The 235,875-nt window shown below is 41.0% G+C and overlaps 2 protein-coding genes and 1 pseudogene across 12 annotated transcripts; 2 read left to right on the forward strand and 1 right to left on the reverse strand.

Moving 5' to 3' along the window:
• The first annotated feature begins 45,048 nt into the window (after nucleotides 1-45,048).
• LOC105486288 (lymphoid enhancer binding factor 1) lies at nucleotides 45,049-168,236 on the forward strand. Of its 11 annotated transcripts, XM_011749095.3 has the most exons (13): nucleotides 45,049-45,153; nucleotides 46,829-46,960; nucleotides 49,368-49,434; nucleotides 50,829-50,962; nucleotides 125,707-125,839; nucleotides 131,542-131,632; nucleotides 133,326-133,409; nucleotides 135,463-135,585; nucleotides 136,676-136,838; nucleotides 144,276-144,383; nucleotides 151,619-151,667; nucleotides 152,334-152,374; nucleotides 167,031-168,236. In XM_011749095.3, exons 1-12 carry the CDS (start codon nucleotides 45,064-45,066, stop codon nucleotides 152,366-152,368), a joined length of 1,209 nt encoding a protein of 402 aa, XP_011747397.1. In that variant the 5' UTR covers nucleotides 45,049-45,063; the 3' UTR covers nucleotides 152,369-152,374; nucleotides 167,031-168,236. The 11 variants fall into 11 exon arrangements, with proteins under 11 accessions (XP_011747397.1, XP_011747394.1, XP_011747402.1 ...); XM_011749092.3 differs by lacking the exon at nucleotides 152,334-152,374; XM_011749100.3 differs by lacking the exon at nucleotides 133,326-133,409.
• Nucleotides 168,237-178,236: 10,000 nt separating this feature from the next.
• Nucleotides 178,237-224,243, reverse strand: LOC105486289 (hydroxyacyl-CoA dehydrogenase). The gene is made up of 8 exons (XM_011749104.2): nucleotides 224,027-224,243; nucleotides 204,061-204,189; nucleotides 198,788-198,945; nucleotides 193,691-193,817; nucleotides 189,949-190,038; nucleotides 185,607-185,679; nucleotides 180,090-180,206; nucleotides 178,237-179,162 (listed from the first exon to the last, which is right to left on the reverse strand). Exons 1-8 carry the CDS (start codon nucleotides 224,156-224,158, stop codon nucleotides 179,044-179,046), a joined length of 945 nt encoding a protein of 314 aa, XP_011747406.1. The 5' UTR covers nucleotides 224,159-224,243; the 3' UTR covers nucleotides 178,237-179,043.
• LOC112427463 (large ribosomal subunit protein eL37 pseudogene) lies at nucleotides 222,155-222,542 on the forward strand (annotated as a pseudogene).
• Nucleotides 224,244-235,875: the final 11,632 nt, after the last annotated feature.

Below are 235,875 nucleotides of genomic sequence, written 5' to 3' on the forward strand. Positions count from 1 at the left end.
CACTGGACTACACATTCCCAGACAGCAGGCCCATCTCTTATTTATTCTTACATCACCCAGAGTGCCCACCACAGTAACTGGTAAATCATTAACTGTTTATGGAATGAATGAATGGCTTTCCTGGCCTTTCCAGTGTGAACTGAAAGACATTGTCACAGAAAGACAGCCTGTGATGGCATCGGGGAAAGAGCACACCAACCTGGTGGCCCTGGAGTGTACATGGCCTGAAGCTAAGATCTGTCCATGCTGGACTATACAAGGTGACCAACATAGCTGACCATTGCAGTCAAGTAAACACTGATCAAGTATCATCTCTCCTAGAAAGTGACAGTAAGTAAGGGGCCACAGATGATGCCTGACATAACATAATTCAGTGATTGAGGTTGGTATAAGCTAGCAGGGCTTATCTTGGGTTGTGGTAACGTGGTGAAGTTTGGAATTAGCCTATTTTTCTAATTCTTTTAGTGCTCCACTAGAAAAATGGTTGAACCTTATTCAATTATTTATATATACTCTGTCTTTTCCCAAAAACTATATATATATATATATAACTATATATATACTCAGCAGATTTATAAACTGGAAGTGGGAAACTATAAAGCAAAAATAGAGACCAAAAATGAAGCCTAGAATGAAACTAATACAAAAACATGTGCATGATAGAAACATTATATAGTTACTGTGGTTGGGGCAAAAGATTGAAATTATATATATAGTACTTAATCACATATTCACAAAAATTCTTCTTGTATCTTCTAAGTGGCCATTTCCTATAGCTAATGTCCTTAGGTCCAGGTTGCAGATGAGGAGCTTGAGGCTCAAAGAGATCAAGAAACTTGGTTGAGTTCACCCACTAATAAGTGTGACTGGAACCGAGACTGAACTCCTCAGAGGTAAGGAACTAATTCTAAAACCTGCTGCCTGAGAGGTCTCACAACTCAGCTGTGCCAAACCCATCTTTTCCAAATGGGAGAAAACAACCAAACATAATTTCAGTAAAATATTTATTTGTTCCTTGAACCTACAATTATTACCGTGTAATAATAAGCACTGCAGCTGTATGAAATCTAAGTCTGATTCCAGAACTAGTGTTTTGTGGAGCCTAATGGTGCCTCTTCCTGCATTCCTGTTGATATACGTCACATTTTCTGCCTACCCTCCTCTCAGCTTAGGCATAGACGATTTTCCTCAACCAGCTTTCTGGGTTAAAAGCAGAAACTTAAGATCTGAGTTAAGATCAAAACCTCCACTCCCTTTACTATAAGTCCCTTGGGGCTTCCTGAGCCATCCTGGGGAGGGCTGCTGTGGAGGGGCATGGTCCCAGGCAGACTGCTGCTCACTCTGCACAGGGCGTGAGGAAACATGCAGACCAGTGGCCAGACATCCAGAACCCTGATGCTGCCTCCCTACTTCTAGTTAGGTTGGAACCAAAATATGAACCAGAAGGAATGCAGACATAGATGCTGAAAAAATGTAAAAAGCCAGCAAAAGAAAAGTTTGATAATGATGAAGAAAGACTACTCACCGTAGTTTATGGGCCAGGTAATTTATGGGACAGTTGTTTCCTAAGAGGGGCCTGTATCTCACCGGCCTCAGTGAACTCTGAGTCTCCTCTCTTTCTGTCCCCTCCATCCTCAGCACTCCCTCCCATCCCCCACTGCCACCATCTGCCTAAGGACCATTCCTCAGCTGAGCAGTCCTAAGAAAGGTGATGCAGACACCGTCTGCCCAGAATGTGTCTGTGCTTCTGCCGCTGTTGTCAACATCTACAGCATCTACCTTCCTATCCTTACTGGGCTCACCTCGCACCTCCAGCAGTCCTTTATTTATCTGTATTTATATAGGCCCCACTGCGGGGCATTCCAGTCAACACAGTGAACACACAGTACTATCCACTTAGACATGGGATTAGTGCTAGCCAGACACACTGAGGAACGAAAATTCCTTAACCACCTGCTGACTTATTGTGTGAAGGAGAGGCCCAGCTGATGTGCTAGCAATCTTCCCTGAACAATAAAATCATATAGTGCTTTCCATTTAGAGATAGAATTACCACTAATGGGATTCTGCCAACGACACAAACACCTTTACTGCCCCATCTTTCCTGATTCTCCTAACGTGGCCTGTTTCTGGCTGTGCTAATGTACCAGCATGCACAACATAAATACTTCTCTTCAGAAAATTAACCACAATTCTGGGGGAGAAAACCCCAATATCATTGTGAGACTATCTGGACTCCAGTTACTTTATCCATAAAACCATCCATAATCAACAGACTGGCTTTGTTCTTTAAATGTTTGTGGAGGTACATGAAATAAAATCCAAAGATACCTCAAAAAATAAAAGGGATTTTAGGAAATAGTTTAACTATCTTAGAAAAATACTTTGACAAAACTACCACAAAATAGCAGACAATGCATTTACTGGAACAAGCTTTGGAGAAAATGTCCTAATCTTCATTTTACAAATAAAGAAATTGAAGCCCAAAGAAGTTAAATGAGTGTCCTAAGGCCATAGTACAAGTTAGTGTTAGGACAAGAAACTATATGAGCAACACAGGCAGCAGGAGAAGAAAAACAGCAAAAGAAAACAGCTTTGAGAATCCAAGACTACGGGGATTAGGCAAATCGGAGACATACACCCTCTGATCACGACTGACCCCACATGATTCCTTTAAGCCCTACTGCAATGCCCACTGCCCACACCGCTGCTATCCATCCTGGAGTAGATGCCATTTTACAGCAGAGGACAGTGATGTCACAGATGATAAAAAACAGTGGAGGACAGAAGTCATTTGAGCCCCTTCCTATCCTTACTGGGCTCACCTTGCACCTCCAGCAGTACTTTATTTATCTGTATTTATATATGCACCTCCCCCCAAAAAAAACTCGTTGCAAAAAAATTTAAGACACTTATTTTTTAAGGTTTAAGCAGCAGAAGTATATGACCTTCAAAGTTTTTTTTTTTTTTAAAGTACAGCTATGAAAAATGAGTTCAGAACATCTTCATCTTCTCACAAGTGGTTAGCTAAAATACCCTCTTCAAGTTGCTTACAAAAATAAACTAAAGTCGAATTGGCAAGAAGACTGCAGTCAATATTATTGAGTTCCGGGGTTCTTTAAAAAATCAATGTTATCACTTAAGAACTGGCTTCCTATTGTCTACCACCTGGTACTCGTAGATTGAAGTAACAATTGGTCCTTGGTGACAGTGCTCAATAAAGAAAACACATCAGCCTTTAAGGATTCTCATGGAGGCTGAAGACCAAGGTGAGAGACCTTAATGGAGACTCAAACGCTGTTTGGATCTGAATTTATTCACTGTTGACTCGTTTAGACTCTTTTTTTCTCAACTCGTTTGTGATGTTTAATAATACATGAAGGTAAGTTTTACCATATAAACTAATCACCACTGCCAACTGCATCAAACATAACTGTTGAACTGCGAATCTTTGCAAAGATGGAGAGTGTTCAGAGCCTGGATGTGCAAATCAGCATCTAATACCGCATGTTACAAGTAACTGAACACATCTGGGACAAGAAACCCACTGCTGCTTAAAATATCTACTCTATTCTCTAGCACATCCCTGGTGCAATTAAAGAACCTAGTGCACAATTAAAATTCAGGTCAGCACACAGCAACAATGGCACTCTTTGATGTGAGGTCAGCTTTGGTCATTCTCATATACTCATTAAACAGGTTAATCAACTTAGTGCAGAATATAGGATAGGAGTAACCAAACATCTATTTAATTACCATTACCCGGAGAGTTTTGGCAGAAAGAATCTGTTTTATGTGTTTGACATAGCAAGTGCAGTTGCCTTGTCAGTGCATGCTGGAGCTAAAGGTGCTATTTCTGGAATTATGTGACTTTTTCAGGTTATGAAATTTAGATATTAGACAAGTATTTGTGTATTATAGTTAATTATTAATTAAAATAGAAAAATAGATGGTCTGGTGGGTGGCTTTCCCTTTCTCTCCTATACAGTTCTCTTTCTTGGTTAAAGTAACAAACCATGAGTCAAATTTGTAGATTCTGTCTTATGCTCATTATATTGCTTGCCATCCTTGGGTCAAGATGATGCTGATGTGAAACATTCAATTCAGATGAGTAAACTTGATTCATGTTCTCCTAATGTGCTTTGTTCAGTATACAAAAGGAAGAACAGCTAACATGGACTTTTAGTGCCTATTGCAAATGTTTTAGTAGAACGACCTGGACTTTAAGGTCAAATAGATGTGGATTTAAATCTAGCTCCCTGATCTTCACATGCTCATTTGTGAAATAAATACAAGTACTATTTTGCAGAGTTGTTGTGAAGATACAATAAAATAATGTATCTAAAGTGTTTAGTACAGTGCTTGGAACATGGTAGAACTTAATGGCAACTATTTTTATCATTAAGAAAATGCTTTCCTAACCATTTCCTCATGCTTGTAGTCCTAGCACTTTGGGAGGCCAGCGCAGATGGATCACTTGAGGTCTGGAGTTTGAGACCAGCCTGGCCAACATAGTGAAACCCCGTCTCTATTAAAAATACAAAAATTCGCTGGGCATGGTGCTGTGCACCTGTAATCCCAGCTATTCGGGAGGCTGACTCAGGAGAGACGCTTGAATCCAAGAGGCGGAGATTGTAGTGAGCCAAGATCGTGCCACTGCACTCCAGCCTGGGTGACAGAACGAGAGACTCTGACTCAAAAAAAAAAAAAAAAAAAAAAAAAAGAAAAAGAAAATACTTTCCCTAAGTAACTGAGAAATCCATAACGTCATTAATCAGAGTGCAATTTTACCTTCCTCCCTAAAAACTATATTCAGTACTCCTAATACAAGTCATTGTTTTTTAAGGATAAAACTGAATATATGACATTGTGAAATTAAACAATGAACCACCCTCACTAGACTTTTTAATAACAAGGTCTAAATGACCTCAAGAAAGAAAGCATAGTAAATGCTTCTTGTTTCATGCTCAGGTAAGATACAAGGAAGTCCCATTTTTGGGGAGTGGGGAGTGGCATGAAACACTCAAGGTTGAAATTCACAAGTCGCCCAAATAATCCTGGAATATTCCATAGAAAAGGACACTTGATTCTCAGTATTTGTGGTAGGCATGTTCTATAAAGTTACTGCAAACACTAAATTAGCAAATCCCGAGCCATTGTCCTAGAGGATATACCAGGTTAGGGTCCTTCAAGCCTCTGGTCACAACATTTTCATAATCGAGATGTAACCTTGTTTTATATGTGTTTCTGTTCAAAGAAACCTTCTTTAATATACGTTGTTGATACGTTAACATTGAACTTAGAGCCAACAGCACTATAACTCATGCCTGAACAAAGCTTATCAAACACACATTTTTTTTCTCTGTAAGGCACATCAAAGACTTTTTGAGCATAGGAACACTAAACAACACTTCAGCACTGTGCTTGAAGGGCATCTTAAACAGCAAAATCACCAACAAGAGCACAAAAATGCAAAAAAACAAACAAAAAAAACCATGGCATTAAATTGATCTCAGAAAGGACAGTTGACAATATGAGAACTGAAACAAGACAGCAGAACATTGCCTGGTTCAGCCTCAGCTGGGAAACTTGTGCACTGCGCAGCTCAGTTTTTCACTGTTTGTTGCAGGTCTGTGAATGAGTGTGAAAGCACAGCAAATATTGATTTGGGGGTTACAAATTAATTTCAGTGAGTAGGTGGATTCACAAAGGTGTAATCTGCAAATAATCAGGATGTACTGAAAACTGACATATCACCTCTCACTAAGTCCAACATAGCAAGTCTTTTCTTCAGTATTTTAAGGAAAACAGTTTCCTTAGATAAGCACCAGATGAAGTAGTTGACTAGCATTTAGGAACCACATTGTGCAAAAAACATGAGAACAAAACTAAACACTAGAACAAAATTTTAGAGAGTCTCAGAATGAGAAGATCCTAACTCTATAAGAAGCAAGAGTAAACTGAGACCAACTGAAGGATGAATAAATTCAGATCTCCCATCTCAACATGTATTATGAAATAGTCAATTAAAAAATAACAAAATATGACAGCTAGTAATTATGTTATGCTTGTAAATACCAGGCACAGTTCTAAGTTTAACTTATTGATTAAATATAGATCAATATAGTAACTTACTATTTTTACTATTATGATCTGAGTTGTTGTTTCCATCTACTTTTTCTTTAGAAATGTCAGTTTTGGAGCCTGAGGAAGGAAGCTATTAGGCTGGTCAGGAAAAGTGAAGTGTACTGGCAGGAAGACTAGAGACTACTGAGTTTCTAGAAGTGCCGTCACCTCACACCTTACATACGGGCACTTACTGGTTCATGCAGAAAGCAACAACTACTGAGTTCAACATGGTCACCATGTGGAATCTTCTTCAAAGACAGACAATTCTTAGGATGATAAAATGTTAGACCTGGATGGGAGCCTGAAAGTCACCTAATTGAACACCTTCTTTTGGGGGAAGAAAATTGAAGCTCAAGATGTTATGTAACAGAGCTAAGTAATAACATGCATATAAACTGATCAGTTAGAAAAATTACATGATCTTATCAATAAATGTTGAAAGTAATTTTATGAAACCCATACTAATTTGAAAGAAAAAAGGCTGGGCATGGTGGCTCACTCCTGTAACCCCAGTATTTTGGGAGATCTGCCAAGGCAGGAGGATCACTTGAGGTCAGGAGTTCAAGACAAGCCTGACCAACATGGTGAAACCCCGTCTCTACTAAAACTGCAAAATTAGCCGGGCATGGTGGTGGGTGCCTGTAATCCCCGCTACTCGGGAGGCTGAGGCTGGAGAATCGCTTGAACCCAAGAGGCGGAGGTTGCAGTGAGCAGAGATGGTGCCACTACACTTCAGCCTGGGTGACAAAGCAAGAAAAATTAAAAAGAAATGAGGATGGGTGCTTGCCCTATCACAATAAAAATATATTATAAAACCACATTACTTTTAAAACGTGACAAAAGGATCAACAGACCACTGGAGTGGCACACATAGCCAACAAATAGAATATAGTGTTTGCATGTACATATGGGTATACACACACACATAATATTGAGAAAATTGGTTAGGAATTAGTGAAAAAAATCACCTATAGCATCACTTGACATTATTCACCAAAATAAGTTATAGACAGAATAGAGTTAAATATTTTTATGAACTAGAAAAAACAAATAAAATATAGGTTGACATTTATTAGACCTCTGTTTAAGAAGGGAATTGTAACTTTGATATATTGGAAGGAATTACAAAAGAAAATATCTACTATGTAAAAGTTCTAATCTTTTGTTTTAAAAAATGACCAAAAGTTAAAGTAAACAAAATGAGAAATATATTTTGGCAGAGTCTGATAGTTGTCTACCTAGCATGGTTCTCTCCTTTTTACTTTACTAACAGAACCCGCCCCAAATCTTTTTTTTTTTTTTTAGACAGAGTCTTACTCTATCACCCAGGTTGGAGTGCAGTGGTGCTATCTCAGCTCACTGCAACCTCCGCCTCCCAGATTCAAGTGAGTCTCCTGTCTCAGCCTCCCAAGTAGCTGAGATTACAGGCACACGCCACCACACCCAGCTGATTTTTGTAGTTTTAGTAAAGATGGGGTTTCACCATGTTGGCCAGGCTGATTGTGAACTCATGACCTCAAGTGGTCCACCCACCTCAGCCTCCCAGAGCGCTGGGATTACAGGCATAAACCACAGCACCTGGCCAGACCCACAGTTTTGTAAAAGTGGCAATGTATCCAATCAGAAATCCCGTTTTAGACACCTTTGCAGCTAGAAGAGGTGGCTATATGATAAGTCTGGATCAAAAAACTATATTGGAGCTTGCTAAGTAGGGCATCCAGAGAAGCTTTATATGATAAAAGAAAGAAACTGCAGCAAAGTCATGGTACTCCGCCCAGACCGCCTCCAACTCTCTACCTGCTCAGTGAGCTCACTCTCTTATTTCTCTGAGTTGTATCCCTAACAACAGGCACCTGTCACTTTCTTCAGATCACTACTTTGGGCTGTTACAGCTTCTTTGCCTGGATGTCTGAAGGGCCTGGATGGTCAATCCCCACCACTGCAACCACCACTACTCCTCTCCCATCAACTGGAGCAGGAGTCTGTACACTGAGCTACTTTGCCTCAAACTGACACAAACTCTAGTGTAATTTATGCTCAGGATTCCTCTTGAGACCGGGCTGAAGCTGGTCCTTGACCCAAAATCACTCTTGCTTGGCTTTCTCTTCTCTGTGCTGCCTTCTTTATTCCATTTACAGATCTCCTGGAAACACTTCCTTAGTAAATCACTAGCATATGAATGGGTGAGGGGCTGCTTCTAGAGAATCTGACCTAGAACGTATACTCAGCTGACATGCTCTTCCATCTTTCATTCCTCTACCCTTCACACGGCCACTTTTTTTCTTTCCTGGAGCATGGATGAAATGCCTAGATACTCAACAGCCATCTGGCAACCATGAGGCAATAAGCACAGAGTCAAAGCCTCATACGCTAAGGATGGTATAGCAGAAAGATGGAAAGAGACTGGATACTTGATGATATAATTAAGTTGTCACGCTAACCCTATCCTTCTTTTTTGTTTATTTTTCTCTTTGTGATCCTCTCCACCACTCCCCCAGACTTCTTTTTATGTAAGACAAGTAAACACTTCACTTGTTTATATGCCTGGTATAGGAGGCAAAATAATGTCCCCACCCCTTCCCTACCAGGGATATCTACATCCTAATCCCCTGAACCCGTGTCTATGTTATGTTACATGGCAAAGAGGAACTAAGGTTGCAGATGGAATTAGGGTTGCTACTCAGCTAATTTTAAAATAGGAAGATTATTCTGGATTATCCAGGTAGGCTCAATGTAATTAAAAAATGTCTATAAAAGTAGACTGGGTTCAGTGGCCCATGCCCGTAATCACAGTGCTTTGGGAGGCCAAGGTGCAAGGATCACTTGAGGCCAGTAGTTCCAGACCAGCCTGGGCAACATAGTGAGACCCTTGTCGCTACAAAAAAATAAAAACAATTAGCCAAGTGTGGTGGTGTGCACCTGTAGTCTTGCTGCTTGGGAAGCTGAGACATAAGGATTGTTTGAGCCCAGAAGGTTGAGGCTGCAGTGACCTATGATTGTGCCACTGCACTCCTGCCTGGGCAACAAAGTGAGACACTGGCTTTAAAAAAAAGGGGGGGAAGAGGGAGGCAGGAGAGAGATCAGAGAAGGAGATGTGATAACAAAAGGAAAGGTGGGAGTGCAAATGTGCAAACGACTCAGCCTGTCATTGCTGGTTTTGAAAACGGAGAAGGGGATTGTGAGCCAGGGAATACAGGCAGCCTCTAGAGATTGGACAAGGCAGGGAAACAGATGCTCCCTTGGAGTCCCCGGAAGGAAGCACAGCCTTGAAGACACTTCCATTTAGGCCCAATGAGATGCATTTTGGCCCCTTGACCTCCAGTACTGTAAGATGATAAATTTGTTTGGTTTAAGCCATCAAATGTGTGATCATTTGTTACACAGCAATGGAAAAATAATGCGCCTAGTTTTCTGTTACTTGCAGCCTAATACAGCTCTAAATGATATTTTTAAACTAAAAAAATGGATTATTTTTATATATAAAAAGCTTATGCAAATCAATAAAAAGCACTAAGTCCAATAAATTGATGGTCAAATAGCACATGTAAAAACAAATAAAGAAGGTGCTGAGAAGCAACATGGAAATAGGTTTTTCACAAAAATACATAAAGCATTTTTAAATACCAAGAGAAAAAAAATCACTGTTACTACACGAAGAAGTAAGGCAAAATTTATATTGTATGTTTCCAATTATGTTATAAGAAAATAGCATTAAAAAAAGACTGAAAAGGGAGATTTTACATGGTGAGATTTGGGGTGCTTTTTCCCTCTATTACTTTTTTGTATAGGTCATATCTAAATGGCTAATTCCCTCACTTTATTCAGACCTCTTTAATAGGAAATAGAAAATAAGCTTTGCCTTAAAAAACAATTACAATACAGTATGATATTTATAATAATACATGGAAGGTAAAGCCATGTGCTTGCACAAAGGAGGGAGAGACTTTGCCTAGGAACCAGGAGGACTTCACAGAGGTGCAGGCAATTGGGTGGGGTTTTATCCAGGCCAACAAAGGAAGGAGGGCATTCCAGGTAGAGACACGCCCGTGCACAAGCTCCAGGGTGTTGCATGGTCTGTGAACAGTCCATGATGGCTGTAATATAGAGTGGGAAAGAGAGGGCAGTGGAAGATTGGTTATGGTGAGGTAGAGGACAGACCTGAAAGAGTTTGACCTTTATACCATAAAGAAGTAACTTTTTTCAGGAAAGAGCCGTGATCAGATTTGTATTTTATAAAGATGTTCCTGTCATAGTGTGAGGATAGACAGGGGACCAGAGTCAGTGAGATAAATTAGCTTTACTGCAATTGTCCAGGCAAGAGGTCTGAACTGAAGCATGAACAAGGGAGATGGAAAGAAAGAATAAATTCAACAGATAGTTGAAAAGAAGAGTCTATGAGTCAAGGGGATGAGTTAGAGGAAGTGGTGAGCCTGACTCTCAGTATTTATTAAACATCTTTCTACCAAATTTTTCTTAGGTTTTTAAGTGAGAGGCAACATATATAACATTGCAGAAAGCCATGCAAATAATGCACAGTATTTACAGCTCAATGAATTATCACAAGTGAACACATTCATGTATTCCCTATGCATCCAATCACTTCTTGGACTACTGGAGCCTCAAAAGAAATGACAACCGCTTGCTAAGGCCAGAAACCAGAATGTCACCTTTCATTCCTTTCTACCTCTCATATCATACATCTCAGCCATCAGCAAGTGCTGTCAGCTCTATCCTCAAAATATGTACAGAATTCGACCTGTTCTCACCATCCCTACTGCTACTACCCTACTCCAAACTCATTTCTAACTTGGACTCTTGCCATAACCTCCTGTGTGTTCTCCCTTTCTTTTTAATCTTGCTCCCCTTCAATCCGTTCTCCACACAGTTGCTGGAGTGGTCCTTTTAACATGGGAATTGTATCATGCTACTCCCTGTAGTGAATTGCCATAATGGCTGTAGTTCTTCACCTCTCCCTGTATTGGTGCCCTTTGCCATGTAACTTTGCAGTAATCTGCCCTGCCTCTTTGACTCTAGGTTCAGCCATGTGATGGCTTAGTAGTAGACACAATGCAAGCAGAAGCTTGAACAGGATTCAGGCAATATGGCTTTATCTTTTGCAAAATTGTGTCATACACTATGCTTCTCCCACTTTAGGTGTGAATTCAAGTCTCATGAGATGCATCTGATTGGTCCAGCCTAATTCACATCCAGAACTCCAGCTGCAAGGGTGTCTATAAACCATGGGCTCTGCAACACAAGAAGGAGCACTAGAATAAAGTTGCCATGAATGGGGAATGATCCAAGTCATAGTAACCACCACCTCTCTCCTACTTCAATGTGCCTGTCTGGATTGCCTTGCATAGTCTTGCCCCTGTCCCTGCCATTATCCCCAGGATCCACCTACTCTACTCTCTGGATCTCAGAGTCCTGGCCAGGGTCCCAGGACCCACAGAAGATCTCGTCTTTCCCATGGGCCCTTCCCTGCCCACAATGGCCCATGTTGGTCTCTGCCCCACCCTGCATAGTGTCTTTTAGTAATCTCCTCCCACACTCCACAGCTGGCATCAGATAAAAAGGGATCTCCAGCCTCTCTCACTATGCAGCTGTCCCCGCTTCCTTCTCACTGCACTCAAGACTCGACCCAGCTGCCCATTCTATCTCCACCTCGCCCTGGACGCTAACCACTTAGCATCATCTTTTGGCTAAATTTGAATGCCACAGAGCTATAGTTTACATCAAATCTCCTCCTCTTCAGAGTTTTTTTTTCTCTCTGTGTCTTTTATTTGGAAGCAGGACCATCTTATCCATTAGGCAGTAGTAGTGTAGTGCCTAGAGGTCCACAAAAATGTTTAATTTGTTTTAAAATGAGAATTAAAAAACAGAAAATAAGAATAACAAATCCAGCCTGGATTATATTCTTTTTTGAATACATATATAGGATATATTTTTAAATTTTTCTTTGATAAAGAAAAGGGCCCACAAAAGCAAAAGTGCCTAAGGCAAACAAAAATAATAATATAATCTTGGTTGTCTCTTAATATATTGTCACCTTTTGTAGCTGTATGTACGCTTCAACTTCATACTATAAACACTGCCCAGGCTGGAGTACAGTTGTGCAATCATGGCTTACTGCAGCTTCAACCTCCCAGGCTCAAGCCATCTACCCACCTTAGCCTCCCAAAGTAACTGGAGCTACAAGTGAGAGCCACCATGCTCCACTAAATTTTTTTTTCATTTTTTTTTTTTTTTTTGAGACTGAGTCTCCCTCTGTCACCCAGGCTGGAGTGCAGTGGCGCGATCTTGGCTCACTGCAAGCTCTGCCTCCCTGGTTCATGCTATTTTCTTGCCTCAGCCTCCCGAGTAGCTGGGACTACAGGCACCCGCCACCATGCCTGGCTACCTTTTTGTATTTTCAGTAGAGACGGGTTCTGCCAGGATGGTCTTGATCTCCTGACCTCGTGATCCGCCCGCCTCGGCCTTCCAAAGTGCTGGGATTACAGGTGTGAGCCACCGCACCCGGCTAATTTTTTTTATTTTTTGTAGAGACAGGGTCTACCTATGTTGCCCAGAGCTCCATTTCTCCCTAGCACTCCTCAGTTGAGCACACAGGCTGCTTGGCCTTGGATCAGTCCAACCTGGCTACACGAATCCTACATATTCTTACTCACAGGTCTTTGGTGCAACATAGCACTTTGTGCCTTACCATGCTGAATGTCTGCAGATTGAGGAGAGAATCTGTCAGCATCCCCATGCGTGGAGTGATAAAAGAAGCATCTCCAATGGTTGGGGGATTACTACAACAGTCAACTAATGGCTTTCCAAATCCAGTTTTGCCTCCACTTCACAACATTGTCCACTAAGCAGTGGGAGATCTTTTTGACAGTGTGTACCAGATGGCATCACTTCCCTGATTATCCCTTTAAAGGTTTCTCTTTGGAGGTAAAGTACAAACTCACAGTGGCCTACTGGGTCCTCCACCCTCCACCCCTGCCAGCTTCTCCAGTGTCTCTTTCCCACCGTCTCCCACTCCCAGCTCCACACTCCAGACCTAACCTGAGCGTTCAGTTCCCCAAGCAACAACTTCTCTTTATTTCACAGACCTCCTACCTGCCTTCCCCTGGGCTTTCCTCCGTGGAGGTCAATTTTCTCTTTTCTCTTCACTTGGCTACTTTTCAGTCCTCTGCTGGGAAGTGACTCTGACCCCAAAACTGGATTAGATTCCCCAGCTTTGCTTCCTCAACAGCACCTAGAATTTCCTCAACCACCAATGCAGTCTACTGTTCTTATCTGTTTAACATCAGTCTTCCCAATAGACTATAAGCTTTGTGGGGCCACCATTATGTCTGTCTTGTTTGTGTCTACATCCTCAGCACCTACCATAGTGCTTGTCCCATACTGTCCCTCAACATATTTACTGACTGAAAGAATGAATTAATACATTAAAGAAGAAAAGTCCCAAAAAGATAAAACCAAAAATAAGTCTCAATGCCAAGAATCAGTTTACATCCACTAAAAGAACACAGGTGTGGGGCCAGAGAATAAGAGAGATATATGGGTAACCACTCTGTGCCTCACTTTACTCATCTGTTAGTCAGGTCTATTTAAAAAGCCCACCTACTGGGTTATTGTATTAAGGTAGTTAAATAGGCCAAGCATGGTGGCCTCATGCCTGTAATCCCAGCATTTTGGGAGGCCAAGGTGGGAGGATCACTTGAGCCCAGGGGTTGAAGAGCAGCCTGGGTAACAAAGTGAGACTCTGTGTCTACAAAAAATACAAAAGTTAGCCAGGCATGGTGGTATACACTTGTGGTTCCAGCTACTCAGGAGGCTGAGGTGGGAGGATCACTTGAGCTCAGGAGTTTTAGGCTGCAATGAGCCAAGACCGTGCCACTGCACTCCAGACTGGACAACAGAGTGAGACCTGGCCTCATAAAAAAGATAATAATAATAATAATTAAATTTTAAAAACGGTAGTTAAGGCCAGGCACAGTGGTTCATGCCTGTAATCCCAACACTTTGGGAAGCCGAGGCGGGAGAATAGCTTGAGGCCAGGAGTTCAAGACTAACCTGAACAACATAGTGGAATGCCATCTCTACAATAACTTTAAAAATTAGCCAGTGTAGTGTCATGTGCCTGTGGTCTCAGCTACTCAGGAGGCTGAGATGGTAGTATGCTTGAGCCCAGGAGTTTGAGGCTGCACTGAGCCACGACTGTACCACTGCACTCCAGCCTGGGCAACAGAATGAGACCCGGTCTCAAAAAAAAGAACAAAAACAAAACCAGAACAAGATAGTTAATATAAATAAAGCACTTAGAACAAGATTTAGGATATGTTGGTATTGTATATGAGGATGATGATTTACTTTTGACATCTTTCCAGGGTAGGATATTCCATATGACACAGTGAACGTGCAGGGAGTTTACTGAGGCAAGCATGTGCCGGAAGGCACGTTTGTGCACTGGTGATGCCCATTGCCCCATCCTAGAGAGGCCGGAGCAAAATCAGCTGAGACTGCTACTTCCTGAAGTTTTCTGTTATCTACAACATGGTACAGAATAGAAAGTTACAACCTTGCTCTGTGGAAATGCACATAAACCACTGCTGCATTTTCATCCCATCTGGAGAGCTGGGCCAAATGAGTATTCCATCTTTATCCTCCCAAGTCCCCAAGAATAACACATCAAAGAGCATGCTTGCATCCCTACAACAGATAACGGCACTGCCATAAGCTTCAGGGTCCACACATGCTACAGATAGAATGAATTAATAATTTCACATATTTATAAAATATAAATTAACCCAAGAAATATATCACTCCAAGTAAAACTCCTGTTTTTTGAAACTGAGCAGAGAAAGACACTTTGATAAATGAAAATCTAGTAAATTTTCATTATATGGCACCAAAATGGCATTTATCACGTGGAAAAAAATCATTCCTGTCTAATATACAGGTGTTAACACACCAGAAGTATCAGGTTGTGGGGCAGAGAGAGAGGGGGAATCCAGAAAACTGACTTTTAAAATTACATTTGATGAGTTAGCTATTTTTTTAACAATAGAAAGGAAAGTAATATGATCAGTAAGAATTCTAGAGGCTCTAGTGCATTTATATAAGCACAGTAAATTATTCATAAAAACCATGGAGCATTTACCTTCGTCTTTGTGTATAATATACCATGTCTGTGTGGAACCCAGTTGCTTTGATGGTAAACAGCTATTCTTTCTGAAACCTGGCCTTATCTTGCTCTGCTCTGTGTCGACAGGTTCCCTTAATAGCCAAACTGGCTTTCCTGGAAGAAGAAAAAGAAAACAGTGCAAGAAATGTATGTATTAGACTTCTTTCTTTTCCATAATACTGTCATGATAATTTTTATTCATATTCAAAGATGTAAGGATCCATACACCAGCTTTGAAGGGAAGTGGTAAAAAATGTAAAACAGCATCCTATATTAAATATACCATGGCAAGCAAAAAAAAATTGTCAGTCTATTCTTCAAAAATACAATATACTAAAAATCAACCTTTTCTATTCTCATGTCCCTGACCCTGAAACAGAACAGTGTGTATGTCTGCAAGAATGCTGTAGGCATGTGGATTATTTATTACTGAGTTTAGGGATTATTTTATTGTTGGATGGGCTTGAGGGAGGGTATGTATTATCTATGAGATATTTTCCAAACCTTTTTAAAAAACAACATCCTTAGAGATGAGAGCAACTCCAGAACATACGGTTCTGTTTGTCCCGTAAATAATTCTCTATTCAGCACCTGAAATAATTCTATAGCTTGAAACTTTTCTATATATCTATATTTCTCTCTACATAGATATATATTGTATAGGATTTCATCCCTATGATAGAGAAAAATAAGATTAAGGAAAGAAGAAATCATTAGCATCACCCCTAGGTAAAGAAATATGTGAGCTGAGATGGAAGGCCTGTATATGTAAAGCCAGGAAACACTTACTTCCATATTGTAAAATGTGTCAAGTTTTGTAGAGGTAACAGCATTGACTAAAGAATGTTAATGACAATAAATCTCTCAGAAATACCCAGAACTGGAATCTCTCAGTCGAACTCAGGATGGTCTGTGGAACAGACCAAGCAGCTCACCTTTGCCCCCCTCTCCTATTCTGTGGCATTTTCCATGTTTCCAGGTAAACTAGAAAATTTCCCTCTAGCAACAGAACCCGGAAGCGGCACACAGAAGGACCCAAAGTTACCCTTAGTGAAAGTTCTTTAAGAGCCCCCACAGCTGCAGCCACAGAACAGACAGCAGGAGATTCTCCCAGAATCAGGCCTGTGAACTCTGCCCAGCCCAGGCCACCCGGCCTCTTGGCAAGGCCCACCTGGGCAGACACTCAAGGGCTGCAACCACACTCAGGGCCACCTGAGAGAAGGGAAATGATTCTTCCTGCTCCACACTCCTCCACCCCACTGGGTTTTATCAGGAATTTCTATTGTATAAGGATTATGCATAAATCATACATATCTGAGCCAATTCCATCCTTCCCACCAGCACACCAGGGAAAGCATTCAGTACTGAGGGAAAGAGCAACACACGGAAAAAGGAGAAGCTGAAGTAGTGTGTGGTCTCTGTACTTGACCATGTTATCCAAACTTCTTCCCAGACCTGTTCTTTCGCAGCATAAAAATCACACTGATAATTCCCAAGCGGTGGGCCTGGGTAATATGCTGGATATAAACCTTATTCAAGAAGAGGAATAATGAGTGATGCCAGTGTATAAAAACTACTTTTATTCAGAATTTCTATTGTATAAGAAATCTGCATAAATCATCTCTGGAAGTTTCTATTATCATTCCATTCTTCAGGAGACAAAACTGAAGCTCAGAGACATGAAGGAATTTGCCCACGATTACATAGCTGGTCAGTACATGAGCTAGGATTTGAACCCAGATTTTTAAGACTGCATGCTCTTTTTTAACCACTGAACCAAATCATACTATTTATCTTTGTAGATCAGGCAAATGAGGAGAGTATGAAAACAAGTAATGGTTTCATCAAAATATGCATGTCAACTTTATCCATAGTATTTGAATGAGGCACATTACAAGGCATTAAAAGTGTTGATTTGTCATACACGTATATACACACACACACACACACACTCTTAGGCTAAACTAATGGAATAGTGCAAACACAGGAAGGCATATGTACGACAGAAAGGCTGTATCATGTGATCAGATGATCTGATTCTGTGGCCATAAGGGGTTTCCTCCGGCCTTATCAATAAAGGCCTCTATGGATAACCCCAGAGACTGCAGAGTATTAGGTCGCTGCCTCCCTCTTCGGACTAATCAAATAGAATACTATTAAAAGCAATGTGGTATCCTGGTTGGATCCTGAAACAGAAAACTAACGTGAATGGAACAATTAATGAAACCTGAAAAAAGTTAAGAGTTTAGTTAATAGTAATGTACCAACATTAATTTCTCAGTTTTGACAGATACACCATAGTTATGTAAAATATAAACAGTAGGGCAAACTGGGTGGGGAACACAGGAATATTGTACTACATTTTTTATTTTTGAGACAGGGTCTCGTTCTGTTGCCCAGGCTGGAGTGCAGTGGTATGATCATAGCTCACTGCAGCCTCAATCTTCCTGGCTTAAACAATCCTCCTGCCTCAGCCTCCTAAGTAGATGGAACTACAAGCATGCACTGATACACTCGGCTAATTTTTTAATTTTTGTGGAGACGAGGTCTCACTATATTGTCCAGGCTGGTCTTGAGCTCCTGAGCTCAAACGATTCTCCTGCCTTGGCTTCCTAAAATGTTGGGATTACAGGCATGAGCCACAGTGCCCAGCCTGTACTATCTTTAGAACTTTTCTGTAAATCTAAAATTATTCCAATATAAAAACATTTTGTTTTAAACATTAAGTAAAATATAAATATAAATATAAGAGAGAGGGAGGGGGAGAGCAAGAACATAGTCCTAGAGGCCAGAAAATCATCTTGCTAGCTTCTTAAATCCATACAACAAAATCATGCAGGATAATTTTGTAAATGCTTTTGTGTGTTACTGATATGGTACACAGGTGTAAAAGCATTACCTATGTATATTTAAATGAGCAGAAAAACAATTCTCAAAGATTAGAATCATACATGAGTTAGACCAAAATCTTGCTTTATCAAAACGGCTCTCCAGGAAGCTCATCCTCTTGTGAGCACTTCATTAGCAGGGATTTCCTTTGCTGGGGATGGGAATGAGAAGAATCTGCTGCCAGACACAAAAGAAGAATTGAAAAAAAAAAATAGCCAAAAATACCATATTCTTAGAAAAAGACTCAACATCCTTACATGCCAATTTTCCCTAAATCAATCTGTAAATGTATTAATAACATGTTTCCAACAGAAAGGCTGAAAGAATTTTTTAGGGAAACTCAGCAAGCTGATTTTAATATTCATAAACATGCAAGAACAGCCATGAAAATTCAGAAAAGGAACAGTATAAAAGGGAATAAGCTCTGTCTGACTTCAAAACACATAATAAAAGTAAAATTTTTAAAACAAAGTGGTACTGGTGTCTAACTAGGCAAACTGATCAATAGAATAAAATAGAATGTCCAGAAATAGTCTTGAGGCAAACGGGCAGTGATATGGAAAATATCACTAAGCTGTTTTGTTTGTTTGTTTGAGACAGAGTCTCACTTTGTCACCCAGGCTGTAGTGCAATGGCATGATCTCAGCTCACTGCAAACTCCAACTCCCGGGTTCAAGCAATTCTCCTGTCTCAGCCTCCCGAGTAGCTGGGATTACAAATGCATGCCACCACATCCAGCTAATTTTTGTATTTTTAGTAGAGACAGGGTTACAACATGTTGGCCAGGCTGGTCTCGAACTCCTGAGCTCAAGTGATCCACCCATTTCAGCCTCCCAAGGTGCAGAGATTACAGGCATAAGCCACCGCACCCAGCCCTAAAACTGTTTTTTTACATTATATGTTCCACTAAAATAAATTCCAGATGTATTAAATATACATTCATATACAAAGTAGGTAAAAACATAGAAAGATGTTTTTAAAAATCTATTTTGGGAAAAGTCTCTTTAAGTAAAACATAAAAATCTTAAGTCAGAGAAGAGAAGAAATGGATAGCTGACTACGTAAAAATAAAAACTTTCTGAATAAAAATAAAAACTTTTTGTATTTTACTTTACTACAAAAAGTAATATTACAAACATATTTACCATTTTGCTGTTTATATTTTACTTTACTAAACAGAGAAAAATACAAACAGCAAACTGGTAAATATGTTTGTAACTCATATCCCAGAAAAAAGGACTAACATTATCAATACATAAAGAGCAATAAAAAATCAATAAGAAAAGAATAACAAACCAATAGAGAAGTGAGCAAAGGGTATGAACATACAGTTCAGCAGAATAGGAAATACATACTCAGGAGGCTAAGGCAGGAGGAACACTTGAGGCCCAGGGTTTGAGGTTGCAGTGAACAATGGTTGCAGTCCAGCCTGGGCAACAGAGCATGACCCCTATCTCAAAGAAAAAAAAAAAAAAAGGAAAAAGGAAATATAAAGAGCTCTTTAAACTTACGCAGAGATGTTCATCCTTACTTGTATAAAAAGTACACATTAAAATACATTGAGGCAATATTTTCACCTTATGGACTGGCAAAGATAGAGAAATTTGATCAGTGTGAGGAAACAGGCACTGTCATATATGGGTAGTGGATGTATAAATTGGTATGATCTTTATGGAAAGCAATATGGCAACACAATTTCAATCAAAGCCACAAATGCTCATACCTTCTGACCTAGGAATTTCAGTTCTAATCATTTGCACTTCATGCACATTCTCACAATTGCAAAATCACACAAACAAAAGAATATTAATTACCACATTGTTAGTGCTAGCAAAAGATTAGATACTACCTAAATATCCATCGATAGAGGACAGGTAAAATAAACCAGAAAACGTCCATATAACAGAATACTATATTATAAATAAAAAGAATGAAGCAACTCTAGAGAGACTGAGAGTAAAAGGCTTCCAGAATATGTTAAGTTAAAAAGGCAAATAATGAAACAATGAATGGTATGCTATCATTTGTGGGAGTAGTGGGGGGGTGGTGTATATATATTTAGAAATGGATATAAAATCTGAGTTTTGGTGATGGAACTTCACACGTTTTCTCTTTTGTCCTAATTTTTAAAATAATGAACATTAATTTCATTTTAAATCAGAAAAATAAACAAAGTTAATTTTTTAAGGAACTCAATGCCCTGTAATTACCCAAACTCGTTTCTGGAAAGAGAAGAAAGTGAAAACAAATAAAACCACCTGGTTCTTTAGGTCTCTCTCCCTGATCCTAAGCAGTCCCCATCCTCTCCCTGGGAAAACAATGCAGTGTTAAACCCTCAAAGCCTCCCAGCTCAGTTGTTAAGGTAATTGTGTTTACTCTTTTCCAAACAAAGTAATTTGAATCAGAAAAGTAAATGTGCTCTGTCTTCAGGTTCTTTGATGTCATCTTCCTCCTTGCTCTGGAGTGTATGATGGCTGCCTGCTGCCCAGAGCATTACACACAGATTCTCTAAGCATTGCCATAGCTACACCATTCTGCTTGGGATAATGATGTAAAACAAATAAAACATAAGTAAAATCAAATTTGAAATAAAACAATAGGCCCTAAAAAACATAAGCTGTGTGTGTTTTTTTCTTCCCTTTGAACACTTATGCAGATTGTGAAACTTTGGAGTATTTTAAAATTTCAGAACAATTTTTAGTGAGCTAAAGCCCCACAGGCATGACTATTTTCTTTCCTGAAAATAACATCTGATCAAGGCCAATGGTATGTTTGAAACATTAAGAGCCAGTGTTTGTACCTCTTAAGCCTATCAGATGATTTCCCTCTAGATGACCCTTGTTAAACATCACATCAGCTCTAAATGTGATTTTAGGATTTTAGGTTCTTAAGACTCCGAAGCTGGTAGCTGTTTAGTCATCCAGGCCGGATCTATGCAGGCAAAGGACTGAGTGATTCATGCTGCATTAGATGAATTATCTGAGTTAGTCAAATAAAATCCTCTGACCTGTGGGCTACCTACTGTCTCCACTGTCCCAAACCACCCCACCGTCACTTCATTCTCACTGTGGGATGTCCTGGGTCTACTCACTTGGAGCTTCAGCTTCTTTTTCCTGTTTTCCTCTTTTTGACACTCCTTTGCTCCACCCTTTTTTTTTTTTTTTTTTTTTTTTTTTTTTTTGTAACAACAAATTTGGAGTTGGAAGTTACTTTAAGAAGACAAGAAAGTTAGAAAAATATTTAAAAGAAATCTGCTAGAATGTCCATTGCTCATTTAACACCCAAGAGTTAAGCTTCTATAATGGCATTTAAATCCTCGGGTTTTTCCTTTTTTTTTTTTTTCATTACTTTATGTACTTGCAATAAAAACATTCCTTTAGACTTTAGAAATTCTAAATAAAACAAGAACAAAAGAGGGTTCCTTCTTTTCAACTCTCCACCCAAATGTTACCATTGTAAATCAAGGTAGCAAAGTAAATTAACTACTGGCATTTAAATGTTTGCTGTCCCAAATATTTATTCCTTCCCACTCCCCCAATTTGTTTTATACAAAACAATGGTCATAAAAACAATAAATACTCATTCTTTGTCTACTAAAAATTTTAGATCAAAGTACTGTGTGGTCCAAATCCTGAATTGTAAAAAGTAATGTTTGTTCAGCAGGAAGCCTTCAACTTCCCAACAGCAACCTGACTAAATTTGGTTTCCAATTTTCTCTAAGCACTGCAGTGCTAGGTGTAGACATAATAATATGATTCACTCCACATTTGCATAATATACTTTGCATCTGGAGTTTCATTTACCCCTTAAGTGCATGATGTGCTACAATGGGATGTATTTTGGTGTCAAGAAAGACCTGGATTTGCTGTCACTTGACGCTCATATGCAGCTACAATTCAGTTTTGTCATGGGTAAGAACAAGAGGGTATGTATGCCTACTTCTCTGGGACGCTGTGATGATTGGGTGAAATAACACACCCATGGCTGCTGCCCCACAGTGGGCCTGCCCATTGTTGCACATGCCATACCATGTTGTTTTTCTATGTTTGTATATTAGCATCCCACCACTAGAATGTCTACTCCTCTGGGAAGGAACTAGGACCCCCTCTCCACCTCCTTCTGTAGCCTCAGAGTAACTTCCATGTACAGTCTTAAAAACTGATTTAAGCATACTGATTTTTAAATTCTTTTCTTGGGCTCACAAAAATTACTATACCCCATCCCACTGCTCCCCAGCAAAAGGGCACTAGAGCCTCTATTTCCCCTGCCACATTCCTACTTCTGGAGGCCTACTCAGGCTGAACATTTACAGGAACTGTGAGAACCTCTGGCTCCCTCAACCTCTAGCCCTGAACCAAGCTAGGTTGGCACAAAACTATCCCCACCTGTGCCAGCCCCAAACTGCCCAGTGCCTCACTGTCCTTCATTCACTGCGCTTCAGCCCCAGTCCCACCCCCACATGCACACATGCCCACCACTCCCAGGAGTAGAATGCCAGGCAATCCATAGCTTTCCACCCAGGCTCTTCCACAGCACTCACCACTCACGCTTTTCTGCTGGCCTGATTCCCTCTGCCCAGAGGTTGAGAACAGCTCTATGTTTCCCTGAGGTGGAAGCCCTACCCCAGAGCTTTTGTGTGTGCCTTGTTCAGTGACAAAGTTGTCCCTGGGGACATGCTCTTGAGTAACCAACTTGACAAACAACTTTAAAATGACTACCAACAATCCACTCCAGGGCAGATTATTCGAGCGTAGATACACACTGCCCACCCGCTGCAAACTCCTTTGTGGTCCTATAATTGCCCTTGGGCTCATCTTTCAGAGAGTATGAGGAGAAATGACTGAGCTCTTTCACAGTCTGGGTAAGTGGTTTTTGGTGAGGTGGACTACTCTCCTCCTAAATTATTCAGGAACGCATACTGATTGCAGCACTATTGAGCAACCAGTTGTGCTAGTTGCTACAAGGGAGATAATTACAAGACACAGCCCCTGCCTTCAGCAGCTTTATTAGAGGCAGCATAGGGCACTGGTTCCAAATCCCAGCTCTGCCACAAACCATCTGCATGACCCTTAGCCCAGCTCTGAGTGTCAGTTTTCATGTGAAATGGAGATACTCTACAGATTGTTTCCAGGACTAGAAATCACATGTGTGATATGCAGGGCAAGCAGTGAATAGGGTGTAAATGACAGGTGTTTGTTTCTGCTTTGTTTCATTGTTTTCTCAATGCTTGCTGAGAGGTGCAGTCCATGCTCTCAGGAGACCTATGGACACGGGAAGGAAGAGGAGGCAAATAAATTATCTAGTACTAGAGTAGACTTCTTCACAGGGTAAAGCTCTAGGGTAGCGCCAAAGGAAGCTGCAGTCATGTCTCCCTGGAGTGGGGAAGTCCTTCATAGAAGAGATGACACAAGCTAGACCATGAAGGATGTCTAAGCATAGCACAGGTGGTGAAGACTGGAACGGCATTTCAGATGCAGTGAAAGCCTGAGAAAAGGTCTGGAAAACTGCATGGAGTTGAACACCTGGAGCCTATGGTGAAAGCCTGGGCCCTGTGGTATGACTGCTGTGTGGGAGAGGACTGAGGGAGAATCAGAGGCAGAGCACAAAGTGATTTCTTGTAAGCAACTGAGGCAGGCAGTTGCTATTGAGCGTGTTTTTCTTTTGATAATCTTTATTCATTTTAATTGTAAAAACAACATATATTCATTGTTAAAGAAAAATCACACAGTAAAGAAGTACAGGGAATAAAAAGCAAATGATCCTGCCCCATTCCCTACAGGTAAGAGTTTAATGCTTACCTTTCTGGATCTTTCATTAGAGAGTATTTAAAGCAGGAATATGCAATGATCAGATTTGTATTTTTTTAAAAAAAATCACTTTGGGCCAGGCACAGTGGCTCTCGCCTGTAATCCTAGCACTTTGGGAGGCCGAGGTGGGTGGATTGCCTGAGCTCAGAAGTTCAAGACCAGCCTGGGCAACATGGAGAAACCCCGTCTCTACTAAAAATAGGAAAAATTAGCCAGGCGTGGTGTTGCGTGCCTATAATCGCAGCTACTCAGGAGGCTGAGGCACAAGAATCGCTTGAACCCGGGAGGTGGAGGTTGCAGTGAGCCGAGATCATGCCATTGCACTCCCACCAGGGCGGCAGAGCAAGACTCTGTCTCAAAAAAAGAAAAAAAAAATCACTTTGGGTAGAAGGTAGTAGATGGGGTGACTGAAGCCAGGGAGACTCCCCAAGTGATGAGGCAGTTCTTTCAGAGACAGTGAGAGTCTGTATGTACTAAGGCAGTGCTGGGGGTGCTTAGTTCCTCACCCATCATGCAGGTGAGGGAGCGAGAGGAATTACAAATGACACCCTGGTTTTGGCTTATGTGAATGAAATTAGATGTATAGAAGAACCAGAGGTTTGCAGGGGGAAATTATGAGGATAGTTTTGGGCATGATGAGTTTGATGTGGCCACCAGACAAGCAGAAAAGGATGTCCAAGGTCTGGGACTTAGGAGAGAAATGTGACTTAAAGAAGCAGATGTGGAATACTTTTCATGAGGGGGAGATCACTGAGGGAGAACCAGGGGAAGGCCTATATTTAAGAAGCAAGCAGAAACAGGAGACCTTTAGAGGGAGGTGGAGAAGGAGCAGACAGAGGAGGAAAAAGAAGAGAGCAGTGTGATGGCGAATAGGAGAGAACTTCAGGAAGGATCGGGGCATCAAATGCTGTGCAGGGAACAAGGAGTCCGACAGAAGTGAGGGCCAGTTTGCTCTTAGCAGTCATCAAGGAAAGGGCTGACAGTAGAGCAGGTTCAGTGCTTTGTTTATATTATTAGAAAAAGGCAGGGAGGAAATATGACACAATGTCCACAAGTGTTACTTCTAGGTGTTCAGATGACGGTGTTTGCTATTTTCTTTTGTCCCCAGAAAAAGGGTGAGGGAGGAAGATGAAAGCACAACATTCCAAAAGGAAACCCTTTAAAATTACACAGAAGAAGCAAGTTTATTCAACCTGCTTAAGCATTTAAAGTTTTAAGAGAAGATACCAGCTTTATAAGGAATATGGCATAAAACAATACAGTAGTTCCATATTACTGCTTGCCATTTTGTACAGGCCCCACATGAAGCACAGTGTGAAACTTTCTGGTTCTTCCAAAGATCCTTCAGAGCTAGCTCAGGAACTCACAGCAGGTTTTTCCCCAAGCTTCAGCCATTTGTGTCTATGATTTTTGCCAAATCTCTTTACCACCAGTCTTACTACAAGCATTTTATTTAAACCAGTTGGTTTAAATAAAGTAGTTCTTATATGGATTCAGTTATATCACAAGAGCAAATGGAAAATCTAATATCACAATAAATAGTAGGTAACTAAAAAATAAATATAATGAAGAAAAATAAAATCCTCTTAGTACTAATTCTAGCAAGATTCTCTCAACAACTTGAGGTTTCTAGCCTGAGGCCTGAGCTAGCTCTCTGGTAAAAAGGTAAATAAACAGGCACTAGAAATGGTTAAAGATTTGCAGCTACTGTAGTCTGAGCTTTCCCAGAAGCAAACCTGTGACTAGAATTCAGTTGCAATTAGTTTACTTGAGAGGTGAAGGAAATGTGGAAACACAATGAGGGAGGTGGGAAGTGAGCTCTCACTCTGGACAACTAGAGCTTCATCCCGCTGGGGAAACTCAGGGAGCCAGTGTAGAACACAGCTCAGAATTCGCCTACACAAAGAATGAGAGAGACGGGGTATTTATACACCAACTGCTGTTAGTCACTTGTTGAAGGTCAGTCCCTAGGACATTAATTCCCCAGCATTCCTGGGCTGCCTTCTGGGCAGGAAAGCAGGTCTCAGAGTCAAAAGGCGGCCTTGGACAAAGAATATAAGGGCTGCAGATGGAACTCTGGCAGGCATACACCCACTTGATAAAGGTGAAAAGGTAAGGGCCAGGTTCCAACAGAGGCTGCTACAGGTACTAGACTGATAGAGAATAGAAAAGGAAATAGTTTTCTCATTATTTGAGTGAAAGGAATTTATTGCTAGTCCTGTAAATCACTCAAAATCATCTCCCATACCACCAAGCCAAGGCTCCCCAACCTCTGGAAACCTTCAAATACTCTTGTAAGGCCTGGAACAGCTCAGCAAGGACACAGCAACTGTCCTGAGGGGCCTGGCGGAATTCCATCCAGGCCACTGAAAAACAGAACTTTTCAGATATTTTGTTTACTCTTCTCCCTATCAATTAGAAATAGCCTCATAATACCTGCCTGTTCAATAGAGCATTCCAAAAGAGTCATCTCTAGAGACGCAGGTCATTAAGATGAAAATCCACATTGACAACATAGACAAATGAGAGTATGACTGTTTACTTTTAAATGGAGCTTTCACCTTTGTAAAAGGACCGTCAAATGCCTTCTAATAACAGCTTCCCTGATTTGTTTAAAATGATTTATTGTTTATATGTATATTAAGCTATATCCATTGAGGAGATCACAACAATAACAAGAGGTAAAGTATACAATACTTGTGTACATGTATTTTTGCTACAATACTTGTGTGTATGTATTTTTGTAGATATTCTTTCATTCAACAAACATTTACTCGATTCTATCTACAAGTCAGGAACTACTGTAGGTGCCTAGATTTATAGCAATGAAGGAAGCAGACAAAAATCCCTTCCCTCCAGGGAATTACATTCTACTAGGGAAGATAGTCAAAAAATAAATGAATAAAATATACAGGATGTCAGCTGGTAATAAGTACTACAAATATAGTGAGAGAAGAGGATAAAGAGTACCAACCGTTGGGGGAGGAGTTATAATTTTAAATAGGATGATCAGGGAAGACCTTACTAACAAGTATTTGGAAAGACCCAAAGGAGGTGAGGGAGTGAGCCATGTGAAGATCTGGGGAAACATTACTATGGAGAAAGGAAATAGCCTGTGCAAAGATCCTGGGGTAAGAACATGCCCAAGATTTGAGAAAGCAAAGAAACCCAACTGGCCAATGCACAGAAAGCAAGGGGAACAGTGAGAGATGAGATCAGACAAGTAAGAGGTGGGCGTAGATCACATAGGATCCTGCAGAACATTGGGAAATGGTAAACTGCTGGGGCATTCTGAGCAGAGGAGGGACATAAACTGACCTAAGTTTGTAAACCAAAAAATGCTAAGGCCCCCATTTGACTGTATGGACCCCCTCTGTGCCAAGGGGATCCCAGAGAAACCCAAAAAACTGAATTCCCAGCCATAAGAGGAAGGGACGTCAGGCATGCCTGGTTATACCCCTCCCTTCTAGAGTTTAGGCACAAGTGACCAGCATTAACACTGAAATAGAGATCACAAGACTGACAGAAACAGACTCTTTGTGGCAATAAGACACCGAATTCCAACCTGATTCTGATATAGCATCACATGAGATAGAAGACTCTGAAGGAAATAAAGTGATTTTACCCTAAAAGATATTTCTTTGACATATTTTGAAATGGTCCTAGAAAGCCCTCTCTTGGGGAAATAAGCATCTCTAGGAAATCTCCTTCCCTTTCTAGTTTTTCCTGGATCTAAAAGGGACTAAATGAGAGTCTGACACTTCTAAGTTTTGAAAAGAGACATTTACCATTTATTCTAAGGCTGTTACCTAGAGGTTTAATCTAAATAACAAGAACCTTGGATTTCACAATCCTCCCCACATCTTGACTCTAGTGTGTCTTTGTACTGACTTCAAGTCTAGACAAAGCTTAACTCTTTAAACCAATTGTCAATCTGAAAATCTGTGAATCCACCTGTGACCTATAAGTAACCCCCTCATACTCTGACATGTCCTGCCTTTTGGGGCCAAACCAGTGTATCCCTTACATGTATTGATCTATGTTTTTGCTGGTATCTTCTGTCTCCCTAAAATGTATAAAACCAAACTGCTGCCAGGCATGGCAGCTCACGTCTGTAATTCCAAAACTTTGGGAGGCCAAGGCAAACAGATCACTTGAGCCCAGGAGTTTGAGGCCAGGCTGGGCAACATGGTGAGACCCTGTCTCTACAAAAAATACAAAAATTAGCCAGGCATGGTGGTGTGTGCCTGTAGTCCCAGCTACTCAGGAAACTGAGGTGGGCAGATCACTTGAGCCCACAAGGTAGAGGATTTAGTAAGTTATGATTGTGCCACTGCACTCCAAAAAATTGTAACCCAACCACGTGGGCATACTTTCTCAGGACCTCTTAATACTGTTCCCCAGGCGTGGGTCACTCATATTGGCTAAGAATAAACCTCTTTAAGTATTTTACAGAATTTGGCTTGTCATCAATAGTTTTAAGATTACTCTGTGAGCTTTGCAGACAATAGCAGGTACAGCATGGTAAAAACAGGGAGACCTGTTTTTTTATAATAGCCCTTATTATAAATATCTAGATGAAAAATGATTGCAGCTTGAACCAGGCTGGTGAGAAGTAGCTGGTTCTGGTTATATTTCACAGGTAAATAATTTGTAGATAAGGCTGGGTGTAGTGGCTCAGTCCTATAATCTCAGTACTTTGGCAGGCCAAGGCAGGTGGATCACCTGCGGTCAGGAGTTCAAAACCAGCCTGGTCAACATGATAAAACCCTATCTCTACTAAAAATACAAAATAAAAAATTAGCTGGGCGTGGTGCCTGTAATCTCAGCTACTCGGGAGGCTGAGGCAGGAGAATCGCTTGAACCTGGGAGGCAAAGATTGCAGTGAGAAGAGATTGTGCCACTGCACTCCAGCCTGGATGACAGAGCAAGATTCTGTCTCAGAAACAACAACAACAACAACAACAACAACAACAAAAGAATTTGTAGATAGATTGGATGTGGGGAGTGAGAGAAAGAGAAGGGTGAGGATGGCTCTATGGCTTTTGGCATGAGCAACTGAAATAATAGATCTGCAATTTCCTGAGACGGAGAAGACTATGAAGGAACAGATTTGGGGAAAGATCATAAGTTGGGTTTTGAACATGTTGAGTTTCACATACCAATTAGACATCAAATAGAGGTTTGTAGGCAGCTGGATATGTAAGTCTGTAAATTTGGGGCTAGGTCTAGGCCAAAGATATAACTCAAAGTTGTTAGCATGTATAATATATTGAGAGGCATGAGACTTGACGAGCCCATCAGGAAATGAATTAGATAGAAAAGAGAAGGGGGTGAGAGACTGAGCTGTAGGGGTGCTCCACCAACTACACAGAGGTCAGGAAGACAAAACAAGCAGAGGAGACTAATGAATAGCCCAGGAGATCTGGAAAGAACCAAAGCTGGTGGCATCCTGGAAGTAAGGGAAGAAAGTGTCTGAAGAAACTGTAATCAACTGTGTCAAATGCTGATGATGGGTCAAATAAGGGGGACGAGAGCTGACCATCAGATTTAGCAGTTTCGGTGGAGAGCTGGGGCAAAAACCATGTCTGGAATGTGTTCCAAAGAGAAGGCAGAGGAGGAATGTATGTTCATTTGCTACCTCCTTTTTGCCTATGATTTCAGTGCTGCTTGGAACCTAAAGAAATATCTAATTATTTCCTTGACAAAATAAAGCATGATTGAATATTAGCTCTGTTTGAATTAATTGATTGACTAATTTGGGTCTAAATAAAGTTTTTCTTCAACAGTGTTTTACCTAAGTTATTTAAATGATTGGTGCAATTCTCTACTTTTCACATGAACAAAATATTGGCTACATACTACAGTATGTGGGTTATATATGATGGATATTCTGCATATGTAGTCTCTATGGTAAGTTAATGAATGTTTTATGTAAGTCAGTAAGTCTCTCCTCTGTTCTCTTCTGGTGAGGCACCAATAATCCGGAAGATGAGAAAAAGGAGACAGTAGAAGGAAAAAGAGGAGCAAGCAATACTTCTGAACTATCTCCAACCTGAATGATGGAGTTAGTTCTATTTTAATCCAGTGTCAACATAATAGATGGACACAAAGTCAATTCATCAGTGTTCACAGTGAGGCTTGCAGCATAATTACTGAGTCATGGCACAATGTAAATTGAGTTACCAAAATAAAAAAAGAAATTGCCCCCTTTTTCCTTTTAAATTAAATCTTGTGTCATGTTCCTGGTCAGATCTGGATACAATTCTGAGTTCTTAACTATATAAATTAGTTGTAATGTCTGCAATACCGCTCTTATTTGATTGCAAATTCCTCTTTCATCTCACTCAGACTAGAAGAAACTATAAAGAAATAGGGTATCACTCATCTTCTGATTAACTGAAAGTCAGGGCAGAATTTTATTCAAAGGATCATATTTCTGGGCTAGAAATATAATTATTATTGCTTTATTTCTTTTTCTTTTCTTTTTCTTCTTTTTTTTCTTCAATAAAAAAGGAGCAGAAAGAGACATTACAGCTGAAATAGAGTTACTTCCATGAAATGTTTCTTCCACAGTGCTGGGAGCCCTAAGATAACAGCCTTGTATTCAAATGTGAGAGGCAGAAAATGTAATTTACTTGAAGCAATAAGTGAAACAGAATAGGGTTTTTTTTTTAATCATCCACAGTAAGCAAAATAGTAAGTAATGTACAATGTCCATTTGATTTTCAATATTTTTTCAATTTTAGCAACCAAGAAATAAATAGATATAATGAAAATGATTTTCATTTAAAGTTCATTGTTGCTATTATTGGAATAATGAATATAATTAATCATAGAGCATTAACTCTTGTATAGAAAACAAACAGGCCTATCTTGGTTTACAAGTGAGGGAAAGAGATAAAAGTAAATATTTAGTTATTAAGTAAACTCTCTCTCCTGCTTTACTTCTTAGATTACACCTTATCTAATTGCTTTCTGTCCAACTGATATTCTCATAGAAATTAACCTTTTTTACTTTAATTTTCAGCTCACTTATTTCTAACTTACACAGCCACCAAGCAAAGGCATTTCTTACTAAGGTGACCTTCTGGCACCAATTCACCACTTTGGGCACCAAATCATCATTCCTATCAATTCTAATTCCCTTCATTTTCAGGGGTCAAACTATGAAATTCTCATAGCAAACCAGCGGAAACAGTTTCTCAAGTGATTTCACACCCCACATGCTGCAGGATCGATGAAGAGAGGGGGAGGGATGAAATGCACAGTGGCGCACCAGCAAGCAGCTCAGGAGTGTCTTGTGGGCCGTACTTGGAGTAGATCCTTAATGTTGTTTTCGCATTATTGTTTTTATTTCCCTCACAGCATGCAATGTCTTTTTGGACTACCAGGCTAGTAATCCCAGAAATCATCTGACCTGAACCATGTTGCAATCCATTCCATAGTCCTCTTTAGGACAATTTTAACCTATGTATTGATCACATTGTTTTGGCATGGACCTTTGAACCCATATTTAAGTTAAATTTTTCCCTTCCTGGAAGTTGAGGTTTATCTTCACCTCAGAAACAGAGGAAAGAGAAAGAGAACAAGAGAGAGAGACAGAGAGAGAGAAAGAGAGAAAAAGAGAAATGAACTTCAGCTATTTCACAATAAGGGGGGAAAACGTCAGACTACATCCTATCTGCATTTTTTAACACTTCCCATAAAAGAAATTCAGGAAATGCTATCTTTTTTACAGTAAGTACAATATTATGCCACAGCCAAAAGATGTTTCTGTTTGCTGTGTTCAACTGCACGTATGCAGTGGACTAGAGCCGACAGAGGCCAGAGGAATGCTAAGCCTAGAAGTCATGTGCAGGGGGCAGGCACAAATCCACTGTGTTGCTCTCCTGTGCTTCTGCACCCACCAAAGAGCCTCATGTTCCCAAGTTTCTGGCAAACAGCTGCCTCTGGAAATCACCCCATCAGGTCCTTAGTTACTTGCTCCCCTAATACCCTTTCCCAAACACCCATGTCTGGAGCAAACCAAGACCTCTTCTGACTGTCAGTCTGTTTAGACCACAGACATTTCATTTACTACAATGAAAAACAGTTTAGAATACAAATTATTTCATGCAATTTACTTGGTCATTGTTTCAATTCAGCACTTCGATAGCCAATCCAATAACCTGAGTGCCATTTCTCTCCTTCCTGTTAAGTACATTACATTATTAGCATGTTTTCTAGAAAGGCATACTCTTAAGGTGACAGGTTGTTCAGATAGAGGAAATAAATTACAGAGTTAAGGAATATATCCAAAGCAACCAGTAAGAAAACCACAAACTACCAACAAATGACATTTCACCAAAAATGTAGCTTAAGCTTGGAAATAAGTTCATCCCATAGGGGAAATTTCCGGGACGACTGAAATGTTCTATATCGTGATGGAATGATAGTTTCACAGGTGTATATATTAACCAAAACACACTGGGGAGTCTTTCAGAATCACCTGTGACTCTGAGGGCTGCCTGATTAAAAAAAAACACACACACACACACGTGTTGATTTGTACACGTAAGACCTACGCATCTCATTGTGTTCAAATTTTACCTTAAAAAAACCCAAAAAAAACAGCCCATCTTTCTGATCGTTATAAACCAGGGGTGTCCAATCTTTCGGCTTCCCTGGGCCACAGTGGAAGAATAATTGTCTTGGACCACACATAAAATATACTAATAGCCGATGAGCTAAAAAATAAAATAAATCATAATGTTTTAAGACAGTTTACAAATTCATATTCGACTGCATTCAAAGTTGTCCTGGGCCATATGTGGGCTGTGGGCCATGGGTTGGACAAGCTTGCTATAAACTGTCAAAGCCCTTTTGTATTGACCTCTGAGTGACCAGCAGGTGGCCCTGAAATTGTGTCTGCTATGATGCAGTGGCTCCAACACTGCCCCCAGTTCCTGATACTCTTCCTTTGTGATTTACTAATTTTTGTTGTTGTCAAAATTACCCAGGACAGCTCTTTCACTTTTTAAGATATTTTTATCACATAACATTTAAAATTATATTTTATTACTTTAATAATGTTGGTTCATTGCATATAAAATTTTCCAAATGCGGCCAGGTGCGGTGTCTCATGCCTGTAATCCCAGCATTTTGGGAGGCCAAGGCGGGTGGATCACCTGAAGTCAGGAGTTCGATACCAGCGTCGTCAACATGGTGAAACCCCGTCTCTACTAAAAATACAAAAATTAGCCAGGCATGGTGGCACATGTCTGTAATCCCACTTAATCAGGAGGCTGAGGCAGGACAATTGCTTGAACCTGGGAGGCAGAAGTTGCAGTGAGCCGAGATTGTGCCACCACACTCCAGCCTGGGTGACCGAGTGAGACTGTCTCAAAGAAAACAAAAAAAAAAGAAATTTCTAAAAGTACAAAAAATAAAAATCACAATAAAAATCTCCACTATTCAGAGAAAACCACTATTAGTATCTTACTGTCTATCCTTCCAGATATAGTCAACAGATATTGACTAAGTGCCTACTTTGTGCCAGGAATTGTTCTAGACATCAGATATACTGTGCTAAACAAGATAGTGCCCCTGCTCATAGAGTTTACATTCTAATAAATGATCTGTAGACAAATTTTTTTAAATGAGGCATGATTGCACTTATTCTCTTATAACTCTCTTTTTTAACTTAGTAATGTATCACTAATATCTTTATGGGAATAAAAATAATTGAGCATCATTATCAAAGGTGTGTGATATTTCACCATCAAGCTATATTAGAATTTCAGAAATCCACAGCTAGACCTTTCCAAGTTTTTCAAAGTTATAAAAGCTTCCTTTTCTTCCTCTTTGTCTTCTTCTTCCTCCTCTTCTTCTTTCTCTTTTTTCTTCTTTTTCTCCTTCTTCCTTCTCTTCCCTCCTCCTTGTTTTCTTCTCCTTCTTCTTCCTCTTCTCCTCTTACTCCTCCTCTTCCTCTTCTTCTTCTCTTCCTTTTGCTCCTTTTTCTCCTTCTTCCTTCTCTTCCCTCCTCTTTTCTTCCTCTTCCTTTTTCTTCTTTCTCAACTTCTTTTTCTCCTTCTTCTTCCTTCTCTTCCCTCCTCCTCCCCCTTTTCTTCTTCTTTTTCTCTTTTCCTCTTCCTTTTTCTTCTTCCTCTCCTCCTCTTCCTCTTTCTTCTTTCCCTCCTTCTTCCTTCTCTTCCTCCCTCCGTTTTCTTCTCCTTCTTCTTCCTCTTCTTCCTCTTCTCCTCTTCCTTTCTTTCTCTTTCTCCTTCCTTCTCATCCTTCCTCCTCCTCCTCCTTTTCTTCTTATTTTCCGTCCTCTTCTCCTCTTCCTTGTGCTTCCTTTCCTCCTCTTCCTTTCTTCTTTCTTTCCTTTTTCTTCTTCCTTCTCTTCCCTCCTTTTTCCCTCTTTTCTTCCTCTTTTTCTCCTTCTTCCTTCTCTTCCCTCCTCCTCCTTTTTCTTCCTCTTCTCCTCTTCCTCTTTTTTCTCCTTCTTCTTCCTTCTCTTCCCTCCTCCTCCTCCAACTCTTTCTTCTTCTTCCTCTTCTCTTCCTTTTCTCTTCCTCCTTCTTTTCTTCTCCTTCTTCTTTCTTCTTTTTCTTGAGGTAGGATCTCACTCTGATGCCCAGGCAAGAGTGCAGTGGCATGATTACAGCTCACTGAAGTCTCAAACTCCTGGGCTCAAGTGCTCTTCTTGCCTTAAGCCTCCTGACTAGCTGGAACTACTGGCACACACCACCACATTCAGCTAATTTATTTTATTTGTAGAGATGGGGTCTTGCTATGTTGGCCAGGCTGGTCTTGAATTTCTGGCTTCAAGCAATCCTCCTGCCTTGATTCCAAAGTGCTGGGATGACAGGTGTGAGCCATTGTGCCCAGCCTACTCTCTGTACTTCGATGAAAATCTATGGTTCATTTTTATTTTTATTTTTTTTTCTTGAGATGGAGTTTTGCTCTTGTCACCCAGGCTGTGCAGTGCAAGGGCACGATCTCAGCTCACTGCAACCTCCTCCTCCTGAGTTCAAGCAATTCTCCTGCCTCAGCCTCCTGAGTAGCTGAGATTACAGGCGCCCGCCACCACGACCAGTTAATTTTTGTATTTTCAGTAGAGACAGGGTTTCATCATGTGGGCCAGGCTGGTCTTGAACTCCTGACCTCAGGTTATCCTCCTGCCTTGGCCTCCCAAAATGCTGGCATTACAGGTGTGAGCCACTGTGCCTGGCCTATGGGTCATTTTTAAAGTCACAGTAAAGGATAGTATGTTTATGTAATACTTCTCTTCCATAAAAGCACATCAAGGCTTTAGAGGTATATCTCTCAACAAAAGAGTCTTTACCCATTTCTTCCAGAAAATGACCTTGCTCTTTTGTTCATCTTTCTCCTCTTATTACATCAGGTTTAAATCTCTGAAATGGAGAGGGATGACTTTTGCAACTAAAAGCATTTGCTAGGCCTAAGGCTAATGCCTTATTAAAGTATTTTAGTGAAAACTCAAGGCACAGGACAGAATAGACTTACCATTATATCCAGCGCATGTGTATCAAGAAGTAGTTCAGGAATTGTACTTGAAAATGAAATCTGCAGTGGGAGTAGGCACTCTCCATGGTATACATCTCTGGAGAAACCTTTGATCCTGGATGACTCTTACAGAACTGCAGGTTTGGCAGTTTTACAGGGAGGAGAAAGTTATTCTAGAGAATATGATACAGAAAACCTTCAACTTATGTATTTCCTGAAGCTCAATGATAAATCTATTATTTACAGCGTAGAAAAGTACTTAACTCAGCAACACATGAGAACGACAACTATTCATTGCACACCTCTGTTATGAGCAACGCACTGTTAAAATATACTTAAAATGATTATAATCTCAAGCTACTTCACCAAGACTTATTTCACCCTCCAATAAGTTGAAAGGCTGAATTTGCCATGAAAAATAGTATATAACAATATATTGTTATGATATTGATACATTTTTGATCACCTACTGTTTTGAGAAAAATGTGTAAGGCAGTATGGGGGTTACAAAGATGAATCTGACAAAGACTTGTCATTAAAGAGTTGACTAACTGCATACAGTAGCCTCTAGCTATACTCAAGCACTCAAAATGTGGCCAGTTAGAACTGAATCATGCTGTAAGTTGCTGGGCGGTGGCTCACGCCTGTAATACCAGCACTTTGGGAGGCCGAGGTGGGTGGATCACGAGGTCAGGAGATCGAGGCCATCCTGGCTAACACAGTGAAACCCCGTCTCTACTAAAAATACAAAAAAAATTAGCCGGGCACAGTGGCGGGTGCCTGTAGTCCCAGCTACTTGGGAGGCTGAGGCAGGAGAATGGCATGAATCCGGGAGGCAGAGCTTGCAGTGAGCTGAGATCGCGCCACTGCCCTCCAGCCTGGGCACAGAGTGAGACTCTGTCTCAAAAAAAAAAAAAAAAAAAAAAAAGAACTGAATGGTGCTGTAAGAAAACTGCACTGGATTTCAAAGACTTAATGTGAAAAAAGAACGTAAAATCTTTCATTAGGAAGTTTTAATAATGATTATATATTAAAATGGTAATAATTTCAACATCTGGGTTAAATAAAATTACATATGTGACTTGCATTATATTTCATTTGGCAGTGTTGATCTACATAATTATAGTATCACCTACTGAGTGTATCTACTGTATGCCAGGTAGTTTTATATCAATTATTTGTAATCTTCCATAAGGAAGGTATTCCAGATAAGAAACCTGAGGTTGTCAAAGGCATATTAATTTATTCTTCTACACACCTTGTATTTTCTATGCACCAAGAGCTGCCACAGGCAGTGAGGATAAAACAAAGCAAAGTCCCTACCCTCATGGAACTTACGAACCAGTGGGAGAAAAAGCTAATAAGTATAGTACGTAGGTATAAAAAATAGGCCAGGCAGTGACAGTAAAAGAAGATGAAGTCCATTAAAAAAATGGAGGGTGACCGGAATTGGAGTGAAGGCAGAAGGTTTGGGGGGATGGCTATTTTTTAAGATAACAAGCTCTAAGAAGGGGCTATCTAAGCAGAACCTGAATGAAGTCAGGCAGTGAGCCCTGTGAACATCTACCTGGCCAGGAGCTTCTGGGAAGAGGGAACAAGGACTGAGGTGTATTGTGTGTGGGGGGGGAGGGGGGGCGGTGGTGGTGTGTGTACGCGTGCGTGCATGTGTTTTGCACTCTGAAGGAACAGCTGGAGAGTCCGTGGTGCTAGAGAGCAGTAAGCAAGAGGAAGCCAGGAAACAGTTTACGTAGGGACTTGGAAACCACGAGTAGGAAATGTTGAAGGATGACTTTGGCTGCTCTATGAGGCATGGACTATTGTGGGGCATGCATGGAACCCAGCAAGAATAGACGCCAGAGCACTTTGAGAGGTCAAGGCGGGTGGATTGCTTAAGGTCAGGAGTTCACCAGCCTGGCCAACATGGCAAAACCCGGTCTCTACTAAAAATACAAAAAGCCGAGTGTCATGGTGCACACCTGTAGTCCCAACGACTCAGGAGGCTGAGGCACAAGAATCACTTGAACCTGGGAGGCAGAGGTTGCAGTGAGCTGAGTTCACACCACCGCAGTCCAGCCTGGGCAACAATGGGAGACTGTCTCAAAAAAAAAAAAAAAAAAAAAATGGAAGCCAGAGACTCATTAGGAGGCAACTGCAAAGGTGCAGGACAGGGAGGGCTAACAGTGAGAGAGCTAGAGCTTCAACAAGGTCTGTCTAACTCAGCCACTGTAAGATACAAAGTAAAACAATGTAAAAATTATCCCAGTAATTTGAACTGCAAAAATCAAATATCTGGGTAATTCAAATACATTTCAAAATATATTTGGGAGTCTGTGGTTATCAGAACTGGCAGTCAAAAATTACCATCTAACCTCATAGGATAGTAGTTTATCTCTGTCCCTTGCTTTCTGCCAATTTAACCTAAGGGAAGTAGACTTGAGATCCGTTAATTGGCAGAGCGGGATTGCAGGACCTTTAAGTCAAATTCAGATAAGGCAAATCAGCTTTATTTCTGCCAAAGAAAAGTGTTTGGTGGAGCCAGATGACAATTTTGTAGCCTAAACTATTTGCACTGGCTCTCTCTACCATCTGAATTCACTCCCGTTATTGTTAATTCTGAGTTTAAGCATAGCCATACAAGCAAGACAGAGTTAAGGAAGGAACTAGAAATTGGCCATGTCTTGGATAAATGTATATATGACTATGGGTAACCTCACTCAAGGAGTCTGTTTTTAAGGACAGAAGTGCTTTAAAACAGAAAGCATCCTCAAGGTCAAATGTCATACAGGCCAAGTTCTTCCTCTGAGAGGTAAATAAGGATTTAAAGCAGTCACCCAGTTTCAAATGAAAACAAATACAGACCATTCCCAAGGACACTCAAAAGCCATGTCATGAAAAAAGGAGGCTCAATCCTGACCCTCTAGGTTGGTTTATTTACTTTGACGGAACTCACTGGAAAATGGTTCAACTCTACGCTTCACTGTGCCTGTGCAGGATGTGTTTTCTGGGCATTGGATGTAGATCTTGTCAATCAGGCACTTTCCTGGAGCACTAAAATGTACAGATTACACACATCAAAGGCAGGCTGCAACCACTGTAGCTGAAATTTACACAAATCTGTGCGGCTAGTAACCGGATAAACAATGAGACTAATGACCTTGTTCTGCATTAATCTCCCAATGGCTCAGTTGGTACTGCAAGAAGGTTGTGGCTTTGGCTTCTAGCCTCAAACCAGGGATTATATGCTTGCCCAATGTCAACGGAGCCCAGGAAGCCTGAGAATACAGCCCCAGTCCATCCATTTTATGAGGTGCATTTACCACAATTCAAGAAACACATCCATTACCATATCCATCCAGGAAAGAGATTTATAAAAATAAGTAAATTCCTTGGCCATGCCTCCCCTTTCAGGGAGTTTATTTTCTTATAGAAGGCCCCAGGTTTTCCTTGTTTTCAGGGTCTCTCCATTGCCCCGCAAAAGCAAGATAGAATCCTTGATCTATGTTCCTCTTTTGACCAAGAATAAATTTCAAAAAGGCTGCATCTGTAAAGAAAAGGGAAAGGAAGAATTGAAGTTGACCAGTGAACTTGATCAGCATCCACTTTTAATTTGGGACATTTGGAGGAAAGGTACATTGAAAATAGAAGGTGCTTTCTAAGTGCCAATAAAAATTGCTATAGAGTCCCTTCTACACAACTGGCAAAGGCTGAGGGTTGCTGCTAGCAGGAGGCAACTGAAGGAGATGGAGCATCTCAGGAGGAGTCTGCACCCTGAGCAGCGTTGGGCCATGCCAAAGGGACCTAGGAACCCTGGAACCCCATCCACCTCCCAGCCCTGCTGCTTTCATCACTTTGTACACAGGTCACACTGAAAAGCTTATATTGGAAAATGGCTCCCAATGAGCCCAGGAAATGGCTCCCTTGGTGGGGTTACCTTAGGTTAGAAAGGATCACACTGAAGTGCATTCGGCTAAATGCCCTATGTACCACACCTGTGGTACTCCTGTCACTTCACAGTCAGCCCTATCAATAATCTTCACTGCATTGTAAACTTGAGATACCTCTGCCTGGGATACATAATCACTTTCTATTTTAAAACATAGATTTTGGTGGCACTTACACAGTCCCAAGAAACAACTCTTATATACCTTTCTAGTCACTCTCCCCACTTCTGAGTCCTTACAACTGTTGTTGGGGGTATTTTATCCACATAAATATTACTACTTTCTCAGGCCATTATACTAAGACTGTTTTTAGAGCTGCTGTAATGTGTGTTAAATGTCTCACAAAAAGGTACTGTTTTTGGTGTTATTTTCTTCATTCATTTATAAATTCATTGAGAGCCCAACATAAACACGAGTTAAAGCATATTCACCCTGTTCTTAAAATGTTCTTTCATTACACTCACTTGGGGGGTAACAACCGCTTCAATGGCCTTTGTAACACAACTGATGGAGGCGTGGAGATGGTCATAGCGTGGACACGAGAGTGTAACACTGTCCCCATTTGCTCCTGTGGTAAGGGTTCCTAGGGCTTCAGAAGTTTTTGATTTTGCAACTTAACAGGTCCCCTTAAAAGGATCGTCTTTGCTTCATGGACTAATAATACCTTACATTTGTACATACTTTCACATGCATTATCTCACTTAATAGTACGGTATTATATCCATTTTTCAGAGAGGAAACAGACTTTGGGAGAGGTTAAATGGCTTGCCTGAGGTCACCAATGGCATGAGAGGGAGTGGCAGGGCCCATCTCCAGCCCAGGATTTCTGACTTTTCGCATCACAGTATTTCAAAGCTGTCTCTTTATTTTAGTTACTTCCATAACAACAGAAGTGAAGGGACCTATAGTTTTTTAACCTTAAAAACACAAAGGAGTCTCATTGAGTGGCCTATAAGAAAAGATCTCTGCAGTCTATCGACGAGAGGGTTTCAAATTATAGGGATCAACTGTGATAGTGAGTACTTTGATAAAAATATTAACATTGGTTTTCCAGAATCTAACTTCTGTGAAAGAAAACTATACGGTGCACCATATCATGTGTAGAAAAAAAGGACCACTATACACAACGAACATATCCACACGTGTTGCGTCAACGTTCTCTTCCCAAATGTGGCCGCAGAAGAAAGTGCGAAGCGTGCTGAAATAAGACAATATTTACGACTGAAGAAATTCGGCTTCACATACCAGTAATTATGAACAAGACATTTTCCCTAATAAAAGTACTCCAAAACGAAATATAGAGAAACTGTTTCCCTATGTTCTCTTTATTTTATTCCATGTGCTCAAGAATGGTCACAGAAAGAGGCAAAGGGAGCAGAGAGAGAAAGAAAGAGAGCTATATAGAGAGCCGGCCTCTGCTGAGGGTTGGTTTTGCTTTAGAAACTGGAATGTGTCCAGGCTTGATTTTTATTTTCAATTCACATTTCAGATCCAGCTCCCCAAACTCTTTGATCTTTCTCCCTGTCTCCTTACCCGGAAGAGAACCCTTGGCCTTCTCAGCTGGGAGCTGGGAGCACACGTGGAAAGACTGGCTCGGATCCATATTCTTGCCAAATTTAGTCACACAAAGGGGCCTGCGAGGGAAAAAAGAAAGGATGAAAGCGGCAGCCGCCGCGACTTCAAAGGCCGCGCCGCCGCGCCGGGCCCTGCGCAGGCGCCGCCCTCAGCCGATATAAGGCGCGACTCGCGCGCGCGGGCGGCCTTTCCGCGCGCGTCCCCGACCCGGGGGGCGGGCCGAGGGACAAGGAGGGACTGGGCGAGGAGGGCCCAGGGCTGGACGCCGCGGCCGTGCTACCCGCCGGCCTTCCGAGGCCGGTCCCCGTGCCAAGTTCAGGCGCCTGAGAAAAGTTTTTCAGAAAGGAGGGACAAGAATGTCACGTCCTGCCCACGAAATGAGCAGTCCTGTGGCCCGCAAAATGACTCCAGCTCCCACCTCCATTCCTGCTCCATTCTAGGCATTCCCCATGCGTGGGAGCCCGGGTTCCCGTCGCGGAGAGCAGCCCAGCGACGAGGGCGCGTGGCCGGGCCCTGTCTGGCTCGTTCGGCTCCCCTGTGCCTGCCTTGCGTTGCTGGTTCCCGTGCGCTCTCCTACCGGCGCGATTCCTCGCCCTCTTGGGCAGCCTTAGGACGTGTACCCTCGCCTCCCAGCTGGCAGAGGGGCGGCCTGCAGAGCGGGGTGGGTTGCGCCCCTTGCCCGCGGGCCGCGGGAGGAGGCGGCCCTCTGGACAGCCGCGCCCGGGACCCCCACCCAGCGAGGCAGGGACGCGGGGCTCGGCCTGCACTGGCCCAGCGCGGGGAAAGCCGCAGGAGGGCGGGAGGGGTGGCGGACCCCGCTCGCTCGAGCCCCGCGAGGCTGCGCCGAGCTGCAGACGCCAACGGGCGCCGGCCCCGCGGAAGCCCGACGTCCGCAGGCGGCCGGATTTGGGAACGACTTTTTCACGGTCCCACGAGTTCCCTGATACCGCGGAGGGTGGGGGGTTGAGTTTGTTTGTCTTTAGGAGGCGGCAAGAACAAGCGGAAGAACCCTTGGGACACAAACTGCCATTTCCCTCGCCCCCCTTCTCTCCTTTTCTGCGAGGTCCGTTAAACTGAAGATGCCCCACAGCTTTCGTCTCCAGGCGAAGACGGGGTGGGAATTCGAGGGGGTCGGAGTTCCGCCTCTGGAGTCACATTATTCGTTTTCTAGCCCTTCTCCTCGGCTCCTGAGTATCCTCTTCCGTAGGCCCCGCCACCTCCTTCCTTTGGGATCCCACCAAAGTTGTAGCTGGGAGAGAGTCCAGGCCACACAAAAGGGAAGACCTGGAGCCTGGGCGGGGGTTAGGACCGAGGGGGCGGAGAGGACTCGAGGGGCACCGTGCTTTTCTCTCGTCCTTGTAATTAAGGACTCACTGGACTGTCTGTAGCCGACTCGAGTTGGCAACAAAATCGCCGGGGGGGAGGGGTTTTCTGGTGTGAGTGGGGGTCACTCCTCTGGCTCTGCTGCCTGCTCCCGAGCTTGACTGGGCTCCGCTTACCCGGTGGGCAGCGAGGCCGTCTCTTCTCCCCGGCTCCTCTGTTCTTGTGCGGGGTGGACGCCTCGCCCCCCACGCACAGTTGAGGCGACGGCGCCCGATGTAGAAGGAAGTGTTGATATAAAACAAGTTTGCTCCCAAACTAAACCCAAACCAAGCAAAGCCACCAGGAGGGGAAAAACCAGCAGCAATCCAGCCAGCCCCTAGCAATTGTTTTCACGGTCGGAATTAAATCACATCAAAACGCCCCCTGAAACCCACATCCTGAAGGAGTGAACCTACAACAGCCAACCTCCAGTCGTTCGCTCGAGTTCACACCAACAACTTGCCTCTAACATCCGAGTGAAGGGGGCGGCCGGCGGCGGGTGCCTCTCCCGCACCGCACCCACCACATCCCGGACCTGGGATCCCACTCGCACCCGAAGAGGCGGCTGCTTATGTTAATACCAGCCCCCACACGAATTAGACAAGACCGCCCGGTGACAGAATTGCCTATGCCAGAAACTACACTGAATCCGTAAGGGAGGGGGAAGAACGTCTTCCCCGGGTTACTTCGCCCGTCCTGCGTCCTCCTGCTTTTTCCAAAAGAAAGACTTCACGTGGAAGTGTCAACCTCTCTTCCAAACGAAGCTTCACAAATTTGGGGCGCATGGATTTTACTAAAGCCCCTTCTAAGTGCTGCTCATCAGAAGATTTACAACAATCCTAAAGACAATCAGCTAACACCAGTTACACCACTGTAAGGAAAACAGCCACGCAAATAGAGCAAGGTGCTGGGTTATTTCGTTAGAAACAATGTTTTCAATGGACAGGGTCACAGTAAAATACCAAACGCAGCCACCTACCCTTGGCCCTTCAAGTAAACAGTTTCCACTATTGTTCTAAAAATTCGCATCTTCTTGAGCTTCTACCCTTCAGGAAACCTGGAGCATAGGCTCCAAATGGCTCGGGGAATCCAGAGAGTTAACATGAAGGAGAAAGTGGCATCTGAATTAGTTTCAGCACTTAAACAGCGGGGGGAATGTAAGAGTCATCATTTAATCTCTCTTTGGCTTCCAGAAACTACCCCCTAGCCATTTCTGTATTCCTCCCTCCCCCTCCTGAGGGTTTGATGAAAAGGAACCTCTACTCTGCTTTGGTGAAACTGCATTTTCTAGTTGTTTTCCTATTGGTCAAATTGGTGCAGTTATGGGAGGACTTTTGACTTTATTTTCCCATATGTCTTTTAAGAATGGGGCTATAAATGTCTGACACAGCTATATATTCACCTCTCTGGGACACTCACTCACACTGGTGCATAACTTTAAGGGAAGTGACATACCACTATCATCCAAAAACAAAAATTGGGTTTCTCACACACTGTAGCAGAATATACTCCTTTTCTTCTCTTGAGGCATAGCATTGTCAGCTATTAAAAGTGGATTTAATTTTCGTGGATTCCTTCACCAACCCCTTAATTTTAATCCAATCTCCCAGATAGAATTTACATGTGACTACTGGCCATATTCTAGGGACCAACTGGATCCTTCGTAAAGTTTTAAAAATTGCTTCCTAGTAAATTCTCATTCCCAAGAAGTAGTAGTTATTAGTAGGTGAAGTTTTAAGTGCTCACTTAGATACAGCATTGTTAAAATCTTTACCCATTCAATGTTCAGCAGCCTGAAATTTCACCTTTAGGAAAATAAGAGGAATCTTTGCTAGACCATTCCTATATAACAGAGCAAAATCTGATTCTGTAGTGTTTTCCTTATTTTCAATTTAAGGGAGATGAAGATACATTTCTTTATGTCCTTTGTTTACTGTTTTGAAGTTTTACAGATGGCTACTGTATTGGATATAATAATTTTGCCTAGATTTTTAACAGAGGGGGTTTGAGAACCAAGGGACAAAATGTAATGTGTTTTCAAACTTCAGCTTCCCTTCTGCTGTAACTTTCACAAAGTATCTCCTGAAAACTCCTGTCTTTGTACAAAATGCATCAAAGACATAGTGGAGACTGGGGAATTTTTGAGGTTGTATTCGGATTTGCATCTTCAAGGGTTCCTTTCAGCTCGCAGTCCAAGGTGCCAGGGACTACCCCGTCCTCCCTCCCTCTTTTGGCTTTGCTCTCCCGAGTCCTTTTGCCTTCTCTTCCCCCTTCTTGGATTATCTTTTCATTCTCGATGAGGTTCCCACACACTGCGGTGTGTGTCTTTGAAAACCCACGAGAGACCTAGCACAACTCTCCGTACATCCCGTGGTGAGGACAGAATGAAAGAGATATTGTTTAAAAAGCAATAATTAAAATCTAGTCTTCAGTTCCTTCTTCCTCGTCATATTTTTTCTCGGTAAGCCTGGAGATTTTATTTTCACTAGCGTGTTCCCTTGTTTCCAAAGAGCGTGTGTATGATATTATATTCGGGAAAGCCACAACTCTCTTTCCCTTGTCCTTCTGTTCTCTCTTAATAGTTGAGCAATGTCTGTTATATTTTTCCCTTTTCCTTCTTTTCTCAGTCCCAGATTCCCGCCTCTCCCCACTGTCAGAGCATCTATCAATGTGGTGTCGATCACAGCGGCGGCGGCTTTCTCTTTCATCTTCCTCCCCCGGCCAGAGCGAGGGAGGGAGAGTGGGAGGCGTCAAGGAGGTAGGGGAGAGACTGGCAGAGGAAAAGGAGTGGGTGGGTGGGGGCCAAGAAAATAGATACTTAGATGATGAAGTCAAGCCATTGCGGCAATGTTTCTTGTCAATTTCACGCGGGCAAAGCGTGCCTCTCGGTGGGTTATAAGCAGCGCCGGGTCATTCCTTCTCTCGCCAAGTTGCCTGATCCTTCCCTCCAGGCGCGCGCGCACACACACACTCACACACCCCAAAACCAATACTCGTCCTACAGGATCTGGGAAAAGAAAAAGAAAAAAAAGCCCTCAATCACCACCTCCTTCTCGCCGACTCCCCCTCACCCCCCGCCTCCCCTCCAGCGGGCAGCCAAGGAGAGCTGGAGGCGGGGGAGGGGAGAGGGAGGAGAAGCGACGCAAGTGGGTAGCTTTTCAGCGCCGGCTAGGCGCGGGAGGAGGAGAAGCAGTGGGGAGGCGCAGCAGCTCACCTGCGGGGCAGGGCGCGGAGGAGGGACCCGGGCTGCGCGCTCTCGGGCCGAAGAACCAGGACGCGCCCGGAGCCTCGCACGCGGCCAAGCTCGGGGTGTCCCCTCCCCTCGGCTGGGCGAACCCAAGGGGCGCAGCTCTTTGCTTTGACAGAGCTGGCCGACGGAGGCGTGCAGATCCGCGAGCCGGCTAGCCAAGCTGAGAAATTCGAGCCGGGAACAAAGAGGGGTCGGGCTGAGTGTGTGTGTCGGCTCGAGCTCCGGGCAGAAGCATTTGGGCCCGAGGTCCCCGCTGTGACTACCCGAGACTCCGCCGTGCCCTCCACTGCGGAGTCCCCGCGCTTGCCGGCAAAAACTTTATTCTTGGCAAACTTCTCTTTCTCTTCCCCGCCTCCTCGGCCCCCACCTTCTCCTCCTCCTCCTTCTCTAGCAGATTAAATGAGCCTCGAGAAGGAAAACCGAAGCGAAAGGGAAGAAAATAAGAAGCTCTAAAACGGACATCTCCAGCGTGGGTGGCTCTTTTTTCTTTTTCTTTTTTCCCACCCTTCAGGAAGTGGACGTTTCGTTATCTTCTGATCCTTGCACCTTCTTTGCTGGGGCAAACGGGGGCTTTTTGCCCAGACCCCCTCTCTTTTCTCGGCAAACAAACTACTAAGTCGGCATCCGGGGTAACTACAGTGGAGAGGGTGTCCGCGGAGACGCGCCGCCGGACCCTCCTCTGCACTTTGGAGAGTGGTGCTCCCTCCAGAACCGGCGTCCTCCGCGCGCAAATCCCGGCGACGCGGGGGGCGTGGGGTGGCCGCCGGGGCAGCCTAGCCTAGCGCGCGCCGCGCAGACGCCCCCGGAGGCGCCAGCTACAGCGGCCCTCGCCGCCCAGTGCCCTTCGGCCTCGGGGGCGGGCGCCGGCGTCGGTCTCCGCGAAGCGGGAAAGCGCGGCGGCCGCCGGGATTCGGGCGCCGCGGCAGCTGCTCCGGCTGCCGGCCGGCGGCCCCGCGCTCACCCGCCCCGCTTCCGCCTGCTGTCCTCCTGTACGAACCCTTCCAACTCTCCTTTCCTCCCCCACCCTTGAGTTACCCCTCTGTCTTTCCTGCTGTTGCCGCGGGTGCTCCCACAGCGGAGCGGAGATTACAGAGCCGCCGGGATGCCCCAACTCTCCGGAGGAGGTGGCGGCGGCGGGGGGGACCCGGAACTCTGCGCCACTGACGAGATGATCCCCTTCAAGGACGAGGGCGATCCTCAGAAGGAAAAGATCTTCGCCGAGATCAGTCACCCTGAAGAGGAAGGCGATTTAGCTGACATCAAGTCCTCCTTGGTGAACGAGTCTGAAATCATCCCAGCCAGCAACGGACACGAGGTGAGCGGGCCGCTGCCCCAGTTCCGAGAGGCGTGGCGGGTCCCTGGGAAACGCAGAGAGGGAGGAAGGGAGGGAAGGCGCCCGGCCGAGGGTCCCGAGTAGATCCCTCGTTTGTTTTGGGGTGTGTGCGTAGCTGGGGCCCCGGTCCGCAATGCATGTGTGTGTGTGTGTGTGTGTGTGTGTGTAGAATGGGAGGTAGAGGGGCAGGGAAACTTATTCCAACTGGATCAGTTTAGGGGGTTCGGTGGCTGAACGGTTGGTTCGTGGGCAGGAAAACGTGCCCTTAACCCACAATGTTTCGTCTTCGGTCTTTTTGTTGGGCTGAGGAGTGCCAGGCTTTAAAGCGAGTATGGCTGAATAACGCTACTGAGAAATTCTTCCGTGGGACGGAAAACAAAGTGCACCCGCTATCTTTTGGTAGATGTCTCTGCAAAAGTGCGTTAAACCACCAGAGGCTTAGGTGGAGACGAGCAGAGCCACAGGCAGGAGGAAGGGGAGGCGGGCGTGGGCTGGGGCAGGCGGGGCCGTCCCTACCACCGCCGAGACCGGCCGCAGGGAGCCGGCCGGCCTAGGGGGCGCGCGCCCGGGCTGCGGGGGCGGTGCGGGGTTCAGTCCCTGCGGCCCCAGAGCCTGGGCTGGCAGCTGGGAGCTGTGGGTGCGCCGAGCCGAGCCACCCCAAGCTGTACCGCCCCCAACTCTAGTTTTCTCCAACCGCCATCACTTGGAAACAAACCCACAACTTTTATTTGGGGTTTGGGACCGGATCAGGCCTTAAATCTATGTGAAAGAAAGGCGGAGAAGTGGCGGAAGCCGGGCACTAGTCCGGCAGGGCGGAAGGCGCTTTATCGGGTCTTCTGGTCCGCTGCGGGCAATAGAGCTGGTAACCTGAGTAGAGTAAATAGAGACACGTGGGTGCTGGCTGGAGAAAGCGCGGAGCGGGGCCGCGCTGGAGGGCTGTTTGAAGCCTAGTCCAGAGCTGGTAGGGGGCGGATGGACCCTGATACCCGACACTCCACTGGTCACTCTTGTTCCACAACTGGGAAACCTTTCTCTGGAGGAAATCCGGTAGAAAAGTCCTGACACCCGAATGATTTAACCAACGCCTTTTCCCTCCAAAGAAACTTGAAGGATATACCTTTTTTTTTTTTTCCCTTAAATGGCATCTTTCTACCCCCAAAAAGAAAGTGTGTGGTTTTGAGGGCGGGGACATTTTGGGTTTTAAACAGCGCGTTTAAGAACATCTCAGATCTGCCTTCTCTATCCCAATGGCAGAGGTGAGTACGCATTTTGAAAGGCTGGGGGCCTGCGTTCAGAGAACAGAAGGGTGTTCTTTACCCGTTGAATCCAGTTTGAGCGGGATGGGGGCGGGAGTAGGGTGCACCTAACCCCGCGTAAAAGATTTGTGACTATTGTGTGTGCTAGGAAAAGGAGGTCAAAGGGAGGACACACGTTCCGAGAACCAAACAACATCCAAAACACAGGCTTTTTGCCAAACTCTCCTATTTGTAGAGCAGCCTCTTTTTCTACCCATTTTGCTAGTCCTGCCTTAGTCCGTAGATAATTTTGCCACCCACTTCATATTCTCCCCACTTTTCTGGTCTGGGTGAAGGACCCTGCGTTCGAATCCGAGCACTCGGGTGTTAAAGCGTTACTCTTCGCTGGGTGTTAAGTGGGCATGAGGCCTGAGGGTGAAGGAGTAATACCACTGATTTGCACGTGGTTGAGTCTGTCTGGGTGGATGGTGATTACCAAAACTGATATCAACTAGGCTACTTTTTAGATGTCTATAACCTGACTCTCTAATTTTCCTCCCTTTAACCACAGAATCGTTCTACTTTTGTAAGCCTGCGCTCAGCCAGCCATAGTAGGTTATAAGCTCGAGTGGAGCTTCTACTGAAACTGCGCTCAGGGCACTTGCCTTAAGGACTCATCTGAGTGGTTGGCTTGTTTATGTTTAAATGTCATTTTCAGTTGCAAAATGATATTTCAGCCTTCTTTTTTATCAGATCTGATTGAAGTGAACAGTGGTTGAAGAGGCTATCAAAACCATCAACCCCATTAACTCCTACTCCTTTAATAGTAGGCATCCAGGGAGCCTTGATATGGCTTAATAAACAGCAGTCAGAACAGCATGTGGATCATTCCCAAATTTAACTGTATTTTTATTGGTGTTATTATTTATATGTTTTTGGTCTCGGGTGGATAATAATCACTCAAAAATACATGTTGACAAGAAAAAGATTTTGCAGTACTAAACACTAACTTATGTCTGTTTCTCAGAGTAATAAAACAGAGTTGCCCCTAAACCTCTTCCTTTGAATTACCAGTGCACACACAATTGTATCATTATTGTCACAAACTCTAAGGTGATTTTCTTTCTTTTGGGTGTGGGGATTCATGATGTTAGGTGGCCAGACAAGCACAGACCTCTCAGGAGCCCTACCACGACAAGGCCAGAGAACACCCCGATGACGGTAAGACACCCATTCTACTTCTTCTGACTTTAGCAGATAAGGTGTGCAATTTGTATAAATAGGTGTGTTTTGTTATTTTTGAATTCAAGAAACTGGGACTAGGTCAGACTATGCCCACTATTTTAATAAAATGGTAAAGAAAACGCAGGAAACTTATGGCTTTCCTCTAATGTATGTTACGTAATTTAAAAAGTGTTTTTGAATGAGTTAGGGACCTTTGGATTTCAAGTGGGTTCCAGATTCTTTGGGGAAGAGGGAATGTCTATAATGAGTTTTTCTCTTCCTCATCTTACTTTAAGTTCTAATTAGCTTAGATCTTTAGTATTTTTAATATATTGTTAAGAAGAATGACAGTATATATTGATTTGTTTTCCAACCAGAATAGTTTTGAGTGGATTTTCACTTGCAAAATTGCTGTTTCTTGTTCCTTATTACAGTGAAAAGGCGGTCAGTAAATGAGCAGAGCAGAATCTAACTTGTAAAAACATAAAACTTATAATTAGGAATGTGCATATCAGAGATGATACACTTTCTCCGTATTTCTGATTCTTACTAAAAACTTTAAAATTACATACATATGTATTTAGACTTAAGGAGAATTCCTTGTGACTTTAAAAGAATGAAGTCACCTTAGGGTTTCCTTGTCAGCCTGTCTGTTCTCCATTAATTACTTAACAATTGGCCTAACTGAAATGAAGTGTTTTTACATACAATATGTTAACCAGGAGCAGGGAAGAGAGTTATATATTAGGCTTCTTCCTCAGCTACAAAATAGTTACACAGATTAACAAGAAGAAATATACATATTGAACAGAAATTTTTTGGCAAAATGATCTAAGTGTAGCACGTGAAATTAAACCTCCCAGAGTTAATCCTTTATAAATTTGGATAGTTGCCTATATACTAGATAACAACTCTTGCAGTAGAATCTAGAATTTTTTCTGGAAATCTACAAGCACAGGTAGAATTTTTGAGTTTGTCTGCAAGGCAAAACATAACTTCACGTGTATAAATCTGTATGTGTGTGTAGCTAGATGGCTTAATATATTTATATTACAGTTTTAGATTTGTGTGTGTTCTGTATTTTTTAGTCCAGTTTGTTAGTGTTAGAACAAATTAAGTTAGATGGATAACACTTAGTTTTGTAAAAACATCAGTTAATAGTGGAAGAACTGTTTGAACCACATGTTTTTAAAACATCTGGTTTGCTGCTAAGCTATTTAAGAGAATAAATACTGTCAATCTAAAATAGAGCATAATAATCCAGTTACAGTATTTTGTAAACAAATCTTTTATATAAGGTCTGATTTATCTTAGAACGATTAGATTTTGAGATGAAAAATACAGTAATATAAAAGGAAAGTCATCATTGATTGTTCTTTGGATCCTCCCAGGAAAGCATCCAGATGGAGGCCTCTACAACAAGGGACCCTCCTACTCGAGTTATTCCGGGTACATAATGATGCCAAATATGAATAACGACCCATACATGTCAAATGGATCTCTTTCTCCACCCATCCCGAGAACAGTAAGTAACATGCTGATGTTGCAAATTATGTTCAGAAGTGCAAATTGATTCGTATTTTGGCAGAATGTTTATTTTTCCAAACTCATTGGAAATGCTTTCATTATATATAACTAGTCATTGCTAAATAAGAGCTGTTGTGAGGAATGGCCACCTTAAAATAGTGCTACCTTTGATGTCTTGCCTTTGGAATTTTAGCTTTTGGCTTATCGATTAAAATAAATATGTAACAGATCATAAGTTATAAAATCAAGTGAAGTTACATCAACAAATCCATGATTTTGTGAGTGTTGTACTCTCTATGGTGATAAGAGGAAAAAGAAACTGATTTATTTTTTCACCTAAATAAGGACTGTATAGCTTTTAATGCCCACAAGCTTTCTAGAACCTGAACTACTTTAGCTCATTTGGAGCTGAATGTTTGTTATGTTACTTTGGCTTTTAAAACAGTGTCTTATTTTGTTGTATCAGTCAATGTTTCCTTAGGATCGGTTTGGTGAGGATGAGTTATTTTTGCTTTATTGTCAATTGTAGAGAAAGCATCACTCAAAGATAACCCTAATGAAAGTTGTTCCTTTCTTTTAATCTTGTGGTTTAGTTAACTTTTAAAATTCTAAAAATGCAGTGGTATTATAACTGCATTATGCAAATGCATAACATTATAAAGAATTTCGGGTTTATTTGATGACATTTCTCTTAGGAAGTGGAAACCTCATTTAAGTGAGAAAACACCTAACTGGTAACTTGTGTAGTATGTAGATGTAAAATGTGCTGGTGATGGAGTTCTCTCTTAGAATTAGCCCACCGGCGGTGGTGATGGATTTTTTACTGACCCATCAATATATTTACCTTCTCTCCAGCCCCACTCTCCCTTTACCACGTAATACCCAATGAAAAACACATGTGTGTGGGTCTCAGGGATTAGGGTTCCAGTCTCACTGACAGCCCTGGAGGTCAAATCTAGGATTGTAAAATGGAACCTATAGTGTTTGACTTATTTGCCCAGTGTTTCTACCAACTGAAAAAAATCAGTCACAAACATCTGGGAAGAGTAACGTTGTTAATACCTTAGTGAACAAAATCTGGGAGTGAGAAGATTCACCAAAGTAGCAGAGAATAGTGGTTCAAAATCAACAGTTATCAACAAGAGTATTTGTGGTTATCATTACATGTAATCTTCAGTTGTTGAAATGATACTTATATCAAATATGATCACTTTGAGCACTGTGATTTAGATGTACTGTAATTATTTTCCAATAAAGTTCAAAAGGATATTTGATCTCTCAGCTAGGGAATAAGATTTTTCTAATTTTTATATAGTAGTTAAAGTGGAGATCTTGGAGTTCTAATCTTGAGGGAGATCTTGTGATGGTTGCTATAAGAAATAGGTATTTCATATTTTAAGGCTTTTCAAGTATTTAATGATAAAGATATCTGTGTAATGAGGATGAATCTCCTACCTTAAAAGGAATTTTAAAAAGTGAAAATAGTTTAATATTTAGAGACCCTCAAATAAATGCTTGAGTTTTAAAAGTTGTAGGAGACTTTAAATTTTTGAACAAAACATGCAAATATATAGATATCTCTTTAATATTTGGGAAGGTTTTTTGTTATTTTTTGGAGGGGGTGGAGAAGGGAAGGAGAATATGTTTTAGATAAGGAATAATTGAAGATGCCTGTTAAATCATTTTGAGAATAACAAATAATCTTGCCAAATCAAAGTACAGTGTTGGTGACAATAGAAAATAGCCACCAAAACAGCCTTATGTTTTTCAGCTGTGCGTATACAGCATTTGTGGAATTTATTTCTTAAAAAGATCAGCTACTTCTCCACTTCTCCTTTCAAAATGGTAATTTTTAAAAATCAGTATAATGAAAATGTATTGGTATTTATAAATAATCCCTAAGAATGTTGAAAATTAAGCTGGTCTTCCTCTTTATGCCAGCATTCTGTCTTCTGTTTCCACAGTCTTTTCTCCCAATCTACCAGTATACTAGTCATTTTGAAATTTTGATAGAAAATATCTTTTGATGGAAGGTATTTATTGTTAGTATATGTATTAAAATTTTGAGGTCAGTGAATCAAACAGTCATTCATTGTTTAGGAAAGATTTGTGGCCAGAATAAATGTTGGTCTGGGTAGAGTGTAAGAAAGGGGTGTGGTCAGGAAACAGTTACCCTGTTATCTGTTGCTTAGCTTTATTCTGTTGCATATTAGGATGTATTTATTTTAGGCATGTTTTCTTGAGATACTCTGCAGTTTGCACAATTCCAGAAGCTTTTCAGCTGTAACCACAAGACTATGTAAATTTTTTTTTTTTTAGGGTGCAACCGAAGTGAGTTACAATCTTTGGTTTTTAATACCTAACAGCTGTTTTTAATGTTTCTGAGATCAAAAACACTAACCGGAAGACAGCCGCTCTTCTTCACCCCTAACCACACTTCTGCCTTCTTGCTCTTTAACTCTGTCCTTAGCAGAGCTGAGTGTTTCTGTCACTAACATCCACAATGATAGATTTACATCTAGGGTGTCAGGAGCATGGTGACCATTTGTGTTTGGGCTTAGGATGGGAGCATCCCCTTGGCATCCTGCTACTTGAATTTGCATTACAAACAATTGCTTGTTTACTGCATCTGCTTCCCAAAAGTGTTAGGACTGGAAAAACACCTGGGGTGGGGGAGGGACCTGACCACTCCTTCCCTAAATAGTCTTCTGCTTGTATGTAACTGCAGATAATCCAGAGGATACCAGCTATGGCCACCTGGCATGCAGAGAAATGTTTCTGCTGGAATCTAATGATAAAAAGTGCATATGCTTTTGCTTATTTTTTAGACAAACGCTAATTTATGTATGCTCGAACAGATTTTAGCTGTGACTAATATACAGTATTATCTGTTCAGGAGAACCACTTTAACCTACTCAGCTTTTTTTCTTCTCAAGGGGAATTTTAATTGGCAAATTACATCCTTCTAGAACTGGAATCCTTAGGGGTATGAATGTGTCTATACCAGAAGTCTTATGAATGGGTCTCTCACAGAGTTTTAAATAAGAATTCTTCGTTCAGATAAATTGAGTCTAAGAAGAAAGCACCTATCATGACATATTTGGTGTCAGCGTGAGTTCTTCGGGCATAGTAAACCTTGGCTTGAGTTGATCTTCACAGAGAGTGAAGAGAAGATGCAGAAGCCTGTTAAATATTTTAGAGCCAGGACCCTGGAGAGTTTATTAAAAGCATACTCCCAAACCTTCCTTTCTCTGAACTTTATTTATGAAAATCCCTGTAGGCCAATGGTAAAGTATTAAAAGAAGAAAATCGTTCTTTACATCCCTAGTTTGGCTCTGGCAGTTGTGTGCCTGAACACCGGGTGAATGGTGAGCTTGGCTAGCTTTAATGTAGTGAAAGTTCCCGCTCGCCTAATGCACTGTGGTTATTCATCTTAGGTGTCAATCTTCCATTTGTCCCGCATGCAACCCAAATGTTTAACACCTCAGAAAAGAAACATCTCATTTCTCTTCAGATGCTTGGGGCGGGAAAAGCAACACAGTGCAGGAAGCTGCAGCAAACATTGCAGCTCAGTCACACCAAACCACAATAACACCTGGTCAGTGTAGCACTGCGAACTTCATTGTTTTTGGTTCTTTGTGATCTTTCTAAGAGTCAATTTTTAGGTGAGAAAGGAAAGATAGGGGTGTTCTCATTTCAGCTATCTTTTAAAATGTTTATTTGTTTATTTTTTTTAAGTAGAAATTGCTATGAAAATGTTCCATGAGTTCTTTTCTAATTACCTTGTATAACTTAGTTCTGTTGTGACTTTTACCTTAAGCGAATCAACACTTTGGTTTCTATTAAACAGAATTATACCTATTATAACTTGTCTTACCCTCCATATTTGTACTTGCTTATAAACAGGTAAAATCTGATTTTGTCATTGTTCACATCTGGAATTAAGGAACTAAGTTGGGCTTGTCTAATCAGTAAGCTTCTGAATATACTACTGTATGTGACATTGTTGGATACCTTTGAAAATAATCACGTAAATAATATTCAAGGATAGACGGAGACTAAGGCTTATATCTCATGCAAGATTTTTAAGGTAGAGTATCTTTTCACTTTATTGCAAGAAGCTATTGCGTTTGACTTACCTATAATTTTCACTTTTCTATTTTAAGTTGTACACTTTTTGAGTTTTCCCCTTCAAGTGTAGAATAAGTTTTAGAAAGTATATTATTCTAACTCAAATGTATATATAGATGTCAGGAGAATGTGTGGGAAAATTCCTCAGAACCCCCAAAGTTTCCTGTTTGATCCCTCCTTAACTGCATTGCTACAGTTTGGGACAGGATCATAGTCAGAATAATTGGGAGCTCTTGCCATTCCCCCATCAAATACCTTATGGCCAGTTTGCTTATTTAAGTGTCCCAGGGAGCCATACTACATGTAACCCTTGCAGAGCTAATATTGCATTTACATACTTGGTCCTTACTCAGATAGTGTTTTTGAAATGACCCTAGTAGTTTCTTCTTCATTCATAAAGACATGAGAACAACTCAAAAGATAGTCTGGAAAAAAAAAAAAGACCACACACTGAAAAAGAGACCATTGGGCCAATGTGCAAAAATCTTGCTTTTGAAGTGTTTTTTCCACCCCCATGCAGGTCTTAAATTTGCTCTCATCAACCTCATTGTTTTGATCGAGTCTTTCCTGTGGTCCGAGACTCTTAGGTGATTTAACAGAACAGAGATAGGGTCTCACAAATGGCACCCTCCGGACTTGAATTTGTGGACTCACAAGTACTTGCTATAATACCAATTTTGTAGCGGATGAGGTTTTTTTTTTTTTTTTTTTTTTTTAAACGTTCTTTCGTTCTTTAGGCAGAACCATTTTGGGTTTATGTGACTGAATTTTTTTTGAACAATCAAATCACTTCATTTTTGACTCCTTTTGTTCCTCATTTATGTATCATAGACATGATTGGAATTTTATAAAGCTTATTTCCTTTTGATTTTGGTAAAAGACTTGGAATTTAAAGAGAAAACATGCTAGCACTGTCTGTGGCAAGCAGAAAAACATGTATGTTTTATTCCCAGGTAAAAGTAGAGCTCAGCATGATGTAGGTGCTGCTGTCCTGGGACTAAAGGTCTCTCTCTCTCTCTCTCTTTTTTTTTTTTTTTTTTTTTTAAGGGAATGTTCATTTAAAACTTGTCTTCTTTAAAGCTGTTGCTTAAGTGATTGTGCTGAGCTGAGCCAGTCTGTAGGAAGCTAATACTGTAGTAATCAAGAGACTTAATACTGCTCTGTGCTATCCTCTCATGTCCTTACTTATTTAGAAAAGGCAGCTATTGGATTTTATTCAGATAATTTTAAAAATTATACTTTAGGTTCATCATTACTTTTTACATATTATGATCTTGAAGTCCCTGCCTAGGAACTGTAGACTCTGCTATAAACTCTTTTAGGGATATAAATGATCCAGTCTCTCAAGAGAAGCCGAAAGCCTTAAAATGTCCTAGAGTACAACAACAAAGACTGAGGGTGGAGGTGGGGGGAATTGGGAGTTAAACTGTACCCAAGTGAAGAGTGGGGAGTTGAGCAGAGGACTGGACAGGGAGCAGGAAGCATTGCTAACTCAGAAATTCTGATAATCTAGCTGGGACTATTTGCAGACTGTTAGCAGTGGCTGTGTAGAGGATTATAAAGTCTCTGTAAAAGAGTGCATTTGTATACAATACCCACTCTAGCTAAACCTGTAAACCTGCTGAAATTATCCACTTGTAAGATCACTTACAAAGTTCACTGAGCGATGGTACTCACATGCCATCAATCTGTATAGGGAAAAATTGTAAGGGCAGTGCAGAGCAAACAAGAGTTTTGTTGCCAACCCCATTTTTCCATTTATAGGAGAAATAGGACTAGCAGACAGGTTGCATCACAGAATGTCTAGAAATATAGTTTATTTTTGCAGCTAACTAGGGACAAGTAGAATCTTTAAAAAGCTGGATTTCTTGACTGTTGTTATCTACCTATGCCCACACGGAATCCTATGTGGAACTTGATGACAGTTTTGCAGGTGAAATTTTGATCTTCATCGTAGTAATTTATAGTCATTGTTATGTTCGCTTGTAAAAAGTTGCCTATTGCTAGAGGCAGGTGGATCACCTGAGGTCAGGAGTTTGAGACCAGCCTGACCAACATGGTGAAACGCCATCTCTACTAAAAAATACAAAAATTAGCTGGACTTGGTGGCGGGCGCCAAGCTACTCAGGAGGCTGAGGCAGGATAATCTCTTGAACCCAGGAGGCCGAGAGAGAGAGAATGAAGAGGTAGATAGAAGGTAGGCTCTCTAAAAATGAGAGTGGTTCTAGGGTATATTTAATTTTCTTTTATTATTATTGTCAGCTTCTGAATGAAACAGTAACCAGAGCAAAATTTTAAAATTTGACCTACTAAGATATATTTCTTTTATTTGTATAAGTTTATGGAGTACAAGTGTAATTTTGTTACATACATAGATTGCATAGTGGTGAAGTCAGAGCTTTTATAGAATCCATCATCCAAGTAGCATACATTGTATCCATTAAGAAATTTCTCATCATCCACCCCCCTCCTACCCCCTCACCCTTCCCAGTCTCTACTGTCTATCGTTTGACACTCTATGTCCACATTATTTGGCTCACACTTATAAGCAATAACGTGATATTTGCGTTTTTACTTAGATATTTTTATAAATTTTTTGAATCCTGGAAAACCTTACAATAAAAATTATAAAAAATATTGATGATAGTTAATGACCTAGTGATCAGTTGCCATCATAAAGTAACTGGGGGCTAATCATCAGCAGTCCTCCAGTTTAAACTCAGGGACTGCTGATGAATTATGACAGTTACAGTCAGCCTAGCACAGAGTAGAAACCTCAGTAAATTTGCTGAGTTAACGAAGAATGTAGAAGAAATTTTGCGTGTGTGTTTTCTGGATATTTCCAAATGATCTGTCTTTATGAAACCAAATGCTATGTGAAAAGTAAAACTTGAAAGTGTTTACTAAGTAATCCTTAGTATTTGATTATTTTACTTTTTCTCTTATTTTTTGCGTCAGTGAATAAAATAGCATTAGACCAGTGTTTTTAATGAGGAAGTCAAAACTACTCCATATGGAATATTGAGTTTCCAGGTAACTCCTGAAAACAGCTGGGTGAGTGCACTACTGGAATAAAGAAAGAAGGGACTAGACCCTCATATGAGGATTTATCTTAGGAAGTACTTATCTCTCAGTTAGATCCTAGAAACCTAATTGAAGAAATGGAGATGACAGAAATGCTTTTTTCAGAAGGATTCTTGAGATGGAAACACAGTACTAGTAAAAGGAAAACCATCTTCAAGTATGTTTCAGAATCATGTGGTTAATGCTTTTCAATTCATTTTTATTGATAGAAGGGACTTTTTTTTTCAGTAACACGAGGTATTTTCAGGTATTAAAAAGTTCTGTCCTTTTCAAATACACATGGCAACCTCAGTGCTGACTATTCTAGGCCATTGTGTGTTGTAAATTGATTCTATCGTTTTGCAATGTGGTGAACAAAATTTTTGAGCCTTAATTAGAGAGAGAGAGAGGTAGGCAGTGCCCTATGAAGGCTAAACATAGAGGAGGGAAGGACTAGGCTAGATGTTAAAAGACCTGAGATCTAATGTCAGGTCTCCATCATCTGAAAACTTTGGGAAGGTAAAATGGCATATTAATATCTGGCTTGTCTACCTGATCTGGTTGACAAGAAGTTCAGATGGCACAAAGCCTGCAAAAGCGCTGTTTTCTAGCTGTGGCCGCAGAGCAGGAGTCTAAGATGGTGTAAGTCAGTGCCTTGGGCCCCACCTGGTGGGATTTCTGCAGCCATAAGAAGTGCTTGACTCTACCCGGGAAACTCCAGAGAAAGGGAAGAAACTTTCAGTTCCTCTTGTGCCATCATGCTGACTCAGAGTTTGGATACTGGGTGACAAACCTTTAGAAAATGTTTGCATAAATAAAAATTCAGGGGAATGTCATTGTATTTTTCCAGATCTGGTTTTCCTGTCTTGGGCTCACTTTCCTTGTGATTGTTAGGAGAGCAGCAGATTTTCCTCTTTAGCACCGTAATCCACCATGAAAGGGAATGAGACGTATGAGGGAACAGATTTCTAAATTTCAGGTTAGCCGAAAGTCTCATAGCCTTCTAATATTTGATATGAAATTGCCAGATAACTCTTAACTACTTGAATGGAGTTGAATTGAGGTAAGAATATGTTTTTGGTTAGGAGATTTTTTTCCCCTTAATCCTGTAGGAGCTGGGTTTTTTCTCTCCACTGCAAAAATTATAGAGAGAGGATATCCAGGAGCCATATGAAGGACAACAGGCAAGTAATTTTTTTTTTTTTTTTTGCCCTTCGAATTTCCTTCTGGCTTAAAGTTTTCTAGCTTTCTTGTCACCAGAAAGGATCAGGTCCAAAGGGATATGTTGGCTGGCCAGCAAGGAGAAATCAGTGTTTTTCTAGCCTCCTGGGAAATTCCAGCTTCTTTCCTTTCAGGACTTTTCTTTTTCTTTCAGTAAAATCCCATGAATGTTAAATATTTATATATTGGATGCAGCTTTCTTTGTATGGGATTCCTCAATTTTGAACACTATAAATGGTACCTGAAAATAATTATGGTCGTATCATCTTGGTATACTAGTTAAAATGACCTGGATCAAGGGAAAAAGGTGCTGAAGTCTTATCTCAAATATGTTAGACTTTGTTTTGGCATCTTAAAGTCTGTAACAAAACCAAAAGTACTGAAGTAAATAATATTTACTGTTTATTACAGTTGGGCTGACCAGTCAGCTATCTGGCAGTGTTAGGAAAATAATCATTGCTTGAATTTTTTTTTTCTTATTTGTATTCATACATTAGAATTTTAAGTTAACACTCAAGTTTGTTTGTTTTTTTTTCCTTGAAAGAGAGAAGGACTGATTTTTTTTCCTTTTTTTTTTTTTTGCTACTACCTTGTGCTACGTACTCTCCAAGGCACCTTACAGGGTTGTCATATTTAATTTAATCCTAATGTGAAAACTGGGGTGAGTGTTACACTTCTGGTGTTAAAGACAAGGAATCTATCCTCAGGAACAGCAGTAACCTGCCCCAATTTAATACACTTCCTTAAGGTCTAAAGACTTGTTTGTTTTCATTAAAAATAGCCATATTTACCTTTAAGAATACAAAGTACTTATTAAATTCATCATGATATTGATTGAAATTGAAAGAGGAGCAATTGTTAATACTTTTCTTGGAAATTTCGAAAATGCTTAACCATTTTTATTAAAATAAAAAGAAATTTAAAAAGCAATACATGTTCACTAGAAAAATTAGAAAACTCAAATAAGCAAAAATAATACCAAATATTAAATTCCCAGGATCCCATTGTTAAAGATGATCACTTTTTCTGTGTGGCCTTTTAGACTTCTTTCTATGCACACATATAAATGTAGGTAAACAAACGCAAATACTTGTTATATATTCATGGTGAAAGGAACATAATATATCATTTTGCAACTTTTTCCCCACCAACATATTATGTATATCTTTTTCTATTAATAAATACTCTTCTGTAACATCATTTTTAATAGATTGCCTAATTTGTTTAACCAGTATTTTATTGGTAGGCATTCAGATTGTATCACCTTTTTCCCCACCTTATGCAGTACTGTGATTAAATGCATATATTCTAACTAAAACGTTGCACAAATTCTGAATTGTTTCTTTGGAACAAATTGCCAGAATTGCAGTCAAAGGCAATGTACCTTTTTAGGTAGGAGTTACCTGCATTGCAATTTAACCTTAAAAACATGTTTTTTAAGTCAATATATAAAAATATGTACTTGTTTACATTCAACTTTGGTTGTGGTGTTTTGAGGCTAATTTTCATTCCTCTTCAAATCAAGAATTAGTCCAGCAAAATCACACAGAGGGAAAGTATAATATCAGCTTTATTATTAATAAGGCCAGACAATATCAGGCAGTATAATACGAACTCTATTATCAATAAGGCTAGATTAGAGAATGTGACTTGAACTGTGATACAAACCGTGGACTTCCTTTGGTTTTCCTAAATTGAACCCAACACCAAGCCACATGCCTCTTCCGCAGAGACAGGGTGCTCACATCCTGTAGAACTGGAGACCAGACCAAACCCATGTTTGGGCAAGCTGGCCCGACAGAGAGAACAAAGGGTCAGTCTGTCCTTGCTCAGTTCCTTCTTCTAGGCTGCCAAAGAGATGAGTGTCCTTCCTTGTAGAGAGTGCATGAGGTGCTGGGGAGGGAAAAGGGCTACAGCCACTGCTGAAAGGGCAGCAGTTCCTACTTTAGTGGCCAAGCTAGGGAGGAAGGGAAAAGGGTGAGGTGATGGTCTCTATAGTCATGACTTGCAGTCAGTGAGACTAGGGTCCAACCAAGATAATGGTAAAATAAATGAGTAAATAAATGAGAGCAGCAGCAAAGCACTGCTGTTGGAGTCCATATACCTAGATGCCACCACTCTGCTACTGACTAGATGTGTGTTCACACGCTTTGACCCTTGGTCTCCTCATCTGGCATTGGTGGTGGTATGGCTGGAAGGTGGCCAGTGGCCTCTGAATTACAGGTGTTTCTGTTAGAAAGGCAGATTACTGGCCCCCTCTGCAAATGTCCTGAATCACACACTACAGGCAGGTCATGTAGATGCACTTTTAACAAACTCCATTGATTGTTCCATAAAATAAGTTTTGGAAAAACACTGGCACAGTAGATGCTCAGTAATTTAACTGAGGTTCAGATAATGTAAATTACTTTCCAGAGGTCTCACACCCAGACAGCAGTGGAGCTGGGACTCTAAGTGTGGCCCTTTGGCCCCAAGCTCACTTTCTCTTCACTCAACCATATCAGGCCCTAATTGAGACCACTGGCACTCTTCACTTCTAGTCAGACCTCGTGAGGTTTTCTCCCTGAGTGCCTTGCCCCACTGGCTAAACCACATTCTGGGGCATTATTTTTGAAAGCTTTCCACACCGTGGAACCATCTCCCTTTCAAGTCTTACCTCCTCCCCACTCTACCTTGCAGCTTACGATTCAGCTACACTCCCAGACCTGCGTCCTAAACCCTTTTCCAAAACGCTGTCTTTGGATTCTTATAGCTTGCTCTCACTGAAATGCCCTGTTCTCTATTCCCTGCCAGCAGGGTCTTGTCAATCCTTAAAGGTCTGGGGTAAGTGCTGCCTCCTCAGTGAAGTTCTTCCAGATCCCACCATCAGTCAAGACTGACTACTATCTCTTTGGGGTCCTCATAAGTCCTCCCTCAGAGCTCTGTAGCCATGTTTTCCAATAGCTTTTTGTCTTTGTGTTTGTATTTCTCATTGATTATTAGTTTCCTTAGGATAGGGAGCATGTCTTATTCATCTTTGTTGCCCAGAACCTGTTATGTTACTTGCCACAGAGCAGGTTACTCACCAGATGTTTGTGGAACAAACAGAACAGAAATTTTAAAACTTCAAGAATGTAAGGCAGCAACACCAGGTATCAATCCATATTTCAATGGAATCTCTTAAACATATATACATTTGTATGGAATTGCAAAGCCAAAATGGAGCTTAGAAATTACTTGACCATTTCGTATAGAATCCATGGACTAGACGTTAGTTATTAGTTTTGAGTACTTAGTACATGCCAGGAACTGTTCTAAACCCCTTCTATGCATTAGCCCATTTAATCCTCAGAGTAACTCAGTGCTATGTCTAATATCCCTGTGTTATAGTTGAGGGAACTGAAGTATAGAGAAGGTTGAGAAATGGCATGCAGGGCATAGAGAAGGGTAAGGACGACTATAAACAGGTCAAGAAGTAGAAGATCAGATAATTTACTCTGATTGCATGACTGGTAAGTAGTGGTACCAGATAGAGGCTCAAGTCTTCACTCTCACAGTAGGGCACTTTCTGTAACTTCAGTTTCTTATTACCATTTCTGCCACTAGCGTGCAGAAGATGCTAGATGATTATTGAATCAGTGAGTTTCCCATAGGTAAGATGGAAATGATTCTTATTTGGGTTTTGTGAGAATAAAATTAGAAATTGTACATTTCTTTAACATAGTTTGGGTAGTAATAGCTATTATGGTGCTAGTGGAGAACACAAGAGTTCAAAGGTGACCGGTTAGATGTGGAGGAGGGAAGGAGTTGTGTAAAAGATGATGAGTGTTATAGCCTGATGGTGAGAGGACAGTATTAATGGAAATAATGAATTTGGAAAGAGAAGCCAGTTTCCAGACAGGCATTCATGAGTTTAGCTTAGGAAGCATTTTTTCGGTTTTATGCTAAGAAAACAAAATTGACCAAGATCTGGAACCAAACCATTTTACATTATGGGCATCTTTTTGGTCCATACTTTATTTGATGTAAGTCAACAATGCCTCACAAAATCACTTCACTTACCTGTGAAGCTTCCTGGACCTTGACCAGAAACCTCCATGTGATTATGAGAAATAGGTATTTTGTCCAAGGGTGAAGAGAGTACTTGTATTAATAATATACTAACATGTAATATTTAATGATGTACTTTACATGCATTTTTCTTATTAAATCTTTACTATAACACTATGAAGTGAACGCTACTAATATGTCTATGTTTCCAGTGAAGAAACTGAGGCACAGAGAAGTTACTTGAATGTCCATAGTCCCAACCAGAGTTTAATAAGTGGTAGAGAATTTGGATTCAAAGTCAGGTATTTTGATTCAGGAGCTGGGGCCCAATTCATAAATTAGTTCATCTCTCGAAGAGTTGAGAGTAATCCTTAGTCAATAAACTACTTTGAGGATTAAAGGTATCTGTTATACTTTTATTAAATAATGTAAATGGCTTAAATAAAAGGTTCTAAGAATACTTGGAAATTGTCTTCTGGTTCATTCAACACATAACCATGTGATTGCTCAATGTATTCTTGAAAATTCCCAGAAAAATACTGCCTCCTGGGGTATATCAGACATATTTTGATAAGTGTCTGATTTTTATGGGAATCTCTGTTGCTCACTTCTAGAGGCCCAGTGTCCCCAAGTCTTAAGGACTAAATAGATTAATCAAATAGCTGTATGACCAGAGGTTTCATGATTCTTATGATCTTTTTGGCAAATGATGTTGCCTCCTTATTACATAAGAACTGAGCATTTACAGGCAAAAATCTGCCAAAGAGCATTCTTTGCACAACAAGCAATTAAAATGTGGTATGTGCTTCATTTTTAGGAGCAGTTAGTGGTGATTTTTGTGGTATCAAGATGTTAGTTTAAATAAGAGAAATTAGTTTAGGATTAACTGGAACTGTGATCATTCCTGAGAAGTTGCAACAGTGAGTTTCCTTTAAAAAGTGAAGAAACTTTTCTTACTAAGGAGACATTAGGAACAGTCTTTTCTTTTTCTCAAAAGGAAATGTCTGTTTTTTGGTTGTTTGTTTAACAGTAATATATAAAAACGGGGGAAAACCCATGAAAGAACAGAAAAAATAAACAAAAAGTACCTATATTTCTGTCATTCTGATATAATGGTTTCATTTTGATGAATTGTTTCATTTCAGACATTCTTTTTGTATCTATACCTGTAATACAAACGTTTTTATAAATGAGCTTATAAGATTATTATTCTATTGTAATCTTTTGTCATTAAAAATGTATTACGCGTGCTCATCTTTTTATGTGAATGTAGGTCTGTGTCATCGGTTGTAATGGCTGGATAGTATCCAGCCATTTTATATATATGTATATATATGTGTATATATACACATGTATCTATATATACACATATATATATACACACTTTAATTTATTGGATTTATTCTCAGTTATGGATGTTAAAGTTTTTTCGTTGTTATTTTAAATACTACTACAATGAAACCATGTTAAAAATATATTTATAATCTATTTGTTTATGTTACTTGCTGGTTCATAGCTTTCTTGATTTAAGATAACTTTTTACATATTAAGCATGTAAACAGTTTTGACAAACTATTCATGAAATAATGGTTCAAAACTATTTTACACCAACATCATGTATCTGTTTCTTTACTCCTGCACAATTAAGATCTGCTTGCAAGTTAATATGTCAAGAACTCGCTGCTTAATATAAGAAAATTCATAGCAACCCAGTGCTATCTCTGATATCCCTGCAGCATTAGTTTGGTTCATAATTTATACTTAATTTCAGGAGTGAAGATGCTAATACAGCTCTTTTGACCGTCATAGGATGGTGCAATGACCAGAAAGCATATCTTATTCCAGTTCACTAATTAGAAGATATATGTTGTTTTAGGAGTTTCTGAACTAATCCTAAAGTTTAAGGATAAACAAGTTTCCTGGTAGAATGAAGATAAATACTGAAGAATGTTTTCAGGAATGATTTGTCATTCGTTCCATAAATATTCATTGAAGATACTTATTTTGACAGTCAGTGTGCTGAGCCCCATTGTGAATACATGATGATAAAAGCAAAATCACCACCCTCAAGAAGCTTACAGATTAGTGAGGGAGAGACACTTGTGCAAACATCCACAGCTGAACAGAGTGAGGCAGGCATGACATCAGTACTACAACCCAGGGATACAGGTGTGGGAAGAGCCTAGCCCGCTCACCCTGGAGTGTTGCAGCCTAGTAGAGCAGTTCCAGAAGACTGTCTTTATATGTGCGATTCATTCTTTACCTGCTTTCAGTTCCATGTGGCCCATTTGAAGCATGATGGGGGAATATTTGGTTTACTTGTTTAAAAAGGGCTGTGTAGACAACTCTGGGCTGGGCCAGGAAAGTTGCTTGATAAATTTTTTTTTTTATTATTATTAAAAGAGCATTCATGTTAAGTAACCTAAAACTATTTAAGAATAGAACTCAGAAACTCAGAACTATTTATAGAGCATTTGAAATGAACAAGTTTATAGACATTGCTGCCAAGTTAACTGATGGTTGGTAAGAGTGGAGGCCGGGACTTAGACCCTCTTCTGTTTTATGCTGTTGGTACTGTGTCACTGTTTCATTAGTACCACCACCAGAAACCTTTACCTTGTGTAAGGCACTTGCTTTGTGTACTATTTAACCACATTTTAAATTGTTGTTGTTAAATTTGACTACAATTTGAATTGGGCAAACAGAATATTATGAAGGTAGATAAGTTTTCATAGTTACGTATGTCATGTAGTGGCTGAGAACACATGCTCTGCATCTTAAGTGCCTGAGCCCAAATCCAGGATTAGCCACTTACTACAGGTGGGAAAGTTGTTTTACTTTTTTGTTTCTGTTTCTTTACTCATAAGTACTTTGAAAAAATTTCTGGCATCCTAAAAGTAAGTTGGAAAGAGTAGGAAATGAGTGTTTCAAAAATATTACTTAGTTCCCACATATAGGAAATACTTGGTCAGAATTCATTGCAGAGAATCACTATACTGCTAGGAATAAGGTGCCAACATAGGACTGTGAATTGCAGGCTTGAGGATATTAGATCCCATTTAGTGAATAATGTGAAGTCAACAAAAAGTTATGTAATACAGGATTATATGTACTAGATTTTATGAGGGCTTCTTATGTATCTATAGAGGAAAATGCAGATTACATTTTTCAAAAAGAAATATTTCCTCCTAAGATGGCTGGGTATCAGGAAAAAAACAGAGGCCTCTGTGTAGTGGTGAGAGAAATGTGACATTTAAGCTACAAATGAAAAAATGGTTCATAATTCAGGGATATCTGAGATGTTTGTTTTTGTTCTTATTTGTTATTTTAATAGTTCTTGAGTTAATTCAATAATGTCTATGCGAATTTGAAAATATTTTGGCTACCTGAGAAAAACCTTTTAAAGACTTTTTTTTTAGACTTCTATTGTTGCCAATCTCGTGGTAGAGGAAAAAATACTGACATGGAGTTAGGCAAGTCATTGACTAGCCATGTATCCCTGAACAAACTAGTCCCTAACTTCTTCAAGCCTGTTTCCTTTTCTCCCTCCCTCCTGGACCTCTCTCTGTAATCCAGGCTGGAGTGCAATGGTGTAATCATAGCTACTGCACCCTCAACCTCCTGGGCTCAAGTGCTCCTCCTGCACTTCCCAAAGAATCAGGTATGAGCCACCGCACCCCACTGAGCCTGTTTTCTTATCTGAAGTTCTAACGAAGGACTGTTGTATAGACTGAGGGAAACATAGTCGTATCACTGTGCTTCCCTTGCTTAAAAGCTCCTGGACTTCTTATGGTACCAGACTTTAGAGCTCACTCAAAGAAGACACACTTGCATTTCTCTTGAGTTGTTTTATCAATACAGGTTGAGTAACCCTAATCCAAAATCTGAAGTGCTTCAAAATCTGAAACTCTTTGAACACTAACATGAAGATCAAAAAACAAAAAACTTGTCAGAGCATTTAGGATATTGATTTTCCCATCAGAGATACTGAATTAATAGGTATATAATGCAAATATTCCAAAATCTGAAATGAAATCTGAAATGCCTCTGGACCTAAGAATTTTGGATAAAGGATACTCAACCTGTACCGAAAGCATCAAATTTACCTCAGTGCTTTAAGAAAGGAGTGTTTTTCTGCTCTAGAGGTGAAGCAAGGTCTGATGGCATGAGAAAGGTAGAAGATTGACTCAATACTTCTTTTTGCCTGGTTCTGGGAGGGCATCTCATACATTAATAACTTACTAGGGGCACCGCAAGTGCATACCTGTTACAGCAAATCAGATCTGGACATCTAATGGGAATAATTCCACCGGGTTGGGTTGCTCCGAAGGTCTGCCTTCGGAGCACCAACCCGTACCTACTTTCTGCTCATCCTCTGCTCACTCTCTCATAGAATCCTGGAATTCCTTGACCCCAGTCATCATCCGGATACTCCTTTCCATGAGCAAACATTTGGTGTTTTAAAGTCACAGGGTCGCTACGTGGACAAAGACTAAGCAACACAGTTGTTTTTACTCATGGAGAACATGTCCAGGAGAGCTTTTCCTCTGGCTTTTGTTTAATTGGGATAGGAGGAATTCATTCACTTATTCATTCAGCAAATGTTTTTTCAGTGGTTACTTATTTTTAAAATAGTTTCATTTTTATTGAGATATAATTCATATAGCATACATTTTACCCATTTTGAGTGTACAGTGTAGTGGTTTTTAGTATATTCCCATAGTTAATGCAGCCATCATCACAGTCAGTTTTAGGACATTTTCATCACCTCAGAAAGTAACCCCATAGCCTTTAGCTATTATCCCCTTATCTCTCATTCCCTCAGTGCTCACCCCAGGCCTAAGCAACTGCTAACCTAGTTTGTCTCAACACATTTCCCTATTTGGGACATTTCATAAGAATAGAATCATAGGCACATATAGTGTGTAGTCCTTTGTGACTGGCCTCTTTCACTTAGCGTAATGTATTCAGGGTTTATTCGTGTCACAGTGAGTATCACAGTCTGGCTTCCATGGCTCCATCTTGCTTCCTGAAGGTTAGATCAGTACAGTGAGAAAAGGAGTTGATTTAATCTGTATTGAGAGGAAGGAAAGTGAAATCAATTGATATTTCAGATATCGAAATCCGTGGTGAGAATTATTTTATTGCAAGCCCTCATCAATTAAAAATTTTGGCCACTGTATAATTATGAATTATATACCTGAACTATATAATTATCTAATGGCTGTTATTTCAAATAAAATTGATAATTTCTCATTATTTTGGTCAGCTTCTTGACAAGTCTTGTCCAGTGTCATTATATATTTTAGCTTTAATGCAAGCTCTTAAAGTGTTGATATTAGTGGTAGAAGTGTTGGCTTTGCCGTTTTCTTGATGTTTCTTGTGCTTACATTATTACTGTTATCTTCAATCCACTTGGCATTCTTGACCATCTGGCATACAGAGCAAATGGGGGCCCCAGTGGCAATTTGTATGTTAAATATTTTTGGTAAAACTTAAAATTTTTCATGTAAAAATATATATTGAAGTTGTAGTATTTTCTTCCTGCTGCACCCCAGTGGATAATGCTACTCTTTGTATGATGTGTGATAACCAACTATTCTAGATTGATGGCTGGGAAAAGTCAATGGGAACTCTATTCCTGTTTGCTCCAATAAGATACTTTGGAAAGTGTGGCTGTTGAGTGTTTCATATGAAGGATTTTTATGAGACCTGCAGATTATGCAGTATTCATGAGAATACTTTTTTTTTTTTTTTTGGCTGGTTGGGTCAATTCTTTGCTGTACAGATTACTTGCAGATTGGTCAGAATCACCTGGGTTTGCTGCACACTGAGCTGTGGGCTGAGACTGTGTTTCACCCTCAGGTGGCCCAGCTAAATGACATCATTTGAGGTCATGCTTCATGGTGACCTTGTGACATCTCCTGTTCACCCCTCCTGTGGCCTTGCCCTCCAGCAGCTGTGTGGGAATTATGCTCCCTTCCTTCCCTCTAGATTAGATGTCTGCACTAGGGCGCTTGCTATTTTAAACCAAAGATGTACTGTGTGTGCAAGTGATGAAACCGCTTGAAAAGAAGGCTCTGTGCTATATGAGACGGTTCTCAGTCTTTCATGAGCATGTTGAAACTTGGGCACCATCCAGTTTTTGCCATATGATTGTAGATCTTGATGGCAGAACTCTGCCAGTTCCCAGGGGGATCTGCTTGATAAGCTGTTCATTTGACTTGGGGAAGACGGGAGAGCAGTTTAAACTCAACTCCAAATATGAGGACTGTTTCTTCAACATGTGCCTGAGACCAGCTTTGTTCTTCACTGAAGGAATAACCAAAGGAAATGGACTTAAATTGTTGGAAGAATTTAGGTTGGGAGAATTACTTCAGAGGGAGGGATTAATAAACATTGGAATGGTTTATCAAAGGAAAGCATCGAATCTGGTTATTTAAAGGTTTTAAGAATAAATTTGTATTTGTGTGAAGCGATTGGAAGGCCTCACCTGGAGGGGTCCCAGACTTTGGGCAGTGCCTATTAACTCCTGCTTCCCACCCGGCTTGCCTCCCCCACTTCTCACCTCTGAGGCAGTTTTCTTTTCTTTTCAGTAAGGAGCATACGGACCCTCCAGGTTCTTCAAGAGATTATATTCCTTCCTGAAGGGAAAAATAAATAGGCCAGCACATAGATTATGCTATATAACGAGTCTCCTGTGTATCATTACGGTGTTGTCACCTCCATTCTCAATTATGGCAATTTTTGCTGAGGGCAGTCTGAGGAATGTGTGGAGCCCACAGCTCGGGGGGCTACTGAGATTCCATATGCTTTTAGTTTGTCTCTGCTTAGCCACTGGAGTGCCTCTCTCAAGGTTGGTGGCTGAGCAAGTGGTGCTGTGTTCTCTCACATGCTGTTCAGGTGACTAAAATTCTAAGTACAGGTTTCTCTGAGGAGCGCCTTGAAGAAGGCGGGGGTGGGGGTGTTGAGGGGCTGCCATATATTGACTTTTCCTTTGGTTTGAATGAGAAGCCTGGGATGCTTCCAGTGACTATTTTGCTTGTTACTTTGCAAGAGAAGGCTAATGATAGAATCATAAAAGAAATTTTTTTTTTTTTTGCCTGATAATCTGAAATTAGAAGGGGGCCTTGGGATATGGAAAATGCAATAAGCTTATTAAGAATGCAACCTACAGAAAAATAATAACACTGGAACTTATTTCTGGCATTTTCCAAAAATGGTAAAATTAAGGAAAGATAGCACTTTTCCAAGAGAAAAAGATATAGATTTTGAGATGTTATTATTCAGGTTTTCTTGCCGATTTTGGTTTTGCAGTTCTGAATTCATGTAGTTTGTACCCTTTCCTCTAAAGCAAAACAAACCCTGAATGAAACAAACATAAAAACTGTAGCCCAGTAAACTGAAGTAGGCAGGCTGTTAAAAGAAAGAGTTTTCCAGTTCTGCACAGTTACAGACAAATTTTCAAAGAAAATTTACAGTTGGGTACCTTACAGCCAGGTCTGTTGATTCAAAATCCTTTCAAACAAAGGTGGCTTTTGTTTGCCAATTACTTGGTGTTTCAGAACTAAGAAGTTTTGTGTAGAATGAAAGGAAGCAGTTATTTCATAGTCATTTCTCCTATGTCAATAAGTTTTAGAACTTTGTAGACTTGGAAAAGTTGAAGAGTGATGGTTCATTGACTACTGTCTACATAAACAATATTAAATCTTTGTGAAAAGGGGACTTTATTAAACGAGATGCATTTTGTTTTATAAACTCTCTTAAGATTCCACTTTCCTGCTCTCTCCGTCCATAATCTTGTCCTTTCAATGTGAGTGTAAATTCAGAGTTTCTCTGTAGAGCTATGTATATTGATTAGGGCAGACATTTTCAAAGGCAGTAATTAAAAATTAGAATTGGAATAACAGAAGGTTTTCTTACTAGGGAGTGATTACTGGACATACATAACACTAAATGTAACACCAGAGACATAGTATAGTGATTTATGGTCGCCCTGCTTGCTGTTTATGTTGATTTTAAATGTAATAATGGATGGATTAGACAATGTATTTAATCATAAGTCCAAAATGCCTTAATTATTTTAAAATAATTAGAAATAACTTTACTCTTAATTTCCATTTTAAGAACTAGGATACTAGTGTTGATGTATTTTGGTTATTATGTTCTTAGGAATTTTTCTGCCTCTTTTGGTGGCGTTAGATTTTGATTCAGTTGTCAAGACGTGATCCTGTCAGACTGATCTGTGTCTGTGTGTCTGGAACCAGAATTGAAAACCACCTTTGACTTTCCTGTTCTTCCTCTTTTGTTAAAGGAATCATACATTTACAACTTCCCAAATAAACCTGTGATTCTTACAAATGCAAGTATCTGCTCTGCATAGTCGATTAAAAAGGGCTAAGGAGGAGCAGGTAAGGCGGGGGGACAGGCTTGAGCAGCTGCACCCGTTCACCTTGCATCAGGTGTCTGCAAAGTCTGCAGACCAAATACATGTTAGAGTCCCTTTCCCAATTGGAATCACTTACCCCATAATTTTCATTTTACTCTTTAGGCTTGAAAAAGTGTGTATTTAGCTATCAGTTCATTTTGTGTGGTCTGAGTTATAAAATGCCCCTGCTGGTTTTTCCATATGAAAAACATGGTTTTCATTTGTGGAAACTTATATAATTTTTTTTTTCTGGGCCTTTTGTGCTGCTTTAAATTAAAAGCAAATGTATTTCCCTCCCCTTCATTCTTACTTCCCCACCCCCATCTTTGCATGTTCCAATTACAGAGTTGTGAAAATAAGTCATCTTTCAGCTTTTGTTACTTTAAAACAGCTATCGGTGATGTCAGAGTCAATACTAAAAGCATTAAGAATGCTGGCAGAATGTAATGCAGCTGCAATCCAACATGATGCTGGAAATGGGGTTGAGAGCATAAAGGCTTTCCATATTCCCAGGGCGCACAACTGCTTGCGGCCTTGGCTTTGATCTCTTCAAAGGCTGCTGCCTCCTCCTAGATGGAGAGACTTGGCTGCCACTCGCTTGCATTGAAAAAAGGCAGAGGTCTCTATTCAGGCAGAAATCAATCACTGTGCAGAAACAATTATGTGTAATTCAACCATCATGAAAACAGGACGAGATTACGGGTTTGTTACCTGAGTGACTGTGTGAAGACGGGGAGCAGAGAACACTGGAGTCCCGCTGACATGCCACATCTCGATGACAATTATAGACATATGAATGATGTGGCGGGCGGGGGAGGCACGATGACAAATACTGGTCACGCTGTCCAGCAGAGCAGAAAATGAGGTTACAATTGGGAGATAATGTTTGCATATGTAACCATATTTCAGCAAGCTGAACAACTTCAGGGAACAGAACCTCAAAACTCTTGTGAATATTTGTATGTACAGAGACTAGCATATGAATTTGATATTGGCTGAATTAGGACAAAAATAATCCTAATAATTTGAGGATTATACTGAAAGAGAGAAGGAAAGTGAATTTAACTTTGGTTTATTACAGTTGCTAATTTGGAGTATATACTACTGCTGACACCAAACTCTGAAAACACAACTAACTTTCTAACCTAATATATATGGATCTGTCTTTAAACCTCTTCTGTTTCAAGAATAACATTTTTATTTTGAATCTGTAAACTTATCTCAAAAAAGCATGTTTTTTCATCTTGATTGAGGCTTTTTGGGGAAATGATTTTTGTCAGTTGTACCATCTTCCCTTGTTTTCAGATTTAATTTTTGAAAAGCAACTTTCTCAAATGTATTGAAGTTTCCTTTCACTGAGAAGAAAAGCAAGGCATTTTTCTAGGTAGGAAATAACTTTTTGCTTTAAGTACAAGTATGCTTAATCTTGAAGCCCTGGCATGCAAAGCTATCGAGGTATTTATTTTTATTTTAACTTTCTTCTTGTCACCTAACAAAGGCGTAGGAGTAACCTCACACTTTGCTAGCTAACCCGACTCCGGGTGAGGGGAAAGGCAAAATAAGATGAAAACCTAGATGGCTGATTATAAAATGGTATTGCTTCTGCTCAGTTTGATACCCAGGCCTGGGTTTACCTTTTATGCTGCTCCAGCTTAGACATCAGAGGCGTGAGAGCTGCTTTGAGTTACAGATCTTCAAACAATAAGTCAAAACAAAAAATCAATCCCCTCCGGTCCCCGGGTGCAGTTATCGAAAGATAAAAGAGAAAAATAAAGTTATGCTAAAGCAGATAGAGGAAAGGAGCAGATATGCCAAGGAAACACGGAGGACAAGTGCAGAGTTGAAGTGGGCCTCATATGAGCCAACATCAATGAATTTTTATCTTATCAAAAAGTTTTAGGGTTGCCAGTTCTTTTCAAACTGGATCCAGTCTGCTCCAGGGCTGCCTGGAGCGTTGGCTTCAATGAAGTTGCTTTTCCCCCCCTCCCTCTAAAATATAACCACATAGGAATTAGATTGCATTTCACTCAAGATATAAAACTTGCCACAGACTTCAACAGCAAATTAGGGGTTTTGATAATCCCTTGATATTTTGAATATAAATTGAGGGGAGAGAGAGTGTGTGTGTGTATTTTTATGTTTATTGAAAGCTGAGATTTACATGAAAAGTAAGGCAAATCTCTATAGTGTGTTTTTTCTTCAAGACGAATTTCTAAGGAGAGCTGGAAAGTCCCCATGAATTCTTTTTGAGGTAAGAAATCTGTGTTCTTCCTCTGTTTCTTGTGGGTAATGTCAGATATTTTTGGATATTAATTATAACTGTCTGAACCATTTTCGATGGTATTTTAACATATGAGCCAGTATATATTTTTATGAATCTGAGTTATAGTTTGAAAAAAAAAAGCCTTACATTTTTACATATTTTTAGAAAATAATAAACCAGTTTACTCAATTGTTTTACAGCTGTAAACGTTTGTGAGATGATCCAAGATACAGTTCTTCTATTAACGTCCCTAAAGGTCTCTCACAAAATGGCAGCACATATTTCATTCTTGTCCTTCCCTTTGCTTCCTCTTTGTTTTCCTTACTGAGAGAGTCATGTTTTTGAGCTAATGCTAGCAGGGCCAGCGGGGCGAGCAGGGCCAGGGTGGAGGTCCAGGCTCTGCATCCACCTCCCTAACCACTGTGGAGCCCAGCCTGCACCTTGCCCTGTGATCTGTGCTGGACATAGTCACATTTAACAGCCCTTCAAGTTTCCAGGTTTTCAGGGAGAAAAGGATAGTTAGCTTGGCATTGTAGATGTAGATGCCCTGCTATTTAAAGATGCGTGTTCTATATATAAACTCTAGTTAATCATTTGAGTAAAACCATCATAACTTTCCTTTGCATAGTTCGGATGACTCACTGTTTTGAAAACTATGTGAACTCAAATGGAAAACAACCACGCACTGATGGTTGCAACTTATATTTCCCAGTATAGAGTTAATGAGCAGAAAAATGGCAGAGCCACTTCCACACATCTAAGGCTGAACATTTTTTGGAACTATTAATGAATGTACTTTACTGTAAACATTGAAGCTTAGCAGTATGTTCTATAGGCCCTGAGAGGAGGGAAATGAAGATTCTTTCTAGTTTCTTACAATTATACCATGGCAGGGCATCTCAGTCTGTATTTTTAGGTCTTTGTCCTCCAACTCTCCTTCAGGCTTGGTTCAGCTAGCATTTCCACTGCAGTCTCTCTTTACCATTTCCTAACCTTAATCCCTTCTTGTTATCCTTCCAGGCTACTTAGAGGATGTTGCTACAAGTGGCTTCATGTTTACATGCAAGGAAGGGAAGGCAGAGGAGGAAAATGGGACATGGTGGCACATGTAGGTCCCATAGGCATCATGCGTCAGCAAGCTCCGTTCTGTCCTCCATGGAAGCACCTTTGAATTCCTGATGTTCTCAGCCCTAAATTCTCAACTCTTCTATTCTCATATAGGCAGTGGCAACTTCAAGAAGTTTGGAGCCCCCACCATCTCCAGTAATACCCTTCGCCATCCCAAATAAACACCTATGCTAAGGAAAAATATTCTTCAGATACAACATTTACTTCAATCTTGCAACCAGATTGCTGTTCCTAAGCCCCCTTTATGTAGAAATGTATATGCTAGGTAAGCTGTCAGGCATATTCATGTGTGTGTGTGTACACACTTGTGCATATAATGCAGTGTTTAAAGCTCATGAGTCCGATGGCCTGTGCTGGAATTTCACTGCCAGGTGAGTTCCTAAAGTATTGTAATGCTCACTTTCCTTATCTGTATAATGGGAGTAATCATAGTAGCGACCCATGGGCTTGTGTAAAGGCAATGCAGATACAGAGCATACTTGATACCTCTTGTTGTTGGAAAAGAACAATTCCATTCCATACATCATGAAAACATTATTTGGATTTCATTACTGACCTTTTGAGATGTACTCTTTCATCTATTTATTTTATACATATTTGATATTTGAAATTCCACGTTTGACCAGCTCCCAGAGTAGAGGCCAGGGGTGGAGGAAAGAACTGAGTCCAACAAGTCTCATCTAAACCTGTATTTCTGTTGAAGAAGCAAAAATAGGAGATTTTGTTGGGGTTATCCTAAAGGCTGCATAATTCCGAGAGAAAGTTATGTGGTTAATAATTTGTTAACCTCTTAGGTTTCAGTAATTTGGAATTTAGGAAAGCAAAATCATAGTTCACATTTTTCCCTAGTCTTTTTAGTGTTAACATACTAAAGGAAATTAGATATCTCTTTCAAAGGAAAAATGTTTTAAAATTAGGCAAATGTTATATTTTGGCATGTTATATTGGGTTGATATATTCTATAAGATAGTATTAAGTTTTTATTATAGAGTCTATGAGTATGTAATTCATTAGCATTTGGAATGGTAGCAGGAAAACCATATTCAAATATTTTGAGTCACAAAATATGAGTTAGTATCTACAATTTGTAATATTCAGGGATATGATGGGTGAGACGAGCAAGATTCAAGTTAATAAATTATTATAGTCTTCTGAATAAAACCAGACTCTGGACAGCAAAGTAACCAATACCGTTCCTTCCTACATTCAGACTTTGCTCTTCTTCCCCCACAGTCTCTAATCCTCATGCCAACAAATCAGTGCCACTTTCCTCTTTTCCTATCTTTGAGGGCATTTTTATCACACACAAGCTCCACATTGAAAAATCTAAGTTGCAGTATGAAGATAGCTTTATGATGTTTAAAATATTACTTGGACTTTCTGCTTTAATTTTTTTTTTTGGATGCATGAATCAGTTTTTTTAGTGGTGATTTCTGAGATTTTGTTGTATCTATTACCTGAGCAGTGTACACTGTACCCAGTGTGGAGTCTTTTATCCCTCGCCCCACTCCCACCCTTTCCCCTGAGTCCCCAAGTCCATTGTGTCATTCTTATGCCTTTGCAATGAACTTTTTATTTTAATAGGAAATTGCTAGCTTTGATGATTTGTGATGTTTTGTAAAAAATGTTGAAAATAACTATTTAAAAAACTATTCTTTGTGGCTTCAAAATTCTGTACTGTTTGAAGAATAATTACAATACTTATTTAGGGAGAGGCACCAAATACATATTTTAACTAACATTAAAGCCAATTTTAAAGTACTAACAATAAAGAAAAAATTGACTTTTTAATAGGCCAAAAGAAACTTAGTCTGAGTTAATTAAATAGCTTTATCTTTAGCAAAAATGACCAGACAACCTATCAAAATTTTAAAGGAAGACTTAGAGCTCTTTTTGGCAGCTATTTAGTTTACAGAGACTACATACTTACATAATTTCATAAAAATTAGTGGAAGTTATTTCCCTTTTTACCCTTGGATATTTTGAGTTAGAACATTATTTTTAAAATCTTATAAGCACAGTAGGGTAAATAATCACAAACATTTATGTTTTTTAAAGAAAAAGACACCTTATTGGAGGGCAAATGACCCTAAATTATTAGATTTGACTATTCAGTCACTGCAGGAATTACATAGCATGTTTTATACAATGTGTGAATTGTAACTCTAGGTCTGCAGTTATAAGACCCCTGAAAGACAAACTTCTGGCTGAACTTTCCAGATCTGGAATCCAAACCTGGAATTGTTATAATACTATGCAGCATAAGCATCTAAAGTTTTTAAAAAAAGGAAATTTAAGGAGATGAGAAGTATTTGAACTGGCAATATGCTATATAACTGTACATGTTTTTATAAAGATTAATTCTTTGATTTTAGAATACTTGGTCAAATAGCCAGCAGAATTTAAGTTTTGAAGGTTTGGGGGAATATACATGTAGTAGAAGGACAAAGCAGAAATGGTTAAGAAAGATATGAATTTTATAAAATGCTAAACCAATACCACATGAAATTTTATAGGTGCAGATTCTTCATGGCACTTCTAATGCTTGCACATTTGTTTTAGAAAAGATTAACTATGCTTCTGAAAGTTATTTTACATTTAAGTTCAGAGTTATTTCCTGTTTTCTTCTCTTGTCTACCATAACTTGTTTTGTTTTTTTCTACCTGAATTTTAACCCTTGAAGGATTTCATTATTTTCACATCACATCATCACCTTCCCCTGAGCAGCTAAGACCAGATTTTGCTCATTCAGCCTGTTTGTGTAGTAATTTTGTGACTGATTTTCTTCATGGATGGGCAAGGAAGAAGTCATACTGTTTGTACAGTTCACATTTGGGCAGGATTGGGGAAAAGGGGGATGAAGCCAAAAAGAAAAAGTTCCTTGGAGCCAGCCCATGGGGTGCGTGGGAGGAGAGCAGAAGGAATTGCAGGCTCCAAGCGGGTTAGCTTGAAGGACTCACAGTGGATAATTACCTACACTATATGGCTGGAGGAGGGCTACAAGTCTCCACTTGCCTAAAAACATCTCCCCCGCTGGCAGGCCATTGAAGTGTCACTCAGCCAGCTTCCTTGCCCCCAGTTCCCACTGCTAGAGGCTCTCCACAGACAAAGCGGGGCGTTGTTGCCCAGAGGCCCCTGTTCTTGCTGGCTAGCAGACACAGCATTGTACCTTTCCTGGGGCATGCCAGCCCCCCAGTGGGAATAACTCCCTCGACCTTCACTCTTGCCATCCTGAACCTCCACTGGAAGGGATGCTTGCATTTCAGGGCCATCACCAGAAATAGATGGAAGTGCATCTCCATCTGTATTTGAGCCTGCTTTCATTTACCTCCTGCCACCCTTTATCACTCTTCCAGGCTAAACAGTCTTAGGTCGCCAAGCCTGCTGGTTTCAGAACATTTGCTGTTCTGGCCCCCCTCCTAGTTACATTCTTTGTTTTGGCCCAATAAAAGTTTGGGTTTTGAAGTGCACTCAGTGCTTCAGATTGAGCTGGCCCCTACAGGATAGGAGTGGTCTGTAACTTCCCTCATTCTGGACGTTTGAGTTCCATTAATGCAGCTGCAGGTTTTAGAGTCTTAATAGCCTCTTGACACCTGGGCTCAAAGTAGATTTTAGGCAGCTAAAACTCCTGTCTTCCTCTAACAAGTTTGGTTTATGGACCCATCAACTTGCAATGTTTTACTGTAATCTATATTAGCACCCCCCTTCTCAATTTACTTGGTCATTTTAATCATTTGGGGTCTTTAGTTGGATCCAGTGATGTAGTGTTTTTTATTCCTTCCATTTTCTTGTCATATGGGAATTTGAAAGGCAGGCATCTGTATCCCCTTTAAAGTCATTGATTAAAATGTATGAAGAAGCAGGGATGCTGGGTGGGTTATCATTACCCTTTGAGTATATGAAAGGGTTCTGCTTCAACTTGGGAATCAGATAAGAATCCTGGATATCCCTTTGGCTTGCTATATGACCTTGAGCCATTTACTTTAACTTCTCAGTGTTTTAATTTCCTCGTATATAAAATGATGTTACCTCCTACTTCATAGAGCAGAGTAAGGACTGGAGAGTATGCATGCAAACCATCAGATGTGCCTCGCACATTGTAGTGGGCAATACATGTTAGTTCTTTTTTATCCTGTTTTGGAATCACATTGATAGAGTTTAATCCTTCATCTGTATGTCTTGATATATTTGGAATAACTCTGTGTGGCCCATCAGCTTCTCCAGTCTCCTCTTTTCTAGGATGGAGTGCCATTGTTGTAGCCTGCTCCTCCAGTGCCCTGTATTATTCCACATTTGAACTTTAAATAAAGAAATTAAGCTGCTCTGGATGAGTAGTGGAGCCCTTCCCTCGCCCTCTTCGATTACACTAGGTTAATTTGTCAGTTGATAATTTAGAAGTATAACGTGTGGAGGCACAGTGGATAAGGGAGAAGTGTAAGAGCTGTCTTCCAATAGTGGAATGACCGCTAGCATGGAAGAGAAGTGGACTTGCTTGTGTATTCACTGAGGACAAAATAATATATGTCCACAGTTCTTTATTTGTAAATTTGGAATTGAAAGATATGTGAAAGTTGATTTTTATTTATTTTTTTGGTAAATTTGGTGGCAAAATCCAACTTTAATTAATGTGGAGTTATTTCTATATACTTGTTAGCCCACTAATTGTGAATATTTATATGCTTCACTGCAAAAATACAAATGCGTTTGATGATAGAGTGCTTCCCTGGACCCCACTGTGGAGAGTATAAAATACGCAGTATGTGTGCCCTATCTAAAACCTGAAAAATTAAGTTGTAAGACATGTAGCTCCAAGGATTTCGGTTAAGAGATTAGGGGCCTGAACCAATGAGTAGATAGAAGTCTTGACAAATACAACCAAGTTTAAGGAAGACATCCTCACATATTTGACAATAAAATGAGATTATTTTCTGATGTAATGACATCTCAGACACAGATCATTCATGGTGGAGGTGAGGGTTGCCATGAAACCATCTATTAAGGATATTATCACAGGAGTTTATTGAGTAGGAAACTGGACCTCTAAAGTCCTTCCTAACCCTGCATTTATTGATTTAAAAGACACAGTTTTGCCAGTGCAGTGGGCACATGCCTGTAGTCTCAGAGGCAGGAGAATTGCTTGAGCCCAGGAGTTCAAGTCCAGTTTGGGCAACACAGCAAGACCCAGTTTCCTTAAATACATTTTTCTTTTAAAGGACATAGTTTGTTTAGCCCTAGGTGGATGAGCTCAACAGAGGTTTCTCTGATGGAATGAGCTTACAGCCCAGGCCCATTCTGAGAATTAGGGCATAAACTGAACACGGGACACTGTGCTGGAGAGTACAGGCACGTAATGAAGGACGAGTCTGTAATTGCTTAACATTTATTACTTGTATTCTATGATTACATAGTCACTGTCACATTTAAATAAAAGTTACATGATAAACTCTTATTTAATAAGGTTCATCTAACCCAGTGGTTTTCAAAGTGTGGTCTCCAGATCAGCCACATCGGCATCACCTGGGAACTTGTTGCAGACACCGAGGTGGGCGGATCACGAGGTCAGGAGTTTGAGACCAGCCCGACCAACATGGTGAAACCCCGTATCTACTAAAAATCCAAAAATTAGGCATGATGGTGTGTGCCTGTAATCCCAGCTACTCAGGAGGCTCAGGCAGGAGAAGTGCTTGAACCTGGGAGGTGGAGGTTGCAGTGAGCCAAGATTGCGCCACTGCACTCCAGCCTGGGCGACAGAGTGAGACTCCGTCTCAAACAAAACAAAACAAAACCATATTTCCGGCTGGGTGCATCTGTAATCCCAACACTTTGGGAGGTAGGGGCAGGCAGATTGCTTGAACCCAGGGGTTGGAGACCAGCCTGGGCAACATGGCGAAACCCCATCTCTACTAAAAAATACAAAAAATTAGCTGGGTGTTGTGGTACATGCCTATAGTTCCAGCTACTCAGGAGGCTGAGTGGGGAGGATGGTTGGAGCCTGGAAAGCGGAGGTTGCGGTGAGCCGAGATCGCGCCGCTGCACTCTAGCCTGGGTGACAGAGCAAGACTCTGCCTCAAAAAAAAAAAAAAAACACCACCAGATTTTCGCTCTCATCCCGTATCTATTGAGAATGCTGTAGTTGAGGGCTGGAAACCTGCATTTTATTAATCCCTCCAGATGATTCTGATGCAGGCTAGTTCAGTAAACAATATCAACTACTTTTCATAAGGAAAATCTCTGGAGGGTCCATAGTACCCTGCACTCCAGGTCTCAAAGTATACTTGATCTAGGTTATCCTATGCCAAGGTGCTATCCTGAAAGGACTCTAAATGAGACTCTAGATGCAAAAACAGAATAGAAGAGGAAAAAGGGATTCTAATTGGGATGCCAAGACAAAGCTTTTTGGGAAGTATGTGCTTTAAGACATGGGTAGGATTTTGAGGGGATACAGAATGGGATAGTATTCCTCGCTGAAGGAAGAGAACAGTAAAACCTCTTCATTGGCTGGGGAACAGAATCATCTCTAGAATGTCCGTGGGGATACGATACTAACAAGGGAGAGCTCCTATCAGCCAGACTAGTTAATTACATTTTTTACATAATGTGAATATGAAATAAATTCTTTTTGGACCCAAGTACCTGCCTTTATCCTTATTAAGGTTAGGCACATCAGTCTAGTCCTGTGATACATTTTGGATTCCTGAATCTCTAGCCCTATTGCCTAATTAGATCGTCATCCTAATTGTCAATAAAAACCTTTACCTTGAATTCGAAATTTCATTCCAGATCGACCTAAATCCTAATACTGCTTCAGTGCATTTTGTTGCACTAGAAAGAAATGACCCTGATTTCATGTGTGGTTTTATACAACCAGTATTTCATTGAACTCACTATTATATCATCATACCCTATGCAATGCACCTAAGTTTTTTACTGGGAGTTTTTATGTTTTAAGTTTTTTATGAGATATATTTGATACAATAAGCTGCATAAAGGCAGGGTTTTATCTAGGACTCTTAGCATGTCAAAAACTAAAAAAAAAAATTTGTTTCCAAAGAGCCAATGTCTCATAGAAGCCATAATTGTGCCTAGTACCTTATATCAGCTTGTATACTACTCAAAACACAGGCATTTGGCGGGTATTCAACAACCTTGTTTTTCACACCATGTAGGCAATTTGTGGAGACTGGCTTTGATGCTGTTGCTTGAGTTTCCAGTGTTTCCAAATGTCTTTCAGCCAAAATTATGTCCAGTGATATATGGAAGTGTGGTTTTGTCTCTTGCATAGCTGTGTAGGCATTATGTAGATAATCTTGAATAGATTTTTATTTAAAACTTTTTTTTTTTTTTAAGAGATGGGGTCTTACTCTGTCACCTCACCCAGGCTGGAGTGCAGTGGCACCATGATAGCTCACTGCAGCTTGGACCTCCACATTAAATGACTAGCTAATTTTTAAAACATTTTTAAATAGAGATGGGTCCTTGCTGTGTTGCTCAGGCTGGTCTCGAACTCCTGGCCTGAAGTGATCCTCCTGCCTTGGCCTTCCAGATCACTGGGATTACAGGCATGAGCCACTGCTTGAGTAGTTTAAAATAAGCTGGATGTAGTGGTGCCATCTGTAGTCTCAGCTGCTCGGGTGGCTGAGGCGGAGGATCACTTGAGTCCAGGAGTTTGAATTCAGCCTGGAAAATACACTGAGACTCCTTCTCAAAAAACAAAATAAATAAATAAATAAAAAATAACTTGGGAGGAAAGATACAGTAGTTTGGCAAAAAGTTTCCTAGGTGATTTAAATTAAAGAAAACGTTTCTCTTTAGCACCTTACTACCACTACCACCAAAATACAGTTGTTTAATATTGTTAAAGAAAAAAAAATTATATGTCTCATTAATTTTCTTTCTTTGCTTGTTAGTGGAGTGTCTAAGTTCTAAGAAGCAACTTGGGAAGGGCAAGGAAGGGAATATGTTACTTTACATTTTAGCAAATTAACTGGAAAGTGTTTTTGTTTTTTTTTTTGAGTCGGAGTCTCACTTTGTTGCCCAGGCTGGAGTGCAGTGGCATGATCTTTGCTCACTGCAACCTCTGCCTCCTGGGTTCAAAGGATTCTCCCACTTCAGCCTCCCTAGCACCTGGGATTACAGGTGCACACCACCACACCTTGCCAATTTTTTTTTTTTTTTTGTATTTTTAGTAGAGACAGGGTTTCACCATATTGACCAGGCTGGTCTTGAACTCCTGACCTCAAGTTATTTGCCTGCCTCAGCCTCACAAAGTGCTAGGATTACAGGCATGAGCCACCGCACCCGGCCTGGAAAGTCTTTTGATGAGCCATAAATAGTTAATAATATGATCTTAGACTGATAATGCAGCATCACAGGACTGGCAAGTAACATAAGAGAGCATTCTTGTGCCTTTAAGGATCTCATCAAAATTATCCAGGTAGATAGTTATCTGTCAAACTCTTAATGGTCTCATTTAAGGAGAATCATATAAGCAGTCTTAATAACTGGTTCTGGTCACTAATGTTATCATCGGTCCTCCTCTTTTTTTAACCTTAATTCCAGTTGCTGCTCTGAATGTCCTTGTATGAAGGGAGCGATTTGAAGGGCTATTTTAGCTCACCCTAAGACTCAAAGGGAAGTATATGAACTAGTATTTTCCTCTAGGTGATTATTGGAATTGATCTTATGGAAGAAAAGAAATGAAAAATGGGATCACTATTGAATACCTTGGTTGTCATTCACCCTGTAAATAGTATCTTTACTCATAACACAGCTTAAGAGGACCGTGTTTCTTTCCTAAATAGATACCATTTGTTATTGGTACTTGAGAAACACTAAGAAAATTGTTCAAAGCGTACACAGTGTGATTCCTGTGTGTAATCACAATGTGATTATACCCTACTAAGTACCCAAATTTGTATCACATTTTTTGTGCCTAGGATTTGCAGCCAGCTTTTACTAACATAAACTAAGCATATTTCTAACTTTATTCAACAATTAGAATGCCAAGGTATGACCTTGTTATTAATGGGGAATATTTTGTTGTTGAAAAGACTTATAGAGAACGAGTAGAACAACCTTAGTTTTGTTGTTTATGAAGTGGAACATCCTGGCAAGGTTTTTGTTCTCTATCTGGAATTTTCTCAGAATCCAGAAAAGTGTTGTTTTACTTGGATGGTTCCCTCTCTCCTTTGCTTCTCCATTATTCATGAAGGACCATGTTTTTATAGAACAAAGCATTCAAAATTTATGCAATCCATACATGGTTTGAGTTTCTAACTATTACAGGAAAAATTATGACCCTGAGGCTTAGAGAAACTATGATTCAGTGATATTTTTTCTTCCTAAAATTATAATTTGCTTTGGAATTCCAGTACTCTTGGAATGCTAGAGGTAAAGAAGCATTCTAATTGGACGCTGGTTCTTGGGAATGGAAAGGGTTTGTGTTTTTTGACCTCCTTCTAGTGATTTGGTTGACTAATCTACATTTTATAGTAGAAACAATGTGGAGTTGACTAGAGCGCCATATACTCAGAAGGACTTCGAAGTGGCCCCAATCCTGCAGAGGTGTTCAAAGGAACGTTCTGCTCTGTATTCCCGTAGAAGCAGCAGATTCAGTAATGTGAGGACTTTGAGGAAGAACAGACGCAGAAGGGATGTCCTGATTCGGCTTTGAGTGGTGGGAAAGGAGGGAGTGATGAAGCTGGTGCCCAGTGGACCCTCTCCAGGATTTTTCCTGGCCTTATTTTTTAAAGTAAAAATGTTAGCCTATAATTTGGGAAATATTCTTTCATCTGTAATAATATTTATTTGATTGCTACTGACAACCACTTGTATGGACACTTTTATGGGTTTCTTCTCTCTTCTTTGTCTTTTAATCTCTATTAAACCAACAACAAAGGAAATATATTTAACTGTACTGCCCTGATAGAGAACTCTTGTCATGATTTACAATTTTTTCTAGTCCTGCCCATATACATAGATATTGTGTACATTTCTTAGTCTTACCCGATCAAGATATAAGAATAGGTTCATACTGATTATCTTTTCAATAAGTATGGCTTCTGTATCTTTATTTATTTGCTAGCTCAAATGAACATATTTTACATTTTAGAAAAGAACTCCTTTAGAATCAGCCTTAAAATAAGTAATGTATTTCCAAAGGGCAAAAGAAAGTCCAGTTTATCATAGGAAAAAAAAAAAAAGTCCTTTCTCAGTCTGTTTTTTTCCCTGGAGAATTTTAATTCCACCTTGTTTTTCTGCCAATGACTTACTGATATCTTGCCAAGCTTTTATGAAGTTTTTCTAATGATAAATAATTTTGTTTATATTGTAATAATTGACATTTAGGAGTTCTTGTTCCACTTTGTTCATCTTTTTGTTGTTTTTCTTGAATCCATAACTGGTGTTTAGAGGGCAGGACTGAAGATTCTTGTGAAGGTTCTGACTTGATTGCTGGACTCTGCTACCACTGGTAAAATTTCCTTGGTGAGAACTCTGCTCCCTCCCAAATAGGTGAATACTCTCAGTTTTATAATAGAGTTTGCATGTGTATTTATTTTGAGAGTCTGCCATTCTCTCCTGAGAATGGTACATAATTCATTTGCTAATTTTTTCCAATAATCATAATTACATATACACACATTTATAAACACAAATAAAATATAACACCTAAGCAAACCTCCAGTGGTTGAAGAGTTAAGGAAGTAGAGCCCGTAGGGCTGAAATGGTCAGGACAGACCCTACAGAGAAGATTCAGGATTATGTGGAAACTCCAGAAAAAGGGACGCAAGGACAAACACCCAGTCCATGACCTCGTTCTTTTTGCCTAGTCCCAGACACTTCAGATCTTAAATTTCTGTTTCCCATAATCCAGACTTTTTGTCTTGTACAAGTTACATATCCCACTATTGCATCTCTAAGTTCTGTTGACTGCAATTTTCCTACTATTTATATTCCTAAAATCTTTGGTTTCCTACAGTCACGATAATTTATTTTCTGCTTAAATAAGTGAGAAATGGCTAGATACTTTGCCAAAGTAAGTGAGATGAGCTGTAAAACCTGTTCAGGATACTACCAGGAGTCCCATTGAGGTGGTTTTCAAGTAGAAGGGGAGAAGGAGAGAGAACATACATTTATGACAACATGATAGTCATTGTACATAATTTGTCAGCAGTGAATCCCTGGGTTTGCTTCTTTCTTGCCACTTCTTTCTCCAGTTCTCTCTTTAGCCTATCCCTGGAGAGTCACATGAGATTCAGCTTCAGTGATATATATAGCAGCATTCAGGCGGTAAACATTTCCGTAGATACACAACTTTATAAATGACATAAGTAATTTGTGGATATTTTTATTCCTTTAACAGTCCCCTAGATTAAAGGGTTTTGACATGACATGAGGAGACTTCCCGAAAAATAACCCAAAGAATTAACTCGTCAAATGAGAAGTCCCACGTCTGATCACCGAGCCTCTCCCTAGTTTTAGCATACTGTTCTTGGCCTCTGGGCCTTCACCTACCCTGTTCTTTCTGCCAAAATGAGCCCCCAGCACACATGAAAAACTCCTATTTCCAGCCTAGCTCCTATGTCTCCTATGTCCTATGTCTCCTGAGAAGGATTCTTCTAGCCCCTCATTGGCCATATAATTACCCCTGTAGTATTTTATCCATGTCTCACATACAGCATTTTTCACATTGTATCGAAAGTTGTTCATTTACATCTCATCCCCCTCATTAGACTACATACAGGTTCTTAGGGACAGAGACCGTATTTGTATGACTAGCCCCTGAAATAGAGCTACACACACACACACGTATCAGTAAATAATAGAGTAAATGAATGACATTTTCCACCTATTCTTTTTTTTTTTTCTAAGAGAAAGTCTCCCTTTGTCACCCAGGGTGGACTGTAGTGGCATGATCTTGGCTGGCTGCAAACTCTGCTTCCCGGATTCAAACAAATCTCACGCCTCAGCCTCCTGAGTGACTGAAACTACAGGCATGCACCATCATGCCCGGCTAATTTTTGTATTTTTAGTAGAGATAGGGTTTCACCATGTTGGCCAGGCTGGTCTTGAACTCCTGGCCTCGAGTGATTTGCCCTCCTTGGCCTCCCAAAGTGCCGGGATTACAGGCCTGAGCCACCATACCCGGCTGCATTTTCTACCTAATTTTTATTAAAAAAGAATAAAAAATCAGGAAATGAGTATTTTGAGAAACTGTTATAATTTATCCTAATTCATGATTATTCCAACTACATTTTGTCCTGGTTCTTTTTTTTTTTTTTTTTTTTTTTTTGAGACGGAGTCTCGCTCTGTTGCCCAGGCTGGAGTGCAGTGGCCGGATCTCAGCTCACTGCAAGTTCCGCCTCCCGGGTTCACGCCATTCTCCTGCCTCAGCCTCCCAAGTAGCTGGGACTACAGGCGCCCGCCACCTCGCCCGGCTAGTTTTTTGTATTTTTTAGTAGAGACGGGGTTTCACCGTGTTAGCCAGGATGATCTTGATCTTGTGACCTCGTGATCCGCGTGATCCGCCCGTCTCGGCCTCCTAAAGTGCTGGGATTACAGACTTGAGCCACCGCGCCCGGCCTCTCCTGGTTCTTTTAACCACTTTTTCTTCATTCCTATCACACCCTAATGTACATACCAAAGACACAGGAAGATCAAATTCTATAATCAGTTTAAGTCCTGGTCGGGGACTTAGATGAAAAATTTTCAGTGGAGAGATTGGTAAAACTGACTAAAATAACTTCCAAAGACTTACAAAAATATCCATGATATCTCTGTTTATTTATTACTGTCAAAAATCTAGAAATGGCTTCTTATTCATGTGTGTTTTGCAATTGAAGAAACTTATAACTGGAACTTTAAGTCCTTAGTGGAAAATGGAAGAGAGTTTCAGAACATTTTATGACCACTAGATTCAGGAATAGGACTATTTCCTGAAATAAACAACAACAGTAAAAAATTCCCTATTCCAGTAAAGTTGTTTCATGTACCTCTAAGTACTTAAACATTGTAATTGGCAGGTTACAGTTAGTGTTGTGAATTTTGGTAAATCAGAAAAATCTGATTGGTGTTAACGCTGTTATGATTAGTAACTTTTTGAACTTAGAGTTTTAAGTAAAACAACCTTTTTAGGATCCATAATACACCTAGGATTACCTTATAGATGAATCACTGCACAGTCACACTGCTGTACTTAAACTGTTGTGGGTCAATTATTTCCAAAATTTGACTACTAAACTGTTTTCCAAATATGTTAAAAAAAATGTGCCAAAGATGTTAAAAATGAGCTAAAAAAAAAAAAAAAAAAAAACCCAAGGTGTGTTATGTACCAAGCAAGTGATTTTTCTGGAAGAACTTAAAGTTGTAAAAATTTCTGTAATATCATAAAAACTATCAGTAATATGTACATATCTGCTGAACTTTCATAAATTTTCATTAATTTATTCAGTAAATTCTCAAACACTAAATATTTTATGTGTAATAGTGGGAAACTGGAAAATGATAGCATGTGGAAGGATATATTTAAAAGAGTTCGAGTCATACCACTGTAAATAATATTGGTATGGCCGGGCATGGTGGCTCATGCCTGTAGTCCCAGCTCTTTGGGAGGCTGAGGTAGGCGGATCACCTGAGGTCGGGGGTTCGAGACGAGCCTGGTCAACATGGCAAAACCCCATCTCTACTAAAAATACAAAATTAACCAGGCGTGGTGGTGGGTGCCTATAATCCCAGCTACTCAGGATGCTGAGGCAGGAAAATTGCTTGAACCTGGGAGGCAGAGGTTGCAGTGAGCTGAGATTATGCCACTGCACTCCAGCCTGGGTGATAGAGTGAGACTCTGCCTCAAAAATAAATAAATGAATAAATAAATAAATAAAGGTACACCGATGACTAAATTATATTGAATTGATGAATGTAGTGAATACCAGTACAGTGCATTAGTTCAGAGACGTAATTACTGACCTATCATGGGAAAATATGTTGGTATGTTAGAATTCTAAGTCAGGAGGAGCTAAATTCTATATGATTAGCCTTTTAGTAGAGAAGTCATTTCAGATATAACCAGTCAAGAATAATGACTCCCACAGGTTGGTACCAGCTCTGCCCCATTCAAGTGTATGGAACAAACCTAGTGATACCTAGAAAGGAGTGTTAGAAAATCTGTTTTATTTCTAGGTCCAAGTTGACCTTTGGACAAATTGACGACAAAAGAATGTGGAAATCTGCAAAGCTCTGAAATCTTAGTGTTTTCATAACTTTTATGTGGTGGCCCAAACTGACCGATATTAAGACTTTTTATAGCCTTGTCTTTCCTACTTGGATGTTTCGCTAAAGCAGTGTTCATGTGCCGGGCGTGGTGACTCACACCTGTAATCCCAGCACTTTGGGAGGCCAAGGCGGGTGGATCACAAGGTCAGGGTTTTGAGACCAGCCTGGCCAACATGGTGAAACCCTGTCTCTATTAAAAATACAACAATTAGCCGGGTGTAGTGGTGTGCACCTGTAGTTCCAGCTACTTGGGAGGCTGAGGCAGGAGAATCACTTGAACCCGGGAGGTTAAGGTTGCAGTGAGCCTAGACTGCACCATTGCGCTCCAGCCTGGGGTACGGAGCAAGATTCCATCTCAAAAAACAAACAAACAAACAAAAAACATTTCATGTATCTGTTTAAGGAGTATATACTCACCACACTTTGCTGGGGGTGTTACATAATGAACAGTGTGCATTCTGTATTTTTGTATATGTGAATATTTTGGAAACTGAAAAAATATCTGGCTTTGTGAGTTTCATCTAACACATATGAACCAAAATATCAGTTATCTCATGTAAATTAGAATAATAATACCATACAGTCTTGCTAAGAGAAAATATTTTTGTTTTTAATTTTTTAAGGTAGAGTCTCTCTCTGTTCCACAGGCCGGAATGTAATCATAGCTCACTGAAGCCTCAACCTCCCGGGCTCAAGCGATCCTCCCACATCAGCCTCTGGAGTAGCAAGGGCTACAGGGGCATGCCATCCCACATGGCTATTTTTAGTTTTTATTTTTTTGTAGAGATGGGGGTTTCTCTATGTTGTCTAAGCTGGTCTTGAACTCTTGGCCTCAAGTGATCCTCCTGTCTCAGCCTCCCAAATTGCTGGAATTTATAGGCATGAGCCACTGTACCTGGCCCAGAAAAGTTTTTGATATCAGATTATAGATTGTTAATTTTAGATTTAAAGCTGATATTAGGCATCTTAAAAATTGATGTTCTGGCATTATGGTAGATGTGATACCCTGACCAACATCTGCTGAAGTACACTAAAAATATGGAGACATATTTTACTTACATACACATGCACACACACACAAATATCACATATACATAATATATACTCACAGACATACTTACACATATCCAATCTGTAAAGTTTTCCCCCCAGAATATACATTTTGAATGCATCCATGAGCTGAATGAAAGTTGAGGGTACTCAGAAAGCAGTAAATGGACCACTAAAGCTGGCTGTTGTAGAATGTGGTGAACCAAGCTTCAGATTCTATCTTGTAGGGTACACAGGACAAAAAGTAGACTAATAGGTAAAAACAAAAAACAAAAAACCAACACTAGCAGAAAGCTGGGGTCCCACACGCTATATCTTTAGTGTAAAGGCAAACTAGAAATAAACCTACCTTCCCAGGGAACTGCAGTGAAAATTTCTTGTCTCAAGTACTGTCACTGACTAGAAGAGGAAAAACGCTGTCCTGAGAATTCTAACGGCAGGTGGTTTTGATGCAGGTTTGCAGTCTTAGTTCATATTATCAAGGGAGACCAAAGGACCCCCAGCTGAGAATTTCCTCAACAGAGACCTGGTTTGGTAATGCTCTGCATAATATGGTAGAAGTGAAGACAGATTCATTCTGGAAGCAGATACTATATAGGCCTCAGGTAATTTCTGCAGCTAAACTTGTAAGAAGTGGACACTTACAGTAAAGAAAAATAAAAAAGAATAGAAAATCACAGCACACAGGAAACATGGCCCCATGAGCCAAAGTCAACATATGCAGTTGAGTCAGACAAAAATCTTTAAATCTGTGTTGTCATAAGTATTATCCAACCTAGTAGTTACTGCATGCATGTGACTATGGAACACTTCATTAGTGTAACTGAGAAACTGAATTTTTACTTTTACTTAAGTTAAATAGCTACATAGCTGATGACTATTCCACTGGGCAGTGCAACTTTAGAAAACAGAATTATTGGCTGGGCATGGTGGCTCACACCTTTATTCTCAGCACTTTAGGAGTCCAAGGTCGGAGGATTGCTTGAGTCCAGGAGTTTGAGACCAGCATGGGTAACATAGTGAGACCCCATCTCTACAAAAAATAAAAATAAATTAGCTGGGCATGGTGGTGCACGCTTGTACTCCCAGCTACTCAAGAGGTTGAGGTAGAAGGATCACTTGAGCCCAGGAGGTCGAGGCTGCAGTGAATCACTGCATTCTAGACTGGGTGACAAAATGAGACTCTGTCTCAAAAACAAAAATGAATGGGTGGTAACAGCAGATTAGATCTGACTAGATTAATGAAACGAGAGATCTGAAGAAGTGATGCAGAATTGTAGAGACCAAAAGGAAAATTATGAAAGGTATGAAAAAAATATGCTATGATCATCCCAGAATAAGCTGATGGAACTATGGTAACAACAGATAAAGGAAGATATAATTCTGAATCATTATGCATATAATAATGTAACTTTAAGATCTATAAAGGAAAAATGGACCAGAACCACAAAGACAAATCTACCTTCCAGTAAGAGATTTCAACTTATCTCTATCAGTAGTTAGTAAATCAACAGGAGCCCCCTACCACCTTCAAAAAGTAAATAGGCTATAAAAGATTTGAACAACCGTTAAGCTTGATCAAATGGGTTATATGAGCTGCCATATCCAACAACTCTAGAATATAAAATATTGGGCCACGAGTAGAGTGTTAAAAAACTTCAAAGGATTAGTTGTGACACAGACCATATTCTCTGCTCAGAAAACCATTTAGAAGGAAACAACTAGAAAAACCCTCTTTTATCAATAAGGAAAACTCTTCAAAGGTCAAAGAAAAGATTTCAGGACTGAATGGTAATAAAAAGTTTACATATCAAAACCAGTGATGTACAGCCAACAGGTACTTAGAGGAAAGTTACGGCATTAAGTAGTTATACCAGCAAATAAAGACTAAAAGGTGCAGTAAAAATGTGATCAAAGAGAATGAATGGGGCACGAAGAATGATTGTAGCATAGTGCAGGCAGGGACTAGTGGCCTTTGCTGCTAGCAGTCCTTTCGCCCCTGTATTTTTGGGAGTGCTCATGATGATGTTAGGTGTGAGTTTTTTATAATCTTGGCCAGAAAATGTTATCCAAGTTATTGGCAATACCTGGTCTAGCAAGTAAGAATATTAAAGTGACAGCTCTGTAATGCCCGAAATAGTGGAGTGTAATTGGCTTGTGCATTGGTATCTATATTTTTCCTCAAGAGTTAAAAAAATTCAGCTCCTTTTGTTCAGTATATCAGTAGCAGCAGCTTTGGTTTAGCAGGTAGATTCTCAGAGTGTAGTCTCTGTACCTCTGGGGTCCCTGAGACCTTTTTAGGGGGTCCATGAGATCAAAACTCTTTTCACAATAATACTATCACTTTTTGCCATTTTCACTGTGTAGACATCTGCACTTGTATGAAAACAATAGTGGGAAAGCTGCTGGTCACTTGGCACAAATCTTGACAGTGGCACCAACTGTAGTAGAAGTTCTTTAGTTACTATATTCATCACCGTGGACTCTCAGTTAAAAAAATGCTAGTGTCACTTAATAAAGCAATAGAAGTTATTAATTTCTTAAACATAGGCCCTTAAGCACATGTGTCTTTTTAATATTCTAGTGATGAGATGGGAAGTACATATAAAGCACTTTTACAATGTGGCAAAGTGCTATGGTTGTCTCAAATACCAGTGTGATTGAGTTTTTACTTTGCAGAATGATTGACAGGTCAGCTATGGCTCTTCAGACTTGGTTATTTGGTAGAAAAGTGAAATTAGCCTATTGTTTTAAGGAAAACAATTGTCAAGTATAAAATTCAAGCTTTCAAATACAAATTAGAATTTTGGAAATCTTGTATTCCGCAACATAAGCTTGACAGCTTTCTTATCCTTTAATGTCTCTTCTGATGAGTTCAGTGGTGATATTGACAAATGTGATAGTGATATTATATAATGAAACAGGTAAACAAACAGTGGGAAAATCTGCATGACTCAGTAAACCAACATTTTTCAAATGATCAGTGTTTGTTGCAAAATCATACATGGATGAGAGATTCATTCAAAGTGTAGGACTTTGATAGATTAATGGATTTCAATATAATAGAGTAGGAAAAGTTCACTGATAGTTTCAGATTCCACATTGCAGCTGACCTTTAAAAAGTTACTGCTTTGTCCATTGTAGTATCAAAGAAGAATATTCATAATTATCTTAAAAAGCTATTAAAATAATTCTTTCCCTTCCAGTTATCTATCTGTGTGAGGCTAGAATTTCTACATGTACTTCACAGCAGATTTTATGCAGAAGCAGGTATGAAAAGTTAGTTGTCTTCTATTAAGCCAGATGTTAAAGAGGTTTTCAAAAATATAAAATGGTGGCTGGACACAGTAGCTCATGCCTGTAATCCTAGTACTTTGGGAGGCTGAGGCAGGAGGACTGCTTGAGCCCAGGAGTTTGAGACCAGCCTGGGCAACAAAGCGAGACCACATCTCTACAAAATAAAAAGAATTATCTGGGCCCGGTGGCACATGCCTGTAGTCTCAGCTTCTTGGGAGGTTAAAGCAGGAGGATTCCTTGAGCCCAGGAGTTCAAGGCTGCAGTGAGCTGTGATCATACCACTGCACACCAGCCTGGGTGTCAGAGTGAGACCCTTCCTTAAAAATATACATACATATATACATATACACACACGCGTATATATAAAATATATACATATAATGGTACAACTTCCCATAAAAATATTTATGTTCACATGTAACAATTTAAATATATTTTTTTAAACAAATTAATAAATATTTTTTAATTTTCTCAGTTTCCAATATGGTAAACATTGATAGATACAGTCCACATAAACAGAAACTCCTTGGGTGTCCTCAGTAATTTTTAAGTAATTATGAATGGATGCTGAAACCAAAAGTTTGAGAACCACTCAAAATTAAGTCAAACTTGTAGGCTGTTTCTTAGGAAAGACTTGAGGCTACCAAATGCACAGATACGTGTGTGTTTCTTTTTGTAATGAAGGCTATCGTGATGGGCCAGATCATTCAACATATTCCCAAACAGGGCACATCCTGAAATCCGCAAAGACCTTCACACCTTTTATTGAGGGTTTTTTATTTTAATTTTTTGCATTACAGTGGGACTTCTTGAAAAGTGTGGTGATTCTCAGTATTTCATTTGGTACATTACCATAATACTTTTACATGATATTTTGAACTCTGTTATTAGGTTCTATATATAATATGGACTCAGAAATTTCTTGAATGAAAATTTATGATGAGAATTAGTCGTGTCCCTAGGGTTTAGTCAGTGAAAACAAAACCTCAGTGTGTGCTTTCAAAGGTGATCAGGAATAGAAATTATCTATTCTAAATGAAAGGAAAAAAGATAGAAAATTTCCCCGTTTTAACAGAAAACAAAGACAAATGATTTAGAAGGCAAGGACTTGCTTTTCTCCTCAATATGTGATTTTCCATCACCTGATGTTGAACTTTTATCGTGTATGTGGGAGTTAGCTTTCAGTTCTACAGTTACAATCTGTATAGCTGACCTGCTTGAAAGGCAGGGAAATTGAAAAAAAAAAAGTTTTAAAAAAAATTCTTATTTTTATGTGTTTTTCTTTTGTGTAAGTTGCTTGACTGTATTTGATCACAAACCATGTGCTGTGCAGTGTAGTTCCCTCACAAGGATGCATGCTATTGAATATACACAAAAAAATTTTGTTTAAAAAAAATACTCAGAAAGTTTTTGCTTTAACCAAAAAGAAGCTCAAGAATAGATTAGACCATAACAACAAATTATGTAAAACAAAACCCAGAAAACAGGTCTGATGGAGTTTGTGTGTTATAATGTCTCATTAAAGAAAATTAGACAAGATTGATCTAATTAACCACACAGGTTCAGTACATTTTACCTACTGGAGCAGGCTGCAGTGGCCATCTCCTGCCACAGCTGTTTGTTTAAATTGTTCACATGAGTCATACTGAGAAAGAGCCTTTAAAAAAAAATAAGTAAACAAACTATTTGAAATCTCTGTCTTCTACCTGATAATCATCTAAGAGAAGCATTGTAATTATGTACTTGGAAGAGTCCCTGGCCTAAGGCCTTTCTAAACCTGAGATGGCCTTACATAGATATTTAGAAGTAATGTCTTTTCACATGTCATTCATTGGATGTGTAGTGTTTTATGCAGTCTTTTACCTCCATGTTAGTTTAACTATAGCATGACAATTGACAGTTCACATTAAGCCTAAGTTTTGCACTCAAAATCATTTTTCTATAAAATGTATGGAACTTGACTGTTGACAAATCCATCTGTTGAGTATTTTTATGTCACTGTTTAGCAAATGCAGTGATGCAGATTTGTAAAAAGATGACTAGGGATGAAAGCATGAATTCTTTGCCACCTTCCAAGTTAGCAGTATTAATAAGCTCATCTTTTAGAAAACAATACAATGGAAATAAAAGTAATTATTCGTTCTTGTGGTATGCTTGAAAGTATTGTGGACTTTGGTGAAAGATCTGGATTTGACTCCTACCTCTACTACTTGTTAGCTGTGGGATCTTATGCAACGCATTTAGTCGAAGCTTCATCACTCCCCACTCCCTAAAATGGAAATAATGATAGCAATCTCACAGGGTTGTCACTGGGACGGAACATTTATTTAGCATAATACTTGGCTCATAATGACTGCCCCAAATGCTAGTAATAGTAATTGTGGCTGTTATCACTGCTAATATTAAGTTGTATTTCACAAGTGCTAATTAAGTCCTGTTATCTTCCTGAACCTTGGTTTTCTTATCTCTAAAATGGGGACTTGGGAGGTGATCTCTAAGATTCTTCCAGTCAGACCTTTCCAGTCACCCTGCAGAGGTTGGCTAACTGCCCATTGCTGGGATCCTTCACGCCCACCCTGATCCCCTCCCTGCTCTTCCTCCCCCTTCCCTCGAAGCTTCTCTCTGGCCAGTTCTGCTCAGCAGGAGGTCGTTTGATCAAAGTCCTGGGAAAGGTCAGACATTCCTGGAGTGGTGACACTCAGCCGACTGCAAGAGCTGCCCTTACAGAACCTTGTACTGCAGAAGCTCTAGCTCAGATGGAGAGGCGTTTTCTAGGAGCCATTTTCTGAACACTGGGGCTTAGCCCAGCTGGGAAGAAAGTTATTGAAGAACACCTATTTGGGGGTGGCTATCAAAAGCTTTGTTATGCTTTCATTTTCTTTTGGGATGTGCAAGCGGTGGGAATAGAAAGGTGGAGGTTAAATCTTGTCATAAAGATGCTAACACGTGGTAAATTACACTGTAGTTAAACTGTGCAACCATTAAAAATTCTGTTAAAATATTTAATCAAGGGAAAATATTTACAACATGTTGAGTAAATTAGATTATAAAATAATATCAAGGTTTTAAAAAAATGTTTATACGTGAAGGTATAATGGAGAAAAAAGGTTAGAAAGAAATTTATCTCTAAGTTTTTTTCTGGGTGGCAGTATTAGGTAATTTTTGTTTTGTTTTTGTTTAGATTTTCTAAATGTTTTACATGGGTTGATTCTAATGGGAAGAAACAAAAGAAATAAAATCAAAGAAATTACCCTAATTGCATTTCAGATGAAAAGGCTAACCTCTTCACAGAAAAGAGGATGTGTGAATGTGAATTGTGTACAGTGATGTCTCAGAGTGAGGGCACCCTGTGTCACATGTTGCCACCTTTGGTGTCTTGTGGGCTTGAAGCTATAGAATGTGACCAGTCCCTTTACTTGTGAGCACTTACACAGTGCTTATGATGTGCCCAGCACTGTTCTTGGCACTCTTAATACTAACTTATTGAATCCTCTCCACAACTTCCTGAAGTAGATCCTGTTATCCTTACCTTACAGGAAACTGAGACACAGGGATGTGAAAGCAGGGCATACAGCCAGTGAGAAGCAAAGCCAAGATTCACACCCAGGTTCATTGGGCCCCAGAATCCAGGCTCCCACCACATACTGTTCCACTTTGTCCTGACAGCCCTCAGGGCACACAACTCTCAAGTTGGATTTTATGTGTGTGGCCATGATGAGGGTTAACTGGGGTGTACTGTACTCTAGTGTGGTTCAGAAGTGGACTCAGAGGGCTCTTTGGACCCTTCTCTTTTTTTGAGACAGTCTTGCTCGGTCACCTAGGCTGGAGTGCAGTGGCGCAGTCACAGCTTGCTGCAGCTTCTACCTCCTGGGCTCAAGCAGTCCTCCCACCCCAGCCTCTCAAGTAGCTGGGACCATAGGCATGTGCCACCATGCCCAGCTAACTTTTATTTATTTATTTTTTTTTTTGTAGAGATGGAGTTTCACCATGTTGCCCAGGCTGGTCTTGAACTCCTGGGTTTAAGCAGTCCTCTCACTTTGGCCTCCCAAAGTGCTGGGATTACAGGTGTGAGCCACTGTGCCTGGCCTGGAGCCTTTTTTCTTGCTTACTGTTTCTCTTTCCTGTCAGCTGAATCCAGCTCATGTCCCCCTGCCCTTTTCACTGTTTGAGTTCCAAGCCAACTCCTACACAGCTACCTTGACCAGATTTGGCAGTCAAAATCTTGCCTGGGCGGGAGCACAGCAGTGAGCCTATAGCTTAACTTGGAATTGAAACCACCATCTATTTTCCTTCTGTCATTGTCAGGGACCTCAATTGTCTGTACAAAAATAGCTTTCCATAACTGCTCCTCAGTAGAGGTAAGAAAGCAGTAAAGAGGAAGGGGCACTGCAGCCTTCAGACTGCAGGCCTGTCTTACAGCCGTGTGTGTGTGTGTGTGTGTGTGTATGTTACGTTAACCTCCCTGCACCTCAGTTTCCTTATTGGTAAAATGCAAGGATTGAAGTAAATGAATTTCAAGGTCTCACTGCTCTGATGTTTTGAAAAGCTTCAGTGTATCTTTCAACATTTTCCATTACAGATTCTTTTTTCTCATGCTGTAAATGCCAGAAGCAGAGAGAGGTTAGTCTTATCTATTTCTACAGCAGCAGCTACACAACTATCTTATTCTTTCTCTCTTTAACCTCTTCCAGTCTGATTAGGACTCAGCTTCATCCTACTGTTTTGATAGCAATTATCTATTCTGTGGCATCAGCTACTATTTATTTTTGAGGTAGAGCTCAGAGTTACCAATTCTTGGGTTATTAGCACACTTATATTTAGAAAGACCAATAATGTGAACCATCTTAAAATTAACACTTAAATAGAAATTTTCTCAAGGTTACATAGCAGAATAATGACATGGATTCACCATAGCCACCAAGAGAGGGGGTAGCTTCCCAGTATTAAACTGAATTATATCTGAGTAACTTTCCTTGATCAAGTCTCACCACTGTTCCTACTTACTACTACTGTTCTTGCCCTCAGATTCATTCAGTTGTGTCTATTGATCTGATCTATTTGGATAGCTCATTTCCAATATATAAATTTGGATAGTTGCATTGTCAGTAGATACTTTCTCCAAGAGATAGTATAGGTGTGCATATGGAATTATATGTGGACATAGATCTGTATTTGAAGCCTTACAACCTAAAATGGATTATAAATTGCTTCTTTAAATTTAGCCTCCTGGATTTAGGTTGTCCACAGCAGACCAGTGGGAGCACAATTCGGATGCTCGTCTTCTCCTGTCCCATCCCGTCCCATCCCATTCCCTTCCTTTTAGGCAGCAGCTCCCTGCCCTCCCCGACCCCCAGAAGTGCTGCTTGGGATAATTCCGTCCTGGGCAAATGCAGGGCAGTGGTCTCTGGAGTTTCTGTTCTCAGAGGAAGCCGGCTGTTCCATTTAGAACAAGGAAGGGTAGTTCTCTCAGACATTGCACGTGTGCTTTGATGTGATGTGACCTGACAGCCCCTGACGGAAGTCCGAAGGCTCTCTCTTTAAACCCTTTTCCAAAAGGCAAGGTGTTTTCCTTCCTCTTTGGCTGCTGCTCACAGTATTTCATGTTATCTCCTCAGACATTAAGTCCCATATCTTTAGCTTGCGGAGTTTGTCTGCTCATATGCACCATACTTATGTCGACATCTAGAAAACACTCTTGTTTTCACATCACTTTGGGCTAGTTCCCCAAACTACTTACCTTTTCACCACTGAGGCTTTGCTGTTTTCCTCATTTTGACCTTTTCTTGTTAACAGAAGATGCTTCTGTGTTGTTTCTGCAATAACCACTTTCTGGAAGGGCCTAGTTGACATTTCTTATCATCCTGCTGTTTTGACTATGATGATGATGATCATCATCATCATATAAATGATTCTTTGCATACAAAGTGCTTTTACAAACTCTTTATCGTTTAGGCCAAGCTTGGTCCTCCTCCCTGGCTTATTGTTACAGATTCCTTTACTTGACTCTGATAATACTTTTTAAATTAGTTTGCTTACCAAGTGGGTTAATAATAAATAAGAGAGAAATCTCTGAAGGACACTTTTCCTTTGTGTTTGTTTGCCTAAATGCTAAATAACTGGCCTATTACAGAGTCACAGAGTATGACTGTAACTACTGACTTAAATATGCTGATTTTCTGCAATGAAAAGAATAACTTTTGGTAAATGCTAATAAATAGCTGAAAATTTTTGAGTAATTGTAACTTCCTGATTTTTCACTAACATACTTGCCTTAAAAAAACTCTATATTGCTTTAAACTTATGTGTGTTTATTTTTTATTCTTTGTCTTCATATAGTGGTTTTTTAAATGAGTTTAGGGTCTAGAACTAAATCTTTTACAGCTGAAAGCAGAACAAAGCAACTTTCAATTGGATCCATTTTTTCTTTTATTCAAAATGATTATTCTAAGCAGTTGTGACAGTGGGTAGCTGAGTAGTAGAAATAGCCACATAGTGCTTCATCCTCCCTGCCTCTCTTACTTTTCTCTTAACATGCATACCTGCAGTTTATCCATGGTCCCACCCTCCCAACACATTACGGCTGTTTTGCATTTGCCCATCCTCCCATTTGAAAGAGTGCCAGGGAAGTCCTGTCGAATTCTTCGAAGAACAGATTTGTAGGTGTTGTATGTTTTGGTATTTTGACAGCACTAGATGCAGACTTGGGTTTAGGGTGCTGTGATCTGTGGCAAAAACAGGATGTTTTAGGTGAGCCTGACTGTACATGCAGTGGGCTTGTGGCAGGGTGGGTACTCCCTAACTTTGGTCCCCGTTTCCCTCCCACCCCCACAACAATTTCTTTGTGTGTGGGTTTGTTTCAGGACTTGTCAAAAGACAGTCGTTCAGTAGGTGTTCCCTTCTCCCCTGTAACGCAGCTGCGGAGATCTTCACTTCCCCCACCCAAACTCAGCCGGCTCTCCTCCCTGACCCATGCCCCTGGCAGCAACTGGTGCTCTGGGGCTCTTCTACCTTTTTTCTGCCATCCTCAAAATGCTGTCTGGTTCCATGTAGCTTTCTTTCTGATTTCCAGATTGAAAAATCTGAATAGGTTTACTAGCAAAATGTGTTTCTTCCTCTTTAGTGAACAGTATGGCAGTAAACAAAGAGAATGGTTTCCATCATTGTATTAATTTAAAAACGCACCATGTCCATTTCACTTTAAGAATGTCTCACCTCGGATAGCATTCCACAGCTCAGAGATGTGGCAGCATCAGGCTTCCATGCCTGGGCTTCTGCTGTTCTAATGTTGTTTTTCCTTCAACAGGTTGGTTTCTGACAGTGCTTTGATGACGTTGTCTAATGGGGTACCTTATGGGTAGCTGGGGGACGTCTTAGAGACAGATAATATTTTACTTTGTAGAGTTAGACTCTGGTTTGACTCTGCCTTTTCTGAGAAGGCTGTTTCTGTACAAGAGTGTAGGATTAAAATCAGGAGCATATACTAATTATGTTTATGTGAAACTATTTGTATTAGTCCCACTTGCAGGCAATGACATTTGTTTACTGTGCAGCTGATGTTGATTTATCTTTACATTTTATCTAGTTAACAAACATACTTATATATCATTATGAGCCAGGAATCATTCTAAAAACTTAACTAATACCAGCTCACTTAATCCTTAACAACCCTATGAAATAGGTACTGTCATCATGATCCTTATTTTCCAATGAGGAAAAATCAAGGCACGGAAAGAATAAGTAACTTGCCCAAGGTTGTACAACAAGTGGCAGAGTTGAGATTCAGCCCCCGGCAGTCTGACTTCAGGCATCATCCTCTTACTGCCCCATGGCCGTGTGCCCATGGGTGGGTGGAGGTGGCCATCACACAGTCCTGAATGGCATTGCAAGGGACATTTTCTCGTTGCCTGGAGAAACCAGGATCAGAACACTCTACCCCAGGGATGGGGGCACATAGCGAAAAACTGACTCTCAAGCCTAGGAGCTATTTGTACTGACTTTGGCCCTTCTTGGACCTCTGCTTACAGAAGCAGGTACTTCACAGCCCTCGTCTGACCACATGAAAGCCATCATAAGCTCATAGGACAGAGTTCTAGAGATGGAAGCTTCTAAAGCCCCAGCACCCACACAGTGTGTATCAATGCCTGACCTCCCAACATCCTAGCACCATTGAACTCCTGACAGGTCATTACCACTGTTTTTTGCCTGTCTTCAACAGCCCAGGTCTTTGCATACTCAGATCACTAGCTACTGAGCCTTGGAGGGGAATTAGGGCAGGGTTGATTTCACAGATGAGAAGATACAGTGTCAGTAGTCCACCTTAAGACTAGGACCTAAATCCTGCTGCCACTTTTTTTGTATGTCAGTACTTTTACTTTATAACCTGAGACAGGGTCTCACTCTGTCACCCAGACTAGAGTACAGTGGCGCATTCACAGCTCACTTGCGCTCCCAAGCTTAGGTGATCCTCCCACCTCAACCTTCCGGGTAGCTAGAATAGAAGGGTGCACCACCACGCCCAGCTAATTTTTTTGTATTTTTTTGTAGAGACAGAGTTTTGCCATGTTGCCCAGGCTGGTTTAGAACTCCTGACCTCAAGCAATTCACCTGCCTTGGCCTCCCAAAGTGCTGGGATTACAGGCATGAGCCATCACACCTGGCCTGTATGCCAATACCTTTCTTGCCTCCCTCTACCTCATTCTTCACTCTTCCTCCTCTGATTAAATGAGGTAAATAGGGATACATGACAGTTAGGGCTAGAAATATATATGGTGGCTACAAAAGGTAAAGAATCACTTTTTGCAGGCCGCTCCTGTTTTTCCCTCCTTTCTCCCTTCAGGCAGGAGTTGTGTGGCCTGCAAGATGGCCTGGTTGCTGGAAGGTGACTTAGCCAATAATGCAGTGCATTGACTGGGTCCCCAGGTGCACTCAGCAGGTGGTGCTTTCAAAGATTAGCTACAGGCCAATGTGCTGAGAGTCAGGATAATAATACAGCTCTTCTGCAGTCATCACAGCTTTAGATACATTCAGGAAAAAAGCCAGTGGGAATGGAAGGAAGGCAGAGACTGTCACAAGCACCTGGCCACATCTTACATTTCTTCATTTGTTCTTACAGAGGTTCTGTTTGCATCATTAACACGAATAATTCTGTCTTCTTTTTCATTATGTGTTCTTTCATTTGGTGTATCCTATGGAAATATTGGGGGTAGTTATTGATTAGCACTATATTTTGCCTTGGAAGAACTTAGAGAAAATTATTGATCCAGTTTTACCCAATTGTTAGGTCATCTTTCTATATGCTAGATTACCTATCTTTCATCCAATTTAGTAAGTGCTCATTTTCATTGAAATGCCATAAAATGAATTGTAACCTAGAGTCTGGACAGATTTCAGAGGTACTGTGGTTCTAGGACCTACTCAAAGTTTGAAATAATATGAAAGATTGCAATGTGCTTACTAAGCAGCTTATGAAGGGCTGTGAATTCTGCATATTTTCTGTAATTCTTACTACAACACTGTAAGGTGGATATTATCTTCATTTTACAGTGGAGGAAGCGGAGGTTAAGTCACTCAACGAGGATGAGGGAAGGGAGCAGGGTCAAGGTTTAAGCCCAGGTCTGTCGGTCTTGTCGCATACCCTAGGAGACCCGCATGATGTGCCCATGCAGGGGGTGGGGCACAGATCAGCTGCAGTGATTTCCTGAGAGAAGCGGTGATAGAATTTTTAGGATAGTAAAGAGATAAAGAACATTGATATGTCTGTCTCTTTAGTGGGGAAAAAAACTCCATTGTGTGTGTGTGGTTTTTTTGTTTGTTTGTTTGTTTGTTTTTGCTTTAAAATATCCATACAAATTCAATCTCAAAGAAAATTGCAATCATCTTATTAGCAACCTTCTAGGCAACAGACAAACAGTAGTTTCACTAGGGGCATATTAAGGCTACTAAGTTGTAGAGATAGTAAATGCTTGCAATGTTGGATGTTTGAGAAAAATTCTGACTTCAGAGAAACAAGAATAGTGAAATTTGTTAATTTTAGAAAGTGAAAACATGCTCCATAAGGAAATGATTTATAATACTTGGTGACCCCTGCTGCTCTACTTAAAATAGGAGAGACAGAAACATTTAACAATTAAGTATTGTTTGGAGAATGTTAGTTTTCTACCCGGAAAACTGTTTAGCCAACAATGCCACCTGCCTTTCTTCCGCATCTCCCCTCCTAGTGGAGGCTGTGTGCTCTTGCTGAAGAGAACAGTTCTAATACAAATCCTCATTACTTTCCCTTTCACACCTTTCCCCCACTAGACTTTAGAAGTGATAATTGCTTGAAATACTGGGAGAAAGTAATTTGTATTGGTAAAGCTCCCGTGAACTTCAAACAAATCTGTGTTCTCTAATGGTGACTTCTTTTTAATTATGGGGCTGGGCAGGTGTGTATTTTGTGGACCTGCCGCATCTGCCCTCCTACCCCAAGAGCCTCCCATCTCAGCCTGGGACACTTGATGATGGAAAATAACTTCTCTGGATTAAAAAAAAAACTGTATGTATACAGTAAGAGGCCGTAGCTTAGAACTTGACGGAATGTCTTAGTATTCAGGACCCTGAATATTTTGCCTTCTGTTTTCTAGATTAAAACTTACATTAGATAGGAATGGTAATATCTAGTGCCTGTTGGTCATCATTCTAAACACTTTACATGTTTTAACACTTACATAGTACTTGTTATGTGCCAGATGCTGTTCTAAGTGGTTTGCAAATATTAATGCATGTCCCGCTCATACAGTCCTTCAAGGGTTATTCTGGGTTTTTTTTGTTTTTGTTTTTTTGTTTTTATTGAGGCGGAGTCTCGCTCTGTCGCCCAGGCTGGAGTGCAGTGGTGTGATCTCGGCTCACTGCAAGCACGGCCTCCCGGGTTCCCGCCATTCTCCTGCCTCAGCCTCCCAAGTAGCTGGGACTACAGGCGTCGCCACCATGCCCGGCTAATTTTTTTTTTTTTTTTTTTTTTTTTTTGTATTTTTAGTAGAGATGGGGTTTCACCGTGTTAGCCAGGATGGTCTCGATCTCCTGAGCTCGTAATCCACCCTTCTCGGCCTCCTAAAGTGCTGGGATTACAGGCATGAGCCACCGCGCCCGGCTGTTCTGTTCTTAATACCATTTTACAAATGAGGAAACTAGGCACATGGAGATGGAAAGACTTGCCAAAGGTCACCCAGTTGGTAAGTGACAGAAGTGATATTCAAACCCAGGCAGCCTGTCTCTGGAGTTCATGCTTAATCACCTTCCATACTGGAAAACAACTTGTCCTTTTTCATTTTTAGAGGCCTTTCTAGATGATTACAGCCTCCAGCAAGTCAACAGCGTTTAGCTTCTGTCTGTTAATAATTGAAACAAATTGAGCTCCGAGGAAGTGCTCAGGCTAAAACACTGAGACGTAATAGTTGATGGCCCTACAAGGAGTGGATTTCTCTTCTTTCCTCCAATTTAATTAGTTCTGCACAGGGGCTAACTGAAATATGCCTAAAGATTGCATGCCCACAGCAGATAAGTAGCTTCTAGCAGATTTAACAAATTACCCTTTGTCTGCCAAGCTCCTTTTTTTATCAAAAGTACATCCCTAGGTAGAAATGTTAAGTTTTTACACATCAAAGTTTGCAGGCTGAGCTGGGGACACTGGAGAGACCTATTGAATTTGATTCAGTCCTGCATTCCCGGTTACAGATACAAAATGAAATACACACATAAGTCAACTCTAATTATTTGTACGATCTTCACTCCAGATCTTTTTAATGTAATTAAGAGGGTAAGAGTATGAAGGAGGAGAGAGAAACTTGCAGTTCAACAGGAAGAGCTTGTTTGCTTGTTTTCTGTTTATTTTTTAACCTAATATTTAACTGCTAATCCTAACTCAGTGCCTGTATGTCTTATAAATAAAGAAACTGAGAAGTTAGTGATTTGTGTCAATTTTATGAGTGATCCTGTTTACCACATGGAAAATTCTGGTAAGATCAACAAGTGGGACTCCAGCTACTTGAGTGTTTCTCCTTACAGTGTGGCTGCTCTTATTTTGATAGAAATATCCCCAGTTCCAAGACCACTGGACATCTCCTACATTTTAATATAATTTATTTTACACATACAGAAGGAGAACAGCAATCTTTATCCATGTCATACTTTAATTTGGATAGGAAAAATCAAGTCCAGAAAAATATTATTGGTGCTGCACCTCTTAACCAGGTCAGCTTGCAAGGAGAAAGGGTATATACTACGAGTGAGTCAAATCTAGAAGAAGCTGAAAGTAAGAAAGAGGCGCTGTGACAAACTGATTGCAGATAAGATGATGATAATCTAAGACCTTTTTTTATTACCAGCACAATATTAGGACTTGTTACAAAACAGTCATCTCTTGCAAAGCACCTGAAGGTTGATGTGGAAAATCTGAGCAATTGGAAAGGAAACCTCAAAGTCGAAGCACACTATTAAAAGCTATGTATCAAGGTTGAGGTCCTTTGCAACTATACACTTTCCAGAGTGATTGAATAGATGGTTGGGTCTCTTCGAAACTTGCATCTCTCTCTTGAATTAAAGTGAAGACCAGCCTCACTTTATAGCTTGCTTTGCTTTTCCCTATCCCTGCCCAGGAGACCTGTCCCTTTCTAGCCTGCTTTTGCACTGTGGATGTCTGACTCTGAATTGAATGGTGGGAGCTGTGCTTTCTGGGGATCTCCTGGGTGTAAGCGTCTAGAAGATCAGTATAAGCATCTTCATGTGGTAATTGTCCTTTTGAATTATGTGCCTGTAGTAGGTTTTCTGTCTATTGTTCTTTCTCTTATCAATAACAGGGAAAATGGCAGTGAGAAGCAGCATGTTGGGAGGGGGTGAAGAGTGAAATTGGACTGTTAGACTCCATGATAGTCAAAGGACATAACATCCTATTTTACTGTCCTTCAGAAGAGCTAAAGTGTTCTCAGAGAGTGACAAAAAGATGGTATTTACTTCCTTGACATCAACATAGGGTGAAACTTTATGAAAAGTAAAAAATCTTATATGCGTCTGACTTTAGTGACTATCCAAAATAAATTTCAAAGTATACAACTGTTTTTTTTTTTTACAAGACAGCTCAAGTAGCACTATCATTTCCCTTTTTTAAAAAAAATAAAATAAGCATTTTCTCTGATTGTAAGGATAATACACAATATTCTAGATAAAAAATTTGGAAAGCATGAGAGACGAAAATTACCTGTAGTCTCACAAGTTAACATTGTGGTTTACATTTCAGTGCATATACTTCTGGTCTTTTTTTCTCTTTGTAGACTTTCTACGAAATTTTATATTTTTCCCAGAAGTCAGGCTACTAGATCTGTGTGATCTTTACCGAAAAACAAAAAACAAAACAAAAAAAACACAAAAAAACACCTTTCTCTCTCTGTGCTTATTAATTCTATCATGTTTGCCTGCAAAGGTCATTGACCTCAGCATTTCTTCCGAGGCATGAGGCCATACATTTGTGCAGAATAAAACCAATAAGAGTCATAATGAGAGGCAGAGAGAGTGGACTGTTTAAAGGCTCAGTCCTTTCGAGCCAGCTTAATGAGTCTTTTTATCTTAAGAGGCATGTGAGGTGTGGGGTTTTTTTTGTGTTTTCCAATCATGCACAAGTGACCAGCCAGCTGTTGGACTCTGGGTGACAATGCTTGTGTCTGACCTGCTGTCTGATTTCTTCTCATTCTTCTGTCACTACCCATTTTTCAGCCTGTGTACCGCCTCCATGCAGATGGGTTTCCTCTATGCACTCACAGAAATAGAAAAGGAATGTAAATATGTGTAAACTCCCCTTCATTGTTGAGTGTTTTTGGATGACCATGTCATGTCAAGTTTTCTTGCATATTTTTGACCAACTTGACTCACTTTTGGAAAAATAATTTGTATTTCTTCCACTGATCTTTGCAACTCATCCATGATAGATAGTCTTCTGGAGCTATGGGATGGCTCGGAACCAGAAGTTGAGCCTTAGAGTCTAGTGCTGGCTCTACTACTTTGCAGCCCGATGACCTCATGCAAGTCACTTTGTAACTTTTGTTGCATGAAATGACAACAACAAAAGTACCCTAATGTGTACATCAGTGTACCATATCGTCACTGACTTGCTTCCACTGGACACTGAAAATGAAGCCCATCATCTCTCCTTATCCTGCCTGCCTGCCCCATCCTAGTCCATAAAGACAGCCTCAATCTTGAAAACCTAGAAGCCTCTTTCTCCTGGCCTTTCCCCTTCACCCAGCACACCCAGGCTGTCACTGTCTTCTTCCCATCCTTATTACCTCCTGCCTGGACTTTCATCTCCTAATAACTGGCTTTGTTCTTAACATTCCATATTATAGGTGTTTGCATATATATCTTACCTCCTTGAGTAGATACTAAGTTCCTTGGGAATAGTGATGAGATTTTACTTATCGTTGTCTCCTTGTCATGCTTCCTTGGGATGGCACCTTAACATGGTAGGCGTTCACTTAAGTGCTTTTTGAGTTGGATAGATTAACTTAATTGATGGAACCGTTGATCTCCCTGAGCCATATCTGGGCTCACCTCTGAGCATTTGTGACTGAGTCTGGTAGTAGCTTTGTATCCCAGGTGGGGCACTGGATTCGGAGTGGCAAAATTTGGAGCCCGACTGCAGACCCAGCTGCCTGACTTCTCTGAATATCACTTTCGTCGTTGACTGACTGAGGGTAGTTAGAATTTATTGAACCCTCAGGCTCCTTCAGCTCTGGAATTCTACATTCATAAACTGCTTTGCACTTAATTACTTTGAAGTGGAAGTTTCCCGCCTTTCTTTATAAGGTAAATGAATTTTTCATTTGGCCCAGGAGTCACTTTGCACATATCCTATGATGGGAGGCTAATGAAAGCTTTGATAGAGACCTTAAATTGGGAGAGATGGGATCATATCCATTGCTCTGTCATAAGAATTTTGCCATATCTATAGAGAAACGAGATAGAAGACTTAAAAATTTCATTCATAGCTGTACAAATCATGATTTGAAACATTATTAAAATTAATTTTGAAAACACTTGGGAAAATGGAGATGTTTGACATAAAAACAATTTTTGAAATTCTAAGAGTGGCTTTTAACCTTTTCATTAGAACCCTAGTAGTCTTCTTAAGGAGTGGATATTTTGAGTGGATTCAGGCTGGGCGCGGAGGCTCACACCTGTAATCCCATCACTTTGAGAGGCTGAAGCGGGCAGATCACCTGCGGTCAGGAGTTCGAGACCAGCCGGGCCAACATAGGGAAACCCCGTCTCTACTAAAAATACAAAAATTAGCCAGGTGTGGTGGCACACACTTGTAGTCCCAGCTACTCAGGAGGCTGAGGCAGGAGAGTTGCTTAAACCCGGGAGGCAGAAGTTGTGGTGAGCCAAGATTGCGCCACTGCGTCTCAAAAAAAAAAAAAAAGAGTGGATTCTTCATGCAATTCTAAGTTTAAAAAAACAGTGTTTTTAAATGTAGGAAAAACATAAACCCATAGTCTTAAGCTCTGAGGGTTAAATATGTATAGCTTCCAGGTTATTGATGAAGACTAACTGGGCATGGTAATAGAGACCTTTGCTCATGCCTGTGATTTTAGAGTCTGAACGTTCTCTTCAGTTCCCATGTCACATGCCTGTCTCTCACCTGGCAGCTGAGAACAAGCCTAGAAGACAGCATGGATTCCCAGGAGGCTTGCACATTCCCTAATTGTCCTCTGGCAGTTTGGAGGAGACCTGAAAAGGCACACCTCCAACTCCCAGCTGTCAGTTCACCGGCATGCCTACAGAGAGTCAGATTGATGCCATTTATGGAACTCCAGAGAGAGCCCTGGAAGGGGAGGGGCAAGGAAGACTAATAACAGCCCTTTTGCCATCATGGGGAGATAGGCTCAGGAATTGGGGGCGGGGAGTGGGAAGGAGCATTCCTAGGTATGTCCTTCATACAATAGTTTGGGTGTCATCTGTCTGCCTAAACATACACAATATGTCATACTTTTGCTGTGGGTTGGACACTGGTTATATAGCATTACAATTTTAGCTTGCTAGGATTCCCCTGTCATGACTACATGTGAAATTACAATATTCAGAGATATAATATGTATACATGGTAAAATTTCACTTGGATTTGCCTTCTGTTTAAAGTAAAATTAGCCTTCAATTAGTCCGAATCAGTTTTTGTGCCTTTGGTTTGTTGTTTAATTGGATATAATTCACATAACTTATAATTCATCATGAAATGTGTGCAGTTCTGTGGTTTTTATAGTACATTCACTATGTTGTACAACTATCACCACTGTCTAATTCCATCACTCCAAATAGAAACCCAGTATCTGTTAGCAGCCATTCTCAATTACTTCCTCCATTTAGCCCCCGGCAACCCCTCATCTACTTTGTTACTATGACTTTGCCTGGTCCGGACATTTCATATACATATACATATCATATAATATGTGGCCTTTCTGTTTATGGTTTATTCACTTAACAGAATGTTTTCAAAGTTCATCCATTGAATGTCAGTACTTTGTTCTTTTTCATAGACGAATAATATTCCATTGCATTTTATATACCACAGTTTGTTTATCCATTCATCAGTTGATGGACATTTTGAATTGTTTTTAGTTTTTAACATTGTTAAGAACATTTTGTATATATGTATTTGTGTGAATATATGATTTCAATTCTCTCAGAAGGAGTGGAATCACTGGGTCATGTGGTAGTTCTGTGTTTACCTTCTTAGGAACTGCAAAACTGTTTTCTATTTCTTTTGAATATCTTTAAACCTCGAAATATCAACTACTTAGAATTTTTTAAGAGGGAGAGGGAGTTAAATTAACACATTTGGTTAGAGAAAACAACTGGATTAGTAGAGGAGAAGGAAAAATTCAGGTTATGTTAAGCAGAAGGAAACATTATTTACATTGACTTACAGTATCTCCCTGTTTACACATAGAAATGATTAAATAGGGTGGGTGGAGAAATTGAATTCCCACAGATCTTTTAATAGACATATCCAAATTCTGGTGAAATAAGTTGTAATTATTGTCAAGAATTAGATGTAACAAGGTAGAGAAGATATCCTGAGCATTTCTAGTTAGCTGGAAGAATTGAGAGCATGAAGAAATTACCATTATTAGCGCAAACTGGAAAATTAAGGGGAAGGTGAAAAACATAGGCACATAAATTCATTCCTTAAAATGGATGCTTCTTTGTTCTATGGATGGGATTTTTCTGAATATGCAAGAATAGCTTACATTCTTTCTTGACATCTCATTTATCAGCTTGTCCTGGGACTCACAAGGCTTGTGAATAATATATTGATTGATTGTACTGTTTGTTAGCACATTCACATGATATTGCATAACCATTTCTAAAACATAAACACAGATGATGACAGCATTTTAGGAGGAAGGTGAAGGTTACATGGTGATTCTTTGTTGTTTGGCTGCGTGTTTGCAGCTTGACAATTCTCACTCTTGCCTCTGAGGCCTATAGTCGCCCACTCTAGGTCAACTTTTGAGACCCATGTAGTGACAGGAGCTGCGTGCTCTTAGAGAACCAGAAAATGACAGATTGGATTAAGAAAATGTGGCACATATACACCATGGAATACTATGCAGCCATAAAAAAGGATGAGTTTGTGTCCTTTGTAGGGACATGGATGCAGCTGGAAACCATCATTCTTAGCAAACTATCACAAGAACAGAAAACCAAACACCGCATGTTCTCACTCATAGGTGGGAACTGAACAATGAGATCACTTGGACTCAGGAAGGGGAACATCACACACCGGGGCCTATCATGGGGAGGGGGGAGCGGGGAGGGATTGCATTGGGAGTTATACCTGATGTAAATGACGAGTTGATGGGTGCAGCACACCAACATGGCACAAGTATACATATGTAACAAACCTGCACGTTATGCACATGTACCCTACAACTTAAAGTATAATAATAACAAATAAATAAATTAAAAAAAAAAAAAGAGAACCAGAAAATGGACTGCATCATGGTTTGGCAAAAGAAAACAGGATTGAGTTCTACTTTGTTACTTACTGTGTGCTTTTGGACTTTGCTGAGCTTTCTTGTCCTTCTCTGAAACATGGGATATTTATTAATACCTTTCTTGCAGACTTGCAGGGTGATAGTGAGATCCAAATGAGATAAGGGTCATGGAAGCACTTTGTAAACTAATGTAAATTTGATGGTTTTCATTATTGTTTAATTCTAGCTGTCTCCCTCAAGACATCACCCTTTCGTTGGAGGAGCTCATTCATAGCTATACCACACTGCCAAGGATGTGTCCGCTTTGAAATAAAGTACTTACTGGAGACCCAGAATCCAGACCACTGGAATAAGACAGGACTCTTATTCCATGTTTGCTGTATGTAAGACCCTAGCTCTGTAATCATACAAGGCATAGAACTTAGAACCACTGAACATCATATCCCTGTATCTGCTGGAGTCTTTGGACTGACTTTATGTCTATGCAACTGACTCTAGGTGCCTGCCATCTCCTTCCCTTCTTCTGAGACTGAGGAATGCCACTTTTCTCATCACAGACTTGTCCAACTGAGTTTTTCTGTGAAGGTTAATTTAGTGATAGAGATTCGAGGCAGGTCGAAGGCGTAGGAGTACAGAGTGGTGCCTTTGCTGAAGAAAGGGCATAGCCCTTTGTGAAATTTTGGCAGGATGACCACATCTCATCTGTAGGTTGTAGTGATTAGCACAACCTTACAGGTCCCTACACTGGAAGAAATCAGGTTAGTAGTAATTTTAATGATAATTGAAGTAATGTAATGACAGAATGCTCCTGCTCTGTGTCTTAAATCTGTTCTGTAAGCTTTATTGATGTTCCTTCAAATTACCATTTATGTTCTTTCAGATTCCCAGTGCACATTGCCATTAAACCAGTGTCCACCATCAGCAGTGTGGCACTGATCCATCTTAAAACTGATTCTTAAGATGTAAATAAGTCCTTTCATTTTTTGTTTTTTTGAGACGGGGTTTCACTCTTGTTGCCCAGGCTGGAGTATAATGGTGTGCTATCGTGGCTCACTTGCAACCTCTGCCTCACGGGTTTAAGTGATTCTCCTGCCTCATCCCTCCAAGTAGCTGGGACTACAGGCGCACTCCACCACGCCCGGCTAATTTTGTATTTTTAGCAGAGATGGGGTTTCTCCATGTTTATCAGGCTGGTCTCAAACTCCTGACCTCAGGTGATCCGCCTACCTGGGCTTCCATATGCAGTTCTTTCTTTTGCTTTCCTGACTTTTTTCCATAGCTGCTTTTAGCCACAGTGTCAGAACTACAAAATATTAGAGTGTTGAAATTCAAAGCTTTAGAACCCATGGGATCACGGGATCACTGGAGCTGGAAAGGGCATTGGAGATAATCATTCCCATACTTTATCATTTGTTGATAGCAGGAATCCAGTGCTCACACTTTATCATTTCTTGATAGCAGGAATCCAAGGCTCATGGGTCACAAACTCCAAATTGTCGTACACAGGATCTTGCCTACCCACTCCTCTCACTTGTGTTTACCATTCTTGCTACATACAAGAGTAGACTGTCTTGAGAACATTCTTCAGTAAGCCCTTAAATTATTTTTACTTATTTACCCCTCTTCCTGAGATTCACAGTGGTTTTCAGAAATCCCTAAACTGATTTTCATATTGTCTAGAAAGAATTTGTTTCTTGAGTGAATCTGCTGCAAAGACAAAAGTGTCTCATCTTTCTCTATTTTAATGCTGTATTTAGCCCAATGTCAGCTTGTGTGCATTTGGCCTGGAAAACTGCTCTCTGATATACTGCCTCATGTCAAAAGCTGCATTAATTATTATTTAATGCACTTGTGAAATAGTCTCAATTATTTGCTTTTTTTGTGTAAAATTTGTGTCTTATGGATAACTTTCTAAAATAATCATTTCAAGCGTTTTACATTATGCCTTACATTAACTATTTCCTTGAGAAGTAAAAGGAAGAAAACACCTGTGAATCTTCTACAGATCTCTTCTCACTGCTGTGCAGTAAAGCTCCTCCTTGTATCCAGTGACTCAAACCCAATGCTGTCTAGGCCCGAGGCAAGGAACCAGGCAGAGTAATTAGGGACGAATGCCTGCACATCCCTCCAGTGTTAGCAGGAAGTGGGTCATGAAGCAGGTCACCCCAGGCAATGTTAAATGATGATCTTTGAAATTTTTCATCTGAAATAGTTTCAGACAAAGATCAAGATTATGATCCTGTTGTTTTTCAAAGAGAAATAAAGAAAAGAATTTTTCACCTAGTAATTTAGTAAGGGATTCAACGTTTGCCAGTGGGGTGCTGTTACATGTGAAACAATTAGCTCAAGGGAGAGGGGACTTTTCACATGTGCCATTGCTTTTCACATTGCATGTTCTGCATACGTTCTGCATATTTCCATGGTATAAATAATCCTACCATGACCAATTTCAGGCTACCAACATGATAATAACAGGCTCTCAAAATTCCTGAAAATTTAGCCATCAGCTCTCTGAGCTAGAACAAGCCGCTCCTGGACACTACTGTAAATTCAGGATAATGTAGATTGCTCTTGGGAAAGGTATATAGATTAGGCATTCAGTATCTGTCTTGAGTTCTTCAGCATGTTCCCCTAAAAGAGATGGAAATAAAAATAAACTTCAGGAGGAAAATTTTCTATTTTTAATACATGGAACAAAATGGAGTTTATCTTTGATTTCATATCCACAGAAGTGCCCTTTTTCACTAGCAGAGAATAGCTGTTGTTGTCTTTGCTACTACAGTTTTCCATGGTCTATAGAATATTTCCTTTTTATAATTTATTAATAGAATTGAATGTCTTTTAAAAGGTCTTTAAATTTTGCTTCCTCTTCTTTGAAACAAATGTTTTCAGGGAAAATGTTCTCTTCTGGCTTGACTTATTTGAGAGCTTTAAGATGATGCAAAGTTACATAGAACCCAGTTTATGTAATCTGCTTTCTTTCTCATTTAAGTTTTCAGACTCAATTTCCAACTCATTTCAGCTTTTGTTTTTAAGTCTACAACAAAAGGTTATTTTTTTTTCTTGACTCATATAAATATATCCTGTGAATAGTGTTGTCTGCAGCATCATTTTTCACTCAAGATAAGCTCTGTTTTTTCTTTCTAGATAATGTGCTATGATGTGAAATGGAAAAGATAGTTACCTGTCAAGAAATGAGTTCATCAGTAACTTGTAACGAATCTGAAAATGTGTATTAGGTATTTGTAAAAGTTATCTGAGCTGACTGACAAGTTGAAGAAGTTACATACAACTGCCTCAAGACACACCATTTAATCATAAGGATCATTCTACCCTGCTTTTAGTAATTTTTTTTACACCATAAAATGAAAGGTTATAGTTCTGTACTAGTTGTCATATAAATATTTTTTGGTTTTAAATATATTGACTTTAGCATTAGGAGAAATATCTATTGTAGATGATGGGTTGATGGGTGCAGCAAACCACCATGGCACGTGTATACCTATGTAACAAACCTGCACGTTCTGCATATGTACCCCAGAATTTAAAGTATTATATATATGTACACATACATATATAAAAACATACATATATACACACACACATATACACATATATATACACACACATATATATAGACTTGACTCTCAGTATGGGATATTGAAATGCAATGTTAAATTACCAGCTCTACCACTTACCTTCTCTGATTTTCAGTATTTTTACCCATAAGTTTTCTTTTCCATAAAAGGAACCTTTGTTTTTAAAACGCCAATTTTTTTTTGTTTAAGTCAAATTGGAGTACAAGATGAAAAGGGGGCAATCCCACCTACAAATTTTTAAACTATAAGCAGAACTGCCTGATGGAAATATAATGCAGATCACAACTGCAAGTAATATTTGTAGTATTATGTTTTCTTAAGCTACATCCAAAGGTAAAGACAGGTAAAATTAATTTTAGTAATACATTTATTGAACATAATATGCCGAAAATGTTATTTGAGCATGTAATCAATATAAACATACTGAGATCATTTACATTCTTTTCACACAAAATATTTGAATTCTAGTATGTATTCTACACTTATGGCATGTCTCGACTTGGACTAGCCACCTTTCAAGGGCTCGACCTAATGCCTAATGGCTACCATATTGGACAGCACAACTCTACAACACTATAGAATATCTTTAATGCTGATCTTACAGTGTAAATATCAAATTTACATGTTCATAGAAAATGATTTGAGTTTTCCAATAACTTTAGCTCTCAATTATTCATACTTTTAGTCCCAATCTTACTGTTAGTAGCTGAACCCAATTAATTTGTTGTATTTTCCCCATTTGACTTCTGAAAGGCTCTTCAGAAGTTCTGTAGAAAGATGGGGACCCCTGTAGACATAAATGTTATCTTTGCACTTATTAAAACACCCAATTTTAAGCAAAGAATACTGTATACATATGGCACTTATTAAAATCAGAGAAGGCTTGGTGGGACAAAATCGTACACATAAGCATTTATGTTACTGTTCTGTAAATCCTTCACACCTGATCTTAAAATAAGAATCAGTTTTACTTAAACTAAAATCAGGCAAATGCTTTTCATAGAAACTTAAGCGTGAAAGGCACCCCCTTTGAATAGGAAATAATTAGATTTAAGTCTGTTGGCTTCGCCTATGGAATTTTACACCCTCCATTTGCAGTCTGAACATATAAACAGATCATCTGCACTTCGCGTCTGGGTAGCTGTGGGACTTCTCTGACCTTGACCTTGGGCAGGCTGTAGCTTGCCGATCCCCGCAACCCCGCCACAGGAGATCTAGAGTCCATATCTCAGGCGCGACCATTCGTCATTTCCTGCTGGACATTCTGCATGCCAAGGAGAGCTCTTCCACCCTCTAAACTGGGTAATAGAGAGGTGTGGCTATGGTGGCTGTGGGAAGTCCCTCCCTCTTAATATGCCATCCCTGGGCAGTGGAGGCAAAGAGCCTTTTCAACCAACATGTCCCCAGACCAGCACCAGAAAACCTTGTTGAGTCTATTCAGGATTGGTGGCTGATGAGGTTCTGAGGAAATCTTTCTGGAATTTGTCCCCCGCTGAACCAACCCGCCCCAAAAGTGCCCCCCCTCTCTGGTTCTGGAGTCCCTGGGGTTGCCTCATGCTGCTTCCGGTCTGAGCTCTCTGCATGGTAGACAGAGAAAGCTTTTGCTCCTGACTTCTCACTCACCTTAATTGATTTGTTTACCTTGCATTATTTTCCAGTGACTTGCACAAATACTACTTTCATCAAGCTGACTACACTTCAGCTTATTAATCATAATAAGTTATTATGCAGTGATTGGATTGGTAAAATACTTCTCTCAGAATAAGGCAGCAGATATTTAAAAATTTCTAGGTTTTAATTATTATGGGTACATAAATCGGTGTGGATATTTATGGGGTACATGTGATGTTTTGATGTAGGCATACAAGGTGTAGTAATCACATTGGGGTCATTGTGGTATCCGTCGCCTCCAGCATCTATCATTTCATTGTGAGGAACATTCCAATTACACTCTTTTACTTATTTTAAAACTTACAATAAATTGTTGTTGACTATAGTCACCCTGTCGTGCTAGCTATCAAAACTAGATCTTATCCTAACTGTATTTTTGCACTTATTAACCATTCCCACTCCCCCACCCCCCATCCCAAGCTGCTGGTAATCATCATTCTACTCTGTCTCCATGAGTTCAATTGTTTTAATTTTTAGCTCCCACAAATGAGCGAGAATGTGATATTTGTTTTTCTGTGCCTGGCTTATTTCACATAACATAATGTCATCCAGTTCCATCCATGTTGTTGCATATGCAAAGATGTCACTCTGTTTTGTGGCTGAATATTATTTCATTGGGTATATACCACATTTTCTCTATCCATTCATCCATTAATGGACACTAAGGTTGATTCCAAATCTTTGCTATTGTGAATAGTACTCAGCAAATATGGGAATGCAGATAGCTCTTTGATATACTGATTTCCTTTCTTTTGAGTGTACCTGGCAGTGGGATTGCTGGATAATAAGGTGGTACTATTTTTAGTTTTTTGAGGCAACTCCACACTGTTCTCCATAGTCATCATATTAATTTACATTTCCACCAGCAGTGTACAAGGGTTCCCTTTTCTTTACACCCATGCCACCGTTAGTTTTACCTGTCTTTTGGATAAAAACCATTTTAACTGGAGTGAGATGATGTCACATGGTAGTTTTGATTTGCATTTCTGTGATGATTATTGATGTTGAGCACCTTTTCATATACCTGTTTGCCATTCATGTGTCTTCTTTTGAGAAATGTCTATTCAGACCATTTGCCCATTTTACAATGGGATTATTTCACTTTTTCCTATTGAGTTGTTTGAGCTCTTTATATATTCTAGTTATTAATCCCTTGTCAGATGGGTAGTTTGCAGAAATTTTGCCCATGCTGTGGGTTGTCTCTTCACATTGTTGACTATTTCCTTTGCTCTCCATCCCATTTGTCCATTTGCTTTGGTAAGGTAGCAGCTTTAAATCTAGGGATCATGGGCCACTTCTTTCCCTGTCCTCCCCTGTGCATACTGTAACTCCTCTGCCCCAACCCATTGATATGTGATTATATTTGTGTATAAAAACATTTATACACAACTTTCATCTTATTTTTCATGTCTGTGATCCAGAAAAGATGAACCATTGGACTCTTGCTCTGCCCATGTCCTTCCACTGCGAAGTTTTCCATACCCCATAGAATCCCTGCACCACTACAGCTAGTGGTCCAGGCAGGCAGCTGCTGCTGCTGCTCCTCCTCCTCCTCCTCCTCCTGCACCTCCTCTTTCTCTTCCTCCTCCTCCTCATCCTGTTTCTCTTTCTCCTCGTCTTCCTCTTGCCTCCTTAGAATCTGGTGAGAATCTGACGGTCCTTTCTTTTACTTATGCCCCATCCCTTTATTTGACCTCTGAATTAACCACTGTAATGCCGTACTTGTATTATTTTACCACTAAATAGCACAAGTAAGTAAATTGCAAATTGTAGTTTTAGTTTGTTTTTTGGCTCATTTATCTTGAATGACTCCAGTTCCTTCTCTTAATTTTCAAAGTATTTTCTTCAACATGAAAAATGAATGGAGTACTTAGATGATTAGGGGTGTGGTGAGGATGTTGTGAAATCAATCAAATAATAGGATGTTGCAACTTTACATAATTAGATGTCATTTTCCCTTTACCCTGATCTTTTCTCAGCGTCTAACCTTAACCCCACTCCCTCTATTTACAGGCTCCAGTTACTGAAAACAGTGGGTCTCCTTTTGGCTCCCAGAATGAATTATTTTCAGAGCCTTGTTTCCTTCTCAATAAAACAGAAATCTTAACACCTAACTTAGGAGTGGCTTTAGGATTAAACGACGTAGTGTTTGGAATTCATCACCTTACAGAGAATGTGGAGAATAGTGGGTTTTCCATGTTTTTTAAAAGGGAGCCCTTCCAGCATTCTGTTTGTAGTCTCATTGACTCTGGGGACATCAGTCTTCTCCCGGTGGTCCACTGTTCCTGTCCAGATGCTTCGTTGCAGTTGAGCCCACAGCTAGCCACATTCACTTGGTTGGGGGGTAGTTTGGAACAGAGATGGAGAGAGGAGCTGAGCACCAAACAGTATGGGGCAGGAAGAGCAGGGACTTCGATATCAAACAAATGCCGGCACAAATCCTCTCTCCACTAATTATTACTTAGCTCTGTGTTCAAAAAGACTCAGCCTTCTCATCTGTAACTATGGGGGTAATAATACCCACTTACATGGGTGAGTGCCAGAGTATATAAAAGCACTACTGTAATGACTGGTACTTACTAACTGTGCAACCCATGTGTTAATTCCTTTCCCTGTGATATGTTCCTTCCCCTCTTAAGAAAACATTTCAGTTGTCTGATGATAGTGCAGGTCTCTAGACCGTCCCTTTCCCTCCAGAGGTGGACTCATGGACCATTTGAATCTTAAGAGCCTGGAGCCTCATTCTTACCTGAAAAATGCCAGCTGCATCACCACCAGTAGGGGGTCTTAGATTTGAAAGCCACATCAGACCTGAAGCAAGTGTTTGGCTTTGGTGCATCTTAGAAAATATTTCCAGTACTTTATTTCTGAGGTCTAGATGCGAGAATCAATGTATCCTTTTGGAGTAAATCTGCCTCTCTTTCTGAGAAGGCTTGAGAAGCTCAGATTCTCAGAAAAGGAGGGAAAGGCGCAACATGAAGTTACATGGCTTTATCTCACGAGTACCAGACTTCTGAAGTGTTTATGAAAAGCAAAAATGCCACCTCATGACAATCAAGGCCAGATGAAAATTCCTGAAGTGTTAAAATTCCCCTGGATTCAGTTATTACCAGAGGATTATTGATTAAATGCACAGCCAGTTGAAACTCAAGACCTTTATGCACAGCCAGATCCTGCACTTTGGGTTTAGTTTAGTTAGAACCTGGAGATGTGGAAAATGAGGACTAGCTACCCGGCCAGCAGGTTTCTCCCCCAGTTACTCCTCTTACCAGGAGGCCCCAGGCCTTAGCCAGTAGGGAGTTGAACCACCTTTTTAGTTCTTCCCAGAACCACATCCTCTGAGGCTAACAGCTTTCATGACACCTTCAATTCCTGCCAGCGGTGAGTGGTTCATTTCTGGGAATGCTGCTTTGGGGGTGGCTCTCAGGATCCCTAAGTGGCACCCACTTCGTGTCCACAGGAGGTGTGGGTTTTATTGGCTGTGATGCCAAAGAGGTCCTTACCTGCAGGGACCAGCCTGGGTGGCAGCCAACCAAGCTTCCTTGGAATGTTTTCCAGTCCTGGAGAGAAAGGCTACAGTTGAGTCTCCATAGCTCTAACCACTTCTGCTGAGGTGCTTCTTTGTCTGAAGTGATTCCTGTGCCTGGGACAGAGACCACACACCCATTTCATAGATGTCACATGCTGTCAGGTGTGGCCCAGATGGTCACCTCAGTGTCCAAGATTTTATGAACTTGGCTTTCAGGAAGGCCACATGATGTACGGGTAATGAGCTTGACCTCTAGAGCCAGACTTCTGCATTTGAATCCTGGCTTGGCTGTTTGCTAAGGCACATACCCTTCAAGAATATTTTCTTCTCTGTGCCTGTTTCCTCATCTTTAAAAGGGGATAATAATAGTACCTGCCTCAAAGCTGTTGTGAGGATAAAGTGCTTAGCACACAGTAAGCAGTTGATAAGTATTAATTGCTATAATTACTATGTATTATGTGGGTAGGTTGGCCTGATGGTGATTTGCAAATTTAAGAAAGGGTTTCAAGCTTCTCCCTGAACAGCCATCCTTGATATTTTCTCCGTTTTCTTTTTCTTTTTTTTTTTTTTTTTTTTTAAGTATCTACTGTTTTCATCTTTTCTTTGGCTCACCCACCAATCACCTGCCTGAGATTAAATAATGTGCAGTTGGAATCAGAAACCAAAGGGTTTTGGCCTCCTACTGCCTTGTGAGCTTAAACAAGTCACTGAACCTCTGAGCAGAAGTGGAGAATTTGGGGTGACTTAGGGCTGCCAGGTATCTTGTAAAGCTGGAGTACCCGTGCATCCTGTTACCCTGGGATAATGAAACAGAGCACACATTAGGACTACCTGGTGATTCTTAGCTGGAAGCTAAGACTTACCTGATTGTATCTGTGAATGAAAAAACAAGGTGATTTTTATCCTTTTTCCCTCCTTCCCTCCCTTACAGCAAGATGTGTAGTAGGGAAAGCACCTGAGTAGGAATAGGGAGACTTGGGTTCTATTAAGTGAGGTACTTACTATGTGTACAGTACCCAGCACAGAGTAAGAGCCAAAAGGATGGAATTTCTCTGCTGCTTGATTCCACTGTATTGGGCAACCCAGGGGGTTCATTCCTATTGTACTCAAAGTGTCCCTGTGTTACTGGAGTTGTGTAGTGAGCAGGGCTGTACCATTTTGTACAGTAGTCCTGACTTGAGCCATCCATTCCCTGATGACCTCTGTTTCTCAGCTTCCAGTCTGTAAAATTAAAATATGGAGCTAAAATAAGCTACTAAATGTACTTTAGGTTTCTTAGAGCTTAAACATAATACAAAGGCATATTCTTAGATACATACTTTCTCCTATCACCAGGTTCATTTTCTTCATAATACTTGATGCTGCCTTTTCAGATTTTGCTTGTCTTTTTTTGTCCTTTACATATTCATTGTTTCCAATACCCACCCTCTGCTGCTTGATCCCACTTCCAGAGCCCCAGAAAGTAAACTGCATGAGTTAGAGACCTTATCTGTGTGTTGGTCATTGGTGCTAGAACAGTGCTTGGAACATTTTAGGTGCTTAATAAATACAAATGCACACGGGCATGTATAACTCTGCATATAATGTAGCCACTTAATTTGTCTACAAACACTTAGATAGTTGGTTGATTATTCTTCCCCTTACCTACTCCCCACAGGAAAATACATACCACATAAATGAATGGAATTAAGAATGGTTATACTGGCTGTCTCAAAACTTAACCAAAGTAGCAGTGCCAGGGTTTTCACTTTGTGTGTGCACATAGTGTCAAGGGGCAATAACTCCTGAAATCAGAGGAAACCCGCAGATTTGTGGGCTGAGGACTCTTGACCGTGATGACAATGTGCCACATATCTGCAGTGTAAGTTGGAATCCACTTTGTTCTGTTTATATATGTAGTGGAGATGGGTGGTGGGAAGCAAACCATAACCCTTGGAATTCTGCTCACACATGCTATTGAAATTTCATATTACTTTCATTATTTGGCCACAAAAATGGACATAATCCTTGTTGGCTTTAACACACCTACTAGTACTGCTTTTGCTATCCATCTTGCAAAATATAAGACAAGGCCAGGCTTAAATTAAAATCCTCGGCTTCTTATCTCCTTCCCACAGGAAAGCAAATCTGTGTTGAAAACCGTAAAATTAAGAGGAGAGCAAGGATAGCATAATTTAGCAAAAATTCATGGCACCAGATTCTGAGCTGTATGACTGGAGGGATAGGTCAGACATTAAGAAGATGCTGCCTGCTAATGCAAGTTCCTTAAGGTGGTGCTCTGGAAAAAAGAATATATCCAGAAGATTTCTGCAGTGTTTACTCTTTATAAGTACCCTAAGAAAATACCTTTATAGATTGTTCGGCAATTATGCTTATTTATGAGAATTTCAAAATGAAACTAAAAGCTATTATTCTAAAGTATATTTGAAATCTATTCATTTTAACATTTGGGTGTTGAGATTTATATTTCCATTTTAAAAAGAGTTTATAATAACCTCCTCCTATCCCCATGTCTACCCACCCCCACTTCTAGCATTCTAAATTCCATGTATTTAAGAAGCTTATTCTGTTATTTGGAAAACTGCATCATTAACACTTGAAAAGCATTAAAAGATTTGTTTAACCTTTTACACATTTATATGCATAGATGTTCGTGCTGAGGTGTTTAGAGAAAAATCGTGTGGCTTTGATAATGGCGCTCTATTTAATATATGCCAAGAGCTATATGAGCTATGCAAGTTTTGCCATTAATGAAGAGCTGATAATTATAAAATAGGGAAAATCTAGTATGGAAATTGTATCATTTTCCAAAAAAAGTGTGATTTTTTTTCCTTTGCTTTTTTTTTCCCCCCTGTAAGTTTTTTTTGGATGGAGGTTGTAATGATAGGGTATAAGGAGAATTACTAGGGTAATTATTTCTAATTTTCCTGAGGGGAGTCCTTCCCATTGGAGCCACATATTTTTTATGCCTAATTTGTAAAAAATATTAAGTTCAAAATTAGTGTACATCATGGGTAGAGCCACCATACACAAGTGTTTTGTGGGGGCCCTCTTAACCATTCAGATATGGACTTACATTTTAAGCAGTTCACATTGTGCAGTTTTAGGCACTTCCTCAAATTTTAAAAAAATATGAATATTTGCTTCAGGAGAAAACTGATTCCACATGCATTTTAGTCAATAATATTGTAAGATCTTACTAATTCAAACTAATTATGATGAAGACATGTCTGAACTAGTGAATTGAGCATAATGATCTGCTCAGTTTCTCTTAAATTCATGTTACCCGTTAGTACAGTGTTTTCAAGTAGAGATTTTCCTGCAACTGCTTTAATTATTAGATTAGTTTAAAATCAGAAACAAACACCTTTAACAGGTATATAATTGCTTGGAGTCCCTTTTTATTTGGTGGAAGGGTTATTGGGTCTCTTTAAAATGATCCCCCTAGAGAAGTTGTTAATGGGTATAAAAATACAGTTAGATAGAAGGAATAAGTTGTAGTATGTACAGTAGAGAAATTGTAGCTAACAATAGATTATTAATAGCTAGAAGGGAAGAATTTTAATGTTCACAGAACAAAAGATAATGTTTGAGGTGATGGATATCCCAGTTATCCTAATTTGATCATTCTACCTTTTATACGGATATCAGAATGTTACATATACCACAGAATTTCTATAGCTATGCCATATCAATAAAAATAAATAATAAATAAATAAGTGATTTTACTAATTAGGTTAAACCTACTTAAGTCTTCTTTATATTTTTTAATTACTTAGTAAGCACTTTTGGGTTGGGGAGGAACAACCTTAACTTTGTAACCAAAGTGATCACAGATTTCAAATTGATGAAGTCCATTTAGATAACTTGAATTAAAATGTGTGACTGTTGACTTCCAAATTAACAATAAAATGTTTGCAAACAAGTATAAGACATATAAAATGTGTTAAAATATACAATTTTAACAATTAAAAATATTATTAAAGCAGTATTTCAGTTGGACATGGTGGCTCATGCCTGTAATCCCAGCACTTTGGGAGGCCAAAGTGGATGGATCACGAAGTCAGGAGTTCAAAACCAGCCTGGCCAACATAGTGAAACCCTGTCTCTACTAAAAATACAAAAAGAAATTAGCTGAGTGTGGTGGCGGATGCCTGTAGTCCCAGCTACTTTGGAGCCTGAGGCAGGAGAATCACTTGAACCCGGAAGGCAGAGGTTGCAGTGAGCTGAGATTGCGCCACTGCACTCCAGCTTGGGCGACACAGTGAAACTCCATCTCAAAAAAAAAAAAAAAAAAAAAAAAAAAAGGCAGTATTTCATGTTATGCAGTTCAACTCAAGATTGGAAATTCCTTTTTATCAATTAATATTTATGGAAACTAGAGAAACAGAAGATGAACTGAGGAGGGCTAAAGCATAATGGCTAGTCGTGTTTGATTGACAAAGCTGTAAAACTTGAAAGAATGGTGTAACATGGTTCTTAAAGATGTACAATGATAGAATTATGAATTCTATAAGCTGAGGGGATATCAGTATAGGAAATTTATATTTATTGGGTTTAAAAATTTGTCCTTCAAATTGGCAATATTTATTCATTTATTTGCTCATTGAACAGTTTTTTACTTTTTGTGCTAGACATACGTAATGAATACAAATGTTGTAAAACATTCATAAATTTTGCTCTGATTCGCTCTTTATTGACTTAACTTGAGAAAATAATCTAAAAGAGAGGGTAAATAGATGTGTACCGAAATTCATGCCATATGGAAGAGTAGTGATCAACCTAAATCTCTGAAGAGGCACTGGTGAAATAACTGATAACTCATGAATATCAGTGACATATTCATATATTTGAGAAGTATTTACCATGGAAAAATTGAGAAAAATTCTAAAAGAGACAGTTCCACTTGTCCAGGTCTGAAGGTGATTCTTGGGTTATGTCGATGACTGGTTACGGCTGCTATGTGATTTTTTTTCTTTGGGAGAAAAGACTGGAGCTGAGCATCCATATTAACTGTTGACCTTGTGGTTACTTTGCAGTCAAATAAAGTGCCCGTGGTGCAGCCATCCCATGCAGTCCATCCTCTCACCCCCCTCATCACTTACAGTGACGAGCACTTTTCTCCAGGATCACACCCGTCACACATCCCATCAGATGTCAACTCCAAACAAGGTGAGAGTCCCTGTCTTTCCCAGCCTTTTTTGCTAAATGAAGAGCCAAGTCTCATCAGCCTGAGTGACCCTCCGGACGCCGGTGCTCCATATCACTGGGTGGATCAGAATACGTTTTTACAAGACAAGAGTAATTCATTTGATAGCAATTCTTTAGAAACACACAAGAATTTGTTACATGTATTATTCATTATTAAAAAGCAGAAGAAAAGCATAGCAGGGCCACAGGTGACAGCTTTGAAAATCTTTCACTATGTAAACCAATAGATTGTGCAAATATACTAAAAATTCAGTACTCTACAATATTCATTTATTGCAGCATGTACAACATGTTGATGCTGGTAATTTTAAAATAGGAATGGGGAAAGTAGGAGATTTTTACTTCAGATGTTATTCTTTTGAATCTCTTTTGGTTATTCCATTATATCCCTATGGTGTTTCATCTTTTGTTATTTACCAGCACTAGGTTACATATTCTAAATAATCATTGATGTATAAAATCTCTATTTAAAGTCCAAGAATCATGAATCTTATTTTATGCCTCTGTATTAATATTTGCTTCTACTTTGTTTATAGAAAAAATATATGGTACAAGAGGTCTGAAAAATTAAAACATCCTGTTTCTGCCTGATGTGTGCGAGTACGAGTTGGGAATAGGATGGAGAGCTCTGGTCCACCAAGCCTTCTGGTCCCATCACGCAGGGCAAACCTCAAGGGTGGATTTGCTCTCAGGGTAGCTCGTTCCTCTTTGCATGCACATGCACACTTGGACTTCATCAGGGTCTTTGAAAGTTCAAAATAAAAGATTTTAAAAAAAGTGAAGGCAGAGAATGTAAAGGGGTAAAATTTGTCCCTGCCTACATTTTACCCTTTTGTCCATCCCTTTCTAAGACTTACAATGGATAATAAAATTTAATGACTGTGTGAAAAAGAGTGGCATAGAGGCTGGGTGTTCTTTCCACTACTGGTGAACACTTCTAGATTAAATACTTAACGCTTTCATTTCCCTTCATTGTTAAAACAGAATGCTTATTTGAGGACTTAGTTACTAGTGCACTAGACTTGAGTAGTCTGAGTACTTTGAAAAGGTGAGAATCACTTATACATACATTTCCAGGTTTGCCTCTGTTTTATTTTTTATCCTCAGTCCTTCCTCCACCCTGCTTCCTTTAATCAAGAGCCTCCAAAAAATTAGGAATGTCCAAGAGTCAGGTCTATGGCTGTATAGTGAGAAAGGGAATTAAGATAGGGGTCTCAGGAAGTAGGCTGAGTTTGAGAGGGAGGACTCGTCTTGGTCGTGGTCATGGTGAATTTGAAGTGTCTGTGAGATACCCAAGGGGAGACAGGAGGTAGGCCACTGAAACGTGTGGGTCTCCGACCAGCGTCCGAGCAGGGTGTGTACGTCTGGGAACCTATTTAGTTGTTAATTATTTCTTTATTTAACAATTAAATAGTGCTTACCCTGTCCTAGGTCCTGTTTGAAACTCTTTGAAACATTAACTTTTTAAAAAGAATAATAAATCAATCATAGTTCAGTAGTTTTTCTTTCAAGAATAATAGGACAGTTCAATTTTTTTAAAAAAGTTAAGTTTATAACTGGCTCTCAATTGCAGTTATAGTTTCTCTTCTGTTTCCATCTCTTACTGCCACCCTACCTTGTTTTGAGTAATTGTAAGTTGTATCATTGCTTCTCAAACTTTTTTTAAACAAACTCTCCAAAACTACAGAGAAGGGACTACTGGTCATCACCAGAAGTTGTCTGTTTGCAGTTTCTTCGGTCTTTATTTTGTTCTAAAGATTGGTGTGATTTTTGTATTCTGGTCTATGCACTATTTATGCTTGTTTTAATATAAAGATCCTGTTTTATCCCGGGCTTTGTGTTCCTTATTATCATGTACTTCTGGAGATATATAAACTCCACTTTGAAAAAAGCACTCACTTTCATGATACTGAGTTTGTATCATTCCAGTTGGGTACTTTTGTTGCGAAGAAAATAAGCTTTCTAGATCTCTTGCTTTTAATTCTTTTTCTCTCCTGCCTTTTGGGATATATCATGAGCTCAGCTGGTTAGCGCATGATGGTACTGAGGCCAGAGCTGCTGGTTTCAAAGATCGTAATAGACTACTAGTTAGCTGTATCTTTCCCCAACCCCTCCACCTCAGCCAGAAAAAAGCAACCAAAGAGTATCATATTCACATTTTAACCCTAGGTAGAACTATCGCGTAAATATAAAATGTTTGCCAGCAGGACTCGTTCTCACTGGTGGAAAAACAACTCCAGGTTAATTTTCTATTAGGGAGCACATTAGTTTTCACGTGTGTGTGTGTGTGTGTGTAAGGGAAAGTATGTTAATGCCAATTTTCTTATTATGAGTCTGGTAAAAATATCAAAAGTAAAGCACTTTTAGGAAATCCTAGGTTTATATGTCTGTTTTTATCTATGTGTTACCCATTTTATCCTTACAATTGACAACAAATCCTTATACTTTTGCACCAGGCACTTTTCCGTAGTACATATATTAATGCATTTATTCTTCACAACAGTCCTATTTTGATTTTATAAAACAGTAGCAATTAAATAATTTCCTCAAAAATACATAGCTAGTGAGCAGTATATCCATATAGTCTGACTTCAGTATTATTTCACCTATGTCTATAGAAGTTACCTATAAAAGTTTAAAAATCTTAAAGGCTATGCTGAGTATATCCTCCAGCACATAGTAAGTGTTCAATAAATACTAGTTGAATAAATGATGTGAAATGGGCTGGGCACAATGTGGTTCATGCTTGTAATCCCGGGTACTCAGGAGGCTGAAGCAAGGATCGCTTGAGGCCAGGAGTTTGAGGCCAGCCTGGGCAACAGAGTGAGACCCCCCTCAGCTCTAAAAAAATTAAATAAATAAAAAACAAACTTAAAAAAAATGATGTGAAATGTGTCTTCAGTGGCATAGTAGTTGGTGGAGAGACACACACTTCTGAGACTCTTTGGAAATAGGATTTTTAAAGGACGACGACCTATTTAGAAAACCCAGATCCACTTTCTGCTCACATGACGTAAGCTACATCATGTATTTGCATGTACGTGCCAAATGATTGAGGATATTGACCCAGCATATGGAATGGGTCTGTTTTAACACTTCTGACTTCACTTGTTTGTTTGTTCAGTTGGTCAGAAATACTAACTGAGAGGCTTCTCTGCAGAAAACCATGGTTTGATACATAAATTGGTAAAATGTGATCTTTTTCTCCAAGCAGTATATAAGCTCATATAGGAAATCATTTGCACAGACTAACTAATAAAACAAAATGAAAAGCATCCCAAGTACCACATTAAAAGTACAAATAAAAAACTTGTAGATTCAAAGGAAAAGATTTCTCAGAGCTGTAAGTTAGAGAAAATTGCCTATGAGAAGAACATTTGAAAGAAGAGTAGAATTTCTATAGATAACAGTCAAACGCCTAGCATAGGACCTGCCCTCTAGCTCCTTCCTTCTTCCTTCTAGCAGAAGAGTGAAACCCAACTAGTTGGCATTTTTTTGTTCTGTTGAATCACTTCTGAACAGTATCACTACTGCTGTGTTCTAAGCATGTTTAGAACATGGAGTAGCATGGAGAGTAAGAGTTTAAGCTTAAAGACATATGACTGCAAGCAAGTTACCGCTCTCTGTCCCAGTGACAAAAGTTCAGGACAGAAAACAGATTCCTTAACAGTCACTTAGCCTCTCTAGACCTCAATTTCCATGCCTGTGAAATAGAGAAATTAAAGTAGATAATTCAGGGCCGGGCACAGTGGTTCATGCCTGTAATCCCAGCACTTTGGCAGGACGAGGCAGGCGGATCACCTGAGGTCAGGAGTTCAAGATCAGCCTGGCCAACATGGCGAAGCCCCATCTCTACTAAAAATATAAAAATTAGTCAGGCGTGATGGCACACACCTATAGTGCTGGCTACTCGGGAGACTGAGGCAGGAGAATTGCTTGAACCTGGGAGGTGAAGGTTGTGGTGAGCTGAAATTGCGCCACTGTACTCTAGCCTGGGTGACAGAGCGAGACTGTCTCAAAAATAAAATAAAATAAAATAAAGTGAATAATTCAGGTGGTCTGTGACTGCTACGATTTTCAAGTACAGAACATTGAAATTTTTACTAAGTTTCTAATGTTTTTCAGGGTTGGTCAAGTCGTATTGCTTTGATTTTGTTTCCCCCGCGACTGAGCAATCCCCTTACAGACCCTGAGATCTGGGGTGGTATCTGGATCTCAGAGTTAAGGGGACAGCAAATTGAAAAACCACCTCAGTGATTCTGGTATGTCAAGAATCACCACTGCAAACTCCCCCACCCCCCAAAAATCCTAAGGTAAAAAATTTATGTTCCGCTATAACCAAAAGAGTCAGTATTTCTAACAAAAACAATTTTTTTAAATAAAGGAGATTTGAGACCATTATTTTAAAAACAGCAAAACATGAGATGATTTAAGGTAAGCCCTCTCTTGAGAGATTAAAGAACGTTTTTTCCTTCCCACCTACTTTGTGTAAGAATTGAGAAATAGTTCATTCTAACTTCAAAGTTGAATTAACACCAACTTTCAAGACAGCACTTCTTGTTATTCCCAATTTGAAGGCTTTTAATATCTTTAAGATACAAATGAAATTCCTAGGCACTTTAAATAGTAAAAAGCAGAATATTTAAGAAACATCTTCCACGTACTCGTCTGATTCCACAGATTAGCCAGTATGTGATATTTACAGTCACTAAACATATAATCTGAGTGTTAAACCTTGGAATTTGTGCTTGTATATGGAAATGGTCTTTTAAAGCCATCATTAGCTACGTGAAGACACATCTGTGGCTTTTTTCTGTTCTGAATCACTTTCCCCCAAAAACATTGAATCTAAGTTTTTATATTTTACATTTTATGCATTTGTCTTGTCATTTTTTTTCTTCTGTACGTAGGCTAAGGTATAAAGGGATGTCACTTGGGACTAGGATTACATATAATCTTTAGGTGGTTTTCACAGTTTCAGGGCAGTGTACTCCAGGGAGTGTGAGCTCAAGAACCAATTTGGTGGCACTCTCATTTTCTGTGGAATTCAGCTAATCCAGAACAGCTTGACCTTGCAGCCCAGAGGACTCAACTCGATGAAGAGCTTAGACAGAGACCAAATGAATCATATCAAGTGTGACCATTATGGGGCTGAAGATGATTCCTAATTAATCTTTGATCCTCTGAGGTGTCACATTTCTCAAATCTGTGTGTCCATAAGGGAACCAATAAAAATACAAAAATGGCAATTTACCTAATCCTTGAACACCATGGCAAGCCATCTACTTATGAAGGGCTGTCATTTTCCATTCTACAAAAAAAATGATTCTCATTCTATACAAAACAATTGTCTACCATTTTCTTAAATAATGTGAAATATTGAGGGCAAAATAAATAATTTAAAAGTCTATTTTGATGATTGTATTACTAGCAGCATCTTTACTCCTTTTGAGTTCCTTAGGATAATACTGTCTGAAGGCCCAGTTTTCCCCGATGTTGAAATCTTGAGAAAAGCTAACAAATTGACTCCTGTTCTTTGGCTCTGGTGAATAAATATTGTTTCATTCTGAACCTTAAGTTTGAATGGTATAAAACATGTTGTTGCGTTTCTGGTTAAATATCCTGTGAATGTGCAAATAATACCTCTCTGTTCTGTTTAACAGGCATGTCCAGACATCCTCCAGCTCCTGATATCCCTACTTTTTATCCCCTGTCTCCGGGTGGTGTTGGACAGATCACCCCACCTCTTGGCTGGTAAGAACCTTGCTGTACCCTTCAGCCAGGCATTTGAACACATGTTCCTCCACTTTGCATTCATGGAAATTAGATTTATGAATGGTAACACTTGAGGAGTTGAGAAAATTTCATAGCAACAAGCCAGGTGCTAACTTTATTCATTTTTCATTTCAATTTAAAATATTAAAAAACATACAAGACTTTGAAATGGATTGATCTGATTGCTAATATGGGTAGAAAATGACTGTAGCATTTGCTTTGAAGCTTATAGTTTTATGGATTCCATTTGTGGCTTTGGGCATTTGCTATGCCTGTACAAAGTTAGTACTCAGTGTGGTTTTTCTTTTCTAGGTTTTTTTAATGAACAACTTATATTTTTCAAAAATGAATTTAGACACATTTAATATCTACCTTTGCTTGTAAGTGGGCAAGTAAGGTAAATGACAAAAATAACTAGAGAGAAATTCAACAATATAAGAGCATTTTTGGGATGTTAATGAAGTAAGTGTCCAATTTGAGTTCAGAGTAGTAAAAAACTGATTTGGGGGCCTTCTTTTCTTCTGAATATAAATGCTAATGCTCTTTATTTTGTTGTTTATTTCTAAAAATATGCTTACTGCTGCCTCCAAAATCTTATCAATTATGAAGGTGAAGGAAATATATTTTGGGAAGGAAGAATAACATAGTATAGCCTATTTTTATTATTTTATGATTAGCCCACAACGTTTCCTCCTCCCACTCCCATACTCTCTCCACTCTTCCCTCCCCAATTCTCACTCCATAGAAATAATGCTCAACTCTAGCAATTGTTTCTCTCTTTTTTCCACTTGACTCTCTATGTCACAGCCCCCATGTCATTTTCCCCCATCTCCCTACCTGTACATCCTTGCATTAGCCTTCTTCAGCTAGGAAGGGTCATCCTGCCATGGACAGTCCAGCTTTCTGTCTTTCTCTCTCTCTCTCTCTCCCTAGCATTACATCTCTTAGTCAGTAACTGCTTGAATTTAATTGATTATGCATACACTTTCAAACCTAGATCAATTATTCTGTCTGAACTTAGCGACTTAGGGGCAATAGTCCTGTGCTGAATTGTACCACTGGCAGCTGGAAATAAAGTCTATGTAAATGAAAAATGAGAGATGTAGAAAGAACACAGGGAAAAATGGACTTCTCAGGGTGGAGAGAAAATAATTCCAGTGAATTAGTCTTTTATTTCTTGACTTTAACATGAATATGGGGGAAAAGGTACAGTGTTTTAAAACTGTTTATTTTTATATAAATATACAATTTTATTTTCTTTCTTCCCTTGCCTGAAATTCTCAAATATTCAGATAAAGAAGTCACTCAGCTCCTTCTCTGAAGGGAATATTTCACTGTTCTCAGGGTTCTGTTATATTCAGTAAACATTTAAGTGCTTACTTTGTTCAAAGCATTAATGGGATTGGGAGAGGGGATGGGATAAAAGAGACATAATTGGTGGCCGGTTTGTTTCAAAATTGAGGGTGGGAGATTTCTTTGAAGGCAAATGACGCTTTGATTGGGTGGAGGGTGAGGAAGGGGAACGGTTACATATCTGAAACAATGCCGGGGTCTGTAATGCTTCCACAAGATTCTGTTTGAATATCTCCCTCTTCTCCCCTCATCCAACTCTTACTACTGGTTGGTAACTCGTGTTTTGTCATTGATGGGTTCCTTTCTTCTGTGACCTCAGGCAAGGTCAGCCTGTATATCCCATCACGGGTGGATTCAGGCAACCCTACCCATCCTCACTGTCAGTCGACACTTCCATGTCCAGGTAGGTGGAGGTGGAAACCGGGGCGCTCGAGGACAAGTTGCTCTTCTCGTGCTTGCATCCTGTGCGCCTCTGCTTGCCTTTTGGTTGGCTAGGAGGGTGCATACCTCAGCCATGTGTCTGTCTGTGCAGTGTGCCTGGCTCCCACACTAGGTGTCAGAGAGAGTCCCGGGTAGGAGCTCTGTGCTATGCCCTGGCTGGATCAGCCACACCATCGGGGGATGGACTCAGCCTCCCTGGAAAGCGTTGCCTCCAAATGAATTCATGGCCGCCTGACTGTGGGATGGAAACTGTCCGGAAAGCGGACATTAGAAGGAAGAGTTGTTTGATTCAAAATATGCCGGGGGTGGGGTAAGGGAGGAGGATAAAACTGGTTTGGTCTCAGCTCTATAATTTGCTTCCTTTGTGGAAAGTTGTATCAGTTTGATGCGGCAGTGTTTGAAAATGCCCAGATAGTCTAGAGTCTTCCTGGACGGAGGCTGTCAGAGGAGACAGAACAGTGCGGACAGGCTGGCAGGCCATACAGGGTGTGCGTCCTAGTGTGTGAATCAGGCCCTGTGTGGACATGGTCGTGCCAGCGGAGCTCGGGAGGCCTGCCGCGCCGCACCGAGAAGCTGCTGTGTATGATGCTTTTGCTTCTGGAGAGGATGGCTCTGTGCCCTGTGCTTGATGTACACACACATTTGGGGTGCATCATCTGTGTGTCCGATGTGGCTTTGTCAAGGGAGCTAGCATTATTGTGCCGGAAGTCAAACTGGTGGGTTATTAACTGGTTGTGAATATGTCTTTTTTATATGGGTATAGTTTTCAAAGTTTCTGTGGTGAATTACAGTTTTAAAAAAATTTTTTTTTCAGTGAGTTGTAAATGTAGCTGATTGTGGGAGGAGGTGGAATTAATATCCTTCCCCTTAAAACATATTTTTATACTTTATAACATCGTAAGAACTATCTGATGATAGAATTGTCACAGGCAAATAACTAGCATCATGTATTTTTGCAAGTAATACATTTAGCAAAGCCTCATTATTTGGTCAAATATTTGTATTTTTACCATGCTTTCTTCATATTTTAAAATTTGTTTTTGAAAAATATATATTCTAGCAGAGTTCCTTTCAAGAAGAGGAAATTAATTGTATAGGCTGTGATGAAAGACCCGAGAATGTTGTTCTTGCTGAATTAAATGTTTACTTTAAAACAGTTTGAAAAGCAAAAATTTCTAAAACATATCCAAATTTATCTAGAGAGCTTATTGAAAGTACTGTCTTTATTTTATTTTTCTTGCATGGCAGTTTCCCTCCTTTGTGTTGGCTGGTGGTGGATATTTTAAGATTTTTTTAATGCTGTCCAAGCGTACTTGGGGAAAAAGCCTTTGGCAAGTGTAGTTTTTAACCTTGATGCAAAACTTTATCCTCCCTTTAAATTCTTCTCCTTATTTCTCTTACCAGTTTTCCATAAGATGAGATCTCTGAAACATTAGTGTATTTCTGCACAGAAAATCATTTTGGATGATGTTAATGGAAACCTTATTAAATGGGAGATTGATTCCTATCCGTTTTCTCAGTTGTTCCCTCCTAATATGGATGAGAAAGCCAATAATATGAGAAAATTCGCATTGTGATGGTTTGCTTAGGAATATAGGCAGAGATTTTAAAACATGATGTCTTTTGCCTTCATTTAAAAAGCATTTAAAAAGCTAAGTCTTAAATAAAGTGTTATATTTCCAATAATTACTTTTAGTGAAATTCCTATTTCAAAATTGCTTTGCAAGAAAAATGATTCACTTTTTTTTTAATCTCATGGCCTACAGCCCTCCTAGGAAAAATGTCAGATTCTACTATTAGTTTCAAAAAACTACAGGAAATAATTATAAATACTTCCACCCGAATATAGAAAGAAAAAAAAATAATTATCAGCCCACTCTATAGTTAATGTTTCTGTGCATAAAGATGTGTTTTTATTCTTAGCCAGTAGCAGTTAGTGGATTGCTTTGAAATTCCATCTAGCTTTTGCTGCAGCAGCCAGTAGTACATTGTTTTCTTCTCTTTCCTTCTTTTAGGTTTTCTCATCATATGATTCCCGGTCCTCCTGGTCCCCACACAACTGGCATCCCTCATCCAGCTATTGTAACACCTCAGGTCAAACAGGAACATCCCCACACTGACAGTGACCTAATGCACGTGTAAGTATCCACCCGGGCTCTGCTGTGGTTGCCTGAGGATACTGAAGATTTCTACACTGTTGCTCCTTTGCAACAGTGATCCTTCACCCCTTTCTGTGACTGTGAAACTCAGTGCACCTCTGCCTTGAAAGCTCTGTCCCTGAGGACATTAAGCAGCCTCATTCCTACTGTGCTGATTTTGATTCTGAGGTTGCAAAGGAGTGTGGACCTTAAAAGATCATGGGAACCTCAACAAAATGGAAGAATCTTCAGAACATGGGCATTCAAGACTCTTGAGCTGTTTAGCCATTTACCACTGAATTTTCATTTGGTTCAGATTATTGGGGAGAACCTGTTCCTACCTGAGTGAAGTAGATTGGAGGGTTTAATGCACTTTCTTCTGGAAGTGGCTCCAAGCTTCAATAGCACAGAATTCAAGGGAAAGAAACAAATAAAGCCCACGATTCCCTGTTGGGCCAGGGTTGTCTCAGACTGTGAGTGCAGGGCTAAATTAATTTACTCTGAAGAGATTAGTAATTAAGCTTCTTAATCTAGGTTTTGTGAATGGGAGGGTGGGGATGGGAGGCAGCATGTGATTGTCCATAAAGCCCTTGCAAATGTATGCAAAGGCAACATGTATTTGTTTGGGGGAAAAGGTCCAAAGATTTAGTAGCTTCTTGAAGTGGTCCTTAACCCCCTGCAAAAGTTAAGAGCCTCTATTCTGAAAGAGAAATGATCACCTGTGCTGTGTGTTCAGCTTCTTCTGAGGGGACCAGAGAACTCAGCCTCAGAGCCCACCTGGAGCATCTTCACAATGCCAAGTCCATTTCTACTTGGTGTTCATAGTTCTCTAATGACAGGTCCACTTTCTCAAACCAAAGCGTTTTATTCTCAGTCACTGAGTAGATAGGAAGCCCTATTGGATGGGTGGTTTGCCTCCCAGTGTTTCATCAGATGAGTCAAGAGCTACTCTTCCAAGTTGGTGGTGTTCTGAGGCGATAGGGTTGTCCCCATCCTGAGTGCAGCCATGTGAGCAGGTGCTCTGCTTCTCTCCTCCTCCATCCCTTCCTCATTCCTTCCACCCCTTCCCCTAACCACCACCACCTTTTAGGAAGCCTCAGCATGAACAGAGAAAGGAGCAGGAGCCAAAAAGACCTCACATTAAGAAGCCTCTGAATGCTTTTATGTTATACATGAAAGAAATGAGAGCGAATGTCGTCGCTGAGTGTACTCTAAAAGAAAGTGCAGCTATCAACCAGATTCTCGGCAGAAGGGTAAGTAGTGGAATCATGTATAAATGTTTATGGTAGCCATGGAACTGCTTCATGAAAATCTGCCCCAATTTAATCACATATCAGGTGGTCATAGAATGTGTTTGCACTTCAAGATATGATATGATGCATTTTAAACAATTTCGATAACTGTTTTTACTGTTACTGTTTTTTAAAACAGTGGTATGATCATGGTTCACTGCAGCCTTGACCTCCTGGGCTCAAGTGATCCTTCCACCTCAGCCTCCCGAATAGCTGGGACTATAGTCGTTGTGCCACCATGCCTGGCTAATTTTTTTTTTTTTTTCCAATTTAAAACTTTTCATTAAAAAGTAAACTTTAATGTTGAAAATGCAACTTGGGGAGGGCAGGAAGATCACACACAAGGCTGTCAACTTCACACTTGGAGGGTTGCACAGTGGTCGGGCAGAGGCGCTCTCACTTCCCAGATGGGGCGGCAGCTGTGCAGAGGTGCCCCTCACTTCCCAGACAGGGCGGCGGCCGGCCGGACAGAGGCGCCCCTCAGTTCCCAGACAGGGCGGCGGCCGGGCAGAGGCGCCCCTCTGTTCCCAGACAGGGCGGCGGCCGGGCAGAGGCGCCCCTCAGTTCCCAGACAGGGCGGCGGCCGGCCGGACAGAGGCGCCCCTCAGTTCCCAGACAGGGCGGCGGCCGGACAGAGGCGCCCCTCAGTTCCCAGACAGGGCGGCGGCCGGGCAGAGGCGCCCCTCACTTCCCAGACAGGGCGGCGGCCGGACAGAGGCGCCCCTCAGTTCCCAGACAGGGCGGCGGGCGGCCGGACAGAGGCGCCCCTCAGTTCCCAGACAGGGCGGCGGCTGGGCAGTGGCGCTCCTCTCTTCCCAGTCGGTTGGATGGTGAGGCAGAGGTACTCCTCTCTTACCAGTCAATTTGGGTGGCTGGGCAGAGGCGCTCCTCACTTCCCGGACGGGGCGGCCGGGCAGAGGTGCCCCTCATTTCCCAGACGGGGTGGCCAGGCAGAGGGGCTCCTCACTTGTCAGACGGGGCAGCGGCCAATGCCTGGCTAACTAAAAAAAATTTTTTGTAGAGATGTGGTATTGTTATGTTCCCAGGCTGGTCTCAAACTCCTGGGCTCAAGCAAACTTCCCACTTTTGGCCTCCCAAAGTGCTGGGTGAATAAGTGTGAGCCACTGTTCCTGGCCTTGTATTCATTCTTTTTTTTATTTTTATTTTTATTTTTTTTGAGATGAGTCTCACTCTGTCACCCAGGTTGGAGTACAGTGGCATGATCCTGGCTTACTGCAGCCTCTACCTCCTAGCTTCAGGTGATTCTCCTGCCTCCGCTTCCCCGGTAGCTGGAATTACAGTTGCCTACCACCACACCTGGCTAATTTTTGTATTTTTTTTTAGTAGAGACAGGGTTTCACTGTGTTGGCCAGGTTGATCTTGAACTGCAGACCTCAAGTCGTCCATCTCCCTCGACCTCCTAAAGCCCCATTATCATTCTTAAAACAAATATTGATTATACTTTTGGGCCAGGCATGATGCCTGGAGATTAGGTAATAATTGCTGAATAAAACAGATGCAGCCTCTGGGCACGGTGGCTCACACCTGTAATCTCAGCACTTTGGGAGGCCAAGGCAGGCAGATCACCTGAGGTCGGGAGTTCGAGACCAGCCTGGCTGACATGGTGAAACCCCGTCTCTACCAAAAATAAAAAAATTAGCTGAGTGTGTGGTGGTGGATGCCTGTAATCTCAGCTACTCAGGAGGCTGAGGCAGGAGAATCACTTAAATCTGGGAGGCGGAGTTTGCAGTGAGCCGAGATTGTGCCACTTGCTCTCTAACCTGGGCAACAGACAGAGACTCTGTCTCAAAAAATTAAATAAATAAATATTCAACTAGAATTTACAGATATATAAATCACTGTTAGGGCCTGTATTAGCCAAAATAGATACAGCCCTTTCTGGAGCTTCAAGTTTTATGACAGAATACAGACATTAGATAAATAATTGCCAATAAATATATAATAAAAATTATGATAAATACTGTGAATGTAGGGAATCAGATTCAGTGAGAAAGAACAGTAGGGGCTTGGGCAGGCCCCTCTGAGGAAACTGTATTTAAGCTGAGATGTGAGAGCTAAGTAGAGATGAATGGGGAGAGGTAGATTCCCCCACATGCAGATGGAGTAGCATGTGTGTGCCTCCTCTGAAACAGGAAAGCACTTAGCCCTTTCAGAGAGCCTACAGCAAGGTCTTTGGGGGACCAGCCTGGCAAACAGAGGTGGCCACTCCTTCCAGGACAGAAGCAGAGCTCTTCTACCATGAGGTTTTATATGGAAGAATGTATATGATCCTGAGGAGTCTTGATTCTAGAAAGACTGTTCTCCAAATCTCAAAGTGTACACCTGCCGTTTCTGGGTTGCCCTTTTCTTTTCATTCATTCATTGACCAATGCTATGATGTTTTTCTGAGCACCTATTATGTACCAGGCAGCAGGCTACAACTAGGATAGACACTCTAAGATTGTTTATCCAGCTGTCAGCCAAAAGACATACATAGTCAGTCCTTCCAAGTACTTTGCATGGGATAGAAGTGATTTTAGTTAGATGGCTGAAGAGTGGTAGAGAGAGTTTGAATTTCTCTAATTTAAATTACATTTTCACCATAATCACAGTATCATTATAATTTTAGAAATGTTTCATTTTAATTTGTTGATGCTCTTCATATCTGTGTGGTAGCCTCTTAATTTGTGACCCTGCGTTTGTTTTTGCAACCTCTCAAATTCATGATTGGCAAATGAACATTCAGTTGTGTAGGATCTAACAACCCTTGTGAAACATAGAGGATCATGTGTTAGCTATTGTTGATGATAATTTTACCAGGTCTGTTCTGAACCTAATAAATTTGAACATTTATAAGAGAAAACATTCAGGAGATTTCCAGTCCATGTGAACAGGAGGGAAGCAGGCCCTCTTACATTATTGATTCCCGTCGGATAGCCTCAAAATGCAGCTATTTCCAATCTGCAAGTCACCGGGGTTTCCAGGGGAGGATGCGGTGGTAGATTATAGCTTTTTTTGGTGTCCTGTGTACAATGCCCTATCTCCCTGTGGATCCTTAGACACTTAATAACAATAATTACAATGCTTTCCCAAGCCAGATCATGGCAGATGAGTGATTCCCATCATCTTGGAAGAACTCTGCCTTAAAAGCTGATGATCATTTTCCCTGACTCTTTAAAAGAAGAAATCAGAGGAAAAGAAGGGCTGATGTTTTTATTTCAGCTTGTATGCAACTCTTAGTTTTTTCTTTTTTGAGTTAAGGGCCCCCTGGCCTTCCAGTGGGAAGTACTTTCCTGCTCAAGAGAGTAAGTGAGGATATGATATGAAGGTATGCTTCCTATTCTTAATGCACATTTCCAACAATTGCTACTTTCTCAGCTCCCTTAACAATCCCCAGATCTGAGCATGTGTCCTAAAGGATGGTTCTTATTTGGGGTCTCTGTCTGTCTCTGATTTAGACACCTGTTTCTATTTATAGGCCTCTGAATCTTTGATTAAGATCAGGTTTTCTGTCCTTTCATAACTCCCCTCTGGCAGGGCAGCCTTTGCTAGCTCTTTAAAGTCTCTGGCATCAAAATCATGACGTTTTACACTGGGACAATTTGAGTTCTTAAAAATGGATCTTAAATCCATCCCAGAACATTTTATCTTTTGATTTTTTATTCATCTTTACTGTATCTGTAAAATAGAAGTGTTCATGTGAATTAATCAAAGTTTTATTTTTAATCCACATTATAAATAATAATAGGACAAATTTTATTGTAAAATAAGGCTTTTCTCTTCAGACCTTCCTGGCTATTAAAGGAAATCCATTTATCACAAATTTGTCATGAGAATGTTTTATCTTGGAACTGTACAAGTTTATTCAAATTAAATGGGTATTTTCCCCACAACTTGGTGAAATCTTGACAATGAGATTTGATTTTTAAAAAGTTTGACTCTCTATTTTGCAGTAAACAGAGATAGAGAAGCATTTTTAGTCAATTGTGTTTCAGAAATTCCCGTAAAGAAAGACCATCTTTCAGGTCTGTACTAGACTTTGTTTTTGTTTTCAATGCAAAACTTTAATTCCATCATTTTATCTACTGTTCATTTTGGTAAGTGATCTTCTATTTGTGAGTCATTTTTGTACATTAGAAATATCAGAGAACTTCCTGGCTAACATGGTGAAACCCCATCTCTACTAAAAATACAAAAAATTAGCCGGGCGTGGTGGCGGGCACCTGTTGTCCCAGCTACTCGGGAGGCTGAGGCAGGAGAATCACTTGAACCTGGGAGGCAGAGGTTGCAGTGAGCTGAGATCGCGCCACTGCGCTCCAGCCTGGGCAACAGAGCGAGACTCTGTCTCAAAAAAAAAGGGGGGGGGATCAGAAAACTTAAAGCAGTTGAACATGTAAATAGTTTAGCTTATGCCTACTTTGCCTCCTTGCCTTTTATTCAGTTTCGTTAGCTTGGATCTTTTTGTCAGCCTGTTTCTTGTTTTAACTGAAAAATCCCTGGTTGTTTGGGTAGAAGACCCAACCTTGATATCTATTTTGGGAGTTAATTTGTATTTATGAATCCAGGTTTTCTCAGCTGCTGTAAGTTATGTAAAATTATACTGACAAAAGGTGTTGTATACAAGGGAATGATACTTGTCAAATAATAAATTTAAAATGGAAGACTTCTTGTCTTCTTTTCTTTTTTTTTTGTACCTTGTTTTTTTCCTTACTGGTAAAGCTTTGCCTCTTGCCAGTCATCTTTATTTAGCACTAAAGCTCACTGTGTAAATATCAGTTTTGTTTTTTCTTTGTGAGATAGAATCTTGCTCTATCACCCAGGCTGGAGTGCAGTGGTACAATCTTGGCTCACTGCAACCTCTACCTCCTGGGTTCAAGCAATTGTCATGCCTCAGCCTCCTGAGTAACTGGGATTACAGGCAGGCACTGCCACACCTGGCTAATTTTTGTATTTTAATAGAAACAGGATTTCGTCATGTTTGCCAGGCTGGTCCTGAACCACTGGCCCCCAGTGATCTGTGTGCCTCAGCCTCCCAAAGTGCTGGGATTACAGGCATGAGCCACTGCACCCTACCATAAATATCACTTTTCTTTTTAGAAATCAAAGATTAGCCAGGCATGGTAATGTATTCCTGTAATCCTAGCTCAGGGCTGCGGTGGGAAGATTGCTGCAGCCCAGGAGTTCGAGGTTGCAGTGAGCTATGATCACACCACTGCACTCCAGCAACACAGCAAAACCCTGTCTCAAAAAAAACAAAAACAAAAAGAACAAAACATCAAAAAACTGATGATGTTTCCTTTTGTGTCCAATTTGGTTTTTCTCCCTCTGAAGGTCTGTAATACCAGGCCAGTGTTCCAGGTTTAAAAAGCTGTCAGTTGCTAGAAGCAGTGTGACTTTTCCATCCCAATTTAAACCACTGCTGCTGCCCCAGAAATAGCTTCTTCTTAGGCTCAATTTGTCTAAGGTTTATTCTAGTAAAAAGAACTGTGCTTCAGGTAACTGTTTCCAGGGTTGTTTTGTTTTGTTTTGTTTTTCTGGCACCTCCCTGTAATTTTTTTTTTAAAACAAAAGCACATCACCTGATTTGCCTTTAGGCTCGGGGCAAGCCCTGCTTTGTGTCATGCTTTTTAACCTCATACTCTGTACTTCTAAAGCAATTAAACAATAAATCACCTATTCTCTTCAGCACAGCCTGACTGTTAAGGGGCTTTCAAAGGAAATGGACTCTGTTGCCCTGCTAGTGGGAACTGCTGCTTCTCACACTGGAGGCTGGAACTGGAGGTGGGGTGTGGCCAGAAGGTGCTGTCGTGTCCTGAAATCAGCTTCATGTTCTGTTGTCAAACAAGAGCAGCAGGTGTTTGTTGTCTTAGCTACACTTTAGGGGCTGAGTCCAAGTTGATTAAGACTTAGACATATAGCCTCCTCTAGGAGAAGATTTTCTCTCTCATCAACCTCTCTCACTTGGTCCTTCCTCCAACCCACCCACATCCTTCTTATTTAAAAATCATTTTAAAAGACATGAACAGGGAGATAAAAATTAATATGCAGGGCAGCCGTGAATGGGAAAGGATCTCATAGCCTGGAATGGGAAGGAAGCAAACTGGGAAGCTCCACACCTGAGAGCTGGGGGAGAACGGGAGCAGGGAGGCTCCCAGCTGACAGATGGTGTGTGCGCACGGGTGAGCATTGCAGGTGCAAAAGTGAGCATGTGTGGCGTGCATGTAGTTTATGTGCACAGAGGAGCATGTGTGTTATGCATGTGGGTGTGGGTATATGTGCTCAGGTGAGCATGTGAGTGGTGTGTGTATGTGCTTAGGTGAGCATGTATGTGTGCGTAGTGTGGGCTCTGGTTGGTCTCCTCGGGTAGCTACCATCGCCTCTGTGTCATACTCTCATGGACAGTGGTTCCCCCAAATCCTAGATGGTTCTCCCTTGGAAAGTTCTGCTGGCAGGTCCTGGCATTGGGGAAGTTGGGAAAATACATGAACACTGTCTGCTGGGGACTGGGGTGAGTCATGTGCAGATATATGCAAAGCAGTGTGCAAATGTAAACCCCTTAAAATCCCAGATACCTTTCCTATATAAACTACTTTGTTATATATGCTATATAATCAGTTATGTAAAAAGGAGACAAAAAGTTTGTAGGATATTAGCAGCTATATTCTTCATATTAGAAACTATAGTCTCAAATTCTAGATGGCAAAATAAACTTAAATAATGCCCCTTGCTGTCCATCAAAAGGAAGCTAAAAGCCATAGCCATAAAATGTGCTTGTGTGACTGGACAGTGTCGTCAGTGTTGTCCCTATAGATAGCGTCTATATGAGTTTGAGGAGACAGTGAAGAGACGGAGACAGACAAGCTGACTTTTCATGTCCTTCTCTATAGACAAGCATATGATTAAGGTTTCAGACTCTTCCTATAACAAAACGGGAAAGTGTTCATATGAGGAGAGGGTGTATCTGTTTTAAAAGACATCTGGAAATTATCACATTTTGCATAAATAAAAAGTACTTGGGCTCAGATATCAGAATATGCTACTAACTGTGAAAAACAGTTAAGTTGGGTGTTGAGGTTCACCATTGAAAGTTCTTTTTAATTTATATTGGAAAAGAGAAAGGGTGGGTGACAGAGATCATTTTACTTTGAATACTTTGATTGACTTTGATGTGTTTCATGTGATATCGGAGAACAGGATAGAGAAACCAAAGTTTGAGTTTCACTGTAGCCACTAGACTCTAAGTAGATTTCTATAGCACTTGACACTTGGTCTTCTGCAATTTAAAAATAAATCAAAGTTTAAATGCTTAATATTTTCATTTTTTGATTTTTGAAACATAAAATATACTATTGCTATTTTGCTTATTTTTGTATTTTTCTTCCTTCCTCTCTGTTTTAGTGGCATGCCCTCTCCCGTGAAGAGCAGGCTAAATATTATGAATTAGCACGGAAAGAAAGACAGCTACATATGCAACTTTATCCAGGCTGGTCTGCAAGAGACAATTATGTAAGCCCCTCCTCCATACCCGTGGCTCTCCACTCTCATTCGCTCTTTTGCTTTCAAGAAGGAAATGTGTTTTAGGGTGTATATAATGCTGGTACTACTTATTTTTTGGAAGTTAATGAACTTTGTAATAAGGATTTCATGGATATATTGCATTACGAAAGCCTTGAGCTATCTTTTTTTTTTTTTTTTTTTTTTTTTGCTATGGGTGCTAATGAATGCTTTTAAATAAAATTTTTTTAATAAACTAATACCTTATTATTAAAATTTGGTATAAGAAAGATTAAAAAAAAAAGAAGACCATAATCTTACTATGTAAAGGCAACGTTAGTAATAACTACTTACATTACTTTCTAATATTTTTTCTATGCATTTTTTTACTTGTATATTTGTGTGCATATATATACATGTTTGTTGCATACTTCTCAATCTTATATATAAAAAGCATTTCTCATGGCACAGTGTTTATGTATATCAATATTCCATTAAGTGAATTTCACAATTTATTTAGTCTTATTTTTTCCTGCTTTTAGACGTTTAAGTTGCTCCCTTTTGTTTTTCTTACAAATGTAAATACTCCTTCAATGAACATGTCTATACATAACAGTTCTTTTCTGTATTTAGGACTATTACTTATGTTGAAGAGATTCATTGTGGAGGTAAAGGATATAAATATTTTAAAGTTATTTTTTGGTTTTTTCTTTTTTTGAGATGGAATCTCACTCTGTCGCCCAGGCTGGAGTGCAGTGGCGCGATCTCGGCTCACTGAAACCTCCGCCTCCTGGGTTCAAGTGATTCTTCTGCCTCAGCCTTCCAAGTAGCTGGGATTACAGGCGTGCGCCACCATGCCCGGCTAATTTTTTGTATTTTTAGTAGAGACAGGATTTCACCATGTTGGCCGGGCTGGTCTTGAATGCCTGACCTCAGTTGATCTGCCTGCTGCTGCCTCCCAAAATGCTGGGATTACAGGCATGAGCCAGTGCCCCTGCTATTTTAAATTTCTTGATACATATTGTCATATTGCTTTCCAAAGGACTGTATTATTTTACACTTCTTATAAACAATGTATTCAGGTGACTGTTTTGCCACAAGCTACTTAGATCTGGGTAAAAAATTCTTTTTTCATGTTACTGTACCCCAGCATCTATCATGTATTCTATTCAGTGTAGGTATATCATGTTTAAGTCATACTAATTTTATCTGCAGGAAATACCTCATTTGTAGTGCCAATTGTTTTATTACTGTAGAATTTGAGCATCTTACTTATGTAGTCTTGATAGGGCAAAGACTTTTATTTTATAGAGGGGAATAATTTTCACTATTTAAGCTCTTAAAATAATTTAATATTTTGCAGTTATTATGTCTGAGTTCATGCAGCATGCTATAATAAAATACCATAGACGTGGTGGGTTATAAACAACAGGTTTATTTCTCACACTTCTGGAGCCTGTGAAGTCCAGGATCCAGGTGCAGGCAGGTTTGGTGTCTGGTGAGGGCCTGGTCCCAGTCTTCTGGCTGTATCTTTACAAGGTAGAAGAAGGGGGAAGAGAGTGCTCCAGGATCTCTTCTATAAGGACATTAATCCCCTTCATGAGAGCTCCTTGCTCAGGACATGATCACCTCCCAAAGGCTCGCCTCATTATACCATCAAATTAGGGGTTAGAATTTCAGCATATGTATTTGGGAGAACACAACATTCAGTCTGTAGTAATTCTCAGGGTCTGTGTGAGACGAGCATTAGAAATGCCAGCAAGGTCAGTCTTAATAAAAGTGGAATTATTTCTTTTTAAAAAAGCAGGAGCGAAGCCATTAATTAACATACAATTTAATATGTAGCCATTGCTTTAGGTGCTCCTGTGGGGCTCACGTTCTCAGAGATGATGACAAGGATGCATATCTGAGGTCATACACACATGGAAACTTATTTCTGGAAATGGGTTGCACAATTTATTTCCTATAATGTGCTCCATACAAAAAGTCACTTTACTGGTCAAGGTTTGGAGCTCAGACATTGGATACAAGTTGGACACAGGAAGTAAGAGTCTGTTACTTATGGGAAACAGCATAGTCAGCTCTTCTGAGTTATTTTGGTTGCCTTAATAACTACCATATGCTGATGGTTAGGAACTGTCTTAAATTCTTGACAGCAACCCAGTGGTGGAATGAATATTATTACATGAATATTATCACCCCATTTTTCAGGTGAGGAAATTGAGGGGCTGAAGAGTTTAGGTAATTTATGCAAGGCCTTGTAGTAGGTGGCTAAGCTGAAGTTTTTACCCAAGTCATTCTGACTTCAAAATCTACATGGTTTTCCTCCTCCTGAGTGGATTAGCTCGGTCTTCCAGTACCTTCTTTTTTTTTTTTTTGAGACAGAGATACGCTCTTGTTGCCCAGGCTGGAATGCAGTGGCACGATCTCGGCTCACCACAACCTCTGTCTCCCGGGTTCAAGCGATTCTCCAGCCTCAGCCTTCTGAGTAACTGGGATTACAGACATGCACCACCACACCCAGCTAATTTTGTATTTTTGGTAGAGACGGGGTTTCTCCATGTTGGTCAAGCTGGTCTCGAACTCCTGACCTCAGGTGATCTGCCAGCCTCAGCCTCTCAAAGTGCTAGGATTACAAGCGTGAGCCACCGTGCCCGGCCCAGTGCCTTCGTAAGACTGCTGTAGTTGAAGAATTTTCACCCCTGAACCAGGCTCCTGTTTTCTGAGCAGCAATTACCATCTCTGTATAGAGCCCCTGGCACGCCCTGTAAGTAGGAAGATCAGTGTTCACCCAGAAGATTTCAAAAGTGTCGTCTTCTGGCTGGCCATGGTGGCTCACGCCCGTAATCCTAGCACTTTGGAAAGCTGAGGCAGGCAGATAACTTTAGGTCAGGCATTCGAGACCAGCCTGATCAACATGGTGAAACCCTGTATCTATTAAAAGTACAAAAATTAGCTGGGCATGGTGGCGTGTGCCTGTAATCCTAGCTACTCAGGAGGCTGAGGCAGGAGAATCTCTTGAACCCAAGAGGCAGAGGTTGCAATGAGCCCACATTGCGCCATTGCACTCCAGTCTGGGTGACAAGAGTGAAACTGTGTCTCAAGAAAAAAATAAATAAATAAAATAAAAAAATAAATAAATAAAGTGTCTTCTTCTAATCCTGCTCTGGGTGGCTTTTGGATGTAGTTTGTCTAAAGGAGGAGAGCTCATCTTCCTCATTTGACCTTTGTAAACTTCATTGTGCTGTGAATTTTATTCAGCGTTGCTTGTTGAATGCCTTTAAATTTATTTTTCTAATTCTTTAAGTAATGAGTTTTAACTTTTAAAAAGACGCAAAAGAAACACCTACATATTCTGTCTGTTTCTCTGCTCTCTCTCCTTTCCTCCATGTCGATGGGTGGGAAGAAAGTAGTTTTAAAGAAAGCTACTGTAATGTGAATTTATCTTTAAAGATTTCCCTCTGCACAACTTTTAAAGGAAATTGTTTTACATGTTCCTTGAATGAAGGGAAAGCCCAGCTTCATTCATAGTGTTTTCATCATAATCAGAATAAGTCATTCAATTACTGAGGCAAACAGAAGCTGATCAGTGATAGTACTTTATCTAAAGATACTGTTCTTTAAATAACAGTACTGTACAGGGATAGAATAAAGGTAAAATTAAGGTATTTAGTGTCACCAGAATGATACCCTGATCCTCAGTGAGATCGTGTGAAATATATGTCTCAATTATTCAATATTAAAATACCCTATTACATGACATAGATTTATAATTTCAATTTGTTTTTATAACTTTGGCTAATAACAGGCTAATTAATAGTGCACAAATTTTCTAGGGTGAGATTAGCCAAATATTTATAATGTTAGAACTTTTCAATTTAGTTTTTAATGCTTCCCAATATTATATAGTCCATATAATTTTAACAAAATTTTTTGTTTTTACCATACATGAATTTGGGTTTTTGTATAACTTGACATTAATACATCCAAACTACTTAGTTCTTTTTGCATATCATAAATGTAGATTCTCTTGAAGAACTGGTTGATGCCTAGAAGGTAACAGGTTATTTGATTTAGCAGTAGAAGCGTAACGGTGCAGGCTTCACATGGTCGCTGTGTGCCGGCTATGTTCTAGGCATGTGTAAGTGGGGGAGCATGGTGCTAAGAGACCCAGGTGGTGCTCTGGGGACAGAGCCAGTTATAGCACCTGTGAGGCATTCAGTCATGCAGTGAGCTCAGGGTCATGGGGAGCGCAGAAGAGGAGCCCCAGCTCTGCCTGAGGTGAGGGATGGACGAACAAGGTGTGGAGTAGAGAAGGTTCATGGAATAGATAACACTTGAGACACAGGTAGAAGGGTAAATGGAGCTGAGAAAGAAGAAAGTGTGAAATAAGGTTCCAGACACATGAAACAACCTTGTAGCAACTTCCGAACCTTGCAGTAATTACATTGAAAGGACCGCTGTGGATACCCGAAAGAAGCGTGCCCTCCCTCTCTACTCTCTGTCCCCAGAGCACCTTTAATAATCTTGGAAGAAGCCGGGCGCAGTGGCTCACGCCTGGAATCCCAGCACTTCAGGAAGCCACGGTGGGCAGATCATGAGGTCAGGAGTTCAAGACTAGCCTGATCAACATGGTAAAACCCCTGTCTCTACTAAAGATACAAAAATTAGCCAGGCGTGGTGTCATGCGCCTGTAATCCCAGCTACTGGGGAGGCTGAGGCTTGAACCCTGGAGGTGGAGATTGCAGTGAGCCAGGATTGTGCCACTGCACTCCAGCCTGGGCAACAGAGTGAGACTCTGTCTCACAAAATAATAATAATCTTGAAAGAGGACTCCTTTTTTTTTGATGTGCCATTTCTCAGGGTCACTAATACCTGTTCTTCGCCTCAGTGTTAGGGAGGATGATTTCAGTCACCCTTCTGAAGCTGTAAAGCCTCAATGGCCATGTGACATGAAGAACTATCTTGAGGTGCAGAAATATGCACTTTTGTAGAGCCACAAAATATATATGGTACAGTCTTACAGCTTTTAAATGTTCATGTGAGTATTATAGCAGATGTAAGCTAGAGACATTGGATGTGATATGTGTTCCATTTTAGTTATTTGAAAATACCTGATGCAGGTTGGTCATTTACTATAAGCGGACTATGGCTGTACACTATTAAAACAATAATTATTTTGAGACAGGGTCTTGCTCTTATAACATAATTATTAATTATGTTATAATTAATAATAATTTATGTATTATCAATAATTATCTCAAATAATATCTCAATAATTATCTCAAAATAATAATTATCTCAAATAATTTATTTATTATAAATAATAATTATCTCAAATAATAATTATTATTTGAGATTATTTATAATTATTATTTCTGATAAATAATAATTATCTCAAATAATAATAACAATTATTATTATTATTATTATTATTATTATTATTATTTGAGACAGAGTCCCTGTTGCCCAGGCTGAGTGCAGTGGCATGATCTTGGCTCACTGCAAACTCTGCCTCCCAGGTTCAAGCGATGCTCCTGCCTCAGCCTCCCAAGTAGCTGGGATTATAGGCGCATGCCACCACGCCTGGCTAATTTTTGTATTTTTAGTAAATACGGAGTTTCACCATGTTGGCCAGGCTGGCCTTAAACTCCTGACCTCAAGTAGTCTACCCGCCTCAGCTTCCCAAAGTGCTGGGATTACATGTGTGAGCCACCACACCCGGCATAAAATTATTTTTGAGGGCAAAGTAGTTATGAAGGAAAAGGGAAAATTAGATCACTATAAGTGGGATCTAAATTTTTAAATCTGGCATTGAGGTGTTTTGAAATGTATTTAAAATGGTGTGCATATCCATGTTATTTTGTCTGTTTTAGGAAGCAAGGTCCTTAATTGCCAGAAATAAGTCTTTGAGATAGCTCCAGTTTTCTCAGGTTCTCTCAATCTCTTCTCCCTTTCTCCTTGGTTTTGTCGTGCCTGTGCCACAGGGCCTGTGGGTACTCGATTAACACCGGGGAACTTTCAGTTAGACAATGGAATTCACAGTAAGGTTTATCTTAAGCACTACCAGAAGTGGGTTCTAAGTGTGCTGGTTACTAAGAAAAGGAATGGCTCATTAAGCTGGCTTTTCTTGAAGAAGAGGGTCCTATGGCCACAGCTCTAGGACATTATTATCCGTGTGTGTGTGTGTGTGTGTGTGTGTGTGTGTGTGTGTGTGTGAGAGAGAGAGAGAGAGAGAGAGAAAGAGAGAGAGAGAGGGAGAGGGAGAGAGAGGTCCTATGGCCACAGCTCTAAGACATCATTATCCGTGTGTGTGTGTGTGTGAGAGAGAGAGAGAAGGTCCTATGGCCACAGCTCTAGGACATCATCCGTGTGTGTGTGTGTGTGTGTGTGTGTGAGACAGAGAGAGAGAGAGAAAGGTCCTATGGACACAGCTCTAGGACATCATCCGTGTGTGTGTGTGTGTGTGTGAGAGAGAGAGAGAAGGTCCTATGGCCACAGCTCTAGGACATCATCCGTGTGTGTGTGTGTGTGTGTGTGAGAGAGAGAGAGAGAGAAGGTCCTATGGCCACAGCTCTAGGACATCATCCGTGTGTGTGTGTGTGTGTGTGTGTGTGTGTGTGAGAGAGAGAGAGAGAGAGAAGGTCCTATGGCCACAGCTCTAGGACATCATTATCTGTGTGTGTGTGTGTGTGTGTGTGAGAGAGAGAGAGAGAGAGAGAGAGAGAGAGAGGGTCCTATGGCCACAGCTCTAGGACATTATTATCCATGTGTATGTGTGTGTGTGTATGAGAGAGAGAGAGAGAGAGAGGGAGAGAGAGGTCCTATGGTCACAGCTCTAAGACATCATTATCCGTGTGTGTGTGTGTGTAAGAGAGAGAGAGAGAAGGTCCTATGGCCACAGCTCTAGGACATCATCCGTGTGTGTGTGTGTGTGTGTGTGTGTGTGTGTGTGTGTGTGTGAGAGAGAGAGAGAGAGAGAGAGAGAGAGAGAGAGAGAGAGACAAAGAGTCTACCCACGGTGTCAATATTGATGATGTTAAACATGAAGCTATAGAGACGAAGGTCAGCAGGTCACTATTTTCTCCCATTCTCTTGCTCTCTGACTGTTTCTAGATAGAGATAGTGAAGAGGGAGAATGAGTCATCTTTACCTCTTTGTTGACCGCCTGCCTGTACTTCCACATCACATTCATCTGTGTGTTCATGGTACAATCTGTGACATGACAGTATACTCTCTTCTTCCAGGGTAAGAAAAAGAAGAGGAAGAGAGAGAAACTACAGGAATCTACATCAGGTAGGCACCATGAGACTTTCCAGTCAGTCCTCAGGCTTCTGACAAACACCTTTTAAAGCAGCCTGCATCTCTCTACACATTCTTTCTTCTGTCACTATAACTCATGATTCTTTAACTCTGCTTTTTCTTCCTGAAATTCTTTTAAAAAATTTAAAAGACCTCTTTTAAATGTGACTGTGGGAAGGTACATGTAAAAACTGGTTCCCAAACCCTGTCACCTGGAATCCTGGTTGTGAACTGTGGGATTTTTGTTTATTTGTTTTATTTTTGCTTCTGTTTGTGTTTACTTTGCTTTAACACTCTTGCCTTTTCACTATTTTATATAACTCCTTAAAGATACAATATTTTATGATGATTAAATGATGTGTTACCTGGTATTCCCTTGAGAATCTCTTTTGTGATTTGGGTTTTTTAAAAATGTAAAACATCATGATAGGGTTTGTCTTTCTTGTACATTAATTCAAGACATCAGTGAGGTCCCATTTATTTTCCTTTTTTCTTTCATTAAAAATAAGGCCACTACTTGTACTGCACAAATAAAAATGGCTGGTATAAGAACCATGAAAAGTAAAGCAAACAAGTTCACATGATATTGTAGCTACTACGTATTTGGAATGTACAAAAACCTCTTCAATAAACATTTGTTAAAGACACAATTTTCTGCAGGTACAGGTCCAAGAATGACAGCTGCCTACATCTGAAACATGGTAAGAACGACTCTCTGGTCCTACTGCTGACGTTAGTTGTTATAAAAAGAGGCACTTGCTTGTGAATCTTCTTGCTCATAACGAGTTCATTCGACATTGCTCCTTAAAGAGGAGAACTCAGCAAAATCAAATTAGTGCTTTAAAAAATCTGATGGTTTTTATACCGGCTATGTATTTGCAATATAGTATGCTTTTATCTTTTCTCTCCCTTTTGGCCCATTTATTCTTCCTCCATTTCCTTTCCCCTAACTCTTTCTTCTAAACCATTTCTTACTGATCAGTGGCAAATAAGCCTGCTTAAAAAAAGAACAAATGACAACAAACAGTAAGCAAAATGCCATCTTACTCAGCAAATCCAGGGTGGGTCTGAGGAGCACCATTTTAGCCCAGGACTCCCAACCTTTTGCTCAGTAGAGATTTTTTCTCGATTGAAATCACATGTAGTCACTCAAAAGTAATATATTTGTTTCTAGTCAGAAAGCTATATATGCTTTATTTTTTTTCTGTTATTTAATATGGCATGGGCACTTATTTAACTGTGTTTCTTCTATCAAGTATTTCTCTTTATTGATAACTTGCTAGATTTTACTCTAGTATTTATAAGTAATATTTTATTTCTTTTTACTATAATTTTTAAAATTTATTTCCACATGACCACTAGCCCAAGGAACTTGACTTTGTAAATTAAGGCTTGGTCTTTATTAAGCTTTGAATTAGCAGTATGTGTACATCTTCTCCTGGTAACAGTTCTCAAAGGAGCTGCCTTTGGTTATCCTTTCTCTCTCCAGGAACACATGTCCAGTCAATCACCAAGTCTTCCCATCCCTGTCTTTGGGGTCTGTCTTGAGCCTTTTCTCTCACACTTACCACTGCCACAGCCCTAGTTCAGGTGCTCAGACTTTCCATCTGGAGTACTGTAATACATGTTAATAATTTTTCTGCCTCCAGGCTTTATTTTTACAAGTTCATCCTTCACATTGCTCCCAGAGAGATTTCCCACAACTCAGATTGTATGTCACTTCCCGACATGGAAACAGCCGGTGCTTCCCATTGGCTGAAACATAAAGCACCCGCCACTTAGTGTGTGGGTCTGCCCAGCCCTGCCCTTGTAGCTTTGCCCCCAGTCATTCTTGCTGTCTGCCTCACCTCTCTTTCAGCATAGCCCTTCTGAGTCCTGTGCTCAGTCCAAACAAAATTATTAGCAGTTCCCCACATGGCGGGAGGGCACCGCACATGCTGTCCCTGGGCTTCAAAAGCCCATTTCCTCTACAGAGGAATGGACAGATCTCTGCCGTGTTTCTTAGGAAAAGAGTGTTATCCTGCAGCTCATTTGGCTCTTGACTAAGCCTGGTGGCCCTTACCTAAACTGTTAGAACTTAATTTTGGTGCTGAGGTTTCAAACAACTTGCCCAAAGGGACCAGCAGAGATTTTGGTACCAAATAGATCTGAATTTTAAATCAGGTGACTGCCTGAGCAATCTACTTCAGCTTTTTACTCTTCATTTTCCTTACCTGGAAAAAGGGAATATTGATGCCTACCCCCTGTGGTGGTTGATGTGCAGGATCTGCCCCGCGGCCAGCACACAGCTGGAGCTCAGACCCGTTCCTTCCTCCTACTGAGACCTAAGTCAATTGCCCTCTCCTCTGTGAAACTTTCTTCATCTTTCTTCAGATTCCCCAGGTTTTTCCAAATCCCATCACTGTGGTTTTATGATATCAAAACTCTTCTAAACTAATACTGAGTGGCAAACTTTTCTCCAAGTGAAAGGAGGACCATCCCTTCATATACGATAAAAAATAATATAATTGTTTTAACTTAGTGGCTATTAATCAAGAACCTCTTCTGAGCCAGTCACCTGGCTTGGTTATTAGAAGCACAGATAGGATGTAAGCATGGCCGATGATACCAACCCCTGTAGCTCATGGCTTCATAGTAGAAGTAAATCTAGTCAAAATCATAAGCCTTGTTTTTTTTTTTTTTTTTTTTTTTGAAAACAAATTGTTTTAATTACTGAACACTTAGGAATGGCCAGAGTTTTTTCATGTTCTGCCTCTGAACAGAAAGCCCTCAGAGTTGCAGTGTGCTAAGGGCTGGTACTTGATTTACTTCACTTCTGTTTGCACCAAAATCTGTGAAGCTGTTTTTATTAAAAAGCATGCAAAAATGTATTTCTGTATTTCAGAGTTTGGTACTCGATTTGGTGTTCTTCACGATTAGCATCCTGTGGTATTTTAGATGTAAAAGATGGCTTTTTTGGTCCTAAAGTGTATCCCAAACATCTTTTTCTAGTAAGTCACAGCTGTCATTGTGCTTTCTTGTCACTTATTTATATTTTCTTAAGGTTAAGATGTTCTCTCTATCCTGCACAAGAAAAACAGAAAGAACCCTCTCTCTCCACCCTACCCGCCAAAAGCATTCTCAGGCCGTCCCGCCGCTGGTGAGGCTCCAGTTGGTTGAGCTTCCTGTAATCAGAGTCTCTGGTGCTGCCCTTCCTCTCATTCCCGGATCAGTCATGCAGCCTTTGAAGTCACTGCCCTGCACAGCACCTGAGTTGGGAGACCAGAACTGGCAGTTACTGGATAAGACTTGTAGAGAGGAGCTCAGATCCACCTTCATAAAGATTTCCATAAATTAGCCATGATAATATTTCTGTTGTACCCCCACCCCTTCCTTTGTTGTAGGAATTCAGAGACATTCTGTTTGTGTAGAGCTGACCTATTCAGTCATGATTCAGCATTTATTGAGCACCTAAGATAGGCCTTGTGGAGACTTGTATGACCTGGAAATGGAGTGCTGGATGGAGCAAAGAAGGTCCCTATTCTCACAGTGCTTGCTATGTTGCTGTGAGGGTAGTTGATTAAAAAAAAAACAAACAGGAAGGTATAAGTACTATAATAAAAATAAATTAGGGAGTAAATTAGGGTCTGCTTTTAGGTTGGATGGTCAAGAAAGGCACCTCCGAGGAGGTGGCACTCAGAAATAACTCCTGTTGTCACAGAAAAATGGAGGGGGTCTTCTGTTTTGGAGCAGAGCCCTGGCAAAGAAATGAAAGACAAAGGGAACAGAGCGTCATGTTATGGAAACAGCAGAGCACAGGAATGAGGCCACCCAGTCTCCCAGGTTAGCTCTTGTGTAAATTTGTGTGGGCTGGGGCAGGTCACCTAAAGCCTCTGGTTTCTCGGTATAAGTGAAGGATTGTGTCCAGCGTCCTCTGAGATCCCTGTCTGTCTCTCCCTCAAGTCCAACTTTCTGGTCTGCTTTGCTTTTGTGTGGTCTGCACTGCCTCCCAGTGTTATTATAGGGACTCAGATCTCTTTTTTCATTTCCTAATTTATCGTCATCATTTTATGTCTGAGTGGCTCTGTATAACTATAAAGCCTCTGCATGGCCTTGAAAATGGCTTATACGTGATGGGGTTGTTCTTCAGTTCCTGTACAGATCACCCCCCGTGTCCCTCTTTCCTCCCCAGGATGGCTACCTTGTGTCCTGGGATATTAGAAGCATTGCCTCTAGTTTGAGAATTTGATTTTCCACTAATGTAATAATATGGCTCCTTGTTTGCCAGACTACAGTCATACTAGTGCTGACCTCACCTTAGAAATAATCAAATACTTGATTAGAACCAATCCTACAGGCCCGGCATGGTGGCTCATTCCTGTAATTCCAGTACTTTGGGAAGTTGAGGTGGGTAAATTGCTTGAGCCCAGGAATTTGAGACCAGTCTGAGCAACATGGCAAGATCCCTTCTCTACAGAAATTAGCTGGGTGCAGTGGCATGTGCCTATAGTTCCAGCTACTAGGGAGGCTGAAGTGGTTGGATCTGTTGAGCCCAGGATGTCAAGGCTGCAGTGAGCTGAGATCACACCGCCACACTACAGCCTAAGCAACAGAATAGGACTGTCAAAAAAAAAAAAAAAACCAGTCTGTCAAAGAGTGTGATGTGGAATCTCACACAGCTGGTTTTCAATTCTGAAGGGAAGTTGACGAGTTAAGGTAAAGCTAGGCCAGATACAGTGGCTCATGCTGGTAATCCCAGCACTTTTGGAGGCAGAGGTGGGAGGATCACTTGAGACTAGGAGTTTGAGACCAGCCTGGGCAACATGGCAAAACTATGTCTGTACGAAAAATAAAAACCACTAACTGGGCGTGATGACACACACCTGTAGTCCCAGCTACTCAGGAGGCTGAGATTGAGAATAGCTTGGGACCTAGGAGTTCAAGGCTGTAGTGAGCTATGATTACACCACTGCACTCCAACCTAGGTGATGAAGTAAGACCCCATCTCTCAAAGAAAAATTAAAAAAAAAAACACTTGTGTTTTCATTTCTTTAAAGAGCCTGTGGGTTGCATGGAATACTTCCTGTTTTTTGATAGGCAGTGCCAGCGCTGTGGCCGTATGCAGCCCAGCAGAGAGGCTGGCTCCTGAAGCGGTGCTTTATTCACCCGGTTGTGTTCCTGTCTCCCCGTGTGTTTCTACTTTTGAGCATTAAAAAAAATTTCACTCTGGTGAAATCAGATTGAAACAAATAAATTGCCATTAATGTGGTCTCAGACACTGCGGAGAAACTTTTAGGATAATTGGAAATGAGATCCCTAAAAACCATTCCTCCAGGTTGGAGATGGTGGTCCCCAAGCTGCAGGATCTTTTGGACTAGCTTTTCGGACTAGTCATTTGTGGGAATGCTGGGAGCCCAGGACCTCAGGGGTAAGGCTGCACACACTGTCCTGGGTCCAGCTGGAAGACCAGTGTCATGACGTCTAATCACTTGTTTCCTCACCACGCAAACATTTAGTGAGGACTGCTGTAAGTCACGAATCCTGTTAGGCGGTGGCGGTGCTTGCAAATGAGACCCTATCCCTTCCTGGAGGAGCTTCAAGTTTAAGAAGATACAGACATATTAAATGGGTAGTTATAAAAGAGTATGTTTTATGCTGTGAAGAAGTGGCATGCTGTGCCTGATACAAAAATAGAATAAGAAAGAGAATAAGAAATATGTAAATCGGAGTGAAATCAAGGAAGGCTTCCTGTAGTAGACAGCACTCAAGCTGTCAGGTTGGTTGCAGAATTTGGGGGTTTGATAGCATAGTAATAGAATTGATGTGAATTTCCGGTATTTGGGTATATGTTTGATTTGGAATACCACCTTTAAATTTGTCAGAAGTTAGAGATTATTATCAAATACTGAACTTTGCTTTCTTCCTGACTTAATCAAGATTTATATGAAATTAAAGAAGTAAAGAATTATAATTTTTAAAGTGCTGGAGAGAATTATGACTCTGAGTTTACTAATTAAACAATTTTCAAAATTGGCTTATTATTTATCAAAACAAATACAAAAAGTCTACCATCTTTAAATTATATAGATTGAAAAGATATTTTTAGATACTTTAATGTATTTCCTTTAGTTATATGACGTAAGAGTTAATTTAAAAGAAGGAACAGTCTACTTTTGAAAGATAAAAAAGACTGGGTGCAGTGGCTCACGCCTGTAATCCCAGCACTTTGGGAGGCCAAGGCGGGCAGATCACAAGGTCAGGAGTTCGAGACCAGCCTGGCCAGCATAGTGAAACCCCGTCTCCACTAAAAGTACAAAAAAATTAGCCGGGTGTGGTGGCAGGCACCTGTAATCCCAGCTGCTCGGGAGGCTGAGGGGGGAGAAACACTTACACATGGGAGGCGGAGGTTGCAGTGAGCCGAGAGAGCACCATCGCACTCTATCCCGGGCGACAATGTGAGACTCCGTCTCGGGGGGGAGAAAAAAGATTTAAAAATCCTCTGGTTAAACACATTTTGCTAAATAAAAACTTCAGCCTTTATTTCCCTAGGGCCAGGAGATGAGCATGAGAGGTAGTTGCTAAGCTAAGTTAATGTTCAGTACTTGGAATTACATTTTATAAAAGATTGTTTCTGGCTTTTCTTTGATGGTGATGTTTGAGAGCCTGATGAGGTGGTTAAGGCTTGAGAACTTGGGGCTCCTGGGTCCTGTGAAGCTGTGCTACAGAGCTGACAAGTTACAGAGTGGGAACAGAAGCATCATCTGGACCAGTGAGAGGACTGCAACCCTGAGGGTCTGCCAGGAACTGTGCCTGGTGTTCAACATTTAGCCCTGTCCTCTTAGAGCTGCCAGGGAGAGTTCTAAATATTTTCAGTGGTCTCATTGAGAAAAATATTTAATTCCTATGATTTTTGAAGCTCACTCTGGTAAGTTTGACACTTTTGCCTAATCTTTGTTCCAAGTTCTGTTCCACAATGTCGTCACCAACATTAAGTATCAGTAAGCTTCTTGGTGATGTCTAGTTAGAAAACAAAATCCGGTTCTTAAAAATTAATAAAATTAAAAGGAAGTTGGTGGCTGAAGAACTCTTAAGTCTTGTCCAAGTCTCAGAGTAAAAATTAAGGCTTCCACAACTAGAAAGTGAAAAAATGACATCCTGTTTTCCATTCTTTATCTTTTGTAACATACTTAGAAAGCACCTCAGCTAGAATTGTTACCAAACAAGCAAAAGACCCCTGGGGGTTCAGAACTCTTGGGAAGGCAGCCTACATCTGGGGAGGGGAAGGGGAGTGGCAAACTGGGGAGAACAAAGCCTCGCGTGGCAGCCACAGCAACACGTGGCAGCGCAGCTACCCTTGGCCACAGTTTGGTAGCTCCTGGGAAAATGTCTGCACCCAGCTCAGCACTGTCCCGCACTTGGGGGAACCTTGGGCCGCCGTTTTACCACAGTAGTGAGGTCCTATGGAAGCGACTGCTGGCGTGCGGATGGCCAGATCGTTGCATAGGAGGTGAAGGTTATGGTGGCCCGGAGAGGCTCCCTTACGCGTCGTTTCTGGGAATGCTGCAGTCTGAGGTGACGGCCCACCCATGTCTTCCTTCTTCTTATGCTTGTGTTCACAAATCCCTGTGACATCTGTCACAGACTTAACAGGAAATGTGTACAGGATTCACAAGGTGATGACACTTGACTACAGATAAGCTCAGGCTTGGTCTCATTGTCTTAAATAGCAATGACAGCATAATGACAGTGTGGTTGGACTCAATTATGCGTAGAAGGCAGGTTTTCACATCCTGGCCATTGCTCCAGGGTCCCTAGGTGATTATGCGTGGACTGCAGGTTTTCACATCCTGGCTATTGCTCCAGGGTCCCTAGGCACGTTCATGGGAGCCTTTTGATGGTTAAGTGCTGGAAACAAACCATGCTCACTTACGGAGAAAGGGGAAATGTATTTTAAAGATACAGGAGCATCTTGTGGAATCCAAGGACAGTAGTGCAGTTGGGCCAAAAAGAAAGCTGGAAATTGGAAAGCTGTCCAGAGACTTTCCCTGCTTCTTCCATCTGCCCCGCCCTGAAAATCACTTCCTCCTTCCCTTCCCAGATTGACTCGCTCAGTTCTTTGAGCCATATGTTCAGAGCACTCAAGCTATATGTTGTTACGATATCATCTCCCAAAGTGACAATAATTCTTTCAAATTCTATAGAAGCGACTCTGGTTAGCCCAACTTGGGTCAAACTTCCACCCCAATCCATCATCAGCTGTGGTCAGAGGAGAAGGTCACATTGTACAAAATGGCTGTCAGGAGCTCACTGCTCTAACAGTGTTGGAGTTGGGATAATGGAGAGGAGAGCTGGGCAGCAGCCAGACAGATGTCCACTATAGCTCGCTAGTAAGCTGGTAGTTGGGGTGGTTTTATCTAGACAGCTCTGTGTTAATAAAGAAATTGGGTTAGGTTCATAGGTACAGTGAAAGCTTTTAAGAATGGGCAGTATCCCTTCCATCAATTCTCTTTTCTCTCCTTAATGATCAGAGGAGCTAGAATTGTGTTTAAGTTGCCTTGGGGATCAGAAATAGAGAAATAGACCCTCAGGTAAGCAAGACTGATCGGGTGCCATTAAAAAATAATAGCAGAGGGAGAGAAGTATATGAGGTTCATTAAAACCCTCTTGAGATGCTTCATGTTTAGTATTGTTCATCAAAACTTACAAAATGAAATTAAGATCAATGCAGTAGAATATTAGAATGAAAAAGAAGGGTTTCGGATAAATTTTGTTTAATAGAACTGTTTGTTACTGAGTTGTGAGGAACTGTGTGGAAATGAGCCCTTCTGGATAATGGAGTTTTTCAGATAACCTATATGTTTACATCTTTAAGTGTCAAAACATGTAATTTTTCAAAACACTTTTGGATGCAACTCTGTCTTCTTCAGCAGAGTACATTGAAATTGATTTGAATACGAATACATCATGCCGTTGTTTTACAGTGGATATTATATATGCCACAAGGAGTATGGTGGTTTGTATAATACTATTCTAAATGACCCCAAATAATGTGGAATTTTAAGAAACTGCTTTTTAATAATTATTTTGTGGCTTCCTTTGCTGTTTGGGACTATACCCTCTGCCCACAATAATGTTTCTTACGATTTGTGTGGATTTAGGAACCAGAAAAATGAAGCTTAATTGAATAATATATAAATTAAAAGTAAATGGGGTCTGAGTTGGGGTATAGAGGGTAGGGCTTTTTTAAGAAAGGCTAAAATGTGCTATTTTTGCACATAAATTTTGTGACATTACTGTGATACCTTGAGATCGTTTTAATGTGTTTTTCCTCAGCAGTGTTCTTCATAAATGAAGCTGCCATGTTACTGAAAGCCGATGAGTGGGGAATCCTGCTGCTCATAGCTGTCCATGACCTTTAGCAAAGTGACTTTATTCTTTTTTGACAGAATGAGAGAAAAATTAAAAGCATTAAAAATTAAACTGCTCACTTTTAGGCTTAAGGTTTACATCTGTCTCTGGACTAAATTTTTCTAAATGCCTAAATATTGTTTTTGTGAATCTTTTTTTTCTATTGGGATTACTTTTTCTCCTCTAGCATCAGCTTTTCGAAACATTGCATTTCATAAGAGATATTTTAATTAATTTGCAGAATACTCTGTTGGTCTTAATTTTCTACCAGAAGTTCTGTAATAGTATGAATCTTGCTTGCTGCCCCGAATGTGTCACGTGAAGTTGGAACAGCAGAAATGGTCCCAACCTGTATGGACCACCTGCCACATTCCCGAGGCTTTAACAGATGCCTCTGCATGTGTTGCCTCCTCTCATTCTGGAACAGCCCCATTGTGGAGGGGACAGATTTCAGTCCTGTCTGAAGGATGAGAAAACATCACTTGTCCAGGGCCACACAGCTGGTGAGCAGCAGCGCTGTGTCCGCAGAGTGAATTACTGTCAGCTCTGAGCCCAAGTTCTCCATCCTCTGCTGTTTACTGCACTCACTACGTGGGCTGCTTCAGGGCGCCTGCCCCGCACTCACCCAGCTCTGCACGTACATTTCCCACATCCTGCAGCGCACCTGATGAGGTAGAGCAGCTTCTTATCTTCACTTTACAGATGAGGAAACATGTTTGGTGCGTTCAGAGTGCATGCCCGAGATTTCCAGGTGGTAACCAATGGACCCAGGATCCAAACCCAACCCAGGACTGTCTGTCCTCAGAGCCCACACTCTAACCCACACAAGTTATCATCTCCCTGTGCTTAACCAGATTCACAGGTGCACACACAAACACTGTCATAACCGTGGAAGGGCTTGGTTTAGGGGTGGGGGGGAAGACAAAAGTGTGCCCTGATCCTGTCACCTCATTTGTAGAAGGTGAACTTAGCATCTTTAGTCTGAGAGAAATGTGGGTTGGATAGCGTTTGGAGGTGAGTAGATGAGGGAGGTCTACCTAGCTAGTTATTGTCCTCTGGAAGCCCTTCAGCTGACAGAACTGCAGTGGGCTTTTGAGGCGCTCTCCTTCAAAACTTGCTCAAGACCATTTCTCCCATGTTTCCCGTGATAGGAAGGATCTAGCGGTCATGACCTGCACCAGGAGGTCCAGCCTACAAATAGGACACACGTCCTCACAGAGGAGACAGACACAGAGGGCTAGGCTGATCAGGAAGAGAAACCAGCAGCTACAGAAGAATTCCCCTGGAGTAATTCATTAACAGTCACAGGCTTGTCTCAAAGTCATCTTGACATTGCCAAAGTCTGGTTGAGCCGATGGTAGTTCACTCTGAATAGCCGCAGGGGAGGAAGCCGCACAGGTCACTCAACCTTGCCTTGGTAGAACATGAATCCAGGAGTGGCCAGTGACCCCTTTCCTCCCACCTCCAGCTTCTGGGAATCTTTTTGTTTTAGAGCTTTGTGGTTAGGGGACTAACTAACTAGTCTTGAATGCTGAGACTAAGGAGTCACTCAGCTGCAGAAACAAAACTCAGTGTTAACCTTCCTAACCACATATTTTCATTTTTCTTTTTTTCAAATGTTGGGTAATGTTTATTGTCAAGAAGCTGAAGCTGGCTTTTGTAGGTTATATTTCCAGTCTTAGGGACTTAAATTTCAAAGTTAACTTATGTGTTTGATTCTCTTTATCATGCTTCTTCAAACAGAGCGTGATATCCTGGGGGGCACTGTTACAGATGTAGACTGCCTCCACCAGCATACAGGGGTTGTTGCCTAGGGACGGACAGACAGAATGATGGAAGGTAGGAAGGAGAGAAGAAAGTGAATGATAATTTAGTTCCAAGGTATGGTGGAGAGAGCACGTGTTGAGAGTTCAGAAGCTTATCCTGCTGCCTATTAGTTGTGTGACCTTTGGCAAGTTACTGAACCTCACGTAGCCTTAGTATCCTTACCTGTAAGTGGGTGGGAAGATGCAAACTGTAATGATGATTATGTGAAATTCTAAAGTCCGTGTCCCAGTGCCTGGCAAATCAGTGCCCAGTGGACAGTGTTTTTGTTCCTTTCCCCTCACCAGCTTCTTATAGACAAGACCACCTTCAAGTCAACGAGACTGTCACTTTTGTGGTGCCAGGAGGCCTAGGGAACAGCCCAGCACTGGGACTCTCTAGGGGTCACCATGGGCCAGTCATTTTATGATCATATTCCTCAGTCTCTGCTAAAACAACAGGAGTAGACGAGCTCTCTCATGCTTGCTTCCTGCTCTAGAAGTCTGTACCTCTCTTCCTTCATACACACATGACATTGTGCAGCAGAAGAGTTCACACCCTCAAATCACAGGCTTTTGTCAGTTTTTCCCAAGGCGTAAAAATGGAGACAGTTGACATGAGGTGTGTGGTGTGCTGCTGGAATGCAGTTTTTGCAGTTAAAACTGTGAATCTGTTCACCTCTCATAAAACCAGTCTCTAATATTCTCCCCTCAAACTGCACATGGCTTAAGGCTCCTGCCTCTTGTTAGTAGCATTTGAGAGTGGCGTAAAAGGAAGAGGACAACGAAGGAAGGATCTTTTATTCCAACATTCCAACTCACTTTTTTTGTAACCTCACCAATTCTGAACAAGGAAGTGATATTACATAATGGGGCGGGGGTGCATTTTGTTCCTAGACACCAGCTTTGCTGCCCTTGCCTTGGCCTGGACAGCTTGAACTGCCTGGCCAGTGAGCCCTGAGTGGCACCGTGACAGGGCTGGCCCTTGCCTGCTCCTGACCCTCCACTCCGCCATCTCAGAGCTCACCCATAGGCTTGTCTCCTTGGCCCTCCCTTCCAGAGGACAGCCTGGGAAGGAACCCACAGGACATGAGCTGGCCAAGCGCTCTGCTTTTGGTAGGATTTTACATTTGTTTGCGCTTAGAGAGAAGGAATTTCCCGCTTTCCCTTTCTTCACTCCTGAGTCAGGCTCTGTAAAGTCCTGTTGGCCCAGGGTCGGTGCTGTTGATCTCCCAGAACAGGCCCACTTTTGAAATCTTTAGATTCATCTTTATTGCTTGGGCTTTTAGTAAGGAACTCTGCCCATTTGGGTTCCTGGTTCCATTTGGTTGATGGGATATTTTGTCAAGATTGGAATTTGGTCCAGGAGAGCAAGGGGTTCTATTATATGGGGTTGGTGGGGTCTCGTGCTGCCTTTGCATCCCCAGTACAAATGCGTGGTGACTCCTGGTGGAGGGAGCCCAAGTCTGAACATATGTAAGATGGGCCTTGCCTCACTTCCTTTGAAGCCCAGCCGCAGCCGGAGAGCAGTAATTGCTGGCTTTGATTGCGCAGACTTCACTGATGGGTTGGGCTGTGCCAGAGCTTGCCTGGCCTGGCCCAGCTTCAGCCGCAGCCCCCTAGTGAAGTCTTAGATGTGGGAACGCTCCAGCCTCTGGAGCCTCATGCCTGTGGTTTCTTGAAAAGAATCTGGACTGGACCTGTTTTGTATCTGTAAAGCAACACTGCAAGGCCCCCATTTCTCCCACTCGGAGGTAAGACTTGGTCTCCCCTGACGTCCCTGTATTTTAAAAGAGCCACCAGGGACAAACTGCCTCATTTCATAGTGAAGGAATTTATTTGCTTTTTTTTTTTAAAGCACTAGTCCCTGGAAGGGATTAGTTGCTTTTTGGTAAGCAACTGTACAGAGGCTCTCTGAAGCCAACCTTCCAGGAGAATTTGCAAGGTGACCCCATGAAATGAGGAAATAACAGGTGGGAAAATGTGAGACTGTGGAAAGAGATGACTTTATTAGGAGATGTAGACTCTTTCTGGGTAAGTGACATACTATCTTTTAGTTAATGGCCATCTCTGGGCACCCATGTTTGTGTTAACCACTGTATTATCACTTGTACTCAGCTTAAGAAGAAAGGAGAAGTCACCCTTAGGTAAGGCAGTGAAGGGACAGGAAGACTCTGGGGGAGCCGGAAGTGCAGGTGCTCTAGGTTGGAGGTGTTAGCCCTGCTTGAGAATGGGGCCACAGCAGGGCCATGGAGGTTGTCTGTACCTCAGTACTTCCGGGTTCGCTATGTCAGGCAGTGGAGGGATGGCCCAACAGAAGGGCAGGTTGTCTCCTTCAGGCGTTGCTGGCTGCCAATGGCCAGTCTATTCTGAGCCCCAGTGCTTGTCTCAGGCGCTAGCCTAGGACTGCAAGGCCAGGCCTCATCAGGAAACTAAATGTTTTCACGTCAGACTGAGAGGAAAACCTTCCCAGGAAGAGCAACCTGGACCAAACCTTTGAAAATCTGTGATGTAAAATTATAATGTAAATAGGAATCTGTGGGGTGCCCTCTCTCCCACCCCAGGCTCTGCTAGAGCCCTGTTTCTTTCTCCAAGAAAGGCAGGGTCCTTCATAGCTCTTTGATCCTCCTGCGTGAGGGATCCATACCTCTGTTCAGTTAAAGTGTCACAACGCACTAGTGTTTTCCTGTTAAACTAGGAATGGTTGATTTTCCAGGAGGATAGGAATTGAAATTGTCCTTGAAGTACCTCCTCAGTTGAAATCATTCTGTGGCTGATTTCCTCCTATTTTGTTTTTTGTTGGTTGGTTGGTTTTTGCTTTTCCAGTAGCTACCCAGGTATACAAATAGCTTCTTTGTAGTCCCGATCATTTTTAGGGGCCTCATTGGGCGCAATTGGAATAATAATACTAGCTAACCTGCTTGCAGGGCTTGCTCTGCTCTGTGCACTTTGTGAGCACTTTAAATATAGGAGCCAAACCTCTCTTTCCAACAGCCTGAGGGGCAGGTGTTCTCGCAGTTCCCATTCCATAGATCACCATCCTTCTGTGGAAAGTACTTCGTGGACTGTAACTTGCCATCTAGACTTTTGTATTCATTATTAAATATGTCAAAGCTTCCTTTTATTTCTCTTTTACTTTCTGTTTCCATTGAAATGAAAGTGTACGATAATCCACCATTATTTAGACTGAGTTTCTAAAAGGAAACTCCTGCTTGTAACACGGATAGCACAATCACAAGCACAAAGTGTTGGGATTCATCTGAGGCTGTCGAGGGACCCAGGTTGAGAAGGTGCTTCCAGCATCGCTGCCACCAAGGGAAAGCAGCCTCCCCAAGTTCAAAGCAGCGGAAGCACGTGCTCTCTGGAGTGAAGGAACGGAACTTTGCCATGCTTTTACTTTCCTTTTGTCTTTGTCTCATCTTGTTACACTGTTACATTTTACTATTAATCACTTTTTTAAAAATCTCAGATCATTAAAGTTTTGGGGATGTGGGAGTTCTCTTTTTTGAAAATCATTATCACCAATATCTGGCAACATTACTTTAACATATTTGCTGAGTGTCCTTTCCGAGGTTAACATTAAAGATCCTAGATGTTAGGAAGGAAAAAAAAAATCTTGAAAATTGTAAGATCTTAAGGAAAAAGGGAGAGGTTTGTATCCTCTGGACTGTGAATATGAGCGGACACAGCACACAGCGTCACGGGAGCTGGCAGTGCGTTGGGTAATGTGAATATGTCTATCCTATGTGGAATCATAGAATGGCTTCCCACAGTGGACTAAAAACACCAAACATTGCGGCATGACACGTCTTTCCCTGATCTGGCTGTTGCCTGTCTTCCCTATTCTTGTTTGGCTGTTTCCTACTTGTGTTTTTCAAACTTTTTTGTGTTCTTTTTACTATGACCCAGAGTGTTAGCTACATTTCACATCATAACTCTGTGCATACATATACATGGAACCAAAGTAAAAATGTCACTATATTAACTCTGTAGTGTACTCTCAGGATTTTTGACTGCATAGGGCAATTCGTTTTAGCCATCCCCAGATCAGCAAAATGGATTGATTAAATGCAGAGGTTATAAGACATATATGGTATGGAATAGAGGTTATAATCTTAAGGCCTACAGCAAATTCATATTAATAGCATTTCATTTGTTCCTTCTTGAGGTGGAAAACGAAGCTCATTCCCAACGTGCAAAGCCAAGGCAGCGACCCCAGGACCTCTTCTGGAGATGGAAGCTTGTTGAAAATCCAGACTGTCTCCACGGCCTGCCCAGTCGACCCCAAAGGAACACTGACATCAATTTTACCCTGAGGTCACTGCTAGAGACCCTGATCCATAAAGACAATCACTGCCAACTCCTCTTTCGTCTACTGCAAGGGCCAAGTTCCAAAATAAAGCATAAAAAGGTTTTTTAAAAGGAAATGTTAAAGCACGTGAGAATGCTAGCAGGCTGTGGGGCAGCTGAGCAGCTTTTCTCCCCTCATCTCTGTGTGCACTTCCCAGAGCATCTTGCATCCAAACCTGTAACCTTTCGGCAAGGACAGTAACTTGGCTGCATTTGCCTGCCATGCGCAGCTGGAGCCAGCAGCCAGCACATCCATCAGCACCCCAGTGGAGGAGTTCGTGGAAGAGTTCCCTCTTTGTTTCTGTCTTCATTTTTCTTTCTCTTCTTTTCTCCTAAAGCTTTTATTTAACAGTGCAAAAGGATCAGTTTTTTTTGTTTGCTTTTTTAAACTTGAATTTTTTTAATTTACACTTTTTAGTTTTAATTTTCTTGTATATTTTGCTAGCTATGAGCTTTTAAATAAAATTCAAAGTTCTGGAAAAGTTTGAAATAATGAAATAAAAAGAAGCCTTCTTTTTCTGAGACAGCTTCTCTGGTAAGTGGCTTCTCTGTGAATTGCCTGTAACACATAGTGGCTTCTCTGCCCTTGTAAGGTGTTCAGTAGAGCTAAATAAATGTAATAGCCAAATCTACTCTGTTGGTAGCAATTGGCAGCCCTATTTCAGTTTATTTTTTCTTTGGTTTTCTTCTTTTTTTTAAAACAGTAAACCTTAACAGATGCATTCAGCAGACTGGTTTGCAGTGAATTTTCATTTCTTTCCTTATGACCCCCTTGTTGTAAAAAGCCCAGCACTTGAATTGTTATTACTTTAAATGTTCTGTATTTGTATCTGTTTTTATTAGCCAATTAGTGGGATTTTATGCCAGTTGTTAAAATGAGCATTGATGTACCCATTTTTTTTAAATAGCAAGGCACAGCCTTTGCCCAAAACTGTCATCCTAATGTTTGTCATTCCAGTTTGAGTTAACGTGCTGAGCATTTTTTAAAAGAAGCTTTGTAATAAAACATTTTTAAAAAGTGTCATTTTATTAAGAGTGAAGTTCCTGATAACCTAAAATTGGTAATGAACTAAATCCACAGGCCAGGGCAGAGCTGGTTTGTAGAGAGGAGCAGTTTGTGTGAGAGGGGTGCTGCTGGTGCAGCCTTCTCCAGGGATAGGCCAGCACTGGCTGTATACGGGCACCTTGCCCTGTCTCCTAGACATGCAGTCCTCAAAAGTACTTGTATGGCTTGGGCCTCCCTCCTTTTCCAGGTGTAGGTATGAAACAGGGTCACAGCAAAAAAAAGAGGGTTGTCAGATGGGAGTGAGTCCTTTCCTGAGCACAGATCATGGGCTCCCACCATCTGGTCGTGGTGCTCATTGAAAGTCCACAGGTACTGCCTCTCTTCAGAGCCCATTGGTGTTCAAACTGGGCTTCTACATCGTGGGGTCCCAGTGGTGAAGGTATGTCAACACCCCCACCCATCTTCCCAGTCAACATTTTCTAAGTCCTGAGTTGTATTTTGTAATTTTTACCTTACTAGTACATGTTAGAAGTTGGTATCTGATTAGGAGAAACTGTATTTTCAGTTTAAAAGTGAGTATGTCATGTTCTTCCACAATGGTTTTCTATCCCTTGAGCTACTTTGAGAACCACTATCACTGGTCCAACTTAAACCTCTCTGCTGAAATTTTAGCTCGATTTCCCCTTTGTAACCTTCAGTGCAGCTGGGGAACAGCTGGCTACCATACTTACAATAACCCTCCTCATACTGTACTTGAAGATTGCCATTAAATCACCCCTCAAATTTCTCTTCTCCAGGCTAAGTAATCCCAATTCCTTGAACCTTTCATCATCAGTCCTTTAATCATTTTCATTACTATCCTCTGGAACCTTTCCAATTCCTCTTCATTTAGTCCTAAACTTGAACCAGGAAAAAAAAAAAAAAGTTATGTTTAGGGGGCCTACTTGTTATAAAGGTTTCATATTCAGCCCTGGCCAGAACTTCATTTGAAAATTATCTCTCTCTTGAGTTTTTTTTAGCATGCATGAACCAACTAGTTAAAAACAGTCTAAAGCTGCCACCATGATCTTTTTGAGAGTTAACTAGAAAATCCAACAAAATGGTAAGGGAGGTAACATCCAACAAAATGGTAAGGGAGGTAACAGTGGAGCATTATGCCAACACATCGATGGGCTCTTCTGGATGTAGAAAGAAAGCAATTAATAATAAAAGTCTGGCCGGGCGCAGTGGCTCACGCCTGTAATCCCAGCACTTTGGGAGGCCGAGGCGGGCGGATCACAAGGTCAGGAGATCGAGACCACGGTGAAACCCCGTCTCTACTAAAAATACAAAAAATTAGCCGGGCGCGGTTGTGGGCGCCTGTAGTCCCAGCTACTCGGGAGGCTGAGGCAGGAGAATGGCATGAACCCGGGAGGCGGAGCTTGCAGTGAGCCGAGATCGCGCCACTGCACTCCAGCCAGGGCGACAGAGCGAGACTCCGTCTCAAAAAAAAAAAAAAAAAAAAGTCTGTTCATCAAGGCAACAGGCATAGCTGGATCTATACCTGAGACTTGGGACTTGGCCAAAGCCCACTCAACTCTTCTCTCCCTCGGTTCCTCCTCCTCTCAAAAATGCAGAGGCCAAGCTCCGAGTCTCAGGTGTGTATATCCTGCTATGGAATCTAATAATCCATGTCTTTCAACTTACAAAAAATTAGTGAAGTTGAAAGACATGGGTTGCTTGGACCCTCAGCCAGTTCTTTCCACAAACTTGGTCCCCTCCTAGTTTCCTGTATTTCTTCCAGAATAATTTTTCCCAAATAACTTTGATGTCACTGCACAGAGCTCATTCTGGGATCATTCTGCCCAAATCCTGCTTTCTGTAGGCAGCAGTTCTGGGGGAGAGTCAATAGTCCCCCTAGAGATAGGGATCAAAGCGGGTGTCTGCGGGGAGAGGGACACTCCTCTGGCCACTTCTTCTGTTTGATCTTGAAGGGATTTGGCCTCCTTCCCTGCAGCGAACTCAGCTGAACTGTGTGCCAAGAAGAGGCTAGGTCAGCCTTCTTTCTGGGAGCTCAGCCTTCTCTGCGGTCACAGCTGGCATGCGGGTCTGTGTGAAGGGGTGTTTTCCTTCTGGTTCTAGTTTGGTTGCTAGGGCTGCTGGCAACTACCTGTCTAGCTGGAAGGTGACTTTGAACTGTGTGACTACAGTTGTCTTAAGTATTATACAATACATTTTTCCTCTAGTTTGGTCCAGGGCTGCAACAATATGGAAACTCTAATAAAGGGCCTATGAACAATAACAAGATGTCTGTGTGGCTGTGCTTTTAAAGTAGAAGAGTCACGAGCGAGTAATACACAGTTCTGACAGAAAAGAGGCACCTGACATCCACATGATGTAGTCGTTGTTGAAAAATCACATTTACCACTTCTGCCACACAATGTGATCTTCCAGACGTGGAAGATGAGAACTTGAAGAGCTGCCCTGTGAAACCTAACCTCTAAAGATACACAAGAAAATGTGGACTGCTTTTTAATAGAAACTGTAAAAATTGATGGCAATTAAGTATCTTAATACTAATAGAAGGATGTCATTCTGTACACCATTTATACTTATGTATTGTGGGAAAAAATAAGATTGGTTTTCTTGGCAATTATTCGGCGGATATCATTCTGGAAGTGGCTTTTCTAAATTTCTTCAACTCTTTTCTGGGAAAACTTTTATCTTTACTCTGCAGCCAGGCGTGACTCAGGCAGAGTGTACCGAGGTGACTCACCTCTAAGCAGGGTGTACCAACAGCAACTATTTAAAATAAAAATCATTAGCATGAATCAAAGTAAACTACATACATGTTAAAATAAATAATTTATAGTAAAACTTGAGACAAGTGAAAACTGTCTATTTGCCTTTATTGAAGCAGCAGTGCTAATGTTTGTTTATAACATTGTTCATCCACAGTAAACTGGTGTTAAATAACAGTTGCCTTCATTCAGTACATTTTTACTGAGCACTTTCTAACGGGCTATGCTCAAATAACTGGACGCTAGAAAAATGTTTTGTATTGTCTGTCTACTGTAGGCATATAAGAAATGCCTACTGTCTGTATTTGTTACAATGTGCAAGGGTCCTTTTCCCTGGATGGTAATTTGGACTTAAAACAGGTTATATTAGGAAGGAGGCGGCCCAGCGGAGAAAGCCCTGGTTTAGAGTCCACAGAGCTGAACAAAATCTACTCATCCCACTGTTGGGAACAGCACACTAAACCCCTCTGGGCACACTTCCTCATGGGCTAAGGTGTCACAGACCTCTGCCAGGGTATGTGAGAGGTAAAGGAGAGAGAAGCCTGACAGGAAGTGACTAGTAAATTAATTTCCCCTTGAATTGTTTTATAATGTGTTAGAAAACATGTTTTGTCCAGTGCAAAAAGTATCTTGTTTATGTACTGCCTTGTAGCCACAGAACATGTGAGCATATTTCTGCCTAGGGAAGCAGTTGGTAACAGGACTAAGCACTCTGTTTTGGAGTCAGGATCATGGAAGTACTTGTACAAAAGGGGCAGAGTTTGGATTTTATTGGGTCATCTACACTGATGTGTTCATATAAGTATTTTTCTTAATGTATAATAGCTTGGGATGTTACCAGCTAAATTATTAAATTTTTGATCCCCACTAAGTGGGAGAAATTGGTAGAAAATGTATTTGCCAGATGGAATGAGAATACTGCATACAAATAGAGGTCATCATACATCATCTTAACGGTTTTCTCTGTAGTCACAGTGGAATTTGTATACTAGTCATTTTCTCTTCTCCATCTATAACTTGCCTTGGAATCTGAAATCAGTAGAATCACTGAATTATATTCTACACCATAGTGATTTTTTTTTCCCCCAACAGGAAGATGTATGAGGCAACCACAGTAAAACAGAGCCCACAAGTTGGCCTGGTTGTCATTACAGGTCCTATCAAAGTTAGTTCAGACTCCCACTGCTCAACTGGAGGACAGCAACAATGGCTTTAGAGTCTCACCTGCCCTCCAGGCTCAGCTCTGGAGACAGCCCTCAGCGCTGCACAAAGCCAGGACTCTGCAATGCTCACTGCAGGGCTCACCAAAGCTCAGAGGTGCTTTGTGAGCAATCTCATCTGCTCGCCACATGCTGGCATCTGGTATAGGCTGTGCCTGCTTTGCTTCTCATGTTCCAATTAGCTGGGGCTGATCTTTCCTCAGTGCCTGGTCCTAGAGAGTGCAAACTCATCCAGGCAGCCCTTACGAAAACCACCCGGCTTTCAAGTGCTTTCAATCTGAACGAAAGACAATATCGTGGCCACTGCAACTTTTATTCTCAGATTTGTTTAGATTGTCTCTGTTCTTCCCCAGGCCTTTGCTCCTTAGAACAGCATCTCTCAGACTGGGTGATGAGATCTTTAGCTGGCAGGGATGAGGATGTCAAGGAGGTGCAGAGTCTCAAGGAGGCCATGGTTAATTGGGAAGGGGCAGGCACTGTAAACTGCAAATCATGTGAATGAGATGAGAGGTGCTGTTCTCTCCCGGCATTTGGGATTAACTAATTATTTTAAAAAAGGCATGCATTTAATAAAGGGTGTGTGTGTGCACACACATGCACACACATGCACACACAAGACTTAAGAAGGGGAGGACAACAGAAAAAAAATCAAGATAAAAGTATTAATACCCTTACATGAGTCCTGTGATTTGTGATAACATTGTACCAGCTAGCAGCAGAAGCCACCACGAGACTGAGTGCAGAAAGGGTATTTGGTTCTAAGCAATCTATGTGCACTGTTCACTCTGACTGCTCTGAGTGTGTGCAAGCTAAAGTCTCTGCCTAGCTATGTAGACTTTGAGGCTGGACAGAGCTTTTCCATTTCAGCCCCCTTGGTCCTACTACAAATTGGTGTGGTGGAAGGATAGATTGCTCTCCACTCCCACCCTTCCCTACAACTTGAATATTGAGGCTAAAGGGCTCCAGAAAACTACCTTCCCAGCAGCATATACCAAAACCTCCACACAGAATGAGGCAGTTGGGAACCATTCAAACTGCCTCAAGTAGGAAATTCAGTTTCAAAAATGCCATCCTCCCTCCCTACTAGTTTTGTAGGCATCCCAACTTCCTGTCTTCTATACCTGCAGTCTGAGTGAAATGGTGAAGTGGCTGTTCAAGAGCAGGTAGCAAGGGCAGAGTTCTTATTCCAGGAGGTTTTCTCTTCTAATACCTGCTTGCCTGAGAACAGACTACATTTTCTGGTAGAATATTCCAGTAACTGCATCTATAGAAGTGAGGCTGAGATGTCTCGGTGGTTTATTGACATCATGAAGGGCTCCACTGCCACTCTGTCATCCAAAGGGATTCTACCTCAACAGACTATTTTAAGAGATGGGGTCTCGCTATGTTGCCCAGGCTGGACTCAATCTCCTGGGCTCACACAATCCTCCACCTCAGTCTCCCAAGAAGTTGGTATTACGGGTGTGCCGCACCCCACCCAGCTTGACAAACTGATGTTTAAGTTAGCTATGGTATCCTCTCCCCTCCTTGATGATGAATTTTTCAACCCTAGGGGCCATCCTATTGCTCCCTTGGCTAAATAATAGACCTAGTAGGGACTCCCACAATTGTGTTCTGAAGAAATCTTTAGGAGTCACCTAATGTCATTTAAAACTACTGGCCACTACAATCCTAGCACTTTGGGAGGCCGAGGCAGGTAGATCACTTGAGGTCAGGAGTTCGAGACCAGCTTGGCCAACATGATGAAACCCTGTCTCTACTAAAAATGTAAAAATTAGCTAGGTGTGGTGGTGGGTGCCTGTAATCCCAGCTACTACGGAGGCTGAGGCAGGAGAATGGCTTGAAGCTGGGAGGCAGAGGTTGCAGTGAGCCAAGATCACGCCACTGTACTCCAGCCTGGGTGACAGAACAAGACTCTGTCTCAACAAAATAAATAAAAATAAATACATAAAACTACATAACGATAGAATGAAGCATCATTCTGCTCTTGTTCATATGCCACCACTTCTCTAATTACCACGTGTTAGGAGAATCTTGGGAACTTCTCTCCTATACACTTGTTTGTCTGGGGTCTTAAATCATCTAGTCTACTGCTCACACGTAACATGTAGCCTACCTGAGTGACAGCAACCCCTTTCTGACTAGCCCCAACCAGTACCTCTCTGAAAGCGCGGGAAGACCTTCCAGAGGAGCTGTGCGGTGGAGTGCAGAGCCCCAGCACTGGTCTTTTTGCCAGGTAGCCCAACCGCTTAATTTCTGAGACTCACTTTTCCAACACTCAGTCCTGTTCTGAATCTTCAGCCTATTCCCCGCTGCTGTCACATGTTCAGGGCTGTCATCTGTAACTCGATGAACACAGGTTACTGGGGGCTTCCTTCACAATTGGCCTATAGATGACAGGCAGTGTGCTCAACACCTGAAACCTACTTCGCTCAGTCCCCAGCAACCCTATGGCATAGGTTCCATCCTTATGCCCATTCTTCCGATATATCCAGAAAACAAATAGCTTCTCTAGGTTACACAGGGAAAGACAGTGGAACTGAGAACTAGAACCCAAGTTGGTTTAATTGCAAAGCCCATGCTGTCAATTAGTTGTGTTGGTTAATCCTGCAGCAGCTACAGTTGGTGATTTTCACTAAAACATTTAATAACATCAGTATCAATGACAGGGTTCTCTGTCTTTCAGGAGTTAAAGTGTGTTATGCCATGTCAAATAGTAGCAAGAAAAAAAATGCTAAAATAGACATTAAAACTGTGATGATGAAACAGTGAGACCACTTTAAAAAATAGAATTTACACAGCCAAATGGATTTTTTCAAAGTATAGTACTGAAAGCACAGCCATGATTTCATTGTTCAAAGCATTTTTTCAGATTACTATTTATGTGGCATCAATGCCTGTTTACAAGAAAATTAGTCTCATAAAATTATAGCCATACCTTATACTTTTGGTAGACTTAATGAGTTACTTAGGTTGAAATGTTAAAGGGATTAAAATCAAGGTGGGACAACACAAAAGCTTGTTTTAAATATGTGAGCCGTACAACTCACCAAGAGAAAGCATAATTAGTGTATATTGTTGTATAACATAGTGACTAACAGTGGCTGTACCCTCTCCAATGATGACTGGTTGAATCTCAAATGAGTTTCTGAAAGCTGATATGTTAGTCAAAACACCTACCATTAACAGAACCCAGTGGAGAATCATTTTCTTTTTTTTTTTTCTTTTTTTATTTTTGAGACAGAGTCTTGCTCTGTCGCCCAGGCTGGAGTGCCATGGCGCCATCTCGGCTCACTGCAACCTCCGCCTCCTGGGTTCAAGTGATTCTCCTGCCTCAGCCTTCCAAGTAGCTGGGATTACAGGTGCCCGCCACGACGCCTGGCTAATTTTTTGTATTTTTAGTAGAGACGGGGTTTCACTATGTTGGCCAAGCTGGTCTCAAACTCCTGACCTCATGATCTGCCTGCCTCGGCCTCCCAAAGTGCTGGGATTACAGGCATGAGCCACCGCACCCAGCCAAGAGTCATTTTCTAACACTGGATTTGTACATGGTAGTTTCCCAGTTCCAAGATGTGGTTCCACCTTACCCCCACGCTGCATCATTCAACAGTTCCCAAAGAGGAAACACATTTTACAATTGATGTCAGAAAAAGTTAACCATTTCCCCCAGAAAAACTACTATTAACAGTGAATCTTAAGAACGTGAGAGGGCCATGATTTTTATTTTAGAAAGGTATCTTAGTAAGCATTAAAACGATCCTTCTCTCCATTTTACTAAACAGAATTGAAGTCTAGGTGATGGCTATCAGAGGTTCACCATCTTTTTCAGCAAGTCATCTCATAAGTTGCCTGGTTCTTTTTAATCTCAAACTTTCATTTGTATTATAGGTAAATAAAAATATCACTGGCCAGGTGCGGCGGCGCACGCCTGTAATCCCAGCACTTTAGGAGGCTGAGGTGGGTGGGTCACGAGGTCAGGAGTTCGAGATCAGCCTGACCAACATGGTGAAACCCCATCTCTACTAACAATGCAAAAATTAGCCGGGTGTGGTGATGTGTGCCTGTAATCCCAGCTACTCAGGAGGCTGAGGCAGGAGAATCACTTGAACCTGGGAGGCGGAGGTTGCAGTGAGCTGAGATTGCGCCACTGCACTTCAACCTAGGCAACAGTGAGACTCCATCTCAAAAAACAAATAAATAAAAATATCACTAAGAGGAAGCATAGGAGAGAGGGAAAAAAGTGGCCAGGTACGGTGGCTCACGCCTGTAATCCCAGCACTTTCGGAGGCTGAGGCAGGCAAATCACGAGGTCAGGAGTTCGAGACCAACCTGGCCAGCATGGTGAAACCCCGTCTCTACTAAAACTACAAAAAATTAGCCAGGCATGGTGGCACACACCTGTAGTCCCAGCTACTTGGGAGGCTGAGGCAGGAGAATTGCTTGAACCTGGCAGGTGGAGTTTGCAGTGAGCCAAGATTGCACCATTGCACTCCAGCCTGGGTGACAGAGCGAGACTCCATCTCAAAAAAAAAAAAAAAGGATCCTCTTGACCTAAAACTTGGTCTTTACTTTCAAGTGTCAAAAAAGATTCATGACGTTTAGGAGGCAAGTTTGGGGAGATGAGGAGAACCAAGAGCAGTGACACTAGGCCCAGCAGCACTGCCAGGACCCACCCTCCCTCTTAAACAAATGCTGCCAAAACACAGTGGAGGATGATGCAAGGCACCTGGGGCTCTCACTGAGGCTCAGTTCTTAACCACAGACTGAGCAAACAGCAGCAGCGGGCCTGTATTTGGAAGCAGAGAACCTGACTGACATGACCTTCCCTCCCGCTGGCCCCAAGATCTCTCCATGGCAAGCAGCTTCATTCACCTGAGAACGCAGAGATGTGGAGTTGGGAAAGAAAAAGCTACTCCCTCACCTCCTATGTCTAAGGGAAGGATGTTCAAAATCCCTTCCTGGTTCCAAACATGGTGCATGGAAAATATTTTTTGAAAACAATAAAAGGATACTGAGAGACTAGGCCTTTTGACTATTTGGTAGACTTAAACTATTTTAAAACGCCAGCCAGAAAGACTGCTGCAGCCCCTACCTTCTCATCCTGGCAGGCTGACAGTCACATTGCTGAGTTACATCTTTCCTGGAATTCAGTGGTCAAGAATGAATGCTGCCAGGACAAGGGCCTGCATCCTATGGGGACTCTGGTGAGACGGTAAGGAAGTGAAGCCCCCACTTAGGTCCAGGGCTCATGTCAAAGGTCAAAAGCCAGCCTGAGAGAAAGCAGGGAGCTGTCAGACCACAAGGGTAAGCTTTAGCGATGGAAATGCGGGTGGCCTCACAGGTGCTTCCTTTTGTTCGTTAGGCAGCGTTTTATAAGAATAACCTAAAAGTGTCCTACCCAGGTTCTATGTGCAGTAAAAATGCACCGATGTATTTTTTTTCCCACTATGCTTATATTCAAATTTTTAAAAATTAATAAGCTCCCTTTTATCAGTCATAAAATGAAGAAAAAAAGTCTCTCGACTATTAGACCTATATGACCCAGGATACCAAACAAGGATGTCCATTTTAGGGAAAGTCCTGTCTGAAAGTCTGGATCTGAGATTTTCAAATGGGCTATTTTGTACTTAATTTTATCAAAACCTAGTCCTAATCTAGGCTCTGTGACAAAATATCTAGTGACTTTGGACACATTCCTTAAGCTTTCTGCTAATGAGGCTACTGGACCTCAGGATTTCTGATGTCTTTCCAACTCCAAAATTCTATCTTGGAAGACATTTTCTCAAGCCAATGATGAAAAGAAGCTTACGTTACACTATTTCACTTTGTTGGCAAAGAAGAAACAGATGTTCCTTAAAAATTGTTCTCTGTGCCCTTATTACTGCTTTCCTGGTAAGAAATCTGGCAGCGATGGCCACAGGCAGGTTTCACACAAACGCCTTCTCCTGCCACTCCTCCTTCCCATCACTCCCACTTTAAAAATTAACAGCCGGCCAAAGAAGAGGGGAAATAGCCTGCTAAATTATCAACTTTTTACTTTTATAAACGTTTGAGTGTATTACAATTTTATATTATACATTTCTTTTTCAATTCAAATTTTCAGACGAAAACATTGTATTTTAGTAGTCAATTTATAGGCAATTTGCAACAGCGATTTCTCATGGAAAAAAGACACAGACAGACAGTAATCATTCAGATCTGTGGAACTGACTGACCATGAAAACTGACCTCCTGCAAACCATGCACACAGAGATATGCCGACCCATCCAGCAGCAGCATCTTCACGATGAACTGAATAAAGACACATCTTATGTCGTGCCCAGAATGTAGGGCAAGACTCAAAGCTGCAGGCAGTAAAATGTTCTTATAAAGGCAAGATCCAGGTGCTGCTCGCTGCAGTGCTTCACAGACATACCACGTCGTGCCGGTGGCTTGTCACTCTCGCATGCAGCAACAGGGGGCATGGTGCACCCGCACTCTCGGAGGAAGTACTTTTCCCTTGATGAGAGAACGAATCCAGGCAATTCTTCATAAAAATGACAAGGTTCAAAAAAAAAAGTTTGCTCCAAGGCACCAAGGGTATAAAGCTGTTTAGAAAATACACAGAAGTGAACAGACTAAAAAAGGGAATTAGTTCTTAATGGAGAATCTATTACTGCTGTAACTGGTGTAATAATCACTTCAGATAGATTACAATCAAAATGCACATTGATTAGACTGTGCTGTGTGAGAGAATGTCAGAACAAAGAGCATTCCCACAGGCACTCGGGGCACTGGCTGGAAAGTGCTCTCAGGGGTTCTTCTCAGAGCCGGAGAAGCTGCACATCATTTGTATTTGTAAAATCCTTCTCCAGTCTTCTTGCCAAACTTGTTCTCTGCTACCAGCTTATTCAAGAATGGGCTGGGCTGATGTAATGGGTTCTTCACATCTATTTCATGCCACCCTATTGAGAGGAGGGAAAAGAACTCAGGATGAAGTGCTGGGTTTATTTTTACACCTTGGCATTCCCAAGGGCAAGTCTGGAGGCCTGCCTCTGCTGTGGGAGAGCCCCCCCGGCATGGCACCCCTCTGGCCACCACTGCAGAGGCACCAAGGAAGGCTGTGCTGGTGCAGTCACATCAGCCCCAAAGCTGCTGCACTGCCACCCACCTGTGCTGCCTGAAGCCTGGCCCTGCTATGGCCCTCCTGCTTATCCAGTGTCTTCTCAGAAATCACTAAGGCCAAAGGCCCAAGTACACTGACAGAAGCCATTAATTTGCTTCTGTTAGTTAACTATCACTGGCACAGTTAACTTTCAGAATACACGATAAAAAGTCTGCATTCCTGCCATTGGTATTTTGCATCCACATAAAATTCAAAATTTAATTCTTCAACTAGTATTCTGTGAAACTTGGGAACAGATAGCTACATTCAACTTCAGTAGTCCAGTTTTAATTATTATTTTTACCCTGTCTTCAGAGCTATTACATTACAATGGATATATATTTTTTTAAATGGATGTGTATCTTGCTTGCAATAGAGGTTACACAAATCAATTTATGTGATAAAATAATACATTGTACCAATGTCAATTTCCCGGGATTTAATATTGTACTATGGCTATATAACCATTGGGGGAAACTGGGTGAAGGTCACACAGGACCTTTTTGTGCTATTATTTTGTCTTCAAGGTTACCCTGTTAAAGAGATACTAGGCAGTCACATTCTTCCTTCTCCTGTCATCTGTTCATGAATCCTCAACCTGCTAAGGCAGGATTTTGGAAGGTCTTAATTAAGACCCCTGCTAACTTGTTTTTAAAAGGCATTATAATTTACAGTTCAGAAAAACTACCTCAACTCAATAAAGACAACAAAAAATTCCAATTCCTACCATCCACGATGAACTTTGTAGTATCTAGTCCGACATAATCTAGAAGCTCAAATGGGCCCATGGGGTAACCGGCTCCTAATTTCATAGCAGTGTCAATGTCTTCTTTGGATGCATCACCTAAGGAGAAAAGGGCAGCACTGGGTCACCACCACCTTTCCTTGAATTCTCCTTATCACAGGATTAGCCCCAGAATTACTAGAATTTTATATGCTTGCACAATAAAAAAAGAATGTCTTAGAGTGAGACTTTCTGGCTTGGGTAAGATTTCCTCTCTAAAGTACATGCCAAAGAGGTCATAAGGTTTTATTTGTTTTTTTGAGACAGAGTCTTGCTCTGTTACCCAAACTGGAGTGCAATGGCACAATCTTGGCTTGCTGCAACCTCTGCCTCCTGGGTTCAAGTGATTCTCCTGCCTCAGCCTCCCAAGTGGCTGAGACTACAGGTGTGCACCCCCATACAGAGCTAATATTTATATTTTTAGTAGAGACAGGGTTTCACCATTTGGCCAGGCTGGTCTCAAACTCCCGAACTCAAGTGATCCTCCCGCCTCAGCTTCCCAAAGTGCTGAGATTACAGGTGTAAGCCACAGTGTGTGGCCCAAGATTTTCAAAGCTACTGCACCACTGAGGTGAATTCTGGAGTACTAATACCCTGTTCACTGAGACAGAAGCCTCCATGCCTCGAAACTTCAGCAACTTTCAAATAAATTGGGATTTTCCAACTCTGGAATCATTTATTAAAATATCATTTAATGCTACAGCATATTTTTGATTTATAAATAAACTTTCTTTAAAAAGAAAACTAAGCTTTCTGCTTTTGTATGTATAGTTATTTTATGTATTTTTTTCCCCTAGTTTTTTGGGTTTTACAAGTAAGGAGTACTCCTCTGGCATCACATTCACACAAATCTTTTAGTCAAGATACCTTTTAAAGAAAATCCCAAACCTGAGTTAGAATTGCCACACGTTTGGAAGTCTGTTGAGTAGACTAAGACAAGGATCAATGTGCTTTTCCCTTGGAAATTTACTCTTACTATGTCCTTTGGCCCCAAGAGGCCTTTATAGAGAACAACCTGTTCCCTTTCTTTGAAATCAGAAAAGTAGAATAGTCTGCAACAAGTGGCTATCTAGAATTTTGTTCCAAAGCATAAAGAAGTCAATCAGATCAAAGCTAAAGAAAACAGGGAAAAATGTTGACACTCAGAGAAACTACTTAAACATTGATAAAGACGACATTTTTTAAAAGCATATAAAGTACTAAAGTAATGCCAAAGGATTTCAAGGCATTATAAGGTGATTAAAATACACCTCAATTATTTATTATGGTTGACATTACTAATAACTACACTAATCAGGATTAGAGATGCCTGAGAAATCATGATTTGAGTGTTAGGCCATAAGAAAGCAAAGAAACAAAAATAATCATATAGGCAGCCTCATTCATTCATTCAACTTCTATTTATTATGTAGCAGGCACCAGAGATGTAGAATGAGACAAAGATAAACAAGACAAGCATTCAAGGTACTCATGATATAATGGGAGAACTCAGATGTGTAAGCCAAAAGCTTCAACACAATAAGACCTGAAGATTCATGACTCACACAGCTCTGTGTGAGAAAAGATGGACAGATTTACTCACACTGCCAGGGCTTCACCAAAACCACCCCCATGCCTGGGTCCTGGAAGATGAAGGTAATCCTGAGATGAGCAGACCAGGAAGGGCATTCTAGGTAGAGAGAACAGCACATGCAGCGGGAGGAATGGGAAGGAACACAGCATATTTGGGGTGTGGCTCTGAAGCTTAAAAGTGGGTTCTACTCAGAGGATTTCATTAGGAAGCCTCGCAGCTTCTGTGCTGATAGAGCCCCAGAATGCTGGAAGTGCTGGCCTCACAGGCTCCTCAGGCTTGGGATAAGCTCCCTGTTCTTAGGGTGCTGCCCTCGGACATCTTTGGGGCTCAGTCTCTTACTTCCTCCAGGCCTCTGCTCAGGTGTCATCTTTCAGAGAGCCTCTTCTCCTCCCTGCATATATAAAAGAAGCAACTCCCTGAACTAAAGAAAAGGCCAGGACAAGACTTTTGCCATCTCTTACTATCTTCTTCTCTACAATTATTCATCACAACCTAACATGCTTACGTACTGGTTCATTTATCATGGGCAGTCTCCCTGGGACAGAAATCTGACAGCATAATGGTTGCAACTCAGCTAAAGTCATTTAATGAAATCTATATTCAAGGACAGGACAATGAACCCTAAAAGCAAGGCTGTAATTGCAGATTCAGAGACTCACTTGAGGACTGTTTTATTTCAACAAATAATATGAAGATACAGCACATGATAGAAAAATATCTAAATAACCCTACAAAGTCAGCACAACTCAAAAAATCCTGTTCTCAATAATGCAGAGAAAAAGAGGCAAACTTTCAGAAACAGAGAAATAAAAATTGTTGTGCCAAGTGAGAGTTAGACGTGGAATCATGTTTTAAACGAGTAATTCCTAAACTTCTTTAGAATCAAGTACGTCTGACAATCAGACACCCTCTCCATAAAAAGTGCACATATACCCCAAATTCTGCATCAACCTTAGGAGGTTCATTGGACACCCTCTCCCTCCTCCCTCCAGTTAAGAGCCTCTAACTCCAGACAAGACAGCAAAGGAAAGCTTCCTCAGTAAACTCCAGATCAGCACAGCTGAGGGCCTGGGACTTGCCCGACTTCTGTTTCCTTGGCTGGCTCAGCAGCACCACCTGCCAACCATTCTTAGCATGAACAGAGGCACCCAGCAACAACTCAGAAACAGCATTTTTACTCATCAGCAGCGCCTATGTGCCCGCCCTACACAGGCACTTTGGGGCAAATAAAGATGAAGAGGAGCCAGAGTGCCCCAGAAAAGAGAGTACAGTAAGGGAAAGAAAACACCTGCCATTCCAGGGAAGACAGTGACAAGTGACCCAAGGGAGAGCCAAAGCATGAAGAGTTGTGATGACAGAGATGACATCCAGCTGGGAGCTCTGCAGACACTCAGGTGGGGCCATGTGGGAATGGCGGGAGTAGAATCTGCAGTGATGACAGCAGGGGCACAGAGTGGCCAGAAGGAAGGCTCTCTGGCAGAGCCTGTAGATGGCAGGTCACCAGAGAACCCCTAAGCCTGTCTTGAGCAGGGGCGACAATGTGAGCAAGATGTCACATGGTGACTGGGGGGCAGGCTCATGTTCCTCCCAGGCCTGCTGCCAGCAGAGCCCTCCTGAGAAGAGCTGACCATTCGGCCCCACCGCCCTGCCCACGCTGGCAATTAGGAGTGGGTGCCTGGCAAAGGCAGCGATCCACTGTCAGACACAGCCTATCCAGCCTCTGTCCCTCTGACCCACAGGTGTGACAGTTGACTGGGGCATGCATCAGGCCTCAGTCATAGTGTGAAGGAACAAGAGCAATAGAAGAGTGAGGACAGAGCTGGGACACTGGGAAAGAAGGCCCAACACGGAAGCCACAATGAGTGGACAGACATCAGAGCAAGAGGGCATGAGCCTCCACGAGATCCTATGGGGACTGGCGAGAAGTGCTCGTGGCGGGGGCCCAGTCATCCAGGAGGCCCGACCCATAACAGCCCACACGTCCTTCCAGGGAGCCTGCGCCACTCACGGCAGCACTGGCGACACCACGGCATGCAGCCCCAGGTGGATCAACAGTGGGGGACAGGAAGTTCTCCTTGCATGAGTTCAGAAACAGTCACAGAGCATCTGCCGAGGCTGTGCAGGGGGTGTGTGGGCAGATGCAGTAGGCAGTGTCTCAACTTCCTGGACAACATGATACTTTCTCAGTAAGCGCGGTAGTGGGGACCAGTCAGGAAAAGACATGAGTAGCGTGAATTTCTCTGCTACCTGAGGAACCTCATGAAGGCAGCCAGACTGGGATGGGGAAAAGCTGGGATGAAGAGGTGGAACAGACATGACAGGAAGGAATCAAAAGTGATGAACAGATGTGGCAGACAAGAAAGGGAGTCTCCAGATGCTTGAGGCTTCAAGGTGGAACTGTGGGACGGAGATGGCATGGTGGGTGTGCTCTGAGCACTCCTCTATGTTGGCTAACAGGAGGGAGCAGGCAGTGGGTGGGGGGACATGGTAAGAGGCCTGGGGTGTGACTATAGTGTGCAGTGGGGAACCACCACCCACCCCAGGCAGGGCACCCAGCTCCTTCAGAAGCAGATTCTGAAAAGGTGGTGGAAAGAGAAGCAGGGGGACCAGCAATGATAGGCTGTTGAAGCCCATGCCCACAGAAAGCTAAGAGCATGTCCTGAAGCCAGGTCCTGCTTCTCCAGCTTCAGCCCACAGGTGGCCAGGGATAGTGAGGGCCAAAGGGCACACACCTGTGCAGAAAGGGACCACAGACAAGAAGAGGGCTTTCAACTTACCATCTGATACTTGGTGCACTGGAGAATGTATCAAAGGGACAGTGAGGAAAACACCATCAAGAGGTGGATCTCTCACATGCTACATTCTAAAACATTACATTTTGTTTAAAAAAAAAAAAAAGACAAACAACTGCCTTTCAAGATAGGGCAAAATGCTCCGTGCTTTCTTTGAGGTGTAATTAGGCATATTTGTTGATAGATAAACATAGAAGTGTTGGTTTGATCTTGGAGCAAAAGTGAGGCAATTGCTTCCATAAACCAGAGAGAAAAGTTTTAATATTTAAAGCAGATTTTGAGGAAGCAAATGTGCTTTCATCTCTCTGGAAGAGCTGGTGTAAATGTTTTGTTTCAAAAATGACACTCTCAGGAGTGAGCATTTATGAATGAAGTAATTGAAAACAATTACACTTGCTTTTTATCCAGTCCTATTAAGGCTTGTTTGCCTTTGAAGCAGATATGATAGCTACCTTTCCAGAAACCAGGGAGGGGAAGCAAGCAGGAGGATGCAGATCAATTCAGAAGCCTGGACCCTGTCCCAAGCGATATTTCTACAGCAGAGAAAAGCACTCTTTGTCAATCAAGTATTGAAGAAAACTGTTTAGACCATTCTTAAGGTTACAAAAAGTGTATCATGACATCATTCAGTAAGGACAGACACAAGACTACTAAAAACTGTCCTTACCACATATCGGCCTTGTCACATATTTCTCATCACCTGTCAGTCACAAGTTTTAGAACCTTAAGGAACTTTCAAGATCCCCTAGCCCAGTGATTTTTACATTACGATAATTTTTAAAAGCAGTAAACCTTTTAATCAAAAGCAGAGATCCAGGATATCAATCTGGGCTGGCCATGCAATTGCTCTGGCTGGGACTGTAGTTGGGAGTTCCAGAACCCTTTCTCAGAGGCCTCACAGGGAAGCCAGGAGGCCCTGGGAAAACAGTGAAAAAGGTACCAGAGCCCATGGTGCAGCTGAGCTCACACAGCTAGAAAACAGACACTGCTTCCTCCATTGTGCATGGCCCGACCCCTGCTAGAGACACTGAGAATTCCAGACAGTGGTGCCAGGAGCTGAGGCCTGCAGCTCCTGGCCTGGGTCAGGAAGGATACCTCGTTCATACAGCCTGATTGCTTCCATGAGGTATGGAACCAGGAGGCGGTTCACAATAAACCCAGGAGTGTCCTGTTTTGGGAGAGAGAAAAACAAAAAACTAGTAAACTTTCATTAAATGGCATCTTTTGTGAAGTCACCAAATCGCCCCTTCTTACCCTGGATCATGTTTGCCCCCATTTATCAAGCTGTACATTTTCAAAATCTGCAGCATGGCTTTATATCTATCTCATATGACAATTTATCCAACAATCATAGTCCTTAAAAAAATTCAAACCCAGATGCCCCACTGCATAGATCCTGACATAAAGGCAGATGAAGGCACATGGGTGACCTGGAAGAGCATGGCTTTGGGACAGGCAGATTTGGGTTCAATCTTGAATGCTCTCTTGGTCCTTCTGTCATTCTGAATCTCAGTTTCATCATCTTTGGATTGGGGGTGACAGTTTGTCTCAAAGTTGTGAAGATAAATCAGAAAACACATAAAATGCTGTACACACAGCCCTATACTCATCCCTTTACTCCTCCTCTTTCCTCCCACTTCCCTTTCAAGAATCGACAAAACATCACACTCCACCTTGAACAGTCCTCAAAGGAGGACTGCTTTCCAGGCTCCTTGGAGCCAATCCTAGGCTACTCAGCATCTTCTCAGGTTCCAGCGCACAGTGCAGTGGAGCTGACTTGGCGGCAGGTGCTCCGACAAAGGAGCAGAGCCCCTACAGAGAGCTGGCCTTTCACGGCACACCCCCTAAGACCTCTGCATCCTGGGGTGGACCCTGTGCCACACACGCCTTTCATCTGTTTCCCTTCTCAGTAACTAACATTAATCATCTCTCCGGAGGACAGGTGTGGGATCTGGATTTTATCTACTGATCTCTTCTGGGGATTTGTAGAGAAAAACAGGTGATTTTTTGTTGAAGCTGATTTCCACTAGGCAAATGGTGCCTCCTCTTTGGTCAAAAGGCTGTGATCCTCCTGAGGGCAGAACTCCTCACCCTGGCCCAAACTCTGCATTCCATTTCTAGCACACACTAGGTACTTCCTTAATGTCTAAATTACAGATGACCAGGCACTCCTCACAGAGCTAACCTGACTGCATGCTGGGAAACTGGACAGTAACACAAAGGATATGAACCTCCTTTAACCCTGAGCAAACTGAAACCAAGTCCTAATCCCATCTACTGCCACATGAGCACAAAGATGCACCAACAAGTTTTATCAGCTTAATTAAGATTATGAAACAATACAGATTTTATAATTGAGGCAAAAATACTCTTTTCAACTTCAAAAGGTTCACTATAGAAACTCAAGATAGGGTACCTGAGAACATGAAGCACACTATATGTAAGGTCACAAGTCAGAAAGCAGCCTGAGAAAAACATTTGCTCCAATTAGAATAGTTAATATCTTCTTGAGAAAAAGCTCACAGAGCTCAATAAGGAAAAAGTGCCAAGACTCATTAAATATTTAGACTCACTGGCCAGACGCAGTGGCTCACGCCTGTAATCCCAGCACTTTCGGAGGCCAAGGCGGGAGGATCACGAAGTCAGGAGTTCAAGACCAGCCTGGCCAACATGGTGAAACCCCGTCTCTACTAAAAATACAAAAATTAGCCGGGTGTGGTGGCGCGCACCTGTAGTCCCAGATACTCAGAAAGCTGAGGCAGCAGAATCGCTTGAACCCAGGAGGTGGAGGTTGTAGTGAGCTGAGATTGTGCCACTGAACTCCAACCTGGGCGACAGTGCGAGAGTCCATCTCAAAAAAAAAAACAAAAAACAAAAAACAAAACAAAAAAAAACCTCACCAGTAATTAAAAAAAAATATGCATTTCTGCCAATAAGATTATCAAAGGTTTTTTCCCCCATGGTAATAACATTTGATGCTATTGAGAATGCAGAGAGACAGAGGCTCTCAGTATAGTGGTGCAATGTGAAGAGATATAGTCTTTTTTTTGGGGGGGGAGGGTCTTGCTCTGTTGCCCAGGCTAGAGTGCAGTGGCGTGATCTCAGCTCACCGCAGCCTCCACCTCCTGGGCTCAAGCGACCCTCCCACCTCAGTCTCCCAAGTAGCTGGGACCACAGGTGCATACCACCATGCCCAGCTATATTTTTGTAGAGAGGGGTTTTGCCATGTTGCCCAGGCTGGTCTCAAACTCCTGGGCTCAAGTGATCCACCTGCCTTGGCCAAAGTGCTGGGATTATAGGCGTGAGGCACCGTCCCTGGCAGAAGACATAGTCTTTAAATAAAGTAATTTTATTTTATGTAATCAAATTCATATTTTTCAGATTCTTATTTATTAAACACATTTTATTTACTATACTTACTGTGTGCCAGGTACTGTTCTAAATACTTTAAAAAATTAATTTATTCATTCCTCATAATAACCCTGTGAGACAGGTACTATAATTATCCCTATGTGAGGCATGAGGACACTGAGGCACAGCGAGGTTAAGTAGCTTGCCTAAGGTTACACAGCTAATAAGTGCCGGTGCCAGGATTTGAACCCAGTCGGGCTAGTTCATACCCTTAACCTTTATACCACACTCCCCTCATGAAATCTCACTAGGAAGGCACATTCCAGGCATATTAATGTCCCTCTTCTATGTCAGGTATTGGTAAAGTACAATACTGTAGGCCAAATCCAACCCACAGTCTGTTTTTGTAAGTCAAGTTTTACTGGAGCATAGCCATACTCATACTGCATATACTGTCTATGGCTGTTTTCATGCTACAACAACAGAACTAAGTATTTGCAACAGAGACTGTATGGCTGAAAATATTCACTATCTGGTCCTTTACAGAAGTTTGCTGACCCTTGTCCTATGTGGTTGCCATATGCTGTCCAGATGCCTCATCAAGAGCTTCAATAACTGACCCAGAAAGACCCTCTGAAAGCCCTTAGAATACCACACAGAAAGAGTTCTGGAATGACCTAACGAGAACAACTTAATGAGAATAAAGAGTTCCCATATCTGCAGCTGCCGTGGCCACTCTGATGGAAGACTGAATCATTACTTTGTAAATTAATGATTATGCTGCTGAAGATAATCATTAGCTTTTCCCTATACTTCTGTTTCCATATCTTTTTGTCTTGCACAGATGTTCTTTTCAATACTATTACTACTTTCTTCCACTAACAAAGCATAACTGGGTAAGAAAGTACAATCATAACATCCAATTATTAACATGATTTTAGAAATCTAGATGACTTAAGACTACGGAACTAAACAAACAAAAAATGGGCATTAAAACATGAGACTCCCTAACAACACTTTACCTATGGACAGGGAAGAGCAGAACACACAAGCCTGCTTTCTTCGGCTGCTGGAGTCCACCTCAACAGATGGCTTCTTCAGATGATTCATGAACAACATGATTTTTCATGAGTTAGTACAGTACTGTGAGTTCAAACTCGAGAATATTTTAGAAAGCAAACGTTTGCTATGAGAACTATAATGATATAAAGGATTATGGTTTAAAAAAAAAAAGTAGATGACTTATATGTAAATCTTTGTAATGGTGTAGCATTTTGTGACAAAACTACCCCTTAACAAAAACTGCCAAGTCATGCATAAGTATAGTCCCTGAGTTTTGGGGGAACTAAAGAAGAACTAAAGCAAATGGAGAAACTTAAGGTAATCAAAATAATTACCTTCAGGTAGGTTATCATTTCAAAACTGGGATTATTTTATATACAATAACTGGGTAGCTTAAGAAAGGGGGAAAAAAGACAGAAGTCAAGCAGGCTTTTCACTAAACCATGCTGCTTCTTGAAAAACAAAACAACAAACAACAAAAACATAATGCAACTTTCCAGTGAGAAACAGGTTCCTTACTGCTACTTTGGCAGGTTGGTCACTTACTGTCTTATCATTTATTTCACCATCTGTAGTATTTTTTGCAAAAGTACAGCCCTCATTTTCTGTGAGGGATGTATGTATTTACCAGGCTGTACATGACACACAGGGTTCGGACTCCCAGTGGCCCAGCAGAAGTTAAAGCTGATAGGGCAACCAAAACCATTTATGAAAATGCAGCCATTCATTAGGAGACAAAAGCCAGGACCTAGAGAGCAGTACTGTGTCTTCTACTCAGCTGGAGTCCTCAGCTCCATTCAGGTCTCAGACTATCCACCTGATGGCCTTAGGCATGGCTTAGGAGTCCAGTTTCCCTGTCTGCAAACTAGAATAGGAGGCGCGGACTGCTCACTACAGCACGTGGACAAGCTTGCAGTATACAATGCTCCCTCTCACATAATTCTATGAGAAGAATTCTACCAGGAATAAGTCAGGGTCCAAGAAGAAAAGAACCACCTCCTTCCCAAGCTACCCATACTCTTACCTTGCAAGCAACAGGATGCTTTCCCAGGGCTTTGCTAAAGTCTACCAAAGATTCAAATGTCTTCTGGCTGGTCATTGGTGTTTTAATGACCTGGAAATGCAAAGCAGAGAATTATGACCAGAGTCAGCAAGCAACTTCAGTAGAATGGTTCAAGGAATGATTGATCAAAAGGTTCCATATAGGCAACAAAAATAGTTTGAGTTTCAGCATAGAAGTAGGAATCTCAAGCCAGAAACAATGTATTTCCCAAAATGACTATTTTAAGACAACAGAGGCCGGGTGTGTTGGCTTATGCCTATAATCCCAGCACTTTGGGAGGCTGAAGCGGGCAGATCACGAAGTCAAGAGATCAAGACCATCCTGGCCAACATGATGAAACACCGTCTCTACTAAAAATACAAAAATTAGTAGGGCGTGGTGGCGGGCGTCTGTAGTCCCAGCTACTTGGGAGGCTGAGGCAGGAGAATAGCTTGAACCCGGGAGATGGAGGTTGCACTGAGCCGAGATCATGCCACTGCACTCCAGCCTGGGTGACAGAGCAAGACACTGTCTCAAAAAAAAAAAAAAAAAAAAAAGACAACAGAGTACTGTAGAATGTACAAAATCAAGGCTTAAAATACAAGTGTGTGTGTGTACGTGTGTGTGTGTATGTGTGTGCATAGGACAGTTTTACAGGCTTTGTTGTTGAGACAAGCCTGGGTTCAGTTGCACCACTTACTGGCTGTGTGTCCCTGAGTATGTTTCTTGAAACTGAAATGACACTGAAATCTCTCTGTTCACCTCAAGGAGAATGAAGTTAGATTGGGAGTAAAGCACAAAGCCTAAGCACAAATGCTCAATAAATGCTGACTTCTGTTATTTAATTATTTGAAGTCTGGAAGTATATGATGGTTGCCCTTAAAGTCCTCTGCATGGGACCTGACCTTCTATTATAGATGATGAGGAGCCCCAGGAAAGTGAAGTAATTTGCCAAAGTGACAGGTCTCCTGGATTCCTACCTGAGTATTCCTCCCATGACTCCACCCTCTGCCACACAGATGCTCTAGAGGCCAGCGGCCCCTTGGCTTTAGAACATATTCATCCTGCTGGGGAAGGCTTTTATTACAGCAAGCAGGGCCTGCTACCTGCTCCAGCAGCCCTCCTGACCTCTGTGAGGTGCAGGCAAGGACACAAGGGCTGTCCTACTGGCTTCTGTAGGAGACAGCATCAAGCACAATGCCTCACACAGTCAGCCCTCAGTAAGCATTTACAGAACTCATGTGTCGGGAATTATATTTTGGTAAATGGAAAGAACCAGATGAAGTTTTTATATATATATATATGTAAAACGTAAAGGCCAGTAAAGAACTTCAATCAGAGTCAAAGAGTCTACTTTGACCCTTTGGGGCATGTCTTCACTGTGCAAGAGGGCCGTCTGACTTGGCGAACTAATGAGCTAGTGTCTGTGCAGGGATGAAAGGTGCTACATAAATGAAGAAGAGTTCTCACTCCTGTTTCATGTGATCACAGCCTGGGCTATGGTGTCATGTCGTGACACCAAGAGAAGTGAATGGATGGAAACAGAAAAAGACACAGTGAAGATGGAGATGAGGAGGACGAGAAAGACCAGAAGCTACCCTGTGGGTACCACAAATCAAACAGAATCCCACAGCTGTTTGAAAGGAGGTCTAAAAAGTCTGCATCAAAACCACAGACTGAGCTGGGACAAATGTTGCTGACTATGGAGTTTTCAAAATAAGTTTTTGGTTTAAAGGAGTTAACAATAGTGAAGGTTTGTTGTTTTTTTTTTAAACAGGAGAGACGCATGTTTAGTCACTCATTCATTCATTCAACAAACAGTAATTTGTACAGATATGCTGCTCATAGTTACAACAGAGTCTGAAAAAAAAATACATACATATACATTTAAATGAGCCCAGTCCTAAGTAAAGGAGCCACTCAGCTTATTATACAAGTCATTTTGGTGTACACCACCAGCAACACAAGGAAGAGTTAAAGTTAAACAATAAAAGCTGAATAGAGAAGAATACTTTTACAAAATACTTTCTAGAAAATAGCAGCATTTGCTAAACATCAGCTATTAACAGCCAACACACTACACTTCCAAAGACAAAAGCATACATTACCAGATAAATGCAGTTGAAAACATTATTAAAGTAAATCTACAGAATGTGTCTATCTCTAAAACACTTATATATACAATATAATAACTAAAGAAATTAGTCCCTAAGTACTGAAATGTTGGAAATGCATGCCACTTCTGTGCTCTTATCTGCATGAGGATAAACACTATTTCTTCTGTTCCCCAAACCCCTCCCCTCATTCTTCAACTTCCTCAAAAAATCAGACTTGGAGGATAGGAGAAAATAGGAAGAAGCTGAGAAACAATGTTAGCAAGACAGAAAAGTCCTACTGCAAGATAGTCGAAGTTGTCACTTGAGAGAAAACTAAAAAAAGGGCCATTGTTATGATTTATTAAAAATGCTTATGCTTAGTGGCGGGGGAATGAGGAGGATAAAGGAAGGAAAAGGAGTTGGAAAAGGCAATAAGGAAGAAAACAGATGATACACAATCCCAGAGAGGCCACAGTCAGTCTCTGGAGGTTTACCTAGCCCTACATCACCCGCATGGCAGCATAAGCGTCCCCCACACTTCGCACGGCAATAACTCCTCAACCTCAGAACAAATGATACTTTAATAGTGGCTGCTTCTCAGACCCTGTAATTAGGGCCCTGTAAAAGGAAAGTTGCCCCATTTCAGGTGCAAACTGCCTACTGTGACTCCAACTCCAACATATTGGAGTCTCCAAGCATTCCAAATAGGATGCTGGGGAAACCCTCCCTGCCTCCTGCCTCCTGCCTCCACCTTCCAGGTTTGTGGTCAGGAGGCTCAAGGCTATCAGAAGCTGGTTTTATATTTTTACTTGTAGGGTTTTTTTATTTGATATAGGATCTTGCTATGTCGTCCAGGCTGGAGTGCAGTGGTGCAACCACAGCTCACTGCAGCCTCAACCTCCCAGCTCAATCAATCCTCCCACTTCAGCCTTCCAAGTACCTGAGACTACATGCGTGTACCAAAACACCTGGCTGATTTTTTATTTTTTGTAGAGATGGGGTCTTGCCATGTTGAGAGGCTGTTCTTGAATCCCTGGGTCTCAAGCAATCCACTTACTTCCACGTCCAAAATTCTGGGATTACAGGCATGAGCCACCGCACCCAGTGGGAGCTGGTTTTAATAGCTCTGATCACAACACACAGGAGATGTACCTCATCTGGGGACAACGCTAAGGCACCGTTACACGGAGTCAGAATTAACCCCAGGAACTGTGGACAAGCTAGTAGAACGGATCTAATGAGAACTGCATTTACAGCATGGGCAAGCTGACCTCGACGAGATAATATGAACATGTGTAGCTGCCCTCTCCGTGGTCCCATCAAGCCTGTGGTTTCTAGTGCTGCCTTCCCATTCTGATGCCTCTCAGCACTGACCATCAGCTCTGGCACAAATAAGTAAATGACATTCCACAAAGTTAACAGCCCTTCTGGACATCACTAAGCAAAACACAGGGCTGCGAAGAAACAAAGCATAGGGGCCTTCCTAGATATGAGCCTCAGGGACAACCTTCTACCCTCAGGTTAAAACCCATCCTAGACAACTGGTGGCAGGGCTGATGTAACACAGAAAAGCAGGACTGAGAGAGCTGGCAGAGCGGGCAGACACACACAAGCTGATACCCACTGACCTCCACAAGTTTCATCAGGGGCACTGGATTGAAGAAATGGAGGCCAGCGAATCGGTCTTGTCTGGTGGTGGCATTGGCTATGCTTGTAATCTGCAAGGAGGAAGTGTTGCTGGCAAAGATTGTATGTCTGTGAAGAGAAAATATGGTGGCGTATCAGAGTGAATCTCATCTTTCAAAATAGCATGACTCTTGGGTGCAATGCGCAAGGTGACTAGTTACTGCCCCATCTGTTGTCCTGACCCATTGGAGGAATCAGGGAAAAGACACATCTTCATACAAGAGGCTGAAATCAAGTGATGCTTCAGTTTTTACATTTTGAAATTTGAAGGTAAATAAAATTGGAATTTCCTGTTCCAAAGGGATATTTAACTTTCACCAATCCTTCCTTGATTTTCCGGAACAAAATTTCCCCTACCTACTTGTATTAGTTAACTTCCAAGGTATGTGAGATAACAGGAGGTGGCTAATTAATCAAGCTATTTAACCAATTCCAGTCACAAATGAAGCTCTCAGTGATCAAAGAATAATGAAAGAAAGAGACCTAAAAGACAAAAGTCTAAATGAACACATAAATCCTCAATCAGAAACATCTGATAATAAACATGAATTAAGATACTTTCCCTCAAGTGAAAAGCTTTATTTTTCCATTGGATGGAAATAAAAATTAAAACAAGGAACCAACATGGTTCAAAAAAATTTTAAGGTTACACAGGTAGATCTGGGGAAAAGAGGATATAGGCATATGCATATATAAAACATTAACTTATTAATTTAAAAAAATCCATACTGACTTAAGCCAAATTTAGTTTTTTAAGGTCACAGTAAAGTGGGGTGCCAAAGGCATGAGAGGAAAAGCTTTAAAAAGGCCAACTTCCAGGCTTTCCTGCAGCGCCACCTTGTGGATAAAAACATACAAACCGGTCTGGTGCTGATGCCAACCAAGATGGCCTGTGACACGGCAGGAAAGGCAAGGATCCCTTACTGACCAGACTTGGGGGTTCCTGCTTACCTAAAAGGCAATACTATAATCTGCTTAAGTCCGGTGGGAGGAGAGGAGGAAGAGAAGGGAGAAGAAACCAGTTATTTGGAAAGGAGGGAAGAGAGGTAAAAGGTGAGGCCAGTGTGGGTAGGCAGTGGAGAGACTTCTCTTTCCAGGTAGGAGCACATCTGCCTTCTCCAACAGCTTCCAAAGTAGGCCATTTAAAGGCCAGGCTTTCCTTTTTTTTTAAAAAAAAATGACATTTTTTAAGGTCTTAATATTTCAGTTTTCAAAGTTTCTCACTTTGGTCATTGGGGAAAAGAATAAAAACTATTCCCCATTACAGAAGGTAATGAAATAAAGATCCTCTTCCAATAACAATGTGTGTGGCCAACACAAGCACTCTTCAACCACACAACCCGCACCACAAGCACCTGGAACCACAACAGCAGAGCAGAGACAGCCTGGGCCCAAGGCTGAGCCAGCTGTGGCTCCATACTCCCCTTAAGAAAAGAAAGGGTTATTTTAAATATTAGTATTACAATCGTAATACTCCTTTTCATAGAACGTTTGAAGGGCCATTCACCTGCAAAAATGGGAAACTCGGGCACATTTGGTAAAACAAAGTGACATCAGAGCCCGGTTCCAGGTCTCACCAGTCCAAGGCACTCCGGCGCATTTTATCAGAAGGAGGAAATGATCAGCAGACCTCTGTTTCTGCCTCTCCCAAGAGGGTGAGGCTGACTCTGTTCCTAAAGGTCTCAAACTGTCTTCTCTCAAGACATTGTGTTTACATATTAAACACAGGACTGTCTTTTCGTCTACAAAAAAAGTGTACTCTGGGCTGGACACGGTGGCTCACACTTGTAATTCCAGCACTTTGGGAGGCTGAGGCAGGTGGATCACTTTAAGTCAGGAGTTCAAGATGAGCCTGGCCAACATGGCAAAACCCCATCTCTACTAAAAATACAAAAATTAGCTGGGCATGGTAGTGCATGCCTGTAATCCCAGCTACTAGGGAGACTGAGGCAGGAGAATCGCTTGAACCCGGGGGCAGAGGTTTCAGTGAGCTGAGATCACGTCACTCCACTCCAGCCTGGGTGACAGAGCGAGATTCAGTTTCAAAATAATAATAATAATAAAAAATAAAGTATCTTATATTTTCCTGGACACACCTGTCTTGAACCATCTTTTGTTTTTCCCATTCTGACACTCAGGTACCAAAAAAACTACTTTTCTCTTAAATGTTCTAAAAGAAAATCGACAACACAAGCACAATGATGATTAGCAATGCCCCCAGACCCTAGCATCAAGAAGACAGGAGGGGTGGTGGGGACGGCAAAGGATCCAACAGTCTGTACTTTGTCTAAACGGTAAAGTCAGGACTTCGTTCAGGCTGCCTGTGGGCCTGGTCATACTTTTCATTAGGTCTTAGGCTGCTGCTAGAGAAGTCATGTTCCTCTCCAGGATGCAACTGTTTCATCAGGGCTTCCAACGAGAAATGTATCACTTGACTGTATTTTCTTCTCCCATTATAGGATGGAACTGTAAAACTTGCCAATAAAGTACCTCTCAAAAAAGCTGTTTAAAAAACGTAGCAAGCATTCAGTAATGGTGGTGATCTAAAACAAAAACAAACAGTGCCAAGAAATCTGGAGAAGGTCAGAAGCAAAGCCACATCTTCAGTGTGACTATGGGTCAGGTCTTCCTTTCACATGTCATATCTGTTTTGCATCACTTCAGGTGAAAGAGCCTAGTAGTAGTGCCTGATACACACAGGCACTCAGGAAATGTGAGCTAAATTAAAGGAATTTCCTAAACAACTCTATACAACAGGTACCAGTGCTGCTGCTCCTATTTTACCCATGAGGGAAGCTAGCGTTGGAGAGTTAGAGTCAGAAAGGTCTAGGAAATTATTTACCCCAAACCCTTCGACTCACATTACAGATGATGAAACTGAGGACCTTTCCAAGGTCGGAGGTGGTGGGGGGTCGGCACCAGGCCCATGACTTTCCCCAATGATCCTTCTGTAGCAGACACAGACAACGGAGGGCAGTCAGGCCTTTCACTGTCACCAAGAATGACCAATCTTTTCAATAAAGATCAAACTGCTTGACAAAACTCCCTTTTTTGGGATGGGTGTTTATTATTCTAAAGGGCTCCCTGTTGGCCTGGAAGCCAGCCCTGGTACCACAAGTTCTTCTGTTTTTGTCAGATGTCTCTGCAGCCTCTAGATGCCAGTGTGAAACGCACAAGGACACTGACTGGCAGTGATGTACAGATGACAGAAAGGCAAGTCTCTTTGTCAGGGGCAGGGCCTCTCTGGCCACAAGGCCACCCATCTCTGAAGGTTGACAATCTGGCGAGCTGGTAGGCAAGTGTCTCTCTTTAGCCACTGCCCACTGGAAGTGCCCTGAGAATTGTTTTTGTCATATAATCTTATTCTGCCATTCAATTCCAACCAAGAAGCATGAAGTATAGTCAAGCAAATCACTAGAAGAGCACTGATCAGTGGGTCAAGTGCCACACACTCGAAGGCTCTGGATCCCGAGGTACATTCTGCCAGGAAGAATTCCACCCAGGAAGCCAGGCAGCTAAGAAGTCAATGCTCCTTTAACGCTCCCAAGAGTACTTCGATGGAACCCAGATAAAGCTCAAAACAGGAAAGTCCTCTCTGCCTACAGGCAATCCCTTCAATTACACCATTCTGTTTGCTCCATCCAAAAAAGGAGGAAACACAGAACTGCTCTGAGAGTCCTTGGCAGACAGTTAAGGACACGTAGGGTACTCCTACGCCCGAGAATAGAGTACAGGAGTACCTTACATGTCCTTAACTGTCTGCTGTCAGATGTCTCTGCAGCCTCTAGATGCCAGTGTGAAATGAACCAAGGAACATAAGAGCAGTTTTGTGTTTTGAGGACCTAAGCCTCCTCCATTCTCTAGCATAGGAGTACTCAAGACCCACACACTTCAAGAAACATATAGGCCTGTCCCTGGATGGACCCCTCTAGGTTACCATGGGTAATTCTACCCTCATGTAGGACAAGGATCAGATCAGGGCAGCCCAAGCCTCGGAAGCAAACTGGGAGCGGGAGGATGAAGAACAAAGGAAACCATACTGGCTCTTCTTGAAATAGCTGAGGGGTAGGAGAGAGGGAGGTGGATGAACTTGGTTAGAGGATCCCTTCCTGGGAGAAGACAATAAACAACGAGGAAAGTTCAAGGCCCAGGGAGGGACCCCTCGACCCCTGTCAAGAATGTCCAGGGGTCATAAACAGATATTTTTCAAAAAAAGACACACAAGTGGTCAATAAACATATGAAAAAATGCTCAGTATCACTAATCAACAGAGAAATGGAAATTAAAACCACAATGAGTTTAGCACCTGATACCAGTTAGAATGGCTTTTATTAAAAAGTCAAAAACAACAGATGTTGGTGAGGATCTGGAGAAAAGGGAACCCATACATGCTGCTAAGGCAATGTAAATTAGTACAACCTTTAAGGAAAACAGTATGGAGATTTCTCAAAAACTAAACATAGAACTACCATGCGATCCAGCAGCCCCACTATTGGGTATATATGCAAAGGAAAATAACTTATTCTATCAAAAAGATCCCTACACTCATATGTTTACTGCAGCACTATTCACAACAGCAAAGACATGAAATCAACCTAAGTGTCCATCAATGGCTGATTAAAGAAAATGGGGCATATATACACCATGGAATACTACTCAGCTATAAAAAAGAATAAAATCATGTTTTTTGAAGCAACATGAACAGGAATGAAGGCCATTATCTTAAGTGAAACAACTCAGTCAAATACCATATGTTCTCACATATAAGTGATAGCTACGTAACAGGTACCCATGGACATACAGAGGGAAATAACAGACACTGGAGACTCCAAAAGGTAGAAGGGTGGTGAGGGCTGAAAAATTACCTATTTGGGTACAGTATTCACTATGTGGGTGATGAGTATACTAAAAGCCCAGACTTCACCATTACATAACATATGCATGGAACAAAACTGTACTTGTACCCACAAATCTATAAAAACCAAAAATAAAAATGAAAAACAAAGTAAAAAAAAAAAAATTGTCCAGAGGTTACATACTCAGCAGCAAACTTGTCCAGCCTTTTGAAGAGCTCGTTTTTCACCTTCAGATTCTCCACGATGGCTTCCACCACCAAGTCTGTGCTGTGGACAACAGAGGCTGCATCCGTGCTGGTCGCTATGCTGCTCAAGGTCTTCTCCACAAATTCACCGCCAGCCTAATGTAGTGGGAGGAAGAAGAGAACATTCACCGGGCTCACTGGAAATCAAGTTCTTAGCTCTGCTCCCGTTAGTAAACTGGGTGTTCAGAGCACCTGTACTGGCCCACCCTATCTGTTCTCAAAGTGTCCACGAAGCCTGTAATTTATCCTTCCACAGCTCCGCACCATCCACTAGTCTTGAGGTGGTGCTGGCTATCCATCTCTAATAAAAGCAGAGACTAGCTCCTATTAGAGCAAGGGCAAGAGCCAGGGTAACAAAGCCGACTTAGCATTTATCAAATAATTATTGCCAGTCGTGTGCCTGAAACCGTTGTTTCCGAAACAAGCTAGACACAGCCTCCGCTGCCAAAGAGCTCGCAGTTTTCATTGTTTTCTCATTTTCCTCCTGTGACTCCAGGTTTCCACAGACCTCAATAAGGACAGAATCGGAGATGGTGCCTCTATAAGCCGCCATTTTATTTCATGGTGTAATTTGTCCCCAGGGCATCAAAATAGTCATAATCAGCAAAGGCATCCAAAATCATCATGGAATAAGCAGCTAGATCTCAGTTGTTCTACAGAAATACTTTACTAGCCACATTAAAAAAAGGGAAAAGAGGCCGGGCGCAGGCAGATCACAAGGTCAGCTAATTTTTTTTGTATTTTTAGTAGCGACGGGGTTTCACCATGTTAGCCAGGTTGGTCTCCATCCGCCCGCCTCGGCCTCCCAAAGTGCTGGCATTACAGGCATGAGCCTCCGCGCCCAGCCTCTTTTCCCTTTTTTTAAGGTGGCTAGTAGAATATTTCTGTAGAACAGCTGAGATCTACCTGCCTAGCTACTTGGGAGGCTGAGGCAAGAGAATGGCGTGAACCCGGGAGGCGGAGCTTGCAGTGAGCTGAGATTGCGCCACTGCACTCCAGCCTGGGCGACAGAGCGAGACTTCGTCTCAAAAAAAAAAAAAAAAAAAAAAGGGAAAAGACATTCACAGGTAAAATTAATGTTATTTAACCCAATATATCTAAGATGCCATCATTTCAACAGGTAATCAATATTTAAAAACATTGAGATGTTTTATGTATTTTTTTCCCCTATTACAGCTTTAAAATCTAGTGTATATTTTACACTGAGAGCACATCTCCATCTAGACTAGCCACATTTCAAGCACTCAGTAGCCACTTGTGAGTAGCTATTATACTGGTGGTCAGTATAGAGCTAGATAAACATAGTATGTCAACTAGGCAAAGTGAAACTGACACCTCCCTCCTCAGTGGTGTCCCTGGCAGAGGAGAGAAATCTCAGGAGTATAGACTTCTGAGGAGTAGCTAGCCAGAGCTGAGCAACTTGAGTACAGGGGCTATCCTTTTATCTTTAGGGTGTCGCTCAAAAACTCAGCCCAAGGAGATAATTAGCTGAAAGTTTGTAAACAAGGGGAAAATGCAGGCTATCTGGGTCAAGCTCACTCTGTCCTAGACTCTAATCCTCAGGCCAAGGCTCTTATAATCTCATCTGTCTGGACCCTCCTCATAACACATCCCCTGTGTGGGGTCCCACTACGATTAAGAATATCAGGGACAGGTGGGCCAGGCGCGGTGGCTCACTCCTGTAATCCTAGCACCTTGGGAGGCCGCGGAGGGCGGATCACGAGGTCAGGAGATCCAGACCATCCTGGATAACATGGTGAAACCCCGTCTCCACTAAAAATACAAAAAATTAACCAGGTGTGGTAGCAGGCACCTGTAGTCCCAGTTACTCGAAAGGGTGAGGCAGGAGAATGGCGTGAACCTGGGAGGCAGAGCTTGCAGTGAGCCGAGATTGTGCAACTGCACTCCAGCCTGGGCTACAGAGTGAGGCTCCGTCTCAAAAAAAACGAATATAAGGGACAGGTGAAGAAGATCTTAATGTAAAAAGTAAAGTAGAGGTTCTTCTTCAAAAAGACTGTCTTTCCCGTCTAAGAATAGTAACTTTTCTTAGAAGCGAAATTTAGTCTAAGACCTGTGCTAACATTCTTAAATATCTGCTAGCTGTAATAAAGAAATCAATGTACTTTATGTTCTTAGCTCCCACAATTTAGCCTAAACATTTGCCCTGGCATGCTTATACTGGTCCAAGTGGGCATTAGGTCACAGCCTCTTCCTCTTCCTTATTTAGAGGTGTTTTTACCTTTCTCAGCATTTCACAAGTTACTTCCTCCTTGCTTTGTTCTTCTCTGCCTTTGCCTCTTTTTAAAAGTTCTAAGTTGCTAGCCAATCAAGACAAATACATTTGAATGTGAAGTTCTGTTCCAGCCAACAGAAACCTGACACAGCAGTAAAGTGGACGTGTCATGTGATAAATGACCCTGTCTCCTTTGTTCGGTGTACTCTTGTGGCAAAACTGCTGGCAAGTGTACCCTTTCTGCAAAAAGTAAAAGTGGCCTTGCTGAGGAAATTAAATTTATGTTCAAGTGCTATTTCTTTACAGCACCAAAGAACAAGCATTTCTAACATTAATCTGCCTGTGATATTTATTCTTTGAATTTCATCCAAGAGAAGGTAAATTATCTCCACCGTCACTTCTCTGGCTTTTAAAGGCCACTAGACTTTGGGAAAAAAAAAATGCATATCAAAACCACAATGATTGCAGGACTCGGTGGCTTATGCTTGTAATCCTAGCACTTTGAGAGGCCAAGGTGGGAGGATCACTTGAGGCCAGGAGTTTGAGAGCAGCCTGGGCAACACAGTACAACCCCATCTCTAAAAAAAAAATTTTTTTTTAATTAGCTGGGTGTGGTGGCTCACATCTATAGTCCTAGCTACTTGGGAGGAGATCCAGACCATTCTGGATAACATGGTGAAACCCCGTCTCCACTAAAAATACAAAAAATTAGCCGGGCGTGGTAGCGGGCACCTGTAGTCCCAGTTACTCAAAAGGGTGAGGCAGGAGAATGGCGTGAACCTGGGAGGCAGAGCTTGCAGTGAGCCGAGATTGTGCAACTGCACTCCAGCCTGGGCTACAGAGTGAGGCTCCGTCTCAAAAAAAAAGAATATAAGGGACTGGTGAGAGAATGGCTTGAGCCTAGGAATTCAAGGCTACAGTGAACTATGATCACACTACTGCTCTCCAGCCTAGGCAGCAGAGCAAGACCACATTTCCAAAAAAAAAAAAAAAACACAATGAGATACTACTTCACACCTAAGATGACTACAGTAAGAAACAAAACAAACATGGAAAATAGCAAGTGTTGGCCAGGATGTGGGGAAACTGGAACCTTCGTACACTGCTGGTGGGAATGGGAATGTAAAATAGTACAGTCACTACAAAAAACAATTTGGTGGTTCCTCAGAGAGCTAAATATAGGATTACCATACAACCCAGCAATTCTATTTATAGGTATATAACCCAAAGAATTGAAAACAGAGACTCCAAACCAATAGTATACCAATGTTCACTGCAGCATTATACAAAATAGCCAAAAGGTAAAAACAACCCAATTCCATTAACAGATAAATGGGTGATATGGTTTGGTTCTGTGTCCCCACCCAGATCTCACCCTGAATTGTAATAATCCCCACATGTCATGGGACAGGCTCCATGGGGGGGTGATTTATAAAGGACAGTTCCCCTGCACATGCTCTCTCTCTTGCCTGCTGCCATGTAAGACATGATTTTGTTCTTCCTTCACCTTCCACCATGATTGTGAGGCCTTCCCAGTCATGTGGAACTATCAGTCAATTAAACCTCTTCCCTTTATAAATTATCCAGTCTCAGACATGTCTTTATTAGCAATGTCAGAACAGACTAATACAATGGGTTAAAAAAAAAGTGGTATAAATCCAATGGAATATTAAATTGGAATATGATAATAATCCAGTGGAATATTAAGCCATAAACAGGAATGAAGTTGGCTGGTGCGTGCTGGCTCACACTTGTAATCCCAGCACTTTGGGAGGCCCAGGTGGGTGGATCACAAGGTCAAGAGATTGAAACCATCCTGGCCAACATGGTGAAACCTCGTCTCTACTAAAAATACAAAAATTAGCTGGGCATGGTGGTGCACGCCTGTAATCCTAGCTACTCGGGAGGCTGAAGCAGGAGAATTGCTTGAACCCAGGAGTTGGAGGCTACAGTGAGCCGAGATTGTACCACTGCACTCCAGCCTGGCGACAGAGTGAGACTCTGCCTCAGAAAAAAAAAAAAAAAAAGAATGAAGTTGTGACACATGTTACAACATGGATGAACCTTGAAAACTTTATGCTAAGTGAAATAAGCCAGACACAGGACAAATATTGTATGATTCCACTTACATGAAGTATGAATGTGCAGGCGTAATTAATGCTACTGAATTGTATAGTTTAAAATGGCAAATTTTATGTTATATATATTCTACCACAATAAAAAATTTTTTAAAAAGCATCTAGATATACCACCTTAGATAACTGAAGTGAGAAACAACAAATGCCCTATGCGTACTTTTCTCTGTCTGCATACAGTGAGAAATTCTATCCAAGCCCCAAGGAAATCAATCTTAAGCAACTTCAACAAGATGACAAAGGTAAATTAAAATTTGTTTGGGTGATTTGTGCTGTATTTCTAATTAAATGCAAACTCCTACGTGAAAGTGCACCGAAAAAGCAGCATGGCCCTCAGTCACTGACTCCTTCTCATCCCACCATGCTGTTTTTTCCCAACTTCTATGGAGTTCCTCAAATTCTTCTATCTCTTCTGCTCCTGGAAAGCAGAATTATTCACTCTTAGTTTCTATAAATACCATATTTATTATATCATTCTCTTCTTAACTTGTAGTATAAAAATTATCTTCCCGTTTCTTCTTCCATCCTTTTAGCAAAACAAGTGTTCTTCAATTCCAAATTCTCAGTGTTCTTCTAGAATGAGTTCACTACCTGTACAAGCTTTCTTCTCAACCTTAAATCCCACCCAACAAAATGGTTATTTACTTCTCCTGTTTTGTAATCAGTACCCCCTGAATGTTTAATAATTACGTTATTATATTGGTTTAAAGTTATGGAAAAATGAGTTTTACACGAACAAACTGAAAAAAGAGAAAAAGAAAGCAAGCCAGAAATCCCCCATTGCCCTGCAAATGTAATGCAGTCAGAGGACTTGTCTTAAAGACATCAATTATAAGAAATTACCTTAGGGTTTTCTGCAAACTTCTTCTTTGCCACTTTCCTAAGGCTTTCCTCAATTCCCTTTTTGGATTTTGCCAGAATGTCCTCTGTCTGGTCTACCAACACTACTGTGTGACCAGTTGCTGCAGCCACCTAGAGCAACAAAAGAACAGTTTCTTTTTAAAAGAAATAAAACATAACACACACATACACATACACACACACACACACACACACACACACACACACACACACCCCACCCCACCCCAAAAAGCAGTGGCATTTCATATTCCACATGAATTCTACTATCATTCCATTCAAACTACTGAGTGAACATATAAGAAGTCAACATTAACTAAACGCACACTTCTTGCGAGGCACTGTTCTAAACCCTTTATATTGAATACAACAAATTCTCAAAACAACTGTCAAAGGTTAAGAAGCGTCCCTATGGTTACTCAATGGGTAGACAGCAGAGCCGGAATCTGAATCAAAGTCCTGAAGGCCACGCTCTAGATACTTCTCTGTACTGATTCTAACACTGCAACTGTTCCATTCAGGGGCTACTAGCTACATGTGGCTATTTAAATTAATTGGAATTAAGTAAAATTAAATATTCAGTTCCTCAGTGGCACTAGCCATATTTCAAAGTGCTCAGCAGCCTGTTCCCAGAGCACCCACTCCCCAGCCACCATCCTTTTCTCCTTGGAGCTGGAGCCCCTTGTGCAGCTTGGCCTCTTGGCCCTTCTCTTCTGCAGCCCTTAAATCAGCAATAGGTAAGACTTCAAACTCTAATAATGGTGGCAAAAAGACTCCTGTCCCCAAGGGCTATTTGGTGACAAGACTCCCATGAAAATGAAGTCTTTGGGATCAGCTAATTTAGGATGGGCAATTCCCTGCCTTCACCATGCCACCCTGGCTGAGGGAGGAATCCTAGGGTACAGGGTATGTTTAGTGAAACTGCCCAAGCTCACACACAGCCAGCTAAGCGCAGTCACAGTGAGTGACAAATCAATCCCTGTTTCATCACTGTCTGGCAATAGCTTCAGCAAGGATCATGGAATAGGTATTGTGGCTAAAAGCAAACCATTGGGTCACCCTGATCACCTTACAGGCATGTGTACGTCAATCAGTTCAGGATAGAAGCAAGAGGACAGGCATGACCTAATACAATCATAAATGATGCAAGAGGACAGTAGAACTGAGATGCCCCTCAGGATCCGAGAAGCCCCCTGCAAAACCATTGCTTTGGAACCTCGATGATACCAACAGTGTGCAGGAGAGGGGCAAGTTATCTGGAATGAACCTGCCCAGAGAAGAACAAGGAGATGACAGAAATAGTCCCAAACCATGGTTGTGATATAAGATTTTTGAAGCCAGGCAACCAAAACTCAAAAGCAGAAAACCAAAGAGCAAAAGAAACAGAAACAAAAGAGCCAAACCTAAAGGCAAAGACGTTCAAATCCCAAGGCAAGATTTCCAAAGAACAGTTTGGTAAGACAGGTTTTAAATGCAAGGTTATTTCAACTGCACTCATGGCTCCCTGAGAATGCGGCACATGGTGGGTTCATGTCTGAGCCTGTGGACCCATAGGCTGCATCAGCACCGTCTGGGAACCAAGGCATGAAAACGCTCCCAGGACCGAAAAGTCTGACAACCAGGACTGGGCAACCGGAACAACGGGGGATGAGTTATCTTGATACAAGGACAGAGGCAAGCAGGAAACCAGTCCATCAGCAGAAACATTCCACAGGCTGCAGGCAGGCAGCAAAGTAAAACAACGTCCCCAAAGCAAAACCCTCATCAATCCAAACCAAGGTTTTCCTCTAAGTGGCAATGGACCAAGGCCCATCTAGTCAATGATTCAAATCATCTGATGCAAATTTGAACCTCCAATTCAATAAATTCAATGTAAAAAAGCAAGAGCAAATTTTGTGCAGAAAAGACTTAACATGGCAGGCCTGAAACTGCTATCCTTAGAAAAAGGCCTGTTAGCAAGGTTGGCCCTTGGTTGCCATCTGGAACTTAGATCTTTCAGGAGGGTTCTCAGCATTCCCTGATAAGTATGCCTTGCTGTGCCTAGACTGTGTGTGCAAACAATGCAGTTTATGATGCATACCTGCTTTCCTTCTGAGTATGGAATTTTCAAACTTGCCAGGTAGGGGTGTTACATGACCAATCCCAACAAAAAACCTGGACACTCTAATGAGCTCTCCTGTGTTAACAGAAAAAAACAAACTCTGTAAAATATTTTAAAGAGATTTATTCTGAGCCAGTGAGTGACGATGGTCCAGAGAACAGTCTCAAGACGTCCTGAGAGAGAGTGCCGGAGGTGGGCTGGTGGGCAGTCAGGGTTGGTTTGGTTTGGTTTTGTCCATTTTAGGGAGACAGGAATGGTAGGTCATCAGAAATCAATGCATAGAAAGTAAACATTGGTTCAGCCTAAACAGGTGGGATATCTTTAAGCTGGAGCTTACAAGTCATAGGTGGATTCAAAGATTTTCAGATTAGCAATTGGCTGAAAGAATTAAGCTTTGTCTCAAGACCTGAAGTCAGTACAAAAGAATGCTCAAATTAAGAAAAGGGAGTCTGCTGTCACATGATGGTATACAAGAAGTTGGAAAGTAAGCCACATTATAGTAGGTTAATTTTAAAAATCTGTTTAACAAGAGTATGGTTTGCAGGGCATGACTTAATGCTTGCCTGGCATGGCCTTAGGTCCTGTTTCTACAAAGAGTCTGTTCTGTCAGTCTTTTGGTCTCTATTTCACCGTTAATGCTGATCAGTTGTGCCTAAACTCCAAACAAGAGTTAGAACGAGGTGCCTCTGACCTCCCTTCCCATCATGGTTGGAAAGCTCAATTTTTCTCCCTACTTCAGTTTAAAGGCTGGAGCATTTTCTATAATTTCGGACTCTCCAAAATGCCTACACTTGCATACCTGGTCTAGTGAGAAGGCAACAATTGTATGCTGTAAATGGTTATTCCTGGCAGACTTTTTAAAAAAAATTCTCTTTACTTTAGCTTTTCTTTCCTTGATTATCTCACAAAGCTTCAGGAAAATACAAAAGAAATCTTATAGTGTAGACATTTCACAGACATAGATAGAAAGGACGCTCCTGCTTGAATGTAAAGTGCATATGGTTAGGTCTGAAAGGAGAAAATACAGGTAAACAAGAGAAATTTTAATTCTCCTTAAATTTTTCCATTTTATGGTAAATCTCTGTGATGCAGGTCACAATTTATTGTGTTGCAATAAACTACCACTATAGCATAACTTCAAGTGATTTCAAGTTATAGTAGCATTTTCATTTTACCCACGTGCAGAGATCAACCCAATCTAAAAGTGCAAGGTTCCTTGCCATCATTTCTTACAGTCATACCCTAGAGACACAAGGTCAGCAACTTCTAAGGGCAACCTCAAGTCTTAATCATCTTTATAAACCCCAGTGCCCAACCCATGACCCACAGTGAGCAATCAATGCATGAACAACATACAAACCTGATGCCTGGTACATATTAGATGCTTAATAAAATATCCACAGGATTATAGGTACAATGTTCTTTGACTAATCTATCCACATGGAGTTGGTGTTCATCTCCTGCTGGTGCGTTAGTCTAAATGGGCCATCACAGAGATGGACTCAAGATATTAGATAGGCTATTCCTTTCTCTCATTTGGACCATAAAAACTGCACAACTTTTATCCCAGACTGGTTCGAAAGGCTAAGACACTCTTAAGCATGGGTGAGCAGCCATAGGCCACCTGAAGGCCACATCATTTATTTCTGAATTATGAGTGCACTTGTCTTATTTCTTCTATGAGATCTCTAAGAGCTGAGACAGCCAACAGAAGTCAATTTCTACCTACTCTCAGAAAGAAGCTTTTGAAAAGAAGCCAAATGCAGCAAAAATAAGAGGTGCCACGTACTGAGCATCTACTATGTGCCAGGTTCATAATCTGCATTTTCCAAAACTATTTCTGATTAATCCAACAACCCTAATCCATTTTATAGATGAGGAAAACTGATGCTTAGAGAGGTTAAATAACGTGTCTAAGGCCACAGGGCTACTAAGTGAAACTAATACACACCCTCAACAAGAATCCTTCAGCTTCAATCAAAGTCACAGTAATAGCAAAAATTACTCGATAAACAAGAGCACCTACCCAGACAAATGACAGTTTCCATGTCAGTATTACAGACTCAAAAGCAACACAGAACACCCTCACCCTTTTGTGGTTTTAGGACAGGGGTTCTCAAAGTGTGGGTCATGGACCAGCAGCAACAATCACCCGGGGACTTGTTAGAAATGCAAATTCTCAGACTCCACTCCAGACCCAATGCATCAAACTCTGAGTAGGGCCCAGTGAGCTGCGGTTTAGCAAGCCTTCCAAGTGATTCTGATGCTCACCAAGGTTTCAGAACCACTGCTCTAAGATCTGTGCTCCAATCTGGCACAGATTAGAAACAACTGGGAATATTTTAAAAGCCCAAAACCCAGGCCCCACCTACAGATATTTGAATTCCTCTAGCCTGGGGTGGTGCCTAGTCATTCCTACTTTTAAAAACACCCCCAGGTGCTGAGCACCGCCCTAAAATGACCTGTTGGCCCTGATCCCTATCCCTGCCTACACCAGCCACTCCTGGGTTGCCATCTATCTCCTCAAACCACTGAGAAGCTCTAAACCAATTGAGTTCCAAAGTCTTCCTGTTGCTCTCTGAAAGTTCCAGACGCTATCCTGAAGATACTATTGGGAAGACTCCTCCCCCACACATTCCCCAAGGAAAGGTCAAGCCCCACTAGGCCTCCTGCCTGGGACTCTTCACATCAGGGTCTTGCTCCATCACTCCTACATAAAGCTTGCTTCTTAATTCCTTTCTTGAAGGTCAAGCCCTGCACTTGCTTCCCTGATTATGTTTGTTCCAGCCCCTTTCTCTGCAATAGTGCTCTTCTAGCCTTGACGTCTGGCCACACTTGCATCTACCATCCCCTGTACAGATCCTTGATGGTCACCTGCCTGCTCCTGGCTGACTAGCCACCACCTTTGAGCTTTGATCCTCCTTTCTTCTCCCCAGGCCACAATGCTGAGAGAAAATCCTGAATCTCCTAGAGAAGAAATTCCTTGAAAGACTCCACAACCAACTGAAACCAGAGCCCACTGAGGTTTGCCAGCCCTAGTACCAGCTCCCATAGAGAGTGCATTCCAAATGCCAGACACCAGGCCTATCCTATCTCATTTAATTTTATTTAACCAGTTCTCCAAGGTCAAATGTCAATTTTAATGAAGCGTCACTTCACAGTTATGTAGTCTGTTCTTTTGAAACAGACAATTATGATATTAAAATCTGGATTAAATGAGCATATGACTGTTTTTGATATTTGGAAGAGGAAAATTCATCACAGTTACCATTATGCCTATAACTAATTATTCTTCCAAAGAAAGAATCTGGACAACACACATTTACAACATAAATACCGTACTGACCATTGTGAGGCTCCATTCTTTAGCATTCAAAGTCCTAACAACAACATTATCAAGTGCCTGTAATTGCTCCATTCTCCCACCACTTTTCTTTCTTCAACTCATGGCAAAATGTCCTTGGAGGAGACACTGTGGCTTCACTTGGCACAAATAATATGAACACAAATGCACATAAGGGCATGGGTATCTCAGATCTCATTATGCCTGGTACATTCAAATCATCCAGAATACATTTATATTAATTCTAGGATCATCCAAAAAGAGGCAAATTTTAAGACTTTTTTAATGTAAGTTTTAGATCCCTAAAGACCCTAGTTTGAAAAACAATGGCTTCATCTAATCTTTTTGGCAACCATAAGATCAAATATTAAGAAAGAAGTATCTTGATTAGGAATATCCAATACAGACAAGAAAGAAAGAAAAAAAGAAAGAAAGAAAGAAAGAGAGAAAGAGAGAAAGAAAGAGAGAGAGAGAGAGAGAAAGAGAGAGAGAGAGAGAAAGAGAGAAGGAGAGAAAGAGAGAAAGAGAGAGAGAAAGAGAGAAAGAGAGAAAGAGAGAAAGAAAGAAAGAAGAAAGAAAGAAAGGAAGGAAGGAAGAAAGGTGTATATGGTAAGTTACAGTATCAAATAAACATTTAAACTGAATAGTGTTATCACTTGGTTTAACATTCCTTTTAGTACCACATAACACCCTGAACACTAGTTTAGGGGCATCTTACCTCTTTAACAATAGCCTCCCAGCTGGGCTTTCAGCCTCCAAGCTCAGCTCTCCCAACCCTTAACAGATATTTGTTTCATCTTCTTAAAGTAAAACTCAAACATCATCCCCGCAGGGTCATGTTCCTTCCTCTAGCAGACACCCAGGTCTTGAAGTGTAGTAACTCCTAAGGCTGTCCTACACACATTCTTCAGCTGCTTCTTTTTGACCTTAAAAATCTCTTTTCTATCTTTCTTTCTTCATTCCTTTCTTGAAAGAATTATCCCTCATTGCTGCTGAGGTCAACCTTTTTCCTATGACAGATATGGAAGTTCATGATTATGGTTTCCAGTTATTCCTCCTGAATAAAATCTGGAGTCCTTCAAGTGATTATTCATTCACAGCTTTTGGTTACATGTTGGTTTGAGGCTACAAACAGAACAAGAAGTGCTATGTTTCTCTTGAAAGCCAGGTAGATACACTGGAGTATACCACAACTTGGACAGCAAGGAAGCCTTTGTAGGGTAAAAAAATGCAGAGGTTAGAAAATGCTTCCCGTTGAATGATCAAAGGTTACAGACAAAAACACTTGGCTTCTCAGAGGTATGTGCTTTTGATCCTTTGCCCAAGACTTGTGCTCCCCTAGGGATGGACCAAAACTACCACTTAGAGCACCACACTAGGCATGCTACTGCATTCATTCCTTCACTGACTACAGTCTATTGACTCAACACCTACCCTGTAAGGTGAACATAACAAAATCCCCTACTCTCAGAGAGCTTGCACTTCTCATAAATTATCCCCTCTGATTCTCATAACTGCCTTTGGGGAAGGCACATTATTCTGTCTACACGTGACAGGGAGCTCAAGCTGCCTGCGCACACACCTTTCTTGACCCTGGAAGACATGGGGGGTCTGAGGGCAATAGCCTGAAACAGCACCGAGACAGGCAAGGGCCAGACTCCAGAGCCTGTGTGCCAAGTGGGGGGATGGAAAACATTCCTTAACCTCAGCAGGCTGTCTCCTCATCTATAAAACAGGGGCAATAGGGTTGCTGGGAGGGTTAAATGAGTTAATACAAGTCAAAAACCTGCAGTGGTGCCTGGCACATCACAATAGCTTGGGGTTTTTTGTTTCCTAGATTTAAAATCCCTTAATGGCTGAAATTGATTTGGTCTTTGTATCCCTTAGTACTCATCACATGCCTTGAACATGATAGCTGTTCAATAAATAACTGCTAAATAACAAATGCTTAGGACAGTAGTAACCTGATTTGTAGTCTTCCCCAGCCACACCACACGTCTCCCTCCTCTGTGCTATCTCATGGCTCTGTGCCCTTGCTCATGTGGTCTCCTCTGCCAGACATGTTCTGCTCCCTCATTGCTAATTCATGGACTTCAACTCTTCATAATCTAATATGGACACCACATCTCCTTTAGTGAAACTTCTCCCAACCCTTAGTAGAGGTAATCACTTCTTCTTTGTGCCTCTAGTGATTTACAGATATAGCAGATCTTTTGCACAGGAATACTGAAAGAAAATAACTGGGTGTGCAGCTGGTGTGAACCACCAATGGGTGCTCAGTTATGTAATGGCAGCCCAGTCCCCAGGATGTGAACAGAACAGAGAAATACAAACTTAACTGGTTATAGACTATTTCATATCATAAGAATCTCACTGATTTCGGAATAAAAGTTATTAACCAACCAGAGCATAGAGGAAATCCCAGAAGTGAAAGATGAATGATACACTTGAAATAGAAAAGCTAACCATACCAACCTTTTTTTCTTTAAAAAACTGATATGTAATAGCTGTACATATTTTTGGGGTACATATGACATTTTGATACTTACCTAAAATGTGTAATGATCAAATCAGGGTAACTGGGATATCCAGTTATCTTATCTGAACACTTATCTTCTCTTTGCCAATACCAACTTTAGATGATGAAATCAAGATAGCATGGAGAGACCTTTTCAAAAGTGCTGTTGCATCATCCACTTCAGATTCTCAAGCTGCCGTTACCACAAATCCCAATATAGGGTGGTTAGGCACACTCCTATCTGCAGGCCAACTAGTATTTCCAGTAAATACAAATTTCATAAACATAAAGGCAGTACAATGTATACATATATCTTTTTTTAACATAAGCTTTTTTAATGTCCCTTTTTCCTTAGCATAAGATATATATACACACTATATGTCATATCACATCTTAAGTATTTAGAAACCATACTTTAAGGCAAGGTATGTAAACTATTAAAACTTTCATCTGTTTCAGATCAAATCCCAGATATGACAGGTAGGCTGTCTGTGCCTACATTACAATTAGTTGTTCATACCTGTACTTCTTCCACTAGACAGTGGGTTTCTCAAGAGCAGCAATCGCATCTTACTTTTTACCTGCCCAGATGTCTAGCACAAGGGAGATATTTCATACTCATGAAATGAACACTTGAATGACAGAGCTATTTTTTCATAAGCCTCAATTTGTAAATTATTTTAGAAATAAGTTCTCAAGAAGTCATGACTGGTTTTGTTGCTAGAAACCTTTATGACAAACTTTGTGTAAGCTTCAAGTTACTTTAAAATTATGAGAAATCACATTATTAGTTTGAAAAGGATAGTAAGAAAAAAAAGGAGCTAATAGCCAGAGTCTTTAGTCAATTCCCGAGTGGAAAAAATGCTACAAAAATCTCTCTCTGTTATTTTGGTGAGCAGATTAACTGCTTTCTAGTACTGGTGGTTGTGATGCTAGGTAAAAGGGGAAATGGAGGGCAGTTGCTATGTGTTGCCCAGTGCAAGATCAATATTCTTTAAGCGGTACCCAGCCCTGTGATTTCACAATGGATGTGAGCTTAATTCACTCCAACATGTGAATGTGTCTTATACCTTTCACCAAAGAGGCTGTACGTAAGGCCAGAGGCATGCCAACCCTGTGTCTGCGTCTGTCTGTGAGGGGCACATGTGTGAATCAGGTCAGAGATGGCCACAGACACACAAGCTCACTGCTCTCCAGTACAGGTTTCTTCTCTATCACAGAAGGGAAACTAAGACACCTAGTTTCTCAACTACTTTAAGAGACTGGCAAAAGCATTTGTTGTTTAATCAGGATCATCAGTTTTGAGAGAAAGCAACCCAGAGATCATTCAGTGTGGGACTCTCAAACATTTTAGCCATGAACACCTTTCTCCTTAAGAATGCATATTGAAGGCCAATATGTAAAACAAAGGTCAGAGAAGGAATCTTCGCCAACCTTCTGGGAGCCATTAAGGAGATTAATGAAATCTCTAATGTCCATCACAGTATAATGTTAAAAACCTCTGATCTATTCATATCCATCAGGATGACTATTACTAAAAAAAAAAAAAAAAAAAAAAAAAAAAAAAAAAGAAAAAAAGGACAAAACAAGTGTTGGCAAGAACATGGAGAAACAGGAACCCCTTGTGTATTGCTGATGCACTGTAAAATGGTGCAGCTGCTGGGAAAACAGTACAGCAATTCATCAAAAATCATATACCCCAAAATATTGAAAACAGCCCCTTGAACAGATATTTGTACAATCATGTTCAAGCAGCATTATTCACAATAACCAAAAAATCAAAGCAGCTCAAGTGTCCATTGATAGATGAATGGAGTGGTCTATGCATACAGTGGAATATTACTCAGCTGAAAAAGGAAGGGGATTCTGGCACATGCTACAACATGGATGAACCATGAAGATACTATGCTAAGTGAAATAGGCCTGTCACAAAAGGACAAACATTATATGATTCCACATATATGAAGTAACTAGAATAGTTAAATTCATAGAAAAAAAGCAGAACAGTGGTTGCCAAGGGATGGGAGCAGGGAGAATGGGGAGTTGCTGTTTAATGGGTACAGAGTTTCAATTTTGCAAGATGAAAAGGAATTCTGGAGATGGATAGTGCTGATGATTACATAACAATGTGAATATATAAGGCCACTGAACTGTACCCTTAAAAATGGTTAAGAGGGGCTGGGCATGGTAGCTCACACCTGTAATCCCAGTACTTTGGGAGGCCAAGGCAGGTGGATCACCTGAGGTCAGGAGTTGGAGACCAGCCTGTCCAACACGGCGGAATCTTGTCTCTACTAAAAACCAGTAAAATTAGCCAGGTGTGGTGGCAGGCACATGTAATCCCAGCTACTCAGGAGGCTGATGCATGAGAATTGCTTGAACCCGGGAGGCAGAAGTTGCAGTGGGCCAAAAATCATGCCACTGCACTCCAACCTGATGACAGAATGAGACTCTGTCTCAAAAAACAAACAAAAAAAAAATGTTAAGAGGGTAAAGGTTATGTTATGTGTACTTTACCACAACTGAAACAAAAACAAATCTAAAATTATCCAGGCGTGGTGGCACATGCCTGTAATCGCAGCCACTTGGGAAGCTGGGGCAGGAGAATCACTTGAACTCAGGAGGGTTGAACCCGGAGGTTGCAGTGAGCCGAGATTGTGCCACTGCACTCCAGCCTGGGTGACAGAGTGAGACTCCGTCTCAAAAAAAAAAAAAAAAAAAAAAACAAAAAAAAAATGTGTCATACATATAGGCAATAGTGTTCCACCTGAAATGCAATTCTGTGTGAGGTACTTCTGTCTGTGTCACTTACTCCACCAAACTTCCATGGCTCCCCATGACCAAATAAAGCTTAAATTCTACAAATGGCATGCAAGGCCCTTAAAGGACTGCGATTCACCTCCTCTCCAGACACACCACTCATTGTTGCCTCATGCATGACAGTCTTAACACTACCACAAGGCTGGTAGCTCCCTACATCTGCCCCTCAACTCCAGCCCTTCTCTTGGCCTCACCTTCTCCCCAACTTCACCTATTAACCAAGCCTAAGCATCAGCCAGGCGCGGTGGCTCACACCTGTAATGCCAGCACTTTGGAGGCTAAGGCGGGCAGATTATGAGATCAAGAGTTAGAGACCAGCCTGACCAACATGGTGAAACCCTATCTCTATTAAAAATACAAAAATTAGCCAGGCATGGTGATGTGTGCCTGTAATCCCAGCTCCTCGGGAGGCTGAGGCAGAAGAATCGCTTGAACCTGGGAGGTGGACACTGCGGTGAGCCAAGATCATGCCTCTGCACTCTAGCCTGAGTGACAGAGTGAGACTCCGTCTCAAAACAAAACAAAACAAAGAATCATTTCCAGATAGAAAGCCTACTCCCCAAGATCCTCTCAGCCCCAAGCTAGATGTCCCCCATGTGCCCTGTAACATCTCTGCATCCGTGTACCACAGCACCTACCAAACTGTGTTATAGTAATCTGAACTCCTCTACTGTAGGCTCTTGACCAAATGTCATTCATCTTTGTACAGAGAACCTAGACCCTGCCTGGCTGTGGCTGGCCCTTAGAGAATGTTGACTGAATAAACACATTTGTTGGTAAAGTCAAGATGAGACCTGGTGGTTCTTTCCACTGCTGTAGCTGATGGCCTCTCCTGATAACGTAAGCTCTTATTTAGAAAAGAACTGCAAAGAAACAAGTAAAATTTGTTCTCCTGAGTTATGTAGTAACACCCAAGTTACCGCCAACTTTCTGGGAAGGAGAAGGCAGTGGAGGAGTGAACCACAAAAAAAACAAAGGACTTATTTTTCTCCTCTCATAGACATCTGTTATCTTTACCACAAACGAGGAGGACTCTTCCTGACAGTTTAACCTGAGTGATCATAATTTAAATCAACCCACTGAGAACTCATGTTTTATGTTACAGGGACCTACACGCTGGTAAGACCTTGAGGACAAGCAGTCCGCAATGGAAAAATAAAATTATATGAAGGCTATGTCCTCAGCTCCACGACTTTTCTAGGCCTGGTGGAAGGCAGGCTCAGCCAGAGAGGAAGTATTTTTAGACACGGGTGCTTCAGAGTTGTAAAAATAGGCTAAGTGTTTAGCACACTTGTCAAAGCCCCAGAGTACTCTGACCACAGGACCAAGTAAACATGCCAAGCAGAAGCACACTGGATTTATTTATCTTTGTAAATGTATCAAGACTTGAAGCAGCTTTCTCTGAAGCACAACTTGAGTGGTGAGTCTATGAGACTTACATCAGCTGGCATGGTGACTGGTCTCCCTCCTATCTCCTTCCTCAACAGTTCCACTGGATGTCCCATGTGCCCAGATATTACAAGGAGGGCCACCGTTTTCATCCTCTCTCCAGAAAATCCCAAAGTTATGCAAACCCTACCATATCTGATTTCTGACTTTCTCCAGATCCCCAGAATAAGTAGACTGAGTCAGAGCTCCCTGAGGCCCACTGTGCTTCAGAGGCTGCCGCGCCTTGACAGCAAGGCCTGCCTTTTACGGTTCTCATGATTTGATCCAGAGAAGAAAAAAGTCATAGGTCAGTTGCATCTCTCAGGGCTGGCATTTTTGGGTTTATTCTTGTTTCTGGTTGTGTAATGTCTTGAACTCTGCCATCAGCACAAGTTGTCTTCCCTGACTTCAACAACTAGCAAAAGGTGTTCTGCTGAGGATGCCCCCCCGCCCTTTTTTGAGAAGGAGTCTTGCTCTGTTGGCCAGGCTGGTGTGTAGTGGTGTGATCTTGGCTCACTGCATCCTCTGCCTCCCGGGTTCAAGCAATTCTCCCACCACAGCCTCCTGAGTAGCTGGGACTACAGGCATGTGCCACCATGCTTGACTAATTTTTGTATTTGTAGTACAGACTGGGTTTCACTATGTTGGCCGGGCTAGTCTCGGATGCCTGACTTCAAGTGATCTGCTCCCCTCAGCCTCTCAAAGTGATGGGATTACAGGCGTGAGCCACCACGCCTGGCCTGGGTTGTTCTTGAAACAGTTAAATTAATTGGCCAGCCTCCTTTATTAGACTTAAAATTTTACATTTCAAAATTTTGAAATTTTACATTTCAAAAAGTATTTCTAAAAAGCAAAGAAAGTATGCCCCCATTTTTAGACTAGAATTGTTACAGTTTTTTTAAAAATTCATTAAGTGTGTAGGTTTCATAATAACCCAGATAACCTCTCCCAGACTTCTCACCTCCTACAAATTCTGAAAAGGTAAAGGGATAACCAGTCATGTCAACAGCATCGTTATATTTAAGAATCCCTGGAAGATGTTGCTATGCTGGACACTTTCTGGGTAGAGGAGAGTTATAAATCCAAATGTCTCTCTAGGAAGACTAATATGACAATGTTTGTCATGATGAGTGGGTTTTTTATTTTAGTTTTTGCTGAAAGGACCAATTAAGAAGCTCCCATGACAATTCAGGTTAACACACCTGGTCTAGGAACTGCAAAGGAGAAGGCAGAGGAAAGAGCCCTCCCTGGACAGAAAAGTTACAGAGCCTTTTCTGGTATGAAGACACTGATTGTGATCCCATCTTCAGAGTACATGTGGCTGGAAGAACAACTGCAGCAACAGGAGGAACAAGCTCTCTGGAAAAAGCTGAAGGGGTAAAAGGGAGGGAACATAATGAACTAGGTCTTGGCAGGGGAGTTTGAGTCTACAATGGGCAGAAGGATGGCAGCACAGCACCCTGATGGGAGACGACCAGCAGGTGACTGACTGAGTCCAGAGCCAAAGAGATGTCAACCTGGGATGTACTGATTCCAGCGAGCCACAGAGGATCCTCTGCCATGGATGCCCCACTTCTCCCCACAACATAGCACATGCCAGAGGTGCAGGCAGAACTGAATTCAGCCTTGGGGATTTACAGGCAGCAGAACAAAAGAGAAACTCAAGTTCAGGCCCCAGCTCTGCCTGTAACCATTGACCCCAGGAACCATCTCTGCAGGGGTGATTACTGTAATGGTCACATGAAATTAAAGAAATCAAAATTCTTTGAACAGAATAAAGTGTCACATTTTGTAGAGTGGTTTTAGCTCTACAGAAACCAGTAAATAGTACACTAAGATTATCTTTCTCAACAACCCACATAAATAAGTCTTAACATCTTTAGAATTGTTGGAACTCCCTATACCAAATCTCTTCAGACAGTGAAGACAATCTAAGAGAAATCCTCACTAGATCAGGTCTGAGGGTCTATGTGAAAGCAGCTAATATTTATCGGACAGTTACTATCAAATACACTAATGCTATTCTAGGAGCTTGTATATTAGTTCATTTAACTTTCACAACTGTGAGGTGAGTCTCATTATTCCCAGGTAAGTAAAGAGGCAGAGAGGAGTTAAGTGATTCGTCCAAGGTTCCTAAACGCAGGATAGGAAGGCTAGCATCTAAACCCTGGCAGGGACCTCATAGCCTGTACTTTTGAGCTTAAAATACCACTACCAGAAATAATAACATCATGAATATAACAGGGAGAGCCACAGAGAACAGCCACATTATCTTCCTGTGGTCCCAGTAGAACTAGAGAGTGAGGTGTGTGTGCCTACCACAGATAAGGAAGAAAGAAGGGAGAGGGAAAGAAAGAAGAAACTCAAGGGGTAAGTGACTAAAGCTCGAGGCAGGACATGGCAGGAAAAGGCCAAAACCTGACTGACTGAAGTGCCATTTCTGCTCTACAAAATGTCCAAACATATCCCATAGCATTATTTTCTGTTGCCTGTCAGCTCTACCTCTTCTACCCTCTAGGAATGACAGTATCTTCAACCTCACCCCAAGTCCAATAACTAATATGCTAATAGAGGGTGGTTCTACATCCCAGTACCTCAACCAAGAGCAGAGAACAGCCCAACAAAGAATTAAGCAACAACTCAGGAAGCGGGGGGAAAACTTCATAAGAAACAGACACATCTCATGCCCTTCAGTAGGAAGGTAACAACTGGGAGTACAAATATTCTTTCCATAAGGAACAGTCAAAAGGAGAGCTTACAGCCAGGTAACTGTGCCGGTCTCCTGTGATCCTGAAACTTCTCCTAGGCGTCTGCACTGCTTTGCAAGCAAACCTCAACAGAGCTGTACTCACAGAAGAAGAGAATAAAGCTAAAAAAAAATGAAACAACTCTGATCACTCTCCTTTTCAGCATCAGAAAATGCAGAGTTGGTGGCAAGGAAAAGAGATGAGAGAACAAATCCAGTGGCTGGGGAGAAGCTTTCAGGTCTATTTGAATCCTTATCGAGCATGGTAGAGTAACACAAAATGCCTGCTACGTAGCAGGCTCTCCCTGCCCTTACTTTGTTTTTAACAGTCAAAGAAGCTCTCTCTAGAAAAAAATATGCACTTTTTGCTTTTTAAAAAGGAGGGAAAAAAAAAAAAAAAGCAAGCTTTGGGAGAGAAGAACCTACCCCCAACCCCCTTTAAGATGCAAACTTTCTCACTTCCTCAAAGAAGTGTAGTGCACTAAAAAGAAGGCTGCACCAGAGAGCATGTAAGTGTCTGAAGTGGGACATCTCAAGTGCCCCATTCCCAGGGAGCCCACCAGCTCCTCACAAGTAATCTAATGAAAGCTATGCATCCTCTCTGGGCTCCTCATATGAAAAAATGCAATATATGAAGCAAAGTTTAGAAAGGATTCATTACTGGAGAAATGCACACAGCTATTAGCTTTCTTCCTTTCTTTTTTCCTCTTATAAAGCAAAAAAACAACTTGTCCCTCACTCAAGGCTCATTTAATCATATAAGCTTCTTTGCTGGCCTAAGTATCCAGTGAAGATAAATTAGCAATCAAAACCAAGTCAGAAGTGTATAATAACCAAACACATGAAACAAGTTAACTTTAAATATTAACCTGCAGTCTAAGGGATTTTTTTTTTTTTTAATTTAAAACTAACAAAAGAAATGACAGGCAAAGTAGATACTCTCGGAAAACACACACGTACAAATGGCCTGTGCTCTGATCAAATGTAATTAAGCACTGAACGTGTCTTACATTGCTTAATTGCTTGAGAAATGCATCAGGCTCCCACAAAATCTATTTATTTTTCCATCCTGCTGAGCACAAACTGGAACATGTGTTTAAAATGACAAATAAAACTATTAACAATTATAAGAACTGCACCTTGACTAACATTAAAACTACGTCAGAAAGTTCAAGAAAATTAAGCTAATGAAAATTAGTAATATAACCTCGATACTGGTTTGTGATTGTACTTTTATGACTTTACTACAGTTTAACAATAAAATGGGGGGTAAGTAAAAAATGCTCTCCTTCCTTTCAGAGGTCGCTGAAAAAACATACCCGCTGCTGCATCAGTGGGTATGTGCATTCAAGATTAAGCAAGATGGAACAGGGAATCATGACCAATATTCTCCATCTAAACATTACAGGCCTACCTCAGCAGCTATGATCAGGACGGAAGTGGATATGACGGGAAAAGGGCAAAAGGACAAGGACAACTGCAATGAAGATGATGATTTTACTTATTTATTTATTTATTTATTTTTGAGACGGAGTCTCGCTCTGTTACCCACGCTGGAGTGCAGTGGTGCGATCTCGGCTCACTGCAACCTCTGTCTCTCAGGTTCAGGTGACTCTTCTGCCTCAGCCTCCCAAGTAGCTGGGACCACAGGCGCATGCCACCATGCCTGGTTTTTCTGTATTTTTAGTAGAGATGGGGTTTCACCATACTGGCCAGGCTGGTCTTGAACTCCTGACCTCAGGTGATCTGCCTGCCTCAGCCGCCCAAAGTGCTGGGATAGCAGGCTTGAGCCACCATGCCTGGCCGAAGATAATTATTAGGCAGCTAACTTTCTGCCTTTATAGGCAGCTAACTTTCTGTGAACTCTTATTATGTGCCAGACCACTGTGTAAGTGCTTGACATATGCTAATTCATTCAATTCTCTCCCTATGGGGCCAGTACTAGTATTAGTACTACTTTAGAGATGAGAAAACCGAGACACAGAGGTAAAGTAACTTTCTCATGTTAATACAGTGTGAGGCAGAGCTAGCATGCAGACCATCCAACTTCCTATATTGAACTGCAGCCCATCTGTACTCAAAACACATCAATTAATTCGTCTCTGGCACTCAATAAGCAAAACAGATTTACCCTATGCCAAAAGCTGTTGGTCAAGGAGCATAAAAAATGAAGCAATACTGCCTAGAACTACATGCTATAGGGTAGAGTGCAAAACCAGATCAGCTAAACCACTGGAAAGCATTGCTCACAAATGTTTTACAGGATTGGAGCTGTCAACTAAAGTAACTGAGGCTTTTCCAAACTGTGTTACATAAGGATGCAACTACTGTTTCTCATGGTCGTCCACTTTATAGATTTCTGGTCATTATAACCTTTCAGAATGACAATTCCATTATGTGTCCAGCCTATGGCATAAATAGCTTTTTTTCCTTTAAGTTTCAAAAGGCACTCCCTGGTCCAACTATTTAAGAGTTTGATTGACAAGCACAAGCCTGTGTTCTCCATTAATGTCAATCATTTCTCCTAATTCCTTTGTCAGGTGAAAGCTCCAACACCATACCCGTAATTTTAGGTGTTGCCCCTCTGCCTTTTAATGCAACACAACATCCTTTTTTGGTCAATGGTGGATGCAGCATTCAAAGAACTAAGCACCCTGATTTTCTACAAAAGTTGAAGTGACGCTTTCTACTTAGTTTCTAATCCTTTCCACTGCTGTCTTCAAGGACACCAGCCACAAATTTCTGGACCCATTTCCCACAATGTTCCTGCAGGCTGCTTAAGGCCCTAATATTTTGTTACTAAGATGTTGTCAAAATGTTTTTAAAAAACACATTGTTCTATTCCTGCTCACAACAAATCTCACTCTCACAGCCTTGGGAGATTTTGGTGGAGCCTGGGGATACAAACACACTCAAACTAAACTTTCGAGTATAAATGTGTGGAACTTTTAGGTTAAAGGGAGTTACTCCTCCCAGCCCATGTACAACATGGATTATGGGGATACTATAACCTAGCAGTCAGGGGATCCACACAATAAAAATGGCAATGTATGTCCAAAATTATGGTCTCAGAGGAAATGTGAGACTGTAATAATTCATATAAATAAAACATAACAGCTCTTCCGGTCTCTCTGGTCTCGGCTGCAGAAGCGAGATGACGAAGGGAACGTCATCGTTTGGAAAGCGTCGCAATAAGACGCACACATTGTGCCGCCGCTGTGGCTCTAAGGCCTACCACCTTCAGAAGTCGACCTGTGGCAAATGTGGCTACCCTGCCAAGCGCAAGAGAAAGTATAACTGGAGTGCCAAGGCTAAAAGACGAAATACCACCAGAACTGGTTAAATGAGGCACCTAAAAATTGTATACCGCAGATTCAGGCATGGATTCCGTGAAGGAACAACACCTAAACCCAAGAGGGCAGCTGTTGCAGCATCTAGTTCATCTTAAGAATGTCAACGATTAGTCATGCAATAAATGTTCTGGTTTTAAAAAATAAAAATAAAAAAAATAAATAAAAAAAAAAACAACATAACAGGGATATGGATTTTAGAAGAAAATGCAATCAAATAAAAGTGTTGCAAAAAACTTGCCAAGGAGAAGAAAATTGAGATATACAATACCTAATAGTAAAAGGTTTTTTGTTTTTGTTTTTAAAAAGCAAGCACGAAAGCGTGGACTTGGCTGGAAACAAGACATTGAAAAAGTAAACTCTCTCATGACTGTAGCCACTGTAGTACTGTCCCCAAGAAAAACTAGATGACTATAACCGCCTTGCCCAACAAACCAAGTTGGAAAGGACTGAAATGCTAAGAATATAATCAGCTAGGATACGAAAACCATGGTTCTCCAATGTGAGCTGAAATGGAATAATTAAAAAAGAAAAAAGTACAAGCATTACAGTAACCAGGTAATCAATCACTCGCACAACTGAGCCTGAACCACAGCTCAGCCGAACAACGGAAAAGTCCTGAAGATGTACAACGGGTAAGAGACTTGTTCCGGCTGGGCTCAGAGGCTAACGCCCGTGATCCCAGCACTTCAGGAGGCCAGGCGGGCAAATCACCTGAGGTCAGGGCTTCGAGATCAGCCTGACCCACCAGGTGAAACCCTGTCTCTACTAAAAATATAAAATTAGCCGGGCGGGGCGCCTGTAATCCCAGCTACTAGGGAGGCTGAGGCAGAGAATCGCTTGAACCCGGGAGGCGGAGGTGGCAGTGAGCCGAGATCGCGCCATTGCACTGCAGCCTGGGTTAAAGAGTGAGACTCCACTCAAACACAAAAAAAAAAAAAAAAAGAAAAAAAAAAAAGAGAGAGAGAGAGACTTATTCTGCTGCAGAGCCAAAATCGCAAGCTCAGAACTCTGCACAGCCGGCACTGTTTCAAAGGTCAAAACCAGGACCTCAGCAATCTTCCATTAGATGACTTTACCAAGTGTTACAAAAGTCATCACTATTACTAGTCTTTACAACCCAGGAAGCGAAGGAAAGACCGGGGAGAACCGGGAGGCCGTTTAGGAGAGAAAACTACTTTGACAAAGACTGCACAATTACAGAATAAAAATCAAAAATAACTGATAAAATAAAATTAAAACTGATCGATCGCAGTTCACGTCTTTGGCAGCAAACTCCCGTTTGAGCCGAGCAGGAGCAAACGCGTTATGCCTGAACCTTGTGCACATATAATTCTCTCGCACGGCCCGGTTCCAAAATGCATTCACCGCCACTCTCCGCGGAACCTTCAGCGGGCTCTGGGAGCGGCCAGAATTTTCCAAACGAGGAAACTAAGGATCGGCCCAGAACCCTGAATTTTGAGGGGAGTGAGACTTGGGCCCTCACAGGCCCAGAAGCGAGGTATTTCAACTACACCGGGGAGGCGCGGGGTGAAAACTCCCGGGTGTCGGGCTGGCGCAGGCCCCTCGCGGCCGGTCGCGCCAGCGCTTCCACCTCAGGGTGGGCGGCCATGCGCGTGGGCACGCTGCAGAGAGGGCCGCTCACCTGGGCGATGCCGGCGCCCATCAGCCCGCCGCCGATGACCGTCACGTGCTTGACGATTATCTTCTTGGCCGAGGCCGAGGCGGTGGACGAGGAGGACATGGAACGCATGAACTGCCTGGTGACGAAGGCCATGGTGTGGCAGCGGGGGCGACAGCGACGAGACGCGGGCGGAGAAGATGCGCCTGGCGGGTAGCAGCGGAAAGCCAGCCTTTGGGGGTGGGGACCTACGCGGCCCTGCCTCCCGAGCTCCCCTGGCGTCACCGTGACGTCACCAGGAAGCGGGGCGGGGCCTTGAGGCCCGCTCCTCCCATTGGCCTGGGCCGTAAAGTCCCAGCGCTGAGCGGGTGGGTATACGTGCGCGGGCTCGTCATGTCAGCAGCCGCAGGCCCGAGTGAGTCCGGGCTTGAGACCTGCTGAGCAGCGGGACCTGGCGCCTGGTGTTCTGGTGTGGGGCCGAGAACAGACCCTTCTTCTGAAAAGTCACTGGCCCCTTGTTCAATGAAGTGAGTCGTGCTGACTTTGTAAATGCTATCCTTTGATGACGTGTGCATATCTAGGCTCTGAAGAAATATGTGCTGCTTGGCTGTGTTGGTAACGGACCCAAAATGTGCACCCTTGGTTGATGTCACCAAATAATCAACTCGGGATTATTTTAATCCCGTGAACAGTGATTGTTTCCCCTAAAAAGGAAAGAAATTTAGACTGCAAACACCCAAAACAAATGTCTAGTGACCCATGAGTTCCAATGCAAAAATCAGGCTCAGGGAAGGTAAAGGGAGAGTTGACTTTTAGTTACCCATCTTGACATTGGACGTCTATCAGTGTAGTGAACATGTGGACGGTTTAAGGTCATAGAGCAACCTTTGTGGAATAACCAATACTTTTAGAAAGCATAGGAAAGAAATGTCTTGTCAAATAATGGAAGACTTGATAGCAACTTGGCCAGTCTTCTCACTCAGGTGAATACTTTCTAATTACTGTAACTTAATGATATAGGATTTTTATTAATTTATTTGCTTTATGTTTAAATATTGTTAACAAGAAAAACTTTAAGCAAATTAAGTTTAGCAGAGTTTATCTGAGCGAAGAAACCATGAATCAGGTGGTACCCTGAATCAGTAAAGATTCAGAGAGCTCCAGCCGGTAACAGTGGGCAAGCAGCGTTTATAGACAGATTTTTTTGCAGCCTGTAACGGGCTAAAAGCTCCGCTGCTGTGATTGGCCAAGACTTGGCCACTTGTTAGAAGAACATACTCTCAAGTTACATTGCAGTGTATTTACATATTAAGTATGATTATACTTGGCTAGGTAGGGAGGCAACTTTAGGCCAAATTTAATTTAATAACAGTTTCCTGCTTTGGTTCAGCCTCTCATTTTTAAGAGATTGACCAGAACCTTGTTTTGTCTCAGTATGGAAGTCACAATGTCAAATTAGTTGAGTGATTATACTTTCTTCATGTTGTTATTCTAACGGTAATAACACCATTTGGTGTACAAAGGATGGCTGCATAGAGACATTTAAGACTCTTGAGGGGAAACAACACATCAGGGAGACTGTTATGGCCACGAGGAGGAGAATAGCAATAAACTGAGGTACACACCTTAACAGGAGTGCCCGCAAACTGATCGAAATCAAACAATTCAAAGTTCAGGCAATAAAGATAGTTCAAAGTATTTGAGTCCAGTTGGTCATAATCTAATTTAGGGCATTATGGCAATTAAGGACTGTTAGAAAGGCTTGTTTCTCGGTTCCATAAAGAAATAGCACTTGAACATAAATTAAATTTCTTTAGCAAGGCCATTTTTACTTTCTGCAGAAAGGATACACTCACCAGCAGTTTTGCCACGAGAGTACACGAAACAAAGGATACAGGGTCATTTATAACCTGACACGTCCACCTTACTGCTGTGTCCGATTTCCAGTGGCTGGAACGGGACCTCATATTCTGTATTTGTCCCGATTGGCTAGTAACTTACAACTTTTTAAAAGAGGCAAAGGCAGAGGAGAACAAAGGAAGGAGGAATTAACTTGTGGAATGCTGAGAAAGGTAAAAACACTTTCAAATAAGGAGGAACAGGCTACGACCTAATGCTCACTTGGACCAGTATAAGCATGCCAGGGCAAATATTTAGGCTAAATTGTGGGAGCTAAAAACATAAAAGTACATTGATTTCTTTATTACAGCTAACAGATACTTAAGAATGTTAGCGCAGGTCTTTGAACAAATTTTGCTTCTGAGAGAGGTTACTGTTTATTTCTAATGAGATGGAAAGGAAAGTCTTTGAAGAGGACCCTCTACTTTACTTTTTACAAGGACCATAGTTCACTGAATGACCTGATTCAGCCTGATGGCCTGATATAAAGAGGTATCCATTTTTGTCGTTAACCTGGCAACACAAGTTATAATAACCTGGAGACCCACTAAAGAAACATAAAGATTAGAAAAGTTTGAAATAGCCTAGCTTGTCTTTCACTACCCAGGATGCCTGCAAACCCACTATAAGCTGCTCCCGTAAATGTATCATGTGTTCCTTTCCCTTGAGAAGTTTCCTTAATATATTCAGCGGCAGTGTCTAGAGAAACAGCAGTATCTGCCACCTTTTAAATTAAGGTTTCTGTAGCAGTAACACTAGAGGAGAAATAAGTGCAACATTCAGTTTTACTCAGCACCATACAAAAGCCCCCAGCACAAGCAAAGAGGGGATCCAAAGCTGTGTAATGTTCCATGAAGTTTGTTGAACACAAATGTTTTCATCCACTGAAAACATTTAAGTAGCTTCTACCCTCTGAACCCCTGGGAAATCTGACTGCCTGCAAATTCAAGATTTTCCCCAATTTACAGATTAGTTTCAAATTCCATACAACAGGCACTCTGCTAATGCCAAGAGTAAGTTTCAACAACTCCATTGGAACCTCTCCTCAGTAGAAACTAACTTATCTTCATCTATTTTTAGGTTGGTGGTAACTTTGGTTATTGACTGCTTTAACCTCTGATTATGGAAGGTATTATGGGAACTTTCACGGAAAGCTCTTCGGATGTAGGAGCAAGCCAGGCCAAATAGCAAGATCTGAACCAGTGGGGAAACAACAGAGTAAGCAGATTATCCACCAACCCAATGTAGGCCCTTGGAAGCTTGAAAAGAGGACCATTTAGTGGTGTTTGAGCAGAGGTCAGTTAAGTTTGTCCACCCGTAAGTTGGCATAGCTCCTGAACAAAGTCCAGTGGTAAACTTACTCTTCTGTGGTCCCTGTATAGCATGTTGTAAGGGTGCAAACCACTAGATCTAGTAAAAAGACTTTCCTAGATTTAAACCAGTGACATCATACGAGCAATTATTCATACCCACGTAGGTAGTCCTCAGCATCTTGAGTATGCAATGCCTGGAAGCACAAGATAACTTTTGTAGGCATCACTCTGATCTTTTTTTTTTTTTTTTTTTTTTTACTTTTATTGACAATTGGCACATAATAATTGTACGTATTTATGGGGATGACTCAATGCATGTATATGTTGAACAATGATCAAATTGGGGTAATTATTAAATAATATACCTATCACTTTAAACATTTATCATTTCTTTTTGGGGATAACATTCAAAATCATCTCTTCTAGCTATCTTGGAATATACAATACATTATTATTAGCTGTAGTCATTCTACTGTGTAGTGGAATAGCAGCTTTTATTCTTCCTAACTGTAACTTTGTACCCATTGACCAATCCCCTCTATCCAGATGTTCTACATTTGGTGACAGTTCAGTTATTAACTGGAAAGATCAAGATACTATTTTCAGCAAGTGTAGGAAGGCAAGTAGCAGTGATGTGTAGCATATCAAGGATGACTTTCCTCTCTTTCCTTGGAGTTGCAGGGTGACTCTCTTTAGGAACACAGAGAGGCATTAGTGTTAATGAAATTGTTTCCAGATTTTTGGGCATTAGCTCATAAACCCAACAGTTACTTTGGTTTCTTAGAGACCATAAGACTTTGCCAAAGTCATCCACAGAGTGTGGTCCCAAGTTGACAAGGAAATTCAGTTATTTCTGTTGCATACAACGTTTTGAGATAACAACTGGAATTATGATTAATAGCCTTATACCAGGACTATTAGATTTCTATTAATTTCTTACAAGTTCTGAAATACATAGTAATAACATATCCATACATATATAATTCAAAAAAGGTCTAGCATTATTTAGGGTTTTCCTAAAGAAAGGGAAGGAATTCGTATTGCAGGAAATAGAGAAAAAAGGAAAAAAAAAGATAAGCCTTTCATGATAGCAAAGAACTCTTGATCTGCAATATTAGGAAAGCTGTCTACATATAGGATGCCATGTGCTTCTAGGGAAAAACTTCCCCAGTCAGCTTTATTTCAAGGTCTCCACAGGTATACAGTTCCAGAAGTCTACAGGAGCTCTTTTGTGTTGAGAAATGCAGATCCAAGATTCAAGGCCTTGGAGTTTGCTGCAGAGAAGAACTTGGTATGGTCCCTTTCAACTGAGTTCAAGTACTGTCTTTCTCTGGGGTTATTTCCAAAAGACTCCCACCTCCAGGTTCTATATTATGAAGCAGTTGGTTGTCATCAGTTGGTGAGTCATGAAGGACTTCTTTCACTTAGTAAAAATATCCTTTTCAGAATGCATTCAAGCCTTGCACTATTAAGTCATGCCAGGGTTTGTAAGAGTGGAAGATACATGAGACTTTATTATTAGGAGCATAAGCCTTCCAGTAACTATTTTATGAGGGGTCAATTTATGTTTTCCAGTGGGAATGGATCTTATTGCCATCAATCAGTAATACCTTTGACCAAGGGAATCCAATCAATTCAGTTAGCTTTTCCTATGCTATTGTGTTTATAATACCTGTTTAACTGTTTTACAACTTGTCTAGTGAATTGCATACCTCTGTTGCTGGAAATTTCTCCAGCAATGCCCCGTAAGAGAAACACATTTTCCAATAACCTTTTAGCTATTGTTATATCATTGGCCTCCCTGCATTGGAAATCTTCTGTACAACCAGAAAACATGCATTTAAAGTGGAAATTGAATGAAAGCCATTTGTAAATGTTCAGGAAATGTATCACCTAAAGTTTTTATTGTCTTACCACAATTATGGGTTTGACAAACCAAACATTGGTTATAAACTATTTTAGCAATTTGGTAAGTCACCCCACCAATCTTTTTTCATAATTTGAATCATTTTATCTCCTCCATAATAATCATGGAGCACAGAGCTCTTAATACTGGAAGATTTAAGACTCCAGGAGAACCAGGCAGCCATCCCGGTTCTTCATGTGTCCAGGCTTAACACTGGATTTACATTTTCCTAAGTACCAACTTTGTTTCTCCAATGCAGGTGCTTATAGCACTGTTTATTGAATAGGTTTTATCAAATGTAATTTGACTTGAATCAATATTATAGAGTTCATTCAAGTTGTATATCTTAATAATTTCAGTACTGACTTACGTGAAATTCTGCCCAAGTCGTTTCCTTTGTATTATCTTTTATTCTGTGTGACATTAGGTTAGCAGTTTTATGAATCAGTCAATTTCTTCATTAGAGTCCTGGGAATTCTTACCCAATCCAATGGTATGATTTTAAAGTTATGAGAAACCTGCATTCTCAGAGTTCTTTCTATAAATCTCCTTGAAGATGAACATTTTAGGCTTATGGTTTCTCAGGAAAGTATCAGAGTAAACAATTAACTATCTGTGAAGACTTAAAATGGCCACGACTTTAAAGATCTGGTAAGGGTTTATTACAATAATGACACAATTGACAAGGAAACTCAGTTACTTCTGTTGTATTCAACATTTTAAGACAATAACTAGAATTATGACTGATAGCTTTATAGCAGGACTATTAGATTTCTATGAATTTTACTCAATTTCTGAAATACATATTAATAGCACATTCATACAAATATAGTTCAAAAAATTTAGTATTTATTATTTTATAATCCTTCCCATATAATTTAACGTATCAGATCAGACCAATTAGTTTAATATGTCTCTTTCTATAATGAGAGATGTCCTTTTGAGATATTCTGAAGGCCCATATGGAAAATCTCAAAGTTAATTCAATTTCAAGAAAAGACTTAATTTAGAATTTTACTTTGGAAAGTTTAGTAAAAATATCAAAGGTTTAAAACATTTGATCAAAAAAGGATCACAGGTCACTGTGAACAATAGTCATTCATTTAATCAAAGTGATAATTTAAAGACTTCAAAGGCAAATACAGAAAGTTACATAGTTGTAACTTACATTTTTTAATAAAGGGGACTCAGTTTTCATAAGTGATCAAAAACCTAATTAAGGCAACATAATGCACAGGAAATTATCTTGGTAAAATACAGAATCTTTGCTTCCTAGGCAAATTATATAAAAAGTAAAGAAAAACTTTTCATAATTTCCTATCAAGAGCAGGCCAACAGTTCAAGAAAACCTTATTGTTTTAACAGAGAGGACTACATGCTAGTTTTGCATCAGTATACTTTTGATATTGATGCTCAACTTTTGGAGAAACTCATAAATAATTTTCTTCTAATATTAGCCAGCTTAATCACACATGAAATTCCATTCATAAGATTCATCTTCCAGAAAACTTCTACAACTTCCTTATCTGTTCAGTTTTTTTCCTATGCTTTTCCTTTTCACATTTGAAACAACCAGTCATTCTATTTGAAGACAAAAGTTACTCATTTTTTCCCTTAATGAAAAAATTCTCATACCTTATAACTTTTTCTTACCCAACGTACATCTTAACTTCCTGATATACTTGCATATAGAGTTTTTCTCTATTTCTAATAATTCTATATATTAAATAAAATATATTAATTACTTTTTTTTTTTGAGATGGAGTCTCGCTCTGTCACCCAGGCTTAAGTGCAGTGGCACAATCGTGGCTCATTGCAACCTCTGCCTCCCAGGTTCAAGTGATTCTCCTACCTCAGGCTCCTGAGTAGCTGGGACTATAGGTGCATGCCACCATGCCCAGCTGATTTTTGTATTTTTAGTAGAGATGGGGTTTCACCATATTGACTAGGCTGGTCTCGAACTCCTGACCTTGTGATCCTCCTGCCTGGGCCTCCCAAAGTTCTGGGATTACAGGCATGAGCCACTGTGCCTGGCCAATTAGAATTCTTAATCCTTAGTGACCTTAATTGCCACTGAACACTACAAAGTAAGCAATTGTGAACTGTCACATCACCTATGGAACTGCCACATCACTCATCTGTACCTTGGCAAATTTATCAATCATTACCTCTAGAAGCATATGCTTTCTTATAGTACAATTTGTCAGTGTTGCCCAGAACATGTTTGTAACGTTACAAATATCTTTAGTGTATCAGTAATAAGAAACTGTAGAGGAGACAAAATTTCAACTCTAGCCTCTTAGTTTTTCTTTTTTCATGGCTAGGCCTGAGAATTAAATTGTGATTTGTACAGATTTCCCTCAACTTCAGTTTTCCATCTTGATAAGAATGTTAAGACCTTCTAGTATAGGAAGGACTCTTTTACATGGGAACTTTATCTTATATCTATTTAACTCACTTATTTTTCAGAATTATGCATAGATTGCTTTATAAAGATGAGATAGTAAGCAGCTAGTCATCATATCATCTAAGTTATTTCTCTTGCTGACATATTTTGTAATATAGAGGTAGCATAGGTTTATTTTACCAGTGAACCTAGGTAGGAAAAGTTATGTGCCGGTATTATATTTAGTGCTGAAAATTCTGAAGACATGACTGTTTTAATGGAATTAATAATATTCTTATTTATCAAGCTCACCCAAGTGAACATTTGAGTTAGTTCTTAATTTTCTGAGCGAATACTTCATTTATATTAGTGCTTATTTTTGAAAGAGCCAAATAAATAGAGCTCGTTTTCAATTTAATTTGGCAGTATCATAAGGAGATACAAAAATATCACACATATGTGTCATACATACAGATCTGTCCATAAACATATAAACAGACACAGATCTTAAATAGCTTTTGTTTAAAATTTTTAGCCATTTGCCAAGCACAATAAGATAAAACTCAATAATTTATTTAAAAATATCTGAACCAAAATTGTTTTCCTGGCCAATAGCATAAGATTTCCTGCCCCCGTGGGTAAAGTTTTTAAATAATATTTGTGAAAAAGATATTTAACATTTTTTTCATTTGTTTTCTGTAAGGAACCTGATAAAGAGGCAATCTTTGCTTTATTTAATACTTTAGATGCCTGTATATGCCAATTTAAAAATGTATCCCATTGCTTTATGGCATTTTGGGTTCTTTTTTTTTTTATGCTCCTGCAAATGAACAATTTTATATATGTTAAAATTTCCCCATTGTAACAACTATAATTCTAAGTTGTTCTAGTAAGGGACATTTTTTCAAAAACACACAGGTTCTAGGCCCAGCCCATAATTTTTGTATATAAAGTTAGCTGGTGTACCAAAAAGTGAAGTCCCAGATTCTTGGAAGTCCAAGTTTTGTTTTTTTTTTTTTGAGAGGGAATTTCACACTCACCCAGGCTGGAGTGCAGTGGCACATTCTAGGCTCACTGCAACCCCTGCCTTCTGGGTTCAAGTGATTCTCCTGCCTCAGCCTCCCAAGTAGCTGGGATTACAGGCACCTGCCAACACGCCTGGATAATTTTTATATTTTTAGTAGAGGTATGGTTTCGCCATATTGGCCATGCTTGTCTCAAACTCCTAACCTCAGGTGATCCACACGCCTCAGCCTCCCAAAGTGCTGGGATTATAGGCATGAGTGCCTGGCTGGAATCCCAGACGTTTTTTAAATTTGGAGAAACCCATTTTCAAAAGATACTGACCTCCAGCCCAGTCCAGTAAAATTGCTCAAATAAAGTCAGAAAGGTCAAAACAAAAATTCATAGAGCTTGAATTTAAGAGAGAACCCTGCCATGATCCCAGTTGCTGTGAGAGATGAGTGGGCAAATGATCCCTGGTGAGTACCTTCACTTGGCCATACGGTACTCCTTTGTGTCCCTGGAGGTCTGCTTTGGGTCCCACTTCTGACACCAATCTACTAGAATAAATGCTTTAGACAAATTAAATTTAGTAGAGTTTATTTGAGCAAAGAAACAGTTCATGAATTGGGTAGCACCTTGAACCAGTAGCAGTTCAGAGAGCTTCACCCAGCAACAGTGGATAGGCAGTATTTATAGACAGAAAAAGAAAGTGACATATAGAAATAGCCTGATTCATTACAACTCTTTATCTGTCTTATTTTGTCATGGTCTGAGCAGTTGCAGCCTGTAATTGGCTGAAATCTCAGGTGCTATGATTGGCTGAGACCTAGCTACTTATTACAAGAATATACTCAAATTAGATTGTAGTTTATTTACATATTAAGATAGGTTACAGTTTGCTATGTATGGAGAGAACTTTAGGCCACATTTAATTTAACAGTGTATAATAAAGGCCCACAAACATCAAACAAGTCCTCCCCCTACTAGAAGTAACTGTCATAGTAGATCCTGTGTTCACTTTTTTTTTTTTGCTTTGATCTCATCTTTATATCTAATTCTGTAAACAATATCAGAAAGCACTGTTGTTGAGCACCTTGTTAGGCTTGGGAGATCACTACTGGCTGAAGAGAAAGTGTTAGGTTCAAATAATAAAATCTATTAAGTGCTAGATGGTAGCAAATGCAAAAACCTATAGGGTATAAATGAAAAAGGAAGATTGCATAGACAAACCTAGTAACTTGAAGCATGAGTCAGTTTATGAAGAAAAGAGAATTTGCTTCAGAGGAAGCAACAAATTCAAAGGCAGAAGCATGAGAAATTAATGCAACAGGAAAAGGGGGTGAGGAATTAGGTATAGTTAGAGATGAAGCTAGGATGATAGATTGGGAGGGTGATTAGGTGAGTTTTTAGTCCTCATTTACAACTTGTATCTAATCTGAGGCGGAACATAGTCTAATTACAGTGTTGTCATATATTTTTTAATGAAATTTGTGTGTAATGGACAGCAGTGATGCCTCAGTATGGTACGTTTTCAGATCTGTAATTCTTTTCCTTGGAAAAGAAAGAATGGCCACCTGTCTTAGTCTATTTGGGATGCTATAACAAAATACCACTAGTTTGGTGGGTTATAAACAATAGAAATTTATTTCTCACAATTCTGGAGGCTTGGAAGGCCAAGATTAAGGCACCAGCAGATTCATCCTACTTCCTGGTTTACAGATGACTCCTTCTCAATGTAACCTCACATGGTAGAAGGGGCAAGGGAGCCAGCTCTCTGGGGTCTCTTTTATAAGGTCACTAATCCCATTCATGAGAGCCTGCCTTCATGACCTAATCACCTCCTGAGGCTCACCTCCAAATATCTTCACATTAGGATTCAACATATGAATTTTGAAAGGACACAAACATTCAGTCCACAATACCGCTGCAGTATTTTTTTTTTTTAAACAATTCTCAAATGTGAGGTACCTATAGTATATAAAGATGTGATACGGCCAGGTGCAGCGGCTCATGCCTATAATCCCAGCACTTTGAGAGGCCAAGGTGGACAGATCACTTAAGCCCAGGAGTTTGAGACCAGCCTGGGCAACATGGTAAAACCCTGTTTCTACAAAAAAAAAAAAAAAATTAGCTGGACATGGTGGTACTTGCCTGTAGTCCCAGCTACTAGGGAGGGTGAGGTGGGAGGATCACCTGAGTCCAGCAAGATCAAGGCAACAGTCAGCCATTATCATGCCACTATACTCCAGCCTGGGTGGTAGAGTGAGACCCTGTCTCAAACAAAACAAAACAAAACAAAAAGTGATGTAAAGAAAGGAACACTGTAGCCAGAATTCAGTGTCCTGGCATAGTCACTAGTGTGCCATATGACCTTCTACAAACATTTACCCTCCCTTGGCTCCAATGTCCTCATCTCTCAAAAGAAATGGTTGGACATGAAGTCCTTGCCCATGCCTATGTCCTGAATGGTATTACCTAGGTTTTCTTCTAGGGTTTTTATGGTTTTAGGTCTAACATTTAAGTCTCTAATCCATTTTGAATTAATTTTCATATAAGGAGTAAGGAAAGGATCCAGTTTCAGCTTTCTACTTATGGCTAGCCAATTTTCCCAGCACCATTTATTAAATAGGAAATCCTTTCCCCATTTCTTGTTTTTGTCAGCTTTGTCAAAGATCAGATGGCTGTAGATGTGTGGTATTATTTCTGATGGCTCTGTTCTGTTCCATTGGTCTATATCTCTGTTTTGGTACCAGTACCATGCTGTTTTGGTTACTGTAGCCTTGTAGTACAGTTTGAAGTCAGGTAGCCTGATGCCTCCAGCTTTGTTCTTTTGGCTTAGGATTGTCTTGGCAATGTAGGGTCTTTTTTGGTTCCATATGAACTTTAAAGCAGTTTTTTCCAATTCTGTGAAGAAAGTCATTGGTGGCTTAATGGGGATGGCATTGAATCTATAGATTACCATGGCCAAAACACCAAAAGCAATGGCAACAAAAGACGTAATTGACAAATGGGATCTAATTAAACTAAAGAGCTTCTGCACAGCAAAAGAAACTACCATCAGAGTAACAGGCAACCTACAGAATGGGAGAAAATTTTTGCCATCTACTCATCTGACAAAGGGCTAATATCCAGAACCTACAAAGAACTCAAACAAATTTATGAGAAAAAAAACAAACAACCCCATTGAAATGTGGGCAAAGGATATGATATGAACAGACATTTCTCAAAAGAAGACATGCAGACAGCCAATAGGCACATGAAAAAATGCTCATCATCACTGGCCATCAGAGAAATGCAAATCAAAACCACAATGAGATACCATCTCACACCAGTTAGAATGGCAATCATTAAAAAGTCAGGAAAC

Source organism: Macaca nemestrina, chromosome 3, assembly GCF_043159975.1.
Source record: "Macaca nemestrina isolate mMacNem1 chromosome 3, mMacNem.hap1, whole genome shotgun sequence".
Taxonomy (NCBI): Eukaryota; Metazoa; Chordata; class Mammalia; order Primates; family Cercopithecidae; genus Macaca; species Macaca nemestrina.

Excerpts from the sequence above, each read along its gene's own strand:
- LOC105486288 (XM_011749092.3), top strand. The coding sequence starts at position 45,064 with ATGTGGTGTCGATCACAGCGGCGGCGGCTTTCTCTTTCATCTTCCTCC. Across the intron at positions 46,961-49,367 it reads CAGCCAGCAACGGACACGAG|GTGGCCAGACAAGCACAGAC; the intron begins GTGAGCGGGCCG and ends TCATGATGTTAG. Across the intron at positions 144,384-151,618 it reads GGTCTGCAAGAGACAATTAT|GGTAAGAAAAAGAAGAGGAA; the intron begins GTAAGCCCCTCC and ends CTCTTCTTCCAG.
- LOC105486289 (XM_011749104.2), bottom strand. The coding sequence starts at position 224,158 with ATGGCCTTCGTCACCAGGCAGTTCATGCGTTCCATGTCCTCCTCGTCC. Across the intron at positions 193,818-198,787 it reads CTGGACAAGTTTGCTGCTGA|ACATACAATCTTTGCCAGCA; the intron begins GTATGTAACCTC and ends TTCTCTTCACAG. Across the intron at positions 185,680-189,948 it reads AGCATCCTGTTGCTTGCAAG|GACACTCCTGGGTTTATTGT; the intron begins GTAAGAGTATGG and ends CTCCCAAAACAG.